Raw genomic sequence first — 283,394 nt, 5'->3', positions numbered from 1 at the left:
ACCCATTTCAGCCTCCCACAACCCCAGGATCCTGCCTGAAGTCTGCATGTGGCTGCCATGATGAAGAACAACAGGTCTTTAATCAGGGTATGATCCCATCTCTGCAATGAGAGAGTGTCAGAACTCTGAGAAAACAGAGACTGTGGCCATGGCTGAAGGGATCTCTGCCTACCTGAGAAACACTCCTCCTAAAATCTCATCCAAAGCCACCCTCTGACCAAAAGCTGAAGGCATCGGGTTCTGTGCTTCCCCCAAACCCGACAGCAAAATGTCAGGACCAAGAGGCTGAAGGAATGGAGAAACTGCTTTGCCTGAATTGCACATGTACTGCACATCATGGGATCAAAGGGCCAGATAATGCTGGTGTGAACCCTGCACAAGCAAGCACAAGAGATCACCAGCCCTGAGACCCTGCCTGCCCCACCTGCTCACTCCCACTGCTCCCTGGGCCTCAGCACCAGGCTCAGCTGCTCCTGAAGGCTGGGTCTTGGCTCTGCCCACCACGGGATGCAGCACTGTGGACCTGCTGGGTTGGCACAGTGCCTGCCTGGAGCTCTGCTCCACACAAATATGTCTGTGGGACCCACCTTAGGAGCCAGTTGGAAGGAGCAGTGCATGGCTTGTCTGTGGTGCTGGGGAAGGAGGGGATGTCTCCCAGTTTTGGAGGCTAAACATAGGACATGTCCTTTGACAGGTACTCATCTCTCTTAATGTGAATGTTTTAACACTGAGAGTGGCACCCAGGGATGGGGTGGAATCTCTGTCTTTGGAGAATTTCAAAACTTGAACAGACTGGCCCTGAGAAACCTGTTGCAGATTTTAAGCCAGCTCTGCACAGAGCAGGAAGTTGAACCAGAGACCTCCAGAGGACCCTCCCAAACTAATTCTTTCTGTGATTCTTTCAGCCCTCTGAACTTTTGCTCTTTGCTGGCCAGTGAAAAGAAATGGAGAACCATCTATAGGTTCCCATCTAAGGCAAGTTTGGGGGAACCCAAGGACTGGATTTGACTGGCTGTAAGTACAGTTGGGTTTATAGCGTGGGTTTTGCTTTGCATGGCTCTGGGAAAGCCAAGGCTTTACATGTCTCTTGTATATACCTCCCACTCGAGTTAATATTATTCTTCTTGTGAAGAGGAAGCCACCTAAAATGGCTCTCACAAGTGCTTCTTATCAGATTAAATGAACAGAAAAGTGAATATGAACTGATCTTAGTTAAATGAAGTCCACTTCAATTGTCAATTAGAGGTTCAAAGCCACTTAAGTAATACAGTTCATCTTCACCTCCCTGTACACAGATCCAAAGAGACACCTTCCATCCACTTTCACTGCTCAGCAATTGAACAACCCTACTCAATCCACATGATATTTGAAGACCTTGGTGAACCTCACCTAAGCCCAGATCCAAAACCCTCTTCTGATTCAGCAGACCCAGAACAATTTCCAGCATTTCATTAGCCCTTTGCTCCACACCCAGCAGCCAGCATCCACTGAAATGGTTTAGAAGCAGCAGCAAACCCCAGTTCTAGAGATGTCATAAATTTTTGTATGTTCCTGAGTTTCCAAAGCTGTCTGCTTTCTCTTCCCTCAGATCAAGAGAGCTGAACCTGCTGGAGACACATGCCTCAAATCTCCACACAACACTGACAATTGCGGCTTCTGATTAATTTTTTGGTGTTGTTTTGGCAATAACTACTCATTCCACTCCTGCCCCCTCAAAGGATGTTAGTCCCATTTCAAGCAAGAGATCAGACTGAAGACTTCCAAGGTCCCTTCCAGCCAACATTTGTAGGCCAACAAGTCCTGTTTCACAGTAGTCCCTGCCTTCCCAGAGGTGGGAAGTGCTTCTCCACTCTGTTACTCCTGCCAGTTCTTGGTGGTCTCTCCCAGAAATTACCCATCAGCACCATCTGTTTCCTTTGCAAGCAGCAATAGCAGAGCACTAGCAAGATGTGCTTTCTCTGAGTGTGAATATGCACAGGTCTGACTTGGATGTGCAGGCGTCTGGCTGCATCTCAGATCCATACATGTTCCTGCTTCCCACTATGCAATGCTCAGTCTGAGTGCAAACAAACAGCTTTCTCTCTGTCTGTCCCTCTGTCTCTTTCTCTCTTTCTTTCCTTCCTTCCTACAAATTCTTTCTTCCTTCTTCCTTCAAGTTCTTTCTTTCATTTATTCTTTCTTTCCTTTATTTTCCTTCCTTCCTTCCTTCCTCTCTTTCTTTCTTTCTTGCCTTCTTTCCTTCTTTCCTTCTTTTTCTTGCTTTCTTCTTTCCTTCTTTCTTTCTTTCTTCCTTTTCCTCTGCATTCATTTGAATGACAAAGGTTTCTGATTACAGTCCTCCTAGGGAATCAAACAGCAAGACTGCTGCTCACTTACTGACTGGCAGATTAAGATAGATAAAGGGAGAGATTTGTATATTGACTCTGTTTATGTAACTCAGGTGGCAAGGCCTGGCCAGGAGCAAAGGGGGATCTGACCCACATAAATAATAACAAGCAGCATTTTTAAACTAAATCATCTGGAAAATTCACAGACGATTCTGTCGGTTCCTTCTATTGTGTCACCAGAGGGTTATAAATAATTCAGCCTTGCTCAAATATTTATGGAAATCAATTTAGCCCTCAGTCCAACGTCACCTCCCTGAGAAAACAGTTTCCTTTCATATCTCAAGTGCAAAGCGACTGCCTTACGTCCCACCAGCCTCCCCAGGGCCAAGGGCACCTGTAACCTCCCAGCAACATGCCCAGGCGCCAGCCCAGCGAAGCAGGTTCCCAGACAGCTCTGGGGCCATGGGGACTACCAGGAAGACGAAGCTGCATGTGCTTCTCCAGGAGAGGAGCAGGTCCAGCACCTGCCCCCCTTCTGCTGTGACCATCCTGAGCTTCACAATGGGGCATCTGCTCTGGCCCAGGGCGGTTGTCAGCTCCAGAGCCAAGGGACGGCGCTTGGCAAAGCTGACGGCACATGGAGAGCAGCTCCTGTCCAGGTGAAAACTGGTGCTTGGACCAACAATCCCTGCACAGGAGAGAGAGGCTCCCCAATGCGATCAAAGGTCACAAAACAAACTCCCACAGGAGCGAGCAGCCCCGGGGAGCTCCCTGCGCCCGCTCCCAGGGCAAGGTCCATGGCTCTGCCATACCCACTGAGGAGCAGCTGCTGTATGACCTGCACCATGACCCGGCACTTGCAGCTCATTTTCTTGTCTCCTCTCTGGCTGACACACAGCAAGGATTCCCAAGACCTCTCTTCCCAAAAGCAGAGTGGCCACATGGGCTGCCCATCATGACCAGCAGTCACGAAGATTTCCACCCGCATGGCAAATCCACCAGGTTCCTGGCCCTGAGCACCTCATTGGTCCTTCTGGGAGCTCAGCATGTCCATGTGCTATTCCTGTCTCTTGATGAAAAACCCACTTCATGGGAGCTGTGAATCTCTTCCAGCACCTTCATTGCAAAAAAAGAAACAGGACAAATCCCCAGGGTCAAAAAGCTGTCCCCTTCTGCACGTCATCCAGGGGTGCAATATGCTCAGAGAGTGACTAGACCACCTCACGGATCAAGATCAAACCACCTACCAGCTCAGCCACCAGCACAGAAACTGGGGGGCAGCCATATGCAGCCCATGCCCATATGGAGAAGCCACATCTCCTCCAGCTTCTGTGTTCCCTACAGCTCCTGTAAGCACTGCCTCTCAGTAGGTCACTTATCTGGCCTCTCCCCAAGTTTCTGGGCCCATTTTTCTCCCCTGGTGCACTTTTCCTGGAACAACATGCAGAGCTGTGCAAAGCCACGACACAGCTGGGTTCCCAAGATACCATGGACCATGGAAGACACCAGGACACCTCCTCATGTAGGGTCCCATGTCTGTCCCAGGCAGCAGTGCAATGAACTGGGCAGACAGTGGGCTGCATGCCACTTGGGAACCTGAGGTGGCACAACGATGCTGCAGTGAACAGGAACCCAAGAAGCATTTTTGGTGGTTTGGGGGAGATTATCCTCCTGTGTTTCCACCACTGGAATATTTATGTGCCAAAAGCACCAGCCTACAAGCTTTGGCTTGAGTGCCCTTTGGCTGTGAACACCTGGGGCAAGAGCCAAGCCTGGTGGGGAGAGCTCAGGGCAGACCTTCCAGTGTATGGCCAGGGTCACTGACTGCCATAGAAGTGAAACACGGATGTTCCCTCCAGCCATTCAAAGTGTTTCAGATCCCCCAATTCTTCAAGGTAAGAAACTCACTGCATTGCAGGATGAGGCAGAGAGAAGGTGTGACTGGCAGCCTGAGGGGCTGTAGGAGTCGGTATCATTGATGGCCAACCTCCGGGCTGAAAGAACAGCAAAGGCACACGATCCAGTGTGTGAAGAGGGTTCGTGAGCTTCTCCAGCCCTAAAACTGGATAAGAAAGGTCATAGCCTTTCTCCTGCCCAGGCCTCTACCAAGCATGCTGCATCTTGAGTTTCCTCTGAGTTTCCAAGTCAGACAAGGGCTGGTGTGTCCCATCCAGACCATGCACCATCACATGGACCCACATTTCTGACCTCATCTGCAACTAGAGCTGTCCCAGAGAAATGTTTTGCACTGGCAGATCTCTCTTGGGTGAGGGATGCTTCTCCAGGGAGCACTGAAGAGAAGACACACTCCTCAGAGCTGTGTCTTAGAAATCTTCCTCCAAAGCCCCTCTGCTTTTCTGTGGCCTCTCATTTATAGCAAGAGAAAAGGCACAACTCCATGATGAGCAAGAGACCGAGGATCCCATTGCTGCACACTCTGAACAAGGTGCTCTGGCTCTGGCAGGACACATCCCTGCAGAAGCCCTGCGGCTGTGGTAAAGGCAGAGGACCCAGCTGGGTGTAAGATCCAGTGATAGTCCAGGCACCAGAAATTCAAGCTCTCTTCTGTAACACATATCACCCATCCCTCCCCACTGGCAATCAACTAGCACAGAGGAAACAGGACAAGGCATCAAGCCCAAGCACTCATGCATCATATGAAATGAGCCAGCTATGTCAGACTCCAGCACCAGCTCTGCTCTTTACAAACTTTGGAGGTCTCTGCAACTATCCAGTTCACTAGGATTTGAACAGCCAAAATCAGCTCCTAGCACTGACCCACAAACCCAAATCACAGATCAAGCAGCACAAGAAGCAGAGGCTCTTGGCTTGTGCTGAGCAGAAAGCTGCAGGAAAAGGAGATGTTCCAGCTGAAGAGTCCTCCAAGCAGGTGTGAGCACTGTCACTGCTTGGTAGAGGACAGCAAAACTCAATTTGCAGTGATGGTCCATGATGGAGATCCCACAGAACTGGCAGGTGTTTGGCATGCTCCATGCAGCAAAATGGGAGGTCCATACAGCACCATCCTGAAGGACAGAGCCAGGTGGGGTGACTAGTCCATGGGAAGACTTGCACTTGCGTGGCCTTCATCCAAGTAAACATGGAGGAAATAGGAGCCCTTGCAAAGCTGGTGCCACTTAACTGCATTGTCAGATATGATGAGGCCAAGATTCATAGCTCAAATTGACAAGCTTGAGAAAACAAAGGCTAGAGAAATGACCACCACGTTGGAATAAAATGGTACCAGTCCTCTACCATGTCTTCTGTACATAAAAGTAAACCCCAGAACAGTAAACCCCCAAATCAAATAAAACAGTGCCACAGACTAGGTACGCAGAACTTCACATCCTGCTTTCCAAGGGCTTCTCCTAGGGTCATGTCTCTCAGCACAAGACTGCTAACCCCCTTCTGCTTTTCAGACTCTCCTCTTTCACCCCTACATGACACCAATGCTGAGGCACCCTCAAGGCCCATGCACATCCCATGTCTGCCCATCTGTAGATGCCACTAGATAAGAGCACCACTGTTGTTCCCACATATAAGAGGACCAGTGATCCGCAGAGGGGATACTTGCAAGGGTTTGCATGTGCAAAACCTTTACTTCAGGTGACCCGCCCAAATGAGCCACCCCTCTTGTCTCTGGGCTAGCTGTTTTCCCTGCTAGGGTTTCCAAGGAGCAGGCAGCTTCAGTGGGGAAAGGAGAAAGGGACAGTGAAGCTAACCAGAGATATTAAGCCTGCCCCAGAAAAGCTGCAGCAATAGTCACGCTCTGCCTGCACACCAAAGAGCAGTGTGATGCAGTTTGCCTGCAGCTCCCACCGTAGGGACACGTTTCCCCCAGCACACCTGGGCATGGGAGACAAAGGGATCAGGATGTGCACAGATGCTAGTAACATGGAAGAGCTTCACTGGAAATAATCAGCCCTTGTTAGGAGAAAATCCTAGGGAAATGTTTGACAAAAAGGTGGGTAGAATCCTTTTTCTGTGTTTTGCTCTCCGTGTCTGGGAAAGTCCCTCTCCTGCCCAGCATTTATGATTTGGAGTCTTTGAAAGATTATTTTTCTTTGTCAGACTGGTGATTCATTACAGATGAAAGAAATGGATGTTCCTGGGCTGCAGGGTCCTGAACTGCCTGACATTTGGGATGCCACCTAACGATTATCCTTAGTTCATAGCCCCATTGTAAAAGTGTCTGCCTCTGCACTCAGTGCAAGGACATCACCTGGTCTCTCTGAAGAGCTGTTTCATGAAAGCATGTGCATTAGTTGTGTTTTATTGAAAAAGGGGTTAATTTGTGCCCTGTTCTCCCCCAAGCACAGTAAGACAATCAATCTCAACAGAGCTGCTTGGCTTTCTCCTCCCTTCTCCAGCCGTCACTTCTTGGCTCTTAATAAATTATTCAGCTTTCCTAAATATGCATAGGGGTCTCATTAACAACTAATTTTGCTTATTTAAAACAACTGCATAATCAAACCACTATAGTGTTTTGCCTTTCTTATACCATGAATTATTCATGTGTTGGGAATCTGCATATAAATTTATTGATTCTTAAAAAGGCACATTTTTCACAGACTGGAAAAAAACAAACCCTGGTTATTCCGGTTTTGAACATTTTGGCCCAAACTCCCATTTACCAAATCATGTGGTGTTTTCTTGGGAACAGAAGCAGGCAAACCCATAGCATCACCAAATGCACCTGGAATTCCTGAATGCAACAAAAGAGAGTGTTTCCAACATTGCAATTAATCATTTGCACAATCTTGACTTGCAGCCCTTTCCCAGAGTGCTAATGGCTTATTGTTGCAGCATCCATTTCACACTGACTTCTCGGTGCTTTTAGGTGCTGCCATATGAGCCATAAAGAACCCCTAAGCAAGGAAGGGACATCTTGAGAAGGCAAGCAAAGCCACCGGTATCACTGGATCCAATCTCAGTCACAAAGAAAGCACTGAAGATAAAAACATGTACAGGTTCAAGAGGGAACATGCACCAATGTGTGCTTTCAGCCTTCAGGCCTGCTCAGCCACCACCACTAAGGGAAGCAGGGCATTAAGCACCCACGCACATGCCCCCACACATGCACACCCCTTGATTCCTATACTGGCCTGTTGCATCTTGTCTCATTCTGAAGCTCTTCTGTATAGTTGTGTTTAGAGATCCATCCCCAGACCCTACATCCTTCTTGCATAGGTCCCTGAGGAGCTGGTCCCATTCTGCTCTTAGGCTCACAGAATTGCAGAGTAATTCAGGTCAGAAGGACCTCTGGAGGTTTCTAGTCCAACCTCCTGCTCAAAGCAGGGTCAGCTATGAGATCAGACCAGGTTGCTCACAGCTTCATCCAGTCTTGTCTAGAAAACTTCCAAGGGTGGAAACTGCAAACCTCTGAGCAACCTATTCCACCACTTGACTGTCCTCACGGTGAAGAAGATTTTCCTCATATCCATTCTGAAACTCTGTCTTTTCAATTTATGTCCATTGTTTCTTGTCCTCCTGTCATGCACTACTGTGAAGATCCTGGGTCTCTCTTCCTGATAAACTCCTCCTTCCCCAAGCACTCCTAGTTATCATTACTTTCCAGCCTTCTAGGCCTGCCTAAATCTCAGGCTGAGATCTGGAGGAGCAGTGGTCTTAATGACAGCCACAGCATCACAAAAGCTTCTACAAACATCTCCTCATTCTCAAAAAGGGCATTTTTGGAGGAGGCTTTGACAACCCCATCCCATGAAAAGGGACTACAGTGAATGTTAGAAATGGAGCCATGGAGCAGTGACCTTCAACTTATTGTAAACAAAGAAGGATTTAGAAACACCTGTGCATCTTCTTGTAGGTACCTCCAGATCCTCAGTCCCTGGCAAATCATACCTGCTGGTGGTTGGAGGTCTGAAGGGGAGATGAAGAGTGTCTCCATGCACCCCAGTTGGAGTCCTTGGTATGAACCCCAGCACAGACAGCTCCTTACTGAGGTATGCTATGGGCCTCCAGCCCAGAGGCAGGTCCATAAATGCCAGGCAGAATCCCAGGGAATGCACATTTCTTGTGCTTGCAGGGTATTAGCAATGCTCCTTCAGTTGTCAAGAGCTGCAGGTGCGTCAGTCTTTGCAGAGAAGCTTTGAGCTGCAAGTCCCTCAAGAGCTCTGATCTTCACCTGTCTTGGGACACTCCAAGCTCAGGACAGTGCTCACATCTGCAAAGCCGGTGTCCAAGAGCTCCCTGCTCAGCCCCTAGTGGCTGTAGCAGTATTCATGAGTTCACTGCCAGGATGGACATTTGAGTTCATCTACTCCAATGTTGTGACCAAAAGCAGGGCAGCAGCACATCAAGCCCAGGGGCATTTGCAGTGCTGCCATTCAAGAAGAGCCATGCTGGCAGGGCCAGCTCTGGGCCACGTCCCTGGCAGCCTCTGGGCTCAGCATGCGTGGCCTCGGTCAGAGATGTCCTGCACGGGGCACAGCTGTGCCTCTGTAGCCATGTCTCTCTCCAAGCCTCTGCTGACAAAGCCATGGCTTATCTGCCCCACGTGCCATGTGGGTTTCCTCACTGAACGAACATCAGATGGTTCATTTGATTTGTCCCTTGAGAACTGGTCAGGCTTTTTTTTTTTTCTGTTTGCTTAGTAAGGGACCAGTTTGCTGTGTTTTTACTTGTCTTCTTGCTCTTTCATGATAAAAAACCCCACTAGCCACAGGTGGAACATGAATCTGTAAATGTTTTTTATAACACGGCAGAGTCCTGAGACAAGATCTCCCTTTCTTCCTTTCCCTGTCTGTCTGCATCACTGGCTGGCTGGCTCTTTATCTATTCATCTGCTTGCTTGCAGCTTCTCAGGGTGTCACTCAGAAGCAACCACCACGTGGAGCAGTCTGAGGACTTGACCCAAATCCCAGCCGCTACCCGTCCTGTGACAGTCTGGAGTTTTCAGCCAGGACTTGTTCAGGGGGGCCACAGATAAGGCAGAAGGAGCTGGGACGGGAAGATACGCTTTGCACAAAGCGTACAGTGGGATGCGGGATGGCTGTTGACTACTCCCGTCCCACACATTTAGCCCAAGGCAGTGGTGTGCTGACCCATCGTTGAATGAGAGGATGGATCTGCTCCTTAATGGCCAGCACGTCATGTCACAGCAAGGTCACCTCCAAGCTGGCAGGACTACATCAGTTATAACACACTGCTGTGAGTCACTCGTGGCTCTGCCAGAGCTCCTCACATAGCACTTGGAGAAGGTAATCGCACTCAGGGTGACTTCCGGAGACCAAGACACCAAGGAAATGGCAGGTACTTTCAGGCTGTTCTGGATGTCTTCTCAATGACCCACATCCCTCTGCACCCAAAAGCCATCACTTCGCCTCCCAGCTTGTGACACCTCTGTGATCACAACCTCCGCTGCTCTTCCCCACATGGCTCAGCTCTGCAGTCCCTCCACCAGCTGGGCTTTGCTGAAGAACTGAATGCTTCTGCCCTGTTTGCAGACTGGATAGTGTGGGGCAGATCTGGGTGAATGATGAAGGAAGGGTAGGAAAAATGGAAAGCAGAGACAGAAAGGCACCAGGAGGAAATGGTAGGATAACACTGCTAAGTTGCTCCTCATAACCAAGGAGTTGAAGCAGCTGAACTGGTTGTTTGTAAACCAGGGTCCCATGAATCTTTGGAAAAGCATTCAGTTGCCTAAGTGAGAGAAAACCTTCTTAAGATAGAGTAGCTAACATCCCTGCTCTGATCAAACAGATGAATGAACCCAGGAGAAACTTAATTTAATCAGAACAGCAGGAACTTGACAAAAATCCCAGTTGTACACTAAGGGACATATTAACCAAAATCCTGCTGTAGTAGACTTGCACATAGGCATAACTTTGCAACCCAGGAGCAGCTGTACTGACACCAGCAGGTCTGCCTAAAGTGCATCTGAACACATGTTCTCAAGAGCTAATTTTGTACAAACAGCAGCCCTGAACCAGTAGCTTCTGGGAAACATAGCCAAGAAGACAGACAACAGGCAAGGAAAAGAGACCGTTTCAAGCCTGGATGCTGAAAAAGTTCTTGGCAGTGTGGCAAGGAGGTTTTGGTCACTGTTGAAGAAGCAAGTTTGTGCTCTTGGAAATGGGTAGAAGGAGATCTACGAGTTCAACTGAAAACCATCTGAAAGGCATCCACATGACTTCAGTTGGGAGAGGGCTCAGGTAGGGACCACAGCCCGACAGGATGAGTCACTTAGCAGAGGGCAATCCATGTGTCACTTGAGACAGATCCTATCTTGCTCCAGGAGTCACAGTCCTGTGTGCAAACAGCCTCTATGTCAAAAAAGTCCCATTCACTACCTTGAAATTGAAATCTGCACTCCATGCCCCCTTTCCACCTTAACAGGAGAGGAAAAAGGTACAAGCATGCTGGGTTCACACAGAGCACACTGCTGGTGGGCACTAACAATGAGGACAAGGAATATGGAGTTTCATGCAGAGGTTAACATGCCTACAAAAATCAACCTGCATAAATTGTACAAGGTACCTCTGTTGGACTCAGTGTAACTTCAAGTACCTCCTAGAAAAACTTAGAGCTTTTTATCCTCTTTAAGGTCAGGCTTCTGTCTCAGTTTCTGTGTCTTCAGTCTGTCTCTGTTCCCCTGTTACAGCCCCCTGCACTTTATGAGAGCTAAGTGCACCCCTGATTGTGGTGCAGAACTGGTAACCTGGGTCCGGCAGAGGGTGGGCACGGTGCTGTCCTCAACTTGTTGGGTGAGAATGAGCCAGTGATGTTCCTCTTGCAGACCTTGTTTTCCCAGATGGAGATGGTTCTATTTACCTACATTTGTAAATACAGTTTTACAGCCTGGTTTAATGTTGATTTCCAAGTGACTGCGCATCATCCAGTCCTTAGCACCCATTCAGAGCTTCCCTCTTTCCCAGCACTTCACAGGTCAACTGCAAAGCAACAGAGATGCATCAAGAAGCTGATACAGGTGGTATCAAAGCACGGCTCCTTCCTGCAGCTGCTCTTCAGAGTGGGACAGACCCCTCACACAGCACCCGAGAGGAGGAGATCACTTGACTCCTCTAGACACCCTTTACCCATCACAGCTGTACCTCCTGGTGCATATTCCAGATCTGCTCTTCAGGGATAGGTGGCTGATCTGCTCTTGACATCTGTGTCCAGGCAGAGCCCACCACACGCACACCCATTCCTCACCTACCCATGGCTTAGTAGGAGCAGATGAAATCTGGAAATGTCATGAGAACAAATATACAAACAGGTCGTTTACTGTTTATGTCGTTGCTGCATGTGTCTGAGTAGCTCTCTGCTGGACCCCAGCGGGTGTGCGCACTGGTAGTCCGTTCACAGCCTGCCTGCCTGCCTGCCCACAGCCGCCACTGCCCTCTCTGCCTGCCCTGTGGAAACAGGGAGCGGCAGGGAATGTCTGGATTCCATAAGAAGCTGAGATACTCATATAGGCAGCATTAATTACAACTCTTAACATTTAATTATAGGTTCCCTTGGTTTCCACTCTATATTTACAGCTGAAAAACCTTGCTAATTGCCTCCGTGTTTCCATAGCTCAGATGTGAACTCACACTAGCGATGGCAGAACCACTCTGTGCATTCCAGACCAGCTCGTGACCTTAACAATCTACCACCCATTTACAGGCACCTAGAGAGAGCCAAGAGGAGGAGACGGGTGTTCCCCACCAACCTCGCCCCCTGCTTACAACAGCATGTCCCAAAAATGGCCTCAAGCAGTTTAGGAGAACAAGAATCTCCTTGAGATCAGCAGAGTTGCAGAGTTGAGCATTTGCAGCCAGTAATCCATGGGAAAGCTGGGACCTTCAGGGACACAAGACACTGCTCCAGTGCAGCTCCTTCTAAATGGACTGCAAAAAGGTCAGACCTTATGCAAAACCACACAGATGGGAGCTGACTGCTCTCAAGGTATTCTTCACTGAATGCACACAATTTCACAGGGATGTGTATGCACGCAGTGCAGCAGGGACTGCACAGGGATTTAAGTTCTAAAACTGACTCATATCATTAAATGTCCCATCCACGTCCCTTCGCTGCAGTTCTCTGCTCCCTTCCCATTCTCTGTGGTGTGATGCTGCCCATGCTTGGGTGGAAGGTATAAGTTGCCACAATGGGTTTGTGCTCCTCTTGGAGCAGCGTGGCTCCAGGCCTGGAGGGGAGTAATGGCAGGGTACAGTGAGAAGGGAGCATCCTTGTTTCTGCACTAATCCCAGCACTCTTCCAGGAAGCTGGACCTGTAGAGCTGGGCCTGAATTAGGACTTCAAACACCCCTCTGAGCACTGGATGTCTATTATCTCTGCTGCGCAGGAGGCATCTGCTTCCTCCAGTCAAATTAGGGGTTATGTGACCCAGGAACAAGAGCCCATGGCACATTTTGTAAGATCACCCATTTTCCCCTGAAGATCCTCCCCCAGTGCTTGCCAAACGGACAGGTCCAACTGGACAGGAGGCACCTGGTTGTTCCCAGAACCAGGCGTGATCTGTGCAAATGCGCCCTGTCCTGCCCTCCCCTAACACAGACAGGAAAACTGCCTTGCACAAAGCCAGTCCCTGCCTTCCCTGGAAGCTGAGCTGCCACAGCAGGGATGTGCCCATGGGATGAGTGTGCAGGAGCTCCACTCTACGATGGTGAGGAGCAATGAACTGAACCCAAACTTGGAAGGCAGGGAGCAGCAGCTGCCTTACCCAGCTTCCCAGGATAGCCTTGCCAGGCTCTAGGCTCTGTATGCCCTTTCCACCCAGGCACTGGTCATCACTAAAATCACCTGGAGACACTTCCTGCAGTCTTTTCCCATGGATTATGCCAGCCCTGACTGTAGAGGGCTTGGAAATCTCCTTCTGTCTTATCACACCTAATGCACAAGCACCAACTGGCTCGACGGGAACAGCAGTAAAATAACCCAGCTTGCAAACACAAAACAACGCGCCTGAGACTGCCTGTGCTGCTTGGAGCACGCGTGCTCCCAGCTTGGCAATACACTCCCATCAGCAAGATCATGTCACAGCAGCCCCTCCACAGGCTGCCCCATGAGGACCCTAACCAGGCAGCCTTGCAACTCCTCGTTCTGCAGGCAGCACTGGAGCTGTCACATCTCTTAAGACAGCATTGAAAGAGGGAAAGGACTAGTGGTATTCCCCTCACAGTGCTTAGTCCTCTGTGGTTCTGGGTCCCACAGCACCTGTGAAGCCTGCACATCACAGCACCAGGGCTGCAGTGACAAAAATGTCTTCATTTCTGTAAGGGAAGAAGGAGAATATGCCCAGCATGGTAGAAATGTGACTGCTCCCTACTGCACTCTGCCCTACTTGGAGACAGACAAGATGAATCCTATTTACGCTTGGCTTGTTCTCCTGCTCTGCTTTTGCTCAGGCTAGCATACTGATACAAACACGCAGAGGCATCTGCATCGCCTGCTCAGCATCAGCTGCAGCTGCATAGGGTTGGCCCCAGAAGAGCTAAGAGATACCTCTGCAGCCAGCAGTCTTTTATCTAAAACCACCTTCCAAACCACACAAGGGATTCAGACCCTCTGAGATGGCAGGGGCATGAATCCTTTAAATAAGCAGTGTGTGTGAGTAGGTGGGAATTCAACAGCCTCCATCCCATCACACTGTTTGGCAAATGTGGTCGATGTGGGCCCAGAAGCTCTGCAAAGCAGTGTGGTCCAGGCTGGGCACTGGGCTCAGCAGCATTGGGACCATGTAACAGGACAAACCCCAGGCCCTCTGCATGCGTCAGTTTCTCTGTCTCTCAAAAAATGGGAACAATGATAATTCACTGTTTTGGGGAGGTTCTAACCTGGATGTGAGGTTCTGTGCATGTCTTGTGGCTCTTCTTGAAAGATCTCCTGGGGACTGTCTCCTAAGACACTTGAAGGTGAGCGTGGCTGCCATCTGGAGCATCGTGCACTGACCTAGGAGAGCTTGCATGGAAACCCTGGCCTTTCCTGTCTGTGTTGGCCATCTGGTGGCACCGAGGAGGGGGGGTTGTCTGATGCCACCACTGGTTTTATGAGCTCTTCAAAAGAAGCATCCTCACTGTCTCACTGAAGAAACAAACTGATGCACAACCGCAGCACTTGGGAATCTGCCTCTCTTCTGGTGCTTTCTTGCCCAAGTCAGTCCATGGCAGGCCCCAAGTCAGATGGTCACAGTAGGCCATTGCTTAACCCATCCGCTGTTCACTGAGGACAGATCCTTTGCATATTGGCTTAATGTGACAGCAGAGTCATCGGGGAGTCATTCAGCCCTGGGCCACATCTGTCCAAGCACACAGCTGGTGTCCGGTCCCTAGGGCAGTACACAGCCATGCACTGCAAGACAGGGAGTAGACATGCCTGGGGCACACCTCACAGACCGTCCTTAAAACATCAAACACCGATTTGGCCCAGGGACGGATGAATCTGCCCTTAGCAGGTGGCATCCATTGGTTCCTCTACAGCTTGGAGCGAAATCCCCTGTATGACAACGACTGTGAAAAGGCATCTCAGTCCTGATGACTGGGTGGAGAAAAGATAAGGAAGAAAGTATCATTTCCATCCTGCAAACCGGGGTCTTCTCTCCTGCTTGGCCTCTATGCATACCCCTTGTTATTGTTTGTTTGGGCTATATAGGTGCAGGGGAATCAGGCTCTGCTTCTCTGCTTTCACTGCCTTGGGTAGATGGCCCTGGATGTGCAAGAGCAGGGAGAGGGGGCCCAGGATGTGCCCCCTACGGGAAAACCTCCCAGCTTCCTCTCTCTGGATGTGCCCTGATAATGGCACAGGCTCCAAATGCCCCAGTACTGTTTGCATCCCCTCTCCACTGACCCACCAGCCAAATGTCTCCCAGCTGGGATACAGCCCACAGCTGCCTTGCGGAGCTGCATTCCTGGGGCAGGCTTAGTGGCTGCAAAGGGCCAGCGGCACAGATGGCAGTCCCAGACCTTGTGGTATCTGCCCAGTGACTCTGCTGGGCACGGTAGGTCTCCCTGCCTCACTGGAGACCTGCACCTGGGATCAGACTGCAGGGTCATCACCGCAGAAAGGCCATCCTGAAAATTTCTCATGGCAGCTGATAACAAAGCGCACAGGCACAAACATCTCCCTCCATGGAGAACGACCCCAGGCCACCTCCACATGCTGCATGTTCCAGCAAAACACATCTCACAGGACAGCAACTGTGATGGGATTTGCAAAGGGCCAGGGAAGAACCAGAGGAACCACACCAGCTGTGCCATGCCAGCTCCTGCCTGGGTGCCCCATGGACTCCATCTTAGACCACTGCGGGATGCCAGCCAGGGGCCACTTTCCAGTGTAACCATCCGTGGGATGGAGTTTTCTGCCACACCTGCCCAGGGTCCCATCCAGTTCCCAAGGGCTTCCTCTTTCTTCTGCCCTGCCATGCTCCCAGTAACCCAGATGCTATGCCCTGCAGCCTGGGGTTGCTGGGAACAGCCAGGTCTCCCCCCATCACAGCACCTCCTCCCAGCCATGATCGCTCATGCACAAGCTTTGAACTACTTCCTTGTGGCTCAGCCTATGCACATCCACCACAGCCACAGACTTCAGGCAGCTTGTTAACTAGCACCACACGGGGTGTTGCTTTGTATTAAAAATTGCAGGATGCTTGGTAAGGAAGGTGCTGTCCAGCTCTCATTAGAGCCAAGCCAAGGACACCTCTGGCCTTGGGAGGACCTGGATGAGTCCTCACCTGGCTCACTGTCTATGTACAAGCTCATTCTTTAGCTCAGCCAGTCCCAAGGGTTTTCATTCCCATTTAGGGGAATTACCACATTTGCCTGTGTTTGTTACAAGCATCAGAATGAAACTCTTCGAATTCCATCTTAATGGGATCCTGCCCCTAAGGGACTAAAACTTTTTCTTCACAGCAGTCTCTGTCTGAGTACTTGGAGCTCTTCCCAGTGTTTACCTGGAGCTGTGAATAGCTGCCATTCAGCTGAACTGCATGAAGTTAAAGCCCTTATTAGAGATTTCACCAGAGCAGACCATGGAGGCTGATTCCCTCTGGGTGGGCTGTGCCCCCCAACCTGCCCAGCCTGCAGCACAGGAAGGAGCTACACCTTTGCTCTGTGTCCTGCTCCCCACTGGGCAAGCAAGATATCAGACAGTCCCTGCAGAGGAGAAAAGGGGTTGGACCTGTGGCCCTATAGATCTTAGACCTCTGCATTGCTTTGGCTTGAACCAAACCCTGAACCATTGCATTACATGATTTAAACTACTGCAAGAGACTTTCCAGGGTGATAAAAGGGAAAACTATGGGCATTGGTATAATCCCAGTTGATCTGAATGTTGGGAAATGAAATAGCACATGGATTTCATCACTGACAGCCACAGGACAGCATAATTGTTGATTGAACTTACAGGATCACTGAGGCATGGAGCCAGAGCATCATGTGTCTGGAATGGTGGAGACCTCTGGTTCATGTGCAGCAATGGCCAAATATGCCACCCGGCAGCTTTAGCAGAGAAGCCCTCACAGGGTCTCCTGCCTGTTCAGGGTTTTCCCTGGAAACCAGGATGCAATCATCTGCCAAAGAGCAGAAGCGGAGGGTTGGAGGGTGTCAGACACCTCCCACCCAGGACAGGTCAGACTGCTCATGAAAGAGGGATTCAAAATTATGGCTGGGCGAGGAGGGGCCTGTCCCTGCCCTGATCAGTGCTGTGCATTTTTAAAAATTCAAGGAGTCACTGGCTGGACTGTGAATAACCCCTGTTTCCCTGCACCCCACGGGTGTCTCAGCTTGCCCAAGATGCTCCTGCCTTTTTTTGACTTAACCTGATGAACAGCTGCCCCTTTCTGCTCTGCTTCTCAGCAGTGTTAAATGAAAGGACTTCAGGTGATTTGTAATGAAGGACTTAAGGCCAGGATTTTTAAGTGAGCCAGAGAGAATTAGAAGTCCACAATCCACTGAAATTCAAACCTGTTGCTTTCTGGAAGAAAACTCCTTTCAGCAGTACCAGCACAGTATATGACTTTGCTCCCTAGAGATGTGAACAAGCCCTTTGCTTTCCAAATGGTGATCAGTCCCACTGACAGCTACACCCTGCCTGTGCAAATGAGGTTCAACATGTGCCCAGACTTCTGTTAAGTGCATTAAAAACCCACATGATAAAAAGTTTAGATGTCATGCTATGCTGCATTATGTCACATTAAGTCATGTGATGTCACCCTACATTATGTGAGATCACAAAGCAGCTGTGTTCTGGTGATTCAGTCTTGAGGCTGAAATATAGTCTCCCCCTCCCAAGGCATTCAAGTCGGGGTGACATATGAAGAACACAGAATATTCTGTAATTCTCTGAGTAACTATTTTCTAGGTGCAAAAATGAAATTGCTGAGAATTTTCAAGAAAATTGTTTATTAGTACATGAGTTAACATTAATACAGAGAAGATCCTTTATGAAAGTGGCCGTCCAGTGTCAGGTAGCGTTTTCCCCCGATGATCAAGTCAATGAAACAGCACACGCTCCCAGCCTCTGATACAGATGAAATTCTCTGAAATCTCATGGAGACACTACATTTCAATAATATTTTCTCAGGAATAAAGGACCTTGCTGCCTATTGCTCTCTCTGAGAAATTTCCTTCTGCAACAGCTATCACTTTTCCTGTCCTTCAGAGCTGTGTCACCCCTTCTTATTCCCAGTTAACACACAGCCACAGCACTGTCATTAGGAAAGCTCATGTCTCAGAAGGGCCACTGCAATTTAAACCTAACTTTAGCCCTGAGTTTCCCATTTTCTATGGTTGGTTGTGCATACTTATCCTCTGAAAATGTTTTGCCATCAATTTTCTAATCTGGACACCCCATCTAAATAGATGTTTCTGGCTGCTCTCCAGCCAGAGGTCTTTACACACTCCACGTTTGCATTTGGTCTGCACTGTGCTGCTCCTTGCAGGTGGGTTCAATCTGTGAGCAGGTGAGGTTTTCTGTCATTTTTCACCAGGCTGCACCAGAGCTGCACTGAGCGCAGCTGAGGAGCTCTGGCATTGTTGATGAGCCGGAAAAAAGTAACGATGCTGATTATAGTCTGTCAGCTTCCCTAACCACTTCCAGCAATTAGATTTAAGGACTTTCTTATAAATTTACAGAAATTGCTTCCTTCCCTCCTGTTCCTCAGAGCAGAATCAGCAGAGCCTGATCCCAGATCTGCCCACTTGCATTGTCAGGACAAACAGTTCCTGATGCATTCCGGTCAAACTGTGCCTCCAGACCTGGTGCAGCCTACCCAGGCAGACACCAGCACTGAGCTTCCCTGGGACCCTGACCTTTACCAATAATCCAAGCAAGAGATAGCAGAGATTTACCTTCAAGCCAGGTGTGTATCATCTGGCAGGTGAAGCAACGTCAGCTCACAGGCAGTGGAAGCTGGGCTCAGGTCAAGAACCAGGTGGATTGCTGCTAACAGATCCCAGCGGATTTGTGGACTAATTGCTTCCTCTTTCCCCTCAATCCCATGCAGACAGTCCTCTGGCAATTTGAACTCCTCTAATTTCGACAAGGCAGGACCCACCCTTCCCCAGCCCCTGCAACACAGCCCCTTCCCTTGCACCAGAGGACTGACTCTGACCATGCAAACAGCTGTTGCATGGGGCTGATTTGGCCGAACACAATGCAGTTTTTGCAGGGTTACTTTTCAGCCTGATCAACTCCCCAGATTTGCTCAGCCAACACTGGCACAGAGGCAAGCAGGAACATGCCACCAACAGCAGGAGCCATGGCAGTGTCACAGAAACCTCACTTAGATCAGCTCCTGCCATGTGAAATGGATGCATGAAAGAGATGTCTGTAAGGGACAGTGCATGCCCTCTCTGCCTGCGCTCTGTGTTCCTTCTCTTCACTATGTCCTTGGCATAACACAAGCTGTACCTTCCCATGGCAGAACACATATTTTTTTGCTCTTGCAAAGTGCCAGGCAGCCCCGTGACACTAGGCAGGAGGCAGAATCTGTACCAGAGTCCTTATCTCACAGAGGGTCCATCCCCAGGAGATAGATCAGCAGACATCCTGCAGAGCAGTATGATCCACAGTGTGTCCTTTGTATATCAGACTCAGAGGGTGAAGAAACAGAGCTTCTGGGAACATTTCCAAATAACAGGAATGGCATGAATCCACCGAGAACCTGAGTGAATGAACATGGACCTGCCCAGGCAAGGGCTTCCCAGACCACTTGGGCTGGAAAGCATGGCAGGAGGAACCTAAAGGTCAGCCCTCCCGCTCAGGTGCTGGGTTGTTAAAGCAAATCCTTCTTACTCGCCCTGGTGCAAGCACCCAGTAACGGAGGTTACTGTGCTATGCAGTGCTGAAGTTTGAAGCGAAGCTCACAAGGTGAAAAGCTGAGACTGGACATAGCAAAGTCTGGGCGTTGAGGTCCTGCAGGAGTAATCTGGCTCTCCATGCTGTTCCCACCCCAGGAGCAGTGTGATGGGAGGACAAGCAGTGAGCAAGGGGCAAGCAGTGAGTCCAGAGGGCTGGCAGGGCTGAGGTGCAGGAATACCTTTCCTGGGCAAGTGCACATCTCAGCAGAGGGAGACCATGAATTTTCAAGCATGGATATGAAAGGTAGAGAACCCCAAATGGTGGTCGGACCAGAGCTGGTGCTGAGCCTGCTCTTTCTCCCCACACCATTTGCAAGACCAAGAGGGGCTGTGTGTCCAGCAAGAGACTGGGATGTGTTTCTTCTCTCCATCGCCTCCATCTCCATGCTTTAAACACTCTTCAGGATCCCCTTCCTCCACAGTCTCCCCAGGCCTGCAAAAATGCAAAGCCTGCACTCCTAGATTCCACCAAAATCTTGAGCTCATTTTTTCCTGGGCCTTCTTGCCACATTTCTGTCTTTATTTCCCCCTCTCTTGTAGATGCCCTTTCTGGGGCAGAGATATAAAGACCCTTCTTCCCTTCTGCCTTACAGGAGTAGGAGGAGCAGCCAGCAAAACCACGGGAAAGAGCCCTTAGACCACTGGTGCCAAGACAAGGGGCACCAGTCCCCTGCCCCTAGGGACCACAAAGCTGATTCAGTGGCTGTGGAAAGTGTTGCACAGAGGTGGAGTACACTAAGGTCTCATTAGTTTAAATGGGGGACCCAAGCTCAGAGCAGACATTTTTGGGGGAGCAATAATGTAACATGAAACAGCAGCTGAACAAGAGCTTACAGCTACAACTGGAGAGATGCAATATGCTGAGCAACCACAGCCAATGCTTTTAAACAGATCCTGGGACTATTGTGGCTCCTAAGCTTGTGAGTACTGCCATCAGCTCAGCACCATCTGAGCTGTTACTTCTGGAAGTAGGTGGGCTTTCATTTTGCTTTCCATTATGTGAAAATATTTGCATTCGTCCATGGAGCAGAATGAACTCTCTGTCTCCAGGAGGTTTCTCACCCCCATGGGTATGAGCCAGCCACATGCCCTGGCTGATTCCCACTCAGTGAGCTCCATCAGGGTGAAAAATGGACCAGACGTAGGCACTGAGCTTTCCTGCAAGAGCCACTGCAGTTGGCTGGCTCCCTGAAAGCACACCCTTTGCTGGCTATGAGACGCACCTTGTCCAGTGCAGTGGAGGCTCTCTGGGTCCAAACCATCAGGAGTTCAGGGAAAAAGCAACTAAGCACCTGTATGAGCAGGTCAGCCCTTGGGTCATGCTGTGGCTCTTGTTCATGACATTTTTCTCAGCGACCATACACGGAGATGCTAATGGGGCTGCAACATGGAACAGATGAATGAGGAACAATTAGTCTCAATTTCCCAGTCCTTGTCCACAGTCCATCTTTCCTCCTTCCCCTCCAGCATGTCCTGGTCTCCACCAGAGCAGCTCAGCCAGGCCTGTGCTCCCCACCAACACCCACCCATCCAGCTCCTGCCACAGCCCTGCCTCCTTGCCCCCATGCATGGGAAGGTGTCTTCTCATCCAGGATTCACACAGCCCTTTCACTATCCCCAGGCAGCTCAGACAGGCTCTTGCCCAGGCAGCTTCAGACTGCTTGATTTTCCTGGCCTTGTCAGCAGGACTCTCATGTGATTAATGTTTTTTTGTTATTTCTTGACTACTGGGAGAATCATGTTCTTCTTTCAAGCAGCACGAGCCAGAAACTGCAACTTCTGCAAATACCTCATCACATTAGCATTCCCCACGTCATGCATCCGCATTCCCTCTTTGGATGTCTTGCACATCCAAAAGCCTCTCTCATCAGACCGGACCTGCAGCGCACACCTTGTAACACAGTCCCAGGGCACCACGCTCCTGAGGTCTCTCTGAGGTCTTCTGCCCTTCCCTGGCATGAAGCATCCTACAGTAGACACAGCTGGGGAGCCTTCCTATGCCTCAGCAAGAAAATAAGGCCATAAGGGGCTGAGCTCAGCCAGTCTGACCTTCTTCTGTAGGACATGATGAGCCCAGGGACGTGCGTCTGGCCAAAGCATTGGTCCTTGGAGGTATCGGTTAGCATAGATGTGGAAAAGCCACCTCTCTCTTGGCTGGCCCCAGCAGTGGCTCTCAGGGTTTGGTGACTCACACTGCTTAAAATCAGAGCCTGCCTTCCCATGTGAAGGTTTCAGCTGCCAACCGTTGGACCGTGTCCTGCCTCTTTCTACAAAACTGAGGAACCACTTAGTGCTGGGGACATTCTCCCCAGGAAAACTTCAAGGCTGAACAACAAAGCTATCTCTCAGCTCATCCTGTTTCTTGCAAGGCAAGTGGGAATCCAGGAGTGATCTCTCATGTGCTATTTTTCCATTAGCTTCTCTGCAAAGAAGACAATATGGTTGACCGAGAAACTTGGCTGCGTTGTGATGTGCAGAGCAGACCAAGTGCCGCTACCACATCCCAGGAGGGAAGTCTAGCTGCAGTAGTTCTTTCTTTGCTTTTTACATGTTTTACTTAGCACACATGTTCAGCTGGCAGGAAAGCTCTTCATCACAAAGTGACTTCCCTCAATGATGGGCTCAGAAAACCTTCCATCTTCTATTCTTGACAAAAACCAAGCAGAAACTCTAATTGCCCTCCTGTCTCATCAGCTTTCCCTGAAGGGGAACCTGGTCAGTGGAAGACTTCTGGAGGGCTTCCTTACACCTCCCCTGCTCCTGTCCCCATGCTACACATTGGTCCCAGATGGACACTTCATGGGGAAAGGCAATCAGGTCAGGGCATAGCCATGCCCCAGCACAGGGACCTTCTTCCCATGAGGACCACACCATGGAACAGCTTTCTCTCTGCCTGTGCTAGTTCCCCAAGTTCATGTGTCTTAGGAAATGCAATATTTATAATTTAGAAACATTCTGTCAACACACATCAATTTTGGCAGATTTTCTGTTTTAAAAAAACTGTCAATTTCCTTCTCCCTGCCCCTCCTGATCCCTAGTCCCACGTCAGTCTGTTTTTTAACTGTAAACACAGTGCTGCCACTTCCAGCCAAACAAAAATCTGAAGTCCCCCATATCATCAAATTGGCTTAAAGATCATTTAAAGCATAATTATTAAAAATCATGGGAAAACTAGGTTAGTGTGCTTTGCCATCTATACTTGAGTCTGAAAAGGTCATTTTTCTGTCCAAGTGTCTCTACCCAAGACCCTTTTTCCTAATTGACAGCTGAGATTCAGCTTGGCATCTCCTGTGGATGGAGCTTCCTTGGGGACCAGAACTTGCATGAGTACCAATTTTGTTTTCAATTTGAGCCCTGGGGCTTCCCAAATGCAAAACCTCAGGCAAGTTCCTCACAAAATGGCATGCAACGTTGGCTTGGTGCTTCCTTCTGATTCAGGCTCTGCCTGATACAGCAGAAACCTGCAGCATACTCTTGCAAATATGGCAAACCATAAACTGGAGTGCAGTAGATGAACCGTGCCTGACAAGCTGAGGGAAGTTATTATCTGCCTTACTTGAGGCTACGCCGGAATACGGGGACCTGTGTTGCACCCCCAGTCCAGGGACCCGGAGCACAGGGCTAGAGGGAGAGGCTGAGCGAGCAGGGCTGAGCTAGCATGGTGAAGAAGGCAGAGGTCTGCCCATCTTCATCTTGGAAGTTTTCAAGACTAAGCTAGACAAAGACACAGCCAGCTTGACCTAGTGCTGGGGATAGTCCTGCTCCAAGTGTGAGGCTGGACTGGAGACCTCCAGACATCTGTCCACCAGCACTTCAGTGATTCTGCAAGCCTCCTTGCCCCTGCAATGAATCACCCATTACTCAGTGCCACTCAAAGCTTCCAGAGCTGCCAAAAATGTAAGAAAGGAACCCAAACAGCCATGTTCCTCATAGGTGCTGTCAGGATTAGGTATCCCAGGCTGCAACACTGCCCAACAGGAGCAAAATATTGTGGAGAAGTATTGGAGAGGCATGAAGAGTGCAAAAACTTGTTTCTTGTGGTGGCCACAAATGGACCAGGCAGATCTTCGTAGCCTGTGGGAGATGAAAGGAAGGGGGAAGAGCAGGCAGAAAGGTAAGGGAAGGAGAAGGGGAACAGGCACAGAGGTGTGGGTGCAGCAGCAGTGCTGTTCAGCGCTGCTTGCAAAGTCTGAGGAGGCTCAAGGAATGGTTTCCACTCCTGCCAACAGCTGTGACTAATAGTTTGTCTCCGTGGCAAGGGCAGCCAAATCCCTGTGGTGGACACAAAACAGAAATGGACTCAAAGGTGCAAGTCCCTTCCCTCTCTGTGCCCCTGTCCTGTGTTCCTCCTAAGGACCACTGCAGCACGCACCCCCCACCCCTCTAGACACCCAAAGACAGTCCCTCTTTCTCTGCTCCATTGAATATTATGCATGTTACACAAAGTGATCACCAGCAGGCCTTGAGAGAGCTCAGCCTTTCTGTGTCCTGCTTTCTGCTGCTTGAGCCATGGAGGTGAGGACTCGGTCCCCAGAAAGGTGCTTGACAAGGGAACTGGGGCAGAGCATGCCTCTCTTCACCTGCTCCCATGAACAATGCCCGGTTTTCCCCTGCTTCATATTCAACTGAAACTCCTGGCAATATCAGAGTAACACTACAAATCCTTTTGATGGTCCTTTTTGATCCAAGTGCATTTCCTAGTGAATAAACCATCCCTCTCCCCTCTCCCAGCTGGATCACCAGGAAGGTGAGGTTCATCAGCTGGATGGGCATGGTCCAGTCCCCTCCTGGCTCCCCAAAGGACATTTATGTACCTACATCTCTCACCAGAGAACTGAGGATACCAAGTTCTGCCCACGAGCCCAGTGTGTGCTCACCTGAACAGTCCCAGTGTTGCCTGGGAGAGCAGCCCAAACACCCCATGGCAGCACCACCACCATGGGGATGGGGCTCCGGACCAGTCTCCCCACCTTATACCTACCCCAGCCCCCAAGGGAGAGCTCCTGTTTGGACATGTCCCCAGGCATGGATTGCTCAGTGGGGCCCAGCGCTCATGAACCAGCCCTGGAGTGTGCCCACCTTTCCCGGTCTGCCCAGCAACAGTAGGGCTCCTCTCCACAGCCTGACAATAACAGCACCAGCTCCCCCTGAGGCCCCCACATCTGCTGCCCTGCCAGCCTCGACACCACTGCAGAAACTGCTGTGGAAAGCCAAAGAGATAGCAGCACTGGAGGCAGCCAAAGCAGACCTCAGAGAGGGTCCAGAGCTTGGCTGGAGCCTTAATACCATTAGTGTAGCCCCAGAGACCCTCCAGCTGCCTTGGAGCCTGGTGGGGAGAGCACTGGGTGGCCTGCGGGTGTCTCACCAGGTACTTTCCATCACCTGCTTGTGGGTCAGGTACAATCACCCCTAACACATCTTCCTTTCTGGGAGCTCTGCTGCCCCAAGGGCTGTCAGCAGGAGCTGGGCAGTGGAGCCACAGGAGTGGTGGTGGAGTGAGAGGTGGCCCTTTCTCCTCACCTCTGTAGAGATCTCATCAGGTGCAAACCCACTGGAGCCACTCCAAAAGCCCCTCTCCAGGAGTGCCACCTCCTGCATCATTCAAAGCAGCATCTTCTCACCCAACAGACCTCGGTCAGAAAGGGGCTGGGACTGTCTGCAGCAGACCTCGCTGTCAGTTCCTAGCACAAGTCTCTGAATGCACCTCACCCTCCTCCTCCTGCCTTGGCCCCTGGAAAGCCCACCATGGCTTCCCCTCATGCTGCTTTCTAGAAACACTGAAATATGGCCAGTCTGATATGGAGCAACAGGGCTTGGCTCTGCTGCCCAGGCTGGATGAAAGCAGCCAGTCCCTACCTCGGGAAGAGTGGGGCTCTTGCACAACACAGCCCCCCCTCTCCCCGCCCCCCAACACGCGCAGCTGCCTGCACCCCCAAGGACGCTCGCTGCCTCTTCCCCTGCTGGGGAAGCAGCTTCCTCCTTGCAGAGCCGCACAGGAAGCACTGTGGTATTTATAGCTCTCTCTGAGAGCGTCTTGCACAAACTCGGGGAAAAACCTACACTCAGTCAAAAACAACCTACATGCACCCCGGGCTGCACTGGGAGCTGGCACTGCAGGAGATGTTCTCAGCACACTCCTGGACCCACAGGTCCTGGGGAGGAGGTTGTAGGACCATGTCCACCATACAGGCAGGATGAGGAGCCTTTCCTGGGACTATTTCTGCTCTTCTCTGCTGCCACCTCCTCACTTGCCTCCTTCCATCTCCATCTCCCACTATCTGACCCCTCTTCTGCCCTCCTCCATCTTCCTCCTCCATTCTTCTCATGCTCTGTGTGATCAAAACAAGCTGCTCCCCACCTAGCCAGATGCACTGAGCAAAGAAAGCGATCACCAAGATGCAGAGGACACTGCTGCACAGGAGGGAAGGACAAAACCTGCTGGTCTGCATAGTCTAAAGAAGAGCAGAAGAGTCAGAGCAAGTCATTGACAAGTAGCGACATGCATTCACAGAATCACACAGAATCACAGAATTGTACAGGTTGGAAAAGACCTTTAAAATCATCGAGTCCAACCGTAAACCTAACACTACAAAGACCACCACTACACCATGTCCCTAAGCACCTCATCCAAACATCTTTTAAATACTTCCAGGGATGGCAACTCAACCACTTCCCTGGGCAGCCTGTTCCAATGCTTGATAACCCTTTCAGTGAAGTAAAATTTCCTAATATCCAGTCTAAACCTCCCCTGGCGCAACTTGAGGCCATTTCCTCTCATCCTATCACTTGTTACCTGGGAGAACAGACCGACCCCCACCTCTCTACAACATCCTTTCATCTCTCTGGGACAGAGGGAAGCTGCGCAGAGTGCAAAGATCCCTTCCACAAGGGATTTCAAGGTGTCAGAATTTGACTTTGGTCTCAACTGGGATAAAAGACTTGGAAACAAAATTTCACATTCATTATTTTAGGTAATTCCAAGTTTCCATTTATCTTCTGAACTTTAAGTGATTTTCTGTTGTCACATAAAGCAGGAAAATATTGACATTTCAAAACATCCACTTCAAAAGGAAACACGGAAATGTTTCACTCTGAAAGAGCTCTGAAACAGGTTCAATTACGACTCTGAACTTTTCTTTCCTGAATGAATTCTGCTTCATTTGGCCCAGTTCCATGATTTCTTGGTAGATTTGTATAGGCTGAGGCAATACCAGTTCCTGGAAATTTTTCCCAGCAAGTTCTGGCCCTAACATGAGTCCACTTCCAAGCCCAGCAATGTTCATTTTCAGTTCATTTCCATCTGACCTGGAGGTATCCTCGCCCTTAGCTGTGTCCTGCAATCAGCCCTCTGAGCAGCCTACAAGACACAACGACTGATGATCTTCCTGGCACTTCACCACAAATGATCCCACCAGTACTTTTTTCCCCATTTCTCTCAGTCCTACAGCTGGCCAAGCTTGCCCAGCAAAGCTCTCCTGTTGATGGGAGAGGCACACAGCCAAGATTTTCCACCTTTCATCACAGAGGGATGCAAGGGCCACACGGAGCTCAGCCTGGACACGCTCAGAGCAGCTAGCCCCTTAGAGGAGCTAAACTGCTGCAACCTTCCCAAGGCTGGCCCTCATCAAGAAGGCTGCAAGCCAGCCCTGAGGTGACCCAGTTGTGGCTTGCTTTGCTGAATCTGTGTCAAGAGGTGCTGCTGCTACCTAAAAAGCACGTCAGGTAGCCAGTGCTGCCTCAGGCACAGGAAAATAGTGCATTTGCTACATCCCCCAGCAGAGGAGACAAACCACTTATTTCTTGTTCCTCCACCATGAACATGGAATTGGCTCTTCCAGCCAAGCTGGAAATGGTCAGCATGGGCTGGGTCCATTGTAGCCATGGGCCTTCCTGTCTCATTGAGCTGTTCCACCTAAACCAGACCCATTTCTGGGAGGCAGGTAGGCTCTCATGTTTAGCAAACACACTGTGTCTGAAAACTTAGCCAACCAGAAAAATGCTCTTTGCTCAGTCCTCCTGTGTCCTGGCTCTGCCACGGCACAGCTTAAGGAGAGCATGCAGAGAGAGCTCCACCAGCATTGTCCCGAGGAGGAGAGACAGCAAGAGCATCACTGTCCAGCTGTGCAGAGACCAAGGCTTGAGTTTACTTTCCACAAATGATGTCTAAAGCCTGTGATGAAGGTGCAATGGGGGAAATGTTTACTTTAAAGTCACTCTCTGTTCTGCAGGGCTTTCAAATTCTGCAGTGCTTGCTGTGGAGTGGAAGGGATAATGGAAGAAAACTCTGTCTTCCTCTCCCAGGGCAGGAGTAATTCTCAAGAAATCAGCAGGATTGACTGAGACCTGGCATTTAGTAATAGTCTCTGCCTGAAGCTGTCATGATTGTGCTGTTTTGAGACCATTTGCTCACTTGTCCCAATTCTCATGGCTCCACTGACACCACTTGCTCCTTCCCTCCCAAATACCAAGGTGGCACATATGCACCCTGCAGAGGCCAACCAAGCTTTGCTTTGAGGGTTTAACATTCATCCCATGTTTCTCCATCAGCATTTCCAGCCACTGGCGGTGGGGCAGTGCAGCTGGCTCCTGACACTGCAGGCAGACAGTGAGCATAGCCTGCCTGCATATGAGAGGTGTGGCCACAGCAGGATTAGGTGCAGCGCTTGCTACCCTCCCACAGACATTTTGGAGGGGCCACAGAGCTGATTTTGAGTATCAGATCATTACAGCACTACTTCTGAGGATGTCAGACCTATAGCGGTGCTACTGGTTCAGGACTGAACCCCAACAGCCTCCCATGCTCATGTGAAATCAGACCACGCTCAAAACCTATCAGGACAGGTCCAAGGAGTTTCATTTCTGGAGGGCTACAGTATTCAACCTTGTTTACATGCAGCTTTCAGTGGCATTGGAGCCCAGAGCTGGTTACAGGCCACGTGGCTGGAAAGGAAACACATTCATAGGATCACCAGAGATGACACAGAAAAAAAAATGCAGTTGTTTTCTTAAGCAGGAAAGGAATCAGGAACAAAAAGCCGATGCAACCTGAGTGCCAGCCAAGTGAAGGCGACTATAACGGCTCAACTCTTTCATAACACGCTTCCTGCGGAGGGCAGCGGGGAAGTGTGACACAATAACAGCACTCAGCCCTGCACCGCAAGGGCAGTGCAGGCAGCACCATCCACGGAGACCTGCACCCTTCTCTGCACCAGCAGCTGCTGGATCTTCACGGAACCACCAACACTTCTATCGCTGCGGTACCCCTGCAAGGCAAGACAGGGTTTCTATTCCTATATTGCAAAATGCTGGATCCTTGGGAGGATCTAGGTAAATGCTCAGCACTGAGGCATCTCATCTTAAAATATGCAGCTGTGCAACTCCTGACATCGGTGCCTTAGTCCAGAGGGCCATTGAACTGTGATAAGGAGTCGCATGCTCAATCATTACGTGCCTTCAGCAGCTCAGAGATATGGGAGAACTGGACAATGTTCTGCAAGGACCAAGCACACTTGAATCTGAGCCACCCTCAGTTATCTGCTCTGGCTGAAGACTTCCTCCTCAGTCATTATGAATGGTCATTCACAAAGAGTGGCCATTCATCTCCAGGGGAGTATCCAGGGTTGCACGCATGCCTCTGAAAGAACGACTGCAGGAAGCCCTGAGGGTTCGGCATCTTGTCCTGCTTCAGAGAAAGGAGCTAGCAGATGACTAAGTCCATCTGAACTCTCTCCACTCATCCCATCCCACCCCATCCTGTCTGTGGTGTCAGGGGCATCAACAAGGTAACTAAGAAGGACTACACCAAATAGCATTTTACTTTATAAACACAATATATGAAATATGTATGAAATCTGTGCTACAGCTCCTTATTTAGGACTTTTTTTGGATTAGCAGAATGCATCCTCTTGGCTGCAATGAGCTGACCCAGCAGGGAACATGGGAAAGGTTTTTGATGTGACAGAACTCAAAACTGGCATGGATTTTGCCATTTTGCTAGTGTCATTCCTCAAAGTTGAGCCCACAGGGGCTGACAACAACTACACCATACACCCTCTAGCTTGCTGCCCCTCTCTCCATGCATATGTGCATGCATATGTGTTGCCTAAAAATTCCTGCTTGGGTTTGGGAGCTGCAGAAGATGAAGCCTTGGAGCCCAGGGAGCAGGTTTCCATGGCCCCAGCTTCTGCTGGCAGTGCGCTGAGATGATCTGCCTTTGTCTGTAAACCATTATCACTCCATCCTCCCTGGGAAAGACCCAAGCTGAGGCTGCATCTTGAAGATAACTGCTAACATGGGAATATTTACGCAGGTCTCTCTCCTGGAGCCAGGCCAAGCTGCCTGTGGTTTGTGGCCTACAATAACAAACGTTACAGCAGAAGATAGTATTTGTTTAACTGCTTGTTCTGTCAATACTGTAGCTTGCAAAAGCCCAAAGATTGCACAGCCAGAGCTGGCGACATTTCAGAAATCATCTGTTCTTGTACCAAGAGTAGGGGCTGTTTTGCTGTGAGGTGGGACTCTGCCAGGCTTCACTCCTCTCTGGAGACTGGGGGTGGGAGGGTGGGATGGGCATGAACCTGCTTTCCAGAAGAGATGGCTCTGCTTCCCTGTTACACTCTGAGCTTGGAAGTCTCCAGCATAAAACTGTGTCCTGGCCTGCCTGGGTCTGACCATGCTTTCAGCAAAAGGCTCTGCACCTGAGGTCTTGACCTATGGAAGCCCAAAGCTCTGGCTGTGGGAAGGTCCATAAGCCAGACAACTCCTATCAAGGTGCAGCAGTGTGAATCCCTGACAAAAGAACCACTGAGACATATGGCCTTCTTAAAATGCAAATACTGACAAGTCTCGGGCCACACAGCTATCTGCACAGTCATTTATTCTGCCCTGGAGGAAGCTCCTTCAGGATGCCTAACACTCCATATGGCAGCAGGCAGCATGGTGTTTGGTCCTCTCTTGGCCTGAACTGTAAAACTTCCACACAACGAGTAACAAAGGCCAGATGCTCCACTCTGGAAACTCAGCAGACCCTGACCCAACAGACCCAACAGTCTTCTTGGACCACAGAAGCTCATAGACTGGACTTGGCGTCACCTTGGGACTAGAAGGGGCCTTGGGTAAAGACAGGTCTGCCCTCCAATCCCAGGCAGCTCAGCTACCCTTGTATTGTCATATTTTAAAGCTCTTACAAGATGGAGAGCTGTCTCCAGGCAGGAGGATCTTCCTTAGGTGTAATGTGAATCCTCCTTCCTGCAGTTGGAGCCTCTTGGTCAGCTACTGGGCACCATGGACATGGCAGAGAGATCTGCCCTTCACCTTCACAGCAGTCCTCTGTGTATTTGAAAACTGTTCTCCTGCCTGCCTCAGTTGTCCTTCTCCAGGATAAACCATCCAGCACCTCCAGCTACCAGGGCTCTGCTGGTGACTGATCATCTCAAAACACTCTCCAGTTGCTCCACATCTCTCCTGAAGTGGTGAGGCTTCAGGAAAACCCTCCCCTAGGGCTTCCCCATTCACAGCCACCCCGTTAGATCTGCTCCACTGTGCCAGGACCACCTTTAGCCAAACTTCACCACGCACATTTGTGGGGTTTCAGCACTGCAGCACCGGCTCAGCTACCCCTGTCAGACACAGGTTCATACCCCATCGTGGGAAAGGTGCAGCAGTACCCAGAAGTCCCAGTACAGTGTTGACTCTGTGGCCAGAGGCATGGTGAACTCTAAGAAAACTTTTAGCAGACATCCCTGCATTCAGTTCAATTCCTGATGTCTTGATGGTGGTTTCCTCTGGAACATGAGAACATCTGGCCACAACATGGCGCCAGGTGGAGTATTATCCCTTGGTATTAGTGAATAGCCCAGAGCCCTGAAGGGTCCCAGGTTGCAAAATCAAAGTGAATGAGAAGCAATGTGTTTTCTGGAGCAGCAGGTCTAGCGGGTAGCTGTGTTTGTGGGCTTCTCCCAGGACGTAAGTAGGTTGTCTGGTGAAGCTTTGAAGGAAGAGGTAAGCACAGCATGGAGCCAGCAAAAGCAGGGAAGGGAGGCAGCCCCTGCCATCCAGGACCCTGTGGCTCTGCAGGGCACTTCCACTGCCTCCTTTGCAGCCCAATCCCATTTCCCTTTCCTCTTTGTGAAAGGTTTCAGGTTTCTTTCTGGGGTGGCTTGAGTTTGTTGTGAACCAGAATTGAAGTGTTGAGCTGGGAAAGCTGCCGGTTTCATTGCTTCTCAGAATAGCAGCTCTTTTTTCTAAGCCTTATTTATAAACTGCTGCTGTTTGGGTTTTTTATGACAAAGATAGTGAGTTCAGGAAATCAGCAGTGGTTTCTGTTATCTGGAGCACAACCACGCTAGAGAGGGAAGAGGGTGTCACACTCCAGGAGCCTGTTCATGGAAACTAGTATCTCATTGCTTTGCCCCTTGAGAGTCAGATATTTATAACCCCTGACATCTCCTCTTCCTGCTCCTTCCTGTCACCAGCTTCAAAACTTGTTCATACTTTTAACCCCACAAAAGTAGCCAGTGGAGGAGGGCCACCTCTCTTCCCTTCCCTCATTTCCATGTGTAATTCGTTGCTAACACATTGCGCAGACCAAACACCGCAGTTGCAGCAGTTCAAGTTGTCTCCAGTGGAGTTTCCCACCTACTGGCATGCTTTGTCCTGGCCTTGGGGGTAGCCCATCGTCCCAGGCACCCCTCACGTTCCTCTTCCCAGGCACAGTCCAGGTCCACACCAAACACTGATGTGCCCCACACTTCTTGGGCAGCGCAGATCCGAGCCAGACCAGATGGATGCAGCAAGGAAGGGCAGGTGGATGGACAGCCCACAGGGGACCGGTCTGCCCCAGTGCAGGCAGACCCTGGGTATCACAGTGGTTGGAGTGTAAGGGCATGGGCACTTGTGGTGGGTCCAGCCACGTAATGCAGATTGCAAATATAACAGTGAGACATCAGCAGCAGAATGCATCAAGGCATCTCCCACAAGAAGAGAAAGTGCTCCGAAGCTCAAGGAGATCCCAATAAGATCTCAGAGAAGCAGTGCCCAGAAGCTGCTGCGCAAACTGCAATACAAGAAAGACATGGACTTACTGGAGCAAGTCCAGTGCAGTGCCACAAAAATGATGAAGGGACTGGAGCATCTTTTATATGAAGAGAGGCTGAGAAAGCTAGGACCCTTCAGGTCCCAGAGATGTTCATGCCCTGCAGCACAGAGCCAATGAGGACAGAGGAGCTTCTGGCCCAGGGAGAGGAGCCCATGGAGGGGAAGGACAAGGTAGTGAAGCGACAGCAAGGTTTGTCTAGCTGAGTGACTTACGGGCTTGCAACAGGCTACCACTGCAAATGCCATCTGTGATTCCTTATGCTTCCAGTCCTGTTGTGACAGTGAGTGTGGGCAGCCCTTGTGAGCAGGTAGACCTTTGCAGTGGATCAGGCCTTTAGATCAAGGCCTGATCCTCCTCCTTAATTTCCTCCTCCTTAAATTTTCCCTAATTTCCCCTCCTTAAAGGCCTTAATTTCCTCCTCCTTAAATTTCCCCTAAAGGGTTTGGAGCAACTTTGTTCTAACACAATGCTCTAGCCAGAGCCCTCCAGGGAGCAGCCACTTTACCACATCCCAGGTACAGAGTCTTGAGGCAACTGCCCTGGGAAGAGCAGCTGAGTGGGTGCTTGTTGCCAGCCCAGCCCTGAGAGAGCAGCAAGTGCCTTCAGCTACCAGAAAGGCTACCTGTGCATGGGCCCCCTCACCTGCATTGCCCTTCCCTTCCCCTACCATCACCTGGCCCAGCTGTCTTACCGTGGGCCCCTACACACCCAAATCTCAGGGACGCAAATGCTGTGCAGACCAGTCCAAAACACAGACAACTGCCACATTCCTGAGCAGTGACACTGGGTCACTCTGTCAAAAGCTTAAAAGCATTCCCCAGTGGCCATAAAATAGAGACTATGTAACGCACACTGAGAAGATCTAGATGAAACCATGAAACACGTGCACCTCTCATGTTGCCTACGGTGAAGGGTGATCATTCCAGGAGTGCCTGCAAAGTTTGTGTACTAAGAGTGTCACCTGCTCCCTACACCTCGAGAAGGAAACTGCATTGCTCATACAACTTTGGGAAAGGAGATCTTGACTGGGAATGCTGGGGAAACCTGTGCAACTTGGATCAGCTCTTCATGTGGGGAGATCAACAGCAGCTCTCTGCCCCCATGGTCTACTGTGGAGGCCCCACATCCATGCTGGACCTTGCCAGACCTCTCGAGTCCAAACCCAGCACCCTTTCACCTGACAACCTCCAGACAAAAATACCCAGAGGAGGTCTCAGAGACCATCGGGGCTGCACCGCCCTGGATGCAATGTGGCTCCTGCTTGTTTCTTCTTGTCCTGATCCCAGCAGCCTGGTGCTCCTCTTTGCTCAGTGCTGGGGGAGCTCAGCTCCCGTGGTCCCAGGGCATGGCCCTTTGGACTCTTGTGGCCAAAGCAGAGCTGGCAGTTGACTGCAGTGCAACCAGGGTGGGAGCCTGAAAGCGGGTCCAAACTGATCTCCAAAGTTGAGGGTGCATTTCATGAGACACAGTGGGCCAAATTAATGCTACATATCCATAGCAAGGAGGAGATCTTGCTTCCCATCCCAACTCCCTTCCTCCCTGCTTATCTAGTGCCAGCTCCAACACTTGGTGGGCCCCTCTGTGTGCTGCTGGAAGTCCCTAAAACAGCAGATAACTATCCCAGTGAGAAGACAATTCAGTTGCCTGTGAAAACATAGTCATGGAGAACAACCCCATGGATTGTTTTCTCAGGACAACACTAACACAGCTACTTCACCCCAAAAGATGGGAATGCCTTCACAGTGCTGGGAAGTGCAGCTTGATCGAGCCATGGTCACTTATATGGGGACGCAGGTAGAGTTGTGGTTGCCTAAGTCTCACCCAAGACCTCCACTTCTGTCCAAGGTGAGAGGTCTGTAACTCCACGCAGAGCTGTCACCCAGCGTTGCACTGGTGTCTCCCAGGGGCTGTCATTTTCTAAGATGGAGATTCTTATTTCAGACCCTCAACTCTTCCCTAAACCCATTTCAGGCTCTCAACTGCAGAGCCCAACTCAGACCTTGCCAAGGCCAGAACTGGTGGCACTTGGGTGTTGGTGTCAGGAAATTATATCTTTGAGGGGTGCCAGCACATGACTGACGCCATCCCATGTCTCCACCAGCTAGTGTCAGAGAGACCCCAGTGACAGGAGAACCTCAGAGACTGGCCTCAGCCACTTCTCCATTGAGATACACAGCAGCAGCCCTTGACACAACCCCGCACAGGCCACGCTCAACCCTGTCCATGGACTCAGCAGCAGTGAGAGATGGGGCAAGTGGAGAAGGCAGGGGAAGGAGGGATGCCTTCAGTCCTCCAGGCCTCACTGCAGGCTCACCCCCCACCAAACACCACCTTGGGCATTGCTGCAGCTCCTGGGTGAAGATGCACCCACAGCTCCCCAGCAGGATGCTGGCCTGTGGCAGGAGATTTGCTACACAGTCTAGCTCTCATTTTCCTCTTCTTAACTCCATCCCGTGATTCCAAGTTCTGCATCCCGCATTAAGCCAGGGACCTCCTTGCCCAGCTTTGGACTGACCAGCAGCTGCTCCCACCTCTCTTGTATCCACACACCATACCCACTAGCACCAGCTATCCCAACACCGCCTTCCCTGGAGCCCAAACAGGAGGAACACAATGCAGAGCAAGGAACTAAAAATGCCTTTCAAAGGCACACAGTGTGGCCCGTGGCAAACAGGAGGATGGTTTCTCTCCCCGCCTGGCACTCTGCTGATTTCACCAGCTTGTCCCTTACACAACAGATGCCTTCAGCAATCAATGTTCCCAAAAAGGGCAATTGCGTTTTAATCCTGACAATGGCAGCAGCAACACGAGCTGTTTTCCTAACATCACATGTGCCAATAGCTACCATGGATTTCAGTGGATACAGGCCAGGAACACGTATTTTCAAGCAGCACATGTTTTCAAGTTACTCCCAATAAATTGATAACTCATTTAAGCATCCAGACCATTTTCTTCATGTAAAAAGAAAACACGTCCACATGAAAACGAGAATTCCTCTGGCCACAAGCTCCACTGCTTTGGCCATCCTCCGGTCATCTGGCACACATCCACTGCACCAGGCCAGCAGTGCTGCTTGAGTCCACTGACATTGCCACCCTGGTGATGTGACAAGTGACTAAAATCCAGCCAGGTAGCAGCAGGACGGCTGCTCAGTGAGATATGCACGACTATGTTTCTTTCACCACAAATACCAACAGATGTTTTCTTCGTTATTCCTGAGATCAGAAGGAGGTACCGCTCCCTGTAAGCTTTTACCACGATAAAAAGGAGAATGGATGATGCAAGAAAAATTGTTTCTTTATTTCCTTAAAATAAAACAAGCATTTTCATTTAGAAGTTTTTCTATTAATTAAAAATACTTTTAAGTGAAATCCTTGGTTTAGCTAGCAGTATTTCTGCTGAAGCTTGGCCTGAGTAGAAACATCCTGTCCAGCTCCAGGAAGAAGTTGTTGCAGGCCAACGAAACAGCAATGGCCACCCCAGATACCTTCTCCCCAGAAGTGTCTACAGCCTCCCAAGGTGGTTCAGGCTGTGTCAAGAGCCCTCATAGCAGCCTGTTGTCAGCTCTTTCCCTTCTCTATATAAGCAGCAGTTTCTCATCCCTCACACAGCAGTGACTCAACGGCACAGCTCTCTCCCATCCTACCCCAACCCAGTGATGACTCAGAGACCATCATCAGCCCACAGCCTGAGCCAGGGTCCAGCAGAGCTCACCCCTGATGCAGGAGAGGGCCAGCTGCAGGACGAAGCCTGGGGGCTTTTCTCCAAAGCCCAGTGAAGCCCCCTGCCTGCTGCAAGCTCAGCCCACAGCCGCTGTGCGCAATCCTCCGCACACAAAGCTGCGGCTACACATTACAGAGCCTGAAAGTCTCCTCTGATGGCAAAGGCTGTGATGCTCTGCCCTGGCTTTGGAGGAGGCTGGTGGGAAGGTAGGTCCCCAGGCAGTACCAGGGGCTGTTCCCAGCAGCACGGACTGAGAGGAGCAGCTCCTGCGGGAGGCAGCTGCAGGACCAGCACAACTGCCCATCGTCACGGCAGAGCCAAAATCCAGCTATGCAAATAAGCACTCTGCACAGGACACCCTCCCTGCTCTGACGCCATGTGCTGCCAGTTAGCTGACAACAACTCGATTTGTTTTCAGGAATACTGAGCTGATGAATAACAAAAATAGGAACCTGACAAACAGGTTCCAGCGACCTGGATCCCAGGCAGCTCTCCCAGGACAAAACTTTCAGTCGCCCTGACTCACGTGCCCCGTTCTTCCCCTGGCCACACGAACTGGAGCCGCCGGGCACCCAGCCCACCCTCAAGCTCGCATCATCCCAGGGCTTCACCATAGTCCCTGCTCAACACTCAGACTGGTTAGAAAGTGGAAAAGCACTTGGGCATCCTAACGCAGCCAGAGGAGTGAGAGGGGCAGGAGTGAGGTTGGAGAAGCACCCTCATAGCCATGAGGGTCTGGAAATACCAGGAAGAGCATCGTTGCTACATTGACCCAGGGAAAACAACCACTGCCATTTGAAAAGGAGGTTGCATAATGTGAAGGAAAGAGAAGGCAGATAAACAGCAACATCTATTTCTGATTATAATGCAAGAAACACCACACTACAGCCCCCCGCAAAGACTCACGACCACAGCCCTGACTACCCCACACCTCCAAATGCAAGACAGTTGCATGAGGAAACTTCAGCAGACCAGAGAAACCGCCACCAGCTAATCTCCCTGAAGACAGCAGCAATGCAGGCACCAAGAGATAAGAAGAAATAACCTAAAACCTCTCTGACTCCATGGCCACTCTGCCTTGCAGAAACCAAGGAGACACAGTCATTCGGGTGGGAAAGCCCCACTGCTGTCCACCTCCACTGATCCCACCACCACGCACCAGATCCTGAGAGGAACTGGCAGATGGACAGGGCATTGCACAGGGACCCAAGAAGAGGTAGCCTTGACTCGTGATGCCTGACTCAATAGGCTCATTGCCAGAAAAACCACAGTACTGCTCTGTCCATCTCTGCTTCAAATCCAGCCTGAGGGAAATTGCAGTGACCAAGACATCCAGAGAGGCCACGCAGGCAGAAACATATGCCCAGGCAGCAATGCAAGCCAGGCCTCGGGCAAAGCAGCTCCTTAACCTGAAGCAGGCCTATGGGTTGCTGGCATGAGAGGGGATTACTCCTTGGCTTGTGTCTAGCAGGGAAAGGGACATGCTGGGGTACCTGGGCAGGGCAGTCATGGGACTGAAGGGACTGTGCAAGAACAGAGCCCCATGATATTGCATGTGGACCATCTGTTTGACACCAGGCTCAGTGTGCTGGCTTGCAGTCCGTGGACCACAGACACCAGCTGATACGGAAACCTGGAAAACTCCAAGCTCAAAAGGAAGGATAGAAACAGGAAACAGGAACAGAGCACTAGCAAGGCCTGTGCAGGCTGGTGGCCCGGCCTGTGGCCAGCAGAAGGACAGGGTCGGTGCCTCAGCTTCCTTGGCCACGGCGAGCCACAGGGCTGTGCTGGGGAGGGGTGACAGCTCCAGGAAAATGTAAGCAGTGACACGTGCAGCTGAGGCAGGAGCTGGTGACGTGTGCGGCACCGTACCATGTCAGAGGCTGTGCCGGCAAACCGGTCTGGCAGGCTGCCTGCTCCTGCCATGCTCAGAGCAGCACCCGAAGCCCTTTTGGGCTGGGTTCTGGCTGCACGTCCATGGCTGGGAGTGCTCAGGCTGCCAGCTCTCTCCAAAGCAGCACTGATTTTCTGTTGTCAGACCCCATAAGGGAGGTCCCTGAAAGTTCAGGGGGTGATAAGTGGGATCTCTAGGCAGAGTGGGGATAGGCAGCTGGGTGTGCTGGGGGTCAGGTACCACGCCAGCTGTATTGGGGTTGGCTCTGCCTCAGGACTTGAAGTCTTTTGGCCCTTTGAGGCTAAAGTGCAGCCAACGCCTGCTGTGGTACAGTTCTAAACCCAAAACGGCTACATTGGCACAAGTGCAGCAGAGCAAGGCAACGTTGCAGGGCAAAGAGCTGGGATGCTGAGCAGGACCTTGCCGAGTCCCATACCGGCTCTGCAGGCATCAGCGAGGAGATGCCAGATCCTGCTGCCCCCTCCTGCTCCCTGCCAGCAGCCTGGCCCCAACCCCACAAGGACATCCAGGGAGGCACGTGGCTGTGCCGGGCTCACCTCCCTGCCACCTTCCCCGAGACTGAGAACAAGGCACTGGCGCAGAGCAGAGAGCAGAGCAGGAAGCAGCCAGCACAAGGGGTGCGCAGCAGGCCCAGAGGAAAGCAAACAAGAGAAAGCCGTTGAGGAAGCTCGTGTCTCATTTGTGTGCGTCTCAGCCAAAGTCCAAAGCAGGAGGCGTTTGCAAAGGACACTGGAAAAATTCCAGTGATGTTATCTGCCCCCACAGAGCAAGATTAGCCCAGAGGAAAAAAAATAAGAAGTTGTTTACAAGCTGGGCAAGCCAGCTCAGTGGTTGGAGCATGCTGGTGCTGGCATCAGCTGCTGGCCTGGCTATGTCTGCCACTTCAGAAGAAGCACCAAACCCCTCCATGCCCTGCTCTGATCTCAATCACCTTTGCACCGTTTAGTGGCTCTGGCAGGTGAGACATTGCTGAAGAGGACGTGGTCCCACATTGCTATCAGTGCAGGCAGGAAGCTATGCATCCCAGAGTACCTGTGCGGGGAGCTTGCACATGAGCTACCTGCACGCTTGGCAGGCTCCTGCAGAGCTGAGCGGAGGCATGGCCTTCCCCTCCCTGGCATCTTTGCTCCCAAATCCCAGCAGAGTTAATGGAGAACCCAGTCTCCCTGGAGCTGGCCACTGGCTGCAAACCAGTCACGTTTGCTCTCAGCATTAACAGTCCCTGCATCCAGTGGGGCTATCAGGGAGCAATCTGCCCTTCACCCCTCTCCCTTGGGCCATTTGCACTGCTTGTCTCTGCCTAATACCTCCTCCTGCCTTTTATGAAGTGTTTCCATCTAAATGCAGATGAGGAACCACAGGATAATGTAGCACCTGCATTCAGCTCTCCTGGAGGACCCTATACCATGCAGAAATTGGGGAGAGGGAAGTTTGGGTTGCTGTTCAGTGCATCCTTATGTTGCTGCTACATGGCTGCCCAGCCACGAGACAGGGAGGCACCATTACTGCTCTGTGCCCTGGAGAGGAGCCGCACCGTGCCCCTCTTGGGCATTTTGCTTTTCCTCCATATTCTTTGTCTGTTTTGGTTTCTTTTTAATCTTAATGAAAAATCTTTTCTGCTGGACACCTATAGCTGCTCTTGGTGAAACCCACACTTGCCTCATCTCTCTCCTGTGCATCTATCTAGGAAGCATTTGCTCAAGGGAGCTCCATGCTGGCACAAGCCTGTTCCTGCCCCATATGTACACTACACTACAGAGGGAAGGCACAATGCCATGACTGTGCCAGGCAAAGTCCTCCCCTGTAGACCACGTGTGGGGTGACAACTCCACAGACCTATCACCAAGCAGGTAGTGCCTGGGGCACCTTCCCAGGAGAAGCTGATGTGTCCTGCTGCAAAGTCCTGTGGGAGCTCAGATCCTCCACATCTCCTTGCTGGCCTATGCTGGGACCCATGGCCCTGATTGATAGCACCACAGATTCCCCATGTCCTGCCCAGGGAATGGTGCTTGTCCCCTCACTTGTCCACATCAGACCCATCTGGAGACAAGAAATAGGTTTCATAACAGGTGTCTGAAATAATTTGCTATTGGCTAGTATCCCTCCAGTCCTTTTTGTCAGAAACTCCACTAAGACACAGAGTTACACTCTGTGTCAAGAAGCTTAATATTTAATTTAACTTCTAAATCTTGGCTTATTGACGTACTTATTTAAAGCCAAACTGGAGAAACTCCATCGGAATTTGCTCCTGGTTCAGTGTTTATAGTACCATGGCCTCTGCTGGACTTCTCAGCTTCAAAGTCAAGGTTGGCAAGCCTCTGTGATTGTCCTTAAACAAACAAAAAATGACAGTGTATTGCATCCCTTTCTCATCTCCTGATTGCCAACAAATGAATCTGCTAGGAAAGCATTACATGTGCAGCAGAGATTCACTAGGATCCTTTCAAGATATGGTATAGAGAACTCCAGCAGCTGATTATGAATATTTGATTAAAGTGGATGTCCCAACATAGTAAAACATTAGGTAGAAAAGCTTTCAACTCCTTGGCAGTGCAGGGAGAGGCAGTGCACCTGCACCCTTGGACAGGCCTCGAAGGAATCAGACCGTGGTAACCCTTCCACCAGAAAGAGAAAAGCAGCTGGCAAAACCTGACACTGGGGGGTGGGCAACGTGGGCTCTGGCCACTTTGAGTCCAGCAGATTTGTTTAGCTACCCTGTGCCTGATTCATGGCTGCTCTTTCTCTCCAGGAGCCTGTACCACCAGTGAGGAGCTGGCTATGGGTTGGTGAGCTGCTCTAGCAGCTGCAACCCATCCCCACTGCCATCTTCCTCAGGTACCCCTCCTGCCCTTCCTTTTTCAAGTACCCAAAATGTAGGTGCCATCTTTGCATGATGAGGGGCGGATTAAGTGAGGACAGAAGGTTTATGGAGAAAAAGGCAGGTGGGAGCTGGTTGCTGCCACATGTTATGACTGCCTTGATGTTTAATAGCTGATCCTCCTGTACGCTGTGTGTCCTTGACATTTTCCACCCTTCATGGAACAAAATGCATGCTTTAGTGATTCAGATCTGGACTCATTGTGCTGGTTTCGGCTGGGATAGAGTTAATTTTCTTTATAGCACCTAGTATGGGGCTATGTTTTGGATTTGTGCTGAAAACAGTGTTGATAATACAGAGATGTTTTAGTTGTTGCTAAGTAGTGCTTATACTAAATCAAGGACTTTTCAGCTTCCCCTGCTCTGCCAGGTGCAGAAGAAGTTGGGAGGGGGCACAGCTGGGACAGCTGACCCCAGCTGACCAAAGGGCTATTCCATACCACATGGAGTCATGCTCAGTATATAAAACTGGGGAAGAGGAAGGAAGGGGGGGACATTCGGAGTTATGGCGTTTGTCTTCCCAAGTCACTGTTACGCGTGATGGAGGCCTGCTTTCCTGGAGATGGCTGAACACCTGCCTGCCCATGGGAAGGAGTGAATGAATGACTGGTTTTGCTTTGCTTGCATGTGCAGCTTTTGCTTTCCCTATTAAACTGTCTTTATCTCAGCCCACGAGTTTTCTCACTTTTACCCTTCCGATTCTCTCCCCCATCCCACCGTGGGGGGAGTGAGCAAGTGGCTGTGTGGTGCTTAGTTGCCAGCTGGGATTAAACCATTACACTCGTCCTGCCCAAGATCTTCCCAATTGCCACAGTCAACCAGCGGCTGTGCCCAAGGGAGCTACTGCAAGCCAACAGCATGCAAGAGGAGCAGCTCACCTGATGCCTGGCATCTTCTGAAAAAACAACACTTCAGAGGAATCCTTTGTGATACAGCCAACAGCTCCAAGGAGTTTAAGCTGATGTGGATGTGATTTATGCACACTGCTGCCCTGCGTCTGCCCACAGCCAGACCCAGATACAGCAATGTCAATGTCAGACAGTCGTACCTGATGGATCTCAGTTTAGGTCACACTTCTGCAGATTTCCAGCCTCCCACTGCACATTTCTACTCTCTGTATTTGTCCTTCAGTGAGTAGGAGACTGCAAAGGGGCTTCTTCTGGACATTTGTCCCTCAAAGGCAAGCTTCTCCCTTTACAGATGATATTTCAAATTGCTTTAGCCTCTATCTGCACACCTCAATTGCTTTGAAACTTGCAGGAGCTCTGTAGGGCCAAACATCGACTTAGCTGGGCATCCAGGAGTCTTTGAATCATGGGATTCCTCAGATCCTTCCATCTACACTCAAACACATAGCTCACGTTGCTACTCAAATTGTTCTGCAATCTCCACGCAAAGGTAAATCACACCCCACAGCAGTGGGTGGGTCGTAAACTGAAATGCATAGTGAGAATCTCTTGGTCAGAGGACATTCCCCAAAAAAATCCTCTACCTGCTCTCCATTCATCAGTACATCTTACATCCTACAAAGCTCTTCATAAAAATGTTCTTCTTTTTTTCCCTCCCCCACAAAACTGAGGCTCTCAGACTCTTGCAAAAAAGAGATCTTGGACTGTAGATCGGCAATTGGAATTAGCAAGAACCAGTTCTGACACATGCAAAATATTGCGAGATAAAAGTGTTCACATCTCTGCTTACCAAAAGCTCTCGCCCGTGCCACCTCTCATCCCTGGAGGGCTTTGAGGACATGATTTTACCACATTAATACTACTGGAGCTGTGCAGTCAATGCATGATGATCAGGGATCAAATATGAGGAGGGAACATCTTACATAAACAAAATCATAGGTAACATGGACTAGCTGTACATCATGCTGCAAGCACTCTCCTAAGAGCAAAAATAAAAGGTCTGCAATGTGCTGGTGATCAGATCCCTAAACTGATGCCCACCCACATGGATGCCTTGACCTGGGACACAGACACACAGGCAGTGTTTCCAGATCCCCTGTCATGCAGAATCAAACTGGTGCCACTGGAGCAACAATCTGATTAATTCCCAGCAAGGGTAATCCACCCTCGATAACACAGGGCTGATGACTCCAGTACAGCCAGACTGGGGAAGTCCCATGTCAGGAAGCTGTGAATGACACGCTCCTGGAGGTGGCTTAAGTGGTGACTTAAGTCAGGGCTGACCAACTGAGAGCCCCAGGGCTGGATCTGATACACAGGCAGTTTTTATCTGCTTTCCCAGAAAGGCCAGTCTGTCCTTGGGCTGATGACAGATGGCAGTGCACGGGGAGGTGGAGGAGAGACTGCAAACCTGGGGTTAGATTGAGTCACACACAGTGCCTTGCAAATACAGCTGCAGTGGTTTGGGTCCTTAATACTCGAGACCTCAGCAGGACAAGGAACCACAGCTTGTTGTGGGCCAAAAAGACCAGTGAGAGAGATGCTACCAGGACTAGTCAGCCCTTTCCCAGCCCTGCTCCCCAGCTGTTGACTGAGCAGTGTGAAATGCAGCAGACAAGTCTACACTGGTCCCTGTAAAATAAAATATTACTGGTTCAAGAATGGGAACTCCTCAAGACACAGAGCACAGGATGATGGCACACAACATGGCAAACATAGAGGCTGTGGATCTGTGGACACCTCTTGCCACCGCAATGCCTCCCATGCCCCCATACCCTTCCTTTTCTGCAGGCACTGGTTCCTCTCAAAACACCCAGGTTATGCTGGTGAAACATCCAGGGTTCAACGTAACAAACAAGATCAGAGTGCTGATCCCAGCCAACATAGCTCCATTTCTGGTCAAATTATTTTCAAACTGGATGGGTTGCTGATCTGGCTTACCCTTCCCAAAGGAGAAGGGACATAAGTCAGTATAGAGATGGAGGGGACTTTCACACTTATGTTCAGGAAGTGTGCTCTCTCATCTGCCAATTTTTTTCCAAAATGATGGGCTATTTACCACCCTTGGTGTCTTCTGTAATGCAAATGGCTGTGGAGAGCCTCTTCCCACCTGTTACTCCTGTCCAAGAATTCCTGCCCCTGATCAGGACTTGCGCTACACACCACACCTCTCCTCCGAGTGAGAGAGGCTTTTATGGCTGGATGCATCTGCATCCAAGATGAGGACAGACACTCCCCTTGTATTTGTTCCTCACCTGGGTGTGCATCTGCATGTGAACTCTCAGGCATACATATGTATGTGAGCGTGTGTTTATTAGCACTAAAAAATGCATTTGTCAAAATCGCTAGAGTTAAAAAACAATCATTACGTAATTACATTAAACAATTTACTAACTGATTCATCAGTGAGAAGCTCACCAACAACTTCTGAAACCATCCCAGCCACTTAACAAGGCACAAACAAAAGCGGCTCCCAGAATGCCCTGGAGGTTAATGACCCTGTGCTCTGTCCAGGTAAGAGAAGCCACTTCCCATTCCCAGCTGCTCACATCTGGAAGCTGATGGCTTCTGGGCATCATGTGCTCTGAGCTGCCGGTTTAAGGTGTTTTGATATAGAGATATTTCATATAAGTAACTCTTCAGGTCAGTACTGTGCGGTTAGGCACTCACCCAAAATGCCCATGCTGCCCAACTTCAAACCCTTCATGACAGTGTATACTTAGACCTCCTTTCTCAAGTAATACAGTTAGGAACAAACAACTTCAGCAACCTTTGCAACACTTTGTTGGCATTTCCTTCTGCTCAACAGGGTCCATGAGCATAATGAATATGCAGAACACATAAAACTCCATGAAACAGCCTGCTCCAAGTCTCCAGAAAATCTGTCTGTTATTACTAGAGCCGTGACCTGTAACACTGTAGTTAAAGGCTGCACAGGAGAGCACAGAAACAAAGACAGAATGAAGTTGGGGAAGCAAGTTTAACTTTGCCATCACCTGCCTTCCAAGTGGCTAACCACGCAACACATATCATTAAAAAAGAAGTCTCTGGGTTCCTTCAAAACAAAAAATAAAGGGGAAAAATCACAACTGTGCTTTCATACGCTACTGGAAAGTACCATGTCCTACAGAGAGCACCAGTGCTGCTGTAGTCTAAGCCCTTGGTAAAATAATTCGGCTAGCATGGCTTAGTGGGTGAGCCTGTGGGTTGCACTGGGACCCCGTGAGGCAAAACTGCACTCAGAAGTGAAGGACACTGCTGCAGACAGAGTTATACCAGCAAATCTCTGCTTGTAACATTCACCTTGCTACCAGCTGTGTTTAGACAATGTTAGTGCATCCTTGCTGGGAGGGCACCACTGGCAGAGTAACCATCTAGTTGATGCCACTAAGTAACCAACCTGAGGCACCTTGGCTGGTAAGGTCTCGCTACGTGGTAGCATCCCATTGCTGACCCTGCAACCAGAACTGCCATCTGGCAAGGACCTTTCTCATGATGGCCAGCAGCTGCTGCACCAGGGCACGTGCTGTCAGGGGCCAGTGTGCAGAGGCCCTGGAAGCACTTGATACGGGTCTGTGTGCACATCCTTCAGTAAGAACAGGAAATTCAGCACGACCTCCACAGTGGGTACCTGCGCCCCAGCCAGCCGTATGATCAGGCAGAAAGGCTTGGGCACGGTGACAGTGGGGGAGAGGAAGGGATGGCTCTCTCCAGAGAGCTAATCTTACGCCATTTGCAGTATCAGAGGCAGACAGGGTCCCTGTTCAAGAAACAGAGTGAATACAGTGCAAGCAAATGCAGTTCAAAATTAGTGCTTCACATGAACACACCACCATTCCCAGCATGCATGGGCTGGGAGCAGAAATGACCTGCCTGAGGTTCCCCAGTCACCCCAGGCCCAATCCTTACCCCAGGCATGTAAGTGGGGTATTGAACAGGGATGACCCAAGTTTTCTGCAGCCAAGTATCCCTGGAGCAATTGTGGTGCCCATATCACACTGAGGGATCCCCAGCCCAGCATGCAGGGGACACTATCCCTTGTTCCCAACCACCTCCATGCCCCTTGCCCCTGCTGATGCTGACATGGAAAAATGGGACTGTGCATGCACCATCTGTGGGGATGGTAACACCAGGCAGCGTGGCTGGACCTTGGCATCCTGTTCAGGAGCAGAGTGTGCATTGCAGGGCTCCTGGCTCCCAGCACTGTATCAGTGGGAAACTGGGGGCGCTGGGCTGGGGGCCCTGGATGCCATCCATTTCTTTCTTCCCCAGCCTGCCCAAGGTGTTTGCACCTTGGATCCAAGGGGAGAGTACCTGAACCCAAAGCCCTGATAGCAGGGATTTGCCAACATCAGTGCCCTACGTGCTGGAGGAAGCCAGTCCCTCTCAGGCTGGGCCGTGTCGTGACAACGGGACGTGTCGCGACCAGGGGGCGTGCTGCGAGCACGGCTCGGAGAGCCCCACCAGCAGCCGTGCCGTGCCGGGGGCAAGCCGGCCAGCCGAAGAAGCGGCCAGGCCCTTGGGCCGCCCGCCCGCCCCGTCGGGGGCCGGGCAGCACCGGGCCGCGCTCCAATGGGCGGCGGGGGGCCGGGCCGGGCGGCCCGCCCTTGCCCGCGTCCCTATAACTGCCGGGTGCGCGACACCCCGCACACGGCGAGCCGAGCCGAGCCGAGCGAACATAAGCCGAGCCAAGCCAAGCCAGCGCGGCGCTGCTGGTGCGCGGACCTGCTGCCCGCCGGAGCCCCGGATCGGTGCGTACCCGCGCGGGCAGAGCCCGGCTCCCCGTGGCGGCCGCGGGGCGGTGCGCAGGGGCGCCGCGGGGCGCGCCGCGCTGAGCTTTGTCCGCCAGCGGCGGGCTGCCGGACAGCAGCTCGACTCCCAGGGAGGTTGCAGCGCGGTGCCTTCCTCCCGGGGCGACGGTGGGGGGTGCTCCGGGATCTTCGGTCGGAGCCGGCTCGGACGGGAGTGGGAAGCGGTGCTGTCCCCGGGAGCCTTGCCCTGAGCCGTGTGTCGCCTTGCAGGGGCCTGGAGCTATGGCTGAGCACATGATGATGTCCATGAGCCACGGTGGCACCGGGCTGCAGAGCTACCGCATGGGGGTGAGTGGGCTGCAGGGACCCCCGCAGCACGGGCAACATGTGCTGAGGACACTGCCTACCACCAGTCAGATGATGCCCTACGGAGGGGCTGGCATGGATGGTGCGATGAGGCCGAGACCCAACCTCAGCGGACAGATGGGCCACCACCAGATGCAGAATGCAATGATGTTCAATGGCCCAAGTCAGCAACAGCAGTACATGGGGCCGGTGGGCACCCAGCAGCTAATGGCTAGCATGCACCTACAAAAACTCAACACCCAGTACCAGGGTCACCCGCTGGGTATGAGCAACGGGCCCATGGGAGCTGGTGCCCAGCAGTACAGAGTGGGGCCAAGCCAGCACCCAGGCATGCAGCACATGCCCTCACCAGCGCTGACCTTGAACGTTATGGACACTGATCTTATAGATGAGGAGGTCTTGACATCCCTTGTCCTGGAACTGGGGTTGGACCGGATTCAGGAGCTGCCAGAGCTATTCTTGGGACAGAATGAGTTTGACTTCATTTCAGACTTTGTTAGCAAACAGCAACCCAGTGCCATCAGCTGTTGAGGGGCTTTGAGCTCCTCCTTGTGTCTTGGTGGTTTTGAGTTTGTTTCTAACTTCCTTCTCCACCTGCCATCCTCCTCCCTCCCCTGCCTTGCCTTGTCCTGGATTCCTGACCTCCCCAAAGAGACAATCATCGGACACTGGCTTGCAATGGATTGCTTTTCTCTTCTGTGTGGCTTTTCATTTGGGAGTCCCTGGGGAGGGGGTGTGTACCCCAAACAGAGAGCAGATCAAGAGCTCTTGCTGTAGAGCTGCCTCTAAATGACATTAACAGGATTTCTGGCTTAAGTAGAAATAATGGACTTACGACTTTCCGCAACTAGGCTTTGAGCGCAGGAAGCGATGGGCAGCTGGCAGCCCTGCCGTAGCTGGATTTGCTCAAGGATTCTGTGGTGCCAGCGAAGTTAAAGGATCCCCTGAGAGAGGATTGTCTCTCTGGTGCATGGTTTGAACCAGCTTCCCTTTGTAAACAGGGGTGGGGTTAGATATTTGTTGGGACTTTTTACTGTGACAGTAAATAGGTCTTCAGTCTTGTCTGTTCAGCTCGGAAAGGGGGCACTTCCCCTCCAGCAGGCTTTTTTAACTGGCTGAGCAAAATAAAGTATGCCTTGGGGAAGGGTGTGCGTATGTGCCTAAATGTTGATCTCTGTGGAACTTCGGATCTCCGACCCGTACAGCTAATCAACTGTAATATACAAAAGTGTTTGAGGTTGATTCAGGCATAAGGCTTAAAGCTGCAGTCTAGCTCCACTTTTTTCCACCTCTGAAACCAAATAAAGACCATGTAACTGTATATTCCAGATCTAGTCTTATTTATTTTCCTATGATTATTTATTTGCAAGGGCTTCTTTTGTTATTTGGCTTTGGGACTGCTGGGAAGGATGCATGGAGAGTACTGCAGCTTTAAGATGCTGGCTTCAAAAAAAGAAAGCCTGGGATAGTTTTCAAGCTGCTCTGCAGATAGTCACTTCAACCCGAGATCTTTATGCTGAATGCATAGAACTGTAAATCCAACACCTTCCTGAATGTGATAAAGATGACTCGATTTCTAATTCTCTTACTCAGAAAAGGTTAAATGTAAAAGCTAGTGGGGTTTTGTTTCCTCTGCTGTCTCTTGTTTCCAGGCACTGTGGAAAGCTCCTGTTAACTCCTAGTTGTTGCTGCCCCCTGCTGCTGACAGCTCCTGGCAGCTGTCACTCAACAACCAAGTGAGAATGTACAGATGAATTTGCAAATAAAAGCTGAAATATCTCCAGTGTGCATTTGTTCAGTGCTCGTCTCTGGCACAGACGCAGTGCGGTGTCAAGCACTGGGGAGAAGTGCTTTCTTTGCTCCCGTCGGTGGGCTGTGGATCCAGTCACTAGTGTCCCCCACCTGACACCTAAGTTGTAAGCATTGGGTTTCTAGTTTAATGCTTGGACTAAGTCAATCCTCAAAGTGTGGCTGGGAGGATGAGATACTCCTTCTCTGTACTGAGGGCAAATTCCTAATGTGGATGGTGCTGCCCTGTTGCAGAGTGGCTGTTGTTGCTTGCAGCCCTGCTGCTGGCTGACCCAAGGCGCTCAGACAAGTGGGTGGTGACTCCTTATGCTTCTTTCAGACCAAGTGCAGCTCTGACAGCTGGGTTGCAGCTCTGCTAGGAGCTCTCTGCTGCAGTTTTCTATACGACAAAGGCTCTAAAAATCAAGACAGCCTTTGATCTCCTACTCTTACAGAGCTTAGGTTTTTCTTTTTAAAGGGTTCCCAGCCAGTCCTTTTGCAGAGTTCAGGAATATTCCTATGTGTCCCTTTCCTGCCCTGTAGCAATGGGGCTGTGGATGCTGCTATTGGAGTGGCTGGATTACTTTGATCACACTTTGGATTGCCTGTCAGCGTCCCCTGGCCTTGTTCCTTCCACAAGTCAAGAGCAATTGTTAAAGTCCTGTCCTGTCCTTTTGGTGGTTATGCCTGTGCAATCTGGAGAGCTGGTCAAAACGTAAATGGCAGGGCTTGTGTTGCAGGTGGGAGAGCCCTGCTTGGGCTGTCAGCTCTATGGTGATGGGCTGTTTGAGACCCAGAAGAGCTTTGCTTTCCCTGTGCATCTGCAGAATAGCAGATGGCTTGGTCAGCAGGTTGTAGGTAAGCAGCAAGGACTTAGCAACTGGATTTATTCCTCAGAGTAAAAGTAGCTGAACCCCAAAATAAACAGGCATGTTCTAGGCTGTCAGTTGTGGTTCTAGAGGGTGCAGGCTGTGTGACACACCATTGTGGCCTACAGTGTCCCAGCTACACGTGGGGAGCTATGTCCAGCCCACAGATGCAGGATTGTCAAATTTAGCAATTTCTGCAGAGGTTTCCCAGGAACAGGAACATGTTTCTCTGTAAGAAGCACTTGACATTTGATGTAAACTGGGCAGAGGAACATGTCTGTACATCCTCTTGGAGGGCTGTGCAGTGCACTAGGAAAGGCGCTGTTGATTTAAGTCTGAGCAGGGGAGCTGATATTACCAGAGATGTGGAGTGACTGGGGGTTCCCAGTCAGGATTTTCTGGGGAGTCTGTCCTAGCAGGCCCAGTTGAGATTATTTCAATGTCAGCTTTCTTACAAATGCAAACTTAAGAGCAGAAATGAACTCCTCTGGTGTGTTACTGCTTAATTTCCCCAAAAGATACTGTTGTGGTCAGCCTCTGTGATTTCCTAGATAACCCAGGCCAAAAACACTTATGATTTCTGTTACAGGCCTATTGCTTCTGGCTGGATGAGTCCAGTGATCACCTCCTTTCTAATGCCTTCTTGGTTTAGGCGCAGTTTGAACCACCCTTCTTTGTGCTGCCTGCTTTGTATACCTTGCATTAGGCAGACAGGTCCTGCTACAGCAGTACGAGCTGCAGCTTGGACGGCTCTAGTTCTCCTTCTTCACTCGGCTCTACAGTGCAGCCTGCCTGTCTAGGTCCCCTGGCAGGGTGGTTGGCACCATGCAGTGAGCAGAGGTGCCAGGTGGCACAATGGGTGGCACCCAGCTACCAGCATATGCAGATGAGTTTCTCGAAGTCATCCAAGATCACCAAAAATATACCAGGGCTGAACTCCACTTTTCCCATCTAGCTGACACTGATCTCTTCATGCAGCACAGGCAGGAGGGCAGCAGGGTGATGCTCCAAAGCACTGGTATCTGTAGGGGGCTGACAGGCACCGCAGAGCACTGCCAATGGTTGCTGAATGGCAGTGCCAATCAGTTTGGGAGCTTTGAGGACATAAGCGAACTCCTCATGTGGAGAGCTTGTGTTTACAGACAACTGCTGGGAAGCGCCTCTCCTCTGAGATACTGGGAGTCTGTTTTCTGTGTTGGTGAAGAAGGAAGGTTCTCCCATCCCACTACCTAGTCCAGATGGGATGGCTGGGAACACTGTCCCCTCACCTAGGCTGGATCCTTTGTTATACTCCAAATAGACTTTGTAGCTATTCTTGTGAAGACCAGGTCTTGAGGCAACCTGTGGGAGCATGTGAGTGTGAAAGTACAGAAAGACAAGGCATTTCTCTACATCCCTGTCTTTGACCACATGTGCTCTCAAGGTGATGAAGTTTGCTGATAATGCTTGGTGATTCAGAGTAGCAAAGATGAAAGTCCAGTGCAGAGAGCTGGTGAAGGAACTGCTAATAGTGAGTGACTGGGCAATAACATGAGCAATGACTAGTAAATATGAAATGATATGTGTAGGGTTGATCTCTCCTGACTTCGCATACAGTGCTGGGCTCTAAACTAGCTACAGCCACTCAGGAAAGATCTTAGCATTACAATGAATATTCCTATGAAAAATCTCAGCTTGCTGTTCAGGAGGAGCCAGACAAGCAAAGGGAAGGTTAGAAGTCATTAGGAGAGGAATAGAAAGCAGAATCAAACAGTGAATGCCCTACAGTATCAATACATAGTTCAGCTGCATCCTGTGCACTGCCCATGCTAGCGAATTGTCCAAAATTCTGGTCTGTTCATCAGAAAAATGGTAACGTAAAACTAGAGAAACTGTAGAGAAAGAGGAAGCAACTGAGGCAGAGTAATGTTTCTCAAAAAAAGCCACAAAATAGACTGGGACTCTTCAGTTAGGAAGGAGAAGGCTGGGTAACAGAGGTTTATAAAATAAGTGAAAGGGGAAGGTGACTAGGGAATTATTTTCCCCAGTGTAATGGAAAATATCTGTTGATCTCTGCAAATTTAGGTGGCAGGGGACAGGTTTAAACCCAAGTGAACAGAGGTATCTCTGCATGCAACGTGTAGCTCAAACAGTGAAGCTCTTTCTGACAGCGTGGGGGGTACGTGAACTCTTGTGAGGATGCATGACCTCTTCTGTATGACCAAAAAGCCAGTTGACTTACAAACTGCTAAGAGCAGACCAGAGAACACAGCAGAGGCCATCACTGTATGCCACTGTACGTCTGCATGGTTTATTTCCAACTTGGGCACTGTGTGCTGTCCTTGCCCTACCATCTTCCTGGCTCAGAGAGGATGAGGTGGAAATTTAAAGGTTCAGAGAAGGGCAACCAGGATGATTAAAGTTGTGGGGCAGCCTCTGTCTGAGGCCCCACTAACCACAACTCTTCAGAAAGTATCTGAGAAGGGATGCAGTTGTTCAGTCTTCTTCCTGTGCAAGCAATAACGTGTCAAAGGAGACTGGCAAGTTGCAGGTTCAAAGCAAATTAAAGAAGGTGGGTTTTTCTACAATGAATGGTTGAGCCATGGGACTCTCCTCCACAAGACGATGTGGATATATGAGGTTGCTGAGGGTTTGAGGGATGGCCAGACAAGTTCCTGGAAGAGAAATCCATGAAGAGTCTGTAAGCATATAAAAATTATATCTGGCTTAGGAGGTTGCAAGAGCAACAGAGAGTTAAGGGCTGGAAAACTGGCCAAGAATGCAGTATCATGCATGCTTGCCTTGTGCTTGTGTTCTGCTGAAGGCATCTACTGAGGACAATGTTGGAGGCAGGATATGAAACTGTCAGTCTTTTGGCCTGACCCAGGACACTTCTTATGCCGCAGGATGTGATAGGTGCTGAGACACATGGCTTTGAAGAGCAGATAGACAAAAGACCTGGGGAAAAAAATCCACCCTAATAAAAAGATCCTGTTTCTGAGTCAGGAAGTCTTTGATTCAGGAAGTCTTTGAGCCACAGATCAGTGCTGGAGAGTGAACCTGGGAAAGACCACGGCAAGTGTGCCAGCATCCCCTCTGCCCTAAGCACTTCTGTCAGCCACAGGTTGAGGCAGTGCTATGCACCCCAGGAACCTGTGGTCTGACCAAGCCTGTGGGTTACCCGTCTTGCATGTGTACCCACTCTCACTGGCCATAACTGGAAATTTGGGCATGAGCGAGAATAACACTGCCAAAAGAGACAAAGTCCCTTTTGCAGCCAAAGGGATTGAGAACGTCAAGTGAGAACTACCAAGGAAGTCAAGCCAAAAGCCCATGTAGCCCTACCTAGTCTCTGGGATTGGGTGGTCAGGGAGGAAATCTGAGAAATCAAGTGACTGTACATGGTCCTTCTCACGATGCTCCTTTACAACTTTCAGAAAGTAGTGGTCTAAGGAATTCTGAGTCACAGGTTATGTTTTTACCATGCTAAATACCCCGCTATGGACCTACCCACCCTATACCTGCAATCACTTTTTAATTCATAGGTACATTTTACCTCAGCAGTATCTTGCACCAATGAAATCCACAAAGGAGTTATGAAGATGTAATCAAGCTCTTCATAAGAAGCTTAAGCTCTGTAAGCTCCTCTAATTCCCAGTCATTTCTTGGTCACCTTCTCCACACCAGTAATGATTTTATAGCTCTGTGATGTTCCCTCCTGAGTCTCTCCCCATTCAAGAATCACTTTGTGTTGTAGATTGTTGTGACCACCTTCTTCTGTCCTGTCTCTAGTTTTATGGGATGGGGAAGGGAACAGCACTGGTTTAAGCCATAAATGTGTCATGGATTTCTCCAATGCTATAATTAGGTCTGTTTGTTCTATATTTCAAACATTCATCACAGAACCACAGCAAGATTTAGACTGGGAGGGACCTTTGGAGGTCACTCAGTCCAATCTCCTGCTCCAAGCAGGACTGCATTCAAAGGTAGGGCAGGCTGCTCAGGACCTTGTCCAGTCAAATTTTGAAAACTTCAGAGGATGGGATTTCTCCAGACCCTTGTTTCAGTGCTGCACTGCTCTCATTTCTTTCCTAATTTCTCCTTTTCCAGTTTGTTGCTGGCTGGCACAGGCACTGACCTAATGTTTTCACAGATCTGTATGCAGGGACTCCAGATATCTCTCCTAAGGGATAATACCATACTTGTAGCCACCTTTGCACACACTGGCAGGGTTCTCTCTCCTATGAGCACTCTTGGCCTAGGAGATGGTGGATGGCCACCTCCACATCTAAAATACAAGTGCAGTTGTTGCCCAAATACCCACGTTCCTAAAAACCGCACACCAGCACCATCCCTTGGTTCTCCCACCAGCTCAGACACCTCCCAGGGGCATCCTCGATAGAGTCATTCTCCCATCCACGCTACAGCTGCCAACTTGCACAGACTGACACCATCCTGCCATGAGACATTCTCTTTGCTGCTTATGAGGTGGTATCAATGAACCTTCCTCCCTGCACCCCTCCACCCTGGCCACGTCAGTTTCAGGGGACAGTGCTCTCCCCGTGAGATCCTGGATGGCTTCCATTGTATGACATGTATTCAAGGGACAAGCATTCATACCTGTGACATTCAGGGTGACACTCTCCTGAGCTCAAGGCTGGATTTCATTTTAGTTTTAGGGCTCTGTTTCTTCATCATTATTTTAAACCCTGTATTACTGGGTTTGCATTTGCCTCAGAAGTTTGGAGTGAGGAGTCCCATCTGCTCCTCTTCTCCATGCTGCCAGGCTTCTTCATCTTGGGAGCTCACAGTTTCTGCATCCCTCTCCCCTCAAGCCTTTAGAAAAACCTGTTTGAGTTTTCTTGATCATAAAATAGTAGGAGTAAGCTTTGCTCTGCTTCTCTGCAGCACATTTCTGGGGGCAGTTTGTTCCTACTGAAGACAGCCAGGATGAGAATACAATTTGCTCTTGAGACATCTTGACTTTGCTTGAGTCCTCTGGACTCCTTGAGGGGACCAAGCAGGGCATCCCATGTACCAGGTGCTTTTATTGCTCACAGCAGAAACTAGAGTTAAGCCTGGTTATGTGAATGCCAGAAACATCTGTGTTGTTCCCTCTTCCAGACCCTCAGGTCACAATCACCTGCTGATGAGGATATCTCTGAGATGCATGGTGTTACCTGCCTGAGAGAAGAAGAGTCAATGACCTCTTCCAAGGCATAGATCAAAACCAGTTCCTGAGTGCCTTAGCAGCTCCAGAAGTCCTCTTTTGACATGTCCTACTTTAGCCGTGCAGTCCATGCACCACTGAATATCAGCTATCTCCTGCTTGGTGCTGAGGTTAGAATGGAGGATAGGAAGTTCCCGCTCCCACATCCCCACATGCTCCATCCCTGATGCAGAAGCTCCCAGTGAGGAGCCAAGAGGTGCTCTCTGTGCTACTCCTGATGCTGCTAAGTCAGTATGAGAAGTGAAGCCACACAAACTTCAGGACACTTGTCAGAGAGCCATGGCAGTTGAAACACATTGAATCCAGCCTGACTTTCCCTTTGCAAATTATTCAGGATCAGCTCACAAGTCCCATATCTTTATCTGTAACCAAACTTGCTGAGCAGCAGTTTTGTACCATAGTGAGGTTCCAGCCCAGTTCACACCGAGCTTTGCAAACCAGCAAGAGGAACCAAGGGAGCTAAAGCTGTCCCAACACAATGGCCTGCAGCACATTCCCTCCAGCCATAGACATTGCTACTAAGAACTTATTTGCTGCAGTAACTCCTTTTCCCTCTTTACTTTTTAATGTCACTCTCTTTCCAGAATACACTGGACCAGGCAAGATATTTCCCTCTGTGGGCAGAGCTTGCTTTCTGACCCATCATGCATGTTCTCCAATGTGTGCTTAAAACTGAGCTTTACCATGGCACCTCCCTGCAAGTGAGGAGAGGGAGCAGGGTTAGAGTCTAGGGAATGGGTAGCGTTGTTGCTGGGGTGTTCCCAATCCACTGCTGGTGCTCACCATCTCCTCTGCTTCCAGAGCCCCAGTGTGTGCCTAGGGTTCAGACCAACAGTCAAAAATCAGTCTTGTAGGGAAAAACTCTGTTGGCTTGAAGGTAAATTCTACTGGAAATTCAAAACAAGGCATGGGACAAAAATAATTGCAATGCACACAGCTGCTCTCCACAAAGCTAATGCCACATGATTGCAGATTCATCCATATGTAGATGACAACAGATAGCCTGTAAGAAATAACAGCATCCCTACAGGATGCGGCAGACATCAGGTCAAGTCTTTCCTGGATTTCTTCAAAGGAAGAAGGAGGAAGGTCTAAAAGAGAATTTGGTAAACCTTAAAATAAAGTCTGTTGTTTGTAATTTCTCAACAGGATTGTGAGAGACTAGGAGGAGCCTCTAGTACTGTTCACACATCAGCAGTGCTGCTTTTCAGATGTGATTTAAGGTACTTTTGGAGTCTGTCACATCTGGGTGTATAATTCTTACATGGATAAAAAGGTTCAAGTGGGAACCTGGAGTAAATGTATTACAGATCATCTTATTATCTGCTAGATTTGACCTCAAAAACCTCATGGAAGATGTTTTAGTCCAGGGAAGACTATTGAAAACACCAAGTGGACATTACAGTCCTGGACCAAGAAAAGTATTTTTTGTTCTGTGTGGTTAAAGGTCTCCTCTAGTATATAAACCTCTTTGAGAGGGGCTTATATACTGATCTGAAGTAATATTTGCCATGCACAAGGAACTGACAGTCTTTACTAGACTTATACAGCAAACCCATTGCAACACCAGATTTCCGAACATTAGCAATTTCAAACAGTATTTTCCATCCTAAATTTCCTAGTTCGTTTCTTAATTACATGGCTTTCCCAATAAGATAGCAGAAATGAAACCACGAGGGCAACATACCAACATGAACAAATGAGCAAAGTATCAATGAATGAACAGATCCAGTTCTCTGCTAAGGAAACTGGAAAATTTCTTGCAATAAAATCATGGAATACCACTTTGTTTCTTTGGAGAGAGAGAAACTGACTGGTTTTGCACATACACATTTCAGAATAATACAGATTCCTCCACTAGCATATAAGACAGTCACCTGCTCAGAATACAGGAGTTTTGTAGACACTCTACAGCCGAGGCACTAGAAATCCCCTAAAAAAACTTCTTGCTGTATATCATGCTCTCTGCTGGTCTGCACAGTAGATACGGCACCCTGGGTTTGAGGGGTGGAATTGGTAATTCAGGCATTTTGATTAAGGCAGAGGAGGGATGGAGCCCTGGCAAGTGCACACAGCTTTGACAAAGAAGCAACAGCCTTCATATGAAGGCTGTTCTACATCTCGGGGGACAAGCCAGGTCCTTCTGTGGACTTCAACAAAATGATACAACAAATGATCCAACTTTGAGAGAAAGGCTGATCCCATGTCTAAGTCTGAAACTGCTGGCAGGCAACTTCAGAAGATGCCTAAAGAAGCAAGGGTCCTTCATTCAAGTACAGGCTGCTGTGATCCTGGGAGAAAATGCAGCTTTATGAACACGCACCAGCACCAAATGCACATGAAAAACATCATATACCTGCTGGCCCTGGAATGACAGCTTTGGTGAAATGACTCTTCTTTTCCAACTTAGGGAGATTTCTGAGAGAACTGCTTTCATGTCCTTCTTTGTTGATAGCTGTGGGAAGAAAAGCTGCAGTCCCAGCCCTATCCTACATGTGCTAAGCATTGGTAGACCAGTGGGATAAGAGATATGTGGCTGTAGCAAAGATGCTAGAAGCTTTCTTGGCTTCCTCCATAAGAGCCAAATCTTTAGAAGGGAGGGCCTGGGGCTTTCCAGGAAATGGCAGAATTAGGCCAGGGTGTTTCTGGACCCCCTTCTTGCTTATTTAGAATAAAAAACTATATCAGCCTGGTGTACTGGACTGTGAGGGCTGGTGTGACCTACACAGCACTACCATGGCACTGGGTAGGGGTGAGAAAGCCAGAGGTGGACAAACGTCTCAGATCTTAGATTGGGTATACCCAGGAGCATCCTCCTTCAGCCGCAGTTACACGCACCCAGCAGCAGCCTGGGGCTGACGATGTCCTTTTCTCCTCCTTTTCCTGACCTCTGCCGTCAGGTGCCGTGTGTGAGGAATTCCCTGTACTAGGACACACCTCAGTACTTAGATACACTGCATTCAAAAAGCAACCTGCTCCTCTCCTTTCCTCCTCCTGGCTGCCTCTGAGAGCCACTGTAGCTGAGTTTAACCTGCAACACCAGCAGCAGGGCAAAGAACCAGGCAACAGGTCTGTCCTGGGAAAACAGTGTGAGAAATAGGTAACAATTCACCTCCTCGTTATTAATGATGCACCAAATGAAATTTGGAGTCACAAAAGGACAGATTTGGCCCTTTGCAAAACATGGACTCCCCAGGTAGGAACCAATACTCAGTAAACAGCAGTGTTCATGCATGGCACGGAGAAGAGCTGACACACATCTCTCATGCATCACAGAAAGTACCCCTATGCCACCCAGGACTGGGGGCAAAGTGGGGTGCCCTCCTCCTGCACCATCTCCACCAGGCTTTGCACAGAGAAGCAATGCTGTGGGGGCGCAGGGAAGCTCAGCTACAGCCTGCCACAGGTCATCTGCATGTCCCTGTGGATCTAGAGGAGCCAGCCCAGGGCTCAGCATACGGATATATGGATGAGGCTCTGAAAGCACCTGCTGCTTGCTTGCTGACTCGATGTTTCATCTCTCTTTTGGGTCAGCAGTGCTGTGTATTCTTGGGTCTCTGGATCATGGGGAAGGACATCACAGTCAAGATCAATGCAGAGGGGCTGTGCATCACTCCCCAGAGCCAGGCCGGCAGGCTGGGGTCTCTTGAGGATGCTACTGCGGAGTACTCATGGGGTGTAGTCCCACTTTGCTGAACCCAAGCCCCTAGTGCATCAGGGATTCCCAGGAGCGTGTGCCTGCATGAATGGGGATTAGGGAAAGCAGCTCTTTGCCAAATCCAAGTGATATTCCAGAGACAAAGGACTAAGCCCATAGTAAAAGCTTTGCAAGTGACTGCTTTTGCAAGCATCTGTTCCCAGCCTTACTCCCAGATCAAGCCTTTGCCTTGAAGGAGGAGGAAAGAGGGGGGGATCTGCACCTCAAATCTTTGATAAAACGCTATTAGTAAGCACAGTAGGTCACTCTATGGCCCACCTTTCAGCAGTATTTGAAGGCTGAGGGTGTCTTCTGGGGCATGTAGTTGTTTATGGCACATTACAACACTCATGATTTTCAGATGCTGGTTACAGTCTGCCGTTAGGTTGCTTCATAATTGCTACACCAAGGTATGGACCAAGTCCTGCTTTTCCTGTTTCAACTGTAAATACAAAAGACAGTTGATTGCAGGGCATTATAGTGAGTTGAGAAAAGTTTTGACAAGTCAGCCAAGTCCTGTTGTCAGTTGTACGTGTGCAGCTCAGAAGCACCGGGACCTTTTATTGTGCTGCATCCTGCAGCCTCCGGATGGAAGATTATTTCCTTTCCAGATTTGCCAGAAATATCCCTGAGTTCACATTTCCAGGGAATTCTGCAAGTTCAGCCTGCCACAAAAGTCCATGACCTGCTCATGACCACTGAAATACCAAGGGGGTGAAGAGACCTCAATTCAACAGTTTTCTGAACTTCTCCCACTCTGTTGGCTCTCAGCCACACGTCCATCTTCACTGCTTCAGCTGTGTTTGGTGTGCAGAGCCACACTGAAATCTAGCTCTCCCTGCATGGCTGGAGAGCTGTGTAGTCTGCTCCGTCCTCTCCCAATCCCTCTGCACACCTCTTCCTTTCTCCAACAGCACCAAGACAAACATCAGAAGGGGACGGAGGGTTTTATTTCATTCCTCATTCTCAACCGAACCCCTGTGTATTGTTTTGCTAGGCACTTGGTCTTCTGTGCCAGGCTACTAAGAGCCACAACCAAAAGCCACCGCATCACTACAGGTGGGAAAATCTGGGTAATACTGCGGTGCTGTACTGTGAGCAGTGCCAAAAGCAAACCTTGTTTGCAAAGGAGGCACAGCTAGGTCAGGGAAGGAGCAGTGGTTTTAATAATTAAACCTAGTCCTAGCTTCCTCAGAGTTTCTGGTGGGGTTCAAAAGACGATCCTAGCATCCCTGGAGGAAGAGGAACTCAGCACTGCCCCACAGAGCTGCTGGCCTGCTGGAGCAAGACAGGGAGGTAGGAACGGTGTTGCCCAGCATACTTACACAATTAAACTAGGTAAAATCCTAAGAAAGGCATCTCATGGAGATGAGATTTGAAGGTGCCTATTTCTCTCCTTTGACAGGGAAGGAAAGCTAGCTACGGCTTGGAGGCTATGTTTTAGACATCTTGGAGCAGACAAATCCCACCTCAAGTGTGTGCATGCAGTGAGCATGCACTGTTCAGCAGCTTGGAAAGATATGGCTAAAACTGCTACCAATTTCTGCCCGTACACTGCAAAGAACATCCCCTTTGGACAAGCACAGCTGTTTCATGTGTTAAAGGCATGACTGCCACAAATGACTAATTTCTCCTGCAAAGCTTTTGCAACAATCCAGGGCTGTGAACAGCACTGACTGCACAGCCAAATTGTTTAGGGCTGAATTAGATACTCACTGGAGTTTGGTAACTCCAAAGAGTTATTAAAAGCTGTCAGTGCTGAAGCATGCCCGCAGCAGATGGTCAGCAAGATCTGCTCTATTTGCTCCTGTTTGAAGGATCTCTGAGTGAATTCAAGGCAGGGAAAGAAAAGCTGCAAGAGTCCCTGCCCCCTTGCAAGAGAAGGCTTGCACAGCAGGCTGTTTATAAATAGCCAGTTTCAGGAAAAGGCACTTTCCGTTCTCGTGTCAGTACGCTGTAAAGAATAAACAGCTTTCAGAGCTGAAAAAAAGCCCTCCTTATCTTCTCAGTATGCAAAACCTTGCATCTGCCTCCCTGTGCTCAGCAAGCTCAGGCATTCAGGGCACAGCAGCCGGCAGGAGTCCCCTCAGCCCGGCAGGGAAGCAGGCAGGGGATCCTGGCTCACGTCCTGCACAGAAGCTTTTGCTGCAGTTTTTACACGGCCACCAGGCAGAAGGCAGACTCGTTAAAGCAGGATGTTCAATCAGTTCCCTCATTTCTGCACTGCTGACCTAGTTTATATGGGATCTCAGAAGAATGAGGAGGGGCTTGAGCATACTGGAATAGTGCCCACGGTGCAAGGGCACAGTTTCTCATTAAAGCACCTTACTGCACTTTCATAAATCACCAGAGCTGGGCCACAGGCTAAAAGACATAGTATACCAGGTGAAAAACAGATAGGTGTTGTGGTGTGAGAGTGGCAACAACAGAGCTAGGAGCAAAGGGAGAGGGACCCTGTGGCTTCTGCTCTGAGCACAGGCAGCTCAGTCCAGCAGCATCAGATGGGAACTTCTTTAAGGACCCAGTTTAAGTCAAAGTAGCTCTCAGACCTCTCTAGTAAAGACACAGTTTCTGGAATCCTGGCACTTTCTGAAGAGCACACCTTCACTTTCCCATTTGTCTTTATCCCTGGGAGCCCAGGACTATTTCGATGCCCAATGGGAAGTGGGACAGGCGGCTTTTTCCATTCGTAGGGTGGAGGGGAGGCAAAGCCCCACAGATAGCTGGGTCCGCTTCCACATCAGGGCCTTAAACTCAGCTTTTTGTAGTAGCCAGTGTAAAGCAGAGGAGAATCGGGACACGCTGCAAGGAGCCCTTCCTCCCCATCCCAGCGTGGCTGTCCCCAAACGAGGAGGGATGCTCGGGTGCTGGGGGCTGTGATTGCTCAGGGGCCATCAATGGTGACAGCATCGCCCTGGCACGGGTACTGCTAAGCAGCCGTGGTACAGTGACAGAGCCAGAGAAGGCGGCAAGCGTCCCCAGCCCCCTGGCACCCAGGGCCACCCGGGACCACCCAGGGCCACCCCGGAACTCCACGGGGCGCTGCTGCCCCCCGGTGGCACTGGGCAAGAACCACAGCCCAGTCCAGCCACAGCGCTACGGGAACTGGGTGCTCGGGGGGGTCCTGGGTTTCACACCACTGCAGTCATTTTTCGGAAGCTGGTGCTGGCCCCCTCCTTCCCGCAGCCATGCTGTTTGCTCCAAAGATTGAGAGTGCATGGGCTGTGTGTGAAGGCGGTGACACTTTCACATTTTGCATCCTCAGAAATATGAGTGAGGAGCCAGGCCCTGGAAATCCTCCTCCTCGCTGATGCAGAATATACTGTAAGCACACCAGCGTTATGGGGATCTCCCCCAAAGCTATTTCTGTTGCCTTAACTCCTTCTGCAAAACTCCTTTTCTGTCCCATGAGCTCCTCATGTCCCATCTTCTCCCCTCGAGTTGGAGCAGAGCCAATCCTGGTCTGCATCAGCTCCGCTCCTGCACTAGCACTTCAAGCATTGAGGACTCCCCCTCAAAACTGCTTAGCAGGCCAGGAAGCTGCAAGTGCCTTCAGATGCTTTCTGTGTCCTGGATCCAGGGAAGCTGGATGTGCCAGGGAGTGGCAGCATGGCCCAGCCACTACAGCAGCACAGGACTGGATTTGTGCACCTATTGTCAGAGGATGACGGTCTCTTATTAAGTCTAAATCAGAACTTGGGTGGCACAGGTCTCCTTTCTAGCTCTGCCACAGACTTCCTGTGAAGTCTGGGACAAATCATTTTATCTCCCCTCTGTTCCAGTTTCCTCTCTGCTCAACAATGCTGAGTCCATGTTTCATAAAAGCTTTGTGATCATTGTCCCTGTGCTCAGGTAATACAGGTATGAAGTGCACGATAACCCACGCTGCTGTACCCAGGAGCATCCTTCTCCAGAAATCTTTCTGTGGCCATGTGCTAGAACAGGGCTGTAGCGCTGAGCTCTACAGACTGCCTAAATCCTGCATCACCTGGCAATACCAATACACAGAAACTGTCCAACTGCAGCAAGTCTGAGGTCTGCCAAATCCACTGTGCTGCCAGCATGAGCAGGCACAACCGGCTGCTCCAGCCAGAAGCAAAAGTGATTTGCCATGAGACACATCTTTAGAGAGCCTGCACTTTGATGTGTGCAACACAAGCGGCCCTCTGAAAACTGCTGAAAGCCTCTCTGGATTATCTTTTGCTCTCATTGTCATCCCATCTTTTTGATAAGCATCCCCCAGTGACTTCCTATGGCTGTGAGTTCCATAGGCCAATTATGTGAATTGTTCTGAATTTCCATCAAATATCACCTTGTTCTTGATACGAAACAAAATATGAATGCTGTTGAAAAACTTGTTGTTGACCAAATTTTCCAGCCCACTGTCCCACCTGCTCCCCAGCCCAGGACTGGTGGTACGCAGATACAGCTGTGCTGCTCCAGGACCACACATTCCCCCTGGCCTTCAAGTATCCCCCACTTCCCTGTGCGCAGCAAGTGCTGGTGTCCAGTTTGTGCAAGGTTTTCCAGTATCAGGAACTTTACTGACTTTAACAGTGAATTGTGATTTGTAAGAAAAGGTTTTGTCTCACTGTGGCTCAGCTCTATCACATCATTGTTGTACAAATGCTCTTGGTTTGTCAGCTATGGATAGCTGGGTTTTGTCCCTAGTTTACCACTGCCGGATATAATCTATAGCCTAATTTTAAAACCCTCTTGGATGCTCAGCTCCTTGGAGCCTTTGACTTCCCGATCAACAGTGCCGTAGCCTCTCCTGAAATAAGTCAGAGCCAACAACTTCATTTCTGCCTGTTGTGGAGACTGGTTATTGCTGTAAGCACAGCAGGAACACAGAGGTCTCGCCAGGCCATGCCGTGAGTTTGGTGGAGGGGAAGCAAGGCCTGGCTGAGTGCACGGCACACTGTCTGGTACACAGGCAGCAAGACAGCTCTGCTGATGACTCCAATCCCCTGTTTTGTCCACACAGCCTACAGGCCAGTTCCTTCCCAGGCTCTATTTCTAGAGATTTTCCAAGGATTTTGAGGCACTATAGAAAATGAAGGCAGTCTGTCAGGTCTCTGCCATGGCTTAGCATAGACACTCCTCTATGCGGACACGCACCAGATGGTCAGACATGTTATCACCAGTGTCCTGTCCTCTATAGCCCATCAGTGACAGCCATCAAAGCATGGGATCCTGGAGAGGGAGCCTCCTGCAGAGCTCCAGTGCTGCTCTTTTCCTCCAGCAGAGTCAGGAGGATCCTCCAACTCAGAGTAGTTACAGATACAGCATGTCATTTGAAAACACGGCAGAAACATAGGTCATGCTTAGGTAACATACTCAAGCCGGAATGAGTGCACGATGCCTAAAAAGGCTTCCAGGGCTTCCCAACCCCACTTTTCCTTAATGCTCAGATTCCAGGCTCTCCAAACATTGGGCCTCCATGACCTGCTCATTGCCAGCCAGAGAGCACTTCCACCTGGCAATGAGCTGCTTCCCACTGCTGACCAGGAGCAGTAAGTAGCAATTACGTGAAAAGTACCTCCAGAGAAAACTGATCCTGACAGGCAACTCCTTGCCTGCCAAATATTGCTATGTTCACTAGGAATGCCACTTTGCACCTATGCACATCTGTGGTCTCAGAACCAAAAACAGCAGGCAGAACCGCAGCTTGCTAGGCTTCCAGGCATTACCTCGATTGTGATGACCCGCAGTGCTGCTCTCTTTGTAGTTTTCCTTCTCTGTATCCTCTCTGTGCTTCCAAATCTTCCTTTCGACTGACAGGTCTGTAGTGCATCCAACCAAGTGGACACGATGTTTTCCACATCCTGTTTCCCTCTCCAGGGATCACTCCAAAGTATATTTATCTCTGTGAAGTTCTTTGAAAGATCTTTGAAGACTCCGTCATCAAGAGGCATTACAGGCACTCTGGACGGGCTAGTTGTTTTCTTCTATGATTTAATTTAGCCTGTGAAGAAAGATCCTAAATTCATGCTAGCAGCATGCAAGCTGGTGACTTTTGTTATGGTAATGCAGTGTAGGTAGCTGTGTGTGAATCGAGCCTATCCTTCCTTGCATATGTATGCTCTCTCTGCCACCCACTACTGCTCCCCACAGCAGTTTCTTGGGGGAGGATTGTTCCTTCAGTCCCAGGAGAAATGTACCATTGAGAAAGGACTAATCTTCCTTGGAGGGCTGGAGATTTTTTTAGATACATCTAGAAACTAGTATTAATTCACACTGCTGAGTCTGTAGGAAGAAATGCAGTGCAGGTGCAATCCCCAAAGGGCAGCAGCGAGCACTGGTGGAGGACATGTGCGTTGTATATGCCACAAGCTTCCTTAGACCCAAGAGATTACCTCTGTGGTCTGTGAGTCACTCCTTTCTACTGCTCATTTGGTCTGCAGGCTTTGTTTCTCTATAGGTGGTCCAAGTCCATTGAAGAAGCGTGCAAAAGAAGATATTGACAATTCTTTTGCGTTTGAAGAATTAGTTCTTCAAACACTGAATAAATTCCCCAACTTAAAACTGCTGTAAACTTTTTTCTTATAACCAAGCTTTACTTTTTCCACAGGGATGGACAGAATTGGAGCTGGCTGATCCAGGTACACAACACGGATTGATTTTGCAGTCAAAGAATTATGCCTGATGATAAGGAATGTATATAGAGTGGGAAATAGCTGGCATCATGAAGCTTGAGCTGCGCCCCCTTCCTCCCCCATGGGTCAGTCAATGCGTGCAGTGAAATCTCATGACCCAGAGATTCCCTTCTTTTGGAATTAACATTTTTATTGGTTTTTCCAAAATAACCAGCTCCCAGGGCACAAAAGCACCTAGAGAAGACGCTGGTGCTTTTCAGCCAGACAATATCGTGTGTAAATTATCTGGCCAGAAATTTACACAATAAAGCACATCCATCTTCAAGAGACTGGCTGTTTGTCTGTCACCTCTTCAGAGCTGACATGGACAAAACAGAACAGAAGAAAAAGAAAAGGATCTCTTATTCTCTCAGATGACAGTGTCATTATTCTTCAAAGGAAGGGAGGGAGCGTGGGATTTTATCACAGCAAATGCACTACACTAAAATGGACACTTTCAAAAGAACAGCTCATCCAGGAGAACGTACTGTACATCTCAGCTGCAGCCAAACAATTCCAGTGTCATTACAGATCTTCAGGAACCATGAATCCAATGCAGCCAAGACAGAGATCTGGATTTTCGCAGTAACCTTCTGTCAAGAGATGAAGAAACCCTTTTAAAGTGCTGCCACTTTTCTTTAAAGTGTATCTTCATCTCCTGACAATGGTTTGCTTATTTAGCGTACGTAAAATAGACCACTTGCAGTACAAATTACTTGCTACCACAGTGCAACACCACCATATGTTTGCTTTACTTCCATTTATTTTATGAAGCCTTTCTTAGGAACAGAATTTTGGAAGGATGAGGGTTATTTCTCCTAGAATACTTCTGAAGCTGAAAAGCAAGTTCCAGTTTGTTAATACTCTTAAACAGAGTAAAAAGCAGTGCTTCACTAAAATTTGTAGTACTGTTTATCAGAATTTACTACATTCTGTTTCAAATTAGTTTCTGTCACAAATGGGGTCAATCTGGGAATTGTCTGTGCTACCCTTGGTGCCTTCTCCAACGCCTGCCTTCTTTGTCATAAGCCCTATTTGTGCTCACCAAAGATTTGTTGAACATGAACAAGTGTTTTAACAGTTCAGGACCTGCAAGTATTTGCCTACAAGCTGTTTCAAGCAAATCAGCGGTCAAATTGACTTCAACAAACTGCTCATGTGCTTAAAGTTGAATAAGAATCTATTGCACATACAGGTTTCATCCATAGCCCTGCTCTATATTTACCATAATTTTGACCTGTTATGGACACTTCTGTAATTAGAAATTTGTCACTGTATCAGGCATTTCTCAAATAAATATTTACACTCTTACTTTTAATCATACATACACTGACTTCTTTATTTCTTACAGGGCATGACCTCAAATTTTTTATTCAAAGATTGGATGTACTTTCCTTAAAATACTATAGCTTCTGCAGTAGGTAGCAGAAATGGATGTTAAATTTCTTTACTCTTGATTTGAAAGCTAGCATTGCATTACTAGCTGAACAAAAAGATGTAAGTTGAGAAACTGTGTAAAAATATCATTAATTTTAAAATAATTTTTAAATGTAAATTGTTTTCAACATTTAAAAAGGTTCTCTATTTTTTATATTTCTAATTGGTTTTGTCCTAGTTTATATTCTGATATTGCTAAAGTGATTATTTTGTAATCTCTGTGAGTACACATTGAAATATTTGTGCTTTTTATATCAAAATATCTCATTTTTATTGTTTTTATCATACAGAAATGGACACACCAACAGCTTCACTAACAAATACACAGAAACGCAAAATCAAATACTGAACTGGACCTAATCAAAACTGAATTGCTTCAGCGAGGTGACATGTCCACCTCCCCCATCAGCACCTGCTCCCTGAAACCAGCGAGAACACCTACTCTTCAGTCACTGATGCGATTTCACCTCTGACTGAAGCCTTAAATATGGACTTACCTGTGTAATAAATGTTCACAGTAACTTTGTTCATTTATTGGAAGGCATTGTTAGCAGTGAAGCAATTTTCTTCTTTAGAGGCTGCATTTTCAGGTAACAGCGCTATTTATACCAGCAGAGTGAATATCACTTTAGTATCTTCAGGACTGGCACAGATGGTTTTGTTTGTTGACTACAATAATTCTTTTGAGTTCAGATACAATTGCCTCCAGTGGTGGCATTAAAAAAGCACCTATAATTCAGTTCATTATATATTTTATATATAGTTCATTATATATATATATTAAAAAGCTGAAATTAAAACAGGAAAAAAATAAACTAGTTTTACAGCCTTAGTTTGATTACAATTAGTTATCTGACCAAACAAATTATACAACCGATTATGCAAAATAAATTGCTCTGCTGTCTTGAAAAAGGCATTTCCCTAGGAGCCAGTGTATGTGTGTCACGTTTTGAGATACAATTTAAAGTAGTATTATGTGGAAAGAATCTCATAATTGTCTTTGACAGCTCTATAATAATGGAAAGATAAGGGATAAAGTTTAATTGCAAATTGTTATGTATGCTCTACTTCTAAACACTTATTCATTATTCTCCCACTGTTTTATTGACTAATTATAAATGCTAGGCCTTTCAGAAAGCTTAGAGCATTCATTGCCTTTCAGAGGGGCTACAGCAGGATTGGTCTCATCTAATGAGGCCTAAAACGGTAGCAATCTTGTTTTGCATTGCATTCATGCAAGCACAGGTTATGGCCAAAAGAGTCTTGGCTTTCCCTGGGTCAGCAGTGACATGTTCCCCCGCTTCCCTTGGGTGGGCCCTGGCATTTGGCCACAGGATCAGGCGGATCAGGAAACGGCCTGATCTAAGAAAAACAATCAGTTCCTTGTTCAGCTCATGTGAAGAACCGGTATGGGCCCCGGCAGGGACACAGCGTAGGGCACAACCTCCCCTCACGACTACCTGATGGTGGTACGGCTCGGTAGTGAAACCATGCACTCAGAGCCACGGCTCCTCCTCAGCGTCCTGCCAGGCAGCCATGGGCCGTGGTGCCACGGACAACCGTGCCGGGCTCCCCCTCAGCGTCCTCCCACACAGCCGCGGTGCCGCCAGGCCAGCACCGGGCTCCCCCTCACCACCGGGAGCGGGCGCGGCGGGGCGGGCGCCCCGTTACCATGGCACCCCGCGGGCTCACCGCCCCTAGCGCGCAGGCGCCGGCGGCCGCGCCTCGCGCATATGCGGGCGCTCCGTCAGCAGCGCCCGGCGGCGGCAGCGCATGCGCAGACGCTGGCGGGGCTCTGTCAGCTGGGCCCGGCGGAGCCGCGCTCCCTCCCGCCCCGGCCATGTCGTACGGCCCGCTGGACCCCCACCGCCCCGGGGCGCCGCCCCCGCCGCGGGACTTCGGCGGTATCATCCAGACATGCAGCGCCAACGTGCAGCGCATCGCGCAGTACAGTGAGTGCGCCCGGGGGGAAGGGGCGGCCCGGCCCGGCCCGGCGGCGCCCCGTGAGGAGCGCGGAGCACGGCGGCCGCCTCGCCGGTGGTGGGGGGGAGCGCTCCTCGGGGTCCCGCGAGAGCCGCCGCCCCCCGCCCCCCGAGGCTGGCAGAGCCTCCGCCAGGGCGGTGCCGGGCGGGAGTGCCCGGCGCGGGCGGACCGAGGGCTGTCCCGGCCGCTAGCACCGGCGGCCTCCCGGGGGTGGGAGCCTCGCTTCCCCGTGGCCGTGGACACACGCCAGCCGGTAGCTGAGCTTCCTCCTCCGTGCACTGTAATTAACAGCTTGCGTGCTGCCGCTGGCCTGGGCGAAATATGTGCTCCTGTCACTTTTGATGTGGTGTTTATATGACTTTTACCAAGCTGTGCTCTTCCCCAGCGGAACTGAAGCCCTCTGTCACCCCTGGCAAGAGCCCAGCCTCTCGTCTGCCTTTAGGTGCCTTCAGTGAGGTGCTCAAGTGGAAGCAGGGAGCCAAAGGTTGTCACCCCGCCTTGTGCAGGGCATCTGGGAGAAGCTGCTGTTGCAGAGATTTCTGAAGGCTGATGTTAACCTGCCCATTTCCTCTTAACTGTGCTGGCAGAGTTCTGCAGGGAAGCGTTATGCTGCTGAACAGATTGCCATTAAGTAAATGGTGTTGCAGTTTCTTGGTCATATGGTTGTTGTTAGAGAAAGTTATCGGTATCGTAAGCTAATAATTGAAATCCTAGTATTGATTGCTGAAATACTGCTTACTGAATCACTTCCAAAAGAGTCTTTGATATAACCCCTCCTAAGGATACTGCCTTTGCTCAAAAAGGCATTAATTGTCCAAGTACCCATGCAGTTTTTTAGGGGCAAGGTCAGTTGAACATGTTGGCTCCTCTGAAAGTTGGTGACTTTTCCAATTTGATTATATAAAGCTATTAATATTGCTGAAACTGCTTTGCTTTTGCTCAGTCATGTTCATTTCTTCTTGGTATAGGCACGGCTGCTAGTTGAATTGCTTCTAAGTTCACCAAATAACATGGGTTGTCTGGGTTTTTTCCTTTTTCTTTTTTTTTTTTTCCTTTACACCCTCCCTCCATTCCATGGGACTTCTGTGAGCTTCCCCTTCTAAGTAGTTCAGCTTCTCCTTCTCATAGGACAAGCTTCCACTGTCTCATGACCAGCAGCCATCCTATCTCAGTGCGCTGCCTATCTCAAATGAAACAAATAGCATTACAGTTTTTATCACAGTGGGTGGGAACACACAGAACATCTGACTTAACGTTATGGTAATTAACTTTATTACATATTTTATAAAAGGTTTCCATTCAAGCCTAGGAGGAGAAGACATATTGAAGCCTTAAGCCTGTCCTCACTTCTCCTTTCATTCCCTATAGGGAACAAACAGCAAGCAAACAGTGGATACAGCTGAGTTATTCCCTCCTTTTGGGAAACTCTGTAGAGTTAGCATTTCACACAAAATGTACGGAAAACTGGTGACCTGAGCTGGCAGAGCTGTTGCTTGCAAGACTGTTACATTACCTAAGCATCTAGAGCAGAGGTTGAAATGTTTTAAGTAATCGTAAGTGTAAAACAGTCAGTATGTGGAAGGCTTTACAGCCTAAAATTGAAAGGGTTTGGAGACTGAAAGCTGTTGATTGAGGGGGCTCTCTATGTTGATATGTATACCCACTATCCAACGAGTAAAGGTAAAGAGCTCCAGCCCCTTCCTTTGGCCTCCCAGACACTTTGCTCTCATTTTGTGTAGACTTTGTGCGTTGCTGTTGGCTGAGATAAACTAAGCATAGCAAACTGCTGAACCTGGCTCAGACAGGACAAAAAAGAACATTGCCTGGTGTAGAAATGGGACTCATGCAAGAATCTTCCCCCAATGGAGAAAAAAAAATACATCACAGAGTATCTAGACGTTATAGCGCAAATGCCATTTGCAAAGTCCTTGATACCCACACACAGAGTATAGTCCGTGTGCCATTTGTCAGTTTAACTTGACTATGAACTTTTCTGACCTTCCTGTGCCTGACAGAGCTGTGAAATAGTCTTGCTTGCTAGAAGCCATGTTCAGCTGAGTGTATAAGCTGCTAAACAACTCCTCACTGTATGAGCTAATAGCAGTCTACAATTCTCAGTGAGAATACTCTCACTGGATGCAAAAGCTAGAATACTTGCCTAATTACCTATTGAATCATATTGCAGCCGTAGCTGAGCTGCCATTGTTATAAGCCATTGGACATCACTTTAAAAGAAGTGGCCGTAGTAGGAATCTGATGTTTCTTCAGCAACACATTTAATTAACCAAAGTGGCTTGCTCCAGGCTGAAAGCAGAAATCACACCAGTAGGATGTCACTGAATTGGAAGTAGCTCTTGTTAAACTCGTGGGGTATCTCAACTCAATTCAGCTGCCTATAGAACTATATTAAGTTGATCCTCCTCGGTCTTGCCTCTCTCAATGCTTGATGGGATAGCATACGATTTCATGATCAATTTGAGCCAATCGAACTTTGTACTGCTGTTGTAAGTGGTGCACCCAGCATCTTCAGTAATGCTAAAAGTTGTGCAGTTGCAGAATAAAGTGGATCAGCTTGCTGATCTGCTAAATAACCTTCTAAGGTAGGGGGAGTGGGGAGAAAAGGTACTTGCTTTTCAGGTAGGTTAACAGTTTGATGTGATTCATTGTGTGGTTGCATGATCACTAGTGCCTACACAAGGAAAATAGTGGAAAAACATAGGAGATAGGGAGAAAGAGGGCTAGAATATCTCCTCTCCCTACAACATGATTTCATATTGATGCAAGCTAACCGTGAAGTGCACCGATGCTATTTGCTGTTTGCATAAGGTTTGGGCTATCATGAATAGAAAAATTCAGATATTTTTTTTTTAACCGGTAGCAACCCTTGGCTTTTTTTTTAACAGAGCACTAATAGTTTAAGTAACTTTAGAATATGTAAAAGTGGCAACACAGTGTAGTAAAGTTGTTCTGCAGCAGTGATAACCTAAAATACAGAAATAGTAAGGCTGGTAGAAACAAACAGCTATGTTAGTTCGTTTAAAAAGGTTGAGGAAGAGGAGTGCACAAGCTTTTAGCTCCACAGACTTGTCTTCAGGGTATGTATGCCTCACTACCACTTTCTTATCTGAAAGTTAGTCTGTTAGCCTGGATCATGTCTCAATGGGGATGTTTAAAATACACTTTGCATTTAAAGAAAAGAATGTAAGTGTTGTCTTACCAGCTTAGTTAAGTCAAACATTGAGAGAAATCCTTTGGGGAAAGCTAGAAGAATACATTCAAGAAGGAATAAAATACACTAGAACTTCTCTTACTAACTCATCTTGTAATCTCTTTATCTTCAGCTGCTCAAATAAAGAATTTGATGAGCCAGCTGGGAACCAAGCAGGATTCCAGCAAGCTTCAGGAGAACTTGTAAGTATTAAATGAGCTAACATTTGTATAGGTTCTCTTTCATTTCTGTCTGTATTCTTAGATGAACTGGGTTACTTGCTTTGGGGAGATGCTTTATTAAATAAATTTAGTACAGTCCTGCAAACCAAAAATGACTAGCTGTGTTAAGTAGTTTACTGGACAAATTAAGGTGTTTCTGCAGGACTCTTGAGAAGCCATTCAAAACTGCTGGATAGGAATGGTTAGAAACGGTATAGTTTATTTAAAAAGGGTGGTGGTACATCAGCCATGCATTAGCTGTCCTCTGAGGACTAGCCATAGTAGCTTCACTTGTGGTTTAGAAGAATTGAATGCCATACTAGGTACTTGGTCCTCAGATAAGAGCAATAAGGAAAAACATCAAGGAAGACCCATAACTGATGAAAAAGTAGCTTGTAGTACAGATGCATTTAGGCACTAAAAAGATTAGCAATCCTATATGGCAGCCAAAATGCTGCATGTAATTTCAGAAGAATAATATGCCACTGGGGGACAATATAGAAGACATTTAAACAGACATAGTCCAAATTGACTCCTAGAGAGACTGAACAGGCAGTCTGTATGTCTGTGCATCTCTTACAGACTTGTAAAGCATAAATAGCAAGTTATGAGAAGAATAATTTCTGGAGTCATAAAAGAAAATTTGAAAGTAAGTTCTTCCATTATCTCTTCATGTGACTGTACCTTGAATCTCTGAACACACAACTTCCCTATTTTTTTATAATAGCTGATTTTTTTGAAAAGTTCATAACTTGTGGTGATAGCTACAAACACTGCATTTGTAGGATGAGATCAGAGGCCATTTGGGAGAGAAAGGAATTTGTTTGCCTGAGCTGCTCAGTTGACTTGATCTGTATTTAATCAGTAGATTAAAGAACTAATCACTGGTGACCAAACAAATGTCTTTCCATTTAATTTCATTGTAGAAATGGCCCTCCTCTTTAAGGTGAGAGGGGTTGCACTCCACAAACTGTCAGCTGCCATACAAATTTTATACAAAAATGCAGGGCTGGTTTATTTAGCTCACATATTGCAGGTCAACTTACACAGTAATGCAGCCTGAATACTTTGATTTGTGCATCTGTTGAGCTGAATAGGTGACTTTCACTTAAGCATCTTGTATCCACTGAATGCCGAAAAAATTGGTTCTTGTTTTAGTATTTTGTGTCTTCCTGGTTTTTGTGCATATGGCTGCAAAATAAAACTTGTGGTTCTGTTCTCTGAAGCACTAGCATTCTTTCTAAGAAACTGCATCTTTGATATACAAGATGATGTCTTTACATTAAGTTCAATGTAACTAATGTCCTTCTGTATTGTGGTACTAATGAAGGTGCTGCTGCACTAGATCCTTTGCAAAAATAGCTTTGAATTGCAATGTTGTTGGAAACATAAAGGTTCAAGGGAAAGCCTTGCGTTTCCCAAAGTAGAAGCTGGATCATTCCTCTCTCTGACCGTTAATTTTCACAAAAATGTAAGAATTTAATATCTCTGAGTGTCTGTACTTTTATCAAATGTACATTTAACCAGTGGAGTTGGCAGTTGTCAAGTGAACAGTTAGTTACCAATTGGTACCACAAGGAATTCACCCTAAAAGAGTTGTTATGTTCACTGAATAAAGTTGTCTCTCCCTGGAATTTCTCTCTTATGCCATCAGAGAAAAATATCTTTTTAAAACTACTGAATTATACTAGTTAGCAGGGAGCACAGAACTTCTTTGAATCTTTTTTTTTTTAAATGTAGTCCAGAGTCAAATTGATGGTAAAAGCTAAAAGTACATTTCTGTTCCATTAGGGTGAGGGGGGAAAAAAAAACCCATAAAGATGTGTGATCTCAGAATCCCTACTTAGTCATTATTTTGGAAACTGAAATGCTTGGAGGCTGCTTTTTAGGTAGAAGCTTGTGTAACTGCTTTTGAACTTTTATTTCAGACAACAGCTACAGCATTCTGCAAACCGCCTTGCCAAAGAGACCAATGAATATCTAAAGGAGTTGGGGTCTCTACCACTTCCTCTGTCTGCTTCTGAACAGGTAGGCACACAGCACTTGTCTGTACGTATTTTAAGTCACTCACTTCATGAAACTAGCTTAGACCACAACCTCACAAACCTTGAATTGGCACAGCTGAAGAGACAGCAGCCTTTTGCAATGAATAATGTTGTTGAAGTAGGGAAACACATTAAACTGGTTACATCCTGACTGTTTATATGACACTGGGAAAACAATGTTTCCCAGTGGCAAATAGGTATAAAACTTATCACATGAGAATAAGAAGCCCTAAATGTTTGGGAAGAGCTGAGTATGCAATTCTGTGTTTCTGAGTAAATTTCTGAAAAATAATCTTGTTTACAAAGTGCCTGGTGATGCGAGGCAGTGTTTTAGGATAAGAACTCATAGCAAATGGCATGTCAGTATGAAATGTGATCACGCCAAAAAGTTTTCCCTTGCATGTGATTTATTAACAGCAGGGGGGGAAAGCTGAATTTCAATAAAGCAAAATATAGTGAGGCAATGATTATGACTTTATCTCTTGCCAAATAGTCCTTCAAGTTCCCCCTCCCTATGGGGAAGGGAAGGGACAGCCCTCTGCTGTTGGTGTTTTCTTGCTCTACTTTGAATCACTACCACAATATCGATGTATCTGCTTTTCTGATACTGTTGTGGGATGATCTGTGGATATGGGTCAGCAGATGTCATCTTAGTCTAATTCTGTATTTAAAGGTTTATATGCCAGTTGTAAGCATGGCCATGTTTTGCCTGTTAGTTCAGCAAATATTTTTCAGTTAATCTCCCCCTGGTGAACAAAATCCTGTCATGTGCATCTCACTGAATGCAGCAGTGACTTTTGAAGCCTAGTGAAGCCCACTGGAGCAGTTCAGTCAAAATCTGCAGGAGCTGGCATCAACATGCTGAGGATCTCCTCTGGCAGAAGGGTTGTTGCATCCAGACAGCTCAGATGGAAGCTGCAGTGTATTATGAGGCTGCTGTTGTGGCTTATTATAGAAAAAATTAATTGAAAACATTTATTTCCTTGAAATGGCTGTTGAATTGATACAAACTCATTGAAGGATTACAATACTGGAAAGCCTGAAATTTGAGACAGCTGTTGGGGATCTCTCTAACAGAAAACATAAGAACTGACCAGAGTATTGAGTGTCCTTGGGACAAGCTTTTTCACAACTTCTTGTTTCCCATAACTGGGATGTCACAACACTTGAATGAGATGTTCTGTGGAGGCTAAATAAGTTGATACTGTAAAATGAGGATGAAAAGGAATATTACAACTAATGTATTTGGAGAAAAGATAAACTGAAATGTTATCAGGACTAAGGATATTCTCTGATAAAACACCAGGCTTATAGTGTGGTATGGCTGGGAGAGACAGCTTATGAAACTGGGGTAATGGGTGGTTGTCATTAGTTCTGTAGTGTGGGGCTTCCTATATTTGTAAGAAGGTTAAGGGGATTGTCTTATCAGGACAAGAGAAAGTTAAATACTACCAGGTTGGCTAAGTAGAGCAATGGAGGGTAAAGGCATTGTAGGTATCCAAAAGGTACATAATTAAATGTGGTAGATTACTGGAATGTGATTTGAATAAAAGTAATGGTGTAGAAGACCTCTCTACTTCAGACTTAAATCTAGATTGAAATTACAGAACATTATTGCACAAAACTGTTCTGCAATAGGCAAAGCATAGAGCATTTGGTATAACAAATTAAAATATGGTGGGCTTTTTGTGCTCTCCAGTGCCCCAGAATGCTGGAACAAAAAGATCACTTGAATGCCAGCATTCATTGTTGTTGTTATGATGATGATGGTTTTTTCGAGAGTCTGACAGTTACATTATCATGAATGGGAGTATCTGAACACTTGATTTTGTTTCAATTCTTTAGCGCCAACAGAGGCTTCAGAAAGAACGTTTAATGAATGACTTCTCCGCGGCCTTAAATAACTTCCAGGCAATACAGAGGCGAGTGTCAGAAAAGGAAAAAGAGACTGTAGCAAGGGCGAGAGCTGGCTCCCGTATCTCTGTAAGTATTTATAGGAATTTTGTATCAATATAGTGAACTACAAGTCTTTTGAGAGATCTTGTACTTGCCTACCAACTTCATAGCTGTCTATTGACACATTACTGAGTGCAGATGAGGCCTCGGTGCATTAGTTGTGTCATTCCAGATGTTGTAAGTACTAGGCACTCATTTCAGTGTGCTGCTTGTCAATGTTAGTAGAGGAGGGAAGGAATCCTGGTAGTTGCAAATGTTGTGGAGGACGAGATGGAGAGTCAAAGTATAGTTAATAGCAAAGTACTGCAGGCTGCTCTTTGCTTGACGTTAGCCCTAGACTATAAAATTTAAGAGATCAGTTGGAAGCTTACCACACCTTAAATTACATCTTAAATCTCACACTATGTTTCTTTATTTTCTTATAGCTTCTGTCCTGCTAATATCTCCAATGTACATCCAAACCTTCTCCCTATTATGTTTTGACAAACCCTTGTGGCTACTAAGAATTCATAATAAAAAGGCCAGTGAAAGCATTTTTCTCCCCTTGCCTCGGGGCTTTGTGTTAAGTATGCATTCTTAATTTTTCTACAAGGCAACACACTTATCAGTTGGATTATGCTCTGAATTTTTTGCTACATGTTGAGAAAGGAAGTGACAAACAATGACAGCTGATCTGAGTAATCGGACTAGCTGCTTTTGATCTCTCAGTTGCCTCTGATTTGCAGAGACAATCTGAATCTAAAAATTAAGTCTAAAGATGAATCTAAATCTAATCTTAATTAACCGAAGTTAAATCTGAAAGTTGAAGTGACAGTGGCATTCTCAAAGAACTCTCTGGACAATATATGCCTTTGTCTCAAAGATACTCCTGTTGATTTTGCAAGTGGTCCTGGTAGTCTGCAAGACTAAACTCATTTATCTCTTCCAGGCTGACGAGCGGTTCAGAGAAGAACAGCTTGTTTCATTTGATAGGTAACGGCTTCTTATACTCTTGATGTATAGCTTTAACTATGTATAACTAAAGTTTTTGTGGTAAGATATGTTATTGTAACCTGGGCCAGGGTCTGCTAGCTGAATGCAAAGCAAAAAGATTTGAAATGCAATTATTAACAGTACTTGTAATATACAATGTAAAAAGTTAACTGCATATGACAGTATTTTATCCTCCTTAAATGTAGGTTGTGTGGTTACTGCCCTGAGAGGAGTAGTAGAGTCCCTAGTATGTGGCAGTTGGAGCTCCTGGTTTTCTGGACTGTGAGCACAAGATTACCAGACAGGATTTCCCTCACTATGACTCTTTCCACTAAGAGCTGTATATTTATTTCATGGGTTTGGGTGTTACCTAGCAGCCCAGTTGGAGCTATTACAGAGTACTGGTTGAGGCTGCCTTGAATTCAGAAGTCCCGGACATTATGCACTGGCAAACTAATCCTAGGACGTGCAGACAGTGTTACTGTCACCTGTCAGACAGTTGTGTCTGTTCTGCAGTAACAGTGTGCCTGCATAGTAGGTAGGTTTGTAAAATGTTGTATCAACTCTTGAGTGTGAGTGAAGAGACCTCAGGACCCTCTGGAAGTATCTGTGATTACTGTGGCAGTTTCTCCTGTATGTATGTTTAAGACTGGGATTATATCTGTTGGCCCCATCTGTATAAATCCTTTAACTTTCTAAATAAAGAGACCTAGCTTATGTGTCTTATCTGTACATCCTCCCTCTGCAAACTGCACTTCATCTGATCAGCTGCTTGCTGTGCATCCCCTTCATTAGCCCTGTGCTTTCACATACTGAGTCAAGAGTGAAAACCCCAGGTTGCTCAGTTATACAGATGCTGTGATGAGTTTGAAGGCCCTGCTCGCTAAAGCAAGGAGAACCAGACAGGTACCTGTTGATGCAGAGGCTCTTGGCTCAGTGAGAGATAGTGGCACACAGCAGCTACTGCACATTTGAAGTTGTTCTTGTGTGCTACATGTCAAACTTCTGCCTTAAATATCTGAAAACCCTACTGTCATCTCAGAGCTGAATTGCTGGGATGGTCAGCTGTCTCTGACCTAGTCATGTAGTTTATCTTCATTTCTTTTGGCACTTTGAGACTTTAAAACTTACTATTTAGTGTTGTATACCTAACACTGGAATGTTACAGTGCTTTCCAGCACATTTCTCTTTGTTGAGGAGAGGGAGATGTTGCCCTTGAAGAACTTTCTGTGCTGAACATACAGATGGCCTTGTATTATAGGTACTGCCTTCACTATAATTGGTGTAACTTGTGCAGCAGTTATGAAGTACCAGCTCATCAGGAGAGAGGTAGAGTGGGATGCAGAGTTATTTGGTTTTTTAATGTCTCTTTTGGGGTGTGATTTAATTTGAAGATCTTACTAGACGAATAAATTAAAATACTAAAACACTTTATTCTTATCTCCAAATGTTAGCTAGCAAGTGAGAATCTTTTAATCCAGATGCTTGTCAGGTGTTCTTTTGTTCTGATAACATCCTTGCAGGCTACTTTCTGTCAAAACTTTTACTCTGATTTCTCCCTCTTTTGGGGGATGGCAAGAGGGGAGGAAGGTACATGGTTTTTTGTTTTTTTTTTTTTAAAAAAGCAGAACTGAAATAAGGAGGTTTCTTCTCTAATGCTATAGATAACTGTCACATCCTAGAACAGAGTATTCTATGCATGTAACTGCTTTCTAGTTTCTTCACTTTTCCTGATCTGTCCCTTTTTTCAGTTGTTCCAAGTTGTAACTGTTGTCACAAATCAGTGCTGTCTCTGTATACAGTTGCAGGGCCAGGAACCTGGGGGTTGTTCTGTAGGAAACTTTTCAACTTTAACTTACTGGTGCTTTGCTATAAATGGAGTGTGGAAGTACCTATACTCAGAGAAAGAGTTGTACTTTCTTTCCATCTCTTTCCAGTGGTGAAGATTGGAATCAAATGCAGTCTCAGGAAGAAGATGCAGCAATAACTGAACAGGACCTTGAACTCATTAAAGAAAGAGAAACAGCAATCAGGCAATTAGAGGTGACCAGTAGATCCTGCACAGTTAACAGTATTGGGAGATAAACCAAAGAAGTCGTGCAGTGCTAACTAATGGGATGGGCTGAGGAGATCTGAAGGTGGAGGAACAGAGTTCCCCAAGATCAATCTCCCTGCTGTTGAAGGAGACTAGGTATATTTTCCTTCAGTGTTGACTGGTGGTCCTTCAGAGATGGTAGGAGCAACTCATGTTACAATGTTCATCTCAGTTCCATACTGTGCTAATTGCTAGTGTGATGAAACAAACATTCAGTAGCAGGAATATTGCAGACTCTTGTGTTAATCCCAAGAGCTAATCCTAATCCACAGACAGTAGCATCAAGTCACCTCAGTCAGTGAATGATGGTATCAATTCTGACACTTTGAGCAATGGTCAGAAGAGGTACTAAGAATGAGGATTAGAAAAATTGTAACCCATGTTTGTTATAACTTGTCAAACTGTTGTCTTCAGGCAGACATTTTGGATGTCAATCAGATATTTAAGGATTTAGCCATGATGATTCATGACCAAGGAGATATGATTGGTAAGTGTGTTTGGATAATAGGAAGTTTCTTTTCAGTTCAATTACATATTTTGCCTACATAGATTAAATTTTCCAGTATTTTATGTAAAAAAAAAAAATTATTTCTGATTTTTTTAAACACTGAAGCTTTGAAATATTTTACAATTAATTCTCTTATTTTTCCATAGATAGCATAGAGGCAAACGTGGAAAGTGCAGAAGTCCACGTGGAAAGAGCCAGTGAGCAGTTACAGAGAGCTGCCTATTATCAGGTAAATTCTGTACGCTGGCATTATTGTCAATGTGCAGTTGAGCAATAATGGAACAGGCATAACAAGACACATACTGAGGACTGCATCGCACCAAACAAGATATTAAAAACAGTTTGTGCAAGTTGGCACTCACTCAAAATTGTGCTGCAAGGAATAGATAAAGCACTTGAGTCAAAAACACAGTATTGAAATTACCCTTCTACTTCAGAGGATATATAGTCAGTCTGTTCCTTCATGTAGGTGTGCTCAGCAAGTTTAAGTGTTTAGCTGTCTTTGCTGTTCTCAGGAGTTAGAAGAACAGTTAAACAAGAACAATTTCTCATGTTGTATCCGTCTTGTAAACATATCAGCCAAGACACTGATGTGCAAAAATCCTTGCCCAGACTCAGGGAAACTTCTGGTGACCGGGATTTTCCAACTGCTGAGTTTCTATGCCATAGTCTGTCCTCCCTGTCCCATCAAATCTCTTGCAGTGGTTCTCACTGCTGCTTAAATCTCCTTTGTGTATGATATTCAATGTTTTCTGTAGGTTCCTTTCATCATTATTGTCCCTGTAGGTTCAGGTTCTGTGAAGGAACAAGGGTTCTGCTTTGGTTAGTCCCATACAGAGTTTCACTGCTGGGACTAGAAGGCAATAAAACTCCAGTGCTGCTGCAAGGGAGGGAAAGTAGCTTTTATTGTCTGGCAGCATTTAGTAATATTCTCTCTCTCCATGGCTTCCTTTATAAAGTTTTGAGGTATGTTATAAATCTAAGTTTGGGAGCTATTGGACATGCATTGGATGTGTTTTTCTGGATGGAGAAGGAAGTGGTTATATATACCTATCCTCAAATCCTTAGATACTAAGTTAAAAATATTTGGTGTATATGGACAGACTGTAGTTTCCTAGGATGAATTAAGTGATCAAAGCTGTAAAATCAAAGTATAGTAACTGTATATTAAATAATTTAAACTGTAGAAATGCAATACTATTTCTACACCAACTCCAAGTGGCCAAGGGGAGATTGTATTGGAGAACTGCTTAGCAGTTTTATTAGTCTCACATGGAAGATCTAAATAGTTAAGAGATGTTTGGCTTCCTTTGAAGCCATGCTGTTGTCCCTTAGGATGAAAAGCATATGGTAGGTGTTGTCAAGTTGAAATAAAGCTTGCATTTTCCTTAAAAGAAGCAAACCTTGTCACATTTTTAATTAACTGCATCTCTTAGACCACTGTGCTCCTAAAACTAAAAACATTTATCTGTAGGATCATGGAGTTGAAGGAACATGTAAAAGTGTTCAGACTACACTGGCTATTTCTCTTGAATAAGCATGGGTATCAAGTGCTCTTGTTCGCCAAAGTTAATGTTAACCGGTTCCTCTTGTCATCTGTTCCTGGTGTCAATGGCTTTTGTTTCTTCTTTTATTAGAAAAAATCCCGTAAGAAGATCTGTATCCTGACTCTTGGTCTTGCTGTGGCTTCTATAATCATAGGATTCATTATCTGGCAGACAACAAAATGAAATCTTCACATGGAACCTAGTTTCACTGCTGAGATTTTTTTTTCCCTCAGAGCGAACAGGCTGACTAGTCTCAGAAATGAATTGACCACCCTGAGAGAGCACAAGCTGGAACTACTTCTAGTAATAGATATTAGCAACTAATGTGCAGATAACTAGTATTTGGAATTAGTGAACCATGGAGACAGTATTTATCAGTTTATATACAAATTATATTGTTTTGTGTAACTAAAATCTTGTGGTTTTGCTTTCTGTAATGTATTATTCCCTGTTCCAACTGTATGCTGAAGTCTGATTAATAATTGGAGATGTCTTGTTTTTGACAAGTGGCACAACTAACATTTTATATGTATAGGTAACTTTGTTGGACTGGAATAAGAATGACATTCAAAGAGGGCACAACACTGATTCATATTACCTTAATCCAGCAGTTTCTAAAGGCTCCAGTATCTGCCCCATGGTTTTGTTAGTCTCCAAGTGGCTGTGGTTCTAGATTCTCTTGAAGAGAAAGATGTTGTTACAGATTGAAAAGCAAGGAGAAGTATGCATGGAAGATAGCTGGAACCACTGCGTGCTGGTCAGTTTAGCCTTGAGACTCATAACTGTGGTGTTTAATTTTTTGAGCATGATTGGGGTTGTTTTTTTCCAAAATGCATCATTTGAGGACAGGATGTTCTTTGACTTATAATCTAACAGTGCAACTTCCTTAGAGAAACTAGCTGGTGGTTTTATTATTGGACTAATAAATATCTTCCAATACTGACTCTCAAGCACTAGAAATACAAAGTTTAGCTGCTCGCTCCTAATTTGTTTTAGAAACTTCCAGGGAGAAAATCACACAAAGATGAAGAATTGGGTACCTAAGTTTACAAGCTAGCAAGATAGATGAGTATTAGCTGAAATCTTGCTTCTGAAGAAGTACTCTTGAAGCTCACTTGTAGTGTACTAGTAAATATTATGTGTGGTTTGTGAACATCTGGTATTTCCCATTCTTTATGAAACTGGTATTTCCCATTCTTTATGAAACAGAAAGTGCAGAAACTGGCTGAGTGAAGTGCTAGGTTTTTTGGACTGAGGATGTGCGTGCAAGTGAAAAAGATTGCTGGTTCCAACTGTCTTGTTAGAGCTGGACAGAACACAGCAGCCACTCCCCGCTTTGATGTAGCTCTGAACTGACATGCACTGAGGGAACAGTAATCTGTCCAAAGCCCAACAGAGTGTGGTAAATGCAGCATACTGACCCATTTTTGTATTTAATCCTTATTCCATGTCTCCTGTATAATAAAGTAAATGTGAAAGCTGGGAAAGGGAGTGTGTTCTCCCAATTGCACAGTGGTTTGCACTATTGCGCCATCATTCCATCTAATAACCATCAATAAACACTTTTAAAAGCCTATGTCAGAGCTTTTTTCTCTTGCAGTTTAGACACGGGCACAGGTATGTTTGCAGTTCCTTCTGTAAGCAGGGTAGAAGACTTTATATCAGCAACAGCAGTGTTTCCTCCAGCTTTAGTTCTGTGGTCCCCGATTCTTAAGAATGAAACTAACTGAAACCATGTATGGCTTTCACATGGACATACACAAAACTCCTGTAGAGAGCCCCGTACAATAGCTGATCTCAGAAAAATTACTCTGATGCCCCAGAACAGTGTTGGGTCAACTTTGACTAGTTGCCTGTTGCTAAAACTTCAAGTCTTCGCTGAGCCTGTATGGTAAAATCTGGGAAGGGAGCTGTGTGTTGTTCTGTTCCTTATTTAAAATATTCCTCCTAAATGGTAGCATTGCCTGCTACAGGGATGTCACATCTCCATATGAAAGTGCTTACCTCATCCCCATGCTTAAAAGGAACGTGGGTGCATTATTTGTGGGATCCATCCTTGCCCTAGCCTGTTTTAGTCCTCTGGAAACTGGAATTGAGAACACCAGTCCAGCTCACGGGACTCGAGATTGCTGTCGTTGCTTGATTACTTTCTCCTCTTTCTTTATGTCATTGAACTTAGTGGTGGAACTGCTGCAGAAACTGTTTTTAAGAGCAGTCTTGACTAGTTTCTGAGTGAAAAATCGCTATCAGAAACTCTCATCTCTGTTGCTGCAGCATTCTGGCACTAAGCATTCCTGTCTCTCAGATATGTTTTCTACCACTCTGGGAGACGCTGGAGACTCACCCTAGGAAGTCTGGTGCTCACCGTGAGAGCCAGTGCCAGGATAAGCTTACTTGTGCCGCTTGCCAGGTAGCTGTTCCTGCGCTGCCCAGGGGTGTGAGGTCCTCCGACCAAGAGCTCTCAGGGGGGCTGCAGCTCACTGGGATAATATTAGAGAAATACGATTTTTCTCTCGTATAAGCTCGATTATCCGTACTTGTAACAAAGTACACGATCTGTGTTACCTGCCATCTAATTGGTTTTCTGTCTGACGTTCTCTAAAAAGTTGAGACGCTAAAGCACTTGCTAAAATGGCGTGTTGAAAACCTCTTACAGAAGGGTTTGATCCGAGTCATTCCCCTGCTGTTAAACTTGTTACCGACCCTCCCCGTCAGCACCTTCCTCCTCCCGCAGCAGCGAGGGGGGCGGCCGCCAGCTGGGGCCGAGAAGGCGCGTCGGTGGACGGGGCGGCGGGCACATGGTGCAGCGAAGGGAGCCGGCGCTGCTCTCCGAGAGCCGGGCCCTCTGTCCCACTCGGCGCCCGGCCGCCTCGCAGCGGGCACCTGGCCTCCGGGCGCCGCCGGGCCTGGCCCCGGGCGGCGGGAGCCCGCACCGCCCCGCCGGCGCCGCGCGGGGCACGCCGGGATCGCCTCCCGCGCCGGTCCTCCAGCTTCCCATCCTGCCCTCGGCCCGCCTGAATGGGGCAGATGCAAGATGGCGGCGAACGCGAACTCCGCCGGCGGCGGCGGCCTCTCGCTCTTCGAGTGCCCCAGCTGGTGAGCGGGCGGGCTGGGGCTGGGGCCGCGGCCGCTCCACCGGGCCGCTTGCCTCTGGGTGTGCCGCTGGCCTCCTGCGGGATGCGGCGGTGCCCGCCGGGCCGGGCCGGGGGAGTGGCGCCGGGCCGCGGGGCTGGGCCCGGCGGCGGCCGGAGCTGGCCGGGCGTGCGTGGGGAGCATCGAGCGGGAAGGGTCGCGGGGCTGAGGCCTCTCACGGGTGTGGGGCTGAGGCCACCTGCCCGGGCCGGCGCTCCCTGACCCCGCAGAGGTGGCGGCTGTCTGCTGCAGGGGCGCTGGGCCTGTCAGGGGTCCAGGCGCGGGGTCGTGCAGCCTGCGGGTGCATCCATAGGCAGCGACTGCCTGCGGGCTGCCTCGGCTTAACGCCACAGTGCAGCGCTGGCTGAAGCCTAGAATGCTTCCCGGAGATGCTGTGTCTCTTCCCAAGGGCTTAAACAGAATATGTGATGTAGCACAAATTAAATTTTCTGCTCAAGTTGTGTATTCAGTACGAGAAATCTACCAGCTTGAAACTAGCCTGGATTTTTTTATTACACTGAGTTAAGAAGTGAGGGCAATGTGATGTGTTGGAGAAGCAGTATCAGGACCATGAATTTGGCTGGTTTTAGAGTCGTAGAAAAGTCCGTGTTGGAAAGGATCTCTGGAAATCATCTGGTCCGACCCTCTGTCAAAAGCAGGGCCTTAGCTTAGGTTACCTGGGGCCCTGTTTCATTTGCTTTGAATTTTTTGGTACATTACTAAATAGATCTTTGCTGTACTGTCTTCTTTGGGTGCCAGAAGGATTGATTATTCAGGGGACGTGTGCAGTTATATTTTAAGTCGCAGAGAAAATGACACAACGTTACCACTGAAAAGTCAAGCACTTGTATATTTGTATGAGCCAGCTATGTATGTGCATGCATGATTGCAGTCTTTAACTGCATAGTCATCTGGTTTTTCCTACAGGTCCCCTACCTTTCATAGCTGTGATGATACTGCTCAGTGAATGGATGCTTAGTGAATATGCTTTTTAATTTTGACCTGTTTTATAAGTGCCTGCTTTAGTTAGTAAAACCATTAACTCTCTCATGGAAAAGAATTGCTCATGTATTTTAGTATTTTATTTGTGCCGAACATATACAATAACAAACATCCGTATGAGACAAGATGGTGCAGCATAAAATGATGACATGACAGAGTAGATAGAGCCACTAAATATTCAGTGTTAGTACTTTCTGGATATTCAACTTGAAATGTGAAATATCATATCTTTAATTTTTTTTTCTTAGTGTTTTTATACAAAAGCATTCACAACTTGCATTATATTCAGTGGTAAATTTGAATGACTTCTGCCTTTGAAAGCTATAGATTGAACAGCTGGAGAAGTATAACTTGTGAAATGCTTAGTTTCAGTAACTTGCATGCTACTGCAGAAGACTTCCTAAATAAATACCATCTGGAGGGGAGGACTGTAACAACTCTAACTGTGAGGGCCTCTTTGGCTACATACTTTCTGGCTTCTGCTACAAACAGGGCAGGGTCTTACAGACAGACAGCTTTCTTCACTGTGCTGGTGCTGACCTGATTTGGTTTTGAAGCACAATCCCTTGCGCTGAATGACGGAGAAGTGAGGTGGGAGGGGAGTAAGGGAGATGATCCAAGCCAGGGTTTGACACCCAGGAGTAAGGGGGTCATGTTCGGGTGCCGGGGCCGGTTTCATTCTGACATTTCTAAGATTTTTGGTAATTTGCTTTTTGCAACCTGAATGTCCTTTTACTATAATGTTCTAAAATCTTTCTCAGGTAGAACAAAGCTCATATATGGACTCTCTCCTTATGCATTCTAAGGAAGCTCTTTATTTTCCCTTGCACCTCTGCTGTACATATGCACATTGTAATATTTTAGAGACCGAGTTTGGGCAACCCTTATCTTTATACCAGTGTAGTGAAAGGCGTACCTGATACAGTTTGATCTTAGTCAAATTGTCATGCGTAGATGTGGCAGTTAATATTGGTGAAAGATTTGTTTTTGTGTGGAAAAACTTAACATTTTTCCTTAACCCTTCTCTTGAAACAGGTAAGCTGTTGTTTTGTAAGTGTGGGGAAAAAAAAAACAAACAAACCAACCAACCAGAAAACACCAAAACTGTAGCAGGAAGCCAATATGGATGGCTTCCAGTTAGTGTTTATATTCTGCTGAATATGCAACTGAAAATGGAAAGTATTAGGTAGTTACATCTGGTGGTATTCCACTGCCTCATCCAGTAAGAGGGAAGAGCTCTCCTACCAGGTTGAATTTATTTACTTCTGGTTTATTTTTCTAGTCTGCAAAAAAAGTAGAATATATTTCATGTTAAAGCTTTACATGACTTTCACTGGCATCTACTGAATTACAGATTCTAGCTCACAGTTTTAAAGTGTTTATTCCTTTCAGAGCAAACCAAAGAGCACACAGTTATGATACTGAATAAGTGATGAGTCTTTCACAAGTAGGATTCTCCAGAGTGAAGATGGCTTGCAGTAGCAGACTTGGACCAATAATATTGTTATTTGAAGCTCTGACTTCCAGAAAGTCTCAGTGTAAACATATCCTGCAGGATCCTTGATGTCTTATGCAAGCACTGAAAAGTCTTCTGTATAGGTAGCAATGTAGGTCTTCATAGGGAGAGCTTTGGGTGCCAAAAAACATGAAGCTGCAGGGAGTCTTCATGGTCAGTAGTAGCTTCTTCAATCAGTTTGAATTATCTTCGATCTCATCAACCTACATCAAAATCAAAATCACAGTATTTACCTATTTATTTTTCTGCCTCTAAGTAGAGCTGCCTCGGGGACTGCAAACACCGATCATATGAGAAATATATCTTAAATATAATCAACAGAAATAGCTTTTTTTCCTTGTCTTTACATTGTTGCCCATGCTTTTGAGATTTGCCTCCATCATTGTATCTGTTCTTTCCTAATGTGGATAGTGTTTTAGTGTCCCATTTCCAGAAAGGACTTCTCTACTGAAATTCAAGGTTTTCATCGGTTTTGTTGTGGCTTTGATTTAGTTTTTATGCTGTTACAGGTTACTTCTTCATAGTCCATAAAATATTTATTCTTTCTTTTCTTGTGTTTCCAACAGTTAAACTAGCTCAAGACAGGTGAAAAAGAATGAATGCTGTCTTAGTACTACTTGCTTATGCCAGTACTTTTTTATGCATGTACTGTAATTCCTCCGTACATGTTAGCAAAGACATGGGCTATGCATTTAAAATTGAAATAAAGTTGGAATAAAGATGTTGCCAATACTTTCTATGGATTAAAATTTAGCCATAGCATCAGATTAGAAAATGTCTTCAGATAACAATTACATATCCTAGTTTATTAAGACTTTTGCATACTTTCTGAGGTGGTAGTGAGTAAAAGTAATTTCTATGAGGTACAAATGGTCCAGGGTGTAGTTTTGAGGTGACCATCAGATATTTAATGGACACTGCCTGTCTCTCCTTTTGTCCTGGTTTAACCTGCATTTGGGATTGTGAATCTTTCTGAACCCTCTATCTTGACACAGCATTAGTTGGGATGTCAGGCTTGTTCTGGAATGTACATACATTTGAAATAGCATGTTTTAAAGGCAACAGTTGTTTCTCTTCAGTTTCTTTGAGCTAAGAACAAGCTATTCCTGGCAATGATTGTACACAAATTTCTGGAGAAGATGAGCTCTTGATTTCCGGAAATTCCACCTTGTCCTTGAATTTGGGCATGAAGGTGTGTACAGTAGTCATACAGGCCAAGATTTTTAGGAAGTGGCTAAATTTAGGCTGCTGAGTCCACATTTGGAAACCTAAAAAATTGACCTAATTTTAAACTAACACAATAGAATTAAAGTTGTCCTGCCTGTGTCCTTAATAGCTACAACTCAAAATTTCTCTTTAGACTGGGTAGGACTTACTTCAGTGAGGCTGCTGAGTTTCAGCTGGATATAGCTGTTGTAACCCCATTGGCATGTCAACATTGAATCTTAGCCTTGTCGAAGAGATACGGTCAGCTAATTTGTAAAACTTCAGTTCTGTTATTTGGTACTTCTAGCTAGCATCACATCCAAAGTGTTAATGGCTTTGTCCTCTTTTTCTGAAATGTTTTATTTTTGTTACTCAATATGCTCCTTCCAGGGGTAAGCTCAGCTTGGGCTTTTTTTCTTCCTCTTCTTGACTGTCTGTCCCTGCTTTTTCCCATTACTCTGTAGTTCTGCTGTAGAGGGTTTGCCATCAGTGGCAGAAATAATCTACACAGGTTCCTCACAGAATCATCCTGATGTAATGCACGGAGCAGTGGACTGGCCTGTAGAGCACAAGGTGACGAAACTGAAGAAACACATTTTTCTGTTTCTAATACAGAAGAAAGAATTTTTGCTTGTAGGTGTTTTAATCTTTTAAAAACCTAGACTGAAACTTGTTTTTGTTCAGTGGCATCCCTCTTAAATATTTCATTACTAATTATTCTAAGCAGTTGGTGTCTTCTGTAAGGCCAACAAATCCATACATGTACCTGCTATGGGAAAACCTGAACTTCACCGTGTCCAGCTCCCAGACTATATTGTGAAGGAACTAATTATTCAACGGAGGGAAGTGGATGCACTATGTCTGCCAAAGGCTGACCTCGTCAGATGAACCAGCTTTCTTCAAGACTGTTTCTTTCAGAAGACACAGGAAACGATCACTTTAGGAAGCAATGAAGGGATTCATACAAGAACTGTGAGTGTGTAAGGAATTGACTTTGAGGAGGCAATAGCAGGTGAACAGAGTCTGTGGGCTGACCCTTTTAGTGTTGGGGGTTTTTTTATTAATTACCTTGACAAAAGTGACCACCATACTCGTTAGTGACACAAGCATGGTCAACATAGAGGCCAGAGTATTATCCAATCTTTTTGGTATAATTTGAAGACCAGAACAGTAAAAACAAGATAAAATGCAGAAGTGTAAGATGGAAAATAGGGACTAAGAACAAGAACAACTTCTTAAAGCTAGAAACTCACTATTCAGAAGTAAAAGGACGCAAGTTTATATTCAGAAATAAAAGGGACATATACATGAGTACATAGGCTAACCTTGGAATGACCATCAATCACTAGTAACATATAACTGTTCAAAAATAAATAAATAGACTAATACTCTACCTGATGTGTAATAATATGTATCAGTTTCTAAGGTAGGGAAGTGTCAGTGCTGTTGTAGAAGACACTGATGAAAATGTGTAGTCTATATTACCTGTACTTAATAATTCAAAATCAAACTGAATTCAGATTCAATTCAAACTGAAACAGATGCAGTGGGAAAGTTCATTGATGGGGAAAGAGTGATCTTACTTTGAGACAGGACAGAGCTAGTAAAATAAAACCAACAGTGGTTTTCAATGGCTAAAGTATTTTTAAAGAGGGATAGTATTGGGGAATTTTATTTATAGCTGAAGGGAGAGAACAAAAAATTTAGGATGGAAATGAAAGGATTTGATCAAAAATCTAGGATGGAAATCAAACTGTCAGAATAACAAGGCTTTGGAACAGCTTCCTGGTAGGCATAAAGGTTACAGCAAGGTGGCCTGCAACAGCAGTGGCTGGACTTGCTGGTTCTGGAGGTCCTGTCTCTTCTTCCTCTGATTTCTGCAGGTAAGTTACACTGCCAACATACCTGTTCTCACTCTGAAAATGTAGGAATAATCTTATCAAATAATCATTGCATTGTTGCTCACTACTTAATATTCATTTCCCTATTTAATTCAGTGCCATTTGAATTCATGTTTTTGATGTCATAAAACCTGTAGTTCTCTCTAATAGAATATTTATGGCCCTGCTCTCAGGAATTAAATTTTGTGTACAGTTTCCAAATTTCACTCTATTCTATGGAGACTTTGTTCCTGAGTAAGTAACCAAGGGAACCAGAGTGAACCAGTAAAATCTAGTTCTGTGTGGAACTGCATTGTAACAAGAAAACATACATAGTGCCAAGGTGAAGTTGGGCAAATGCTTTAATACAAATGGAATGCTTTGTTCAGTTGAAGCAGCTACATTTCTCATCAGAAATCTTCCATAAAATATTCCTAAAACATAGTGCGATTTTTTGTGTTCAGAAAAGGTCTGTAATCATCAAGTTTGAACCACGAGCTTTTTTAACTGTGTTTCTTACAACTGGAAGTTTGGTGAGAATTATTTTAATGTTTCTAAGAGGAAATTATAAATGCCTCCCATCAACCTGTATTTTTTTAAAGTTCAAATGCCCTAACCAGAGTATTTCCTCTAGACATAACAAGGTTGGATCAGAATTACCAGTCAGCTTTTTATCCAGTCCTCTTCTTCCACATAGGAAGAAACCATTCTGTGTGAGCTAAAGTAATTACCTAAAAGTTTTTTGCATTAACTTTGTCAATAATACCTCCTTGTATTGTCAAAATTAAGTCACCTAAACAAATGCCAGTGCTAGCTTGGTCTCAATTTCTGTGGTGTATATGCTGTGCTTTGAGAAAGGCATATGACTCATTTCCATCGCTGATGCACAAGATCAGCAACAACTTTGTGTTCCACCAACATCTTGGTAAGAGGAGGATTTTTCTTAATTCTGGTTTCTTTCTATAGAAAAGAGCATAAAAACAGCCATACTAATTGAAAACAACACCCCAGATGGTTTCCTATCATCTTGTAGTAGTGATCAATAACTTATGCATAAGCCTTAAGTATTCTGTCCTCTTGTATGCACTCTAGGCTTTTGGCTGTCAGAAGGAAAGGAGTTTTGTGAGCTGAAGGCTCTGTCTGGGTGGTTGTATTTAACAACTTAACACCAGACCTAATCTCCACAAATATTCTAATTTTTCTTTGTTAACTTACAGTTTAATTCCACAACACTGAGTGACAGTTCTTCATACAAATTATGCAAATGGTGAAAAAGGCACTCTCCTTGTTTTCAGATCCAGAGCTCCTTGCTGCTTGTGTTTCAAGAAATAATGAATACACTAGTTTTGTAGCATTCAGGAAGAGGACAAAGGGAATGGATATTTGCCTGTTTTTTTCCAAGCTTTTGAAGTTATGTACTCCATTGTTTGTTGGGTTTGGTTTTTGTTTTTTTTTTTTTCCCCTTGCATGAAGCCATTTGTACTGGTTATCATCCTTGTGCCCTTCTCAACAAGAGAACCAGAACTAATACAGCATTCAAGATGTGAAAACGTCGTATTTTTATAGTTTCTTCCTTATGATGTCTTTGCTTTGTCAACTGTTGATGAGTGTTCCTCTGATTCTTTCTGAACATAGTCATGAAGGCTATAGATCTTTCCTGAGTGGCAGGAAGGAGCCTGGATCTCCTGGTTGTGTTTGTGTGGTGGAGGTGGTCTTTCTCTAGCGTGTGCTAGCACTCAAGAGTGCTGATTTCTCCCTCCCCCGCCCCCCCAGGATGTTTTCTCAAACAGTAGCTCGGTATCATGAAATTCATTTCCAGCATTGTAGTCTGATTTGTTTCCTGCATAACTGTTGTCATAAGTGATTTTTCTCATTTGTTCGCTGGCTCCTTTTTTCCAGACTGCATATAAACATCACAGAGCCCTTGCAGAACCATGCTCCTTCCTGACTCTTGTTTACATTCCCTCATGGATTAGTGTTTGTTTTCCCTGTCACACCTTAAGACCATTTGATAATTTGGCCAAAAGCTTTTTTAAAATGCCAGTCTACTGTACTGGTAGCTTTGTTTACATCTCCTTGGTTGTCTCCAGTAATTCTGGTAGATTGTGTGATACTACTTGCCTCCTCAAAAAACATGTGAATTCTTTCTCTCAAGTATTATTTTCAAGTATAATCTCAATCAGAGATATGGAAGCGGTACTACAGATGGTTAGCCTAGGCTCCTCTTCAGTCTGGAAAAGGAAGAACTGAGAGAGATGTTGGGTGTCTTCAACAGCAAACAGAAAGTCTGTAGGAGACAAGTGTTTGCTGTCCTTTTGAGGAGAACAACTAGAGTTTGCAAAATTAGATTAATAGCAAGCAGATTTGTGGCCAAATAGCAGAGAGGGTGCTTAAGCTATATGTAGGTGACCTATGAAATTGTTTGTGTAAGTGATTCAGTGCATTCACTGAATCTTAGAGCAATTATGTAGATAGCTGTTTAAATGGATAACAGCTATGGCTCAGGAAGTCCTTGAATTGGTAACTGTTGGAAACTGGAAGAGTATTGCTGTGTGAGGCACCCAATACTGGTTACTGGAGGTAGTTTTTATTTTGTAAAAGGTTCCTTACTCTGGATTTGTCAGTTTAATCTGCCTGATACAATTCCACAGGAATGTGAAAGATAAAGAGAATTCTTGAAGTCATACAGAAGCAGCACTGCTCTCTTGATTAAATAGGGCTCTCATTTTACAAGAGAAATGGTCTAAAGGAACATGAATACAGCATTTTTGGACCACTGTGTAAATAGTACACATCTTATATGCAAGTTTTGAAGAGTATCGCTTTAAGGAAAGTTGACCTCGCAATTAAAAAAAAAAAAAAACAAACAAAAACAAAACACACAAAAACCCCCAAAACAGCAACCTCCCATTAGGAGTATTTTGAGTATGAAAACAGCCCATTTCATAACTCCCCGTCCATTGTACAGGTAGTGAACAACAGTCTCAATTCCCTACTCATTTCTCATCATCCGTGAATATGCCCACTTTCTCTTGCAAGAAGTTGACTGATTTGGCTAATAAACATCAGTTTTATCCAGATACCACATTAACTCGTTTCCCAGGACATTCAACTCATCTTAAGTAGAACAGAAACTATTTCAGTGCTTGGTTGTATTCTGCCAAACAAGACGTTCCTTCAGCGTGGTCATTGTCATCTTGGGATTCTTACAAAGGCCGAAAGGAGTAGATTATGTGTAAGTCAAAACGAGGTTTATCCTTCTTTAATCCAAGCAAAATGTTTCGCTGGCATTGGAAGAACTGTTATGCCCCACATATCATCATGTTTCCAAAGGATAAGTGCTGTTGAGTATTGAAGTGCAGATTAGATGACTCTATTCTGGTCTGGCTGTTATTCAATTCCTATCTGTCTGCAAGTTCTGCTCAGTAACACAGTTTCTACAGCTCTGCTGTCTGCAGCTTCCTGAGGAGGGGAAGTGGAGAAGGGAGCTGCTGATCTCTTCTCCCTGGGATCCAGGGACAGAACATGTGGGAATGGTTCAAAGCTGTGCCAGGGGAGGTTTAGACTGGACATGAGGAAGCATTTCTTTACCAGGAGGGTGGTCAAACACTGGAACAGGCTTCCTAGAGAGGTGGTTGATGCCCCAAGCCTGCAATGTTTGAGGCATTTGGACAACGCCCTTAATAACGTCCTTTAGCTTTTGGTCAGCCCTGAAGTGGTCAGGCAGTTGGACTAGATTATCATTGTAGGTCCCTTCCAACTGAAATATTTTATTCTATTCTACCAGTTTCCCAGTCAGAACTTGACTTTACTGTATGTAGTTTCCACATCGCTCCTGAAATATGCTTTAAAATTAGCATAATCAGTTGATAACTTTCATTTCTCTGACAGTGAGGGTAGTTTAAGCAATAGATTGCTAAACTGTTATTTGATATGTCTTAGAATGCTTGGCTAAATACCATCTGGGTTTTGCAGTTTGTTACTTCTTTTTATCAATTTTCATAAACTTTCTAATTCTGACACTTCTTGGAGTTCCTTGGACTCGTTCTTAGTGAAGAAAAGCTCTGGTGTAGAATGTGCTCTCACCTCTTCTCCGATCCGGAGAAGTCATTTAATGATACTGTTATGGTCATGTTCTCCTTGCCAATCAGCCTCGTTAATTCTCTGGAAGGCTTAGTAGGCAGTCTAAGCATACTTTGTCTCAGTTAAACTTACTGAACTAGTGATCATTAACAATTAGTCCATTCGCAGGTCTTTTTTTAAGGTCACTTGCAGAATGCTGACCTGTACAGAGCAGAAGAAGCAGAAGGCATTCAGGCAGTGGGGACTGTGATACACAATCTGGAAGGTACAGAACAGCTTCATGTTTCTTTCGTTCAAACGCAAGCACTTGTGCAGGAGCCAAGTTCTGGTGTGACATCATTTGTCTTGGAGCAGTGCTAAGCCTGGCTGTCTGTATGTGCTCTACAGAGAGGAGAGTCTGTTGACCTCAAGTAATTCTCCATCCTTCAGAACAGTGTAGGAAAATTAGCTTAGTGGATATTTTAGCACATTAGTTAGTGGGAGAGGACTTTTTTTTTAATATTGGAAATAAGAGGGGAAAAACTGCTATCCTCTAACAGCACAGTACCAACTTTCAAACAAACTTTCTTCTAGTAGATTTTTGCAAGAGATTTCCTTTCAGTGTTTTACTTCCTTGATGCATGAGGTGAGGGGTCTGATAGGACAGAGCATGTGAGGGGTTGTTGATACATCCAAATATAGCCATTACTTCTGATCTTTGGTGACTCTGGAACTAATTAGTTTTCGATTTAGAACTAGAAAATCGTTCTACTTTTTTCATTAAAAGACTTTTCAAGCGTCTAACTTCAGCCGCCTAAGCTGTGACAGTGATTTAGTTTGTTCCAAAGGGACAGACTAAATCACTTCTGTACCAGAAATTATTTCTGTGAGTTTGTTTTGATGGTATTGTAACAGTATTTACAGCCTTACTGTGTTCAGTGTTCTGCAGGCATAGGTAGATAGGGGAAATACTGTCTAGAAAGGATTCTCAGTCCAAAAGACGCCAGAGAACAGATAAATTTTTCAAGCACCTTAATTCATAGCTGAAGGCACTATCTTGTGCTGCTGCTGTGTTCAAATAAAGTTGTTTTTCTGTGTTCCAAATATTTTTTCTGTGTTCAAAATAAAGTTGAAGGTAAAAGCAGAGTAAAATAACAGTAAGGGTGAAACTAAAAGTAGAGGTGGTAATGAAGAATCAGAGATTGTATATGGTGAAAGATGACCATCAGATAGGATTCAGTTTACAGAAGAGGAAAGTGGTTGTGCTAGAGCACTTGGGAGCTTTCCCATAACCTAACAGGTACGTTGAGGATGTTGCTAAAATGTTTTTAGGGCAGACTGACCATTGAGTATCCAGGAAGAGATGACTGAAAAGAAAAGCAGAGACCAGATTGAGTGAGTAAGTAGACTTACTTGTAGAGTTAATTTGTTGAAAGATTTACCTATTTGGAAGGAAAAAAAAAAAAAGGTGGGGGAAGCAGCATTTGTTTGATCAAAGTAAGGCAGACTTTGTGAAAATTGCCAAAAGTTGTGTTGCAGTGTAACTAGAACTTGGCAATTTCAGTGGAATGGAGAAAAACAATTTGCCAGTGCTCAGGGGCAGAAAGAGGAAACACTGAGAAGTGTACATTAATCCATGAATGAAACCTGTCTTTCAATGAAAAATGAGAGCTGAGATCTGAGGGGAGCACAGGAGGAGACAGCAATACTCAGATGTAGCCTGGCTGTATGATCCTAGAGCAGTACTTCAGAGGAGTCAGTCCCCTAGCTGTACTGGAGTGACTGGAAGAGTCAGTCCTTGTAGAACTCATCAGGCAGACTGCGTATCTTCTTTGGGAGCATTTTTACTTGTTGGTCTTTCCCCCACACCACTGTAATCCCGTTTCTAGGAAGCAGTCACCATTTTAGCAGATTGCCCTGGAGTTTTGCATCCTCTGCTTTTGCTGCTGCTGTTTGTTCATCCAAAAGAATAAGAATCAACATCAGCCATATCCATCTTATTTTGTTAGGATGGTACTATCCAGAATCTTAGAGAAGGGATGAAAGAAAAGGGCTGGGTAAGAAAACTTGTGAAAGTCCCAACTGGCATATTCAGGAAGGGCCGGAGAGAGATCTGAACAGGCTCATATAATGGATTTGGAGCAAGAATGGAAAATGCTTGTGCAATACTTGAGAAAGAAATGAAGTAGAAATAATATGAAGTCTTCTTGTATGAAGTTATCTAGAAGAGCATGTCTATAGTAACCAACAACCTGGGGACACAGAAGAAACCTTCAAATTGTAAGGCACATCCCAGAAATGTGAACATCTATATTTAACCCCTTCGAACAACTTCAATTACAAGTGACCTTTCTTTCTTCTCCAACCATGCTGAGAATGTTGCTACCCATTGTCGCTGTTCTTTTGGCTTGCTCTGTGCAGTGAGCAAAGCAGTAAATGGGAATGTGATCTCCTCTGCAGTTGTTTTTCAGAAGAGCAGCAGAGTAGCCAAGAACTGGGGCACTGCCATTGCCTAGAAAGTTGGTCCAGCCATAGAGAGAAGCAGCAGTGCTATTATCAGTGAAGAAGTACTAGAGATGCAGATTTTGAGATCTGAGCAGAAAAAGATCATTTGCTGTCAACAGCCCAAGATCCTGTGTAGTGAAGGGCAGCGTATTGATATCACAGTGGTGTCTTGGTTTTGAGCACTGTAAATACCAAATATGTTTTTGATGCTGCTAATCCTCATGGGTTCTCCCGGATATTAGCGTTGTTTTGCTGTGCATTGCCAAGTCCCATGTGCCTCTGTGCTCCCTTCACCCAGGTGAGAATAATGCTGTCTGACAGGTGAATCTGCTTCACAGAAGGTGAGCAGGGATGGAGCTATGGGGCTGGGGGAGCTGAGCTGCTGTTTGTTTGAGAATTTGGTGGAGGAGGATTGTACTGTCGTAGGGTAGGGGTCCCTCTGCCATCTAATACTGTAGTCTCTTCCATGTTACCTGTGTTGGTAGGAAAGTTTGATTATAGACTGAGTATAGAGGAACACTGGCTATTGGCCAACATTTTTATAATATTACAGGTGTGTGTGGAGCCCCTTTCAGGTTTTTTGCCATTACCAGTCCTAGAGGGGAAGGATGGTAGAAGTTTCTGTTCCTCTCAGCAGCTACGGGTAGAGATCTACTGTTTTGAAGGTAACATGGGAAAACAGAGCCCTTGAGCAGGCCCTTAAGCAAACAGTCCCAGCCTATCCCCTTCTCTAGTTTTTAGCATCTTCCTGGCCTCATATCATGTTCTCTAAGGATCTGCTGTGTTCATTTTGTAAATTAGCTATTTTTCACATGCAGAAGTAAAGCTTGAAATGCCTCATGTCCTGTTAGCTTAACTCTTATTGTAAAAAAATCATGTTTTATGTGTTGTCAGAAGGAATCTGCAGGGAGGAAAATAAAATTATGGGATTTTCATATTTTCCCCAAAATAATTCTGCTTACATTTGTGTAGGTTTGGTCTGTAGCTCTAATAGAGTATTAGCTCTAACACTAACAAACTTTTTATTAAATATTTTTATACTATATTTTCCTTTCTTTATTTTCCAGGGCAGGGAAACCACCACCTGGCTTACATCTGGATGTAGTCAAAGGAGACAAACTCATTGAGGTATGAAAATAGGTTTTGTATGTATTTGTATCATATACATAGGCACCAGCAGTAGAACATTTCCCAGCATTTTCCACAGTTACTCATAAGTATTCCCTTTCTCTCTCATATTAATTATTTTCAAATCGGTTTGTTTTACTCTGAAACGTCAGAATGAAGTGAATTTTCCTTTGCCTGTACTCTAAGGCTGTCTCATGCTATGCAGTGCTTCCATCAGTTATCTTCTGATTAGATGCACTGTTTGAAGGGATACAGAACTGCAGTGCTCAGCTAGCAAACAATGACACTTTGATTCCTGAACATTAAACCTGTCCTAGTAAGAGAGAGAAAAAAATAAAATGTTTGTAAGGGAAACGCAATACTTTGCAGAGCCTTATTTCTTCCAAACTTAATTTTGGACCAACGCTGACATTTTGTTCCCTACAAGATACTTATATAGGAGGTATCAGACTGCAGCCAGAAGGCACCTTGTCTTAGGAACTTCAGGAGTAGAAACTCGAATAATATGGGGAAAGAAATCTCAAATACAAAAGAGTAAGAGCAAAAACTCTTCACTTTGTACTGCTTGTTTGAGATACTTGTCTGGTCAGTTTGTTTTTTATTTTGTTTTACAGTAAGGTTAACTAAGCATCCTATATTTTACAGGATCGTTGCCCTGTCCTACAGTATGAAATACAGTATGATTTTTCATTCCATGTGCTGGATCTGCAAACAGTGTTGTGATTAGCACAGATACAATGAGTTATTTTTATTACAGCAAAGGAATTTGTCTGATATACACCAATTCATTCTCTATTTCATATTTTGTCTTATATTGCACTAAAAGTAGCAAATAAAAAAAAAAAAAGGCTCTTTAACATGGTTGACAGAGAGGACTCAAGCCAGTGAATGTATTTTAGCTGTGGAGAGACTCCTAACTTGCAATTGACTGAAACAGAGAAATGTTTCTGGGCAGCAAAAGTTTGCAAAGTTGAGCCAACTTTTCTGAACAGAAACTTGGAAAAGTAAGAACTCAGTGTTAGATCAAAAAAGATTTAGGTAGCTTCAAATCTTGGCTGAGTTTTAGTGTATGCTACCACAGCAGCATCAGGCAGTATTAAGTGTTCCTTCTGGTGTCTAACTGGAGAGATTTACTGTTTAGAATTTGGTTAAGTTACCAGAATATGCTTTGCATAGGAAAGCAGATAGAGATGTCACAAATAGGTTCCTCACAAATAAACTTGTGTTTTCCCAGGCCAGAAACCAGTAAAATGAGGCTTTTCTTTATAGTCCATTACTGTTGGTTTTACAGACTGTTTTGAGAGAGTGCTCTTAGTCTGGATTTAAAGATACAAAAAATTGGCAAAGCCAGTCCTGACCTAAAAGAGATCTTCGCTCAGCCTTAATTTGAAAGGAATTAGATTCTAACACACATTTACTGCATCTTCAGAGTAGCTCATTAGTTCATACAAGACATGGCTGAGTTGGTTCATACCCGCTACTCGGACTGAGTTGGAGCTATCCTTCACTGGCTCTTTCCAGGCACTATAGCTTTCAAACCCTTTGCATTGTGTTTGTCTTCAAACCATGGACCATGTATTCTGCTTCTCATGGTACTGTTACATGTTCAGAATCATTTTCAGAGATCAGAGAGCTGTGGTAGGACTGCTTCTCAGCTCAGTTTTCTCACTGCCATCCTAGCAGCAGCATCTGGGGTAAAGATTGTACTCGGCACTGGGTTTTCCAGTACTTCTTTCAGGCCATGTAATGAGATTCAGTGAGCAAAGCCAAATGGCAGTGACTTTGGGTTTTTTGGTATGTGGCAGGTGACCAAAGATAATGCAGCCTTCCCACCTGGGAGACTTACTCTACAAGATGAGTTTTTTCTTGTCATGTTTCTTTTGGATTTATGAGTGTGGCGAGAGAGCTTTAGGATGAAAGAGTTTATATGGAGCGCTCTGCTGAATTAATCCTCAGGTGCTAGGCAAATGTCTATCATGGGAGTCCTGGTCAGGACTCAAAAAAAAAAAAAAGGCAGCAAAATGCCATATGGAAGCTGAGGATGCACCATTGTTTTTGGCAATGGTTGAGCAAACTTGGTGATGATAAATCAAGTCAGGAATGTTGTCCTGGTCATGTCAGACTCTGAGGCTGTGCTCCCCAAAGCTTTTGGACCTACAGGAGGCCCAAGCTGGCTTTGTAAGCCTGGGGTCTCTGTCCACATGGGGGAAAGTGGGTAGTACAAACATTCTGATTCCCTCTTCCTACCATCAACTCTCTTGATAACCTAAAAGAGATTCTTTTTGCTGTCATGCAGAGCACTGTTAACAATCATTGCTAGTCCGAGGTTCAGTAGAGGGTGTTATCGCACAGAGGTTGCAGAATGACTGTGGAGTTTGTGTTTTGCCTCCTGACTATCTGATGTTGGCTATCAATGTTACTGAGATCAGTGAGGTACAGCTTGCCTGCCATTCAGTGTGTATATGTGTATTGAATGCTGTGGCAAGCGGTGCCCAGGCGCAGGCACCTACATGTGTAGCGCAGAGGTCTGGCTTGCTATGGTACTTCTGTCTGCTGAAGTAAGAATCAGAAGAGTGGACTTGGTGGGGAAGTTCTGGCAGGCTGTTCCATGTAGCATGCATGCCAGCTGTGGTTGCTTTGTGGCCTTGCACACTATATACAGCTGATGACTTAAGTCCTCTAGGCTGTGGTGGTTACATGAGACAATGTACTGTGTATATGTATGGGAACTGTGCAACAAATTAACAGCATTTGAATGTGATCCATCTGTTCCTCTTTTTGGTACATATGGCAAAGAGTTTTTCAGTTTTGTGTCTATGGCAGACAACAGTAACCAAGAAAGAACATTCTTAAATCTTGTGGATTACTGAGCACTTGATACTAACCGAGCCATCTGTGTCCCAGGTCTTGTGCAGAGGTCTGAGATACACCTTGTGATTGCTGGGTCTGAAAAGTGCAACATTAAAAGAAGCCATGAAGTGTTTAAGCCCAGTGTATAAAGGATAACACCGGGTTATAACTCAGAGGCACAGAAAATTTTGGAAACATTATCTTGAAGTAAAGGCAATAATTTTATTTTCTCTGTTGATGATTTGGTGTAATATTTCCAATTTATGAATTCATTTGTGTCTTTGCAAAATCTCTTGAAATGCTGTCAAGTCAGAATGGTATTGTTTTGTGTGCAAATGAAACCTTACAGGACACTTCTTTTGGTTTCAGTTGTGGACAAGAATGAGAAATTGTTGGACCGATTTTTATGGCACTTGCAATCGTGAGATTGTGGAGCTAAGCACTGAAATGTGGAGTAATGAATCAGCTTGTGAAGATCCACTTGTTTCTATCAGAGTTGTGTTTACACAGGATTTTTTCAAATACACAAGAATAAAAGGAAAAGTTAATGCTGGTCTTTCTTACAAAGTGGAATTGTAGAATTCATTAGTACAAAGGTATTGAATTTGGGAAGACTCAGAGTGCAGAAAACCTAACCAGCATTTCTCAAAAGATATATTGTAACAAACACTATGGTATTCACAGATCAATAGCTGGATGAAATGACTGTAATCTTACGGGAAAATATCAGTGAGATTAATGGAATGATAGGTGTTGATTAAGGCTTGCGGGGAAAAGCATAACAAAAGTACACTAGCATGAAGAATGTACAGGGAGGAGATTGACTGGTCTATTTACAGGTGGAATTTAAAAAAAAAAAAAGTGAAATAATATTTAACCAGAAAGGACTGAGGAAACCATGTACTAGTTTAAGCTCTTTATCAGTGGCTTCTGGTTAATTCTGAGGGGAGGGTCTTGTGAAAACCAGCATTTCTAACGAGACAGAAAGTGGTAATAGAGTAGCCAGGTGAGAGCAGAATCCAGTAGACTGTTTCAGTATATTGATTTCTCGGGTTTTTATCTGAATTATACTGAGGCTTAGAGGTATGCCATTCCCCACCAGACACAAATAGATTCAGAGGAGACACCTACATGTTTTAAATGTCCCAACTGGAGGAAAATCACTTGAGTTTTGCATTTGCACCTCATTTGTCACCAGATAATGTACTTAACGGTGAATTGCTAATTAAGCTGTGATTCCTGTCTTATCAAATGAGACATGGATTCACAAAAAAGGATATATATTTATTTTTTTTAGTTAAAGTCTAAGTATTGGTGCTGTTGTGGATTTTCTGCCATCCTGTGTATCAGTGAGGGTACTGATGAAGTTGTCATTCTATCTAACTGTTTGTTTTCCCAGAACTTCTTGAAATTTAATATTTTGTAGCGCTGGTTGAAATTGGCCAGTTGGTTGAGAAGTTACTTAGTTTAGTAGTGGGTGTTGGGAGCTGATGGATATCCACACAGCTTGATCACCTAAATCTTGTTATTTTAAGAAAGCAGGCCAAAATATGTAAGTCAGTAGATTTCACAAAGCATTTACTCTCATGAAATCATGCTTAAAATGTATACCTTGAGCTAGTTGGGAATAAGACATTAGCAGATTGTTACCTAAGGGACCAATTAATTGTAAAGTCGTCATGATGTGTACTAGTATGGAGTTGAGTTGTTCAATTAATTCTTCTAGTGACCTAAAAGAGAGAGTAAACATACAGAAATAAATTAAATACTTATTACTGAATACCAGATTATGAGAATTTACAGCATGGGGGCTGACAAATGTTCAGCAGAACAATGAGAAATCCAAGCTAAAAAATGTAGAACACATCTGGGGGGGGAAATCTGAAAAAAATCAGTTGCAAAGTGACACCTGAATGCAGCAGTGCTAAAAGCCTTGAAGTTCATAATTGGTGGGCAGATAAATAGATGTAACTTTGCAAGGTGATTTGTAGTAGAAAATGAGGTCCATGTGAATTTTATGCTTGCAGATAAGGCAGAGGAATATAAATACTATGTCTTATTCCAAGCTGTCTCCTTATTTTCTGTATGACTTGGTAGTGCCAGAGAATAAGTAACTGTCTAGGTGCTCATTGTGTCAGTCTTTCTGATAGCTCAAAAAAAATCCCAAACCAACTACCTGTAACTAGTCTGATACATTAGCTCTTTCTAGCTGAGCATGTGGTTTATACAGCTGGGAAAACTGAGGAGCAAACAACTGATTGACATGAACACTGCTGCCAGGAAGAGAGGTCCTTCCTCATCACACAGTCCTAGTGCATATAATCCATTGCTTCACTAGAGCCAGCTGGGATACGCAGCTGACTGAAGGCAAACTGATTCAGTCCACTAAAACAGTAGTAGACTAACGCAGCTTTGCAAGCTGAAAACTTTGCTCAGATGTGTGGCAGTGTGATTGAGGGGAGGATTGTATAGCTGGGAATGGAAGGAAGGAGAGGGGAGAAATCCTCGTGCTCTAGCAGGCAAAATGTTAATTCAGCTCAGACCATCTCATGAAAGCAGTGCTTTCCTGAACTAAGATCTGGGTTTTTTTCTGATGGAAAACATATCATCAGCGTTCCCTTGATCATGCTATTGAAACGTTGTGTGGGCTTTGGTAAATGTTTCAAAAAGCAGGAGAAGCCATCTGTTAACAAATCTGTAATGCATTGGCAGCCTTTGACTTGTGCAGCTGGAAGCAAGAAAACAGGTTAGATTAAGATCTTAGGATACAGTGAGAAAGAAGGCTGCACTGCTTAGGTACTTCAGCATTTAGGCACAAGGAGTTCCTTTCAACAACGTTGTCTGTTAATAGAAATATGTTGTTTACACTGTAGGACTGTGTCAACATGTTCCTTTGCTTTTCAGAGATGGTTTATGTAACTGATTACAGTATGTAAGATCTTGTTTGAAGAAGAGATTAGGATGAATTAAGAAGAAATGCCTAAAATTAATGGCTTACTTGACTAGACTAATGTGGATTCATATCACAGTACATATTCAGTATAGTTTTACATCTTTATTATAAAGGTCTTAAATCTCCTGTATGTACACATTTCTATACAGAAATATAATTTTCATGTTCTGTATTGGACTGGAGATCATGTAGCATAGATTCCTGGCTTAGACAAGGACCAAGGTCATCTGCCTCGAGGAATGTGTAAAAATAATTGGGAGCAGATGCGAGAGAGAATCTCTTGTATGAGACAGTCTCATGCTTTGAAGAGTTATTGTCCTTCCCAGGCTGTCTTGTATTGGCTGTTAAAGAAGGGAATAACTGGGACTCTTCCATAGTCAGCTGTTCTGATTTTACAAAGAGAAGATTTGAGTTTCTGTATTGAACAGTGTCAGACAAAACTAAAATATTGTTCAGATGTTGATGCTTTGTTTTGAATTTGCTCTGCTTATTCATGTTCTTGAATTTTTTTCAGGAAGATCCAAAAGATTATAGGAGTCTAATATGCTTCTCTGTTTGATATTCTACCTCAGAAACTCATCATTGATGAGAAGAAATACTATCTCTTTGGGAGAAATCCTGATCTGTGCGATTTTACCATTGACCACCAGTCTTGCTCTCGGGTCCATGCTGCCTTGGTCTATCACAAACATCTCAAGAGGGTTTTCCTCATAGATCTAAACAGCAGTAAGTAGTGTGACATTTAACCAGATAGAACTACAATATTTCAGTGCTTAAACATTTCTGAATCTGAGACACTTTTTCCTTTTCTTGTTGTTGTTGTTTGCACTGTGTGGATAGATGACAATAATCTGAATTAGCATCCTAGTGAAAGATTGGCAAGGGTTAGGAGCAAAGGAGTGTTTGCTCCAGTCAGTTTACATCTGCTTCACTTGGTGTTTAAAACAACATTTCTAGACTCTTAAGAGGCTAAGGGAAAGGAGGAAAGCAACTCGGCCTTCCCTTCACAAATTTAATGAAGGTTTCTCTTCTGAGGGTGGCTTCCCAAGATCTAAAACCTGACATACTGTTTTTTCCACTGAGGGAATGATTCCAGACATAGTATGTTGGGACCTACAAGAATCCAGAAAGTAAATGGTGCTTGTCATTTATTTCCATGACTTTTTGAGGACTTCTGATGTGTGTTACCTCAGTTTGTGAGATGGTAGGTAAAATGTACATAGCTAATGTTTTCAGCAGTACCTCAGCAACTTTTATCTCGGACCAACCATGTACAGTTTCTGAACTTCTCAGGACTTGAACTTGAATACTCTGAGCCCAAGCTGATGACTTACAGACTATTGTGCGTTTTGATGTTCTCAGCACATGGCACGTTCTTGGGTCATATCCGTTTGGAACCTCACAAACCCCAACAGATACCCATTGACTCCACGGTTTCATTTGGTGCTTCTACACGGGCATATACTCTGCGAGAGAAGCCTCAGACTCTGCCATCAGCAGTTAAAGGAGATGAGAAAATGGGCGGTGAAGATGAAGAACTCAAGGGCTTGCTGGGCCTGCCAGAGGAGGAGACAGAACTTGATGTGAGTACGATGGCACATTGTACCTAGATGGCATTTCCAGCTAAACGGATAGCATTCCCCAATTGTTTGCTTAGGTTCAGGTTCCTAATTTCTTGGCCTTGAAGAAAGTCTGGGGTGTCTTCTGCTGGCAGATATGCACAAGCCGTCTCTTTCTGCCATGATAAGCCTGTGATCATGCTGCTTCCCAGAATCAGTGACCTAATAATCCTACTATTCCAATGGTCTTCTCACAAAGGCTTGCCAGGGAGCACATGCTCTCCGACTAACATTACCCCAGGTCAGGGGTAATTTCCCACACTGTTCCCCATTGCCAGATAATGGTGAATGCTGCCCTGTTTCCTACAGTTAGCTAGTGAAGAGGGAGAAAGCAATGTGTGTGGCATTCACAGGATTGTTGAGGTTGGAAGGGACCTCTCGGGATCATCTAGTCCAGGCCCCCTGCTCAAGCAGGGTCAGCTAGAACAGGTTGCCCAGGATCACACTCAGTCAAGTTCTGAGTATCTCTGCAGGCAGAGACTCCACAACCTCTCTGGGCAACCTGTTGCAGCACTGGACCACCCTTTCTTCCCAGGAGTCTAACGTTGAAGCTAAACAGTGTGTTGTGATCTTTGATATGTACAATCACATCATTAAATCAGACTTCATACAGTAGTTGCTTAAACTATTTCATCTCCAAATTTGTCATTAGAACCTGACAGAGTTTAATACAGCCCACAACAAAAGAATTTCCACGCTAACCATTGAGGAAGGGAATTTGGATATTCAGAGACCAAAGAGAAAACGGAAGAACTCCAGAGTGACATTCAGTGATGATGATGAAATCATCAATCCGGGTAAGTAGTTTGCTTTAATCTTTAGTTGTTGCCGTTAAGACCCTCTTTCCAGTATTCTCATAGGGATTCCTCATGGGTTATCCATAGATAAGGAGAACAGAAATTTGGCAGTCAATACTTGGGATCTGCTATTTCAGAGAAGCTGCCACATGTCTCACTTACTTCTTTGACCTCTCTGTTTCTTCTCTTCTACCTGTAAAATAACTGCATTATTTGTGCAGGACAGGGATATTGCACTCGGCTTCGTTCTTGAAAATTCTGTCACATGTTGGAAAGATCTCATGGGTCCAAAAGGAGGAAAGTGTTTTAAAATTTTTTGCCTTCTTTAGAATCTAAACGGGAACTGAACTTATTTGGTTTTCATCTGTCTCTTAATGCTTTCCTTACTGTTGCCCAATGGATATTTGTCTCAAGCTCAGGTTTTTTGCTACTTGTCTGCATATCTGAAACACGTCATTCTCATTCAAAATAATGCTTCTGAAGATGTATCCAATTCCTAATTAGTCATTTTTCTTCCTTAGCTGTTTTATATTAATGGTGCTCCTATTAATGATATTTTATATGGATAATATTCCTATTAATAAGAGTAACTTATTAATGAGTATGCATTTTAAAATATAGTCTGGAGCTAGTTTCATTTGGCAGTGTATACCACCCAGAACAACCATTTTGATTTATAAGGTTATGCAATTTAGTGCTCAGAATATCCTAATGTAAACAGCAGTCATTTGTATTACAAAAAAGGTAATTTTTTTCAGACTTTCAGAGACTTTACATTGAATTCTTCTAACTCCTCCTTCAGGGTCCCCCAAGGACTTCTGGGGCTAGCTGTTGTGCCTTTGAGCACATGCAGTGCCTTGTCAGCAGCAGCTTTCAGCCCAGAACTCCAGTCTGTCTGATCAGTGCAAGCTGGCCATCCATCTGTCCCCTTTCCCCATTCTCCATTTGAGTGGAAGCCTTTCTTACCAGAATATCTGATGAGCCCACCTTGAGACAAAGCCACTAGGTGTCCCCTTAGCTCTTCTCTTTATTTGGGCGTGCTTGTACTTACTGAGAGCTACTAGAGCACTGGCTTTGAGAAAGTCCATGTACCAATTCTTCATATAGGTTCCTTTACCTGACAGATTTTCTATCTTTTTCTGTATTCTTACTGGAAGCTTCACTGTTCTTGCCTTTACAGAGGATGTGGACCCTTCTGTTGGGCGTTTCAGGAACATGGTACAGACAGCAGTAGTCCCTGTTAAGGTACAGAGTAACTCTCAACTTTCTAATTAGTACATTACATTGATGAACTCACTTTATGAATTACACCTTAGAAACATAATGTTCTATGGTGGAAAGTGTTTTATTGTTAAGCAAAAGTCACGTTCACATTGTTCATGTTTCACAATTGTGTCTCTCTCTCTTTTTTTTTTAAGCAGATTTGACCATTTCCCTTCAAATCCAGCTTTAGCTCTTTTCTTTAATAGCACATGGGATCAATGGCAATTTTCTTTCCTTCCAAAAAGAAACACTTTCCAGAAATTCAGAATGGTAGTTCTAGGCATCAGTTAAACTTGTGGGAAGTGTGGAAAAGAAAAAGTAAAAATAAGAGGTTGTTTGTTTAAATACTGTAAGTGCTAAAGATTTCATAACGTTGTCTACTAGAACTAGCAGGGTTTAGACTTTGATCCAAGACGAGTGTGTTGCCAGTGCTGTACTTAATTTGAATATGCTAGGAGTAGGGAAGACTTGCAAAACTTCAGGGTAGCTAAGCAACAGTGTAATAGCAATTTCGCTTGTTGCTGGTATACACTAAATAATGTATGTGGAAAAGGATATTTCTAGATAAACCCCAGACTGCAGGAGAAGATTCAAATGATAAAGAGTTAGACAAAATCACCCAAGTGATCTAGAAGTTGCAGTTTCTTACTGTGGGGGAAGAAGGGTCTGTGTTACTGACTAAAGACCTACTTGGTCTTGCGTTCAGGGCAAGCTCAGGACTGGCAAGGAGGTACAGGAGGTAAAGAGGTGCTCAGAGGTGCTAAGTTAAACCTGAGCTTCAACTTCTGTCACCCCTTCCTGCATTGTGCACCTTTAAGAGTTTATTATTAAGTGGTTTTCGAGGAAACCCAGAAGAAATGTGGGACAAAGATTGGGACATGGTCTGTAACCACTTTATATGTGGCTGGTCTGGGTGCCTTTTTGGAGAAAATTACATTGGCATCAAGTTTAAATAGCATGCTTGTCTCATGTATTTTGAATAATTCTTTAAATACTTCCATCTACAGAAAAAACGGTTGGAGAATCCAGGCTCATTGACCACAGACGATTCTGCATCACGACGTATGCAAAACTTTCCCTACAGTGGAGGATTATATGGTGGTTTACCTCCAACTCACAATGAGGCAGGTTCCCAATCGCATGGCGTCCATGGGACAGCACTCATTGGTGGTCTGCCAATGCCCTACCCCAATCTTGCCCCAGATGTGGACTTGACTCCTGTTGTGCCCTCAACAGTTAACATGAACCCAGCTCCAAACCCTGCTGTCTTTAATCCTGAAGCTGTGAATGAACCCAAGAAGAAGAAATATGCAAAGGAGGCATGGCCGGGCAAGAAGCCAACCCCTTCCCTACTGATCTGAGTTGGGTTTTGTTGTGGGAGAGTGGGAGTTACGAACTCCAGAAACTGTTTATGTGCAGTATCGTCTTTTTAAAATTTCAGTGTCCTACCAGATGTAATATCAAGATTGGAGAGGTGGAATACCCCTTAAAGATCTGTCTTCAGATGTTTTTATATGTCTGTTCAAAACAACAAAAAAAATACAGCTCCCATCTCCTTTTGAACCAAAATATCTGGCAGCCTTTTCTTAGCCATTACTGTCCCCAGAGGTCTTTACTCTGAATTTTGATCCATAAGTTGAAGGGGCAGAGTCATACAATTTAATTATCATTTATGGCGTGACCCTGCAAATTCATGTATTTAGGTGTCGTGCTTACTATGAGTAATGCTGTTCCTGCTGGACTTGCTCATAGCAGGTCAGCTGTATCAGAAGTATATGTTTGTGGGGCCAAGCCTTTCAGAAATCCCATTGGTATGAGTTCTAAAACTTGCAAAATATAGGTCAGCTTTTATTACATTTTCAAAACCCTACCAATGTAGGACATTATCTTTTTTTCCTGTTTTGTTTAGCTACAGCTTGTTTTAATTTCCACCTAAAACACTACAGCATCCCATTAGTTCATGAGAATATGGAGTTGAGATGGACAAGAAATAGGTGGGCTTCCTTAGCTGTGGTCCAGTATTGTACAATGGAGTGCTGTGTGGATGGATAAAGGGGTGTACACATGGATGGATCTGAGCTTGTGTTGGTGCTAATGGCAGCATACAAGCATGGCAAGCCTAGGAGCATTGGACTGGTGGATAGGCACTATCTACACTGTACAAACAATAAACAACAAAGTAGTGTTGACTCCTTCCCCTCTGGTAACTTAAGGTGGTTAACACAGAGGAAAACAGTTTCTTTTAAACTTGGTGGCCCTTTTAACTTAAATAGTTTCATTTTTATTTGCAAATGGAACTTGTGAGCTTAGAGTATATGTGAGATGCAACAAGACACACATAAAAATGAGCAGCTATGAGCAGTGTCAGAGGACTTACACATTTGACAACTGAAACCACAATCTGCACACTATTCTGGCTGTAGTAACAGTGGGTGAGAACTGAGTGCTACTTAAAGCTAGAATATGAATTCTCAGTAGAGAATCTGCCTTGCCTTGAATAAAGCAGTGCACAGGTTAGTTTCATAATATTACATTTTTTTACCACTTCATCACTTTTTCCCATTGAATAAAGTGAGAAGCCTGATTTGGATTGTTGCTCTAGCCCTTCAAATCCTCAGGTTTAGATTTCAAAATCTGATTGACATGTATTCAGACACTATGTCTTTACTTTATACAAGGTAAGGCCAGAGCTCTGTTTTTCTTAGATTTACTCTGGATTTTTTTACATTCTATAATGCAGTTCAGCTACGTAGTCACATTCCTTTGTTGTTTGGGGGATTTCTCCAGGAAATGTGCACTAAAATGACAGTAGTATACCCAGGTGTTCATCGTGTACAGTACTGTAGCTACCTCGCTAAGTAGTGTTGTGAAAATCTGATGGTTGCTGGAGCAGTGCTGTGTTATAGTGCATCTGGTGTGCTGTATGCACTAGACCTGTCTTGGACAGATGCTCCAAAATCAGTGTGACTTCTGCGTCTGCAGAGTGATTGCTTCTATCATGTTATTGAGGTAGAAATGAGCTAGTAGCTGCCCCATTTACAAGAGCAATGGCTTTAGAGACTGGTTTGTTTCCCTCCCCGCACAATCATATCTAGCTCAAACTATTATATGGATGAATACAGTACCTTCTCCATGATATAGTTGTGCCACTCTGTGTTTAGTTGCTATTGAATATGATTCAGTCCTCAGACATTCTGCTTCCAAACGCTCCATGCTGACTCTTAAAATCTTTCTCCCTTTATTTTTAATTTTGCTTCTTTCTGGTATGTAGAATTTTCTTTTTCCAGCCAGTCTGTTTTATGAAGGCAACTCTGTAGAGTAAGAGTAGTTAGGGCAAGTAAAAGTTGAACAGGTTTTCTTCTTCCTTTTTTTCCATTTTGGGTGGGGTTTTTTTTTGGGGGGGTGGTTTTTTGCAAGTGGCTCTTTGCAAGATTTTTCTTGAAAAGGGAAGCTTTACTGCTCATTGGTTTTTAAAGCTCTTCTCCTCCCTAGGTTTGAACAAGCTCTCATTATTTTAGAGCTTAGGGGCCATAGCTGGCCAGTACAGGAGGGGACAGTATAACATCTAGGGGCTTTGTACAGAAGTTTGTACACTTGTGTAATATGTAATAGGCCTTTTCACACTTTCTGTTGAGCTTTTTACCTGTAACCTTTACTATGTTGTAAATTAAATGCAGATTTTGCCAGTTTGGAGAGTGTAATGTGTTCGTTCCCAGTCTACACTTCTGCAGTTGGGACTGTACATTGTTTTGTGGCTTATTGAAGGATTTCTGCCATGGCAAAGTGCAGCTATTGCTGCAGGTCTTGTTCTTAGTGGCTGGCTGAGGCTGCAGCTCTTAAAGCTGCTCCAGCTTCTTTGCTTTGTGACCTTTGCTTTGTGCATCTTTGCCTTGTGCTGCAGCACGTTGCACTTTTGCACACAAGAATAACACTTAACAGTGGATTTTAAACAGCAGTCACCTTTGTTTTCTGAGTGAAGTTTTATCTGGTTCTGGCGTAATCCTCTCTCTGCAGAAGTTATACTTTAGAGCCCAACTTTGCTCTTCTCATTGCCCAGCTTGCTGCCTCTGACCTATAGAGTGGCCTTGGGCAGTCTAAATGTACCATCCTTTGTCACACTGTGTCTCTGCAGCTTGTCCTAGGCTCACTGGGGAGAGCTGTAGTGAAAAACAGTAAACTGGGACCTGGTTAAAGATAACTGTGGTGCCTGCAGTGTAGGGTTGAGAAGGATTCCCAAGCCTTGCTGAATTTAGTAATATTTAGGCTATAGATTAGTATTTCTTCTCAATCCAGCAATATCCTTTAAGCAGCTGGGGCAGTTACATTTTCATTACTGTGTGTCAGCAGAAGGCTGAATCTTCACAATTCATGTGCAAGCTGCTGATCTGCCATAGGTAGAAATAGTTGGTACAGGTTAAGTAGTTAACTTTGTGGTCTGACATTTTAAGTGTTGGTGTGGTTAGCAGTTAGTTTCCTGTATTAAAGGAAATTAGATAATCTAAAGCACTCTCTGCAATGTGGAATGCAGAGATGGGAACAAAGAAGTGGAGAAGAGTTTGCAGGTGAATAAATGATTGAGCTGAAGAGTAATGGCAGTGTTTTCCAGGAACATCTGTCCTTGCAGCATTCACCGGATTGTCATTGTAACCCCTCTCCTCTCTTGTGGTTTTGAAATACAAGAGTGCAGCACCCAGCAGGCATCCCAAGAGCTAGGAATGAGCTGACAGAAGTTGTTCTATTCCCAGTGTGCTGTGCAGTAAGATACCAATGTGTTAGACCCTGTGATCACATGCCTGAAAAAATGACTTCTCGGAGAGGAGGTGACTTCTCCCTGGGGCCTTTTAGGAGAGCACTAATAGCTTCCAGTGCAGAACAGGTGAGTGTGCCAGCTGAAGTGTGTGCTCATGCAATTATACCAAGTGTTTCAAAACACTCAATGGCATGAGGAAAGACCACAGTAGAGGGTCGGACTGGAAGACATGTCTTAGGACAAGCCAAAGAACTGGGGCTGTGTAATGGCTATTACTAGGCTCAGAGGTCACATGCTGTTTAAGAGGTTTTTTTCAAAAGCAGTCTAATATAGTCAGGTAATTTGTAGGTTCTTTGATCTCAAAACTCTGTCTTAATCTAGCAGTGGTAGGTAAAGGGGGGAAAAAGTTTCAGCTTTCACTTCTGCTCAACACCAGGATCAGCTCCTCATTCATACGAGCTATGTGGCGTCACTGGGACCTACCTGCTTGGTGTAGGGGACAGGAATGCTAGTGCAAGATGGAGAGCATGAAGTAAGATTGTGGTGAGTTCACGATAGACAACTGTGTGTTGTCACAGTCTTCTAAATTAGCCTTCCCTGAAAGTCCCATAACCACTAAAGCAGTAAGAGGTATCTTGCATACCAGCATCACATTAGTGCCTGAGACTAACCATGATGCTTCCCCTGCCTCCCTCAGAGGTCCTGCCTGCTCCACAAAAGTAGTAGCTTTCCAGCAGCATTGATGGTTGCTTCAGTGTTGTCTTTTGCTTCTTATGAATTTCCCAGAACTGATGTCCTCTTCAGAGAAGCTTTAAGGGAGAAGCAGCTAAAGAGCCCCAATCTTTGCTGTCCACCCTCTTGTACATAGCTGTCTGTCTTGTCATATATTCTGGCATACATCTGTGAAAGGTTTCAATCACATTTGCGGAATGGTAGAGGATGAGGAAGTCTTAAATACTAGATGTGCTCCAAGTACTGCTCTGCTCATTCTGACACATCTTGCTATGGCCCAAGTTGTTTACTGTCATCTTGCAAAGACACCCAGATGGGCAGCTGCCTGCATGTGTGCTGGCCTTTGAGGAACTGGCCAGTAATACTGGACTAACCTAGCAACTCCGGTCATGGCTGGTGACAGAGGCTTTTCTGACTCATATCTTGCCTGTGATGGGTCATTTCCTGCCTGAGGTTCCCCACGTACTTCTAGATATGTTGAAGAGGCCTTCCCTTGCTTGAGCCTGGAGGCAATGGAAGCAGCATTTCTCCTAGTGTGTAAGCAATGGTGTATTTATGCCCATATCACCCCAGGGCAAGTCCTTTCTGAAAGGAGGCACAACCAGTTTTCTCCAGTGTCTTTGTAAAAGTACTGGTTTTATAACTTGAAGAGCTAGCAGGAGCTTGTAACCTCTCCCATATAGGCTTACCAGAGTGCTCAGTTACTTTGATAACAATTTCAGGGTTCAGTGAAGATGAGGAAGAGCCTGGAAATGGGCTGTTCAGGCAGCGGTTCCACTGCCTGCTTCAACTTGGATACCACAAGTAGCTCTGATCATTCTTGCTTGTTGACAGGTCAGAGAAGGTTTGTGCTCCACTGCAGGGAGTGTTACAAACCTTCAAGGTGAGGATGGTTCAGGCTGAGACACCAGTTTTGCTTGGATCCTAGCCGCTGATGTGATCCCCTGACTTCATGTCTTCTGTGCTTGTCTGTCTTCTGGGGCCCTGCTTGTGGGATCACAGTTCCTGCTTCTGTTTGAGGAGCTCTGACCTCCTGCATGTTGTAACTTCAGGCCCCCAGTTGCAGCCAAACAACAGCAAAGTTTAGGACTTTGACAAAACAGTGAGGATGACGTGGGGACTGCCTAAAATCTGTGGAAACTAGCTGTCTGTCTGATGCCCTGCAAGGCAATTTCTTTAGGCAATGTTTATGTTTCCTGAGTTGAGTTTGGACACCAGAAGAGCAGGCAGACAACTTTGCTCCCTGTAGTTGCTCATGAGTGGTATGATTTTATTCATCCCCGTGACTTGAAGTTGGCCTGTTCAAGGCTTATTCCTGACTTCTCCATGGGAGCTTTCCTCTGTCCTACAGCACTCATACCTAGTTCAGCATTTGAATTTCTGCAAACCATTTCTAACAGATTTTTCACCTATCTTTTCCCATGGTCTTAACAATGGGTGTGTTCTGCTCTGCTTGGGCAAATGCACAACTGAAGGGGGAAAAAAGCAATTGCATTGTTTCCTGGCTCACTGCGTGAGGCAGAAAGTGGCAACTTCCTCTGATGCAAGTCCCCTGCTACTACTACTGTCAATCCTTATCACCCTTGTTAGCGCCTCACCAGGGTAAGAAACAAAATAGCTCGTGGGTCCTGGCTCACCCACCACCCTGTGCTGTGCTCCATGGTGGTACATGATTGCTTGAAGTAGGAGGAGAGGGTCCCTTTGCAGGGAGATATCATCTCAGTTGGGTCTTGCATCAGACACTGACCTTGGAGAGCATAAGGACATGTCTTGTGTAGTGAGAGATGATGCCAGGTTAGCCGTAGCACAGTGCTGGGTAGTGAATGGCAGGGAAGTGCCTGTAAGCTTTGACAGGCAAGCATGGACAGTATCATCAAGGCGCTATACGTGACCCTGCAGTGCCATCAGGGCCCTCTGCTATTGACGTTCCCTCTTTCTTGGCCTTTCTGCTGCACAGCTCCTCTGGCCTTGGCAATGAGCTGGGTCTTGCTTCCTGGGATGAGCACTTTTATCATGTGGTGCTCCAATTTCTTCTGCTGCATGTGCTGCTGAGTTGGAGCATCTCTATATGCTGCCCTGGTGTCACAGGGGACCCCTCGGAAGGGGGCACCTGCTGGGCAGGATCACCTCTGAATTTGAACTCTGAGAGGTGAAGGCAGTGCTCACAAAGAGGACCCTCAGTCCAGGAACCGTGTGTCTGGCCTAAGCCTAAGCCATCCTGACGTCAGGAGCTGGGCAGCTGATGTGGAAATGTCTGCTATGGGAAAAGAATGGTGTTTCCTCAGCCCCTGCGGAGTGCCTGCTTGCTGTGGGGAAGTGAGGGCTGTTCATGGAAGGGGATGGGCTGGTTTCGATTAGCATATGGGATAAAGCAGCAGTTCTCAGGGCCCTGCTGTGGCTGGCCTGTCCCTCCCTTCGCAGCCAGAGCAGGCAGGCGGGCACCAGCCTGGTGGCAAGCAGGAGGAAGTGAAAATGTTCCATGCATTTATTCAGCTCAGTGCTTTGGCTGTGTTTGGGATGACGGAGCCCTGACAGGTTTGCTGCCTTTTCCTCCGACAGCTGCTCTGTTGTTCCCAGAGGCATCCCAAATCTCACGGGTCTGCTACATGTGCTTCTGGGTAGCTGCAAAGCAACAACCTCCTTCACCTATCCCCTGATGAAATCAGGCTCAAGGCTAAGCTACCAGGAGAGGATAGCAGGCATCGGTGGCCCCAGAGCAGAGCTGCTCAGCCCCTTGGCCCACAGTGAGCTGTCTTGAACATGTCTCTGCCTCTCCTCATTCCCCTTTCCTTGCAGCTTTTCCCCATCCCTGAAGAGATGCTGCTTCCTCCTTGGTTCTGACTCACCATGGCCAAGCCTTGGCTCTTTGCTGCTGGAGCTCAGCAGCCTGGAGACCCACTCCTAGAAGCCTCTTTCAGGCAAGAGCCAGTGGGCTTTTGAGCTGACCATGATTGCTCTCCATGGCCATGCTCATTGTGTCTGTGTCCATGGCTTGGAGACCCCCATGACACCTTTTATTTTTCCAGACTTCCCATGGAGATTTGCACACTGGGTCCTCAGCTGCGCTCTGCAGCTGGGGTATCAGCATCCCCCTTGAGCATGTTTCCCTGTATTGCTCGCCTGCTCTGGGAATCGGGGGCTGCTGGACCAGCAGCACCCAGCAGCATCCCAGAAACATGAGCAGAGCTTTGGGGAGCTGCATTAGTGCTGGGTCTTTCCTCTGTGCTGGCTCTGCTCAGTGTTAGGTTATCACACGTCCCTGGGAGGACACCTCAGCAAAGAGCAGGCAGTCTTTGGTAGGAGCATGTCATAACCACAACCAGCTTGTTACATGCTGAACCATGGGCTGCTGAGCTGTCCAGTTTAGGCTACTGTACATTTCTGGTTCCTGAAGTGACCTCTTATTTTTAGACATATTTCTCTATGACTGATTTTCAAACTAATTCCTTCTGTTCCCTGTCCCCCTCCCATTTTCCCCAGACTGGTAGCAGAGCACAGGTATGCAGGGGGGGCTGTGGCCAGGCTGATTTTGAACTAGACCAGCACATCAGCTGGGGAAACCCTCATTCTCTTGCTGCAGCTGCAAACACAGGTCTCAGCTGTACCAAAATCCACACCCTGGTTTGTCAGGGGTGCCCACCACAACCAGTCACCTCTTCCCTGCAGAGAGGCCCTGGAGTCAGCCTTGCCACTGAGGTTTCAGACTGTCTAGGCACATGGCTTTAGGGCCTGTTTGGGAATGGAGGAATAGATACTTGGTGTGCAGAGACCTTTGCTGTTGTCTGTTCAACTTACCCTGTGATTTCCAGAGCAATGCATCTGTTCAGCTCTTCCCTGGACTCTGCCTTAGAGCAGCAAAACAATCCCAGAGGGACAAGCTCTGCAAGTTTGGGAGCTTCTTTCTACTATATTGAGAGTTTCCTGCCCTTCAGGGATTCTTGACATTGTTTGATAGAATAAAATACACTTTCTTCCCAGCTATTGGTACAAAGGATATTTCTCCCAGGTGCAGTTACCCATTCCCATTTCATGATGATAAAGCTGATAGCATCTAAGCTGCCGCTGCTTGGGCTCTTCCACCCACTTTAGCTTCGTTCCTCTAGTTCCACAGGGGCTTGTGTGCTGCTGCCCAGCTGTAAGTCTTGCAATGTCCCATCAGGACAGGCTCAGCATCTGTACGCCTTCTGCAGCGATGCTGAGCCTGCCTGGGACAGCCTGTCTGGCTGGGGAACAGAGCCAGCATCTTGCTGGCTCTCCAAAGGGGGCTGATACATGGCAGTTCCCATATCTTTTCCCCTATATTCTCAGTCATGCTCTTTGCTCTTAAATGTGCAACACCACACATTGCTCTTGCTATGAACAGGGCAAACCATGTGCTGGACTAAGACCAGATCATGGCTCACAGATCAAGGGAAGCTATCCCTGCTGCCTACCTGCACTGGGAATAGTGGACCTAGTGTTGAACCCCAAGTTCAAGAAGAGGGATGTGGGAGAGGGACCACCAAAGGTCTTTTTCTGCATCATCTACTTAAAAATAGCTTTCTCCAGGTTTAATTTCTACATTAAGTCCCATCCTGCTCCTGTTCCTAGCCTGCAGCGTTGGTTTGATTCATAGGGCAAGTTGAAGGAAAAACCTTACAACGATGAAGCTCAGCAGGAGCGGCAGCTCTCAGAACTGCTGTTTCCACCTTGGCAGCCTGTGGGGCTGGCAGCCGTGGGGACCGTGCTCGGCTGCTTTGGTGAAGGACAGGGCCCATCTCTGCAGGAGAGTGAGAGGGGTGCTGATGCCTGTCCTGGGGGAATGGGAGTTTGGCTCTGCCTTTCCCATGGCTGATGCTGCTGCAGTGACACACAGTCCAGACCCACTGACTCCCCACTTGTCTGCACGCTGAACACAGCCAGGGCATGATGCACGCGATGTTTGTGCCAGGGGCAAGTGTGGTCTGAAAGCCCAGAGTTGAGCAGTATGGAGGTGCCTGTGTGTTTGTAAGGGGTGAGGGCTGTCTGGATGCAGCCCTTCGCTTTCTCTGACATGGTCCACCCAGACCTGCCCTCTGCTCCATGGCACCATCGCTCTGTCTGGCCCCAGCTGCAGGGCAGGCTGGTACACAGGAGATGTGTGATGGGGGCAGCCTGGGTAGGACAGGCTGGAGCATCGGTCCAGCCAGGACAGCACCACAGCAGAGCTGGGGGGTCCGTGCCTTCACCCACCCTCAGCACTGCTGGCACCACCAGGGCCAGGACTGGGGGACACCAAGCTGTGATGCGTGATGGAGGCCAGGAAGAGGATTGTCCCAGCAGCGCATTGGTCAGTCTGCACAGGCTGGAGAGCTGCCAGCAGCGTTCCCAGAGAGGGAACTTAGCACTGCTAGAAGCAGAAGTGAAAGGCAGGCAGAAGTGAAAGCACAGCCCAGAGCTGCTTCCCACGCGGTTCCCCTCTCTGCAGAGTGCTCCAGAGCACCTGGTGGCACAGCCATGGAGCCCCTCTCCTTCCAGGAATACATCCGCTCCCTGGACCCTGCCACCCTGCCCCGCATCCTCAGGATTTGCTGCGGTGTCTACTTCCAAGGTGAGTGCTGGGTGCCTGCTGCCTCCAAAGGGTGCCCTAAGGCTGTGCCACCTTCCCCTACCATGCCACTGCAGCTCAGGCTCCCCGCTCCCGCCCTGAAGATGGATGGTCCCCTGCCACTGGGGTGCCCGTGCCCAGGGAGAGGCACAGGTCCTTGTGCCACCACCAGACACTGGTTCCTAAGGCACAGCTTCCTGCAAAAAACTTTCCCAGGGAGGAGAGAAGTTTGGGGCTGCACAGAAGGTTTGGTAGCAGCTCAATGAGTACAGAGATTTAAGGGCAGAAGGAGGCATTGCTTGTGTTGGAGGGTATTGTGATGTGGTAGCGTAGCCTGAGAAGCTCGTGCTCCAGGAAAGGTACATCTATCCCCATCCCTTTGCAGCATGATCAAGCACCGAATCTTTCTTGCTGCATTTCTCGTCTGAGTTATATCAGTTCAGCCTCCAGCCATTCCCGTTGTGCTCTTCTGCACTGCTTTTCTCCCCTGTTATGACCTCTGCCCAGTTACCAGCACTGGAAGCTTTCCAGGACATGGGCTGTACAAGCTTCCAGGTATTCCTGATTCCTTAGAAATAAGCATCAGCCCAACAAAGACCCCTCAGCCAACCTCCTGGGTGCATGTTCCCTTGGCTGCTGGTGAACGGTGCTAGACCTCACAGAGTGCACTGGGGGTCAGTCAGTGTTGCACTCTGCAGACCTGCTGTCCCGCATTGGTGATATTTCCTGAACACTTCTGGATTTCCTGCCATTACTGAAGATCTTGCTACTTCTGGCTTTTTGTTAGCAAAAATTTTGGTGGGTCCCCAAGATGTCAAACAAAACTGCTGCTGGCCTCAGCCCCTTCTCGGCCTCCTTGCCCAGCCACGCACTCCTTGCCTCCTCTGTGTTCTTGACCCTGCCTTATGTTGCAAAACCACTCTGGCTTGGTGCTGTGGTGGAGCGGAAGAGTGCTTTGGGGTCCTGCACAGGGCATCCACAGCCTCATGTGTCTGTGTGTCTTGCTGCCAGCCAAGGGGGCCAGCCATGCCACATGTGCGTGGAGTTAACCGGGTCTCTTCACCCAGGGTGTGAGGCATCTCTGTGCTCTGGGCAGTGCAGCCTGGCTGTGGGTTTCTTCCCTTTTCAGACCATGCCCTCAATGCTATCACAGCGTGACAGGGCACGGGAGGGCTGGAGGAGAGGGACTGGGGCTTACACAACATGCAATACTTTCTGAAACTTCCTAGCTTTCATCCACCTCTTCCTGTGGTTTATTTTTTCACATTTATTTCCACTTCAGGGTTCCCCCCACTCCTGGCGGGCGGGCACTCTCCTGGCCAGTCCCCCCCCGCTGCTCCCACCTGCGCTCCACAGGCGAGCGGTGGTCAGTGGTGCGGCAGTGCCTGCAGCAGCGTCCGTCCCCTGCGCTCAGGCGCCAATACCCAATGCAGGGACATCAGCCCATCTCTGGCAGCGTGTCCAGCCTTGGCTCCATCTGTCGTGCCCAGACCTGCTGGGACATTGTGTGTGCCAGGGCCCTAAACTAACATGTTCCCACCGTGGCCAAAGGCTTGCCCCACACACCGGGTGAATCTGTGCCAGCCCCATCTCTGACCGCTGCTGAGCCTGCTGACCAGCTCTGCCCTTCCCTGAATAGCTGCCCTCCTTCCCCATCCCATGGCCCCCTTCTGCAGTCCCAGATGTCGGGGGTCGCCTTGCCCCACCACAGCCACAGGCACTGGGGCTTCCTCAGGGACGTCCGTGCACCTGTGAGTGCCGGGATGCTCGGGCTTGGCTCACGTCCCAGAAATGAAAGCCTGGGGCCAGGGCCAGGCCATGGGTCAGCCCCTCCCCACTGCCCCAGGGACCTCATCACAGCTGGCTAAGCAGAGAGGCCCCCACTATGTAACTGGTATTTGTTAATGGCACATAGCATGACTACCTGTGATGGGAATCACTAAATCACTGAGGTTGGCAGGGACCTCTAGAGATCATCCAGGCCAATTCCCAGCTCAAGCAGGGTCGGCAGAAGCTGGTTACTCAGGACTTTGTTTCGAATATCTCCAATGATGGAGACTCCACAACCTCTTTGGGCAACCTGTCCCAGTGCTTCACCACCATCACAGTAAAAAAATGTTTTCTTACATTCAGAGGAAGTTTCATGTGTTCCAGCTTGTGCCTGTTGCCTCTGGTCCTGGCACTGGGCACCACTGAGAAGAGCCGGGCTTTGCATCCTCCCTTCAGGTATTTATATACGTTGATGAGATTCCTGCCCCCAAGCCTTGTCTTCTCCAGGCTGAACAGTCCCAGCTCTCTCAGCCTTTCCTCACAGGAGAGATACTCCAGTCCTTTAATCATCTTTGTGGCCCTTTGTTGGACTCTCTCCAGTATGTCCCTGTCTCTCCTGTGCTGGGGAGCCCAGCACTGCACACAGCACTCCAGGGGTGTGCCGAGGGGAAGGATCGCCTCCCTTGACCTGCTGGCCATACTTTGCCTAATGCAGCCCAGGACAGCATTCGCCTTCTTTGCAGCAAAGGCACGTTGCTGGCTCATGTTCAACCTGGTGTCCACCAGGACCCCCAGGTTCTTTTCTGCCAAGCTACTTTCCAACCGAGTGGTCCCCAGCATGTGCTGGTGCATGGGGTTGTTCTTCCCCAGGGGCAGGACTTTGCACTTCTCCTTGTTGAACCGCATGAGGTTCCTGTCAGCCCATTTCTCCAGCCTGCCAAGGTCCCTCTGGATGGCAGCACAACCCTCTGGGCTGTCAGCAACGCTTCCCAGTTTTGTGTCATCTGCAGACTTGCTGAGGGTGCGCTCTGCCCCATCATCCAGATCATTAACAAAGAAGTTAAACAGGACTGGACCCAGTATTGATCCATGGGGCATACTGCTAATGACCGGCCTCCAACCAGGCTTGGTGCCACTGATCACCACCCTCTTGGGCCCAGCCGTTCAGCCAGGTTTCAGTCCACCTCAGTGTCTGCTCATCCAGCCCATTCTTCATCAGCTTCTCTATGACGATGGGATGGGAGATAGTGCCAAGAGCCTTACTGAAGTCAAGGTGAACAATACCCACTGCTCTCCCCTCATCCACCAAGCCAGTCACCTCATTGGAGAAGGTGATCAGATTGGATAAGCGTGATTTCCCCTTTGAAAATCCATACTGACTAATCCAAATCACGTTTTTCATCCTTCATGTGTCTGGTAATGGTTTATAATTATCTGCTCCATCATCTTCCCAGGGTTTGAGGGGAGTGTGACTGGCCTGCAGGTCCCTCTCTTGCCTGTCTTGAAGATAGGAGTGACATTTGCTTTTCCCCCCAGTCTTCAGGAACCTCTCTCGATTGCCCATGACCCTTCAAAGATAAGAGAGAATGGCCTCACAAAGTCAGCACTCATGGGTGCATCGTGGCAGGCCCCACAGAGTTATGTATGTCCTCTCTGTTTAGTGCTCCCTTACCTGGTCCTCTTCCACCAACGGTAGGTCTTCCTTGCTCCAGACTGGTCTCAGGGGGATTCCTGAAGGCTGCTCATACCTGTAAAAACTGAGGCATTGAGCACATCACCCTTTGCTGTGTCCTTTGTCACCATGTTCCCCTGCCCCATTCAGCAGCAGACCCACGTTTTCCCCAGTCTTCCTTTTGCTGTTGATGTACTTCCAGAAGCCTTTCTTGTTGCCCTTCACATCCCTCGACAGATTCAGCGCCGGGCAGGCTTTGGCTTTCCTAACCCCATCCCTGCATGCTAGACCATGTCTCTGTGCTCCTTCAGGGCCACCTGCCCCTGCTGCCACCTCTTGTGCACCTCCTTCATATGTTGGAGTTCAGTCAGGAGCCCCCGAGTGTTGGACGGGAGCACCAACCAACCACCTGCAGGTATTCTGAGGAAGCAGTAAAGGACAGCGCGCAGAGGGTGGTGAGACTGCAACCAGTTGCCCAGAGAAGTTGTGTATGCCCCATCACTGGAAGTGTTCAAGGTCAGGTTGGACATGGCTTTGAGCAACCTGACCAAGTGAAAGATGTCCCTGCAGGAGATGTGTCCATGGAGGTGGTTTGGAACAGATGATCTGTGAAGGTCCTTTCCAACCTAAACCATTCTGTGATTCTATGAAATGCTGGTAGAGGCATTTTCATTGAGGAAATCTCCCTCCTCACCCTGCAGGGTCCGTGTACGAGATCTCAGGCAACGAATGCTGCTTGTCGACGGGTGACCTGCTGAAAGTCATGGCCGTGGCACTGCAGAAAGTCATTTGTGAGGACACAGAGACGGGGCAGACAACAGAGCTGCCACCAACGTTTAAGGGTGAGCGGGGCTGCCCTGTCCCAGCCCAAGCCCAATGGGTGCCCTCCTCCCAGGGGAGACCTTTGCAGCCCCCATGGGCTCAGCCTCATTGTCCCACAGGTCTTTTCCAGCCTGCCCCAGCCCCAGGACCATGCCCGACACTGCGGGGACCATTCCAGGAGGGCAGCAGGAAGCGGGGCCTGACACTGCACCAGGCGCTGGGGTGGTGGAACAGGCGGCCACAGCCCCTGCTGTGCCCCACCATCAGCCCCCATGCCCTGCTCCTGCACCCCGTCTATGAGGTGCATGCTGCCATGCACCGTGAGTCCAGACGGGGCAGGCAGGGTGCTGGGGGGGTCGGGGCGGGGTTGCTGTGGGATTCAGGGCAGGGATGCTGTGGGGTTGGGGCAAGGATGCTGCAGGGTCAGGGCAGGGTGCTGCAGGGTTGGGGTTGGGGCACTGAGGGGCTGGGGGGCAAGGCTGTGGGGTCAGGGTGGGGATGCTGTGGGGTTGGGATGGGGGTGCTGCAGGGTCAGGGGCCTACACCAGTTTGGTGCTGGGACCCCGATGCACACAGTGTGGGTGGGGAATGTGAGGTGGGGGCCCTCTCCCACGTAGGGCCGGGGAGAGGCTGAGCGCGGGGTCAGGGCAGCTCTGCCCCCACAGTGCGTCGGGACGTGGTGAAGATCCCCTCCACACTGGAGGTGGACGTGGAGGATGTCACGGAGGAGGCACAGCACGTCCACTTTGCCCGGCCACTGCTGCTGAGCGAGGTGCTGGGGATGGAGGAGGTGCTGCCGGCCCAGGCTGAGATCCTGGAGGGTCCGGCCGGCCCCGCCATCTTCGAGAGCGCCTGGGTGCCACTGCTGCAGCGGGGGCAGCGGCTGCAGCTCCACGGCCGCTCCCACGCCTGGCGGGTCCTGGCCTCGGCCCCCAGCAGGGGCCGTCGTTTCCTCCTCTCCAGTGCCTACCAGGGCCGGTTCCGCCGGCGGCCCCGGCAGTTCGCAGGGGTGCAGGACCTGGCGGCCGGCCTGCAGCCTGGACGGCCACTGCGTGTGGTGGTGACGCAGGACTGCGAGGGCCGGGGGGACGACGTGCCCCCACTCGGCGTGGGCGACTGGCTGGAGGCCCGGGGGCTGCAGGGGAACGGCCCCGGCACCCGGCTGCTCTGCTACCGCCACAGTGGGGAGGACGAGGAGGAGGAGGAAGGCGAGGAGCTGCTGCTGCCGCTGGACCTGGGGGGTGGCTTCGTGGAGGAGGTGTGTGACAGCAAGAAGTACGGGCTGGCGGAGCTGCTGGAGCGGCAGCCGCTGCCCTGCGAGGTCCGGGTGGTGGCCCCTGACCCGGAGCTGGAGCGGGATGCACTGGGCACCCTGCCTGCCCTGCGGCTGGAGGCCCGCCTGGATCAGCCCTTCCTGGTGGGCAGCTTCTGTGAGGAGCCAGAGGAGGGCTTCGAGATCCCGCCGCGGTGGCTGGACCTCTCCCTTCTGCTGAGCGAGGGGCCCGTCCACCCCCCGGCCCCCTGCACCCGCCGCTCCCGGGTGGAGGAGCTGACCGAGGCCTTCTACTACCGGCTGCTGGCCCAGCTGCCCGGCAGCCCAGCCCCACCGCCCCCGCGGCCCCCCAAGCCAGCGCAGACAGGGAGGGGCCCTGGGGGGAGGCGGTCCTCGGCCCCCAGACCCCCACTCCCCAAGCCCCCTGCTGATGAGCGCCGGCCTGGCTCCTCCACTGCTGCCACTCCCAGCCCTGCGCCGGCCGAGCACCCCCAGCCAGCAAGGCCAGCGGGAACCTCCCGGGGATGCAGGTGAGGCCCCCGGCACCTCCCGGGCCCCGGCCCCTCCACAGGGCTCAGCCCAGAGATGCGCTGCCCTGGCAGGAGGACGGGGCCCCCCAGCAGCGTCAGCGGGTCGTGCTTAAGTGGGGAGTGCTACTGGCCACCACCTCCCTGGGGCTGTCCCGTTGGGGATCTGGGGCAGGGACGCTCAGCTGGGGACATCTGCACTGCAGCCAGCCGGGCCCCCATGGGGGCTGCACCTCCCCATCCCCTTGTCCCACATGTGGGGGGGACCCATCAGGGATTGCCCCATCCCTGTGTCCTACATGTTGTGGGGACCCACAGGGTCTGCCCCATCCCCCTGTGCCACATGCAGGGGGGACACATGGCAGGGGGGCACCCCAATCCCAATCCCTTGTCCCACATGGGGACCATGGCACGAGGGGAAGCAAGGCTTGACCTCAAGGGCTATGGCATAGTGAACACTGCCAACAAGCCCTTGGCCTCCATCTGCCATTGAACGGGGCACCTTCCCACCTCCCCTCCCCACCCCCCCAGTTCGCAGGGGACCTGTGGCCCCAGAGGCTGGTGTCTGTGGTGGCAGAGCAGCTGCCACCACACCACGAGATGCCCTTCTGCCCCCAAACCCTTGGTCCCTGCCATGTCCGGGCACAGCTCAGACTGGGGAGGTGGGGAGAGCAGGTTGGGGCATCCCCCGTGGGGTTTCTGCCAGGGTCCATGGTGGTGCGTGTCCACAGGCTGTGCTCTCTCTTCCCTTCCAGGCACAGAGAGCGACAGTGCTGAACACAATTATGAAACTGTTGATGACAACATGCAAAAGACAATTCACAAAATGCAGGCAATTTTTCCTTTCTAATCCTCTAGTTTCTGGAAACCACCCAGCCTCCAAATACTCTTAGACCTTACGTGACATTGGTTACTTGCAGAGGCTAAATACAGCCCTAGCGATCCACAGTGCAACCTCCAACTGCCTCGATCCTGTGGAAAGGTGCCCACTTTCCTCCAAGGCGAGCAGCCTATATGCTGTCGGGACAGCTCCAGGCACAGAATAAATCCCCCTGTTGGGCTATGTCCTCAGCTGTCACCCATGAGATTCTCCAGCAGCACCAGATCAGCGTACAGCTGGGTGGCCATCAAGATGCCACTGAGATGCCAGCCCAGGCCCTGAGACATGGATCTCACTCTGCTTCGCTGTGTTGCCACAGTGTGTGGGCTGAGATTACAGATGCTTCCAGACGGAGATGCTTTGGGGCCAGGATGTCCAGACACTGTTTGGCATGTGGGGTAGGATGGGGTTAGGAGGAGACATGGTGAGGTACTTCACAGAGTGCAAACGATGCCCCAGCTGGGGCTCAAACCACCGAGTGACACATTTGTACAATTGCATGTCAGAAACCCACTTTCATAAGGCAGAAGCTGTATTTTTCTCAAGTACAGCCAAACTCGCTTCTCACTCTGGCCTAATTTCTCACCAAGGTTGTAGAAACATTGTAAAAACATTGTGGCTTTAGGTTTTGCTGGCTTTCTCATCCATTTTTTACTGCATTGGCAACTGGAAGCAACGCCTGTCCTAGACCTCCACGGTCACCTCTTGCTTGCAAGCGTGCTTGTCGCACTCTTGCAGATTCTTGGCACCTACAAAGGCCCCTGCTGCACTCATGGCATTGGATGCAAAAAATGACCTGAAAACCAAATAAGGACCAAAGTTCAACTCTTCTTTTCCTGGAAGTCTGGCAAAGCCCCGGGAAAGTGGCAGAGACAAAGACCTTGTAGTCCTGATGTGCATTAAGGGAAAAGAGCTGACGAGGGGAGAGCTTTACACCGAAAGCAAGCAGGCGTTTCACTCCTGCATCACACACTGCACTCCTCTTCTTTCAAATCAGAGCTGGAAAATAAATTTTAAATTTCATTTAAGATCAAACTGGTGGGGTTTTTTTTCCCTCTCCCAGTGAAGAGTAGCTTTGGTTCAGTTTTTTGGTTCATGTCATTCCTCACTCAGCGCCTAGGGCAGAGTCCCAAAGCTGCAGCAAGGATCTCATTCATTCAAGTTTGGCTCGAGTCCTAGCTTGGGTTTGGACTGGTTTCCTTCTGTGGCTGTGTTTCTGCCCTGGGATTTACACTCGGTATTGGCACTCTCTCCTCAAATCAGCATTGTGGGAGAGACACTGACTATTGCTGTTGAGGTCCTTTCACTGAACACTTACCCAAGGAGGAACCCAGCTCTCACCTGCAAACAGGCACTAGCCATTCATTAACAGCACCTAAATCATAGGATCAGAGAATCACAGGATGTTTTGGGTTGGAAGGGACCTTTAAAGATCATCTGGTCCAACCCCTTTCACTAGATCAGGTTGCTCAAAGCCCTGTCCAACCTGACCTTGAACACTTCCAGGGATGGGGCATCTACAACCTCTCTGGGCAACCTGTTCCAGTGTCTCACCACTATCATCATATGAAACTTCTTCCTTATGTCCAACCTAAACCTACCCTCTTCCAGTTTAAGACTGTTGCCCCTTGTCCTGTCACTACAGGCCCTGGTAAAATGTCTTTCTCTGTCTTCCATATAGGCCCCCTTTAAGTACTGAAAGGCCACAATAAGGCCGGAGCCTTCTCTTCTCCAGGCTGAACCACTCCAACTCTCTCAGCCTTTCTTTCATACAATGTATGAAGCTTCAACCAAGAGACCCACTGCAGTGGCACGGGCCAACATGTATTTAAGCCACCCCAGAATCCAGTTTTTCCTTCTCCCGGGGGAAAAACCAATTGCTGGACTACGGCTGGGGAGAAGATGGGCTGCAGGGAGCAAGGGAGCAGAGCATAGAGGAAACCAGAACAACTGAAAATGCCCAAGTGTTTTTTCTTGTCTCGTTTATTTGGGACAAAAGCATTCTGAGTTTGGATTTCACTGTTAGTTCACAGACAGTTTAAAATGCAAACTTTTTGTGAAGCAGACAACGCTTCTGTCCCCTAAGACCTATTCCAAATTGTCCCATGAGCCAGACAACAGCAGATGCTCCTGGATGCTTTGAAGATCAAACAGCAAATGGAGACTAGGCAAAGACTTAAACTCCCTCCCCAGCCGATGAGTTTTTTCTCTCCAGTCACATCAGAAGCATTTTGTCCAGTTGCACAACTAATTCTCTTTACCGCGAGCAATTTTATTCATCTTCCCTTCCAAAAATCATCAGGGATTTTCTTCCTAACCTGCACACCTCCTGCAAAAGGGAAATGACAGTACTTTTGGCTTCTAGATCTGCCAGACTCCATAGCCTGGAAGTTCACCTGTTACACATCTCTAGCACAGTTTAGCCCCAGAAGTGCATCATGGGCTGCAGCCGTGCCACTTCCTGAGCCTGAGCAGGACAGGAGGCTTTGCCCCAGCATTAACACCTGTGTCCAGCAGCCAGCCCTACAGACGTGTATGCAGGGAAGGACTGCTTTTTCAAAGCCAGGTCACCTCACCAGTCCCGGGTAACATAAACCCCACGATTTGCAGCTCCCATGGCACCTGCAGTTGACTAGCCCATGAGCCCACCGGCGTCAGCCCCAGCTGCACGTGCTGTTCTTCCAGCAGGGCCCTGGGAACTTGGCAGGCAGCAATCAAAGGACAGGTCAGCGCAGCGCAGCAAACCAGGCTCCCATCTAGCAGGCAGCAAGCACATTTCGGTGTCTCGGTGTTCAGCTTGAAGGGTCCTGCTTCTCAGCAAGGCATTCACCACAAAAGCCATGGTTCCTCTTGTGAGAACAGCTACAGCTATGGGATCATGGTGAAAAATGCTCCTGAATATTTATCAACTCAGGAAATGCTGCCATTAACAAATGCAAAACAATTCCCAGAAAGTAGTTTTCAGCTTTGCATTTTATATAACAGGAAGCATATCATGACTAAGAGGACAGAAATATGCTGAAGCAGCTGCCCTCAGCACGCTGCCTCCCTGAACAAGGCAGGATTGTGCAGAGAAACAGGAGATGCAAATCTGTTATCTCCAACCCAATGCATCACCAACATCCACGCTGCTGTTTCCCAACTCAGGGGGTTTTTTGGTTATGCTTTAAAAATAGTTTAAAGAAGAAAAACTTGTACCACATGATATAATTCATTTGAGCTTCGGCTAAAGTACTTTAGGTGGCAGAAATTATCCTGGCCATATTTGGAACACTGATACAATGTGTAGCTTTCTTGAGTATTTAATTTCTTAGTGTCCAGACATTCACTGCAGTTTGACCTTTTAAAGCAATTTACTTCAAAAGCTAAGGAAAAAAATATCTATAAAGAAGCTCTGAAAGCATGGGCTGTGCTTTTACCCACATGGCTATGTTCTGTCAAGGCAGATGGTTTTCTTCTTTAGGGAGAAGAGCCTGCAGAACCACACATGCATGCAAGACTGCTCAAGTTAAAATTTTATTGGAAACATTCAAAAGCTCTAGTAACAAGATCACCTCATAGTACAAATATAGATTTAAATGCGTAAACTAAACCAATTACAAATCTATTCATGATTACTGTATATTAGTGGAATATTACTCTTGGCTACCCACTTTGTGAATGAAATGGAATGAAAGCTGAGTTAGGAGAAACAGCTTGAGAAACAAAAGACAATCTGCCCAGGACGGGATTAGAAAGAGGGTCGTCTTTTTTCCAACAAAGGCATCCTCTAAGGAGACAAAACCAAACCGAAGGCTCTGGAGCTTCGAGGAGTTCTGTTCTCGCCTGTCTGTTTATGCTTTCAGTCACATGGTCACAGCGTGTAATTGAGTCCAGTTAACAGAATCCTACATGTTCTGCTTGTCCTTGAATTCCAGGGAGGCACTCACAGAGTAACTGGGACTTTCACAGGCAAGAAAGAGTAAAGATCACCTTCCATGTCGCAAAGCTCGGCAGGATAACTTGATACATGGACAAGCATTTGCTTAGAACTAAATCCAGCTGGAAGTAACTTCACTCAGCATCCGTCGACTTATAGTGATCATCATCCACAGTGGAGTAGATGTGTCCCTCGCTGCTAAGGAATTCAACGGCTTGCCTTCAAAGAAAGAAAAAAGCCATTGCTAACTAGTTCACATCAACACCTTTCTCCCTGGGATTTCCCATTTACAGGCCCCATCCCTACTGTTCCCTTCTGGCATCTACCAAGGGAAGCTCTCAGTGGCTCTATCCTGTGAGCAGCTGAAGTGCTGCTCCACCAGTCCACAGGCACAGAGAGTTTCTCCAAAGCTACGGCAGCGTGCTCCCCCAGCAGCTCCGAGACTCTGCCTGCCACAGAGAGAAGGCCACCACTATCAGGACTTCCCAGGTGGTGTGGTTTAACACAGCAGGCAGCTAAGCACCACCCAGCCCTTTGCTCATTTCCCCTGGTGGGATGGGGGAGACAACTGGGGGAAAAAAAAGTAAGATCCGTGAGTTGAGATAAAGACAGTTTAATAGGACAGAGAAGGAAGGGACAATAATAATAAGAAGAATGATAAAAGAATATACAAAACAAGTGATGCACAATGCAATTGCTCACCACCCGCCGACCGATGCCCAGCCCATCCGGGAGCAGCGATTGCTGCTCCCCGGCCAACTCCCGCCAGTTCCTATACTGGGCATGACGCCATAGGGTATGGAATAGCCCTTTGGGCAGTTGGGGTCAGCTGTCCTGGGTGTGCCCCCTCCCAGCTTCTCGCTGGCAGGGCATGAGAAGCTGAGAAGTCCTTGACTAGCGTAAGCACTGCTCAGCAACAACTAAACCATCCGTGTGTTATCAACATTATTCTCATCCTAAATCCAAAACACAGCACCATACCAGCTACTAGGAAGAAAATTAACTCTATCCCAGCCGAAACCAGGACACCAAGTAAAAACAGTACCTACCCCTGCTTCAAAGGGGACAGAACACAGAAAGATAATGGATGTTAATTATTGCCTTTAGGCTTCACTATTTTTCAGAGTCTCAGGGAGGAGAAGCTATAAGAGACAGCAAAGGAAGAGAGAACAGAAACAGTCTATTCCCAAGTTTTGACTGGTGTGCAGAGAGCAGGGTAGTCCTTCAACAGGAGAAAATAATGCTGAGGCACTGCAGTACTCCCAGGTGCCTATTACTTTGCTATTGAACTGTTAAACAGCTTGTTCTGAAAATAGGGAGTGAAGCATTTTATCACCCCTTCAACTGTCAATGGCTCATTCTAAGCTGCTGAAGACGTCAAAAGCTCTGGCTCACTACTGCATCCCACTGGGAACATCTGAAATTACTAGTGCTGTTGAACAAGTAAAGATCTGGGCTTGCCCACTATTTTCCTCTCTGCCTTCTTTTATCGGACTCCAGGAAGGACCGCTTGGATTTCCAGAACATCCTTCGTTTCTACACACTTACTTGATTGTTGACATGCTCATATTGTGGAGCTGAACCTTCAACTCTTGAAGACTCATACCTTCTGGGACAGGGCAGTTTTTAATCAAGTTCAGCACCTGCAAAAGCAAGAACCACCATTAGCACACAGCTACGCTTCTCCATCATCGATGGACAGCAAGGTCGCGAACTATCCATCTTTAAAGAGTAACTGAGCTTTCATCATTTTGTCCTACATCATGCCACAGCAGCCTCCACTGCGACTGCTGTTCCAGGAGAAGCTGCTTGCACCCACCTGACTCTGATGCGCTGTGAGTCCATTCACTGGTAGGCTGCCACCTCCTCCATAGCCCCCCACGTCAGCAGAGGAAAACGACTGAGGCACTCTTGATGCTGACTGAAAGTATGAAAATAAAACTGCTGTGGTTACACAGGCTGCCGCAAGCCCACGGCATTAATGACTCGGTGTTATTTCAGAGAGACGGTAATTAAAAACAAATTCCCCAAAGAAAGCACTGGAAATGGACCACAACAAAATCTCTCTCCAAGGAAGCCAGGACTTCTGTTACACCTTCACTGTAGCCCTCCAACAGCTTCAAGCTTTCCAGCCCCACAACTGGTATACCATTTCCCCAACGAACCAAGAGGTCCCTCTCTTTGGGAGATAACCAGTAACCCAGTAAGGGCCAAGATGGAATCAGGATCTTCGAGTATATACGTACCATAAGATTTTTTCTGAGGATCATATGCGCATTGACAATCTCTAGTATGTGTGTGGTGAACTCATTCATATTTTCCAGAGGCATGATCTTAAATGCCACCAAGCTCTTCTTATTCTTTCAGAAAATAAAAAAAAGGCAAAGAAAAAAATTAACATCACAGCAACAGGAAAGTGCTTAGCAGCCAGCCCAACCATCCTCTCCAGGAACAGGGGCAGTGGCGGGTAGGGAGCTTGTCTACATGTAACTATTCCAAAATTTTCTGACTTACATTTTTCTATGTTATTTTGCAAGGCAATGCAGACAGGGTAACTTCTCTTTCTTACTGGCTGGTAATTAATTGCACTTTGCTTTAATGCATGCACCATTATTTGAATATTTATTCATATATTTAGTTATAGTATTTCATTATGAGGCAACCACATCACATAATATGCTACAAGAAGTGTCCCCATTACCCAGAACCTGGTCTATGCTCTACAGAACAAACACCCAAGAACCTGGGGTCCAGTGCTCTGTTCTGCTGAAAACAACACACTGATGAAGAATGGAATTTTAAATGGGTCCTCTGTCCTTTGCATTTAGGAACAATTAAAGTGTTATTAAATACAGCCCTGGCAAAAACCTTGAAGGATTTGTCCACAGGAAAGGATGAGCAAAGACGACGGTTAAGTGGATATTCTAAAGGGAGCCCACCAACACCGTGCCAGATCACCAATCCTTCACACCACTGCTCCAGCCTCATGACTTGAGGAGTCAGACGTGGGTAACATCACCTTACCTGGAAAGAACGAAGATGACCAGCTACTTTTACGTAAGTTCCTGGAGGTACAACAACATTCTCGCCACCTGCCTCCTAACAGAAAGGAAAAGGAGAAAGGAAGGTTTTGCTGATTCACATTTCTGTTTCTCAGTTATCACAATAAATGACTTAGGAAAGGAGGCTCATCTCAAGCAAACACAAAGGGCATGCATTCCTACGTCTAGTAGGAGCAGCTGGGTAAACATAACTGAAAATAAAAAATAGAGGAAAAAATATTTGCTCATTTGAACACACCGTACACTTGACAGCAGTCAAAGCCAGTTGTCTGCTCTGCTCTCTCTGTCCACTTCTGAGAGGTCTTCACAGAACAACAAGAGTAAAGAACCCTCAACAGGTGTTCAACTATGTAACTTGGCTAGGGGAACAGAAGCAGTCCAGAATCCTTTTTGAAGTTATGATAAACTTGCAGCTAAGCCAACTGAATGGCTGCCTAATTACTCTCCCAAAGTTTTTCAACTGATCTCAGCTGCTTGCCTTCAAATATATGTTACAATAATATGGGCTAGCTTCAAAGGCCTGCTACACCAGCAGTGAAAATTATCAGCACTTCAGGAGGCAGGCATCAGAAAACAAGATAATATTCATCAGTACACGTCTGTGTCCCAATCTCTGAGCCACATGGAAAAATCTCTGTTCACTCCCTCTCCTTGCATTCCTACACAAAGGTACTGAACACGCATCTCCAGTTCAGCTATGAAGTAATGGTTGAGCTTCAGCAGCTAAACTCTACAAAATTATTTAAAGTGATTCAATGTAGAATCACACATGGATTACACAACACGAGAAGAGTCGCACACAGCACCGGTGATCGCTGCTACAGCAGCATCTCCCTTGGCTTTCAGAGGCATGTTATTCCTAAAACACTTTTCAGAAGAGCCACATCTTTTTGATCGGTTTTCTCTCTTCACCGCTCCCAAAGCTTTTAAGAAGCGTGTTCATAAGGAATATGGTGCTTACATCAGTATCGACCCACTGCCTGACATCCATCGGGGCTGCCGTCATGTCGTCCACTTTGTAGAGAATGTTTGTCGGTGCCTTCTCAGCGTGCCGAATGATCCCCATAATGGTGACCTGCGTTGGAAGAGGGAAGAGTTCACCCGGGAAGGCCCCGGAAAACGAGTTCGCTTCACCCGCAGCCTCCGCTCGCTGCTTTCCCCGCGGCACCTACCTGGGAGATCTCCACGTCGCGGATCCGGAAGGTCTCGTCGACCTGCTCGGCTGTCAGCAGCTGCGACACAGTGCAGGGGACGATGTTCTGGGAGCGGATTCTCTGCAAGGGACGGCGGGGCCGTCAGCGCCGCCGGGGAGCGGCCGACCCTCACCCCGTTCCTCCGGCCGCCGCGGCCCAGCGCCCCGGGGCCGGCCGAGGCCCTGCTCCCGGCCTACCTGCTTCTTCTCCGCCTGGGTGCCGGCGGGGGAGCCGAAGCCGCCCGGGGACTGCGTGTAGCCGCCCGCTGGCCCCGAGGTGCCCACGGCGCTGTACCCGCTGTCGAAGGTACCTGAGAGGGGAGAGGGAGAGCCCGTGAGGCGGTGACGGTGACGCGCCCCTCGTCCCCCCCGCCGCCGCCGCCATCACGGAGCGCGGCGGCCTCGGGCCCCCGTCCCTGTCGGCCCCGGACGCCCCACGCCGCCCCCAGACGCCGCCCCTGGCCGAGCCCGGCCCGGCCCGGCCCGGCTCGGCCCGGCAGCCCCCGACCCGTACCGTGCCCGCTCCACATGGCGGCGGCCGAACGTCGGGCGCCAGCCTGCCCGCGCGCACCGCCCCTCCTCGCGCTGCCGGCTTCTGTCCAATCCGTGGGCGCCGCTCTGCCGGCCGGCAGCCAATCGTGATCCTCCGTCTTCCAGCTCCTTCCAATAGGGGGAGGCCGCGGGGAGGCGGCCGGCGCCATTTTGAGTGTGGGCTCTGCCCGGCCTCGCTGAGGTGAGGGAGGCTGTAGGGGAGGCGGGGCGGGCGGAGCCGGGCTGTGGGCAGGGCAGGGCAGGGCAGGGCACGGCACGGCACGGCACGGCACGGCACGGCAGCCGCTGGCCGACATGCAGCTCGTCGTGCTCCTCCTGCTCTGCCCGCTGACCGCGGCCCTGTCAGGTAAGGGGAGGCAGCGAGCCCCGCTCCCCCGCCGGGCGGGGGGTCCCGAGCGGCGCCTGGCGGCAGCTCCGCGCCCCCCGCCCCGCTGAGTCTCGGCGTCTCCTGGCAGCGGCAGGGCGCTTCTGGCACGTCACTGACCTCCACTGGGACCCCGACTACGACGCGGCGGCGGGTGCCGGACAGGTGTGCCCCTCGGGCGGCTCCCGGGCCGTGCCCGCCGCCGGCCCCTGGGGCAGCTACCTCTGCGACGCGCCCTGGCGCCTGCTCGCCTCCGCAGCCCGCGCCATGAGGAACCGCCTCCAGCGGCCGGACTTCGTCCTCTGGACCGGGTGAGGATGGGCCGGGGGCCGGGCCGGGCCGGGGTCCCGCCGGGAGGGCATCTGCTGCTTGGCCGCCCCCCAGCAGCGGCGGTCGGACGGGCTCTGAACCCGCTCGCTGACGGGGGTCTCCTCAGCTCACCTTCTCCGTGCTCCCGCTGCAGTCCTGAGGGACGGTGTCTGCCTCTTTAGAGACCTGCTTCTCCGAGAGGAGAAACACCAAATATTCCAGGAATTGGCAGTGGGGGTTCTGGGGTTACGCGTTGCTCTCGGGCTGTGGCGCGATCCTGCCTGCTCCGAGGGTTGCCAGGGTTTGGACTGGGAGAAGGGGCAGCCCTCTGGCTGGGGCATAAGGAGCTTGTGGGAGATCCAGGGCTCTTTATGTGGTAACCATTTTGGAGAGGTGAGATAAGGATGTGCCTTATAATGCAAAATGGAGGCTTGAGGGAGAGCATAACCTCGATGAGGCCTCTGGATGCCAGCAAGAGGCTCCTAACAAGCCCCAGCAGTGAGAAACAGTAAGGTAAGGAAAGGATCACAATTCACTATCCTTCCTTTTCTTTTTAATTGTGGCCAGCCCTGTCTGACTTCACACAAACTCTGAGTACCTGAAACGCCCGGGGGAATGGGACGTGCTCTTTCTGTTGGTGCACCAAGTCCTGCCTGTTGGAGGCAGTGGGAGGAGAGCATCGCAAAACAGACTTGTGGCATTTCTTCAAACTGTAAAGAGCCACCTGGGAGACTTGTCTCAAAAAGGGGCTGTCTTGGCTTAGAAGTATGAAGAACCTCCCCAAATGGAGCATGTTTTCTCCTAGTATGGTCTCCAGAAATGGGTACCCTATTCCATAGGAGGCCTCAATAGCACTTACAGACAGTAAAAGCTTTATTTTGCATGATTATTGTAAGTATATATATCCTCTTGTAACGTTTGCTTTTCTTCTAACAGTGCAACATCAACTTGTAATCTGCTGTAACCTCCAGTCCTGGTTTGCAGTGCTGTTGCCTGACCCCACGTTTTCATTTTCTGTCTCTGCGGATGATTGTTCCTCCTTAGAAGTAGTTATTGGTCCTTACGACTGTATGTTGATTTTTCTTTTTCCTTCAAACTGTTTCCCCCAGTTCTTTGACATTGTTTTTAATTTTGATCTTCCTCTCCGATGGGCTTGTTGACAGCCCAGCATCATCTAGAAATGCCATAAGCATATTAGTGAAAACACTGAAACATTTGTCTGCCACATTTTTGGAGGCGGACTTCAATGATCACAGCCTTATTGGAGGCATTCCTTTGATTCATTTTAATGAGAGTTTTTATCCTGCTGTTCAAACAGCTGCACAAACAGTTTTGCTTCACTATTGCTGATCAGATGTTGACCTGAGATTGCAAAATGCTTCTCCTTGCAATATTTACAGTCAGCTTTAGTGTCTTATTAAACGCACTGAGGCAGAGTGAGCCTCCACTTCATATGCTTGTGTATAGAATTTTCAAGGCAGAATAAAGTGGAGCCGGTTTTCACTTTGAGCAATTCCTTGAAACTCCTTCAGTGCCTTGGCCAGTCAACATAGCGCTGGTTCCTGCCCCAAAAGTTTTGACTTTATCTTTATTTTCTAGGAGGCAGAAAGAGAAATAAGCAAGTTCCTCTGCCTTGCTTATCGCTTTAAGCATATGCCCTGTTAGTCACAGACAGTGACTGTGCTGCTTTTATTCTTCTAGAGACGATACTCCACATGTCCCCAATGAGAAGCTTGGAGAAGAAAAGGTTTTGCACATAATAGAAAATCTGACTTCTCTGATAAGAGAGACATTTCCAGGTAGGATTTGAGGGGATGAGAAGGGGAGAGGGGCACAGAGTCTCATGGGAAGAGCTTACCAGGGTGGAGAAGTGACAGAAATGGGAAGGGGAAAGGCACAGAAGGGCTGTGGTCATGGGGACTTGTTTGTCCTCTTCCTAGTTGCTGTATGGCATGAGGCATGTCTGAATTGAGGCGTCTGATGTGCACTCATTGTTTCAGGCTAACTCACTCAGAATAGAAGCAAATAAATGTTTCTGTAGTTAGTCGTTAAGACAGAAGAGGCTGCAAGATTTCCTCACACTTAATCCATGTCAGCAGTGGGGGAAGGAGCATTATTGATGGAGAAAGCTCACTGATTCATCTGTAAAGCCATGGCTCTGGGGTGGCTTGTCCCGAGGAGAGATAGTCTTTGCGGTGTTGTACCCCCAGTCAATGCAACCACATGGCTGTGGTGTGGATGATTTGCTTTTGCAAAGCTCTCAAGCCATGCTGTTCTTTCCAAGTCTGTGTGTGCCTCAGGGAGCTTTGGTGCTGAACAAGCATGGATTCATCTGTGCCTCCTTTTCTCTGTCTCTAGATACTAAAGTCTATGCAGCTATGGGCAATCATGACTTCCACCCCAAGAATCAGTTTCCAGGGAAGGAACACAGGATCTACAACCAAACAGCTGAACTGTGGCGTCCCTGGCTGAATGATGCTTCTGTTCCTCTTTTCAGAGCAGGTATGGCACCACTGGTTCATGTTGGCAGCACTCCGGGGAGATGGGGGTGGTTAGGAGAATACCACAAATAGTTCTCCCTGTTTCTATGCTCAGAGCAACAGTATTTGTAGAGTGTTTGCAGAGGAAGAGTCCAATTTAATGCTGATTTCTGGCACTGAGTTCTCCTGCATGCGAGAAAAGAAATTTCTTAATGCTTTAGTCTCTCCTGCTTTCCTCGAGTTACTGGAAAGTGTCCTTACAGAGAATGGAGAGTGGTGAGCTTCAGTGGAAGAAAAAAGATCTTTTAAGAAAGCTGCTGGTGCAGGCCAGCACTGTGGCTCTCTAGGGCTGCCCAGCTCCTGGTGCTGCACTGTCCCCATGCAGGGTCTCCCTTCATCTGGAGAGGCATAAGCATGCCAAGAGGTACACGGGGAAGAGTCGCTCCAAATCCCCATCCTGGAGTGGTCAGAGTGCTGCTGGCATGTTGTCCAGACAGTGACTCTGCTGTGGCTATTGCCAAGGAGAGCTGAGAGGGATGGAAACAAAGGGATCTGGGGTCACAGCAACCTGTGTGACCAGACCTCCAGCTCTTTCCCTGCTGGTTGCATTTTTCAGGAGCTTTCTACAGTGAGAAGCTGCCCAGCCCAAGGACAAGGGGACGAATGGTTGTCCTCAATACCAATCTGTACTATGACCAGAATGACGAGACAGCTGGTGAGGAAGATCCTGGAGGGCAGTTCCAGTGGCTGGAAGAAACACTGACCAATGCCTCTAGAGCAGATGAAATGGTATTAAAAGAAATGAATAAACAAACTTTGTAGAGGGTTTCTCCCAGCCTGGAAGCTGTTCTTGCTCCTGCTCTCCCCTCTGTGTAGTCACAGCAAGCCAGTGCTCTGGGGGAAGCAGGGGCTTTGCATTCAGTGCAACTCTTCGCTTTTGTAGGTCTACATCGTGGGGCACATCCCTCCTGGCTTCTTCGAGAAGAAACGAGGCAAGCCCTGGTTCCGGAGTGGCTTTAATGAACGATACTTGAAAATTGTGCAGAAGCACCACAGAGTGATTGCTGCCCAGTTTTTTGGGCACCATCACAAAGACAGCTTTCGGATGTTTTACAGTGATACAGGTACCGGTTCTGGCTACCCAAGCGTTTGCATGATAGCTCTGCCAACCCCCAGAAAATCACTGTCGATGAGAGTTTTTAGTGAATGTTAGCTGAATGCAGTTGAGAAGCCAGAAAAGGCTTGTGACATGCTTTGGTCGACAAGAGGCAGCAGTGGTTCTGATCTCTACCTCCAGCAGGTAGCTCCAGCCCTCCTTCCTGTTTACCCTCAAATTTTGTCGTTTCCCCTCAATGCCTTGCAACTTCTTGCCTGCTCCCTATTGATGGGTTTTGGACATCAGCTGAGACATAAGGGAGCAGTTAGGAATCTTTGGGTGCTCTGGGTCTCCTTTGCTGACCATGGTTCTCTTGCGCACCCTCACTGAAGAGTCTTTGACAGCAGTGGAAAGCCTGTTCTCAGCTGCAGCAAACCCATGTTCAATCCCTGATGCAGTTCAGCGTGCTGATCTTTATGTGTGTGCTGTTGTCACTAAGGCTGGTGACAAAGCTGCTGTTTGCAGTGTGATCAGTTCCTGGGGTGCTCACTGCAACATGGACAGGGTGTGATACAAGCCAGGGTCTCCTGTTCATGGGTTGTTTTGCCTTTCTTTTAAGGTTCTCCAATCAACGTCATGTTCCTGGCCCCTGGAGTGACTCCCTGGAAAACAACATTACCCGGAGTAGTCAATGGAGCCAACAACCCTGGGATTCGGGTGATCGACTATGATCCAGACACTCTTCAAGTGTTGGTAGGGGATCCCCGTGTGCTGCACACTGCAGTTTTAGAAGGGTGCTTTAATTCCTCCATGTGGCTTTAACAGGCAGAACTACAGGAGCCAAGTGGCTATGCAGGAGAGGACCTCAACCAAGATATTTCAGCCTTGTGGCTAGCACAAAGATTTAGTAAGAGCATCAGTGAGTAAAGGCAAGGCAACCACAGTCAGCTGGCCCAGGCCTTCTGCTGGGATGGGTTCCCCAGGGCAGTGCAGGACAGGCTTTGTTGTGTTCTTCATGTCTTTAGCTAGTCTCCTTTGACACTTGCTTTACTACCCAGGTAACGTGTATTGTAGAACTTCTCTTTGGGGACTGACAGACTTGTCAAACCCCCCTTTTAACTGTATAGAAAATTATTTGGGTCCCCCTACTTGCTAAATGGATTAATTTATAATTGATCTGAATGTAGGTGAATTGTAGGGGCAGCTTCTGTTTCCTCTGTCTCTTATTTGCAAAGAGGTAGAGGATGGGGTGCTTGTGCCTTTCTTTGCAATGGATAAAGCAGCTCTGTTTACACATTTATAGCATGAGGAATAAATGTGAAAATACGCTATGGAAGGCTGGGGAGCTAGTGAAGCAGAGAGAAAAAGGGCAAGAGACTGAGAACAGAAGTTGTGAAAAACTTTATTCTTTAGGTTGTTCACAGTTGAGAGAATAATTTCATTCAGTAAGTAACACTACTCCAACCGTTGCTTCTGCCAGTGGACAGCATTGATAGTAACTAACAGTGATTTTGAAGCAAGCCAGGCTCAAAATTCCTGATGTTTGGAGATAAAAGCCAAGCAGAGAAAAGACATCCCTTCATCCCTTACGAAATGAGATGCTTATGTGGTGAGCTCCGGAGGCTCCCACCGGAGGTGTCTGTCTCCAGGTCGCACCTCGGTAGAAAGCGCCCACTGGGCGGCTGCTCACCCCTCGCTGGGCAGGGCAATGGACTACCTGTGGAGAATACACATGCCTGTGGCACTGCACACCGGTGTCCGGGAGAAGGGGCTGATCACATCCCAGCCAAACATTTCACTCAAGGCCTGATCCTTTCCTGATTTGTCTTCATTCTGTTTTTCTCTCCTGCAGGATATGGTGACTTACTACTTGAACCTAACTCGTGCCAACATGATGGCCTCAACATGGGAGGAAGAGTTCCCGACATGGGAGGAAGAGTATAGGCTGACAGAAGCCTTCCAAGTCCCTGATGGCTCTGCACGCTCCATGCAGACAGTGCTAGAGAGGGTATCGAAGGATCCACGCTATCTGCAGCAATACTACGAGTTTAACTCTGTCAGATATGACCTCGCCCCGTGTGAGGAGGCCTGCCGCGTTGATCATGTTTGTGCCATCAGGGAAGTTGATTTTACAAAATACAAGGAGTGTGTAAAAACCAGCAGCTCTGCCTCTGCCATCATCAGTGGTTGGCTTTTACTATTCTGCTTGCTCTTAGGACTTCTCAGTCCCCAGCAAGTGCTGCAATGACAGAGCAAGAGAAAATGAAGAGAGCACAGGTTCACAATGCACTTGAATCAGCGCTTGTGAAGGCCTTTGGCATTGAGAACTTACTCAGGAACCAAGACAAAATCAGTGGCTTTTACTAAAAGCTCTATGATGTTGATTTGAAAAGCTTGATGTATCAGGAAGGGCGGCGATTGCTACTGAGTCTTCTTGTGCCAGACTGACTTGCATCAGGGAGTCTGTCTCCCTTCCGCTGTGACTTCTGAGGTAGTCTCACAAATCAGATGAAGACCAGGCCTCCCCGCGGACTTCAGCTTACCATGGATGAGAGCTCTGAGCTGCCATGTGTTCCTGAGGAGCCTGCTGCCAGGTGGGTTCCTCATGTTGGCACACGCTTCTCTTCTGGAAAGACCGCACGGAAGGTCTTGTTTTGGTGGCCTTGTACAGCAGCAGCCTTGCCATTGGCTTATGAGCAAAGCCAGGTGGGATTAGTTCTTCCTTTGACAGTGTATGAACTTCAGCAAGTTTGGGCCATGACTTTCACATGTCTGTGCCCAAGATGAGGCTCCAGGGTACGAGGCTTGATTATTATTATTTTTAAATTTTTTTTTTTCACCCAATTGCTGAGCTCCCCAATGGACCGTTCAGCCAGAAAGGTGCAGGCAGGGTCCAAGAGCGGAAAGGGCGAGGCCAAAGCCCGCGAGTGGAGCAGTGTAGGCTTTGAACAGGGCACGCAAACCAGGACAGCCGTGGTGGAATGGATGCCTCGTGTCAGGAGAGGAGCGAGGGCGCAGGAGGAATAGCTGCCTGTGGCGCTAGGGCTTCGCAGCCGTGGTTGGTATTTGCTCCCGGTACTGCCGGAGAGTAATGCGGCTGCCTGAGAGCCGCTGTCGCAGGCTGTGCCGGCGCACGCGGGGCGCTCCCAGCCAGCCCTAGGGCAGCCGGTTCAGCGTGGGGGTCTGGTCACGGCCAGGGCCCCTCTGCGAATGCCTCCCCTCCTGTTCCTGCAGGGCTGGCTGCCCCTGGTGGGGCCCTCTGCCTTCCCGGCAGCCCTGTCCCCTCCAGCTCCCTAGTGCCAGAGCTCCCTGGAGCGAACGCCGCTCTGAAAGGGAACATCTGGAAACACCCGGTAGTTCTGGGTTTTGCTGTGTCCTGAAATCATCCTGTTTGCAACAGGATTACAAAGCTGGCCGTTCCCAAACCGGCTTCTTCGATGCCTCTTGATCTCCTGGTTTGTTCTGAAGCAGCCTCCTGGGCATGGGGGTCTACAGGGAGACGCTTGAGTCAAGTGCTGCAGGTCTTCGTGGGGTGGACGGTTCTGCCAGCGGCTGCGTGGCTGTACGGTGCAGGTGGTGCCTCGAAGTCAGCTGCTGTGAGGGGATTAGGTGGTGTGAATGATTAAAAAGGTTATGGAAAAAATAGTGCGGGTGAGCGCTGACACAGCTCTCGAGGCTGTGGTTTTTCTCACGGGGGGAGCAGAAACGCTGCGTGAGCGGTGCTGGGACCCCTCGGTGCCGCAGGGCTGCAGCCGGGAGGGGGCAGGGGAGGGGTCCGGGTGCTGCTTCCCGGGAAGGGGCAAGGGCGCTTCCTGCCCCTTCCTGAGGCGCCTGCGGGTGCGCTGGGTGTGGGGAGAGGCCGGGCTGGGCCCGGGGCGTGCGGCTGCCGCGGCGGCGGGTGGCGGGGCTGGGGCGACGCGGGGAGTGACTGGGGAGGGATGCTGGGGTGGCCGGGGGTTTGATGGCGGTGACCCCGGGGGGGGGGGAAGGGCTGATGGCGGTGACCCCGGGGTGGGGGGGGGAAGGGCTGATGGGGTGACCCCGGCGTGGGGGGGGGAAGGGCTGATGGGGGTGACCCCGGCGTGGGGGGGAAGGGCTGATGGCGGTGACCCGGGGGTTGACCGAGGCGCGGCCGGCGGGGGGCGCTGCAGCGCCCGGGGGGGCGGGGCGGCGGGAGCTAAGGGGCGGGGGCGGGGCCTGCCGCGGGCGGGGCGGGGCCGGGAAGCGGGCGGGGCCGTGCCTGGGCCGCCGATGGCGCCGCGGGCCGCCCCGCCGCGCTTCGGGCCGCTGCAGCTGGCGCTGGCGGCGGCGGGGACGGCGGCGGCGGCGCTGGACGTGTGCGCCGACGGGTGGGTGGCGGCGGAGTACGCGCGCGGCGGGCAGCCCGGCTGGGCCGCGCTGGCGCTGGGGCTGCTGGCCGCCGCCTCGGTCGCCACCCAGGCCTGCAGCTGGCTCTGGCTCTGCTCCGACCCGCCCGCCCTGCGCCCCGGCGTGCCCCCATGGCTGCTGGCCGCTCTCCACCTCCTCCAGCTCGGCTTCCTCTTCAGGCACGGTATCCCCCCCCCCGCCCCGGGCATCCCTGCGGTTCCTCTCCTCCCCCCTCCCCCCCCAACCCCAGGCGTGCCCCCGGCCTGCTCCGGGCATCCCCTGGCGTCACCCCCCCCCCCGGTCCCCCTACTCCGCCCCAGCCTTTCCCCTGCCTTCCCCGGCTGCCCACTCACCCCTGCGGAGGAAGAGGGGCCCGACCCCCTGCGGCTACCACGCTGCCCCGGGAGCCCCTTGGACACCCCGACACCCGGGGACGGGGGGACGGCGGTGCCCTCCAGCTGAAGTTTCCCACCCACGTCCCAAAGCACCGGCTTTGCTCCCTCTCCCGGTGCTGTCGCCGCTGCTGGAGGCCTCCTGCCAAACCGAGCAGGGCTGGGCGCTGGGGAGCCTGCCGGACCGGTGAATGCCCCGAAACCTTGTCTCGTCCATGGCTCTCCCGGCTGTTTGGGAAGCGGCGTGGCTGCACCTTGCCTCCCCTCCCGGGGGAAGGAAGTAATCCGGCGGCTTCCACCGAGAGCAATGCTTGGTTTCAGGCTGGAACTTCACACAGCGGCTGGGCGTCGTGTGGGCACTGCGGTGCTTGGCTTGGGAAGGGGGAGGGAGCAGCCCCAGCATAAATCGGAGTGCTTCAAGTTGTCCCGTCAGGGCACCGTGAGGACTGAGGGCCATGCTGCGTTGCACCCAGCAGCCCCTCACCGCTGGCCGGGTCCCCATACAGGTGCCTCCACGCTCTGAAGGTGGGCTGGAAGGTGTGCTGGGCAAAGGCAGAGGAGGAGGAGGAGCAGAGCCGCATGGCCTTCCTCTCCCACGACATCAGCATGCTGCGCCTTTTCGAGACCTTCCTGGAGAACACCCCGCAGCTCACCCTGCTCCTCTATGTTATCCTGCGGACAAACAAGGCAGAGCCCTCCCAGGGTGAGGGGTCTGGGGCCAGGGGAGGGAGGCTGCAGGGGAGCAGGCGTGAGGTCAGAGCAGGCTTGAACGGGACAGACCAGATGGGCTGTCTGGGGGCTGCAGGACCCAGCAGGACACTGTTCGTCTGTCCTTGCTTGAGGTGTCATTCTTCTGCCACGTCACTCCCCTTGACATGACACACAGGAGGGTGGTCCCCTGTCCTGTGCTCATGTGCCCCAGTGGACTGTGCTGGGCATGGGGTGGGAGGGTTGAAGCTGGGGCACCTCTGTGGTCATTCTCCTGAGGGTCAGGAGAGAAATCAGGAGCCTGCTGGGGAGCGGGGAGATGCTGTTGTGGATGTGGACAGAGGGTGAGGCACAGGCCACCAAGGAGGTACTTTGGTGCCCGTTGTGGGGTGGGGAGCAAGTGTCACTGCAAGGAAACGGGGAGCCCAGTCATGCGCTGGTTGGGTGGAGCCAGCGCTCATCTCCTGCCTGTGTGAGCTGGGGACTTCCCTGGCTGGGAGATGGGCTCTGCAGAGCCGCTTGGTCCCGTTGCTTCTTCCCAGTCTCCTGGGAAAGGCCAGGCAGCAGCTGCCTCCTCAGAGAGGGCAGAAGGCAGGGAGAGAGACACAGGTGCTGAGGCTCTGACCCTCTGCAGCAGCTGCTTTGCGAGCTGGTGGGAAGCTCGTTTTAGCAATGCCAGGCAGGGGGAGGTTTGAGCTGGGGGGGGCCCCCCCTCAATCTGCCCTCAGCATCTCCACCACTGTGTTTGCAGGACTGGGGATCTGCACTGCGTTCCTGTGTGTGACATGGTCTCTACTGGACTATCACCAGTCCCTGCGCTCCTTCTTGCAGGACAAGTACGAGCTGAGCCTGGGCTCCTCCATCGTCTACTTCCTGTGGAACCTCTTCCTCATCTGCCCCCGCATCCTCGTGGTTGCCCTCTTTGCCCTGCTCTGGCCCTACGGTGTGGCTGTTCACTTCCTGCTCGTGTGGCTGGCGATGTTCCTCTGGGTCAGCCTGCAGGGCACAGACTTCATGGAGTCGCCTGGCCCTGAGCAGCTCTACCGGGCCATGGTGGCCGTGATCCTCTACTTCAGCTGGTTCAACGTGGCGCAGGGGAGGACGCTGTACCGCAGCATCATCTATCATGGCTTCATCCTGGTGGACAGCACGCTGCTGGCCCTGTCCTGGCTCTGGTGCCGGTCCCCCTCTGATGAGCACTCATACCTCGTCCCAGTGGTCACCGCCGCCCTGCCCTGCTACCTGCTGGGGCTGGCGCTCAGAGTCACCTACTACAAGTGGCTGCACCCCAATGTGCAGGCGCAGCAAGAAGGTGGCTACGACGAGGTGGATACCAACGTGAGGAGCAGTGGGCTGGAGTTTCTCTCGCTCTCAGTGCCAGACCTCATGAACAGGCGAATGCGATGGCTGGCCCAGACCCAGTTCCCCATCCCCTGGCCGGCAGGGCAGCGCTTCCTGAATGGGGCTGCTGCTGTTGAGTCTGCTGTCTGAGGCCAGCTCCTCCAAAGTGACTTGCTGGGGAGATAGAGTTGTTAGTCCTGCTTCTGGTTCTGCCCCCCTCAGGCTGTTGTTTTGGGCAGCTGGAGGGACCTGGCAGAAACTAGGGGTGATGTGCAAGCACCCGGCGAGTCCCACGTCACACAGCACAGTTCCCATGGCTGTGCCCTTGGGGAGAGCCCAGTGTTCGTGGGGGGTCCAGCATGTTGTGGCTGCACTGCTGTGTCAGCTTGTCTTGTTATTTATTATAGTGTTCCTGGGGGGGGGGGGAAAAAGAGCAATGGTTTGTTCTCTTTGCCTGTGCCTCTCCTGTGCCTGCTGCTGCCGGTGCTGCCTGGGGAGGTGGGTGCTGGTGGGGAAGAGCTTGTTCCCTCCTTGGCAGCAGCTATGTGATCTTTTTGTTTCCAGCCAGCATTTTCCTCCTTCTCCTGTTTTGCTGTTAGGGTCAAAGATTGCCCCTTATCACCACGTTCAGGGAGAGACAGGGAAGGAGGCAGGGATTCCCCTGCACTGGGAGAGCAGCTGCCCTGGGCAGGCAGGGGCGGTGCGGTGCCCACACCCGAGGGAGGGTGTTGTGGGGACAGCACAGGGTCAGGGCATGTGGGGGCTGTGCCCCTGCCTTGTGGCAGTGCTTTGCCCCTTCAGAAATGGGGAAGCACGTTCCAGTGTGGATTCTCTGTGGACAGAAATGTTGGTTCTGCCCTTTGCCACGTTTGCTGGGTCCCTTCCTGCCTTTCCCTTCCTGTTGTGGGCTGAGAGGGGCAGAGCTGAAGCTTCATGCTTGAAGCTGGGGCCTGGGCTGGGCAGGTCACTCCTTTGCTGCTGCCAGACCTTTGAGCAGCAAATGCTGTTTGTGGGGTGGGGGCTGGCAGGGTGCCACAGCACCATGGGACCCTGTCCTCCTGGGGGGACAGCAGCTGTGTCCTGGTGTACGGCCACAGTGTGGATCAGTGCTTCTGGCTTATTATGGACACCTCATGCTCCCTTTGTTGCCATTCCCACCACCACACCCCAGGTGGTGCTCCCGACGCCGTGACCAGGCTGGAGTCAGCCACGACTGGTTTCTGAGCCGTAGGTGGCCATTGATGTGGTCAGTGTGGGGCTGTGCCAGCTCCTGGCCATGGACACCTGCTGCTTTCCAGGTGGGGCTGCCCCTGGCTCGGTGCCAAAACCCAAGCAGGCCCCAAAATGGCCCCTGGCTCTTTTTGCTGTTGCCCAGCCAGCAGCCGTGGCACATCCTGGCTGCCCACAGCGTTGGCCCCGTCCCCTCGCCTCTGTCGCCCACGCTCCCGGCAGGACCCTGTCCCAAGGAGCAGACTCCCCCCCCATACCAGGGCAGGGGGAGGCAGCAGGATGCCTCTGGAGGAGTAGCTGAAATGCTCATTTCACAGCTGTTCCTGTAACAACATAAGCCCATGGCCAAGGACAGTGGCACCACAGCAGAGACTGGGAGGAGGGTTGTTTGTTGGCCTTGTGCAAAAGAAAAAGGGAAGGTTTGTGCAGGACTATCCAAGCGCCATGTGCCTCCCCTGGGCAGCACAGCAGAGCCAGGGAGCCGGTACCGCCACTGCTGGCTCCCGCAGGACACCCCAGGGGAGTGGGGTCTCCACCAGCTGCTGGTGCCAGCAGCTGCACTGTGACCTGCAGCGCTGTCACCCCGAACACCGACTGTGCCACCGAGCCCAGCCCAGGCCGTCGCAGGGGTGTGAGAGAACAGGCTGAAGCAGTGACTATAGAAAATAAAGACTTCTTTATTTTTTTTTTTCCAGTTCATAGCACAGTTCCCATTACACGGACCACGAACGGGCAAAGGCTCTGCAGCCAGCAGCACCCAGGGCTCACCCCTCTCCTGCTGCCGAGGGGTCGGTAGCGCAGCACAGGCCGCTGCGGGCTCCAGGGGTCCTGCTGCTTTCCATGAGCGCCAGCACAGACATCTCCCCCAGGGCTCTTGGAGGCAGCAAATATTAGTGGATTAGGTGGTTTTTTTAAAGCCTCTGTGGCTGCAGTGAAGCTGGAGGGGAGTCTGGCAGCACGCAGGCGGGCTCGGCGTCAGCGCCCCAGACCAGCAGGCTGGCTGTCATTTGGGTTTGTCACCAGTTCAGCTACAGCCAGGTCAGGGGTAATGGGAGAGCACAGAGACAGAAGAAAATCAGTGCTCAGATAGAGATGCTGTTCCTGTCACATGAGAGACAGGAAAAGTCTTAAATTCAGCCAGCAGAGGAAAAAATAAAATAGCCAGGTCAACCTTTATTAAACATAAACACAGAAAATGTACCATCAACCTCCTATTATAAAAGTACTTTACATACATTCAAGGAAACATCGTATAAATATCAGTATGAAATGTCACTGGCTGCAAGAGTTCCACACTCAGCTAAAATTTTGCCGACATCTTAAAATTTCCTTAAAACAGATTAAAGTAAACAAACACAAAGCAAAGCCAGCCAGCTGCCAGGCTGCTTGGTACCTTGGGTCCAGCACTCGCTGCGAGTGCCTGGGCAAAACACATCCCACCTCCCAGCGTGGGCCAGCATGGCTGTCCTGCAAGCTGCTTTGGACGTTAGAGCAAAAGGGCCGCTCAGCCACGCCAGATGGTGGGAGGTTAAGGCACAGGTTTTAATCCCAAAGTTCAGCCAGCTGGAGTACGAGATGTGCTCCAAACAGGCTGTTTCACAGGCTGGGACATCTCCCAAGCCCGCTTACAGGAGACCTTTGGATGGGCTGGGGACACGCAGAGAGATGTTCAGGATCCAGCACAGACTCTTCTGTGACTGCCAGTAAGTCCTGATCTTCTGGTAACATTTCAGACCCTGGGAGCAATGGGGCTGCTTCTCAGCATGGCTCACTTCCTAGCAGATCTGCTCCGGCTGATGCAGTAACGACATTTCACAGGGACCCCGGATGAACTGGACTCTTTATGGACCCAGCAGTAATGGAGCTGTAGCCCTGTAGCAACTCTCCCTGCTCTGCACGGGGCCCACGCTGCTGTGAAACAGCAGCACACACCTACACAGGCTGCCTCAGCTGCGTGGCAACACCCAGTAACACACCTGAGCTCTCCATCTTGTGTACACAGCAGATGGGAGAACATCCCCCATGGGCTCCTGCTTCTCTTCAAACCCTGCTGCTGAGCACTACGCAGCACGTCCCCAGCTTGCTGCAGGGGCTCTGCTGGGCCAGCAGCTGCAAGCAGAGTGGCAGCTGTCAGTGCAGCCAAAAGACATCCCCTCCACTGAGCTGTTCAGGAACAGCCACAGCAGAAATTGGCTCCTCAGATTTTTTCTAATGGGATGACAGGTTGTGTTGCTTGCAGGCAGCAGCTTTGACACGGACGGCACGCTCCTGAAGCAGAGAGTTCCTGGGGGACTATGCAGACCCAGACGGTCTGCCTGAGATCAGAGCACAAGGCCAACACCTAGCAAGGAACTGGATGGAAAGCAGACCACTCCCAGCTCTGGCAACCACCTTGGAGAAAGAGAATATCCTCTGGTTTTAATTTAAAAAAAAAAAGCAAAACTGGAGCTAGGAACATGTGAAACAGAGACCTCTGTGTCTAGTCCCTTAGCTCAGGGGATCCAAACTCCTTGTTCTAGGTACTTTCTCCACAGCAGTGACCGGAGCTGGCCCAGGAACAGATGCTCCCAGGGCACAGCAGAGCATGTGCTGAGCTGGTGCAGCAACTCCCCCAGCACCGATGGAAATTATTCCTCAGTAATTAATGCCATGAAAGGAATGCAGCAAACGCATCGCCTGCTTCTGTGGGCACAGCCTGGGTGGGTCTCCTCCCTGAAGCTTTCAGACCAGTCCCTCGTGGGTCCCAGACGGGTGACGCTGGGCTGGAGACCAGAGATCCGGAGGGGTTTGGGTGCAGCTGCGGTGTTACGCTCAGCGGAGCAGCAGAGGCATGCGGTGGGGCGCAGAAGACATCTGTCCTCTGTGCAGAAACCCCAGGCACCTGCTGATTTGGTGCCATCAGGGTACAGGGAGGTGGCAGATACCACTGAACACAGCCTGACATGGCACAAAACCAGTACCCTGTGCCAGCCCCCAGTCTCCAGCTGGCTATTTCTGGCTAGTGGTACTGCAGGACACTGACTCCAGCCTTTTTTTCTGAGATGGCAGCAGAAAAATCAGTGTAACCATCACTCCCAAGGCCAGTGTGCTCCAGGCTGCCAAGTCACAGTGTCTTAGAACATTGAGTCCCTCTTAACAAGGGTTTTGTTTCTAACTATGTAGTTAGGCTAATGCAAAGAAGAATATAAGAAAATTGAATCTGATTCTACTAAAAGGAACTTACTCTCATAAATGGAGTCAGGAAAGCAGAGGTGAAGGTTAATAACTGTACCCTTATTTGTAACATTCATGAGGATTTAGTTCTCTGAAATTATTCCTAGTCCAGACGAGGACTCTGTTCACATGTGAGCAGTCTTGCAATAGTGTTGTGCTGTGTCTAATGTTCATAGGCAGTTTTGTTTTCCTTTACAGGGAAAATCTGTGGGATCAACAGTCTGGGTCATGGATAGCTGGAATCCAATGATCTCCTGCTTGTTAACAGGCTTGTGCATACATTGACTAGAAGCCACCAGGATCAACTCAGAACACCAACAGTTTCCTTACTGGGAACCACGTATCCCAGAAACATTCCCCTATCTTTCTATTTTCCAGTAATCCCACGTTGAGGAAATAACATAAGGACATTGTAATAAATTAACTGCTTTGAACACCCAGGGAAGGAGAGAGGACACATTTCACAGCAATAGAGGTATTTTTGACATTTTCATTAATATTTCCTATGGAAAAAAAAACATAGCTCTTTTCGGCTTTGCGAAATGAGGGAGGTTCAGCTCTGCCATCACTATTTTTCTATAAAAATAAGGTTTTGTGTTTACTTGGATTCTACAACTAAGCTGAATAGAAAGGAGGAGGCTCTTACAAATAATTCTGCTGTTGTATCACCCCCTCCCTCTGGAAACTACCTGCTAGAGGAATTCAGCTGGCTTCTCTAAGTCCCTTCTTCAGACAAGCTCTAGCTCTGCTCAGTCTAGTGCTTCTTTATAGGACACCTTTGTACTTGGCAGGGCCTGTACCCCTGAGGAAATAGCCTGGTGTCATGTTTTACTGTACAGTTTGCATTAGGTATGTTTTCTTCATCAAGCTGAAAAGTGAGTCCCCAAATGTATGAGATTTCTGCCTCCCCAGCGATGGAGAGGGCTTGCAGGAGCTACAGTCATGCCTTTGCTCCAACTTCTTACAGGAAGTCTAACTCGAGGGCTTGGTGAAGGGACACGAGGTCTGCATGATTTGTGATCCTCCAGAAAGGCATGTTGTGCTGTAACAGAGAGATGACAAAGTCAGCTTTATCGAAGCGATTTTACAGCTAGATGGAAGCAGTCAAGGTACACCTGTAGGGTTGTGCAATACAGCATTTGTGACAGCACTGTGTGAGCATACCATGTTCAGGAAGGACCTCAGCCGTATGCACATTGGTATCTGAAGCCTATCTTATCTGCACATCTGTTTATGATGGGCACTGGCATTGACTATCAGCTGCTTTGCATGCTCAAGATGGAAACCTCAATGCTCGGCTGTGAGCTGCTGCTTCACCCAGGAAAGCCTTTCCAGGGCTCCCAGAGACCCTGCGTAGATGACAACTCTGGCACATGGCAGACAGCGTAAATCATGCAGAGATGATGTCCTGACAATCTGTGATCTATGCACTTCACTGCCTTTCACTGAATCACCTGTTCAGGCCTGTCCAAATCAAACTGTTTGCTCCTTGTTTGTAATTCACACTGATGGTAGATGCTGTGTATTGATCTGACGGCTGGCAACCAAGTCCTGACTCCCCCCGTGCTTCTGAGAAATTGCATTATCCTAACTGATAGCTGCATGCTATGATCACAACATGCTACATCAAGATACTGTTTTACAGGGACAATGTTATACACAATCCTAAACAAGAGTAAACCAGAAACTTAAAACCCCAAAGAGCCAGAAAAGTCCCCATCTTAAAGTAGTGAAAGCTCTCGTGCATCAAAGGCAAAGTTTCCTCCTGGCTGCCCCTGGCCTGAAGAGTTCAGCCCTGGAAAAAGAGTCCCTGTAGAAAAAGACTGCTGCAGTAACTTCCCTTTACATCCACCCATATCCCACCTCTGCAGAGCCAGAAACCCACCTGCTTAGCTGCAACCTCTTCATCACGCCCATCTCCAATTACCACATAGGTGACTTTCTTTCCAAATCGTGACACGATCCTCTCAAAACAGCTCTCTTTACCTGCCAAAAGACAATCCCACTATAATGAGCCATAGGCAGAGAGTAACAGAAACCTGAACAGGTCCCTTCTTCCCAGTACAGAAACACATTCTTGTCTTACTGGGAAGGGGGTAACACCCAGTTCAGCTCGTGAGGCCAGAAGCCACCACTATTACATGGCCAGCTGGACCACAGCAGCCACGGGGGCTGCTCAGCTGCAGAAATGGTATTTCCTGTGTAAAAATTCCAGCTAACTCGCAGCAGACGCCTCACTGCCAGGTACTCAGCACAACCCCTTACCTATTTTTGTAGCACTATAAATATTTTCGATGGGAAACACTTCACCCAATCCATACAGGAGAACTTTGGCAAGAGCTGGCACCAGTTGAGTGGTTGTGATCAGGATGTTCACACAGTTTTTTCTAAAAGAGGAAAAACACTTGTAAAAGCACATCAATGGCCAGTGGTGCCGAGGGCTACTCTGGGCAGCTTGCTCAGCTTTCCAAAGTGCCATGTGCTTTGTTGTCCTGCTTTCAAGAGGCTTTTTAGGCCAAGATTTTGATGTGTGGTTTTTGCTTGTTTGTTTTTTGTTTTAAACAGAACTTCTCTGGCAGGAATGCAATTTTGTGAGCACAGTCCTATTAAGAGGACCTCCTTAACAACCGATGTTGCAGCAGAAAAATCCCAAAGGGTGCTCAGGAGTGGAGTTCCTGCACTCACTTTGCTTCCCAGTACCTGTGACAAGCAGCAGTAGTATTACATATGGACACTGCTGCAACAAAGCACTGCATGCAAATCTAAGCGAGAGAAAGGGCTGAGAAAGCAAAACACACATTTCCGGTTTCCATACCTGGACTGTATGAGTAGCAGGGACTTTAATGCAGTTTCCAGCCAGGAATCCGTTAGCACTTCTATATCGGTCCTTAGTCGCTGCAGAGCTTCCCTCTTCTGCGGGCTAAGAAGGCCTGGAAGGCAAGCAAGACAAGTTTTCCCAGCTGAGCTGGCAAGTCTAACACAGACAGAGCCATCACTCAATTTAACAGCTGCCTGTTCTGCAATAAATAACACGGTACTGAAGGCATCTGAAAGCTGAGACTGTCTCGAGGCAACGGGAGAAACCAGCTTCCAGTGACACGGATGAGCCCAGATACCCATCTGCAACTCTGACTGTGGTGAATTGGGCAGATACTTTTCTCTGATTATTTCAAGCCATTTCTCAGGATACGTGCAACAAAATGCATTTCTCTTGTACAAAGCACTCACAGCAATAGGTGTTGTCCGAAGCCACAGACAGCAGGGGAAGGAACTCCTGCAGTCACCCTGTCTGAGTTCCTACTTCTCAAGGACCCTTTCCACTTTAATCCCTCTTAGATATCTTTTTTAATCCTTTTTTTTTTACCCCCATATTTTTTATCCTTTTTAGATAGCATTTTCTCAAAGCATCCAGTTTTGAATTAAAAGCAGCCAGAAATGGAGCCCATACACTCAAACCTGCTCCTGTCAGTAAATGCAACAAGAAAGGAACACCTTGAGTCTGAACCTCTCTCCACCCAATTTCCAGCCATGACGTACGAACCCCCACTTCACTCCAGCCCTGAAGTACACCAGTCATCTGACAATGAGGCCACGGAGGGACCCATTGTGGGCTGCACTGCCAGCTGCTTTACCACATGGCTTTAGACAGGTCCTGAAAAACTTTGCATCCAGGTTTCCCACACGCAAAATATGGAACAATGGTCTGATCCTTACTGGAAATAAGGTAATTACACCACACGGAAATGCAGACTTAAACTGTTTTTAAGATTTTTAAGGCTGAAAGTTATAGTTTTCAGCACCTGTTTTTTAGAAAAGATGTCCAAGAAAACATTCTATCAAGGGTTTTTTTGCGTAGGCAAAGGGTATCCAAACCCACAATCCACCAGGCCAAGTCACCCTGCCAGGTGAGCAGCACCCCTTTCCCAGGGATGTCAATGCCAAGATTCAGACTAAACAGAAAATTTATCTACATTTGGTATCTGTGGTTTCCATCATTATTACTACTTTGGCACTGGAAGGGAAGCAAAACTAGAAGATTTTAAGTGACTTTGTGAACAAAGAGATGTCATGTCAGATTATGAGCACAACAGCCAAAAGGGTGAACGCTGTATTTCTTGACAATGGCATGATAAAAGACAGATTTTGTGAAGACACAAGTGAAAAGACCTCCTAAGCAGCATGATATGTAAGTCATTTAGGCTCATTCTCAGCAGAGCGACAGGCAGCCTTTCATACAAAATTAGCAAAGGGACACTGTTTGCACCAAAATTTTCTCTTAGATATAGGATTGACTGACCACCCCTATCTACATAACTCACAGACTGCACTGGCATGCCATTCAGTTTTGGAAGACGTACCCTCCTAGATTCCATGGAGATTTGATCCCATTTAGCACTAGGAGAATGGTTACTTTTCATGTCCAAACATTCAGGAAAGCAAAAGCTCTGAGGAAGGACCAAGTCTGGCACCACAAACTCTCTTTAGTGCTCAGATATTGGTGCAGGTGAACACTCACCTCCAACGTTAGTTTTGTATTTGTCGTAGATCTCTCGTACCCTGCGGTAGCGGAAGGCCAGTTTTCTCATCCAGTCCACTCCACCCTGGACACCAACTGATGAGCTGTGATTTGTGTTGCTTCCTGAGCCACTGAAGCCATCCGTGGAAAAATTGTAGTTGCTATTTCAGAAAAGCAGATCTGTTACGTGTGGCACAGCAGCAGCATCACTGCAGCTTTTCTGTCAGGGTTGCAGACTTCAGCTCTGACAGCAGCTAGAAAAGCACCTCGGAGAGGAACTCTGCACAACCACCACTGCACCCTGACAGTGGAGACTGACTTCTACTGGCAACATACTCTGCTATCCAACTACATTTGCTGCCAGTTCTGAACTGCTGTACTGAAATGTACTGATTCAACTCTTCTTTCACACCCTCCACTGCAAAACCTTCCTTTGCTCTTTGACTGCTCACTGCTCTGCAATACAGAGCATCCTTCCCACTAAACCTTTTCTCATCCTGCAGTGATAAACCCCAGCATAGTATTTTCCAAACATAACATCTGTGTCTTTACATCACAGCTGCAGCTCCACAAGCAGTTGAACTGCTTTACCAGCTCATGACTGCAGGAAGCAGGTCCTGTTTCACCACTTTCCCCGTATTTCTTTCTCCCTGACAGACAGACACTTCTCAGACCTTTCCAGGAGCCAGTTCAGCTCATTAATGCAAGAGAAAACTTACCCTCACCCTGCCTGATAGTGTACACAATCAGCTCACAGAGGGATGCAAACCATAGGGAGACTTTCAAAGGTCAAGATCGTGAAGGTTGGAGTGTTGGTCCTCCATTCATGACGTGTCATTAACCACGCAGGCAACATTCAACAGTGCACAATATAATTCACATTATAATTCTGAACGTCTTAATGTTTTGTAGGTCTTCAAAGAAATAGCACCCAGCAAACAAACACCGTTTGCCAAGTTTCATCCCCTGCACAATGCTGACCTCCATCCCTTAAACCCATTTGGGTTTGAAGTCCCCACAAAAACCAGATTACATCGGCTATATATTTCATGCATTCATCAGTACACCACCTTAAATCTTGGCCATTGTCATCAGATGCCACATCTTCTATGTGTACCTGGTCACACTCCTGTTTAAGAAAAAAACAGAAATAAAGTCACACTGTTGTAATCCAGAAATATACTGAAATTTGCAGATTAAAGAAAGTGTGATATAAAACAAACGCCTCACATTTCCCAACAGCAACAAGCCATGCCATACTGCCTCCACATATAGCTTCCATTATACATAGCTCTACATAGCTATACATAGCTTATACCTATACATAGCTTCCATTAGCTTTGTCTTCCAGTACCAGGTTTTACTTCTCAGCACCTACAGGTCCTTGCCGAGACTGGGATTTGAAGTACCAGAGAAGTCTGAAAAAAGCATGTTTCTATGACATTTTGAGTTGTCTGCAAAAAAGGAACTTTGACACTCACTAAACAGGTTGGACTAAAAAGCTCACTTGTCATTTGAAACCCTTTTGCCATTTCACAAAACCAAACCAAACAAAACCAAAAATACCCCAATACCCCTTGGCATTGCCAAGACTCTGGTGCTTAGCACAGCTGATTTAACCCAGAGGTAAACTGCAAACACCTTAGGACAAGAAGTGAGTTTTCCTCATTTCAAGAATTTCCCACTGCTGCGACTAACCAACACCTACAGCAATAAGTACTGTTGTTGATCACATAGTTATCATATCAGTGACTACCTTTCCAGCACAAGAGACTGTATTTGGTTTGTTTGTTTGTTTGTCTTCTGGAGCAGGGAGGTAACTGTCATTACCACCTTTGCAAAGTTCACAGCTGCAAGTAGTCACAGTCACAAATGGAAACTTCATTTAAGTTTCTGTTTGCATCAGTAGAAACATCTTGTTTTCCCACGACGTTCACCAGTGAGGCACCTACAATTAATTGTTCGCTGTTCATATTCAGCCTTCCTAAGCTTTAAAATAGTCCTGTAAATTCTGCAAATTAGGCTCATGAGTCCATATTCATGGACTGATATCAAAGAAGATATGAGTCAGGAAATTTGCTATTTCCAGCCATTTAATTCCAGATTCTGGCATAACTTCACACCTTCCTGTATAGATCACATTACTGTGTCTATTACCACCTGATAATGTATCATAGCACAGCATAGGGCATTGCCATGATTAAAGCAAAGATTTAATTCAACTTCTGTGGAAGTGGTGCAGAACGGTGAGATGTATTTAATTTGGCAAAGAATACTGCACATGATAGAGGATGGGAGATGATCAGAAGTCCTTGAGGCAGGATGGGAACAGGAGAGCAGCAGAGATAGCTTGCAGGAAAGAAAAATAGAGGGTGCTATGAGACCTCCATGTGTACAGCATGCTTGTCTATGGAAGCGTGTCCTTCATAGTTGTTACACAGCCAATGTAACCTACGGAGACACTGGCTGAGATGCACAAGTTGTATTCTGTCCTTGGCTTAGTCAAAGCCCCTGAGACCTGATATTCTCAAGGTCATCTTTTTCTCCACATCTCTGGTCTCCATTTGAAAACATGATCAGTGAAAGCAAAGTGCTCACCAGTCCAGAATGAAAATACAAGACAAAGCAGATATCACTCTTTTTATTTATACAGGTTCAAGTAGAAACCTGTAAGAGAGCTAAGAGAGCTCATGACACTAGAAGTCTGCAGAATGCCTGTCTCAGATAAAAGAGTACACCTCTTTGATTTGGTTGTGCTTAGAACCACTTCAGTTTTGGCAGACTGTTATGTTTCAGCATTAAGTGGCTCTGAAGCACAATAGGCCTCGCAAACGGTGCAGTGTAATTCTAACTAGGTAATGTGGAGTTCTGCCTTTCAAAAACATTTGCCATGTACCTCCAAGTCATTGAAAAACAAGTGAGTATCAGCTACTTCAAAAATCATCTCCTCCATTGACAGACCTGAGCCAATCACTAGAGTTGGATCCTGGCAAAACAAAAAGAGAAAATGTAAATTCACTGTGGTTACAGGCAGAAGTAAATTGTGATAAATTTTTCATCAGTTACATTGCACAGAGTTTCCACTGTATATCAAGCCTGATGTAATTCCATCTGCATTCAGTGGTGTGAACTCCAATTTCCCTAATATTTTAAACAACTCAATAAAAAAAAATTCCACATTCTGATAATAGAGCGACCCAAAATTTAACAAAACACTTCAGTACTGCATAGCAGGGACTGATGCATTTTCAGAAGCAACACAAACAAAACATCCAAAAATCTTCAATATATTTTGAAGGAGAAAAAAATACTTATTTTCACTATGTGCTATGATGATAGCAATTCCCAATGATGATAAAAACAGTTTGACATTTTAAGACTTTTACTGTTAGAAGGGAAGTGTTTGTGATATTCATATCCTAGCTCTGTATAAAGCCAAATTTATACAGAGCTAGGATAACTGACAACAAGTTAAAAGTATCACCTTATACATTTAAAACAAAATATCATTTTCTATTCCTTTTCCAAAGATTAACATTTACTTCTGCATGACAGATATGTTTTTTTCCCCCAGAAAAGACAATATTACCTTGCCATATTTTTGAGCATAAGACCCTGTGAGAAGTGAATGGAAGATTATTATGGTCTCATCCAGGTCCCAGAGAAACACTCGCTGTGTAGAGAAGAAAAACAGGTTAGAGTTGAGATATTCCAAGCACTGAGCTACAATAAAGGAGCAAGTTTTAGGATTAATTTTGTGGCTAGCTGCAGTATGCTTTTAACAGATATAAACAACAGCATTCATCTTACAGGCTGAACACATTATCAATTAAACTCTTTCAATTTAGTGAGGTGGAGTTTATATACCGCTATAGTGCAACTATACACTCAGCGTAAGGCTCTCTTGGTCAAACTATTTCAAAAGCTTCCCTTGCTTTTATAGTTAGAAAAGCAAAAACTTAGAGTGCTAATGAATTTGAGAGCCCTGCTAGGGTAGAATTTTACTGCCTGTGATCTGGAGACCACCAGGTAAATGACCTTGGTGTTTATCAGAGACACCTTTGTTATGATAAATAAGGGGGATTGGCTGCCATGAGGAATAGCAGAGTTTCAGTACAGAAGGGCTTTGATAAACTTGAGAACCGGGCCAACAGGAACTAGAAGTTCAACAACTGCAGATTCTGCATGTGGGGTAGAATAAGCCCTCGCATTGGTCCAGGCTGGAAGAAGCTGGAGGGTACAGTGGACACCAGATGCAGTATGAGCCAGCAGCGCTCTCTCCCTGAAGATAAGGTGAACCATGTGCTGGAGAATACTAAGTGTGCCTAGCTGATAGAAGAAAGGTGCTGTCTCACCCTACTTGGCACTGGGAAAGTCACCCCAGATTGCATCCCCAGTTCCAGAAGTATGTGAGGAAACTAGAGAACGGCCAGCAAAAGGCTGTCGAGATGGTCTGCAGGTCTCTCTAGAGGAGAGGCCGAGGGAGCTGTGATGGTTTATCTCGGCAAAGAGGAGACCAAGGGTGACTTAATAGCAGGCACAACTAATTGAAAGGGAACTGCAAAGATGATGGAGACAATTCTTCTCAGTAGTGGCAGACAGAAAATTGCCATGGAAAAAGAATGGGAAATTTGCAGCTTGGGAGATTCCAGTTGGAGACAGAAAACCTCCTTCCCCAGGTGGACATGGTAGTCCTGGGACAGATCACTAGACAGGTACAGGATCTCCAACCTTGGAGGTTCTCAAGACTCAGCTAGACAAAGCCATGGTTCTAGTGCTGGGGACAGCCCTGCTCTGAGCAGGAGGAGCTGTACTAAAGACATCCAGATGTCTCCTCCATTGACACCACTATGATTCCAAGATACGTTTAAGTGATGCTTGTCAAGGACCACTGAAGAACTCATTTGGGCCAGTTCTCATATAACATGGGTCATGGGTATTTCCCAAATTATCTCACAGTACAGGAAAGACATCAACCTGTTGGAGCGGGTCTAGAGGAGGGCCACAAAAATGATCAGAGGGATGGAAGACCTTTCCTGTGAGGAAAGGCTGAGAGAGTTGGGGTTGTTCAGCCTGGAGAAGAGAAGGCTCCGGGGAGACCTTCTTGCAGCCTTTCGATACTTAAAGGGAGCTTATAAGAAAGATGGAGACAGACTTTTTAGCAGGGCCTGTTGTGACAGGACAAAGGGTAATGGTTTTAAACTCAAAGAGGGTAGATTCAGACCAGATGTAAGGAAGACATTTTTTTACGATGAGGGTGGTGAAACCCTGGAACAGGTTGCCCAGAGAGGTGGTAGATGCCCCATCCCTGGAAACATTCAAGGTTGGGTTGGATGGGGCTCTGAGCAACCTGATCTAGTTGAAGATGTCCCTGCTCATTGCAGGGGGGTTGGACTAGATGACCTTTAAAGGTCACTTCCAACCCAAACTATTCTATGATTCTAATGGTTCCCTTCCATTTCCACAGAGATAGGACGAAAGAAAGAGAGGAGGACTTTTACCACCACACTATTCCGCAATGCTACCTGTAGAAAACAAGATTACTATTTACCTCCAGTTCACTGTCCTGGGAGGAGGAGGTATCTGCTTTCCTCTTCCCCCTGTTCTTCCCAGGGATGTTTTTTCTTGCCTGCTCATCTAACTCTTTACTTGCTGTTGCTCTTGATAATGAAGGACTCGTAGATGCATCTCCTAGAAGAAAGAAATCACACAGCTCTCACCCCCTCATGTCCCAAAACAAACACCAACAGTTTGGCCACAGTTTAGCTTATAGTTTGGCCACAAACCTCCTTTGCAAAAGGTAAGATGTTATCTTGCTTTATTGATGCAGTAGTAGTTGAACACTTATTAGAACATAAAACATGATTTCTTTGTCCCATCATTTCAAAACAGCTCTGTCTCTTCAATTCAGTCCACCAGGACTGAGCTACTGCAGCTACAAAGCCAAAGACAGAGCACCCTCCATCCTAAGGCCTGTAATCCCCCCGATGTCTCACTACCCTGGAACTGCTTCATTACTCAGCTTTTAATACTTCTTGAGAGAGCACCAGAAACCCTCAGTCTGGAATGAGTGTACAAAGGAAAGTATTTAACGATGCCTCTCCCTCCCAGATTTCCTGGACTAGTCAAATGCCTTTTGTGTCAAGCAACACTATACAATGCATGCTGTTTCCACCTCTGCATACACTACTCACTCCTGTGCCACTGTAAGCCTTTGACTAACAGTTAAACAATAGTCAGTGCACAGAGTTATCTGGAGTGTGTTAATCACACACAAATCCAGTGTGCTAACTGTGAAACAGACATATTCAGACTACAGCTCCATTGGCCTATCCAAGAATTAGTAAAGAATAACAGTGATGATCCCAGCCCTGGAGACACAGACTTGGCCAAGCACCATGGCCATGACTGACGGGGATATGTTATGGAGCCTGTTCTGCTACTGGTAAGAACACCCTTACCAGGAAAAGAGTAAAGCACCACCATAAAAAAAAAAAAAAAAAAAAAAAATCAGTGCTTTGATGTGCAGAATATTACAACCATGATGGGAGATACTCTCTGAATCCTTTATTAACAGTTCAGGCAGAAGAGTTAACATCCCAGACATCTGCCTAACTAGTTCAGAAATAGAACCAGACCTGTAGCAGGAAGGCAGAGGGCACAGGGGGACTTGAAAGAGCTTGAATTCAGTCTGGGTCTTGAAGATGAGACATTCCAATTCCTATGAAAATTCATGCAAAATGGTGAACTTGGAGAATTCCTGAGCTAAGAAAATGGCACTGAAAACATTAACAACTGGGCCATTCCTTGGCCAGTGCCTTGAAATAACAGGTCAATTCCTTAGGTTTTCAACATCAAATAAGAACAAATTCTCATGGGTATATCTGCTGTTGCTCACCTCAACTAGAGGGCAACTGCTTCCTGAAAGAGGGAAAGTGCTGGAAGCACCATGCTTCTTGATTTACAACATCACGGCATGGTGTCTGTCATCCCCTGTCTGTAGCATCCCATAAGGTAAAGGTGAGAGAGATCTGGAACTTCACTGAGTTCAAGACTATCAATTTGTATGCTTTGCTCACTGCTTTCCGTCACCCATCCCTGCTCTCAGGTTGCTTGAATGAGTTTGAGGACTTGGCAGAGCTCAGGTACTCCTGATGGACTTGAGGAAGATGGAGAAGGCAAAGTGCTTCAAAGGCAATCGCTCATCACCTCCCACAAGCAGGCTGATGCCCAGCCAACCTCCAAGCAAGAGCCACCTTGGAAGCTAAGCCCCACTGACCCCTTCTTAACCTACTTCAGTTTTTATTGCTGAACATGGCATTATATGGTATGGGATATCCTTTAGTCAGCTTAGGTCAGCTGTCCCAGCTGTGTCACCTTTCAGGTTCTTGTCCACCCCAAGCCTGCTTGCTGGAGGGGGGTGTGGAGGGGAGAAAGCCTTGACATTGTACAAGCATTGCTCAGCAGTAGCCAAAACACTGGTGTGTTATCAACACTGCTTTAGCCACAAATCCAAATCACAGCACCGGCAGAGCTGCTATGAAGAAAGTTAACTCCATGCTGGCCAGACCCAAGGCACCAACAAAAATGAACAAAATCTGTATTTTTTTTCTGGCCTACCAGTCTGCGACAGGCAGCAGATTTCAATTTAAAACTGTTTGACAACACAGGAAGAATCTCATAACTCCTTGCGTAAGACACCAGAAGAAGCACTAAGTCTTTGCTCTTGTCCTTGTTAAGTTTACAAAACTGTATTTTTGGTGAGGAAATTTTAGTCAACACCACTGCAGTTGGTACATGACACCACATTATTGGGAAAGGCCAGCGAAAGATGTGACTTAACTAGAATAGTCAATTAAACCTTTTCAATCCACTTTCTAGATCTCTTCTCTTACTAGCTAAAATCTCCTCCTCCTGACAAGTGCCAGATAACTTAATGCTATGCAGATGCAGATCTGCTCACATACAAAGCACAGCAGAACAGCTGTCATTTCAAAAACGGTTTACATGATGAAGCAGAAGAAAGGAAAGGATGTACTCCTGGGCACATCAGAGACCAACTCATCAGGAGGTGATGGATGAACTATAGCTCTTGAAAATGCATGAGCAGCCCCGAAGGACTCCCGTAACTAGGACTTGCAGCTATGCCATGGCTGTCAGCTAATCCGAATACCTGGCTGCAGGAGGGAAAGAGCTAGCATGAGCTATTCAGACTGGATATCATCAACTGCCCTGTAGCCCAAGTGAACACCCAGCCCCGACACATGACAGAATTAACGGTCCCCAGGGAGCTGCTGTTGGCAACTCTTCAAGTCATCCCTGGAATTCCCTCTCCCTACAGCATTCAGAGCATGTGGTAGGTGTCTCCTGAATCGCAGCAGTATAAGACTTCCAATACGTAAGTTTGGCTGGCCCACCATAATCCTCCGCACACCAGTGAGACCAGTCTGATAATAGAAGGCAAATGCCCTGTCCAGCCCAGCACGCAAAGGTGCTGCAATTACCTTTCAGAAAAAAGTTTTCCCCATGTCTGCACACTGTACTGTTTATCACAGGTATTTTGCAGCCACCCTGTTAAAGATCCAACCATTACCAGAGGAATGTCTCTGCACCGTCCGTGTAGGCACCATGGCATTTGGTTTTTCGGTTGGATACGTAGTTGTTGCTAATGCAGTACTCTCCGTGTTGCTGTCTGCTGGTGTTACGACTCCAAAGCCAGAACTTGGGTAACATGTCTGGTACTGACTTTGGCCAAGGATTGTGTACGTAGGATATTCCTGTTAGAGGAAAGGATCGGTTATGATAGGACACTTGTTTCAGAAAACATTCTATATTAAGATGACTTTTATGCTAGAATATGCCTGTCAAAGAGAAATCCCAGCAAGAGCACAGTCTGACTTTATGCTATTTCTTTCCGCATATGTAAGACATCCCAAAAAAGGGTTGAGAGATCTGACTTCCCAATGGCCCCCCGCACAGGCAGGTTCTGCAGACAGGAGGCCAGCAATCACAGGGCCATTCCTCTGCCTCCAGTTTCTTCAAAAACGAATTCATTATGAATGATGTGACAGTAATAGGGGAGTATCGAGTGGATGCCACGGCATCAGTCCACACTGTCTGTGTTCTGGAATTTGTGGTTTTGTCTTGTATTTTACTTTCTGATACCAGATGTACTGACAGCGACAGAAAGTGGTCTTGGCACTGGCTGAGAGTGCAATCCCTGCCACAAGAGCTACACAATAAACTGCCTTTACTCACGTCCTGACTTCAGCAAGCAATTATTTTGCATGCTGTGATGAAAGGTGTCCATTTATGAAGACTATTTACTCATTTAGGAGGAGACCACTGAGCACCTGAAGCTGTGCTTGAGGATTTTAATTTCTGCTACTGATAATAAAGAAAGCAGCCACCCCAAATGTCACGTCACACTCTTCAGGCACACTGTGCACTCCCAATTCCCTCAAAGAGCAACCTGGGTTTGTGAACCAGGTACGTTGGTCTGCACTACTGAAAGAAAATCTTTTTTTCCCCTTACAGCTCCAAGCAAGTTTATGTTAATGAAAGAACCTTAAAAAGCAACAGCATAACCATACACAGATTTTTGTGCATCCATTGCATTTTCCACACTTCCTATATTCTCCTTCTGCAAAGCTGTGACATTAAAGGGTTCCTTTGTATATCTAAATATTTAGAATAGCAGTTAACCACTGACAGTGCTATGTACTACCCACAGCAGGTCACAGTCAGGGGGTAGGGCTCTGTGCTAGCTGCAGGGCTTTTTGACTCTGTTTTATTCTAGCACCATCAGAATGCATCTCCTACTTTACTGGCGTTTTTTTGTTTGTTTTGTTTGTGTACAACCTATTTTCCTTTTCTTGCTGAGGGAGAACAAAGGCATTCAAAAAACATCCACCTATAATCCTCCCTGTAGGTTTGGTTCTCAAAACAGTTCTATTGTTTCTCCTCCACTGTGTCTCTTGCAGAGATCCCAGTACCCTGTTTAAGATTCACCACACGATCTGCAGACAAGAAAACAGCTTTGAACAGATGAAGTGAGTTTGCTGCAAAGGCCAAAGGGAAAAGCGTCATGGTCAAAGAGACAGCAAGAGTAATTTTGCTGACTTTGAGTTACATACTGAGCCCTATAACTCCAGTACCCATTGTGCTCCATTTGAAGTGATGCAAATAGTTGGCCTGCCTTTGCTAGTTTTGAGTAAGGTGCTAAACAAAGGTGAAGGAGATGCTGCACATAAATATAACAAGGAAGAAGTTTTACCTGTGAGATGCTGGCTACTGCTGATGTGGAAATATTGACAACAGTTGAGGATGTAGAGACTGGACTGGCATTGGTAGTTGATGCTGTAAAATTAAGAGTTACTGCATTAAATGCTTCTAGAAAAGCACAAGAGACAAGACCAATCCAAGTTGTGAAATAACTTGGCTTATGTGCAAGCATTTGTGCTTCCAGCAGCACTCTGCTTATAACAGCCAAAAAAGAGTTGGGGTGTATTTTGAAACCAGTTACATTTCAGCTGGGCTTACAGGGAAGGAGAGCTAGCATATCTTTAAAAACAGTATATTCAAATGTTTCAGAAACCTTTTCCCTCCATGCCTGCTAAGCAACTGGAGTATAATTAAAATGATTTCACATCTTTACTAAAAGCTTTGAGAAGACAACAATCACATTCTGATGTTCAATTATTAGCAGTTGAAAATTAATCAGAATAGATCAGTAAAATGGATATGAATGTGTTTAAATCAGTTCTGATTAAAAAAATTCTCTCTGCATTGGACTTAGCACATTTAGACTAATTAGATCAAAAAAATTAAGGAAATAGTAAAAATATTTCAAATAGTATAGAAAGGGTGCTTCCTACTGGAGAAAGCGAACATATCTCCCCTGTGAGACTACAGCTGTTTTTTGGATGAGACTTCCTGAAATAATTTGTCAACAGCTTGTAGGACAAATTATTAGAGACATGGAGTTGTTAGTATGAATTTTAAGATGTTTAATAGACTTCATGTCAATGCATTTGGTTCTTCCAAAACACAGAAGAAGCTGCTAGAGCACCTTCTGGGAACATCAGTCATTTAGCAGATTTTGTGGTTTTACAGCCACAGGGCCACTCCATTAGACATTACTCCACATGGGGTTTTGGGACCCTCAAGGATTAGTGAAAACAAATAACGAAATCAGCATGAACAAAATCAGGATGTACTAAACCAGGTGCCACCAAGAAATACTTTCTTTTGCTAAACCTTCTTTCTCTGCACACAAATAAAACAAAAAATCACTTTTAGGTGCTTATGAAAAGACTTGCAGAAATCCATAGTATCACCTACTTTACCATCACTCTGAGAAAAGCCCTCATTTTCTGCAAATAACACCCATGCAGAATTCACCCCTGACTAAAGAACTCAAGCTTCTGAAGGCTTCAGTCCTTCTGCCCCAGGGAAACAGCCCCCACCATGAACTCTTAATCAATGTATGTTGTGTTATGGCAAGCACAGATACTACCTGGTGAACAGCTCCTGGAAAGAGGAATGGATCCAAAATAGGCCTCAAAAAAGATGAAAAACAAAAGAAATATATCTTAAAAGAGGTGCAGAAATATACAGAATTTACAAGAGGTGAGAAATATGATGGGTGGCATCTCTGCAGAAGCAGAAACGAAGGTAAGTAATTAGCCCTTGGGAATCCCCTCATAGATAGGAGCAGCAGTGTTCAAAAACAGATGAGAGAGAATTCTGGGGGGAGAACATTCAGAAAAAGGAAAAAAGGCTGCACTGAAGAGCAATAATGGTAATGAAGATACTCAAGTACCTACAGTACCTATGCAGCTACTAGAAGCACAGCTGTGAGAGTAAGGTACCTGTCACAGATACTCCTCATAAGCAACTGCTAGAGAACAGGGGTTTGTTTCCAAATAAAACTCCTTCCAACTATACATGTTACAGAAATGATCAAGGCTGTTATTACCTTAAGAAAATGTCACTTCCTAAGGCACTGCAAAGAGCAGCTCTCCAGAAAAGATCCTTGCTAACGCAAAACAAACCTGCCATGAAGCCAGAGGAGATGAACTATCTAGAAGACAGATTATTCTACCACCTCTCTCAAGATGATCATGGAGAGCAAACAGAAAGCAATTCTCATCTCTAGTGCTCTGAAGAGGCTGCTTCTCCACTGAGATAGATAAACAGAAGTTAAGAAATCATAGAAAAAAGATTCCAAGTGCTGGGATTCTGGTAAAAACACAGATTCCCTCATATGAACGTCACTGTTTATCTTAACTCTGGTCTCCTTCCAATACTTATTTTTTAATTACCCTTTATCTATACAGTGTTACGCATAAGATCTTTACAAACAGCTCCCACTACACAGATTAACCAATTCTTTCTGCACGGTGGGCCAGTTCCTTTTACCTGTGAATGGGCCAAAACCATGCAAAAATGTTTGGCATGGATGTGCCAAAAGGAATCACTTCATGGTCTCAGGTTTAAAAGACCAGCAAACACAAGTATTGCCGTGAAGCCGCCGTGACTCTTTTTCTCTTCTCCTCTCTTTCTCCCCCACTTTCATACTTCATCCTCAGCTTATATCCCTACCTGCGCTGCCTTATTCATCCCATTTGGTTTTGCTTCAGTCGTTTTCAAAGATGTTTCAACCTGCTTCATGCGCTGGGAAGGGAAATTGCGATTAATGCATTTTATGTTTCACTTGGCTGCTTTGCTCTCACAGGGAAGGAAGAGGCGAGGCAAGAAGCAGCCATTCCTCCCACGTCACTCCCAGTGCTTCCAAGTGCCTTTGCAACATACCACCATGACCATAGCTCAGGTGAGCACAAAAAGCAAAATTCTCAGTCACTAAGTGCATCTGACCATTTACCAGGGTTCAAATATCATCTTACTTCAGCCCAGCATCTGCAGCTAAACCATATCCACGCACTGAAACACACCTCCGGTGGGACAGCATCATCGTACAACTGTATAACCCTACTGTTTTGACTGGAGAGAAAAGATTGATTTCCAAGAGATTACGAACAAAGCAACTTTGTCCAACCTTCCAGCTCCTGCTCCACCACCTCCCTTGCACCAGCCAAGTACTGAGCTGACGCCTCAGCGAGCTGCCTCCTAATTTGACGAAAAGGAAATGTAGCAAATCCAAAAAAGGAAGAGTTTCCTGCCAGTTTGCAAGAAATTTTTCAGAAAAGTGACAGCATTTACACATTCAGGTGACTTTTTGACACTTTCAAAGAGCAGCCTGAAGGGAAACTCTCCTCAAATCACACATTCTCACAGCAGCGTGGATCAAATGTTTTAAAATCCTTCTGCAGAGCGAGGCCTGACAGCGGCTCCATCACCTCACCCATCCCCAGGAATTCATGTGCTCACCATGGTACATCACTGGCAAACCTGCCAGGGGTCATGTTATACAGAACCATTTCTGACTCTTGGCAATTAAAGCTGGTGCTATAAAACATTATAATGCATTCTGCTGGTGGGAGTACCTGGTTAGAAAAGTTATGTTTGAAGGAAAGTAGTATTTCCAGTGTTGTATTGCTCACGTTATGAACATGAAAAGTAAATTAAGGATAAACTACGCTGGGCCATTTACTGTCACAATGACGCAAGCTGAGCAAGTAGCATGACATATCGCATGGCCTTCAGAAAGATATGCTAAAACCCACTTATTGCTAATTTTAAGAGTTGTTCCCCCTTTACTCGGCACTCATTAGACCACATCTGGATACAGCATTCAGTTTGGGGCCTGAAGCACAAGAAACGTTGATAAAATTCAGCGGGTCTGGCAAAGAGCCACCAAAATAGTCAGGGAGCTGGAGCATGTGCCCTGCAAGGGGCAGCTGGGGGGAGTGGGACTGTCCAGCCTGGAGAAGAGATGGCTTTGGGGGACCTGACAGCAGCCTGCTGGTACCTGCACAGAGGTTATCAAGAAGACAGAGCCAGGCTCTTTTTGCAGGTGCACAGCAGGAGGAGGACAGAAATGGTCACAATGTGAAAGAGGGGATGCTCTGAGCTGACAAAAGAAAAAAAGTTTCACCATTATGACAGTCAGGCACTGGAACTGGCGAAATCTCCGTCCTCAGAGGTTTTTGAGACCCAACTAGATAAAGCCCTGAGCAACCTAGTTCTGAATTCAGTATCAACTCTTCTTTGAGCAGGAGGCTGAACTAAAGATCTCCTGAAGTCCCTGAATTATTCTGTGAAAATATGACACAAGAAATAGATTAAGAATTCCTGAAATGCTTTTTAAAAACTACAGAGAAAGAGACAAATTTTCACAATTCATGACCCAAACATAAATGGCAAAAATCCTGCTTAACAAAAAAGTATCGATTTGCACATATTTGCCATAAACAACAATATTCCCTTATTCAGCTAACTGGCACATTTACTCCTAAAAATTGCTTTGGAAGCTGGTGAAATTCAGCACCTGGCTTCTTAGATGTGGCACTTCCAGCAGTTGGAATATTTGTAGGCTAGTTCTATACTGAGAAATTAACCTTCTAGCAGACCTACCAAGCTGGGGTGTGTATGTGGGTGTAATATATGAGAGCCATCTACCTCCAGAAGTAATTAAAAAAAAAAAAAAAAATCCAATGTCAGTCAGCATATTTCCTGACATCAAGCTAAAGACCACCAACAAAGAGCTTGAGCTGCAAGAGCATTCCCAGTAAAGGCATGCAAGAATACAACGTTTAGTCTCCTCTCCCCTTCCCATTTGCTCTTCACCCTGTTAAGTCCATCAGCATGGCACCAACAAGCCAGCCTGGTGCATACAGAGGTATGTAGCAAATACAAAACCAAACACATACACACGCACAAAGAGAAAAGAGAAAGCATAAAGAAGCATGCACAAACCAAGAATAAACGTGCAAGCCTCTCTATTTGTGGTATCTGGACTCAATTAGGTGGAGAGAGATGCAGATAAAAACCATGCCAAGTTACCTTCAATGGAATAAGAATAATGTGCTGGGCTGGGCTGGCTTGTGGTTAACCCTGTAGTGCAGGTAAGAACACTGTGCTGACTTGTAGATGGAGTCTGAATTAAACCACTTTCAGGTTTCATACCTGGCCACAGTGCACCTGAATCAGATAAATTGGACCAGTTACAAACAAATATGCTGGGACCAAACAGCATGCTGCTACCTCAGATTAAGATTTTTGCTTGTCACAAAAGCAAGTAACAAATCACATACGGAAAATGTTTAATTTCTGCAATAGTAAGTGCTGTCAGGCTGTGCATGGATTAGAGCTGCTGACAAAACTGGCTGAAAAAGAGAAAATTAAAAGCACCAACAAGACCAATTCCCAAAGCTTTCAACTAAAAATGTTAGTGTCATAGTAAGACTCACTGCCACGTCGGTATAAAGGAACTGCTAATCCCTCTGATGTTTGGGCTGAGTTGCACAGCACTGCAAATGACCTCAGCTATTACATAGGAGGCTGAAGTTGGTATATGTTAAGGACAAGGTCAATGCTTCCACTACTTCACAGGGCTTTGGGTGGAATGTTTTAAAACAAGCCATAAGTCAGTAATTTTCATAGACTAACAACTGCGAATATACAGCTCAAAAAAAGGGAAAAAAAATCTAAATGTTTCTTCTAGATTTCCTGCCATTCTGGAAAGCATTTGTAACAACACTGGGCAAAGTGACTGTAATTCATCTGTACATGGCACACATAAGTAGTGTGGTTTCAGCTCAGGTGCCGTGTTAAGGTCTAGTCTACTGCACTGTCAGTGGTGAAAACAGCATCCGACTGAAGTAGCTCAGCTCAGGCCTGGTTCTTCAGGGCTCTTCAGGCTTTTGTTTAAGTGTTTCCAGACCTACAGCGCAAGTCAAAGGCATTTCTCCTTGGCCCTGGTTAGAAAGCAGGAATCAGTTGAGAGGATCTACTTCAAAACAAGCAGGAGTGTGCAAAGCAGAGGGACAGAGGACATTTGGAGCTAGACACAAAGTTCAGGGCCAGCAGAAAGACCACCGTCCTTCTTAAACCCCCAAAAACCAGTACCAAGGCTGTGAAAGCCACCTGCAGCCTTTCACCCACTGTAGCAGGATGAGCCATGGGCTATGAGCTCCAAGAAGACATGGGAGACTCTATAAAGCTGGACAAGTGCAGCAACTCCAAGAGCTCACTCCATGCTGCAGCTTTGTCAGAATTAAATTCTGCAATGACTCTTTGATTTATTTACATACCTGATCTCAAACTGTCACCTATGAGTCAAATTAAGTCATTCACCTATCTGTACAGCCACACCAGGGTTTTGATTCTTCAACTCTCAAGTTGCGTCTTCATTACTGTTTCAAACCTCGAGAACCATGATAATTAGCAAACAAAAGGGAAAGACTGATTTAAGAAAGATTGTAGATATATTGCAGAAACTCCAGAATAAAACGTATGGAAAACAGATCCTCTAAGGAGAGTGTGGGTAGCTGTATTTGTTTGGTCTGGAAAGGGAGTGCCACAATCTTCAAATAGGTGAGTAGTTTTTAGAGGGGACAGTAACCAACAGTTCCTTACAGTGCAAGGCAGATGGACAAGGAGCAGACAGCAACATAATGAGACGGTCACAGGACACACAGAAGTGCCTAATAACCATGACAATGAAACACAAACCAACTCTGAATGCTGTAGGATAATTATCACATGAGGAGCGTAACACCAGCTCAGACACACACGTCAAAGGTGTTCGCAGGGTTGGTTGGATGCGAGTGCAGGAGCTGACTCAGGTCATGTGTTAAGGCATCTTTCATCCCCTGCTTTCCACGACTGTCTCTTTGTCATCTCCCAGTATAGACATGTTCTACTTTCCATACAGCAAGGCACACTCTTGGCCTGGTGGCACACGTCCTTCCCCCTCGTTCTGCAAGGCAGCATTTATAAGCCAGCACAGCCTTGAGGATGACAGAGAGGAAGCCAGGCGAGGGGGAATGAGACCCCGCCACATCCAACGGCAGCACCACAGCTGGGGCAGAAGAGTGTCACAGGACACGTCTACATACGTGGGAAGGCCCCACACAGGATAGTCCATCACTTGTAGGTTTTTCTTGAGTTAATGTAAGCCATCACATCCACAGTGTTTCTAACACCAGCTTACAGCCACACATATGCAGCTTGTATGTCACTACTCTTATTTTACTGCTTCTTTAATAAAATCCCTCCAGACCACAAGTATGTCCTATGCAGAACAATGCACTGAACACCACCAAAAAAGTATTACAGCACAAGGAGAGGTGACAAACTGGCAAGAGCATAGGTCATCTTTTCTCTGAAAGCAGCATCCTGACCTGAGTGATCTCAAGACTATACTTGTGTTTGTCAGCTTGCTTGAATTTCATACTTAAAATACATCTGCTTTGTTCCAGTTAGATAATCCACGATGCCTTCTTTTTGGCATAGAAACAAATACACAGTAGAAAGTCATGCAAACCTCTGGAACAGGCCCTTTGATGTTGGTAAAACATCTGACCAAGCTGGCCAAGTCCTCACCTGCTCAATGAAGATTTTGTGAGCAGAAACAATTTGTAGACTTTCCTCTGCACTGTGCATGTTCAGTCCTCTACCCTTCACCTGTTCATCACACCATGCAAGGTCAGTATGATCAAGCAGGTACCACTCCAGTATGATTTCCATTACTGGAAATATGACTTCTAATATCTTCCTAACACTTAAATTCAGACTAAAAATTCAGGTTTTTAATAACAGACCTCAAAATCCATACCAAGACATTTCAGTAAGTGATCACATTTCAGAAGATGTTTAACAGACAAAAGTTCCTATGAAGTCAACAGAAAATGCTGATATCTTGCCTAGGTCTTCAGAAGAATTTCTACTGTTAAGTTCAGAGTATAACACTGAAGCAGCTGTACCCCCAAATTCCAGAGCCTTTGGATTAAAAAAAAAAAACAACAAACACACACCACCCCAAATGCAGCCACCACCACTACCACCAAAAAACCACACACACACAAAACACTAACAAAACCCCCTACATCCTCCCTCCCCAAAAAACTTCAGAGATAAGTCTAAAACACCTTTTTAAACATCTTGGCCTAACACTTCAAGGGAGCATTCCATGTATTAACACATATTTGCCTTAAAAAAAAAAAGCAACACAGTAAAATACCTAAGAACATACAAATCAACCTCAGTGCACTGTTCACAACAAACTACCAATAAACACCAAATAAATGAGGTAAAGAGAACCACCAGCCACTGTTCAGATATAGCAAAACCCAGTGCAACAAGGCACTGAAACCAAAGTGCAGGCACCCAGGGAAGAGAAGTACGTTCCAGCAACCGTAACATGGGGTCGGGCTCAGTTTGTAGGTAACAGACTGTTGTGACAACACCGAACACTACAACCGGACAAAAAGACAAGGAGCAGAGTGTTCAGAAAGACAGCAGACAAACTGCACTGGCAACTGAAGACTTGGGCGTGGGCACAGCATCAGACTTCTCCGCGCTGGTTCAGCTTTCCAGGGAAAAGCTCTGCTGGAGGAATGAAGGGAGCTCAGAAAACAGGCAGAGACCTTTGGCTCCCCAGGACACGTAACAGAGTTAACTAGGTCCTCGCCCACTAGAAATCCCGAGACCACTCTCATGCCAGGTGGTGGGGAGGGTTGGTTGTTTTTAAAAATCTCTGAAATGGCAGTTATACTTAAACCTTACCAGCAGGGGCTGAGCTAGAAATGCAGAAGCAGCAAATACCAACAGCCACCTAAACGACCCTATTCTCCTGAAGAGCCCTGAGTTGCTAATAAAAGAGCCCAACACTTACACCCTGCAAGGCTCCCACTTCATGGTATTCAAGTGATCAGTCAGAACAATGTATCTCAGCATTAATACAGGGCAAATGAGACTTGGGAGATACTGTTTGATCAAACCCTTGCATCCCAGTTATTACAAAACCATCATTTTCTTCCTAAGGATCCCTCAACCACAAGAAAATGCCTTTTCATTAATCCCAGGTGTGTATATATGAAAAAAAAAAAGAAAGGTATGTTGATTCGTTTTACATATTGGCCTTTCTCATAAAGATAACAATTTGTGCCATATTACTTTAAACAGAATTAGTAATGTAACTTATGTCTAATAAAATTGAGCCTAGTTGTATGTTTTCTACACCATCTTTCAAAGATACCATGACAAATCAATTGTTTTCTAATTTATATAAAAGTCCTTGCTCTGTCAGCAGCTAAGAAAAGCCATAAATGTTGCTGGTTTTATTCAAAGATACCTAGTTCTTTTGCTAAGGAAAAATTCATCCATTTACACTTCGAGATACTAAGATTCTAGCACCACAGATAAATCTGCAAGAGGCTCTGTTCATGTAGTTATGCAGCCTCTGAGACAGAGGCTTCATGGCTATCTCACAGCTGCGCAGCTCACTGACAGCACACGTGGTGCTCGCCCAGGTTACCTGCGTGGAAGGGTGATGCTCTCCCCTCTCATTAGAGCTAGGTGCTAAGGGACAAAACAGCCTCCGCCACCATACACTTTTGAGAGCTGGCAACAATATACAATATTTACAGACGAAACCAAGCAGGGCAACATCAAAAATGAAAAGAGAAGTTAAAATGTTAATTTTTAATAATCAGTCATAAAATTTCATGCATGCGGGGGATAGTCAATCATGTGTTTTTTCCCAGTGCCTGACACTCGAATATACAGAGTACAAGGGAAGACCAGGCAGCTCCTTTCACTAGCTAACCCACCTGGAAGTTAGATGTTTCTGTCTGCACTACTCATCCTCAACTCCCTTTATACATCAGGGAAAAAGACGGCCTTTATCTTCTAAAACAGCCCAACACCCAAAGATGCGTCTCTCCCTCCATGCACTACAAAGGAAGCACAGGGCAAACAGCTCAAACCCTGTCATCGAGCTTTAGCTGCTCAGTTAGAACAGGACTCTTATCCCTCAATCACTTGCAAAAACCGGAATGGCTAATAGAGGGCTCAAGTATTAAGGCAACTTAAGCAAACTTATTTGCCTAGTAAACTTGGAGACATTTTAACATGAAATCTACATTTGGTGAAAGATGAAATAACAAGAAAGTCTTAATCCTGGCCAGCAAAAAGGAAAGGAAAAATACCTTCAGCAGAGATGCTACAGTATGGGGTCTTGTGTGATTTCACTGACGAGGAAACTGCACAAACATAGCCATACCACAACTGGAGAAAATTACGATCCCAAACTAAGAACCATCTGGCAAGCTTCATGGGGAGACATCCAAATTAATGGCCAGGAAAACAGCTTTGTCAGAAATAGTATTTTATCATAAGAAGTCCCATCAGTACTGTAGATACTGATCTACAATTTTAGGCACATGCCTAACTTAAACCTACAGACTCTTCTCTCCAACACACCTGGTTAAGCTTAACATTGGCTTTTTAATGAGACATAAGACAATAACTGCAGGCACTGAGAAGTCTTTGAAAAGTTACTTCTTACCGAAAGGAGGTAGTCCATAGGTTTGGGTGGTCTGGGGGTAGATGGTGTAGGGCTGAGACTGCTGTAGTGCTTGGTACTGAGTCTGAGCAGGGTAAGGGCTCATTGTTTCCGATACAGGTACAGAAAGGATATGTGCATATGGCCTTATTAAAAAGAAAGAACAAAAATAAAAAAGAACTATTTACATTATGCGTCTTTCAGCCTCCAAACCAGAAGACACATAAAAAAATTGCTTTAGGAAGAAGAAACAATACACACTGACACGTGCTTTTAGTGTAATACCTGCTTGTATTTCCCAATACAACAGGCGCTTGGTTTTACATATGCTGCTTTTTTTTTTGCAGTGACATCAGGGGAAACTCTCTCCTCTATGATGCCAGAGCACCAGTGCTTATTCCAGGACTGGGATGGCAGGGTGAGAGGGGAAGGACAAACTCCCCGTTCCAACTGGCAGGAGCAATTAGTTTCACTTATCATGCTTCATAACACCAAATCCTAAAGCTAATACAATATAGTAGTACGTGTCAAAACTACTGGAACACAGAAAGAGACTATACAAAAGGAAGCATGAGGGATTAAGGCCTACTATGCTGCAATGGGAAGAACTGTTAAGATCCCCAAACATGGTAAATGACCAGAAAATCCTCTATTCCCCCTATATTATGTCCAGTTTGTTTATTCCTCAAATATTATGGTTATTATTCAAAAAGACTGTTGTGTTGTTAATTAATTGAAGTGGCTCATTTATCCTTGTGATCAAAAGACCACAGCAACTAAAGCCAAAGGGTGACTACTATCAGCTTCAGTGTCCGCAGCAATAAGTATCTGTTGCCAGAAGATATGGAAGTGTGATTTACAGCATTACAGAAATGCATAAAGATGCAAAAAGATAACTTCAGAAAGTACAGAATTTAGTAACAATTGTTTGACTTACTTTGCAGAATACATTTGTGAGGTATAATCATTTGATGACCTTGGGATATAATCAGTGCATGTCATAACTGGAAAAAAAAATAGTTTGTACAATTACATAGGTGATTTCAAAACCCAACAAATAATGACAATTAAGTATCAGCATGCACAGTACCTTTTAACCAAGACACAGGATTTACAAAGCCTTTTTAGTTCCTTGAATATCTATTTCAAAGCAAATTCTCAAAACATGCACTGTTAAAACAGCGCAAAAATGTTCTTCTTGCCAGTTCACAGCAAGTAGATGATTCAGTCAATACTATTTCTCCCTTTGTAACAGTGCTCTTTCTCTTTACCAGCTAGTACTGTCATCTTTTGCAATTCTCATGATAAAACTTTGACTTCAGCCCTGCCCAAAACCTTGAATATGCCAAAGGGCCTTCATCTGCGCCAAGTTTAACATTTCTTTTCTGTGTCCCAGAGCAGAGTCCAAAGCAGATGCTTGTTTTGCCAAGCTTTCCTTTTCACCTTCTCTTTTATACATACTATACCCAGAGCATGGCTCCAGCAATCTGTCTTTCCTTTAAAAAACAGTGGCTCCCAGCTCAACAAACTTAATCCTGCACATCAAGTGACAGCAGGCAGAGCTGCAGTGCACAAGGCTCAGAGTCCAAATTCAGATGACCTCTAAAGAAATTTGGCAGTTACATTTAACGGGATGTTTCCATTTTTCTGCTTGAATAAATCTGCAGCAATTGCACTTTAAAACTGGTAAGAGAGAGTCACTCAGCCTGCAAATCCAAGGAGGAAATGTTCAAAATCTTCTCACTTAGCACTGCTATGGCTCTGGTATACCCCATATGTGACAATTCTTAATTACAGCATTCTAGGTTGGGGTGGAGAAGGGGGCTTGAGTTGGTATGTCTTAACCCAAAACCCATGAAATGCCCCCAGGATTCAGATGAGCTGACCTGATAAATACTCAGCTGCCCATCAAACTAGGAAAGCAAGGATGTGCAGGACCCCTGGCACAGAATTTGGCACTGTACAGCCCCTCTGGCACATGGCACCCCCGTAGCGCAGTATGCTGCAGTGATCTCCACGCTAAATGAGTTTTGTGATTGTAAATCAGCACAGTATGTGGGTTTACCAGTTCGGATCTACAAGCACGATACCCAAATTCTTAGCAAACACAGCTGTGCTGCTGTGGATCCAGCCTATTCATCTGCAGCCAGTTTGGAAGCAGGCAAAGCACCCAGGTTCCAGCCCTGCCTAGGAGGGGATCCAGGCTAAGAGTGTATCTCTTGTATGGGTCCAGGGGCCTGGATCTTCCATCACTAACATGAGAAAAGACTGCACTTTCCCTCTCCCTTCTGGAGTGAGACTCAACTAACAGCCTTCAAAAAGAAATATGGTCATGGATGGCAGCATACTTTGCCTTGGGATTTGCTCCAGGTGCCAGTGATGTGCTCCAACAAGTCAGGCTTTCCCCATCTGGAACAGTCCTTACAACATTATTGCTCTTGTATCATCATGTAGTTAACTCTCTTACAGTTACATCCACTAAGGGGAGCAGGTTAGTTTGCACACGCAACCCTAACTGTAACATTTGCATTCTGCTACCTAAATAACCTACTCTTAACGTAATCTGAGCATAAGCGGCTGAGAAATACAAACCATCAGCCACATGCTCTGAACCTTCTGAATGCTCCATGAACCACCTCCCTCTGGTCCTCAGTGTTTGCCTTTACTCATGGTGTGAAGCCCATGTAGCTCAAGGATACACCAGGAAACGCAAACTGGGAACTTTTGGACCTAAAGGCTTCCACTGAACACTTGTCAGGTATCCTCACATCCATCATGTGAAAATGTTGTTTGTTTTTTTTTTTTTAAAGAATGTGAATATTCATCTGAATAGTAATGTAGTAATGGTATTTCTAGAATTTTTATTTTTAAAATAGCATATAAAGAATTAGGTAATGGTGTAAAAAAGAAAAAAAACCCACAATATTATTGTATGCAACTTCTGGAATTTGTAAATGACTTATCCAGTTAGGCAGCAGAATTTGCAGACTAAAACTTCTGGTAACTCCTGCAACACCACAGCACATTGATTAAAATAGTAAAGATGTAATCAGTTAGCAATGGAAAGTTACACGTTACATATTTTCAATCAAGTTGAGCTGATTTACACTTATAAGTAAGTATGGGCAGTCAAAGGTATTCTACACAGGAATCCTCCTTTCGTAATAACCTCCAGCCCTCTTCTTCCAGAAGCAAGGACACATTCCACCTCTCACTTGCTATGCAATCTTTTTATTTTCTGCCTCAGTTTTCCCTCCACTTATTTCATAAGGAATTTCTGCACACATTCAATACAGTTCAGAGTCTAAGACTAAGTGTATGGCATATTATTACAAAAGACCCAACCAGCTGTGTAGAGATAGTTATTTCTAAAAATAACATCTTTTACAATAGTTGTAAGTTGATTTACAATAGTTGAGTTGATTACTGATCAACTCAACTCCTTCCCTCAAGAAAAATAATGTATAAGGCAGATAAGACATAGCAGTACCCAGCAGCAAGCTGGGGGTCAGTGACACAAAAATATTTGTTAGAAAGAGATATTTGCTTACCATCAGGCATTAACATTTTGTAAGCACCACAGCAAACTTTCACTTTACAACTGATAGTGAGGACAGGCTAAGGATTACAAGGAGGAGACAAAGCTTGTGTGTGATGAAGCAAAGTAATGAGACCAGTCAAAGAAAAGAGGAAAGCCAGTGGGAGCAGAACTCCAGAAGATACTTACTCTCACTGGACATGGGAAGGTTTGAACCAAGGCTTGAAGATTCAGGTTTCTGATCGCTGACTTCTGCGTTGCTCACATGACTGCCAGGACAAACAAAGGCTAATCATTAGCATTACGAACTCTTAAATTAACATCCTTGGGCATCGTAACCCCTGGATTCAACCTTCCTCTCTGAGGCAAACTGACTCTTAACAGAAACTAGCTCTGCACTCTTTGATATTTCACAGAGAACCCAAGAGAGAGATTTGCAGCTCTAGTTAGACATTAAACTATCACCTCCAGCACGTTTACTCACCAACTGGTCTCAAGATAAGGCTGTAGCTTCACTGACATCTCAGCAGACCTAGCAGCTTGGTGCTGCCGTCTGCAGCAGAAAGTACAAACTTCTTCCCTGCAGGCTCTCCGTGAGAGTTTAATTTGCTCATCCAGCACAAAAACCATGCAGTTATTTTTGCTGGGATACTGAATAGACTCAGCTCATGGAGGGATCCAGCAAGCACCATGCTTGGTGCATACTTGAGCTACAAGCAGAACTCCCCCTCTCAGCAGCAATAAGAAGTTATATTGGCTCCTTCACCTTGTAAAACTGCAGCCTGAGAATATCAGAATAACACACAGATGCCTCAAAACTTCATGAAAAGCTGTGTTGCAGAACTAGCAATAATAAAACTAAAGCCAACAAGGCAATCATAAAAGGAAAAAGCAGTTTCATTAAGAAATTATCTGTACTTCTGTGCTGGTTTTGGCTGGGATAGAGTTAATTTTCTTCATAGTAGCTAGTATGGGGCTGTGTTTTGGATTTGTGCTGAAAACAGTGTTGATAACATGTGCCGCAGCAGGTATACCTCTGAAGGGATCATGGCCCAAGGATAAGTCCATGCTGCAGCAGGTACACCTTGAAGCATCTGGCTGTGCATGAGGTCATGCTGGAGCACCTCAAAGCATGTGGTCATGGATAAGCCCTCAACAGAGCAGGTATGCCCCTGGAGGGACTGCAGCCATGGGTAAGGCCGTGTCAGAGCAGGTATATCTCTGAAGGCATTGTGGCCCATGGAGAAGGCCACGCTGGAACAGGTGCACCTCAAAGCAACTGTGGCTGTGGATAGGTCTATGCCGCAGCAGGTATGCCCCTGGAGAGACTGTGGCTCATAGATAAGGCTCCACTTGGAGCAGGTACACCCCTGCTTCATAAAAATACACTCTTAATATTTTTAAATACTATATAAGGATGTTTACACTCAAATCTTGAGGCTACTGGTGCCTGTAGGAAAGCTGCGATTACACTGAAGCAGGGTGACATGCTGAAGGAGAATTGACACCATTCACTCCAGAATATTCAGACCTGCCCGTGCTGCCCTCAGCTCCTTTGTAGCCAACAGAGAGAAAAATTCCTCCTAGGACATGGTTCATCACATCTTGTACCAGCTAGGAAGGGAGCTTGCACTGATTAGCTCAAATTTCTAACTTTTAGACATATAATGAATTTCACACACTGTTTGCTCACTGTTTCCTGTTGAAGTATTCCCTTCGATTTTTTTAATAAAATATGTACTGATGTCCCCATTCAGGACTTCAATATATCACACCCACTCCTGCATGAATAGCACACACAGTGTTTCCTCCTCACTCACACTGGGATGTCAGAGGCTCCAAAAAGAAATCTTTCTTCACAGTATTTGCTACTACTCACAGGAACAGAATAAACCATAATATAGCTATTCTCACTATATGTAATAATAGTGATTAATTCCTAAATACGACATACATCAGAAAGCATCTACTGAAGCTAAAAATAGTACAATATAACAGCTTTAAACAGAAGAGGCTATCAATTTGAGAGGATTTAAATTCTCAAAACAGTTATCCACATTGTTTTGCTGAGAATCATAGCACAGATATTATTAAAATATTCTGAGTCTCACCAGAATAAATGCATGTTATGTGCAGTACATGACAGTCTCATCAGATTCTGTGAAAAACAGGATGCTTGATGATGCAATTAAGACTCTTTGTAGCCACTTTTATAAAAGCTTAATACCAAAGGGTCAGTTAATTTTTCTTTTATTGGGAACTTAATCTCAAAATTATATCAAATACAAAAGTGACTTATATTTGCCCTATCTCTGTGAAAAATAAAATGATATGCAAGCTTCTAAAATGGAAGCTTATAACGATAAAACAACATTAATAACTGTTCCACACTAAAACCAAATTAAAAATTACATACCTCAAGCTTTGTTCTCTGGATTCCTGCATCTTGGCTTTTTTCACCTGCAAAGACAAAAACATTCAGAGACACAACTAACGAGAGCCATCCTTGACAGAATCCACGCACACAGACCTCCGTTAGCAGATCACCACTGGTTACTACAGAGTTCGCATTAGTGTTTAAATACAGAAAGCCTTGCATTGCACTCCAGAGCTAACCAGTGTAACCATGGGTTCTTCATCTTGAAACAAGCTTTTTCCTAATTAGAAAAAAAATGCTAAAGCTGAACATGTTAGCAAAATTGCCATGTTATTTAAGTAAGTAACAGATGACAGGATATACAGCTACAAATGTCTGATAAGGACAATTTTATGGAAATTGAATAAAACAGCCATAAATTTTAAGAAAATCTTATTCTGCATAGATTCAGCACAACTGCCATAAACTTGGGTCCTTCTCTTTTTTCCCCCATATTTAAATATTACATAAAGATAGGAACTTGAATATTTTTTCTGTAATAAATTAGGACTTCCGATTTTAATTTCTGAGTAAAAACAATATAGCATTTATTCTGTTTTTGTAGGTGGCCAGCTGGATCCAGTTCCTGTATAGGGTATTACACAAACAGAAAGTGCTGGCTTGAACACAGATTCGGTTTTCTGCGTGCAGGCTACAAATACTACTTTGAAATCCTCGGCAAGATGACAGGGTTAGTTTCTGTAGCTCACAGTCTTTTGAGCGAGATGTTCCTGTGATATACTGGCTTTTCTTTCTCCCACCTTCTCCCTCTAGCAGAAAGCTGTACTGCCTTCCGTGTTTCTGGAACACATTCAGATGCCAAACTTGCTGCTTCAGTACCCAGCTGCACTCACGGTTCATCGTGGACCCCGCAGGGCACTTAGCACACAGCACTGTTCAGCACATGTGTTCTGTGAACGGGGTCTGGGAAGGTACGTGCTGGGTGTCAGGCTGCAGGGATTACAGCCCCCCGACTTGGGTACAGTAGTCAAAGAAAGACTGCTGCCACTTATGAGCGCTGCTAGCATAAACGTCTCACCGCGTTATTCAAGTTTGTCACTCTCTATGGTGAGACGCGAGGAAAATGCAATGTGAGCATGAGACATCAAAATGTGCTCAAAACTTTTTTTAAAAAAATAAATTAATAAAACACAGGTGAATTTCTGTTGGGTAGGGGAAGATGGGAGGCAGAGGTACAAAAAAGGATAAAGGCTCAAGGCAGTAGCAAGGGGAAAACAAACAGTAAGGATGGAAAGGAGAAAGCTGAAAGGACAATCTTATCTCCCTGATGACGATACCAGTATTTTAGAGCTCAGTCTGCTTTCATCTCTGGTCTTGCCAGCAGCTGTTCCCTCTGGCACTTCACAGCAGAACACTACAAACTTAATTAGCACTCATCACACACATAAAAAAGGCAAAGGCAATGACAAAAGACTATGGTAGAACAACAGCTTAGATGTCACACAGCCTCAAATCTTCTGGCATTCATCACTTCGACCTGAGCAAAGAGCTGGTAACAGTAGCATTGACATTAACTCCTGTTGTGGTCCTTCAGCCCCACAGCTTTGCAGACTTCTCCAGAGCCCTTCTCTTGCCTGGCCAGGAATACATGCTACTTCTGGTCCCCACTGCCATAAGGTCCAGGGCCCAAAGGAGCTGCATCAGTCTTCCCCACCTTAGTCTTGTAGTGACGTTAACTACAACACTAAGGGAAAGCAGACTAGTGTTCCCCCAGCTCCCTCGGGCACCGAGTTATCAGAGCATGGCTGCTGCCCATCCATGGTGCCCCTCAGCTGCTTTCAGCATCCTTCTGTCCTGCAGCCGGTGCTCCAGCTCTTCCCTGGGACCCTGCCACCCACTCCTGAGGGGGGACCTCAGCCACCAACACTGCACCAGATAGCTCAGGGTGCCAAACTGCCCACAGGGTTCTTAAGGAAAGGAGAAAGAAAAAAATTTATCGCATCAGAAAAAGTAGCAGCAAACTGCTTCAGACCAAAATTACATTGAGGATCAAAATAAAAATTAACTTAGAGTTGGCAGCTTGAATTTTAGATTTCACAGGAGGAATGCTGCTGTTTCCAGTCAGGTACTTGGTAAGATCTGGCTTCTTCAATTCAGTAGATTTTTTTTTAATATGGGAAGTGGACAGAGAAATCAGCTCACATACCAAAAAAAACCCAAACCAAAACCCAAAAAATCCCCCCCCAAAAGAACACATCAGTTTTATTGACATTTTCATCACAAGCAGAATGGAACAGCTGTTCCTAAAACACCTCTCGATAATCAGGACTAGAACTCAAAGCACTGCTCTGCTGCTCTGCCGACTTTGGTCCCTGGAGTGGAACTTCTATCTTGATGAGTATCTACACTGCAAGGCCATCGTGCCTTGTCCTCTGATTGGAGATCTTCCCCCTCTGCCAGAAATGTGCCCTTGGTGTTGTACAGAGAACAATATTTTAAATGAGTTTCCTTTAAGTCAATAGTTAATTTCATTTGAAAAATCAATAAATATCTGGAGAAGGTTTCATACTCCCTTTAAATGGCTCTGGAACACGGGATAGACAGTGCGAGTATGCAGCGTAAGTCAAGCAAAACAGCAATTTTGAATTTCAATCTATCATGTCCCTGCCTCAACTGGCTAGCTTTGGCTAGTCCCCATCTCTGCAGGTTTTTAAAATAAATTCTCCCTAACATCTTAATGCTAAGCAATAACATTTACAAAATCTTGAAACTTCAGTGGGATGCAAACCCCTTGTCCTGGTTTCGGCTGGGATAGAGTTAATTTTCTTCCTAGTAGCTGGTATGGTGCTGTGTTTTGGATTTAGGATGAGAATAATGTTGATAACACACGGATGGTTTAGTTGTTGCTGAGCAGTGCTTACGCTAGTCAAGGACTTCTCAGCTTCTCATGCCCTGCCAGCGAGAAGCTGGGAGGGGGCACACCCAGGACAGCTGACCCCAACTGCCCAAAGGGCTATTCCATACCCTATGGCGTCATGCCCAGTATAGGAACTGGCGGGAGTTGGCCGGGGAGCAGCAATCGCTGCTCCCGGATGGGCTGGGCATCGGTCGGCGGGTGGTGAGCAATTGCATTGTGCATCACTTGTTTTGTATATTCTTTTATCATTCTTCTTCTTATTATTATTGTCCCTTCCTTCTCTGTCCTATTAAACTGTCTTTATCTCAACTCACGGATCTTACTTTTTTTCCCCCAGTTGTCTCCCCCATCCCACCAGGGGAAATGAGCAAAGGGCTGGGTGGTGCTTAGCTGCCTGCTGCGTTAAACCACACCACCCCATTTTCTCACGATCACTAATCACTGCAATTTACACTACAAATTTAAGTGGGAGGGAACAGTTTTAAACATAGTCTTTCATGGGCTTGGAAAGCATTTTCTCTCTCTCCTGCCACATGTCATAAAACATATTTAATGCAGGAACAGCACCTAGTAACAATAACTTAAGGATGATGTTTGGGGCACAAGGAGAGAGTGCTGCCATGATGCGCTATACTCCCAGCTGAGCCCTGCATGATCACACTCCAACCCCAAACCCTACACGGGGCACCTATTCATCCTCTCCTGGGTGAGCCTTAGAAAAGGCTGCTGAAACCTCTTCAAATGCCTCCTTCAACACACACTCCCCTCTGAAAACGTCTGGAGAGATGCTGAGGTTTTTTTTGTCCCCTCTCAAGTGACAGGATCACAGTTTGAAGACTTTTTATGCAGGAGAAGTGAATTCACTCTTTTTAAATACAAGAAAAAAAGAAAAAAAGAAAAAGAAAGAAAAGAAATGAAAACAAGGAAAAAGATGTGGTCTACCTCAGTGATTCAAGTTTCAGCTTTAGCAGCTTCAGACTTTATCTCACTGACCTGTTCTGCTGCACTACAATGAGTGACATGTCTCGTAAGGCACATCTCTGCTCCTACCTCCATCTGTTTATTTCACTATCAGTTTTGGGCTTATGTTGATTTAAAAAAAAAAAAAAAAAAAAAAAGGGGAAAAAAAAGTCAAGTGACACATTCTAGCTGATCCCTGCTCCCACATCACAGATTTCCATAACTGAAAATCCAAATTATTCTTTGTGCTGGAAAACTCTGTTTCTGCCCCAGATCTACCAGCGTTGGAGTTCAGTTGTATTTACAAAGTCAGAATCAAAGCAGAACAAGTTTTCCTCCTGATGTTAAGATAACAGTTGCTTTACAAGTGAATCCAGCTCTGAGACTGATATTCATAGACCAACTCCCAAGCCCGAGCAGAACCCGGGAAAACCCCACACTCACAGCTAGCTAACAAGCAAGGCGATGACTTGTTGGAGCAAATGCTGCCAAAGCTAATTAAGACTGCAGCAATGCCATTGTGAACGGAGGACTGCACACAAGTCAGGAACGCAGAATTTTATTGCAAACCCTTTGCCAATTTCAATTAAGAAAAATCTTCAGCCCAAACACATGACCATCATTTTTTCTCTATGCTTTGGCACCATTGGGTCTTTCCAGAGCCCTTTCCAACACCATGCTCTCCCTACCACTGACTCTGGCTTGCCATTGCTGTCTGAGATGAGGAGTTGTTCCAAACAGAGAGCAACCCATTCTCCAAACAGAGAGCAACCCCAACAATGAACGTAACACATGTTCACCATCCCTTACAAAAAGATTTTTGTCCTTTTCTAGCATTAAGGATTAAATAAAGTATTATAGAAATCAACTACATGCATCCACAATGCATTCAACAAGTGAGAGATTACTATACAGGATCACTTCTAAAAACTAATCCAGATTAATAACTTATTATAAATTAATAACTTTTTTGTCATGAGAAGGTCAGGAGGTCACTTTTGACCATTTTCCCCAAAACTGCCCTTTGCTTCCTTATTTCCCATGTCTGTTTCTGTTTTCTAGCACTGTGGTGTGCACAGAAACTTTTCCATTCTAATTCAGACTTGAAAAGGGAAGAAACATTCAAAAAACAGCAACCAAAGACATGCCTGTTTACTATGCCAGGCGGCAGGACATGGGGTAAGTGAGAAGTCTCACATTCATTTAGAAAAGACACACTGTATACTTTTGGACCAATTATTACCATCAGTCCACACCGACACAAGAAAATGACCCAATTTCTTTCTTTTTTTTTTTTTTTTGAAGTAAAATCCATTGAACTCAAAGCCTGATGACTTCTCTATAGGCTCCTTTCTGGATTCAGTTATCAACAGTTTGCCATAAACATTATTTTTTGAAGTAACATACTAATCTTGTTCTCATGATTAAGAAAAGCAAAATCATTTGGGAAAGAAACAAGTTTGTACTATATCAACGCTGGGCTACTAGTTGACAGGATTTTGCAAAGCTGACTTCAGTTTTCTTTTTTTTTAATTAGGAAAATTCACTTGTTTCAGGAATGGTCTCACTACAAAAAACCAAAAAGACTGCTCTTTTCATTTCCTTCTGCAAGAATGTGCCACTATACTCAAAATACCACCTCACTTACCAGTTGTGATCAATATAGTCTCAATACTCTGTCTCAGAATGACTGGCTGGCATGAGACACTTAGAAGAAATTACCAATAAAATCTTCAGCTGAAAATTACAGCAGAATCTGCTTACAGAGGATGCTTTCATGTACCAAAAATTAGCTGTACCCTGTCTCTCATGCCCTGAAGAATAAAATTTTATAAAGACATTTTTCATTACATAAGGATATAATTACAGATATTTCCTTTTTTAATACACACATTTAATTAAATTTTAAATCCTACAAATATCTGGAGTTCAAATTACATGTTTTTGCTAATTAGTTTCCCATGTTGTGCATATTGACTCGGGCACATAATCTGCATGTTGTGTCAAGCAATATTTTGAACAATTATAAATTTACATTTCCATTTCATTCAACTTTGTTCCTATGTCATAAAATTGCATAAATGACATTACAATGTATTTTCTAACTAGTTAACTGAAGAACATAAAATTCTCACATTAAAAAAGCATCAAAATCTTTTCAATGAGAACATTACCAAATTGCCCTCAGCATATTACTCTATTTTTGTGTGCATTTGAAAAGGTCTCCAAAATTAAAATAAGCTTCACTCTCAAGGTAACTTGGCAATTCCTTGCTGAGTTTGCAGCAGGTTTGATTTGGGAATATAACATTAATGCAAACTATTTTGCTTAATTCCTATGCTATTATGTTTTAGATATACAAGTTTATCATACTGTATTAATAATCACTCTACCCAAAACTGCTGTGACATGATATTATCAGTTACTGATGATACATACAGTATTGCAAATATGTAAGATGTGTGGACAGCAATTTTTAACTTAGGACACGCTTCCCTACTCAACACACTGTTAAATTAAGCATTAAAAAAATGCTTTCCACCTGTGGAGATGACAGATCGTGGGACCTTTTCAAGATCTCAAGCACAAGAAGGATTAAAGACTATACACTGTAATAACCAGCATGCTGACTCTGTCATTAAAATAGCAAATTTTAATTTCTCTAGAACAGGTTTGAAATAGTCTGGTTTTCTGAGCATAACAAGTAATTATTTTACATAGATACATTATAGAGTTTAAGCATACATAACTATTCCTTTTATTACTATTGCATGTATGATTATAGTAAATAAAATGTACAACACATTTTACTAACAGCAAAATGATTTTTCACCTCTAGATAAAAATGCTAAGTATAAGCCTTATTTTCCATTATTAATTAAAATAACCATATACTGAATTTGTGAGAACACCAATTTGTTTTCTATGTTCATTTTTAGCCTTTTTAAATGTACTTACTGGTTGGTCGGGTAAGTCTTGTGGCTCTTCCATGGGTATTACTATTTTAATGCTTAAATGATTCAAATCGTGTGTTCCTCGGCAGTCTTCAAAGCCTGTCAAAAAAAGGTGTTCATAGCTTTATGTACTTTTTTGGGGGCTTATCATTTAGGCTATCAGAGAACATTAGTTGTTATATTATTCCACCCACAAGCTTTCTAAACTCGTGTTGCCATCTCCCAAGTAAAAGACGAAATTCATATATGGAAAGATTTCATAAACAAGGGATTTAGCTTTAAGCTTCAAGATACAGAATTTTTTATGCACGTGGCACATTTCTACATCATTTACTTGTGCCATACTGACTGCAGAAGCTAATGTATCAATCAGACATGTGCACCATGATTTTAAAGACAGTTTAAATGATCAAGTCTGGTCTACTAGGTCAGTAAACAGAGTGATTCAATCTAACCTGTTTTAATTTGGAACATTTATATAACAAACAACAAAAAAATCAGGACAAGACTGTACACCTAAATGTATTTACATGCAGTACTGTTCATTGCCAAATTCACAAAGCAAGTTTATTATTTCAATTGCACCTTTCAAAAAGAGAAGTTTGATGAAAATTTATAAATTAATTTTTATTTTGGAAGCTAAGTAACCCAGTGGCATTTAGCATAGAGATCTTACATATTATACCAAAGAGCTGCTATCCCCCAGGGTTTTAAAACCATGAAAAGGAAATTTAGCAGATTACTTTCACAGCCTGATTAATATTTGCAATTTGCTGGGCAAAAGATAAAGGCACGTATCCTCCAAGGCTTCCCCCTCTGCCCAACCAACGCTCACAAACAGCGTGACCTATGCGTTCCATCGCTCTTCTTTCATCCTCTCATTTCAGAGCCAGTTTATTAAAAACAAACCCTAACCTCTTCAGACAAGCTCCATCTCAGCTGCACCTAAAGCAAGTAGGCGCCTGCTCTCCCATCCCAGCAGAGCTGTCTCTTCCATACGCACACAGAGCAGAAACTAAGTGGATTACAGAAATTAGAAGAAATCCTGAAAAAAACTTAGTGGTTTGGAAGAAATTAAATACAGTGACTTTCTGTGCCTAGGTACAACCTATTCCTGCCTCCACAGCCATGGAAGTTTTGCTGTAAATCTCAGTGGAAATGCGAAAGGCTGTTTACCCGGCTCTGCTTTCTCTATGCCTTTCTGTTTTCCCATCATGTCTGGAGCATTCAGGCACCTTCGCATCATGACATTGTCCCCATGCAAAGCAACTAAACAAGTTAACAGAAACAACTTTCCGGCGTCCTGAAAACAACTGCTTTTCCCCCCTCCTGGTCCCAGCCAGACCTACTTAAACTCTAGCACGTGCAGCCAGCCTGCAGTGGGGCACCACATGCTGAGCACGGGGATGCTTTGCAGCCTGGAATAATTTCATATTAACCATGAAAACACAAAGGATTTCTTCTCCCTTATTTGAGGACACATAAAGGTCTTGCATGCCAGGGTGTATCATATAAGCCAGGGTAAAATTTCATTGAGGGTTTGAGTATTTTCCAAGGCTGCCTCCCCTAATCAAAGCTACTTACCTTTATTGCCTTAACTGTAAATCAACTGAATTTAAAATAAGTCTCTTCAATAACTCAGGTTCTTTTGAAATTATCTTATTCACACCACACACAAGCAAGTATACAATACATATTACTACTGTCACCATTCCAGTTTTTCCTCCATCAGTTTTAATCGGTTTTATTTTAAATATAAAAGCTTGTTTCCTTTTTACTTTTTGTACGAATAACCAAGAAAAATCAAGACTTAAGAGAAACTGTGGCATTCGAAGATTATGAATAGGAGTGTAGAATATAATGGCCAACAGCAAGAATATTTGAAATTGATACCAACGGGTCCTGTCCTGTCCCTTGTCCTTCACTTTTGTTACTTGACATTGTTTCACTGTGTAATTTCTTAGAAAAATCCCAAACTAAACTCCTCAGTATGGAAAAAGATTTCACATTACACTTTGATCCATACAGCAGCAACTTCCCATTCCATGCTTTGTTTAAAAGCTGTGAGCAGTTCTTTAATTTTGTTTTTGAGAAGGATCTAAGTATTAAAAAGACAAAAGATTCCCAGAGTCACGTCAGAATGTTAGTTACACTTGTGAACAAAACTCTCTTCCCAAATGAGTAGGGCATCTTTTAGCACCTGGAAGCAAACGAATGAACGAAAGCAGATGAGCAGTAACCGCTTGCCTCGATGGCAAGTGAAAACTTGACCTCTGGTGGCTTCACACTTTCGTCTCGAGAATAATCCATACCTCCAGAGATAGCAGCTTGGGCAGAAGACATCTCACAAAGACCTAGTGCTCGTAGCTGTTGTTACACAGAAGCAGGCAGAACAAGAAGCAGCATGCATTTCTGGGTGGAATGGATGTACTTAACTGGTACACCTGACTAGCTAGGAGTGACGGAGTCTCTCTCCAGCAAAGGCCTCCTACACTACAAACAGTTTAAACTGCTGCCAAAGGAAGAGCTGCTGCCCCTCCTTACCTCCAGCAACCCACTCTTGCTTGCTTGACACCCCTTCCTTTGTGGCCGCCAAAGTGCTTGTGTGGCTGAACAGCAGTCTGGATCTGGGATCTGACCTTCTTCCAAGGAAAAAGAAAGAAACAACAACAAAAAAAAAGAGGCACCTAAGCCCAACCTTTCTGCTAAGCTGCTTTAAGGGGAATCAGCTCCAGTCTCACGCAGCCCCGTGCTGGGGGGTGAGCAGGACGGGGAACAGGCAGAGCACGCAAGTGGGGCAGCAGGATGCCCCTGTTCAGCGACAGCCATAGTAAATGAAAACCATAATTTTACCATCTTATTTATGTTTCCCTTTGGCAAAACAGAGAACACAAAGTCACAGTGATATACATATGACTCCGCAACCTTTCAACCTCTGTCACCCACCCAATCACCAAGTTCTCCTGTAGAGCAGCCACACAACTTCTCGTGGCCGGGCATAGAAAGCACTGGGACCACAAGCAAGGCCATAGCCTCTCCCTGCCACGACCTCTGCGAGCATGGAGCCGGGGAGGGGAGCTGCCTGCTTCTCTCCTGCAGGGAGAGGCTGAGCAAAGCTGCTGACAGCTTCAGCACCGAAGCCCTGGGGAGGAGGATCTGGGGAGCAGCTGCTCCAGCCATGCTCCGTTTCCCTAACAGCACCCTCCAACATGGCTAATCCCCCCCGCTGCCCATCAGCTGGCTCCAGCCCACGGCAGGCATATGCCCCAGGGCAGCACACCCTGCCCTCCGGCCAGCCCCGAGCACCCCCAGGTGCTGTAAGCCACCTCCTCGCCCAGGCAGAGAGGTACGTGCCGACGCACCGCCCAGGGCTTGGGTTTCCAAAAAAACAAACCCAGCACCTTGCACCTGCTCAGCCTGAGCCACCGCAGCACATTATCTTACTTAGCAAGCAGCTTGCCATGAACAAAGTTGATTTTTAAAAACTGAAGATAAACAACACTGATTTTTTCTTTTTGTGGCATCTCGAATCTCAAAATTAGATTTTTAGCTTATATAAAACTCAAGGCGACTGTGCTTCAGACAAGCTTATCACACAGCTTCTATTACAGAACATTTTAAAACCGTTTAAGTGACCGCAACAGAAGAGATATCAAAGCAGACCTTCGACATCTTCAGTTCCACAGAGTCCAAAGTGCCGCAGTCGCTCCCATGACGGGTGCCAACGCAACCCCCGGGCAGGAGAACAGCGACCGCCGCCGGTCCTGCTCTCTGTCCCAGGCAAAGCCACAGCTTCCCAAAGGTGACTGACTCGGAAGAGAGGAAATCTGTGATAAACAGCTTTGGGGTTTGGTCACTTTTCCCATCTATATATCTATTTACATTTTTGTGTGTGAGGGAGGTCTGAAAAGTAGGTTCTGGCAGTGAGAACACTTGTATGGGCCACTGGGCTGGTGAATGAGAAAACCTGTACAAAAAGTAACTGAGTGTGCAACAAGCCATCAAATGAGTTGCAGCAATGAAAGAAACATTCAGAAAAACGAGTGAAGTGTTATGCTTCTGAAAACCAGCAAAATACCATACTTTTTTCCCTTTATGGGGTGGTTTTCATTATTTATCTGATGAAAATTATTTTGTAATATCTTAATTTTAAAAAAAAAATTATTTAATCCAGACTTGTTTCGAATAGCCATCCTGGTTTAACTCCAACTTGCACAGAACACCAACAACGTAAAATATCAAGGACAGGTGTTTTGCATCTCATTTTATTTTGCTTGGTCAATTTGTGGAGACCCATTATCTAAACTTCAAAACCGAAGGCATCAAAGCAGAAGAACGGACTGCAGAATCGCACAGATCAGTTGCCTGCCTTCTGTTCTGCACAAGATTGCTACGCCAATAATTCCCTGTTAAAAGCCCTGGAAAGCTATGTACAGTTTCTTGCACTAAATCCTGTTTTAAATCCTAAAACGCAAAGTCTAGCTTGGTCAGACTCTCTCGAAATAGATACCATGGATATAATTTCTGAAAGCTACCCGCTATTAGCATCAGGCTAGACTACTATTTACTTTCATTCTGTTTTTTTCAAGCCCATCTGCCTTGGCTTGAATATAAAATTTTGGCTGAGGAACCATTCTCTCAAGCTGCAAATAATTAAAGTCAAGGGTACTGTGATAAAACCAACAAGCAGTAATTACACTGATTGGAAAAAAAAGCTGTTTGAATATGGTTTTATATTACTTTAAAATAGCCACTATTTCCCTAAGAACAAAGCTTTAGTTAGGGTAATGAAATTATATCTATTAAAAAGAAAGTTAAAATAAAATGTTTTGTATACATAATAACGTAATCTATGCAGTTATTTCCACTCCTTATTTACTCAAGGGCCTTGCCATGAATAGCAATGTATACATGAATTAAGCAGCAGCAGAAGAGTCTAAGCTTCCCATATTTTCCAGTGGAGCATTTAATGGTAATCTGTCCCATGCTGCTACACTACGCACATATGGGATCGGAAAGTGCAACTGAAGCAATCTAAGGCATCACCCAACCGGAGCAGGGCTTTTCCTTGCAATATGCTTTTACTCTGTGACACTCACCACATGACAAACGGCTTCTTTCGGAGCAGAGCAGAACTTGGCACAGTGGGGTGTGGTGGGTCCCCCCTCCCCCCCTTTTTTTTTAAATTTAATTAAAAACACCCGAAGAAATAAATACAAAAAGTGAAGAGACAGGAGACACATACTGACACTATGATGCACTGCACAGCTACCAAGTGCTTTTTATTCTGAAGGTTTACAACTTAGGTTTTAATCTTCAGGCAAAATACACTATCAGCCATCTTCCACACCAGCAGCGACCCATGCCCCTCCACATCAGGGTGTGAGCGGGCATATAGATACAACCTCCTTGTTCCACAGGAAAGTTTCCTTACAATTTTATTCTTCCCCAGACCTCAGCATTCCCATATCCAACTGTGATAATATTTCATCAGCCATGCTGCTGAAGTATTTCCAACTTGGTATTCAACACAGCCAAACTAGTGTTCTGCCTACACTGAGCAGGCAAACCCAGCCTGCTGCCCACTCCGGCAGGATGTCTCACGAGGACTTGGCAGAAACAGGCATTCTCTAAAGTTTTGAAGACTCTCCCATTTTGTTTTGAAGCAGCTTGATTAACGATCACAGGAAATGACAGCATCAGCCTGGTTCCTAGCTTGGTCTGTGTAATAAAACAGTCCCTTAAGGAGCTGTGAGGCATTGAACAATTTTGTGTACTAAGCTTCATTTTTCCTTCCTTCAGGCAAAAACAAGATAATGAAAATTCTTCATGAAGTTGTGCCATCACAATGATGCAAACAAAATGAATAAGTAAATAGATGCCTGGGTGGGTGAAATGCTCTATCTGGTGAGTCTGAATACAAACTCAAAAAACTTCAAAGATACTTTAAAGAAAAGGGAGTTGCAGTATTCAATATGCTAATGCCGCTCCACTGACATGCAAAGAAAGGCAGGGGGGAGCAGAAGAGGAGGGGCCCATCTAGCCTTCCTCCTCCACTAAGGAATGAAATACTTAATACAAATAATTTGCTTTCACAAGTAGACCTGCAAGTAACACAATGAATTATGTCCTTCCCATGGTGCTCACACGTTAACTTACAAATATCACGTTAAGGCTGCACATTCAGTATCTGACAGTCAACCCATGACTGCCAAGCAGATGAGAACAGGTGCATTACTCCGGTGTCTGAAAATACAAGTGAGGTAAAGAGGAAAAAGGAACTCAGGTTTCTAACTTCAAGTTGTGATACCCCCAAATCCTACTTGCTAACACTATCAACAATCAACTCTTCAGACAACAGTCTGGCTCTCCAAAACAATTCTTAAAAACTTCCTCTAAAATCCATCTTCAAGGCACCAAATCTCAAGCTTTGTTTTGTTAAATCCACCCCTTTCGTAAGTACAGTTCTCTACTATTTTCCTTTTTCAGCAGAGGAGAGCAGCCATTTAACAAAACAAAACAAAACAACAAAAAAAGGAATAGAGTTAATGAATGAGAGCTGTGCTACACACCAGTCTGCTGATTTCGTATCTTTAACAAATCCAGCGGCTCTCACGGCAAAGATTTATACACTGCTATTCTTCACTTTTTCTCACTCTCCACGCACACACCCACGCACCCAGATATGCACACACAACGCGCATGGATATTTGCAAAATACTGTGAAGAATACCAAAGAACAAACCTTTGCCGTGAGATCTGCTGGATTGTTGACTGCTCTCTCTCCATGCTCTTTCTTCCCTTCTTTATTAACCAGGGAAGACTCAGAATAAAACACTGGAGAAGTTACGGGGAAGGCAGACTGTATGCCCTGCTTGTGAAGATATGAGCGGACATGACAAGCCTGTAAACACAGTCCTGTAGGACTTAAAAATCATGGTTTGATTAAAATTTCATAATCTTAAAATGGAAAAAAAAAATCGTGCAGTATTTATAAAGTGAGAAAATTACCAAAATTAGATGTGGCAATACAAATATAGTTTTACCCTAAGCAATGCCTATTTCATTATTAGGAATTTTCACGTTATTTTTAAATCCTTAAAGGGTTATCAACGTTAAGGCTGTCTGCAGTTCAGTTCACTTGAACAATGACACACGCAGCTTGGTTTTCCAGATCTTATGCAATTCTGTTAAATTTGATTTTGAAACACAGCAGGGAAATTTTTAATGGGGAAAAGAACTGTTTTCACAAAAGGAAAATTTGGAAATAACAACTTCATCCTCGAGAAAAACAACTCCCACTAAGCCCAGAAACAAGTCGGCAATTTCTTCTAGATAGATCTAATGTGCGTAGATCACATGGCACAGGAACATGAAACTGCTATTAACCTGTTAGTTACAAAACAAAGCACAGTAATTTACATCAATGTAACAAAAGTACAAAAGTTGATTACCTCCTCTGTTCATGGGGATTCAACTTGCATTGAGACTTAATGGATTTTTTCCAAAGACCACAAATGATAAGATACCCGGTATCTCACGGCTCGCATACATTTTTGTGGTTTAGATAACCAATAAATGGGTGGCAAATCCCTAGAGCTGCAGCTCCGGAGGAAAAATAATGCCGTTTGTCTTAAAAGCTTTTTAAAACAAAACTTCCAAACAGCAGAGCACACTACCTTTAATTTCTAGAAGCCACTTTGGACACATTCAAATAGATTAGGAAATTTCCTGAACAAAAGACTGGAATTTTTAATCCTCTCGCAGTCAGACAGCAAATCTGCACCATATTAACCACAAAAAAGGAATTATTTACATTATGCAGCTCTAAACTTTATTTTCAATAAAAGATTTCACTAATACATATCAAAAAGTCATATATCTACCACCAGACGCTACCAGGAAATTAATCCATAGTTCTATTAGAGAAACTGTTTCAGTACTCAACTTTCACCACAATTTTATTAAAAAGGTTGTGACTATGTTAAATTTACTTATTTCTTTTGTTATTTTGCATTAGAGGCAGCCATGGTATTTATCACAGTGCAATCAGTTCTCAGAACATCTGTAGCTATTTGTGTCTTAGCAACAACAGTTGCTAGAGTAACCTGCTCAAAAAATTAAAGAATAAAGTACTGGACATTCGAGATTTTTTTACTGGGGAAAAAAACAGTTTAAATGATGGTGTTCAACGCTCAGCTGCTCAGCAAGAGCCACTGCTTTTAATTAAGTGGATTTATTAATCCATTTGCTTCACGCAGCATCAGTCCTGCTGGCAGAGGCAGGTGGGTGCACAGAAACACCCTACTGGGTCAGACAAATGGTCCCTCTTGCCCAGCCCCAGTGTGCTGTCTCCAACAGCAGCAACAGCAGATGCCACCAACAGGGAGAGCGTGAGCCTGGCCACTCTCCACCACCCCCTACACGCCCCTCCAGCAGCCACAAGCATGGGACCACAGAGGGGACATCCCTGCCTCATGCTCCAGCATCCACTCATGGACCTGTTTCCCACAAATTTGTCTGGTTCCTCTCTGAACCAGCTGCGGTCAGCAGCTCCCACAGCCTCCCGGGGCAGCTCACGACCTGCCGCATCAAGAACTTCTCAGCTCTTTTACATGAACGAATTTCCAAGTGCCTTGAGCCCTAGTATGGCAGGATTGGGCAAGCAGCTCTGCTTTCAGCACGTCCCCTGCCTTCAGGATTTTGTGAACTGTAATTATGTTCTCTCCCCAAATCAGTCCCAGGCTTCAGCTTCTCCTCACAATGCATCTGCTCCATCCCCTACGATCACTGCTCCCCTCTCTGCTCCCTCTTGAGATGCAGTGACCAGAGCTGCACATAGTATACGAGATATGGCTGCAACCACAGTTTACTGCTCTGCAGTAAACATAATGTCTCTGTTGTTTTCAACACCGTTCCTAATGACAGCCATCGTTGGCTTTTTGTTTGGCTGCAGTTTACACTGAGTAATCATTTCAATGAACTGTCCCTGTCCCCAGGTTCTCCTCCTGGAGCCGTAACTGGCTGTTCTGAGTTCAGCCGTACATAGACATGCTTTAGATTGCTTTCCCTAAATTAAGGGTAATTCATCTAGGGGAAAGCAATCTAAACCATATTTATGTTAATTAACTTAAGTTCTCATAAATTCATCTACACTGAAGCTCTTCGGCCACCTTTTTGATCACTCAGTTTGGTGATATCCTTCCACCTTTGGTGTGACTTTTTATGACTCAAAAGTTCAGTAACATCAGTAAACTTGGGGATTTCACTGGGCATTCATTTCTCGAGATCACTGGTGAAAATGCTGGACAAAACCAGTCTAAGCACCAACATTAAGGGTACTACAGTGCTGTCTCTTCTCCAGCCTTTGAAGTGATCACTAAGCCCTGTCCTCTGCTCCCTGGGCTTGCTCATTGAGTTAGAGGGCTTTTAACTAGGTTTCTCAGGGAAGACCCACCAAGTAGGGGATAACACACGTAAGACAGGGTGACAAAAATTCTCAGATGAACCAGCTCTGCTACGGGATGATAGATAGACCTCTAACGATATTGCACAGTCAGAGTAAGAAGGGTGTCCACTACAGATCCTCTGTCGAGAATTGAATGAAGGCTTCTTTAAACAGCTGGAAGAAACCTAGTGATTGCAGACTACAGTTTGCAAGAGGGACTTTAACCACCCCAATATCCACTGTGAGGGCAACGTGGTGGGGTGAACAAAAGTCAGGTTTCTCAATGCAAAGATAATTTTTTTATGTGGTGATGTGACATGGTAAGAGTTCAAGATCCCAGGAGAAGTGAAGATGAAACTTACAAAATAAATAGTCAGATTACAGTTTGTTCAGGAGACTGACCTGATAGGTACGGTACGACAGTAGGGCCTGAAGGAGCAATGCAGCCCAGGAGAGATGGCTGATCCTCAAGGACAGCTTCCCCCCAAGAACAGTCCATCCCTACGTGCAGAAGAATGAGCAGATGCAGAAGGAGGACCGTTTGGCTGGACAGTGAACTTCTGACTAAGCTCAAAAAGGAAGCATACAGGAGGTCAAGCAAAGACCAAATACATTTGAGGAATTCACCAGAACTGATGAAGCATGCAGAGTTCAGAAGCTTGGCTGGCTCAAATCTGGCAGGGGATGCAAAGGGCAACAAGAAGGGCTTCTAGGGCTCCTGCAAGCACACTGGCAGCAAAAGACGAAGAAAATAATTGGTCAGATGCTGAGCAGGGCAGGCGATCAACTGACCAAGGGCACAGGAAAGGCTGACATATTCAAGGTCTTCCTTGCTTCAGGCTTTACTGTCAAGGTCTGCTCTCAGGCCTCCCAAGTCCTTGTGCCTCGTGGCAGAAAGTGCCACCTGTCAGGGCCCCCAGCAAATACCCCCCCTCCTGGGGGTTTGGTTACCTGGGCTCAGGGCCAAGATAGTACAGCTGGTGACCTTGGGGACAGCTTTTCCAGAAAGCTCTACTGGAGGCTTCAGCGAAGGTCTCCACTCCCTGCCTCAGGAGCTGCTTTTAAGCTGCACCTCTCACCTTTGGCACCTGCCTAAGCTACAGACTTGACTTCCCAGCTTGGCCTCAAAGCTGCCTCACCATGGGTCCATCTGCCAACCCGGGCTCTTGCCTTAACCCAGCTACCGACCATCACCCAGCTTGCCCTGCTCACCCTGTGGGTCCTGAGGGACTCTACCCTTGCTGGTGAGGCCACTGCTGCTGCCTGCCTTGCTACCACACTTAGCATCCCATCCCTTAGGGACTAGTGCATCCCTGCTGCTCCCAGACACTAACAATGGTACAGAAAGATGAAGTTAGAGATTGCCTTAAGAAAACTGGACATACACAACTCCGTAAGACCAAATAGGATGGAGAAGGAGCTGCTTTCTATCATTTTTGAAAGGTCATATCAATCCGGGAGGTGACTGATGACTGCAAAAGGGCAAATGTCACTTTCAGGACAGGCAATAAGGGAGATACAGGCCAGTCAGACTTGCCTTGGTGTCTCAGGGGACTGTGGAGCAAATCCACACGGAGACCATTCGCACACGTATGAAGAACAAGAAAGCGATTGGGAACAAGCATGGATCTACCAAAGGCAAATGGTGCCCGGCCAACCCGACTGCCCTTTCTGAAGCAATGATTTGCTCTGTGGAGTAAGAGAGCTATAACTATTCTGTATCTCATTTTAGTAATGCAGAGTCCTTCAGCATTCTTGCAGCCACACTGGGCAGGTATAAACTATGGACAGACTACATGGTGGATGAAAAATTGTCTGGACTGCCAGGTTCAAAGAACTGTGATTACAGGTCTACAATCTAACTAGTGGCTGGTAACAAGAAGCCACCTACAAGAGCTGATAGTAGACACAATATTAACATCTTCATCATAACCAGTGCAACAGTACAGAACACCCCTTCAAAAAAAATCTGTGGATAAGAGCAAACTGGGGCAGTGCAGTCCAAAAGCCTGAAAAGCAGAACTGCAATTCAGATGGACTGTGACATGCTGGAAGAATGGGCTGTCAGGAACCTCATAAAGTTCCACAAGGGCAAGTGCTATGTGCTGCTCTAGGGATGGAGCAACCCCATGCAACAGGACAGGCTGGGAACAAACTGAGAGGTCACAGTTCTGCAGGAATGAAACTGGAGATCCTGGTGGGCAGGAAGTTCAACATGAGTCAGCCATGAGTCCTGGCAGCAACAAAGGCTTGTCTCAAGCTACGCTAAAAAGATACCATAGAAAAGACAGAGCCAGACTCATCTCGAGTGACTAGAGAAAAATGATTAATGGTCATAAATTGCAACAAGGAAAATTCCAGTTTGACATAAGGAAAAATTTATTCACCTTGTGAGTGGTCTGCAGTGGAAGAGTGACCCACAGGGGTGGTGAAATGTCCACCCTTGCACATTTGCAAAACCCCAGTGGACAAGACCCTGAAAAACCTACCTCCTGTGAGCAGGAGACTAAAGGAGGCCACATCATGAGGTACCCTGCAGTCCAAATCTATGCTTTCACCAGCTTTCCACTGAGAGGGAACCTCTCCTCCAAGCCTGGGGAAACTTAGCTCCTTTCATACAACTTTGTCAAATGTTTTCTAAAAATTTGATTATACCTGTTGCTTCCCTCTACCCATGCACGGAGAACTCCAGTACATTGACAAGGTGGAATTTCCCTTTACAGAAGCCATGCTGACTCTTTTCCAATGGACTGTATTTTCCAGTAAGCAGTGATTTTGTCCTTTATAACTCTATCATCTTACTGCTGCTGGAAGTCAGCCACCTGTATGGTGTTCCCAGAATGTTCTCTAGAGCCCATCTTTAGCAGTAACACTGACAACACGGAATTCATTGAGCTTCTATGTTATGCCTTACCATCCCCAGGTGCATGTTCCACCACCCTTGGTCACCAAGCAGTCCCACACAATTACTACCTGGATTCCTGGTCTTGATGGATTTAGAGAATGTATTACTACTGGTTTGAGCCTTCGGTGCAAGGTGCTCTGCAACTTCCTTTTCACCCTTTTTAACTCTCCTTTTACATTTCACCTGCCATGCTACAGATTTTCCTGTTCTCACCCACCATGCTTTCAATTTTTTAAACGCTCATCTTTTCCCCATGATGGCTTTTTAGCTTTCCCATTGAGCCACGCAGGGATTTTTTTGGAGGGGACCAATTTGTTCACTTTCAAACGGTATATCTTGGCTTCTGACACAGTATTTTTTAAACAGACACAAAGATCCCTGTAGGCTGCTCACTTTTTGGGCAGATCTTTTTATGGTTTGGGAGATTTTTAAACTACTTGATTCATTTTTAGGTATTCTAATTTCTTGAAACTGAATATCCATGTGATGGATTTATTTTGTCTGCTGTCCCCTTCTACTCAGTTATATCCAATTGTACTGTGGTTCCTATAAGCCATCCCACTACTAGCTTAAAGTAGGTCCTATGCACCACGACACTCCAAAAAGCAGCTTCTCTTGCTAGTTTAAACATGATTGCTGTAGGAAGCAGTCATTTATTGAGTTAGAAGAATGTTCTCTCTCCCTCGCCTCCTGATGAGGCACAGAACTGGTCTCTGTCCCACTATAACTCTCCCAAATTTGCAGCTTCTCTGATCTGACTTAATAGCTCCTGATCACCATCACTGCCCTGATCCAAGGGTTGCCGGTGTAATCCTAGTGGTACATTTAAGGTCTAGGGTTTCCACCCATGCAGACCCAATAGTGCTTCTCTTTTCCTGTATTTGTAATGCTGTTACCCTTTATAAAAATCCTTCATGCACAGTGCCCATCTCCCACTCTATACCCTACCCCATCATTTCTGTACAGTTGGTACCCTGGGCATTACCACATCCCTGCAAAAGTCTCCTTCCACCGTACCTCAGAGATGCTTGTTACAGCACGGATAGCATAACCATGGGGTTAGCTGCCCATAATCACCATCAAAAGAACATCCCTAATCACACTTAAAATAATTGATATGATTACAATATCTACAACTAGTTAATACTACTGTGTCACAAATCACCCAAACCAAGAATGAACACATTCCATTTGGAATTCAATGACCCCAAAACTTACAATTGCCATTACAGTACTATCAACAGGTATCAAACAAATGCAGACTTAGATGGTAAAAGATTCGCTGCTTCTTGCTACAGCTCCCTGGCAAAATCCTCTTCCATCTCTGCTCTTGGCAAGTCAGTCAAGTTTCAAATAAGAATCAACATCTCGCAAATGGAAGCATCATCTCCTCTGCTAGGTACAATTTTGGCAAAGAAACGTCTGATGTCTTTTTTTCCAAATCTACCCTAAAGGTCCCATTTCTCCCAATTCTCTTTCTTTCATGTTAGTTCAGGTCCTCTTCAATATGAATCATAATTAACATGTACTACCAGTGACCAACTCACATGCAACCTAAGAATCTCTGAGCTGATCCCGAGTACGTTGTGCATTATTTTTTATAAAAGCGAAGGGGCTGTTATTTTATTTACCAGGAGTGCTTATAACTTACCTATGCTCCAGACTAGGACGATCAGTTAAAAAGCTACATTCAAACGCACAAAAATAGTACAAAGCTTCCACTCAAGCCTCAAAAGATCTTGCAGCCAAGACAACAAAACTTTCACAGTAAAACACAGATTCATATTTCCTTTCTCTTTCCTGTTCTCCTTCCATCTATTCCCATTTCCTTTTTTCTCTTTCATGCCATTATTTGAGTTATCCAACTGCCAGTCTAGTCCTTACATGACTTTTCATATTTAGCCCATACAATATTTTCAGTTCAAGAGTACTCAAATATATTAACTTCTAAAAACAATGACTCATTCCAATCAACAACTGTCTTCTCCAGAAAACAAAAATATACTTCTAGACAACAAAATTGTGGTGGTGAAAGCTTTCAGTCTTTGGACCTGTCCTACTTGAAACTTTTTCTTTACTATAGAGAAAGATAGCTTTTGCTCCCTGCATTCTTCCAAGTCTTCTAAATGTAGAAAAGCAGTGCATTCAGTAACCCAACGTGGATTACAACTCACTATCGCAATTAGTGAACCTCTGAGTTCATTCACAAGCAGCAACACCACAGGGTCACCAAATGCGTGTTCATCTTCTGCTACATACACAGAAAAATCAGCTGAAGGCCCTGAAAGGAGTAGGAGGACACATACCAAAGATATGGACAAAGGAAACACAGTGGGAAAGGTCTGACATTTTAATAACATAAGAAGCCTTGTTTGAGATTGCTCTTGATCCACAGGGGTCTCAGTCAAACTATTTTACCAGATTCAGCCAAATGGCAACGACACATATTACAAAGAGCAAGAAAACAGTCAACAGGGGTTGATGGAGGGCCACCAAGGTTTTTTGGTAGTGGGTTGGGGGGGGGGGGGGTAAACGTACTGCGTTTCCTGAATTACAGCTGGGGGGGGGGGGGGGGGGGAAGAGGAGGTGAGATAAAGAAAAGCATGAGACTTCAGGGTTCACACAGCTGTGGTCACAAGAAGAGACTCAAACTTTGTGTCTGCACCTTTCCACTGTGTGTGTTTTTCTCTGGTGAGAAAAAAACAAAAACTTAAAAAAACCAAACCAAACAAAACAAAGAGAATTAATTACACTGCTTCAGGCATCATGTCAACCAGGTCCTCCAGCCTTCTGGTATGTGCAAGTGTTGCTTGATTCCAGGAGGAAAAAAACAAGATCATGTAGATACCTTCACTGATAGAAATACATTTTCTTCAGACTTTTTCACTGAGAATTAATCCCTAAGCAGACAACAAATAAATCCTAGCAAAAATAGTGCTGTATATTCTGAAGTTTCTGATGATTGCAGAAAATCTAGAATGCAAAACAAATGCAGACAGATGAATGACCAGGGCATTGTTTTACTAAGATATTTGTAATTAATTGAGTTGTGGCAAGTGATAATATTGTGCATTTTAATTTTAGCTGACACCAGTTGCAAAGTGAATCACATTATGCAAACTACCGCATTTGTAATCAAAGACTGTTTAACCCTACGCTCCGTTAAGTTACAGTCAGTTTTATTTGACAGCTGGGGCGGGCAAGGAATGCAGGCACAGCTCATTTTCGCAGCTCTCAGAGCCCTGGCAGCTCTGTCACCTATGACCGTGTGCCCATCCCCAGGGAAGCCAGGGGCCCAAGAGAGTGACTAACAGGGCTGAAGTTTCGGCAGAACCAACAGGATGAGGCACGCCTTCAGGCTAAACGGAGCCCAAGGAATTAGTACCTTCTTGCTTACCATATGTAACAGGTAACCTTTGAGAAAGAATAGTATTTTCTGCTGCCTTTTAGCTTCAAAATCTGTCAACATCAAGACATTCCCCAAAGGGCAGTCATCTTTGACTCACGAGTCTGCCAAAAACTCTCTCAAACTAGTCCACTTTTTACTTCCCTTGTTGGAAAAAGAAGCTGCGTGACATACACTAGATTCTGGTAGTAGTTCAGCGAGAACTAACGCTTTCAGTAGAGACCAATTATACATGTTTTTTATAACAGCATCCACAAAAAAGGTAATTTCATTCAGAGATTAGAGAAACTTACTCAACAACTTGGCGCTGTTTTTTCTTAGAGCATACAGAATTTAACTAGCATAAAGTTAAATTCTTTAGGTCCTGGAAAGCTACTACATAGATTAATAATTCAGAGAACTGTCAAACTACTTTTGCTATCTTATTTGAAAATGCTGAGAGCAGTGGTATCATTGACTCATGGGGACTTTTTGGCTTTCTTCAGGTCAGGCAAGAGTGAGTATTTTGTAACTTCTTTTTTTTTTAAGCCAGAAGAATTAATTTTTCCTCATATCCAGAAAGGTCAACACAGCAGTAGGCTTGGCATGAGAACTAACTACTGGATAGAAAAAAAAAATGATACAGTAGAAAAAGAATTAAACCTTGTGTGTCTTTATAGTTCTCCAGAATACTAGCCAAGCTAGTGAAGAAAAAAAAGTAGCCCCTGTTATCTAAGTCCCTTTATCTTCTAGAAAGGCCAGCTCCCCTCCCTATACCCCAAAAGTTCTGGATGGACAGGAAATGGGGATTTAAAGTACACAGAATAATCAAGGCAACGGCTTCTGAAATTTCAAGAGCTCTTATAAAGGTATTGAACAGAACATCAGACTTACTACAAATGGGATCTGACTTCTACGTTAAACTTCAAAGCCTTGAACCAATGGGGTTGTTTTCTGTGATAGTATTTTCCCCAATAGGTATATGAGAACAACTATGCCTTTACCAAAACAGCAGCATGGGGAAATTTTGATAGGAAACCAGTGATCGAGCCTACTTCAGAATACTTCCACATGGTTTTGAAAACAGATGCCACTTTCTTTTCTGCTCCGAAGAATAACTAATCACCTACTTTTTCAAACTATCCTGGTCCTGAATATGCATTTTTCTAGTCTGATCATCTTAAATCAATCATATTTAAGGAAGAATTTCTTAAGCTCTCTCAAATAGAATAGGGGAAAATAATTGTCACAGAGAAGACATTAGTATGAGACTGATCTGCAAAACCTTCAAAATGAAATTACATACAATGGTATGATATTTATAGAAATATGAACCATCACCCAAGGTTTAAAGCTGCCATACACTTTATGGTATGTTCCAGCTGGTGACTCTGAGAAACAGGACTGTCAGCATTCAAACACAAACAACGCAAACTTCAAGGCTCAGAACGAAGCTCCTGGGATGCGAGAACAGCTCTGTAGACAGGTGTCAACTCAGGAGAGACTCATCTTCTGCAGAACTGAAGAACCTTTCAATCGCCTCTGAAATTAGACTAGCCATACCTTTAACCCCAAGAGTTTATCTAAGAGATGGAAAAAGTTCCAAATCAACTTCATCACAATACTAAATTATTTTTCTAAGTACAAAGCTTGTTTTCTAGTTATATTGCCCAGTTACGGGACTGATCGGTGACAACCTGGAAAAGACAAGACAGCAGTGACTGGTGTGGTGCAGATCAAAATGACACCATACACTGAAGAGCCTGCTATGACATACTGTGTCTTCTGCCCACAGCACTCTCCTTAAACATCAGGTTTGGGTAACGATTAGGAGGAGATCTGACCCCTTGCAGCACCACCTTCATTGAAGCTCTAGAGGCAGCTGCAAGAAGGAAGAAAGGATTTGAAGTTATACCCTCAGGTACTGGAGTGCCTCCAGTCACAGCATCCACAGGAACTATCCTTGAATCACTGCTAGAGAGGGGCCACTGTTGATGAGATGCTTGTTTTGCTGCCCTTCAACCAATTGAAAGAAAAACTTCCAGACAAATTAGGATGAAAGAAAGAGAATAAATTAAGGACAAGGCAAAGCAAGAAAAAGCTGAGAAAGACCTTCCTCAACTTACAACTAAACTAACCAGTGTGTGCCACTGGTCATGGTTTAGGTGACAAAAAACACTTAGGAGCTGCTGCAAGAGACAATGATGTCTGTAGGTGCGTTGTCTATAGACACTGCTGGGTGCGAGATCATACAGAAAATACCAGTTGTTAAATCCTGACACGATTCCATTTAAGGCCTCAAAAGTTTCCTGTACATCTCCATCCTGACAGCTCCTTTTTCAATCACAGGGTTTTGCAGACAAGTTTTAACAAGCATCCATTTTCTAGGAGCACCTTTCAGAAAAAAAAAAAAGCACAGACTTGCAGGGAAGGGAAAAAAAAATCCTACTGCTGATAACTATGAATATAGGCACTGAGTTACCCATGTCCACAATGACGTATTATCTGCTTTAAGCCTTGAATCTTTATGCATAACATGACTTGCACACGGGAACGCATTACTTGCTAGGCTTTCCATTCAATTAAAATATTTCAGTATATTTTATCCAGTTTTACGTTTAGTCACAGGTAACTACCCTTTGGTACACAAAAGCTAGGAAATCATACATTAATCTGCTGTAGAGGTACTCCAACCCATTAACACAAAACATGGAAACACATTTAATAAAGTGTACTCTGATATAGTAAATTCAAAACTCATTCAACATCTGGATATTTACAGGGCAAAGTTTTGAGAAGCTATAAATCCTTCCAAAGTCACGGATTACTCAGGAATTATTACAGCTATTGCACACATCTGTGATGGGGAAGTGACAGTTTTTTCATCAAATTTGTCACACTACCCAACAATACGCAGTCACCAAGGTGCCATAACTGCTGCTGAGGCTGCATGGAAGAGCTGAGAGGGAGACGAAAGCTGCAGAAAGACACTGTGCAGTAATTCTAACAGCTTGTAAACAGCTACACCTTCACCTCAGCTACCTTTTAGACACAGAGCAGTGGGAATGTACCTGCGTATCATCGTTTGCATAGCAAAAACTGGATTGCAGAACTGCACAAGTAAGAAGTATCGCACCATGAGGTGATAAGAAAAAACCCAAAACATGATAGGTACAGTGCAATAGGTCAGTAGTTTTGCAGGTTGAGGAAGCCACGATCTTCATGCATTTTTAAAAGCAGCTTACTATGAAAACTGTGACTTGAGGGGCGTGAATTGCCATGTTTCTCAACAAAACCTATCTTATTCAGTATCACAAATTTAAGATAATCCGCAACAGACAAAACTGAAGGAAACCAAACGATAGAGGCAGATAATGATAATCGTAAAAATCTTATCTTAATCAGTATAGTTGTCTTTTAATTACCGGTTGGAAGTTACTACACTACAGATTAAGTGCATCACAGAAGCAGAAGTAGGGCTAGCCCCATACCAAAAGCAAAGTCCACCAAGACTTTTTTGCACGATGCTCCATCTGAATTACTGCAGCTGTGTTGCATCCAGGACTAGCTCTAGTCTGGAAACGATTTAGTCACACCACGCAGTGCAGAAACCAAACTAATATGGCATGCTGTGCTTGAGCTGGCTCCACATAAAGCTTCAGCAACTCTGCGCAGCATTCCCAGAACCAGGAGCGTCCAGCAGAGACAATCGAGGTCCAGCACAGCTCATGAAGCCCAACTGATCATGGCCCTGCCAAGCCCAAACACATCTTCTTGGACCTGTCTGCACAAGCTCCAGTACGAGCGACTAAACCCATCGAACGACTAAGCGGTGCAGGTGTGTTCAACTGCCTCCTTGCAAAGCCAACACAGTCTGAGCAGGGCTGCCCTGAGCTGAAGCTACCTACTGCTGCTGGCCCTGGGAACAACCCACCAAGCCCCGGGCACACCCCAGCTACCCAGAGAGAGCGCTTGCTCCCACCTGCCTCGCACAAGCCCCTCCGCATTACCCGAGCTAAGTGAGTCAGTTAGTGTCTTTCTGCACCTTTTGGCTGTTTCTCAGCTCTCCCAAGCACCACCGGCAGCAGCTGAGGCACCAAGACTGCCGGGACCCCGCCGTGCTCCGGGGGCAGCGGTCGCCGGGGCGGCGAGCCCCGCGGTCTAACCCAGCACCGCCGCTCCTGCCCTGGCTGCCGCGCCCCTCGACGCCTCCCCCGGCCCGTCTTCAGGGCGGGGGCACACGCTGTGCACACGCGTCGTCCCCGCCGCCTCCGCCTGCGCCCCCGCGGCCGACGAGCTCGGGCCCACTGGGTCCCAGCCCGACCCGAGGCGGGGCAGCGGCGCGGGGGCTCCGCGGGAGGAAGCGCGCTCAGAAAGGGGGAGGCCACGCGCCACCCTCCCCGCGGCGGCGCCGGGCGTGCGGCGCGGCCGGGCGTCCCTCGGCGGGCTCTTACCGAGAGGCGGCTCCGGAGCCGGGCCCGGGAGCGCGTCCTGCAGCGGACATGGCAGCAGCGGACATGGCAGCGGCGCCCGCGCCTCCTCGCCCCCGCCCGCCGCAGCGCCGCCCGGAAGCAGAGCGCTCGGCGGCGGAAGTGACGCCGCCGACCCGAAGGCGGCCGCGGCGGCGCCTCAGGCCAGGGCGGGAGCGCGGTGGAGGGACCGGCCCGGCGGCCGCCGCGGGGCTGGGCCGAGACGGCCGAGGGCCGCAGCCTGCCGCGGCAGTGCCGAGCGTGGCCGCGCCGAAACGGGCAGCCGGTCCCGCCAGCGCCGGGCGCCGTGTGAGAGCGGGTGACCGGGGCTTCAGCGGCCGCGGCTCGGCCGGGAGTCACCGCTGCTGCCTTGCTGTTGGGTTTGGGTTGTGCTACGTGTATGGGGTCGTCTCTCCGGTCTGGTGTCTCGTTGCCGTAGGTGCTGCAATGCAAATTATCTAAAATAGTTTGTCACGTCTCAGCCCGAGCGGCAAAGCCGCGCGATGGGGTCTCGGCAGGAAATTTCCCGTGTGTGTGGGTCGGAGCGTTCGGGGGTTTTTGTCTGGTTGGCCTTTGGAGAGCTCTAGCAGATTTTTCAGAAGTTGTTTCCTCTCTGAAGCTATCTATTTCCCCTTCCCTTTTAGCAGGTCAAAACTTGCTGAGCCTTTCATTTCACCTCTCCCAAGAGTTCACTTGGTGATTTTTTAAAAAGTAACACAGCACCAAAATCGAGCTGTGTCAGCATGTACTGAGGCTTTTCCCTTGAGTATAAATGCAGGAAGATGAGAAGGTGGGAGAAGTTAAAGGGCAAAACACTTGGGGAACTCACTTTATTTAACAGAATTTTTGAGGATCCATTTTATTGCAGAGTAAAGCAAAGTAATATAACACTGTGGTAAAACAGAGAACAGAAGTGGAAGCTGAAATGCGTTGTTACTGACTTAATTACTGCAACATATCCTCCTGAAGTGTCCTCAGGGCTTTTTCCTCCACTCATCCTTTTCCTTAGATGCAAGTTTACATTGTTCTCTGAGCCCACACTGGCCCTACAGCTGTTTTCTGTGGAGTAAAGCATGTTATTTACCCACAGTAAGTAGCCTAAACTGTAAACTCTGTTGCAAGCTTTCCAGGAATCAGTAGAAGGTCACACATTTACCAGATCTCCACATAAAACCCCTTTCCATTTCCTCTAAGAGCTGCCAAACTCCATCTGTTCAGTGCTTTAGGGGCTCTGAAGCAAGAGAGCTCTGCTATCGCATCGGGTGGCAAGGGGAAAAGAGGAAAGCTCCACCCTGTCTGCCAGCTGCAAGAGCTCCTGGGGCAGAACGTGCCATCTGGGAAGGGCAGAAATACAGAGGCAGATTCCTCCAGCAAGTGGGATTTAGGCGTTTACATTACAGAAATCACCCATCCCCCTTGCTGTGTGCAGTGGCTCCGATGACTGCAGATTCAGGGCAAGACTTTGAACGCAGCTGAGGGACACAGTCAGGGAATTATCTCTCTGCTAAGAGGTGCCAGAAGGTGGTTTTTATGGGTGGCCGTTACTGGAGCAGAGTCCAGGACCAGGAGGGAAATGCATTCATATTGTGATCAGATTCTTTCCTCTGCCTAGCACTGGGCCTGGACTGCATGGCTGGCCCTGGCAGATGGCATTAGAAAAATAAACTTCTTAGTTCTTTTGCTCATTCACACAAGTAAGCGTAAAAGCTGCCTGAGGATCTTCAGGAGATAAATCTGAAGGACCTGTATCTCCACTGAACATAGGCAAAGTCTGATACAGACGTTGGTCTTATCTTTGGAAAGACTTGATCTTTTCTCTCACGTTCTCTGGTGGGTGTAGGAAGGCTGCTGTCCTTCCTTGAGTATGAATAATCAGTGTCACAGGTCAGATGATACACTTTTCCTGTCATCAACCAGGCTCTCCTATGTAGTTTAGGGAACAAAAACACATTGTGAAAACAAGTTAAGTTCCCTTCCCTTCCCTGCCCAATTTCCTGTGCTGGATTGAGCAATTTGGGTCAGAAAAGGAACCTCAAGTGTCTCATGATGGGTAACAGAACTCGGCACCCCTGGAAAATCACTGGGCCCCAACTGACTGCAGCCAGCCCTGAGCAAGGAGTCTCCAGTCTTGTCAGAGTGCATGAATTATATGTCTGTCAAGTGTACTGTATCACTGCGCAGCACTGAGTTACTCAGAAAGTGGCCATGACCTGACCTAATACTTCACTTGTGGTAGGCTACTGAGAACTAGTTAGCTTCATTTCTTTGTAGCAGAAATAGAAAGGCTGGGGGAAGGAATAATGTACAGTTGCTTGCTACAACCCTAATTTAAATAAATAAGAACAAAGATACTTAAGCATTTTAAGCTTTTTTTTCTTGTCGTAATGCCCATGCTGACAATAATCTTTTGTTATCTGGAGCCTCCAAAGTGAGATTGGATTTCCACAGACACATGCAGTCAGTCAAAAATCACTAAACGGAGTGCAAGAGGCCACTGGTTTGCCAGTTCTGCTATCATACAAGAAGCCGGGGCGGACAATAGCTCCCTTTGGACATAATGCTGATCTGGGGATGGGGGCTGAGGCACTGCCAATTTCTCTTCCTTTTCTTGCCTGCTAGTCCAGTTATTTGACTGATTCAAGAGCTGGGAGCAAAGCTACTTAAGTTCGTAATTGCTACTCCCAGACATCTGTCAAGTATGGACCCCAGCAGACCATGCAAGTAGGTAAGAAGGGATCAGAGGTGCAGATCTCTTCTTTGATGGCATTTGAGGAACTCTTTGGACTACATACATTCTAGCCACTCAAGAGGTTTTTGAGCTCAGACTCTCTTCACAGAACCATGCAAGCTTCTTAGAACAGTCACTTGATGATGCTAGCAACTTGGTCTGTTCTTCCAGGTCTTTTAGAAGTCTCTTACAGCTATGATACTGGGTTCTTTGTGGGAGCTGGGCAGGCAGAGGACCAGGGATGGTGCTATCTGGGCTGACATGATGGGTAACTTCAGCACACTTAGCTTCTAGCTGCTCACTGCAGAGACTCAATGACACATTTTTTTCATGTAAAAGCAGATCATCTGAGCTGTTCTCAGTGCCCATGAGAACATCAGCCCAGACAGAAGGTGCTTTTGTGCCAGATTATTACAGGTTCCAGTTCTGCCAGTTGCATGTGATAGATGAAATGAGCATCCATTCTTTTTTCTAATGGGAAAAAGGAAATGTAATAACCTGGTCCTCTGTTGCATTCCTCAGTGCCTCTTCTTGAGAAAAAATGAGTGACTAATTCACACATCTCAGTCTGCAATCAGAACAGAGCTGGCCTAGATCCTGATGGCATCCTCTTGATGAATGGTGCCCTCAATCACTGTGTCTGTGGTTTGCCTGGAACACTTGCGACTCCCTTTCATGCTTTTCAGGTTTTCTGAAAGATGCTTCTGGAACTTCTTGGTGAGGAAGCAGTAGATGATTGGGTCAAACACACAGTTTGTACTCAAGAGGCACAAAGTCACCTGGTGAGCATCATTGAGTTGTTGGCGCAACTGACAATTTTCCTTCTGCCACATCTGCAGAACAGTCAGGGTCCAGGGCAGGTGCACTATGTGATGAGGTACAAAGCTTATGATGAACACAGCCAGCACCGTGCAAACCATCCAGAGCGCCCTTTTCTTGACATGAGCACGCTTCCGTGGCTGCACTGATTTGGAGAACAGGGTCCTGATAATGATGATGTTCCAGCCTAGTATAAAAAGGAAAATGATATAGAAGAGGATGCAGATGATGACATGGATGGCGAGAACAGCTGAAACACTGCTAGAAGAGTCATAGTGTTCAAAGCACCGTGTGAAATTCTTCGAATCCTGATTAGTATTATTGTCAAAAAGGTAATACAAAGAGCTGCCCACTATTATGATCCAGATAGCTGCTGATAAGTAGATACCCCTTCTCTGGGCAGTAAACTGAGCAGCTTTAATGGGATTAGTCACGGCTTGGTAACGATTGTATGTGATGACCATCAGAAAGGCAACAGAAGAGTAGGTGTTAACGAAAAATAAACAGCCAGCTACATTACAGAGGAACGCAGGCATGATCCAGTCTCCATGGTGGTGATAGTAAACAATCCACATTGGCATTGTAACCAAGAAGAGCAGGTCAGCTACTGTCAGGTTCACCATGAATATCTTGATTTCATTGAGTTTCTTGGTGGGGTAAATACGGCTGAAAATCCAGAGCACATAGCAGTTGGCAACAAAGCCCAGAATGAAAATGATGCTGTAGAAAACAGTGAATAGGTTGTAGCGAAACTCAGAGTCTATGTAGCACGGCATGTGGGAATCAGCACTACCTTCAACACCGCCTTTACCCTTTCCAGACATCGTGGTGCTGAGTGAGCACGTCTGAAGCAGAATTTCCTGCCGTAGCTTTTCTTCTTACCTAAAAATATAAAGCATAAAACGAGCTGATTGGAATGGTGCCATTGCTAAGCCAAACCCCACCTTTCATTTTCAGCTGTCTGTGACCATAGGAGTTCTGCTCCATGCCTTGGCTCCAGCCACAGACACCTGTCCTGTCCCCTTAGTCCTCTCTTTGATACCATTTCAACACCATACTAGCCTTTGTGTCTTCATCCAGCGTCGTTTGCTGCAGTGTGAATCTGAGATCACTAATCTCTAATCTCAAAAGACTTTTCTGCGTGAGGGTTCTTAGATAAAATCATCTGTTACTCTGTTCTGTCTCAAGCTTTTTAATCTTTTACTATAAGCAAACAGGTTTTCTGAGTCTCTTTTTTTCCCCCGTGGTTCCTAATGCTTTCTAACTTGCCTACACTTACTTTTACCTAGAAATTCCAGAAATGATACAATACCTGGTAAAAATGTCTCACTAGTGCCATTTCCAGAGTCACCCTCTACTTGTTTTTCTGACATTTTCCTTCCTACACTTGTAAAGATTCTATTGTTTTCTTAGTTGCAGGCACTGTAGGATCTCACATTCACTTCATAGGCTCCCAGAGCTCTCAATTTTTTTACTCAGTGAATGATGTAAAACATGAGTCACTAATCCTAAAGGGTGATGTTTTGTGGTGTGTTGTTGCTTTTAACTACAGTTTCTCTCTCTTAAAATCCTGGCTGTTGTCTATCATGCCATCATTTTTAATTCAAGTTGTCATCAAAACAACCTGGTTCCCTTCCCCCCCTTTTCTGCATCAAATGCAAGCAGCAGCAGCAGCAATTCTGTACTTTCCTGTGTCGCGGGTGAGGCTGGTGACAAACACTGTCCCTAAAGAGATGCCTTCAGGTTTTTAATATTACCAGTCCCCACCTCAGTTAGTATTTCTTCAAATCTTGCACAGTTTGGACGTATCAAATTTCTGCATCATCGATACTGTACGTGTTCTTGTCTCAGATTTACATGGATTCAGTCTAATCCCTCATATACTTTAACCTGCTGCTTTTACCATCCAGAGGACGTACACGCCTGTTCTTGGTTCGAGCACCAAGTCCCTGTCTGACACTGGACAGGCACTTCCCTCTCCGTGACACAGTCCTGCAGATCTGCTTGTTTTTCTCTGCCTCTTCCTTCATGGGAAGATAACTCACTAATGCAGGTAAAGCAGTTTGAGAGTGACCAGCAAGGACGCTGCTCGCTGATGGTAAACTTGATGGGTTTTTAACCTAATTTGCAGAACATGGTGGTTTTTCTTGAGCGTGAGTAATCTGTACCACCAGTCATAAAGCCTAAACTTCTTGTGCGAGGTATGATGGGAATGCTGGGTGCTGCACGTTGTAACGTGCTTGCCTCAGCTCTGCCAGCCCCACGAACAACAAGCATTTTCCCCCAAAGACTGCTGCCTCCTGAGAAGGCACCCTCCTGCCTCAAAACTTTCTGGATCTTCCCCAGCAGCAGATAGTGGCATGAACCCCCATCTCGCCCTCTCTGGGTTGAGCCTCTCTTTGTGCCCATGTGCTGTTGGTTCCTCATTTGCACATTTGCAATTTTCCTCTGCAAATGGGGAAGTCAGCTCTAGCTCAAGCAAGCTCTCCCTTTCTTCAGAAAACTCTGCAAGTCCCTTGGTACTGCTTTCCAGTTCTTAGGAAGAGGAAGGCGATAGCCATCTTCCCGAGCCTGTCCGTTCTCATGCCTCACAGGTCTCCTAAGGACATGACAACTACAGATACCCACAACTTGTCCTTGGACCTTCACAGGCTGCTGCGTGCCTGGCAGCACTGGGGTTTGAGTGTCTTTAAACTCAGTCTTTCAGCTGTGTTCTATGTGAATTAACAAGGAGCTGTGGCAGTACGAGTAGTTGGCCAGGTGACACATGTATCTGTCCTCTTTCACCCTGATCTCTGCTCCCCTGCTGAGAACCCACTGATCTCTAAAAGGTAGTAGCTGGTTCAGGTGGTGGGAGCCAGGAGGTGAGGATGGTCTGGGCCATGGCACTTCACAGTCTGGCCACAGAGGTCTGGCACATCCATGAGGGGTAATGTGTCACTCCCTGCTGCCCTGAAGAGAGGTCCCAGAGCAGGCAGGGGCCCATGCTCTGTTCCCTGCTCTACCTTTGATTCATGCAGGACCCAAGGCAAGTCCTACTGGTCATCTCATGGATCTCTTTCCACACCCTCATCTATGTATGAAAAGTGGTAATTGTCACAACACGGCCTTAAATAAATGTCCATGTCTAAGCCCAGCTCTCCCACCCACTGAGGGACCATCTCTGGTAAGGACATAACGTCAGTTGGAAGGGTTTGCATCTCTCAGCTCAGAAGGGCACCTAGCAGATGCAGACATTCAGGGAAGGGGTGAGGCTGTGTAGGGGAAGAGAAACTAGTGGGGAGCTTTGTGTTTGATACACTATTCTGATGTTAGAATAAGAAAAAAAAAAGTCCTAATTACCCAAGATCATTAGAGAACTTAAGTTTCTTTCAAATTTGCATCGTAAACTCACTGTTCTGACTGTCTGCCAACTTCAGCAGATACTTCTGGTGCTTGGGGCTGGAATCTTTGCAATGAAAGGTGCTCTATCACCTTTCTAGCACCAGACCTGAATATACCACGAATGCAGGAAAAAAAAAGGTGATGCATCGCACTAGCAGAATTAATGAGGAGGAGGGAAGTGCCTACATCCAATACATAGGCACAACTGTTATTCACAAAGTCCCTTTAGACTGTGTCACGGGGCACTGTCCATCTACCCCTCCATTTCTGGTGCTGTACATTGGCATGGCAGCCTCCAACCTTTGCCCAGGAGCTCTGGTGAATTTACTGGTGGGGTCTCCAGGCCTGCCCATCAGCTGCCAGATTTAGCAGATGGGGTGGAAGGGAGAGCGAACCTGCACGTCCGCCTCCACTGCAAAGCCTTGCACAGAAGATGGGTTTGAGCTAAGGGGCTGCACTCTGACCTGGAGAGATGAATGCAAGGACATGCTCTACATTGTTAAGTCTGCTAGAAATCTCTGGCAAAGGTGGGCTGTGAGAGATGGCAGTGCCGTCTCCTGGCCCTGACAGCACTTGGTAGAGCTCACCTGTCTTTGTATTAGTAGGCTGTGCAGTGCCAATGCCAAGGTCCTTCAGGGAATCACAAGAGAGATGTTTTTCCCTTCTCGCTTGTCAAGCCAGATATTCCACAAAATACAGGTAGCAGAGAGCATGGCACCATTCCCCACTAAATTTACTCAATACCCACTTTCCTCTTCAGCCTGAGGAACTCGAGCTCACATCTCCTGTATACTTGTGAGATGTCCTAAGCCCTAGACTCTGGAGTACCGTACGGGGGATCTCACTCAACCTCTCCTCTTGAAGCGGTTCCCCTTTGTATAAAACACGTAAATATTCTCCGTGCCAGCAGAAGGGAGAACAGGCGCAGTGGTCAGGGTGCAGGCTGACGGGTGTGGGTCCCATTCTCTGCTGCGCTGCATTACCAAAATCCCTGGCAACTCTAGCCCAAGCCACTACCTTGTACACTAGTACACCAGCTGGTAATCCCAAGTGGTTTATATCACGAACTCCATCATATGCAGAACTAGAGGTGGAAGTAACTGGCTGCGCAGCAGAGCATGGCTGAGGCAACCATGGACTCTGCTCCCAATCTACACTCTCCCATGGGCCATGCTCTCCCAATAAGGATTTACTGGCTCATGGCTGCAAGGTGCAAAGACCACACTAAAACAAGATATGCCATCAGCAAAAGTATATTCCAAGAGGAATAGTACTCATAAAGTATATTTTCTGCTTACCACAGTCAAAAGGATTCAGCACAATATGTCTATCTTCAGCTTTAGTAGAGCAGTGATGGGTGTTTTACTGAGGATGCTCAGTCTTCTTCCAAGTATTATTTTCTCTGACCTGGGGCTGGAAGGTCTCCACACAGGCAGCTCTCAAGAACAGGACACCAGAATGGGAGCAACTGCAGCATGACTGCAGAGTCACTAGAGAAGAGGAAATGCGTGACATCAGCTCAAAGGAAATGAGAAATAAAATAAGCTGTAGAGGAAAGGCAATTAACCACAGCAAAGATCTGGAAAGTCCTTAAAGCTGTTTCCTCAAAGTATCTCTGCTTCTGATGATCCTGAAAGAGGGCAAAGTTGGGATTTTCCTCTAAAGGCAGAATAGGAATCCACTCCATGTCCCTGGTTAGATCTGGGATTAGACAGCATTTGAGCATCATTCTTCCAAACAGATGAATGGCAGAAGCCAGAAGAGCTTTCACTTAATACCTTCAAGGAAAGGAAGTGCCAAGAAACTCATATATCCCATGGACAGACTCATTCCCTAGCAGAGTCTCCTTCACACTTGTGTTGGGGCTAAACAGACCCAGGAATCCAGCCATCCCAAGTCTCCTTTTGTCTTAGGGACCTTCAGCAGACACTGAGACACCACAGCATGGCAGGTCTTCACCTGTCCCATCCACTTTCACATCATGACCCGCCATTATTTGTGGCAGCCTAAAGACCACTCATCACAGTGATGCAAATTGGTGGGGTGCTCAGGGAGACACCAGTGATAAGCAAAGCTGCACATATGGTCCCAGCTAAGCCGTGAAACCCAAGTTGTAGCTCCCATGCTGATGGTTAACCTGCCCTCCATGCAGACACTGTTCTTACAACTGCACGCAGTGCAGATGTGAGCTTGGAGCATCTGCACCATGTCCTGCACAAACCTCACACCTGCAGACACCTACAGGAACTGAAACACCGAGTATGATGCCTGGGTTCAGTGTGAAACACATAGGAACAGAGCCACAAAGTCCATCACCAGCACAGAGGCACCTGAGCCTGCAACAAGGCTACTGAGGAATAACATGGATGCAAGCGGAAGCAGAAGAGGCCAATCCACATTGGTCCCCCCTGGGAAGGCTGGCTCTTCTCAGGAAATGCTATCTACGGCAAACAGCCCATGGTGGGCCCTGGCCATGTCCATGCTGTGAGGAGCACCAGAGACCTCCCATGGCGTGGTGTCATGTCTTGGGAGAGCCACCAGAGACAGGCTGAGGGTTGTATCCCCTGGTCCGCACCAGTTGAGGGCACCAGCCAAACCTCTCTGAAAGCCAGGAGCTGGCATGGATCCTGGGACACCTTCAAGTCATGCTTTTGCTGTTGGGCTGGTGAGCTCTGGCTCTGAGCCGGGACACAGCAACCTCCTCATCAGCCAGACAGATGGGGCACTGACAGAGGGGGCAAGGTGGATGGCAGCAACGCTATTCTGCCAAGATGCTGACTTTTGGCTTGCCTGGCCTTAGGCATCTCAAGGCGATGGGCTGTGCAGCATCGGGGCAGCCAGCACGGTGCCAGAACCCACCCTCTGTCCATGTCGGTGGTGGGATGTCCCCAGCCAGTGACAGGCAAAGCCCCAGCATGGATCTGGGCTTCTTTGCCTGGGTCAGCTCTTCCCTGGCTCTTCTCCAGAGGGTGCAGATGGCCTTTCCCAGGGCCATTATAGAGGGAAGCACCAGGTGTGCACTTCAGCATGGTGCCCTGGGGTGAGCAGAGTCAGGCTCTGCACCCGGGTGCCTGGCAGTCACCAGGAGCCCCAGCCGAGCTCTCAGCCTGGCAGGGTGTTGTGCAAGTGCTCAGCAAACTGCTGCACAAACCAGGATGTCCTGCTGCTCTGGGCCCTGCTCGGGGGAAGCTCCGAAGCACCCAGAGGTGCATGGAGACCACAACTGGCACCACAGCTGGACAGGCCCTGAGCTGCTGCAGGATCACCCTTGTCCCCCACAGCAACAGGATGGGGTGTCCAAGGGACTCGGAAGCCACCTGGGCTGAGCGGGACCCAAACTCCCCCAGCACAAGGGAGCCCCACAGCAACAGCACTGCGTGGGGTGGGAGACCCTGCTCTACCCTGCCCTGCCTCAGCAGGGTGGGCTGCACCGGGGGGCTGGCTGTGTGGAGCAGGGGACCAGGGAACAGCCAGGCTCACTCTCTGTCAGGCCACGTCAGGGTAACCCAAAGGGTGAGATGAGGCTCCTGCAGTGATGCTACAGAGCTGTGCTGGGATGGAGACTGCAGCAGTCTCCTTCCCTCTGCCACCCACTGTCCTCCCTCCTTCCCCATCAGCCACTGTAAAGATGGACCAGGGAACCTGACCCTTCATGGACTGGAAAGAGCCCCAGTTATGCCTGCAAGTCTGCTTCTGGGAGCTTAAAATAAAAACAAAATAAAAACATGCTCATGAGGTTGGCTGGCAGCCAGTCCATGCCTTTGGGAAGAGCAGCCAGTGAGGATGTCTGGTCACGCAGGGAAGGGGAGTACTTGCAACAGCCAAACAAAGCTTGCTGTCCTGCCGCAGCCAAGTTCTTAGAGGAAATGGAAGCCCAGGAGGTTTTGGGCTGGGGAAGAGCTCTCATCAGAAATCTTCATCCTTCCTCTGCTCAGTCCTGTGTCAGCTCTGCCACTGATGGGGCACACACACGTCACCGAAGTTCAGCGAAAAAGATCTTTCGTAAAACTTAGAGAACCAAACAATAAAAACATACCAAGTTCAGTGGTGAAAGACACAAAGAGACCTGATGGGTGGAAGCTCTAGCAGAGACACAAGCTTTGCTTTCTGATTTAAGCACTTCCACTGGAGTGAGGACACCTCTAACTGCCCCGAGTTGGGACCTGACCACATCTGTGCTGACCAGTGCCTCCTTGCCACTCCCCAGATTTACTCATTTTTTCAGCTTTGCCTCAAATGCTCAGGTGAGGCCTCAAGCTATTGAGATTCACAGAAATGCCCAGAACAACCACTTGGTCATGTAGACTGGCCTCTTGCCAGGCTTACTCTTGTCCACCTCTTAATTAGCTGGGGAGTTCCCTCCCTCATCATCTCCATTTTCAGCTGTTGCATTTAAAGCATGAAAAGTAGAAGGGGACCCAGATTCAGCGTTCCCAGTACCGAGGCAATAGAGAAAGGGTGAGAATAGTCCCTCTCTCCCTCCTGAACTGCCTCTTGTCTGCTTTGCATTGACAGGTCCCATTACCCCCCCCGTACAGCGCCTGCAGCCAGCACTCCTCCCTCTTGCATCCCTTCCAGCCTGGGGACCCTGTTCCCCTGCTCTCCTGGACTGCTGCCTGTTTCCGAGTGCATAACTTTGAATCTGGTATTAAGATGCATTTGGCTTGTGGTGGCCTGACTTATTAAGTGGTCCTGGCAGTTTTTGACTGCCCTGTCCTCAGTGTTATTTACCACTCCTCCAGCCCGGGGATTGCACACACAGTCTGACAACACTGAATGCCTATGCAAGGCCAAGTTAAAAAAAAAAAAAAATTGAATAAGCCTTTACTTTTATCAACCAAACTTGCAGTCTAATAAAAAAAATAAATAAGCTTATTTTACTAGAACTGATTCCCACGCGATGCTGTTAACTAGCACTAATGGTACTTCAGGTTGTTATATCAGGACGCTGGATCCTGGAGCAGCTCTTCCAAATGACATTTTCTGGGGATAACTTCATGCAAGCTGGTTGGTAGGCAGCGGGCTCTTCCCCTTGGTTCTGGCACCGTATCAGCACTCTCATGGCAAGTGCATGCTGCCATGAAAGATGCACACTGCCTCCTTGTACACACTGTCTGCCTCTGGCATGTTTCCTTGGGGTCGTGTCCTTCTGAGATGGAGCCCATGAGCAACATACTTGCTTTTGATGATCACATATAAATTTTGCAGGTATCAGAAATTCTTTTGGTTTTGGAAATACAGTATTATAAACAAATATCCAGATATCTCTTTCCAAGAGCAGAACCACACTGTATTAATGGAGAAGAGCTCTCCATGGAGTGCAAATGGAGGAGCAGCATTTTAGCCGACAGGCTCTGTGTGCACTGTCGACTGCCCTGTTCAGAAGAGCAGTGAACGAGGACAAGATGAAATACCAACACAGAGCTTCTGAAAGCACCAGCTGCTGCCATCAGGCTTAGAGTTGTGTGGTGCATGCAGTGTGCAGGACCAGCACGCAGGTGAGTGTGATCCCTGCCGGTCCCAGTCACCAGGATGTGTCCTCGAGTGCCAGGATGGGTCTTTGAAAGGACATGAAGTTCCTTTTGAGCCAGAGCAGCTGATGATCTAGTGCTAAGCGCTACTGTCTGTGAGTTTCCACTACTTGTCTCACACCCTCTGCACAATTTCCTTTTGCTTGTTGCAGGAAAGAAATACTAACTAAACTCTGTAGCTTTCCCCTGCGAGCTTTTCAGAGCCCAGCACAACATGTCCCCACCTTATTACCAACTCTGCAGGAATATGCCCCGGAGCTTGGGTTGCTCGGCAGGGAAATACATCCACCCCAGCGGCCGAGAGCCCCTCCTGGGGCAGCGAGCAGCGACGCTTCCTGGTAGCCATTTGGCAGCTGCAAAGGCAGGGCACAGCATCTGCCGCTCGCGGTGGGGCCGCTGGGATAACCCAGCCTGGCAGGAACTGTCGCTGTTGGGAGCCGGGCTGCCTTGCCAGCAGCGGGTGAAGCAGGGGGCAGGGCAGACTCCGGCTGGTTTTGGCAGGTAGAGCCCAAGTCCAGCCCTGCTGCACCGGCCAGAGGGGTGATCTCTGCAGGCCACCACGTCAGGATTTGTATGCTGCAGCCCCAGGCTGTCATAGCTCTGCCGGAGGGGAAAACCATGCCTTCACTGAGCTGTCAGCGGCCGGGTCACTCTGCTCCCCCTGCTCCACACTGCAGCAAGTTACCTCCTGACAGTGGCTGCCTGCCCTCTGCCCTGGGCAGGCTCTGCCCTGCCCCCTGCCCCAGCCTGGCAGGGGCAAGGGCAGGGGCCATGCACCAGCAGGATGAGGGACCGGGGCTCCTTGAGAGGCTCTGAGCATTGCCTCCTCTTCCTCGCAGGATGAGGGTCCATGGCAAGGCTCCTCACCTTGCTTTGCAGCATCCAAGCAAAGCTAGGGTCATTCTTGCCACCCAGAGGTGGGACAGGACCCAGACAAGGGCAGTCCCCATCCCCATGGCCCCAAAGGCAATGGCAGCACTAGCCTGACTCATGCCGTCACGATGCACCTCGCCCCTGCTTGCTGGGAGCGGGGAGCGAGCATGCGTCTTCCCAGCGCACCTGGATGGGGAGGACAAGGGTGGCTCTGAAGCCCCTGGAGCTGTCTGAGATGCCACAGCTCAGAGACCCAGTGGAGACACACAGCCAGCCCGTGTCCCGAGACAGCCAGACACAGAAGGAGCCTGTGAAGCTTGGGGAGGGAGGCCAGCACCCTGGGAGAGCAAGCAGAAGGGAAAGGAGCCTCTTACCTCGGGGCCACAGAGCACCTGGCCCAGCAGACCCAGCCCGTCAGGTACCTGCTGCAAGCGAAGCCACCAGCAGGGCTGAGCCGTCAGCGTGCTCCTGTCTGGGAAGAGGCTCGGATGGGAAGGAGGGCGCGCTCCAGGTGAGTGACTCACTTCCCTCTTGGCACTTGTGACACGGCTCAGACGTGCCCCGGCTGCGCCCTAGAGCTCGACACCGACTCCTGTGGCCCTTCCTCGAGCAGCCGGTGGTAGGGAAACAGCGGCTGAGGCTCCGTGCTGGCCAGGGGCTTCTCACGCTCCCGTGTCACCGGGTGCCTCGCAGGCCTGAGATGGGGTAGCCCTGCCTTGCAGCAGCTCCAGGGCAGGGCAGCTCCCCAGCCCAGCCAGAGTCGCAGAGGTGGTCTGGGATTGGCGAGGGGGCCAGCGCCCTCAGATCCATCCTCTGGGCTTCTCATTTCCTTCCAGATACTGGGACTGGGAGCCAGCACAGTGGCGAGTGCTTGTTCAAATGTTTCAATTGGAGGTGGAGACTTGCTGCGGCAGGGCAAAGTGTCAGGATGTGACTGCTTTGCTGTGTGAGTCCCCATATGGGGAAACATTAGCCAGAAAAATACTCCAGGCTGTGGCAGCTAGTTTCCTTGCTCTCTCTGCAGCATTGTAAATCCCCCTCAGTTCTTGTTCTCCTTCAGCCTGGGAAGAAAGGGTGGACAGATGCATGGGGTACCCACTCCCTCTTGCTGCCACGGGCCCAGGGCAGCAGCTCTGGCGTTGCTCTGCTCAGGTTTCACATGGGATTTCCCCAGATGTGTACTGTGGCACTGGCATCACTTAGGTGTGAGTCACTTGTGTTATAACAAGAAATCACATGTGTTTGTGTCTCCTCCCTTTTTATTCACCGTGAGTTGTTTAACAAGGAAATGTTGTTGGGTTTTCTTTGCTGTTAAGAACTGGCACTGGTTTCTGCAAGGAAGGAGGCGTGAGGTTTCTGAAACAGCCTTGAAGGGCCAGTCAGTCACAACTGGTCAGTGCACAAAAGCATGTTCAAAGCACATCAGAGCAGGCACGCAACCTGCACCACCATCAGAAGGAACTGGCTGTTTGCACATCCTGCAGTCTCCCCATCTAGGCCTGCCAGACACCCAACTGCCATATGTAGAGCTGCAGCAAATACCCCAATTTCCCAACCAAATAGAAAAGCTGCACCAGTTTACGGTGCAGGTAAGTTGTGGCCTCTCTCAACAAAGAAGGTTGCCAGTGTCCTCTTGTGAATAAGGAAAACTAGACTATGCTAGGAGGAGTGTGGCCAGCAGAGTGAGGACAGTTAATATCCCCTCGGCTTGGTACTGGTGATGCTGCACCTGAAACTGTGTGCAACTCAAAAGGGACATGGAGAACTGGAGAGGGACTGGCAGAGAGCTGCCACCACAGTCTGAGCCCTGGGGCACATCCTACGAAGGGAGCTGGGCTGAGATAGACCCGGAGGCTGAGGGACGATCTGATCACCACCTGCAGCTGTTGGAAGGGAAGTTGCAAAGAGGACGGAAACAAACTCTCCTCAGTAGTGGCAAATGGTGTGACAAGGGGCAACAGCCACTAACTAACTGGGGTGCAGGACAGTCAGGATGGACATTGGTGAAATATTTTCGCTAGAAGAGCTGTGCATCCCTGGGACAGGAACCCAGAGAGGCCAAGGGTCTCATCCTTACCACTTGGCTAGATAAAGCCACAGCTGACCTCATCTACCATTAGTGACAGCCCCACTTCAAACACAAGGTCGAATTAAAGACCTACAGAGGTCCTTCCCCAAAACGTTTCTGTTCTGTGCTGTGAACTGCAACAACTGCACTGGCACATGTACCAGTGTTATTTTCCTTTGCAGGTTATTTTCCTCTCCATGTCATCAAAATGCACTCCTGCAAACCCCGTTCCACCCAGAAAAGCTGTTACAAAAGAGCCCAGACAGAGCCTGGTGGCATTTGAAAAGGAAGCAATTTGACCAGATCTGAGAAGATGGGTGACACATAAATCCCACCTATTATTTTCAGGTTACATCCTTGTTTGCGTCAATGAGAATCCAGTAGTGGCTGTGAAGCAGGGGACTTTGCACCTTAATGTTAGTATTAATGCTACGTCTGGACTTCCCTGCTATTGCAGGACAACTGAATGTCCCAGAAAAGGAATACGAATGAAGCAGATGGCCAGGGAGGCCAATGATACAGGAGAGTCCATTTTAATGGCACTAAATAGGCCGAGGCAGAGATCTCCTGCTACAAAGGAAAGACCTAATTGCCCTGAAGTACGTATCCATTCTTGCCCTGGGAGTCTGAAGCCCTCTGGCTGGTGTGACAGGGAGGCTTCCTAGTAGGAAGGCTGCCGAGCCTCCATAGTGAGTCAGGCAGCTCAGCTATGTCCTAGATCTACCTGAAGTGTTCATGGTGCTCAATGCAGCACTCAGAGCGGAAAAGACAGGAGCCCAGCCTAGAGGAGCAGCGCTCCCAAACATCTGCCCATTTTGTGCACAACACAAAGCCAGGGCTGTGAGAGCTTTGCCTTTCAAGGAGCAAAAGGAGTTACCCCCAGAGCTGAAGGCAGGGGAGCCCCCAGCCACAGGACGTCCACTGCCAGCAGGAGTTCTGGAAAACAAAAACGATGAGGTTTTGAACCCAGCTGGCGCAGCCCCGCACACCATCGGGCCCAGGCACGCTGTGCTGGTGCACAAGACAAGGGAGGATGCCCCTTTTCTGCTTGTGAATTGTAGGGCTCAGCTGCCTGAGCAGGGGAGGTCTTGCTCACACTGCAGCTTGCAAGAGGAAAAGGAAGTCAAGACAGCCCATTTGCTTTAGATAACACACTGCAATCACCAAACTCTTTCTGAGGGAAACTTCCTATATTAAGGCCCACCTCTCACAGTTTCTCTCCAGTTTCAGTTGTTTTAAGAGGGCAGAGAAAGACTAGCAAAAGAAACTCTCATCTGGAAGGAGAGCAAAGCCCTTCATCTCTCCCACCTGCGTCCCTCTATCCAACACTACGCTGGCTGTAGTTAATCCCCCAGAACTACAGTTACGCTCCCAAAATACAAATCGCATACAGTGAAAGAGTTGTTACTGCCCAAAGAGAAGGGGTGGAAGAAAGAAGGTTTTTCCACGCATTTACAAAGACGGCATCTCTTTGGGGAAGAGGAAGACTGGAAGAAGACCCAGCCACACAGACAGCACAAGAACAGTAATGTTGGATCCAGGCCATCTAGTTCAGTACTTCATGTCCAACAGCAGCCAGCAGGTGATCAACGAAGAAAGCAAACAAAGTGCAAGGCATCCCTCATCATACACTGCCAGCATCTGCCAATATGGGGCAGAGACTCCCTCCGCTAGCAGTTACACCGGGATCTTTACATAGCTTGATGGCATGTATTTGTGTGAACACATACATGGATGAAGATTAGAAACTTCTGACCTCAGCAATGGTCTATGTTGAGTTCTACAATCCACTGCAGGAAAAGCCTGTGTCTTTTCATCCCATTTCTTGCTGATTTCCCTCCATAACCTCTTGTTCTCAGGTTCAGGAAAAGAGCAGCTTTTGATGCCCTGTTCTCTGTGCCATTGCTTGTTTCCTTTTGAAAGGCTGTGCAGTAAAGCATGTATATAAATGGGCTTCCACGTAAACTGTAAGGCCTGGCCACAACGTGGCTTAGTAGAGAGGAAAACAGTATTTTCCATTTCACACTCTGTCTTTGCCAACAGTACTGTTTTCTACAGTCGCTGTGGCTGAGTGACTAAGAAATGGTTCCTGAGCAGCAGTATCTAATTTAGAGCACATCACTGTGTTTGCCAAAGTAAGATAAATGTTACGTAACACACTGGTTTATGTCTTATCAAGAATAGATTTCCTCTCTGGCTTATCACCCAAGCTTTTTATAGCTGCCATAACTTGGTCTAGCCTTTACTCAATAGTTTTTCTACCTGGTGAAATCTAGCTAATCTGGTGAAATCTAGACCTAGGCCTGTCTACATGCTCAGGGGATCCTCCACTCTCATCCCTAGACTACAAAGTAGCACCACACAGGAAAGTCCTGCACCCCATCCCCTTTAATCCACAAGTGAGAAGGTTCCTGTTGCAGTTTCCCCAAGCAACTTGCAAAGGTCCTTTCCCATCCCACTATTGCTGAACAGGAGATACACCCTGCCAAATTGCATATGAAGGGGAGGGCAACCTCCCTGCTTCAGAAGGGAACCAAGAGCTTCAGGAGCGATCTCTAGACTCCCAGAAAGCAGCGAGGAGCTGAGGTGGATGCTGGTAGACCCCCATGTACATTCTGTGGGAACTGGACATGGAGGACAAGTTATTTCCAGAGAAAACCAAAGCCAAGACCCTACTGAAAAGTGCTTCTGTAGCTATCTGGTACCTTTTCTCCTTCTGAGAGGAAAAAAAAATTACTCATTCCAACCGATGTATTTTCTTGTCCTGCACATCGAGGACAAATATTTTAGTCTATGAGAACCACTGACCCAAAAAGAGCTCCAAGGAGGACGGAGGTCTAGAGATCTCTCCCTCTACAACATCTCTACCTCTTGAAATTAAACATTTCATTCAATCCATCCCACTGCCTTGGCATGTGTTGAGAGGCCAGGCAACAGCCCAGCCTGCATCTGTGGGGGTCAACGCTGTGCATTCACTTATTTCCACCCAGGCAATTCAAAGCAGTTTGCTTTTACAAAGTCTGAATACAAGGATCAAAATTAACCTCCCAGGTTCCCTCCAGTGGAGCAGAGAAATATCTAGCAAAGGGCCAGGTATTTCGCTGCTGCTAAACCCGCCTGGCAGATGGGAAGCTTCGCAAGACTTGGCTGAGTAGATAAGACAGGAGAAATACTGCATATTCAGACATAGAAGCGCATCATAGGCAGGACAGGAAGAAAAGGAAACAGGAACAGCTAAATTGACAATGAAACAGCATTGTTATAAGCTGCATGTTTTGCTGCCCCAACCATCATACCCAGTGGAAAAAAAGACTCTAACTGCAGAAGCCCGCAGGACTAGTACTTCAGTGAGTTTGACCACAGGCTGCACTCCTTGAGACCCAGTGGTAAGCCGCTCCACTGGTCAAATTCTCATAAACATACATGTCTCTGAGAAGCAGATGCATAACATGGGTCTTGTAAGCATTTCAAGTTCTCACAGGACTCATCCTGAGCTACCTGAAAAAAATTTAAAAAGAAGATCTGAAAGGTCAGTACCATCAGTCAGCAAAGACATTACACCATCTGAAAGGAAATGCTACTAGAAAGACCAGTATTTCAATATCAAAAGGAAGGACTCTGGGACAAGAGTGACTGGGACAGATCTCTAAGCTAGAAATACTTTGACAGGGGAACAAGAGGCAGACAAGTTAGAGGGTCAGCATGTCCTCTGGGCTTAGAAATACTCTCATCATCTGAGCTACTGCCCAGCACTGCTCGCTTCCAACACCCAGGAAGCTGAAGAGATTGCATCTGAGAGACAGCACCGCAAAAGTTAACTGACATTTTCCCCAGAACAAATGTGGCTAATTGTTGCCTTGACAAGGAAGTTGTGTCCTACCAACACGTTCCCAGTTAATGGAGGATCAGGCTCTGCCAACAAAAAGGAATTTTGGTGCCTGAACAGAGCAATGCTGCACAGTTCAGTGTCTCCCAGACCTGTCAGCCCACCTTAGTCTGTTGCTAGTTATTGTTTGGCTCGTGTGCCATCCAGACATCACCGACGTTATTTTTTAAGCTATGTTTTGCCCCTTGAGGTCCAGCTCAAGCTATCTATCTAGCAGGTTATACCTAGCAGGACAAATAAGGTATAAAGAAACTGTATTCCTGTGTTTACACAGAAAATAGGAACTGCATTCTACTGTTCTAAGAGCTAGTTAATGTATAAAACACCAAAATACCTTAGTTTTATTAGGGAACGATGTTTCACTTTACATGTGGTCATGCAGACCAGTGCATGAGAGGAAAAGAAGAAACGAAGATGAGCGGAGAGCACCAGCCACTTTTCAGCAGATTCATCTAAGTCCTAGGCCCTGTCAGAAAGCACTACCTTCCTTGGGAGCTGTTTTTCCTGCAGAAATCTGTTTGGTAACACAACTTGATCATGTCACTCCTCCCTAGTAGGCAGAAATAGAAGGAAATTAATCAAAACTTAAAGAGTTAGACACCAGAAGATGGAGGCATCTCTTCAGGGGCAGCAGAACCAATCTTTCTGAAGAGAGACCTCGCCAATGCCCAAGACACAAAAAGCAGCACAAAGGACTGCACTCATTTGAAGATGAGGGCACATAAGACAGCAAGTCCAAGTGAAAGGAGCTGGCTAATGGTAGTCAGGAGGAAGCAAAGCAGTATCTTCATGGAGGCAGCTACCCACAGGACCCAAGTGTATGGGGATGGCCGTCAGGACAGATGGGAAGAGCCTGCAGAAAGGTCTCCAGAGGAGTCTGCCAGGCACATGTGAATCTGTAGTATACTCCATTTTGAATGCCTTTAAACAGTTGAGAATCTCTTAAAAAACTTACAATACACACACAAAGTAGGATTTTAAAAATCAAAACTCATGAGTTTGAGCTCATCCCACAGCTCTGAGGAGTTACACTCCTAACAGGTGCCCAAGTCCTCCCAACCCATCCACGCTCCCCAAAGGCACAGCAACAAGCTCAGTTTTCAGCACAGACTCTGGCACACCTGCATCCACCCAGGCAGCATCCAGGGAAGAGATACCCTCTCCCCATCCTCTTGGGTGCCACTCTGCGGGACTGTCACTGCAAAATTCAAGTCAGAACAGACTTTGGGATGACTGCAGACCCTTATCAGGGAAAGTGTTCACGCTGAAGAGTAGCAACATTTCAGTGGCCAGCATTCAATTCACACCCTTGCAATTGTATTTTTTAATAATTCCAAGAAAAAAACCCAGTAACTTGGGTAAAAATTTATTTTACATACAGACCATTGCAACTTAACCGTTAATCAAGAGAAGTTATTTTTCCTTTACAAGAACTGACCAGCTGGTCTGAGATTAACAGAAGTCTAAGCCTGAGAGCTGGGATTTTAGTTTGGAAATCAGATCTTGGGGGAAGGGTCCTTCCAAGCACCACTCAGTTCAGTGAGGAGCTGCAGGACTTCAACTGCAGGTCAGCTGCACTGCACAGTGCTGGAAGCAGATTTCCAGAGTCAGTTCGGACCTTTCCAAAGCCGAACTTGCTGAGAAAGATGATGCCTGGAAAGGTATGGATGCATTTCAATATTTTGTTCAGCTCTCAAACTAGAAATGGAAGTGGTGAAACAGCACAATCTCTGTGAAGTACAAAACATCGAGTTACAGGGCAGCAGACAAACAGGACAGCAATAATGGCGGGGACCCTCCTAAGCCAAGTGTTCTACATGTAGCGGGTTCCTGGCTGAGTTGATACTATGGCCCTAGTTCAAATGGACAGAGTACAAAAAATACTTTGACCAATAATTAATTGTACTGGAAACAAACAGTCTACTAAAAAGCAATTCTTACTCTAGGTGCCAATGAGTCCTTAAAAGCAGGGAGGGGGACTGAGGAGCTGCACTTGGGCAGTGCTGCCAGGATCATTCACGCTGCTCCATTTTTACTTTGGGAGGTCTCAGGAAGGTCCTGTTTTTCTTTTCTTTCTTTCCCTTTGTATTTGCCTGGAAATTTCTCCAGCTGTCCACACGACCATCCCGACTTTCCTGGGAACAGAGAGGAAATGGAGAGTTAAGAAGTGCAAGAGCCAGAGAACAGGCAACACATACCGGTTTCAAGAGATGAATAGCAATTTCCCCCTTATCCAGCATGTAGCACCCTGGCAACCAGGACATGCAGACACTGTGAAGAGCCAGAGCAGCAGACACAGCACAGTGGGACTACAAGAGAGCTTACAAACAGCAGTATAACCACTATGCTGGTTTCTTGTTTCAGAAGCAACCAGCCTGGGATGTGCAGTCCTGACTAGAGTCTACTGAATCCTCTGATGTGCAAAGAAAACAAGAAACCTCATCTCCAATGGATGTTCCTAATACGTCAGCCCAGAACGTGCCATTTCCTTACTGTGTCGCACATCCTTGAGACAGCTCTCCTTGTGCTGCAGCTTGGAGGCATGGAGAAGAGAGAAGGGAAACGTAATGCTGTCTTCTCTCGCGCTCCTTGCCCCAAGCTTCATCAGAAAGACACAATGAGAAAAGATTTCTGGTGTACTCTTTTCTCCTCTCCCTGGCCTACCTGCGAGCAGCAGAAACCCCTCAGGGGGGTGGGGGGCGAAGACTCCCCACAAAGCCAACCTATGATCCCTACAGGCTGAAGGTTTCACACAGTAGGACAGAACAAGTCCAGGGATGATCCACTTCACACTGTGGGATCCGTACACTCAAGGTCCATCTGACCATAGCTGTGCCTGCAATACTGGTGCTGCACATGGGCTCTGGCTACAACAGCTGTCTGCTTCGCTCCCCTCCTTCCCCATGGCAGGATGGGGGAAGGCCAGGCACTAGCAGTGATCTGGATGATGGGGCAGAGCGCACCCTCAGCAAGTCTGCAGATGACACAAAACTGGGAAGCGTTGCTGACAGCCCAGAGGGTTGTGCTGCCATCCAGAGGGACCTTGGCAGGCTGGAGAAATGGGCTGACAGGAACCTCATGCGGTTCAACAAGGAGAAGTGCAAAGTCCTGCCCCTGGGGAAGAACAACCCCATGCACCAGCACATGCTGGGGACCACTCGGTTGGAAAGTAGCTTGGCAGAAAAGAACCTGGGGGTCCTGGTGGACACCAGGTTGAACATGAGCCAGCAACGTGCCTTTGCTGCAAAGAAGGCGAATGCTGTCCTGGGCTGCATTAGGCAAAGTATGGCCAGCAGGTCAAGGGAGGCGATCCTTCCCCTCGGCACACCCCTGGAGTGCTGTGTGCAGTGCTGGGCTCCCCAGTACAGGAGAGACAGGGACATACTGGAGAGAGTCCAACAAAGGGCCACAAAGATGATTAAAGGACTGGAGTATCTCTCCTGTGAGGAAAGGCTGAGAGAGCTGGGACTGTTCAGCCTGGAGAAGACAAGGTTTAGGAGGGATCTCATCAATGTGTACAAGTATCTGAAGTATGGTGGAAAGAAGACTGAGCCAGGCTCTTCTTGGTGATGTCCAATACTAGGACCAGAGGCCATGGGCACAAACTGAAACACAGGAAGCTCTATCTGAACACCTGGAAACATGTTTTTTCCAAGCGCTGGACCAGGTTGCTCAGAGAGGTTATGGAGTCTCCATTGCTGAGGATATTCAAAAGCCATCTGGACATGGTTCTGGGCAACTGGCTCTAAGGTGGCCCTGCTTGAGCAGGGGCATTGGACCAGATGGACCGCAGAGGTCCCTTCCAACCTCAACCATTCTGTGATTACACTTTTGCTAGGGATAAGGCTGTATGGCAACTTCTGTTCTAATCTTCTTGTTTCTTACAGTTTGGTGGTAGAAGCTATTCTTGAAATTAGTAAGAAGGTGAATTTTGAGGGTGGGAGAAAGAAGATGTTCCAACCTGCTCCTTCTAAACTACATCAAGATATAATTCAGCTCTATAAGCAGCCTATGAATAGCTTCTAGAAACAGCAGGCAACCACTTGGATGACACAGATATTCAGAAACACTGCAGAATATCCATGAGGGACATAACCTACAGGTTTTAGGGTAAAGAGACAGGATCAGAACTAGGATGCAGTATGCAGACAAGGATTGGAATCACCAGGAGCAGGAAAGTCCAGAAGAGCAATGCAGAGGTACAATGTGAGCACCTTTAAAGGTTGGGATTTTTGTGTTGGGTTTGTTTGGGGTTTTTTTTCAATCTGAGACAGAACCACAATTGCAGAATATCAACTTTTTTTCCTTACAGTTTAAATATCATTCAAAGCAGCAAAACACATACTCATTTCAGATATATTTTAAAGGCAGCCACTGAATTAATACACATACAGGAGCAACCAAGAATTCATGTGTTATTTTGTCTCCGTTACCCTCTCTCAATGATGGTCACTACCAGAAATAAGCTTCTTATTCTTGTGTATTCCAGTGATCCATTTGGGACATTAACACCTGGGTTTGATACTCTTTTCACATGGATTAAATGGTCACCAGCAGGGCTGGAGAAGACACCTGCGAGTGCAGAGGTTTAGCTATCTATGACTGGTTGAGGACATGCAGGTACTCAGAGCTGCAATATCAATAGTTCTGCAGCTCCCCCATTTGGGCCATCATTATCTGTTTGTAATACTTCTCACACTTCCTCAGTTGCTATGCTTTACTGCATCCCTACAGCAATGACACCCAAATTCTGTAGCCATTCTGGCGTGAGAACACAGAACTTCTGCCAGCAGCAAGGTCAGTGACATACTCATTTACCTCTCTGGCATTACATGACAAAACCCACAGTGCACTCAACACAGCAGCATTATACAAGTTTTTCAAAATATCCAACTTCTTATATCCATGTTATATAGCACATGAACACAAACTCTCCCCAGCTGAGTCTTCAGAAACATCGTAGTTGTCCACTTTCCACAGGATGCCAGTCCAGCTCATACACTTCTCTCCCAGACACCCTCTTTTTTAAAGTCCTCTTGAACATAGACTGGGATCTGGCTTTGGATTCAATGAACGATCTAGCTCATCTTTTCATGAGGTCCTGCACACCGTTACTGACTTATTTCCTAGTCCACACTAGTGGTTGAACAGCTGCCAGATTGTTTTACTGGTCACCAGTGACCTGGGCTAAGCAGCAATTCAAATTTCTGACTAGGGACAAGAATGAACTGCTGATAGAGCTGAAAAATACTACACCTTAATTTACCAGACCTATTTCTGGAAAGGTGATACCAAAGCCCTATTGGTGGGCTCTCCTCCCCACACAAGGACAAAACCCAGGCTTGTGCAGGATCTTTTACTAAGTGTCTACTTAAATTATCTTATAGCACCTGCAGACAAAAAGTCTCTCTTCTCCCTAGGGGCATTCCCTGCAGCATGGCCAAGAACTGCAGAGGCCCATCCTGTAAGTTAAGCTGCTGATTACCTCAAAGTTCTTCTGCCATTCTCGCTCTCGTTTAGCTTTCTCTTGTGCCTCAATTTCTTCTTCCCTCTGCCGCTTCCTGGAAGGGAAACCAGAAAGAAGTTATGAACCCACAAGCATCTACTTTAAAAAAACACAGTAATACTTTCAAAACATCTCAGAAAGCTCTTCTGATTTCTTGGCAGATTAAAGTGCTTATCAGAAGAAATAAATATGCACACCTAAGATAGCACAGCAAATAGAATTTTATTTCAAATCTGGAACAGCAGTGAGCAGAGACGGTTTGGCACCACTGACATGTACTTAATCAGTGAGTCAGCTTCTCTTGCTCAGCAAAACAAGTTGGACTCCTTCATAACTCCAGTGATAAGTCTCTAAAACGGTTGAGAGTACACATTTTGAGAAGTTAATAAACACCTGAGCATGCAAGGTAAGAATCAAATTCCCCCCCCGCCAATTTTCATGTGTGATCGGAAGTAGTGCCCTGCAACCATCTCTCAGACTGCCTTCACTGACCAGTACAGAAACCCCGCTCTATGAAGTGCATCCACAGTGAGCACTCAGGCAACATGTGATCAAAACACCCAAAAATAGTTCAGGATCACACATGCCACAGGGTATTTCTGGCACTTGATTAAAATTAAAAATCAATTCTTTGCATGCTAACAACATGCAGAAATGTGTCATCATTTCACTGTTTTGGCTGGCCTCTGAGTATACACATGAGAGTATATAAGCATACCAAATATATGAATACGGGAGGGCAAGCATCCTGTTTGCACTTCTCAAGCACAGAGCTCTGTAACACACAGGTTGCCCAGAGAAGTGGTGGAATCTACATCACTGGAAGTCAGTTTGACAGAACCCTTGTTAATCTAATCCAAGGCCCTGCTTTCAGCAGGAGGTTGGACCAGATGATCTCCCGAGGTCCATTCCAACTTAGACCTTTCTAAGACTCTATGATTCCTTATCTTCTCTGAGGAAGCACGAGGGGGGAAAAGGAGCCTGAACTGCACAAGCAGGATGCTGCTCATACCTTTCATGCATTTCTTTAGCTTCTCTTTCTTTCCTCTTAATTTCCAGTTCAGCAAAGAGCTTCATCGTCTGTTTGTATACAGCTTGTTTGAACTGTAAAACACAAATCTGGTCTAAAATAATGTCCATTAACACAGTTAGAGAAGTCTATTTTACATAAGAATGTAAGAAGCATAAAAAGAACGTGAAGCGTATGTACGCCCACGTAACCCCGCATCCTGCCTGAACAGTAGTCAATAGCAGCGGCACAGGAAAGGCTAAAAACAATGCTGATTAAATTCTAGCCCTGACACCAGGAAACAGCTACTTATTAGCCTCAGATTAGTCTCATTTTCATTTGTATTCACAAAGCTGTGCTTAAACAGAACCATTCATTTCAAGGTCTGTTATTCTTCTGTTAAGTCTTGCATTGTTACATTTTTACAAAAAAAAGGCAAAATGGTCACTGTTTAGATAGTAATTTGCCAGCAGATCTTCCTGATGTGTTGTAAAAGTCTAGCATTGGCTTTTCAGTAGCAAATATCAGTATACTTAAGACAAACTTCATTATTAAAGAACAGCAACAGACTTCTGAAAATCAATGGAAAATAAGACGGTTATGGGGTTACTGTGGTGATATCAAGAGGAAAAAAATCATGTTTAGGAAAAAAAAAAGGTGACGACAGTAAGACTAATGATGTCAGTGTTTGATAATCATCTATCATTCTGTTAAAGCCTCTAAAATCACTTGACTTTTTCAGACTAGAAACCAGGTAAGAACTACTAAGTTATGTCATGCCTTTTTTAATAAAAGTGATTTGCTGCAGAACAGCACATCTATCCTCAAGTGCTACATGGAAGAAACAGCCAGAACAGCTCTTACTACAAAATGGCACTAAGAGCACATTTTAGACAGGCTGCAGTGGGTTCTATACATGCCTCTGCTGACAGCAAGAACGCCGCAGTTCCAGCATTCAGAATACAACAAGCAATTCCATTCAAGAAAGACTGCATGATGCGCAAGCAATGAAGACTTACTCCAAGAAAATAATTCGGTATTTTGATCTATATAATCTCATTATATATTCACTCTTTACACTACAGTTAACTATCTTCTAAAATATATGGGTATTACCCAACACATGGTACTCTACAGTGGCTTATCAGAATTTGTTCTTCTGTAAGTGCAAGGATTTACAACACTCTAACAAGTCTAATAAATACTTTCATACTGGTTTTGACTCTTAATTCCACAAAACACATTTTGTACTCCACAGTTTCTCTGAACAGTATATGACTTACAACTTCAGGATCATCCTCTTCTACAGTGGGAGGTTTTCCATCCTTCTTCAACTGCTTCTTTTTTTCTTTCACCTAAAGATTAAGAACAAAAATAAGAGCCTAAAAAGTTGTATAGGGCTTACATAATTGTATCCAAGTAGTTCTGCATTCCTGTTCCACTGTGGGAGAAGAACTCTGGGTGACAGTAAGTTCTTGATTTGGATCGATGTGTTATTTTAGACCAAAACCTCCTGGTCCTAGGTCCAGATAAACACATACAAGATCACTATTCACATGAACTGTAGTAATTAAAAATACTATGTTAGATACTATTCATCCAACACAATCCCTTTGTTGGGTTTTTTCGGTTGTTTTTAAGATATGTTCATATCCAATATACACCATCCAAACCAGCAGAAAGTTTATTTTGCTTTGTAATATTCAAAAGAGTAACAACAACAAGCAGAACATAAAGTGTTCCTTGGTTTAGAGTATCTGAGTTCTCCCACATCATCTGCTTTCTCAAGCTTGTGATGTTTTAGTCCACCCACATCACTCAACTAACTTCTTGGCCAATGCAATCCTAGGTCATTTTCCCCCAAAACTTCCCAGTCTCCTGCTGTCACCACCTATTTTCTTCCACCTACACACATTTGAACCGCACCATTCATTCACAGAGTTGAAAAAAATATTTAGGTCAGATCATGTGGTCTGACCCAATTATTTCAAGTACTGAATTTCACTGAATTATCTTGCACTGAGCTCAACAGCAGCCTTGGACAAAGCACATTCGTTCATGCCTTGAGAAGCTCAAGAGTCCACCTGCACTCATTATGAGGTTTGCTCAGCTCACTTTTTAATGACCTAAACATGCAGCAGGTGTACCAAAAAGCAAATTACAAAGGACTGATGACCACTCACCCCCAGCCCTGGATGTTCCTATGGGATACTTACAGTGTGTTCCACATATTCTTTTCCTGCCTGTATCACATCCAAGGCCCTCTTCTTTTGCTCCTGATCTAGCAGCAACTTGTACGCTTTATCTACAGCTAACAAAAAGCATCAACATTAATAGCACCAGTAGTCACATTCACAAAGCATCACAAGGTTGCTACTTGTTGACCATACAAATTTTGCTTCATAGAATTGGGGGGGGGTTGTTTGGTTGGTTTTTGAGGGGTTTTTTGATATATCTAGGTAAGTGATATCATGATTAGTCAAATGAGATTTGGGGTACAGTAATGGCAGAAACTGTCAGACACCTTTTGGAGTCAGCAGGGTGAAAGTGTCAGTCCTACCAAGTGATTTAGTTATAGGGCATGAGGTAAGTTTAAGGTGCGTAATGCCTCACTGTAGCGCAAAGCATACACCTAAAACCATCACATTACTTCTGTCGTATGGTCTTTGAATAAAATCTAATGCACAAATTAAACAGCTTGTCTTAAACAATCTCAAAACCCCACGGGCTTGTTTGGTCCCGCTGCAGACTGGCAACGTGGATACCGCCATCTAGTGAAAGTCTCTGCTGAAATGCCACCCACACATCTCCCTCATCTGAAGGCCTCTTATAGCAGTTCTTCTGTCTCAGTGGGGCCTCCACCCCATTTAAACCAGCTACAGAAAAATAGCAGTCCAAGTAATATCGTACACCAGCCCAGGGAAAGGGTGAGAGCGTTACCTTCAAAAGCCTTCTGGGCTCTATCTGCGTCATCTTGATTTTTGTCTGGATGCACCAATATTGACAACTGCAAGAGAAAGGATCTTGCTATCAAGATTGTAAAAGATGAAGAATATTTCAGAGATTTTTGTGAGAGGAGGAAAATGGTCTCAGACAGAAGGAATCACAGGGGATCACATTCCTTTGCATATGGACAAATCATCTGACAACATTTAGCAATATGCATCAGTAAAAGCTTGTAAATCAAATACAATACCTGTAATAAACAGGCTCTCTGAGAAAAGCTGCAGCTTGGGATGTACAGAACAATATAAACACCCTTCACCTGCAGTGCCCAGGGCTGATATGAACCTCTTGGTCACCCAAGTTTTGTATCCTTGGTCTTAAGAAGAAACAAACTTACAAAGATCATCCTCAACTGAAGTTTACCTTTTACTCAACAATGTCTCCCAAGAAGTTCTCCAGTATCCCTAAGGCTGTCAAAACATTTAACAGAGTGGGTAAGCTTTTCCTTAGGCTCCTTTACTGAAAGTTAAGAAAACTCCTTCCTATACTCTCTATCCAGCAGAGAGAGGACATGGATTGCTCCCATCTTTAGGGCAACCTTAAATGGGCTGGAAAGCACATGTTCTCTACCTTGCTCTTCCAGTGAAAGAGAAAGTTCTTTCAAAAGTTCTTTCCCCACATGGCATTCTTTCTCTCAGACCTCTTATTTCTGATGTTGCTGTAGGGACTCTCTAGTTTATTTGCATCTTTCCTAGTATAATGTTCAAAACCAGTCACAGTGCAGCAACTGAAATTGCATCAGTGACAAAGAATGCAAAATAGTTACTTCCTGAACACATGGCACTTGCTAATTCACAAGAAAAAGGTTTGCCTCTGGTCCTAAACAGCAGCATGCTGCTGATTTACTCTGTGATTTGCTACAGCCAATGTTTTTTTCCTTCTGTTGGCTGTTCCACATTCTGTATTTAGGTGTTTGATTTCTTCAGTACACAATTCCATGCACTTATTTCACCACATTGACTTCAGAACATTTCCCTGTGGTATTCTATCAGCCTAAAGCTAGGACAGACCCAGTTTATTGATTTGCAGAACTGAGAAGTCAGCAAGAGACTAAAAGGTTATCCTCCCACTTCCACATATAGAAGTAGCCCATATCCCATCACCAGCTTGGTAGGCATGTTCCTCTGTCAGCCAGCACAGCTTCCTGTCTAAAGACAGCTCTTGATGTTTACACTGCTAATTCAGGTGGGAGGCTACAGCCCCCCAAATATTGTGTTTTGTTGCTGCATGCACTGATTAAATTCAAATTTCTGCTGCAGATCTGTCAGCAGAGTAAGTCTGGGGTAATGCTTCCTGCGTTGCACGGGGCAATGCAGACAGGTCAGTAAGCAGGGCTGCTGCTGTTCCAGGTAACCAAGTGACCAAAAATGACCGCTGAAATTCTTAAAGAAACCTCACAGAAAATACACTTCTGGATCCAAGTCCATATATTTGAGAAAAATACCTTCTCTCAGTTCTTAATTTCTGACAAATTTTGACCTTCCCTTTGAACTAACGTTCAATAAGCTGATTATACATGGGCGTATCAGTTTGCAATAGCCTCATCACACACTTTACAGGCAAAGGAGCATACCATGCATGGACCAGGGACACTTCCGCAGCTCTCCTCTTGTTGATACAAAGATTGTTCTATGCATTTCTTCCCAAAATGGCTACTCCTCTACCCCAATACAGCTTTACCACCATTTTTCTTGTTCCCAAGCACAGCTGCACTATCTCTACAGAGCTTCTAGCTTCCTTCCAGAGGCTTCAAGTGCAAAAGCCAAATACCTGCCGGAATCTTTTCTTTATCTCTTCATCTGTGGCTTCAGGATCCATCTGCAGTACCTAAAAGAGACCATGAGAGCAGAGCAAGTTCAATGATGCTCCCCATGTTTCAGGTTCCTGGCAACAAGCTCTAAATGCTTGGTTCACTGGCTTACAGACACAACACCAAAAAGCTCCCCCCAGCAGGGAGCTGCTTCAGCACATGAATTTTCACCTGGTAAACCAGAAACATTTTAAGAGACACCATGCTTGGGACATTCTACTTTTAGCAATGCTAGATTCTTCTGACTATGCCAGTGTCCCTTCCACACTCAAGCCTCATGTAGACAGCTGCCATCCCTAAATAGCCACAATTGGTCTAAACCTTCAACCAGTCCTGTAGCAATGCTGTTTAGCAGAAATGGAAGCATACGGTGGCTTTGGGACTCCACTGGATCATTCATAACTGGGAACTTTGGGCAGGAAAGATAGTACTTTGTAAGAATTTATTCATTTTATCATTTTGAAAGAAGACACAAGAGTTTTACTGTTTGATTTCCATGAATTAGCCCACTTGTCTACGTACCGGTCTTTAGGAACGTGGCAGAGTTTAGGAGCTCTTTTGTGAATTAATTTACTGAACAAAAGTCCTAAGGCAACAAGTGAGCCTACTCAATGCAGATGCATGCTGGTCTGACACTAAGGATCTGTAAATAAAAACCATTCTCTCACAGGAAAGCTACAGTCTACTTCTAAATGGCTTTCTTAATTTACTCTCCAAGTCAAGTACTAAGATCTACACAGAACTGAACGTTGTCAAGGTGAAGCTGCCAATTGATCTGGCTGACCAGCCCTAAATTGAGACTACAAAAAGTACCTGAGGCTTTAAAAAGGCAGATGAAGATGGTATCAGGAAGGAACACACATGGGAAACGCCAGCTCCCGAGAAACATAAGATTATTTTATTTACTGTCTTCCTCAGGCTGACTGCAGCTGGAATCAAACTAGACAACGTGCAAGGGAATTATCCGTTTTCCAGTGACTCCTCAAAGATTGCCCAGCGTGAGCAGTGAGAGTCCTTCTCGCATTCTATACACTACGCAAGTTCAGTGGGATAAACATCCAAAATAAAAGACACAACTAGAAATGCTGAGTCAAGAATGCTCAGAACAGAACCTGACATGCATGCCACTTGTAGCTGTTATGTTCTCATTCAGAAAGTACCTGGCGTTAATCTGCCAAATCTTCTACTGCTGTTGCACAAGGGAAACATGTCAAAACAATACAGTTTGTGCTTGCCATAAAACAGCGAAAAAGAGAGCGAGCACATATACACCATCCTTCTGTCTTCTGTAAACGTTCTGCACAGTAATCTACATCTAGAGAATTTTTTTCTTTCTTTGTGTTTGGTCTTTTTACTGAAATAAATGCCCAGTCAATCTGGAAGTTGGTATACCAAGTCAGAAGGGAGGATAAAACATTCAAACTAACCTCAAAAGGGTTCAAGTTGAAATAGGAAGATCCAGGTCGGGTCAGCCTGTCAATTTGGTTTTTTGATGTTAAAACAGAGTCTCGTTTTTCAATTTGCTTTACCTGAAGAACAAGACAGACCCATATTAACTGACCATCACAATGTGCTTACCTGTTTTCCCGTGTGATTACTACACCAGTCATCATCATCCCGTATTACAATTCACAATACCTCTTGCTCATCCAAAGCCTGTAGCTATTTTACTCAAGCACTAGCAGAGCACATTTTTTAGCCTTTTCTACAGCATGACAGTATTTTTAACATTACGTTTTAAGTATAAAAAACCCTAGAAAGCACTTCTGCCTGTCTCTCCTATAGCTTGCTCAACAGCTGTGGCTCTTCCCCTCACTTTGCTCCTACACCAGCACTGTCATTGTGATTCCTTGGAAACCTACCGCACTGTTGCTTTTCGCCTGCTGTTGGCGGGACAGCCCACTAAACACATTAAGTGACACCAGTGCAAGTATACAAGTCCACTTCATTCTGACCACAGGTTATTTAGTTCAGTTCAGTTTACTTTTTGTTCTTTACAATATTAAGCCAAACCAAACCATGCATTTACATTTAACGTTCACCTTTATTTAAAGAAATAAGCATCCACCAAACTGGCACTACCTTTCTGTGGACAGGCTCAGGCAGTCACATCCAAGCTGCGCACAAAGCGGCAGAGACTAGCGCAAGGCTGAGGGAAAGGGGCCCCACGCACCTTCGAAATGACAGTTTGTCCGCGAAAAGGCTAAGCGGTGGAGCACAGGGGAGGGTTACGTTCAGAGACCGCGGAGCACACAACTCCCACCGGGCTCACCCGAAGGGGCGAGATGGGGGCTGAACGCTTGGCTCCTTCCCCCAGCCACAACAGGGGCTTTTCGGAACGCGGGAGACGCCGCGGGGCCGGCGGCAGCGAGCCCGCGGAACGCCCGGTCTCCCCGGGCCGAGCACGAACCCGCCGGCACCTGCCGCTCGCCCGCCCCCTGCCCAGCACCGCCATCGGCTTCGCCCGCCCCGCCCCGCCCCGCCCTCCCGCCCGCCAGCGGCTCGGGGCAGCCCCAGGGCCCGCCACGGCCGGGCTCGGGGCCCAGCGGGTTCCTCTCAGGGCGGCTGGGCCGGGCCAGGCGCCGCGCGGCCCGCCAGGCCCCGGCGCTGGGAGGGGAGGCCGCCGGCCGCCGGCCGCGGGCGAGCAGGGCCCGGAGGGCGGGGCAGGGCCGCCCGCCGCCTCGGCGGCGCTGAGGCGTCGGTACCTCGTTGTAGAAGGTGAGGAACGCCTCCTCGGCGGCGCCCCCCGCCCCGGGCTCCCCCGCCGCCGCCGCCATCGCCAGCACCACGTGACGCCGCGCGCGCGCACGTGAGCACGGCGCTGAAGCCGGCGGGGCGGGCGGCGCCCCCGGCACGTGACCGCCGCGCGCGCCATGGCAACTGGCCCCGCCCCCCCGTCGCCCACCCCTTCCCCCGCTGCTAGGCGCCCCGCGGCCGAAGCCCGCGGGCGCGTCCTGAGGGGATGGGACAGCGCCGGACGGCCCGGCCCGGCGCCTCCCCGCCCGGGGGAGCTCCCGCCGGGCGGCGAGGCAGAGAAGCGCAGCCCGGGCGCGGGGGCCGGAGGGGGCGGGCGGCCGCGGGCCCCGGGCCTTCCGGGCCCCAGCTGCCGCCGCCGCCCCGGCTGCAGGAGTGCGGGGTGGGGGGAGGGTGGGAGCGAAGGCTGCGCATGCGCGGGCCGTGACGCCGCGGGCTGGGCGCGGCCCCGCCCCTGGGGGGTGGTTCTCGTCCGCGCGGCGCTCCAAGGGCAGGCGGGCGATGGCGGCCGTGGCCGTGGCGGCGGCCCGGGGCGGCCTGCGCGGGGCCCTGCTGGCGCAGCAGCAGCGTTGGAGCTCGGGCTCGGGTGCCGACCAGGTGGGCGCGGGGGGCCGGGGGTGTGCGTTCCGTCCCTCCCCTCCCCTCTCTTCCCTTCCCTTCCCTCTCTTCCCTTCCCTTCCCTTCCTTCCCTTCCCCGCTCATCGCCGACTCTCCCCGCAGCTGGGCGAGCTGGGCAAAGGCGCCGGGAAGGGCGGCGGCGGCGGCGGCGCCATCCGCGAGGCTGGGGGCGCCTTCGGGAAGAAGCAGGCGGCTGAGGAGGAGCGGTACTTCAGGTGAGCGGGGTGCGGCGGGGCCTCCCGCGGAAGCAGCTTCCCCCCAGCCGGGTAACCGCCGCAGGGCCCAGCGAGGCGGCCTAGTGCTGGGCCTCTGCCAGCCTCGCCTGCAGCCGCCCCCTCCTGCGGCCAGCCCCCGCCTCCGCGCCGGCTCCCGAGCCCCGCGCTGAAGGGTTGCGGCGAACGCCGGGTGTGCGGGTGCTGCACCTTGTGCCGTGCTTTCTTGCAGGGAGAAGGAGAGGGAGCAGCTCTCTGCCTTACGGAAACACCATGAGGAGGAGATCGATCACCACAAGAAAGAGATAGAGCGTCTGCAGAAAGAAATTGAGCGTCACAAGTATAAGATCAAGAAGCTTAAAGACGATGACTAAGCTGATGTTGTTGAATGTGCACGGCCAACACTGATTGTGGTATAAAACAGCGCTGAAGACTGTATGGTTTGGCCAACATAATCCAAATTTGTCCAATTATACTGTGGTCTGCAACAATGTCAAATAAACTTCTCAGTCTCTCCTTTCTGCTCAGTAACTGTTTAATGAAAAAAAAAAAAATCCACTCTCTGGTTTTAAATATCATTGTTCTTCCAAAATAAGGATATACTCTTGAGTAGGCAGTCCTGCCTGGAGAAGGCAGAACTTCACTATTCTCTTTAGATTTATTTGAAAGAAATGACCGTTCACACTTCATGTGCTAACTTGACCGTTAAAGCTGGGGAAAAATGGTACCTGTGTAGAAACCCATTCACACAGACAGAACTTTGTCTCAAGAAAACTGTCACTGTGGTGTAGGGGGGAGATGGCTCTCCACTGGACTAGCAGAGTATCTATAAAAAATAAGGTTCTTTTGTTGCACTCTAGTGTTTAGTGCCATAAACTGAGAGGGAAAAATACTGTTTTAAGTCACAGTGATTTCACTTGTGCTGGTGCAAGTTCTTGGAGCAAGACAGCTGAGATCCTGACTTCTACGTGAATGTTGTTTTCTGCAAAGACTTTAATTGCCCAATGGTGGTTTTTTTCTGTCTCTAGTTCTCAATGTCCCTTATCTAAGTCGCTTTCCAAAGAAGGATGGATTAAGATTTATTTTATGCAGGTTCAGTCACTTTTGCAATTTTAATACAAGAAATCCATCATAAAACATACAGCAAGTGACATACTGAAATAGTGCGGCCTTGCTGCACTAAGCCCTGACGAGAAGGGGTTTTTATGTAATAAGAATGGGTGGGTAAGAAAGCAGCCTTTCCTTCCACACCTGCACTGCCGTGTCCATAAATCTACCTGAACAGGCTTCATTTCTGCTACTGGTAAAAGCTACCCTGTGTTATGCCACGCTGCGAAGTGCTGCAGTGAAGCTGGACTGGGGGGAGAAGTGGCTGGAACTGCCCTGTCTGAAGCTGCAGGAGGCAAATCGGAGCCTTTCATGTAGAAAGTGCTTTGACAAGGATGTGCCTGGCTGTCCGAAGGTGTCCCAGTTTCTCCCATGTTAACCAGTACATCCCCAACCAGCTGTTTTCCCCTGGGGCCACTCCCTGTCACCTGAGGAGCACTGCAGCTAGTGGTACGTCTTGTCTGCAGAGTAAATGACAGCACTATTGCTCTAATGAAGAGTCCATGCCCTTAAAAACTCTTCGTTTAATGGAAGTGTCATCCGTGTGGTCAGCTGTGGAAGAAAGAGGCTGTGCTGTGAAGTGTGTCATTGCCTGGCTTTGCTCAGTCTGTGGGAGATGGTGTTGCAGTGAGTTGTGTGGAGGTTGCGCGTAGAGCTGTCTGGGGGGTTTGTTCTTTTTAGTTGGGGCCGATTAACCTTAGCCAAAAATACCCATATCTCCCCCTCCCCACCTCCCTGGGAATATGAAACCCAGTGGGAAGAACTGTGTCATGAAAAGGAATATACTATTGACCTGTTTAGTTTTTACCCATTTAAAAATACAAATTTTTACCCATTTAAAAATCTTTTTCCTATTTTATCTGTCAGCTGGTTGGCTTCCCCCAAAAGCTGTGGAGTCACTAGTGAGATGTCCCCACTGAAGACCAATTTCTTGGCATCACAGCTACAGTGGACTATGGAATAGCTGAAACAAATATTAGGACAAATTTATATTCTGAAGGGAACAGATGAGGGCTTAAATTCATGGCTTTGTGATTTACTATGCATTTTTGTGCACCACTGAAATCTTAACTATGCCACATAAGCTCAGCCGCAGAGCCTCTGCCCAAAAGCCTGTAAGGGAGAGGGAATTTGGTGTGAGACTCTGTGAGAGTGTTGTGATTTGCACCGCTACCACCTACCATGCTGCTGGGAGAGGTGTTACAACTCCTCTGAGGTCCCCCGGAGTTCAGGTGTGCAGTACAGTATCTTGCTACACAGCAGAGAGCTTTCTCGCCCACCAGTGCTCTCTGAAACCCATCTCCCTTTCCTCAAGTTTCAACTTTGCACAAGTTTCAGGGGGCCTCCTACACTGGTAGATGCACTGGGTCCCTTATCACATGTCCATAAACCCATCCTATTTTCTGGAGAGGAAATTCACTGCTTTGCAGTCACCCTGAACTTCTATCAGGTTATGGCAATGGAAGTACACACGACAAGGACAGGCAGCTGCAGATCTTGACCGAGCAAGCGGTCTGGGGAGAGAAGTCCCTTTCAGCAGCAGTTTGACTGGCAAATGGTGATTATAAAGCCATGCCCACAGACTATGGCTGCTGGAGAAGCTGAATGGATTAATGATGCTGCTGTGTACAGCGGATGGTCTCCCTCCTGCTTCCACCACTTCTCCCTTTCACTGTCTCGGATGTGTTGGATTCGTGGGGGAGTAATTCAGCCTGTTATCTCACCAGCCTGTATTTTTGTTCTGACCCCAGTGAATCTTCTGCTAGGTTAGCAAGTTGAATGGCTTGTGGAGTCCAAAGATGCCAAAATCACCACCAAGCAAACGCAAGAAGTACTGAGGAGAGAGGGGTGTGTGTGGTGGCAGCAGTCTTCTCCCATCTCTTGAAATTACCTTTGCTAAATTAGAAAGGTCTCTATTTTTATCCATCTGGCATGATACTTCATTTTGCAGCCATCCTCCTACCAGGGATTCTATTTGGCTGTGAACCTTAATGCCTTGGGTAGCATCTGTTCAATTTGTCCTCGTGATGAGGTTTCCCTACTGTAGTCTACCCACTGACCTCTTCTTCCAGGGAGTCCCAATAGCCTAAATCTCCCTGAAACCAGTTTGCTTTAGTTTAATGCCAGTGACACTTTGGCCATTCCTAGTTAACACGCACTGTTTTATTTCCTTGGCAGTGCAAATATCTCTGCCTAGCAAAAGACCCCTCTCCTGAATTTGTCTCTAGAAATCACAAGCACCTCACCCACCCCATCTCCTGTACCAACTCTTTACCAGGGGCCATTCTGTGAGCAGCTGAGCTCCTACAAGAGCTCCCAGCACCCCAGTCCTGGCCACAGCACCCTGTCCCTTTTCTTGCGCTGGTTCTGGTGCTAATTAAAATCTTTTATATGCAGATTCAATTGCAGAAATGTCTTTCCCTCCTCCCTGGACTTAGCAAGAAAAATGAGTTTGTGTAGCATCTGATCAGTAGCAAAGGTGGTTCAAGGTAAACATTCAAGGAGGACCTCTGCCTTTTGGCAAGGGAGATGTTAAATCATATTGTTTTGTGTAGTTTCATTATCAGTGCATCTCTTCAGAAGTGTTTTTTTCTTCTATTGAAGTTTGAACTGTCAGTCTCTGTAATAAGTTATCAAATGACATAGATGGATATTGCTTGTTACTGATTCTTATGATACAGCAGTAACTCATCACAGGTGAGTATACTGATCTGAGGTACTTTAATAAGGTTTTTCTTCCAAGTGGAGTGCAATATGGCAATAGCACCAGCCTGAAGGCTTGTAACGTGTTTTTTCTGCAGCTCCTTTGACAGTGCTTGTGATAAAAAACATGAGACAGGTAAATGTGAAAGATGTCCAAGTTTGAGTTACAGACAGAACTCTTACCAGCAGTATTTCAGCTACAAGAAGGCAGAGATGATTTCAGATGATTGCATTTGGTTTGATGGACGTTTCAGCAACAGGGTTTGGTGTCCTGGAGTGCACTGCAATACACAGGGCTTCTGACAAATTATGTGAGCATTTGTGTGACTAGTGTAACTAGACGTAACCAAAATGATTAGTTCATTCTTTTGTAACTAAGCAACATAGAGATAGGAGCGGGGTAGACAATACTTTAATGTTGTGTTTGTACACCTATGGCTATGGATATGCTACTATGCCCAAAGACAATTGGACAAGTAGTACGGACATGCTGCTATGTTCCCAGTACAGCCCCAGCCCATCTTGACAACGAGTCGAGGGTAGTTAGAATAATTGGTTTGTGTTAAGGGTGCCAAATCATTGTTAGGGACCAGGCACCATGAAGAATGGAAGCAAGTTACCTAAGCAAGGTGGGATTGCGCACGTCCAGAAGAAGAGGTCAACTAAAGGACACACCTGTACGGCCACCAAGGACCACCAGAGACCCCCACAGAAGCCCCTCGGAGCTCAAAGACGCATGTGTAATGACCATGCAAATATGATAATTAGTTCTGAGAAATAGAATGAATATGCATGATCATTCCAGGAAATTTGATGCATATGTATGTAATTGGACAATATAAGTTTCGGCTGATGTAACCTGCGGTATGCATGCTAGGTGGAACGATCCCCTGCGCATCCGGCGCTGTAATAAAGAATGCCTGCTTCTTAATACTACGTTGGTGTTAAGGAGTTTGATTCCTGATTTCGGTGACAGTTTTGGTGGCCCAGGTGGGACACTGCTTCTGAATTTCGATGGATCCAAGGGATTGCAGGACCTCCAGCCAGCACTGAGGGATGCTTGGGGAGAACCTCCGATCCCCGGACCAAAGAATTCTGAGCAAGATCCCCTGGAACAAGATAATAAGGCATTCTTCTAACGGGTAACAGAGCTCTAGGTAGGATGTGGGTTAGAGTCCCACTGTAGGATGTGGGTTAGAGTCCCGCTAAAGCCTGCTCGTAAGGCGCGGCGAAAGCTACGCAGGGTTGGGCTAAGAGGTACCTCGGTTGGTAAGTCTCTGCTAGGCAAAAGCCTGTGGAGCGGGGCCCAAGGGGGAGTTTTCAGCGGGGGGGTTGAAGTCTCCAAGGTTGGGATTTCTGGCAGAGGGCTGGAATCCCAGAGGGAGCTCCAATAAAGGTTGGGGTCCCTCTGACTAGTGCCTGTGATAGTGCACAATCACAACCACTAGTCTTTTGGGAAATGGGTACATTTCCGAGTAAAAAACCCCCCCTGCAAAGAACACCTTTGGGATGTATTTTAAAACATTGGAAAGATCTGGGGGGTGATCCTTTGACTCGGAAACAATTAATTGAATATTGTAATTATTGGTGGCCAATGTATACATTGGAAGGTGGGGAGAGATGGCCAGAAAATAGTACATTGCAATATAATACCATCTTGCAATTAATGTTATTTTGCAAAAGGGAAGGTAAATGAGATGAAATACCTTATGAGGTATTTATTTATTTTTTTTTGCTTTGAGAAATCATCCAGAGTGGCAAAAACAGTGTGGGATTATCCTGCAAGATTCTATGGTATTGGCTTTGGAAAAAAACGGAAGGAATAAGAGTTTAAGATGATGTTGCTCTACCTGTAGCACTGGGGAAAGGTGTTTGAAATGTGGAAAGGACGAGGAGGGAGAGCAGGAATAGGTAGGGGAAGGGGAAGAGAAGGACCACCAGAAGGAGCAGCACCTCCATTTAGACCTCCCCGGCTGGCAGAAGATCAGTGTGCTGTCTGTAAGGAGAGGGGGCATTGGAAAAGGGAATGTCTCAAAGTGAGAGAATTGGATCCTTTGCTACAGGCAATTAAGTTGATGACTCTGAATGACAAGGACTGAAGGAGACCGGGGGAGTCAACCCCAGCTGAACCCCTGGTTACATTAAAGCTGGGGAATGATGAAGTAGAATTTTTAGTTTATATAGGAGCAACATATTCGGTATTAAATATATGCAAAGGGGGATTTAGTCATAAAACTGTAAGTGTGGTTGGGGCAGCAGGGTGGAAGGAAAATCGGCCGTTTTTACAACCTTTGAAATTCAAATTGGGAAAGCAATGGGTAACTCATCAATTTTTGTATATGCCAGAATGTCCATCATCTTTGTTAGGAAGAGATATATTGAGTAAATTGAATGCACAAAATAATAAAAAAAAAAGAAAAGGGGAGACTCAGCTGTTAATACCTGAATCAAAAGCTGTGGAAGCGAGAATTTTTATGTTACAGAACACACCAAGACTGAAGGAAGAAATTCCTGCAGAAGTAGAGGATGCAGTAACACCCTTGGTATGGGCTAGTGGAATTCCAGGTCGGTCTAAATTCGCAGAACCAGTAAAGGTTGTCCTAAAATCTGGAACTAAACCGGTAAGACAAAACCAGTATCCTATTAAGTGGGAAGCTAGAAAGGAGTTGGAAGAATTAATAACAAAATTTTTGAATTATGGATTATTGATGGAGTGTGAATCAGAATATAACACCCCGATATTGCTATTGAAAAAGCAGAATGGCAAGGAATATAGGTTAGCTCAAGATTTAAGAGCCATGAATCAGCTTGTTCAAGACATTCACCCAGTAGTAGCTAACCCATATACCTTGCCGACATCCTTAAAAGAAAAACATAAGTGGTTTACTGTACTTGATCTCAAGGATGCTTTCTTCTGCATACCTCTAGACAAAGATAGCCAGGCAATATTTGCCTTTGAATGGAAAGCCCCACCACTGGATGCAAGACACAACTCACCTCAAGGGTTCAAAAATAGTCCTACAATATTTGGTAATCAGTTGGCAAAGGATTTGGAAGTGTGGAAAATAGAAAATTCAGAAGGAATAATATTGCAGTATGTAGATGACATCCTGATAGCAGCAGAGGCTCGAGAGGACTGTTTACAAGTGACCATCAGCTTGTTGAATTTTTTGGGGACAATCAGGATAACAAGTATCAAAAAGCAAGGCCCAGATTGGGAAAGAGACTGTGATATATTTAGGCTTTGAAATTTCACAAGGACAAAGAAGATTGGGAGCAGGCAGAAAGGAAGCAATTTGTCAAGTTCCAGAACCCATAACGATATGGGAATTGCGGACATTTTTGGGTATGGTTGAGTGGTGTCGATTGTGGATCCTCAATTATGCAGCTTTGAAAGGATCCCAGGAGAATCACCTGTTGTGGACACCTGAGTGTTGGACAGCTTTTAAAAATCTGAAGGCGGCTTTGATGTCCGCACCTGCATTAGGACTCCCAGATTTAGCAAAGCCTTTTGAATGTTTGTACATGAGCGATAACATCTTGCTTTGGGTGTGTTGACTCAAAAATTAGGAACTTGAAAACGGGCCGTTGGGTATTTTTCTAAGCAATTGGATAATGTCAGCAAGGGTTGGCCTGGATGTTTGTGAGCTGTGGCAGCAACTGTACTCTTAATCCAAGAAGCAAGGAAATTAACCATGGGGCAGAAAATTACGGTTTATGTCCCACATATGGTAATTTCTGTCTTGGAGCAAAAAGGGGGGCATTGGCTGTCCCCAAGCCGCACGCTCAAATACCAGGTCACTCTCTTAGAACTGGATGATGTGGAACTTAAAACTACAACAGCAGTGAACCCAGCAATGTTTTTGAGCTCGGAAATGGGTGAGTCTTTACACCATGATTGTTTGCAAACTATTGAACAGGTATATTCTAGGACACAGGACCTGAAGGACGAACCGTTGCCTAATCCTGATTTGGAGCTGTTTATGGATGGAAGCAGTTTTGTCCGAGATGGAAAATGAGTGGTGGGGTATGCAGTGGTCACCACCACCCAAGTGATGAAAGCTGAAGCTCTCCCTGTGAATACATCAGCACAGAAAGCAGATTCACACGCATGGAGCTATCTGGAAGAAAAGAGGACTGTTGTCAGCTCAAGGATCGCCCATTAAATATAAGGAAGAAATTCTTCAAGTCCTCCAGGACGTCCAGCAGCCCAAGGAAGTAGTGGTAATGCATTGTAAAGCACATCAATTTGGACAAACCATGGTAAATGTGGGCAACCGATTGGCTGATAAAACTGCTAGAGAGGCAGTGGAGCAAAGCATCCTTGTCCTGGTACCAGTAAAACAGGTAAAACTTCCAACCCCGAAACCAAATTATGGTAAATTGGATAGATTATTGGCAGAACAGTTGAGAGCTGTAGAAAATGACGTGGGTAACATCCACCAGACAAGTCATAGTTACCCCACAAATAATGATAAAAATAGCAGAGGAAAAACAGGGAGAAACACATGGGGGAATTGAAGCGATGATTGTGGATTTACAGAAATCAAGATTGCTGTGTGCACATCCCAAATGTTACAGCTGCTTTGAATGAACAAATAGATGATATGAAGAGGGTGGCACAGCAGACTCAAGGTTTAAGGAGTGAAATGCAAACAAATTGGTTAGGCCAAATCTTGGGACATTTTGGATTTCCTCTTAAAGGATGGATAACTGAGTTGTTACAGACACTAATCATTTTTATTACAGTTGTTTTGGTGATTTGTTTGGTTTATCAATGTTTAAAGAAAATGTTGACACAGACGATGTCTAGGAATTCTGTAGCAATTTTTAAATCAGTGATGAAGCATCGTACACCAATGCCGGGAAAGAAGCCACCTTCTTATGTTGAGATATTAAATATTAAGAGTGGAAGTATTGAAAAGATTATTATTTCAAAACTTCCAAAGGGGGGAAACATAACCAGACGTAACCAAAATGATTAGTTCATTCTTTTGTAACTAAGCAACATAGATATAGGAGCGGGGTAGACAATACTTTAATGTTGTGTTTGTACATCTATGGCTATGGATATGCTACTATGCCCAAAGACAATTGGACGAGGAGTAGTACGGACATGCTGCTATGTTCCCAGTTACAGCCCCAGCCCATCTTGACAACGAGTCGAGGGTAGTTAGAATAATTGGTTTGTGTTAAGGGTGCCAAATCATTGTTAGGGACCAGGCACCACGAAGAATGGAAGCAAGTTACCTAAGCAAGGTGGGATTGCGCACGTCCAGAAGAAGAGGTCAACTAAAGGACACACCTGTACGGCCACCAAGGACCACCAGAGACCCCCACAGAAGCCCCTCGGAGCTCAAAGACACATGTGTAATGACCATGCAAATATGATAATTAGTTCTGAGAAACAGAATGAATATGCACGATCATTCCAGGAAATTTGATGCATATGTATGTAATTGGACAATATAAGTTTCAGCTGATGTAACCTGTGGTATGCATGCTAGGTGGAACGATCCCCTGCGCATCCGGCGCTGTAATAAAGAATGCCTGCTTCTTAATACTACGTTGGTGTTAAGGAGTTTGATTCCCGATTTTGGTGACACTAGGAGCTAGCAGTTTATCTGGGGTTCAGGGCCAGTAGATGGAGAGATGCCAGTGACGGGCTGCAGCCACCTCAGTGCCTACGGTTTGCAGAACTCCAGTTTTGAGCAGGAGTGCTGAGGAGTAAAACAGGATTACACCTCAGACCTGACATGATCACTGGAGTGTTTAGAAGGTACGAGTGGTCTAGAGACCTTCCCAGAACTCTCCCTCAGTCCAGTGTGACCTGGAGGACAGGGCTCAGTTTTCTTTTGGAAATCAGTAGCTACAAACTGCCAGCCTTTTTTGGTGCAGAACAACCAAAACCTGAAGCTGATGTTTGAGGCTGGTAAGGCTGCAAGGATGGGGCTTAACTCAGATAACAGGCCATAGAAGAGCTTATTGTTCTGGGTTTCCTCAATTGCTCTGGAATGGCTGATGGCATGAACAGACCCGCCCCGTCCCGCGGGCACAGGGGTACAGAAAGGAAGGGATTCTTCTCTCTTCCCTGCCAGCACTGGTGCATCCTGGTCATTTGATTGTTCCTCAGGGTTGGACTGACCCTGTTCCCAACACCCTAACCCTCAACAGCCACCTACAGCACAGATTCATTAATAAAAAGCTTAACTTCTTGGCGTGGCCTTTACATTTCAATGAGATACATATCCTTCCTTACCCCCAGATCCTCTGTCTGTATCTTGCCCCTATAGATCACAGCCCAACACCGCTTGACCACTGCAGAAACGGGAAAAGTGCACTTGTTTTCAGCTAAAACCGAGCTGGTGATTATCGCTGCAGCAAACAGGACCTTCTTCCCAAGGCACTTAGTTTGTGCTTGCATCCTACGCAAATATGATGGAAATTGCCAAGAATCCTTGGCTGAGGGGTGGGGACAGAAATGACAAGAGAGGAAAGTGATATATCCAAGATCTTTAGCAAGCTGGGTTTTGTGCAAGATACCCAGGTTGCCCAGTCTGGTCTCTTTGGGCCTTTTTGTCATGCTAGTCCTCCCCACTCCAGAGCAGACAAGGGGAATGTGGTAGGACAAAGACAAAGCATATACTTATGTTTTCCCAAAATCAAATAAATTGGCTCTGAGCAAGGCAAAATAAACATATGTGCAAAAAATAACAAGGTAATAACAGCAGGATGGCCTCTGTAGGCAGAAATTTTCCTGAGCATTTTCTTGCTTTAGTAGGGTGGAACACACTGGGGGCTTTCATAAAGTTCCTCACTGATAAATAAAGCCTGTAGATTTTTTTTTTTTTAAGACACACCTCCTCTCACTGGAAGCCTGGGCTTCAGCAAAAACCTAAGAGCTGCATGCAGAGCACAGAGAACGAGATGTTTGTGGAGGCAGGCACATCCACGACACGTTATCCATAACAGCTGCATTGATAATTGGTCAGAATAAAAAGTCTAAAGCACCAGAAAATGTCATATTCCATATATACGCTAACAGCTCACACACAAGCTCCAGCAGAATCAACTCTGTCATCTTGCCACTGATGTGGAAACAAAGGAATTTCAGTACAAGCTTGGAAGAGGAGTGGCAGACTGATGGGAACAGGCCGAGCCTTGCAAAACTCAACCTCTGGCCATTAAGACAGTAGGAAAATGTCAATGGGTCCCAGGGTAAATACATACACCTGCTGATAAGCCAGATCCCTTCACCTCTTTTGCTCTGTCTGCCAATGGATATGCCCACCTTTCTCCCCTGCAGCATCCAGGGACTCCTGGGCGCTGAAGGAATCAGAAAAGCAAAGGCAGCCTCGCTGCCAGGAGCCACGGTCTCACCGCTCCACTTCATTATCAGCTAATGACTGCAGGGACACCATAACCTTCTGCACGTTCACGAAGCAACGAGACTTGTTGCCTGCCCTCCCAGACTGATGCAAGCCAGCTCTCTGCAGCGGAGATTAACCTTGTCCTTGGTTCCAAGATGGTTTTTGGCCTGGGACTAAATCAGGTCTTGTGTGCATCTGTTTAGTTCCAACCAGAGAGCACTGCAACTAGTATCATTCCAGGATTTTCTAGCAAAAATTTAAAATTACTCTTCGTCCCAGAGCATCTAGGACCTCCTTTCAGGCTCAGCTTGCTGTCTGGCTACCTGCAGGCCATAACTTGTTCCTGGCTAGAGGTGTTCAATGTTCAGATCAGTTTGGGCTGAGGCTATTGTACAGAGCATGAGACCAAAGAGCAAAGTGGCTGCCAAAGCACATGCAGAAGCCAGCGTGGCAGTAGCTGCAGATATTCTGGAGTGATATAACAGAAGCTGGTCTGTAAGCCAAAAGGCTGAGGTCTACAGCCAGCGTGGAGCTCTGGCACCTTTATACTACATGGCAATACAACTGAAGATACCTCCTCTGATGTCCTGTTGCCTTTAACAGTCAAGCACCCAAAGAATAAAAGCAGGGCAGAGCTTGCTTATAGAAAGAAACGATGGTAAACCCCCAGAACACGGAGGGCAAGAACATCCAAAAGTAAAATGGAAGGAAAAGGACCACCTTCAACTGGGGACAAAGAGCAGCATGATTCACCCAAAACTAACAACCTGTGCCCAGGTGTCCTAGGCAGACAACTGCCAATGTACTGAAGGATGCAGATGTGCCTTCATGTCAGAATTCGGTCAGGCCCATTACAGACAACATGTGTGCAGTCAGCAGCACACAGCAGAGAAGTTTCAAACTATTTTTCTCAGTGTAACAAGGGTTCTATTGTCACGTGAATCAAAGCTTATAGACCTCACCACAGCAAAAAATACTGACTGCTCAATGGAACCAGTATTATAACGGAAATAATTTCAGTGTAAGTATAATATTCCAGTGAAAAAGTAATAGCACTAGATGCTCTTAAAGAATGTGGGGTGGTATTGGCAGCTTAGAGTTAATCCATGTTTAATTACAAATTCTATCTTATGAACACCAATCTATGAATTGCTTAAATTAATAATCTCTTAGCAGAAAAATAGCATGCTAAAGTCCTGTACTGGCAAAAACATGTTAGGCTTAACACAGAATAATATTGATTTTAGGTAGGAAATGAGAACTACCAAAAAAAGCCCTACCCCCAAAACCCACAGCCTGCTAATGCTCACAACTATCTGCATATAATTAATTACCCACAAGGGGCTTGGGAAATACCAGTGCAGAACAGATAAGAAAGTGTCAGCAATGCCACCAAGGCTTTTATTTTGGCAATCAGTACATCAGGAATCTTCCTGCTGTAAGATCTGGTACTGCTCAACAACTGAAATTATTACACTGCCAGAACCGTACATACCTCAATATACATTTTGCTATAGTCTCATCCTGTTCAGTTGTCAGCTGACAGGATATATCTCAGTATATTCCATATTTCACTCCTGGATACTGTATTATAAAATATTTAAGAGCTTTGCAGGACATTTATTAAGCACCACTAAAGGGACAGATGCTCAAATCCCTCAATACCTCTCCATTTTTGTGCTACGAGAACTCCTTAAACCTATTGTTCTTAACTCCCAGTAAAATAAACTGCTGCAGTGAACTCGAATGGATAAGGCAGTGAACAATTACATCTCTTTCCATCTTTACACCACAGCAGACCCTACATTCAGCCAAGAAGAGCTGTTACTACTGTCAAATCTGGAGAGGGAAGTCACAGAGGCAGTGCAAATTTCACAAGAGAAGCAGCGTGTCTGCCACCAGACAGGTTCAGCAAGATAGACTGAACACCTCCAATATCTATACAAGTTTGCCTCCAATTTCTGATCAAAAAGCTTCTTTTATTTACATCAGGTAACACACACAATTTTTACCCATGCTTCACATTAACAGTGATGGAAATATACATACTTAATACACCACATGTATTCATGGAAGTCTTCAGGAGAGTCATTTTGTGGCTAAACTCCTGGAAGGACCTTCTCAGAGTATGAGAGCTACCGCTTTTATTTCTTTACCAGTCTCAAGAGGGACAGTTCACATGACCATATATGTACACGCACATACGCACACACATACAGATTCTGTGGATTCACTTTGACACAGTACTCTGACTCGGCTTGACCCAATCAAGCACACATTTACTTTCGTGTTATGCAACGGCAGGATAAGGAGCTGAGTACAGTGCAACACCATTGGTGCCAGCAAGCTGATTTCCCCCAGACTTACGTATTAATTGCATCAAGTCTGCACTCATCAAGAGCCTGGTCAAGCAAATCAGGTACACAGCCAAGTTATATGTAATCACAGATTACAGAATAGCAGGCCCAGACATCAGAGTCCCTCACGCCGATCTCCTGAGGAGGACCTGAACCGCAACTCTTGCTGCCCCCACACACCTTTCCCTCTTCACTCCAGGCCTGGCGGCCAACCGTGACTAGCCCCGGCTGGCTCACCGCACGACGCGGCTCCAACCGAGCCCGCCGGGCCCCCGACGGCTTCTCCCGGCAGCACGGGAGGCACCACGGGCGGAGAGTGCCGCGCCAAGACCCGTGCCCACAGCTGTCCCGGCCAGCCCCACGCCACCCGCGGACTGGAGCATTAGCGCGGGAGGCAGCCCCCGGGACAGGCTGGGCCGGGCCCGGCCCGCGCAGTGGCTGCTCCACCCGCCGCCCGCCCCCCAGCCGGGGTTAACCCTTCCGGGCAACGCCCCCGCACCGGCAGCCCCAGGCCCAACTCAGAGCGGCCCCGGGCAGCGGCCAGGCCTGCAGGGAGCCGCCGCCGGGCCCACTCCCCTCAGGCAGAGGCTGCGTGGCCGCCCCCGCCCGGCCGCAGAGGCGGCGCCTGCCCTCGCGTTGCATAGGAGAGGAAGGGCGGGGGCAGCCCCCCGCGCTCCTCGCGCTCCCTTTGTTCGGAGGCCACGGGCGGCGCTGCCCCTTTAAATCCCCTCAGCGCCGGCCCTACCGGCGCGCCGGGTTGAAGGCGCTGCGCGATTGGTTACAGCGCCTCCCTCCCATTGGTTTCCAGCAGGAACGGCGCGTCCCGCCTCCCAGGTCTCATAGGCGCCGCCGGCTGCTCGTCCAGAGCGTGAGTTCCTGAGTGGGTGAAGCAGTGGTCCCTGGAAACAGTTCCGGGAAACCCCGCGTGTTGCCGGGGTCGCGCCGCCGTCCATGAGGAGAAGGAGGAGCGCGCGCCATTTGCCGTCGCTGCTTGGGCCCGAGCTGCGCCGCGCAGGCCCCGCTCCGGTGAGTCCCCGGGAGGCGCCGGGGGCGCCGGGGGGCCGCCTCGCGCGGAGGGGGGGCTCCGCGGCCGGGGGGCGAGGGCTCCCGCGTAGGCCCCCGCGGCGGGGCGGGCAGCCGCGGGCTCCGGGTAGGCCCGGCGCTGGCGGAGGCGGGCCCGGAGCGCTCGCGCCGCGTAGGAGAGCGGGACGGGGGCGTCGCTGGGTGCCGGCCGCGGCATGTCCGCCCCGCAGGCCGCGGCGGGGCGGGCGGGCCGGCCGCGCGCGGGAGCTGGCGCCGGGGAGCGGCCCGGGGGCGGGCCCTGCGGCCTGGCGGGGGGAGGGCGGCTCGGCGCCGCGGGGCGGCCCGGCCCGGCGCGGGCCCTGCATGGGGAGGGCGGCGCGGCCGCGGGCTGAGGCTGCCCCGCTCCGCCCGGCTACGCGGATTAGGTCTGCATGTGGCGGGGAGCCGGGACGCGCTCCTCTCGCGGGGCTGCTGCGAGGGCTGGCGGTGGCGCGGCCGCCGCGCCGGGAGTCGGGTCCCTTCTCGATCCCCTCCCGGCGCTGCGGAGCTGCGGTGCTGCAGCACTTCGGGCGCCCGGGTTGGCAGCGCCCGCGGCCCGGCCTGCCCTGCGGTGTGCCGGCGGGACCGAAGACAGCTGTCCGTAGAAAACGCATCGCTGTTGCAGCGCTCTCTCAAGCCTTGCGTAGCGTATATTGCCACGGAGCCGGCTGTAGGGAGGGAGAACTGCACTGCACCTACTCGCAGCTCTCAGGTTCGCGCTTCATGCTTTGGTTGAGAGAGTGACACTTGTCGATGCTCCGAAGAAGTTCTCCAGAATTTTGTTGCTAAGGCATTGTTTTTCTTAAACCATCTTTTACCGCAGGCCTTTACTAAATCTTCAAAAGTTTTGCTTAAGTACATCATTATTACTATTATTTTTAAAATGAGGCTCTGGTTGCAGGGTCTTAGCGGCCTTGTTACCTGTCGATTTTTGAACGCGGCTGGTTATGTACTTAAGCTGTGCTGGACTACTCCTTTTCAAAAAGTTGTTTAGATTCCCCTTCCCCTATATACTGCACTAAAGGATCCTGCCAGCAGTGATGTGTTTGTGCTGCGAAGGATGTTAATGCTCATGAAGCTGTTTTTTTCTTCTTTGAGTTTTTTTTTTGAGATTACAGTTTTGTTTTTTTTTCTTTGAGATTATACTTTGTATAACACTGAATTTTTTACGTCTTCCAAAAGTAAAGGTAATCCAGCCAGAATTCTGCATCTTTCAGTGTAATTTTTTTTTTTTAATCTATGCAAACTGTGGTGTTTGCAAACTAGCAGAGTCTGCTTGATAATTTTGTATCCTAGAAACTGTGTTTCCCATGAGTACTTAATATCCTTATCTCTCAGTTTTTCTGTCTAGATGTGAACGCTGTTGGAATAATATTTAAGCCTCCTGCTAACACTCAACTTACTAGTTTTGTCAAAAAAAGCAACATTGCCTGCTTTCTTAGGCAAAGATCTGAAAAATTCTTTGAGGGTAAATTCGTCAGAACAAAGCTCATTTTTGTTGAAGTGTTGCTTTGAACTGGGGTGCCGCAAATGTTGTTCTGTACGACCCAAACAACCAGATGAGCTATGAATGGCCAACTCCAGTTAGAAACAAGCATGTACAGACTTTATAGCTCAGGTTAGCAAAATGTAGTAGCTTCTGGTGCCGTCCGTGCTGTATTTTAATGGCACTGATGTGCACCTTGCTAACCTGTTGTGGTAAAGTAATCTCCCCACAGTACTTGTGTAGCTACTGAAGCATAGTTTCTGTATGGGCTGTGCTAGTCTCTTGCTTAGCATCATGATAGAGGTTCTCAGATTTTTTCATTCCGTGGGGTTATGGAGTGGGAAAGGCTGAGAACTCTGCGCCTAAGGGTTGAGGGTGCTAACTACGCTTTATCATAAAGATAGTCTGCCACTGAAATGCTGGTGTGGAAACGTGGCTAATGGGTAAAGGTCTTCAGGGTGTGATAACTTCGAAACAAGTCTTCTTGTCATTCATGCTAATAAACACCTAGTATATCATAATTGAGCTATTAAAATGTACTTTCTGTGATTGAGTAAGCTATGGTACAAAAGAAATGGCTATAATGCCTTCATGTGCCAGTAATGTTTGTAACAAGTGAGGCTTTAATAAACCCCCAGTTCAGTCTTTTAATGTGAGTTCTTATCTTCCCTTCACTCATGTGTTTCTTTTCTTCCTGTTTTGACAAGAACCTTCTTGAAGTGTAAGGCATAACTATAGGGACTACACTTGTTTTCTTGTGGTTCATTAAAAAAACCCAAAACAAACAAAAAAAACCCAGAAAACTTCCCCTCAATGCTATTTTTAATGTGGTCTAACTTAAATGCTTGACACAGATATATTGGATAGAAGGAAGAGTAACATAAGCAAGTTGAATGACTTTGGTGCGGAGTTTTTATGTATAAATTAGTTATGCTTCCTGTGCACCTGAGCTAAACAAGTTGAGTTCCTCCATGAAATCAAGTTACATGGCAGAAGGCTGAAAACAGTATTGATGTATAATCACTCTGAAGTTGGTTATGGTAGTTTGAGTTATTGTCCCTTTGCTAGAAACTGCCATTCCTGCTCATTTGAGCTGTTACTAAGCATGTTTTGAGTTAACTAGACTGTGAATTTATAATTAATTGGATGGAGTTATACTTAGATAGTCTGTGGGTGGCAACCTCTGTTAGAGGCATGGTATAAAATACAGGGAATAGTAACATCGTGGCTGTTTAACCAGTGATTGTCGGATTGAGGCTGAGATCAAGTTTCTGTTTTCAAGATGCCATACACTAGTAGGCTCAGATGTGTGTTAAATTTTTTTTCTAGGAAAATTACTATTTGAGCCATTTGAGTTATTAAACATGAAAAAGAAGGTTGTTTCTGAGTAATTTAGAAGCACCTGTAGTTTTAACCTCCTACTTGTCATATGATTAGAGCTTAAAATAAGGACTAGTCACTTGCAAATTACTCTTTTGAGATGCAGGAGTTCTAGGTGAAAGATAGTGGATGGCTAAAAACATGTTTTATATCATGAAGTATTCGTGGTCTTCAGAAAAACATTATTGGCAACAACAGTGTGAAGTTTGAAACAAGACAATCCTCCCCTTCCCGGTACACACAGTTCTGAGGTGGGGAAGCTAGGTGGCCTCTCGGGCACCAGTGGAAATTCTCCTTGCCTATGTAAAGTTGCCCCCAATGTGTATTTATTACTGCTGCTCATTTGGTAAGCACATTTCTGTGTACGCTGTTTTAAATTCATTCATTTCTGCATGTTTTAAAAACAAATGCATATCCCACACATACTAATATACATAATCCTTTACTTATAATCCACACTTAAAATCTTTTTGATTCAACCAGTCTCCCTCTTTTCTAGATATTTGCGCTACTTAATGTGAGGAAAAACTTTTGAGTGCATGCGGGTGCTCTTCTGTGTGGCCCGGGCTGTCATAGGCTGACTCACATGGACACACTGTGCATGCAAACATGGATATCACTCCTCTTTTTCTTTAATATGCTTTTAATATTTTTTTTTTAGAGGAGAACAAAAATGTTAATAAAATCATTGTGTGTTTTCCTTACTGATAAAATTCAGTTAAAAATATTTTTCTTGACAGCTACATCTAGCTGATGTTATCTAGAGGGAGAGCTAAAAGATCTTTTTCAGCTATGACTTTCACCCATGTATCTCTGCTGAGCTCAGAGTGCAGATTTGGTATTGTAAGAAATGTAATTTTGGTTGTTGGTGATCATTCACAAAGAAAAGTCAGTCTAATCTCAGATTTCAGGCCAAGCTTGCAAAGCCAGCAGGGAATCTATTGCTATAACTGTGAAAAGAAATACATTTCTTCTGGATGCTGTCAGGACCTGAATATTTTGACAGCTACGTCACTTCAAATTTTTGCAGAGTAAATTTCTTTAAGAAAGTCTTTTAAATTAAGTTTGTGACAGGAAATAGTTAAAATTTGAACACCTAAACTGAACTTTTCTGGCTGGTGAACATGCACTGCATTTGACTTAAGTTCTTTATGAGGATACTAATTTTTAAGCAAAAATAAACCATGCAGCTAGTGAATTAAAATGCTGAGACTTAATTTACATTGTCTAAAAGCCTGCTTGGAGCATTTGATCAGCTGTGGTGCTGTGTAGTAATCTGATACTTAGAGGTTAGATATTGCTCCACACACTGGAGTATGTTTGTGATTAAGGTAGATAACTTTTCATGCCGTTAGGCTGCAAATTGTGCCTGTCAGAAGTTTCAGTTATTGAACTGCAGATGAGGTGTTGCTACCTGGACACAGAATAGCTGCCAACCTTTTGTTCAGTTATAGGCAACACTGAGAACAGTGCTAAACTTTTGGGTATCTGACACTTGAAAGCTAATCTGGGTTTATGAAAAATACTGTCTGGGAGCATCACCATAAGCCACTGAAGTTTAGAAGGTACTTGTAATTGTTTCAAATAACTTACCTGTATTTAAGTATTGGCTTAGCCTCACAGTTCTTGGTGGTTTGTTTTTTTTTTTTTTTTGCATACAGAGAAGACAATATATGTGTAAGTAACCGATTTTATAAGGCAGCAAAAAGGTGAAAACAAAAAACCCCCCCTCCGTATATCTCTTTTGTGTATATCATCCTATGCATTTTTGAGAAGAGGGATTTAGAATGATACTGTACCCAAAGCATTTTCAGTTTAACTAAACCCCCTCTGCCCTGCACTGTTTCAAATTTGAGATCTCGCAGAGGCTATCTAGCAAGCAGACATCTAGCTGATTTTTGTTTTCCATGAGTTTTGTAACCTATAGAAACTTCATGCTTAGTGTTTTAAGAATTCCATTAATACTTGTAATGATAGGTAAGCATTATTGTAGTCTTCAGGTAGCATTTTTTGTCTTTTGTAATTAGGCTATAGTCACGGTTGCTTTTAAGTAAACTGAATTGGTTAGAAAGCAATTTCTCTTCCTCAAGTAGCAGAACGTGTATGTGTGTGTGTGTATATATATATATATATACGTGCTATATGGCTATGAAAAACTTCCTTTCTTTTCCTCGCTAATTGCATAAAGAAGTGCCATTTGATAGAGAAACAACGTGAGGCTGTATTACATCTCTCTAAAATTGCCCTTCAAGTCAAGACAGCTTTAGTAAAATCACTACTTTTCTGTCTAAAGAAAAATGATTTTTTTTTTCCTTGCTCAAGCTTGCAGATCTTCATAGGATATCTTCCAGAAAGTTCATGAGCTGTAGTCTAGAAGGGATGGGTACCCAAGCGGCTGTTAGAGGTGTTGTTATGTTTGGAGACTTGTTTTGCAGCGTAGTAAATAGCTTGAGGCTTCAGCTTTTTTTTTAAAAAAAACCTGTTCTTGAATCATCTTCATACCTGTATTCCAGTACTTAATTGCATTGCTCCGACCATGCTGCATATCTCTGGTTATCATTTCACTGCTGATCATCGACTTCTTCCTTGTCTTTTAAAGCCCGAGGCTCATTTCATTTCTGAACTTAACAGCTGATCATCCTAATGTTCTCTGCTGGGTAGTTGAACTGTCTCTTGTCAGCCTTTTTATTTGAGAGTGCTAAATATCAGCTGGCTGGCTAATTGAGAAATTGAAACTGTTTTTAATGAATTGGGCAAAGCCCACTGGAATTTTCTGAGAAGATAGTTGTGCATTTTTCAGTGCACATATTTGGAATCAGTTTGTTAATTCTGAAAGCAAGTCTTTTCGTTAATATAAGAACTGAAGATGCTGCAGTCATGGCTTCCTTTTAAACCAATAAGTTATATTATAAAAAAAGTAGCTGTGATTTGTAGAGCTTCTATTTGAGTAAAACTGAAAGCATGGAAACAGTTCAGTTGCAGCTTCAAATTATAATGTGCATAAGAGTGCAATTTTTCTCTTTCTGTCCTTACTGAGTTCTGATGGTGTTGTGAGAAAGTGTTTGGCTAGTCTTATGCAGCATGTTGGGTTTGAAGGAAGACATGGCAACAAGCCAAGAAAGTGAAAATTAGCAAACGAGTATTGACATTTTTATACATTAAGCTACCCTGCAGGGTTATGTGTTCACTAAATTTTAAACGATTGTTTTAAAAGTAGAGGAATGGGAAATGAAAATAGCACTAGCTCTTCTGATTCTTCGTTGAAGGATGTTGTTATTGTATCCCAGCACATTCTAGCTGCTATGGTAACCAGTTAACTTACCGACAATCAGCAGATAAAGTTTAGACATCGTTATGTACATGAAGTACATTTTTAAAAAAAATTATGTAAATTCTTCCATGTACATTTTCCACAGTATTAAGGGTTGTACTTTCTTTTGAAACTTAGATCAGCTGCATCCAAAAAGTATTAATTAAAACTTTTGATACAGGTCATTTGCAGCATGTATACCAATTAGTTTAGATAAATCGTGCATTGTCCTACAAACTAGTTATTTCTGGCTTATTGTAATATAGCTCCTGAATTTTTTCCAGCAGCATAATAAAATGGCTAATCAGGTGAATGGTAATGCGGTACAGTTAAAAGAAGAGGAAGAACCAATGGATACTTCCAGTGTAACTCACACAGAACACTACAAGACACTGATAGAGGCAGGCCTCCCACAGAAGGTGGCAGAGAGACTTGATGAAATATTTCAGACAGGTATAATATACATTTCTTGTTTCTGACTGGTTATGAAAGTGAGGGCATACCATTTTCAAATTTTTATAGATTAAGGTTTAAAAATTCATTGTTTTTGATCTGTGTAGCTCTGAATGTTTTGCTACTTTGACTTCCCTAAAGGCAAATTGGGTTTGACATTGACTATTACTTGACACATCCTTAGTGTTGTATGTGATATCTTAGTTGCTTTAGGGCACAGAGCACTAGTTTCTTAGACGTTGTCAAATAAAGATGTATGTTTGAGCATACTAAACTGTACATTTTTTTTTTTCTTCAATCCGAATCATCATTTTGCTTTTACTTTTCTACTGTCAACTCCTCACAGTCGTTCTTAAACACTCAAAGGTTGGATAGGTGACTTAGTGAGGGAAGCAACTAGCTTGTCTTGCCTGGGACTACATTTGAATTGAGTCTGCCTGTGGATTTTTTGTTCTCTCTAGTTCTGAGTGGACAGTTTAATCCATGTTGGTTATTACACTGAAATGTTCAGTTTGACACTAACTGCTTTTCAACAAAGTTGAGGACTAAGCTATCTAGCAAACTGAGTAATACCTTGCTGGTAGCAAGTGGTCTCTGCAACTCCTAGAGAGGTTTCTCTATATACAAAGGTTTTTCTATTTTGTTTTTGTAACCCCCTCATTATTTTGTCCGATAGAGGCTTCCTTTTCCTCTTTAGAGTGTGTTCTGTGAACAGATTTACACAAAGCAGTAGAAATGCTCTATGCGCTGATCTTGAATGCCTTGGTGGCAAGATGACAGTTTTTGTTGAAAAGAGTCAAAATTCCACTGATCAAGTGAAGGCAGTTCAAAAACAATACCTTACCAATCTTCAGTATGATACTCTGGCTCACATGGATGATGTCTTTTGGAAGTCATTCACAGTGAGCTTTCATCAAGCTTTTACCAGCTTTTATTGGCTTTAGACATGCACTTTCTAACTGTGGGTCATGATGATGTGCACTTGATGGTTTGAGAGAAGGTGTAAATGCCTGGGCAGAGGAACTGGTGGGGCTCTAACACGTGTTGCAGTTAGGTTGTGTTGTGAGGAGTTCTTAAGGGATTTAGAAGCTTTTCAGCCCAGAACCTGACTACCTAGTATAATTCCACTGCATGAGTAACCTGAAAACATTTATTCACGCTTCCTTAATGCCACTGAAGATGTTCGCATTGTGCAGGGGCCTGTCAGTGAAGCAAACTACTTTCGACACCCGAGCTAAATTTGGGGTTGAACTTTAGGATTTTTAATCTCCTGAGGTCTTACATGAAAGTTACAGGTGCCTTCCAGTATGCAGGATCACTTCTGAAATGTAGTCCTTGGGCTTGGCACTACTGTGCATTTTTGAAATCAAGTAGCAGTTAAATAATCTGTGTATTTTGGAGATAAAGCTGTTGCAAAGTGTGTGGAGTTCTTGGTATCTGTCCTAAATTTCGCTGTGTAGTTTAAAAAGTGCAAATCTTAGTCTGCACTTCTCACACTCCACAGCATATGCAAGCGCATTACAAAAGGAAGGAAATAACCTGTACAGATCCTGAAACAGAAAAAGTGCTTCAGAACTGGTCCAATGTTTCTTGGGGGACTCTGTACCTGTAAAATTAACATTAGCCTTTTCGGGTACATAGCAGGGCTCGAAATAATATCTTTTTGAATTCTGGCTCTTGAACTGCATAGAGCAACAAAATGAGTAAAAAAGAAAAAAAATTATTTTAGACATATAGGAAGTCCACTGATTTTTTTGCTTTTTGAAGTTGGAGGAAAGAGTGAACAAACCATTCTACTTCCTAGTATTTTGTGGGGTAGAGCTTCTAAGCATTTGATCGTCAGTTAGGTAGCTCCTTTTTCACGTACAATAGGATACCTGTAATGTCCACATGTCAGCTTACTCTAGAGCAGCTCCATTCAAGAGACGGAAGTGTGAAACTTAAAACGAAAGACAAACAAAATCCAAATTATTACAAGTGAGCCAGAGTTCACTGTTTCAAATCCTGGTGTGTAATACTGCTTTTGTGCAGCAGATTGGATTCCTGAATGTTAGAGAACTGTTACACATGGGGTATAATCTTGCACGTCAGTTAGTGCTTAGGTATATACATTTTAATTTAACTTTTTTCATTGTTGCACTCATGTTCTTTCATATACTTGTGTAGGAATATGTAATTATATTAAATGTATAATTCTGTTGCTATGGAACATAACTTTTTGACTTTAAAAGCAAACTGCATAGTTCTTAGTTTGTATGAAATTCAATAGAAATCTGTAACTTCTTTATCTTTAACTTTTAGGGTTGGTAGCTTATGTCGATCTTGATGAAAGAGCAATTGATGCTCTTAGGGAATTTAATGAAGAAGGAGCCCTCTCTGTATTACAGCAGTTTAAAGAAAGTGACCTGTCGCATGTACAGGTAAGGTGAGAGCTCCAGGAGTGTGAGCACATAAGTATAAACAGTGTTCTGGCACTATTGGTAGGAGAGTTGTAACTTAGAAGTTCGTTGATGTTGCTGTATTCTAACATTTCAAATCCAAATCACAAGCCTGTTAAAAATTGCCTTAAATGTGTAGGTATTTGAGTGCAAAGCAAAAGCTCCCAGATAATAAAAATGAGCGTGCTACTGAGAAAATAAGGTAAAAATACTACCTGGAATCTGATGATTTTTTCAGTCTGACAAGTTCGTTCAATTAATTGTTATATTTTATCTAAAGGATTCTTTTGACATTTTGTTTATTACATTGGCTTGATAGAGTGACCTCACAGTATGGAGTGTAAGATTCGGTGGATTCCCAGGGCTTTTCATACGCACAATTGAATTATTTTGTAAATTGTATCTACAGAACAAAAGTGCATTTTTATGTGGAGTTATGAAGACCTACAGGCAAAGAGAGAAACAAGGCAGCAAAGTACAGGAATCAACGAAGGGACCAGATGAAGCAAAGATTAAGGTAACACTTAGAAAATACTGATTATTCTGTACTACCTGATATATTACCTGTACGCAGACTGAATTAATTTTGGATGTACTTAAAAAGCATCAATACTACCTGGATAAGTGTATTCGTACTTGGCTTTAAAGAAATGTATGCATGATAGAGATTCAAAAGAGAGAGCACTTGTTTGAAATGCAGATCTTCCTGATTACACAATTGCCAAAATGCATGAACTTAATGTTATGTAAGGTCTATGAAAACATTGATATCTATTTAAGAATTGTCTTAGTTGTCCTTTTATATTAAAACTTTTACACACTCATAAAATTACTTCGAGACTGATTGGACATTTCAACAAGGTGTTAGTATATTAAGAAACTCTTCTGTTGTGCAAAAACCTAAGTACCGAGTGGGTGAAGAGAATTGCCTGGTGTTCTGGAGTTCTTGGGGTATAAAACTCTTCTTGGAGTTCTACGTATAAAATGGAAAATAAGGGAAAAGAAAAATGAGTTCTTTCCAGTGACCTTGCAGTATAAAACAAATGTTGCTGTTTGTGGTGGCTGTTTGGGGATTTTTTAAACCCCCCAAATAACAGGTTTTTTTGTAGGTTCTGTCTGTCCATGTATACCTTGTTATCAAATGTGGCAAGGAGCAGATAAGGAAATGCTTATCTTGGGACACTTTTTTATTCTTTATATTTTAACCCACTATCCTCCCCCCAATAACTAATGTGACAATTTTTTTTCAGGCTTTGCTAGAGAGGACTGGTTACACTTTGGATGTAACTACAGGACAGAGGAAATATGGAGGCCCTCCTCCAGATACTGTATATTCCGGTGTTCAGCCTGGTATTGGAACAGAGGTTAGTATATACAGACTAATCTGTTATTTTGTATGTTTGTGCAAACTGATAAAAAATACTTGAAAATAAACTGTATTACAAGTGAAAGTTTAAAGTATTGTAGAGGAAAGAATTCTTCTATATTTGTGTGTCTTAATCAGTCTTTCTTACTCCTCCATATTCTGCAAAAGACAGGATAATAGGTTGAGGGGGGAAAAGCAGGGGGAATATACTAGGAAAGGCTATGTAAAAATTCTTAAAATCTAAAATCATTAAATTGTCAGACTTCATGGTCCACCCTAAAATAAGCTGGGTCCACCCGGCTTATGGTCCATCACTTAAAAAGTGACCAGTGTAGGGATTAGCTGTATAGATACATAAAAGCATGACTCAAAGGTATCTGACTCTGTTTACAACATAAATGGAATTTAAGTGACAGTAGCAAGGTTTATTTCATGCAATGTGCTGAAAATGAAAAAGACTTGGGTATTGTATAAAGATATTCACATACAAAGTTTTGAAGAGGACAGCTGAGATTAGTAATTACTAAGGAATTGTTTATTTGCTTTTGTTTCAATCTGTATGAAAACATCCTTGATGCTCGCATGGACTGATAGTGAAACTACAACGCTGACGCTGAAAGAGTCCACGTAGCTTGTTTCCTTTTGGAAAGTCTTGCATTTCTGCATTCAGAAAGGTGGCTTAGAAGTTGTTTACCAACTCAGTGGTGTTGCCAGGGTGATTATGTGATGGTATAAAGTGTTATTTAATTGCACCATACCTCACTGACATTAGGAAACATTTCTTTACAGAGAGGGTGGTTGAACAGTGGAACAGTCGATGCCCCAAGCCTGTCACTGTTTAAGAAGCATTTGGACAATGCCTTTAATACGGTTTAACTTTTGGTCAGCCCTGAAGTGGTCAGGCAGTTGGACTACATGATCGTTGTAGGTCCCTTCTAGCTGAACTAGTCTATTCTACTCATGACTGAAAATACTTGACTGATCTTAAGTATTTTGTCCTATCGGTGATGGTTAGCCTCTTTGGGAAGTCACAGGAAAGCTGTAAAGTTGGCTGTGCTTTAATACTATTAAGAGTAATTTTTTGTACTTTTAAGTTCCCTGAAGCTTGGTAGAACAAGTAACTTGTGGATAAGATAAGAAGATAAATGCTTCTCCCATGAATCAGCATTAGAGGCCGTAGCAAAACCCAGCCAACTAGTTGCAGAAACCATACCTCTACCATATTAATTTATCGCTGGCATTTTGTATGATTTAAAGACTGATTACTGCTTTAGACATGCTGCTTGGTTTGACTGGCTGAGATGCTGAACACCTTCCTGAAACTGGTGTATGCTTTATTAAATTTAGTCTTTAGCTCTTGCTGTTGAGCTGAGGCATAGTAATCAACAACTTAAACACGATCTTATGATTCGGTAGACTAGGCAGACCATGTTTGAATACAAGTGACTGGAGATTATTTTGGCACTTTTTGCCTCCAGAGTGAGGGGTGTGGTGTGGGGTTTTTTTGTTTGGTTGGTTTGTTTGTTTTTCTCTTAAGCTTTTGAGAACCACTTCTCTTTTGTCCTCAGCAGTTCTAGTTATGTGGGAGTGTAAATGCCTCTTTTCTAATATTGTGGGTAAAAATATGAAAAAACACAAGTTGTATCCCTTTGGATTGTGGCAGTGAATCTTTTGTGTTTGCAACTTATTTAAATAATACTGAAGCTCTCATAGCTTGTGCTAGCTCAGATATGTTGATGCCAGAGCTGTCACTGGTGTCTGTAATAGCAAACTTCTGGTTTTTAAGGACACTCAAGTACTGTTACTAATTTCAAGAAGGTACATACCAGGTCGACTTTTTTCCCCCAAGATGTATCAGATCTTTCTACTGTAAATATTTGTACACCAACTAGTTTGTCTTTTTAAAACGTAAAGTGGAATTAATTACATGTTAACTCTTTAACTCTCTTTCAATATGTGCTTGAACATTGTGCAGTAAAACTGAAGTATTGATAAATAATCTTATGGATGTTCAGCATGTTGAACATTCACAAATTGTCACAGTGAACATTTTGCTGGAAGGATTATGCGGGTGAAGCTGTCCAATGTATTTTTTCAGGTGGGTGGGCTTTAAGAGCAGTTGGACCTTTTTGGAATGTGATTCTGTAATAAAGACAAAGTAGTTACAGCTGTGTGGAAGCTTGGGGGAGAAAATAATTGCAATAGGATTTGATATTAACCTTGAGTATTCCTTTTATTTAAGGACTTGCTGCTCCAGTGTAAAGCATTTTGCTTATAGTGAGGTCACATGACCTTGATACTTGGAGACGTTTATGGGAGCATTTATTGGATGAGAATGGAAGCAATTATCTGAGTGTTTCTTTCTCTCCTTACAGTGGCTTAGTCATTTGCATCTGCAAACATTGATAACTGCTTATTCTCAAGGGGCTTGTACAGTGCTCCTTTGTTTTGCTTAAAATTGCTAAGAACTTTTTTCTCTGCTTTTTCTTACCTCCTGTTACACCAGCTGTTCTTAAAGATGATAGGAAGGGTTTTAAAGATATCCCCATCCATCTACCCCCCACCCCCTCCCCTGGGACTAAGTCTAGTCAGTAAGCACATCAGGAAATTCAAGGTCATGATTGAACCTGTGCATCTTGCTAGCAAGCTATGAGCAAACTTCAGTTTGGTTATGAAAATGCTTGAGCTGTGTATTTCCTTGCTTACCTATTCTGCAAGGTTTTGGTCCCTAGCAGGTTGTTAGTAGTTTATTCTAAACACTTTGAATACTCTCAATCACGCTGTTGTGACTAGTTTTTGATGCAGGAGTTCTTTTGGAGATTCTTCTATAAATCACCAGATTAGATTTAAGAAAATTATCAACTTCTGGAATGTCTTTCAAGTTTATGGATTATTTTTTGCATCCTTTGAGATGCTGAAGCTTTTGTATATACCGTCAAGAAGATGCTTAGAAGCGTCATAGTGAGGATGATTTCTAAAGGGAATATTCATATTCTGTGAAGAAAAATAAATTCCTTGGCAGGGGGAAGTAATCAGAATGGGTCCTTGAACTGAAAGATTGTAACTGATGATTTGCATAGCTCATCAAGCTCTGCTTAGGTATGCTTGCCCTATGCTAACTGTAGCTTATCAATTTACTAAAGTGTATATGCAGCAATGCTGAAAAAAAGAAATTTTTTGGTGGTATTCAAATTCCATTTTTTTACACAAAACTACTTTAAGTTGTCTTATTGTGGTTTAAAATAAACCATTTGTTCAGCAACATTGGAGGACACATAGACAGTAGTAACTTCTACATAGCAATTTCAGTAACTTTTGAAATTAAGTGCAGACAAGACAAGGAAAGAAACTGTTATAAATATTAAATTCAGTCACAGCAAGGAGGAGTTTGTTTAAGTGTATAAGGAACAAAAGGAATTAGTCATAAGTCCACTACTAGTCAGGGATGATGAAGCTTTCATGCAAACAAGACAAGCATTCAGTGTTCCAGTTGGATAATGCTGGATGGTAAATCTAACATCGTATCTGTAGTGTCTACATTTGTGGGTAATACCTAATGAGGTTAAGCTGTATTTGCTAAACTGATTAAAATACATATTTTTCACTCCTGATCTTCAGTCTGCTGAGGAGCTTTTAGTTGTTAAATTCAGCAAAACGGAAGGATCATTGTAACATATATTTATCTCTTTTTTTTTTTTTTTTTTCTTTAGAGGAGGGTGAAAAAAAAAATCTGACATTCATGTGGCCTGTCCAGACTAATGTTACACCAAAAATTAAGGAGGTGACTGATGTGGTACTTGTTTTCCATCCTTCACCTTTTGGTGTAAATGAAGATAATACCATTTAAAACATGATTTGAAGAACAGGAGGCTTCGCTGGTAACTGTAAAATACCAGCCCTTTACCCCACTATATAACAGGGATAGAGGGAAAGCATTTTTCAAAACTTGTGCAGTGCAGCTAGCGTGAAGAGAGTAATTGACTTAAGTCTGTACTGATTGCTGGATTAGTTTCAGTTTTATTGAGGTGTCTCCAGTTAAAGTAAGTCCTACTCCTAAAGTTTTGAGAGACTTCTATTTCAGTGTTTTTCTTGAAAACTTGAAAATTCTGTAAAATTTGCCCATAATGTGCTAAGATGATGTGCAAGGTTAGATATGTATATTACACCTTACACTGTATAAAAATGGAGGAATTGCTACATGTCCTCTTCAGAGCTGAATTTTATTGGATAAGTATATAATAAACAACTTTGAATGTTGTTATCAAAAATGCAAAATCACTCTTAGCTCTGTGAATGGTAAGTTGGTATTGCATCTGCTCCTCTGTGGGTGCATGGTCAGAATTTGTAACAAAAAGTCAGAAAAGGGTTGTGAGACTAACTTGCAGTCTGGAGAATGTTATGTTATTGGAGAAGTTGGGGCAATTTAAACTGCTTTTGTCCATAATAAATTGAATGGCAAGAATCGGATACTGTAATAACTCTAACTTAAGAAGCAATGGTATAATAAACTCAGCAGGAGTTGAACTAGACAAAGTTTGTGCTGGATTTAGTACAGAAATGGAATGTTGCTTTTGTACTGGAAGAACTGTGGGGGTTCAAAGGTTTTTGCACTGTGCCAGAATTTTTTTCCACTTCCATTTTTTTCTTTTTTTTATGAAGATTGTAGATTTGGTTGAGATGAAGCAGTCATGCAGCCTACATTAATTAACACTTAAATCTGGCATTTAGGAAAGATTGACTGCAAAGCACATGAAGAGCACTATTAAATGGAGAGAGGTTTTGAAGAAGCTCTTGCAATGCTGCAGTACGCTTCTGTTAGCTTGTGGTGACAACAGAAGAGGCTCAGTTGTTGAAATAACTGAAGGATGCATCATCTAGAATGCAGAAGTGGATTGCACCCCTCAGTAATGCTCTGTAAAGTTGTTCAGGAAACTGAAGTTGAATTTTTTCCTAGTTAAGACTTTTCATAATTACTCTTCTAAAACAATAATAAGTAGTAAAGTGGAATACTTTGTACAGGCCCTTTAGGAAGCAAAACTGGAGAAAAGTAAGTCAGTGATCCCAACAAAGGCCCAGAAGTGATGCAGTTGCATCCTACTTAGACAAGATGCCTTATATTGTTTCACTGATAATGCCAGCTTCCAAAGTTTTTCCACAGTACTCTTGTTGTGGGACTAAAAAACGAAACAAGACATCTGATATTTACGTTCTTTGGTATTTCAGCAACTTTATTCAAGCTTATCAGCATACCTAAAAAAAAGTTATTGCATATGTTTCTTCTGACCCTTGCAAGATGCTCACCTGGTGCTTGTCAGGTCTAGTATTGATCTTGTAGTTCATTAACATATTAAGTTTACAGGCTCAGAGCAAATTCATTTAGATGTGAATTACTCCCACAGAGTTATCTAGTCCTTCTGTTATAAATGGAAGTTACTCTAGAATATAGGTCAGATATGAATGTATTCAAATTAAATCCTGAATTCTGTTTCTCATACTAGCTCCTTGAGTGTATTACCTGAACTGTAGTTAGCAGTCTTGTGTAATTGTTGGTGTTCTAAAGCTTGTAGAGAGTGAGCTGAAGAGACTGGAAAGAAAGGAGGAAACAGAACCTTTCACGATGGTAAATCTTTGGTAAATAGCTGGAAAAGTAGACTTTGTTTGTATTTGGGTTAGGGTTTTTTTTTTTTCTCAAGTCTTCTATTCTGGTGTGTTACCTTTCTGCTGGAAATGGTGGCATCTGAAACAAGGAATTTAATGTGGACTTTTTACATTTGACTGACTTGAAAACAGTTACAGTTTGTGGAGAGTTCAGCTGACAGTTTGACTGTCTTAGCAGCAAGTTGGGGTTCCTGTCTTGTGCATTTCCATGGTGGTATCATTTTTTTTGTCTTTAAAAACTGTGCATGGGTTTTGGAATGAAATGTTCTAGGTAAAGACAATGGAAATACCTATCTGTAGGGATTTCTAAGCTTTTTGGGGAGACAGGAGGGGAACGCCTGTTGGCTCTGCCATTAAATTTTCACTCAGTATGATAAATCCATTCCTTTTTTTCCCAATAGCAAATAAATCGTGGTCAGTTGGCGTTCACACTGAACTGAGAGAGGCTAAGCTAAGTGAAAGAAATGTTCTGGAAACTGAGTTTCAGGAATATCTGTATAGCGTAAAGAAACATCTAAAGGTTCTAGCTTTCCTTTGGAGGAAAAGAATTTGTGTTGCACATTTTTAAAATCAGAGTCATCATGCTGTCCTCACAGGTTTGTTCATATCAATGCTTACATGGGCATTCTGAGTGTCTTTAGTTTTGGAATTATCTGCTAAGCCTTCAGTACCAGATATCACTATGGCAAGGCCTCACCTAGATGGAAAAGGTTGACTCCTCCTAGCTTTTTTTACTACAAAAAATATTTGAGGTTGAAATAAGTAGAATTTGATCTTACTGGGTGTTTGGAATGTTTTGCTTGTATTAGCAATTCAGAGGTTTTGAGAATTCCGAGGAGAGATGGAATGATGAAACAATTGGGGGAGGGGCTTTCTAGGGAGACCTCAGTTGAAGAGATTAAACTCCTTAACAAAACTTTATCAAAGTTTGTTGACATCGCTCTATGTAAGGAACAAAACCATGAGGACTCCAGATTTTCCCAGACAAATACTAAAACATTCAGTTGGTGGAAGCTGAAACAAATACAGACTGGAAGTAAGATTACAGCATGTATTAAAAGTGGAAAATGTGCATCGGGCAATTTAAGTATTTTTGTAGCGCTTTTTTTCCCGTCTCTGTAGCTTTCTAATGAAGATTGGGCTACAGAATGATTTGAAAATACTGCAAGAGCAAGGAAGTGCTTGGCCTACTTTAATATAGGATACCCAGCCACATAGTCTGTAAGGTCTTTGTTTTTAATTACCAAAATTATAACCAGGTAAGAACCATTTGCCTCTTCAGTGGTGGAAATTTACAGCCTCTTCAATGTAAATAACAAACCCAGGTTTTCCATCTGTAAAACCTAGTACTAACAGCGGGAGGTTTAGAAGGCTTAGTAGGGCACACAATAATGTTGGCTGCTGTGAGGGCTGCAATGATGGCTACGGTGTTTCTGTTCTAATGGTTTATGCTGCAATAGACTTCTTTTCCCAGGAACTTTCAAGTATTAAAAGTAAGTTTGGATATCTGAAAAAGCTTTAAGTGTCCTCTTCCTTTTTAGGTTTTTGTTGGTAAGATTCCCCGAGACTTGTATGAAGATGAGTTGGTACCACTCTTTGAGAAAGCTGGTCCAATCTGGGATCTGCGCCTCATGATGGATCCTCTTTCTGGTCAAAACAGAGGTTACGCTTTCATTACCTTTTGTAGTAAAGATGCAGCACAGGAAGCAGTCAAACTGGTGAGTAACTTATTTTCAGACTGGACAGGATAATGTAAACAGCAAGCATGTTGGTAATCTCTTAGGTAATGAAGTCTTTGAAGTGTTTCATTAAAGCATCCATTGACAGACTCAAAATTTTACTTAAAAATTGCCTCCTGATTTGATTTAGTATATCCAAATAATGTTCTACTTCTAGGACCGTAGTCTGCTATAGCCTACTGCTAGAGTACTTGGCTTGATTATAGTAAGAGCTTACTTGATTACAACTGGAAAGTATATTCTTTAAGCTTCACTGTGTTTAAGTTTTATCACCCTTCCTACTATAAAGAGCTAATTAGAGGTGCTTTGTTTTGCTGCTGCTGTTGTGGAAGAGGTCTCGGACTTGGTGCTCTTTATGGTTCACCATAAAGTGGCCTTTAGTTCTTCCCAATGGCAGTCATGCAATCAGCTCACTATGTGGAAACCTGACTTGGCCTGCATCTAGATGGTTTGGCAAAGGACACGGAGCAATCCCTAGAGAGTTAAAATGAGAGGCAGCAGTCTGCTTAGGGCCCTGGTTCATTTGGCTTTGCCCCTGCCTGAGAGGAGGAAGTAGAATTAGGCAGGTCAGTGTGTATCTCCCAAGGTTTTGGATATGGCTGTGAAATACTGCTTGTACTTTGAACCAAAACAGGAAAAATGCTTTATCTCATTTGCCTTAGCAGAATTCAGCTGATCCTGTATCAAGAAGGGGGGGAAGACCTAAACATCTAGTTAAGCTGTGGGGAAAAAAACCCCGCTGAAACCTAGAGAAACTTATGAAGTGAGTCTGTTGTCTTGTAAAGGCTTCAGAAGGAGTCATTGCCTCTAAATGTTCTAGTGTTTGTTCTCTCAGATATTTTCATGTATTTAGAAATAGTTGCAGTTGTTATGTTAGGCTCTTCCAGGACTGGGAATTGCATGTCCCTGCTTAGGCTGTTTTTCCTTTCTAGAAGCTACTTGGATGTTTCCTGAAGGAGATGCACAAAATATGTTTTTGCAATTGATTGCTTCTGGGTTTCAGTGTTTGAAGATGGTGGATATGAATTAGTAACTTATGAAGGAAAAATTGTTTTGAAACTTTTTTCTTTTTTTGACCAAGTCGAAGGTGCTCAGAGTTGTTACTTTAAATTTTTACTGATGGAGGGAGATGAAAGGGAAGACGCTGAAGTGACAGGAGATGTAGCAAGCAATGTGCTACTGATGGAAGACTGACCTTCATTCCCTGGATATTGCACCAAATCAGTGGTTTCTTGGGAATACATTCCTTAAGTCTTGTATCTGGATTCCCTTCCCCCTACCTCTTCCACCCTACCATTATCCGGTAATGGGGCCAGGCTTGTATTTACATGAAATATTTTCCACAGACTACCAGGGGAAAGGAAAATGGGGCAGACACATGCTGAATTTTGGAGATAATTAAGCCTTGATAACAAAGTGAGGTTCTTTCAGAAAATAAACTTGAAATTTTGAAGTCTTGGTTTCTCTGCACCAGGTGGGCCTTCTGCTTGTGTTTGCAGATATCAATGGGAATGGGATTGTTTGTAGGTAAAATGGCTTTGTAAGATAAGACATAATTTGAAAAGCAGATTCAGATTAAATTCATGGTACTGGAACACAAAGTTTTATTGTGTTATAAATCACTGTTGTATGTGAAGCAAAATTCTGAAATGTTTTTGTCTTCTTTAAAGCGATCTTGTTTGTTAGCTTGTGGTACATTAACATTGTTCTAGTTCTGCTTGAATATGAAGGGTACTGAAGGTATTGCTCTGTCATCTGTATGGCTATGTCTCAGCTAGGGTAAAAATGGCTGAAAACTTGCTTTTAAAGAATTGGATGACATTTTCAGAAGCTGGCTGATGATCAAACATCTATCCTCTTAGGTTGTGTTTAAAAATCCTACCTAAAACAAAGATGATGTCTATCTTGAATTATCTTTTTCTTTTTTTTAAAGGTTGAACTCTTGTAACTTTAAAAACCTATCAGGAGTGTTGGTGTTCAGAGTAATCCAACTGTGGGCACAAACATGAAGCAGTGGGCTAAATTTTTTTTAATGGGAAGTTTTAAAACTTAACAGTAAAATTTCTAGAGTCGTAGCATTTACAAGGTCCAAAAAATCCCTGCAGTGGGGGTAAGGGGAACAAGGTCACACACTGATTTAGAGTTTTGAGTATCTTACAGCAAATGTGCTCAATGTTTAAAAGCTATCGAAGAAAAGTGGGAGAACTCTTGGTATCTATAATGCTATGTATTTGGTTATTAATAACAGCAGCAATGACTGATATTGAGTCCCAGCACAGGAAGCAGTCACCAATTGTCTAGAAAGATCTTTCCAGTCTGAGATAAACAGTAGGTGAATGAATTCACCCCATGCAATTTGTATCTGTTACGTGTTGTTTCTTGTACGTCAGTCTCTTTGTAGCTTTCCATTCAGCAGAACTTCTGAAGTTTCTATGGAAAACCTAAGCTTGGCGACGTTCTTCCAAGTGAATGCTGGCCCAAATACTGCAGTTCTAGTAATTCTCTTCCAATGCGAATCAATACACTATGCACAAAAATAGTAGATCATGAAGAAAATCAGAAGCTGATTTTATGATTCTGGGGATCTTTTTATCCATATTATTGTGCATAAAGCAAATGAATGGCTTCTTATTTTCTCAGTGTGACAACTATGAAATCCGTCCTGGGAAGCACCTTGGAGTATGCATCTCCGTGGCAAATAACAGGTTATTCGTTGGGTCAATTCCAAAGAACAAGACTAAGGAAAACATATTGGAAGAGTTCAGTAAAGTCACAGGTAAGACCTTCTTAATGAGTTTGTCACACTGATCCCAAAATACCATTCAGTCTCCTTTTTGTAGGTCTAGTTATTTGGCAGATGCATTCAGCTATCATTTAAACTATTTCCAAGTTGGATTCCAAGTTTGTTTCTGGTAGAAATTTTGTATATCAAATATATTTTATGGTGGAGTGTAAAGAGACTAGTGTTTGTTTTACTGATTGTTAAATGAATGATGTTGTAGGTTTACAATTTGAGATGGAAACAGCACAAACGAACTCAGGAAAAAAGTGAAAGTCCTAATTCTGTTACCTGTTCTAGCTTCCTGTTGAAGGCTCTGTATTTGTAACTGGATCTACAGTGGATTCTGCTTTCACAACTGAAATTTTGGGGGACCCTCAAACAAATGTATTGTTGAGGAATGATGGGGGGGAGGAGGGAATACTAAATCAGTTTAGAGGGAATGTTATTATAGAAATAGTTAATGTCAGATTAATTTCTGTCCCAGTTCTTCAGTGTTGTTCCCCAGTATATGCAGCAGGTAGGAAGAAAAGTCAGCTCATCACTGGAAGGATGCTTCTGCTTTAAATAAGAAATCGAAGTCTTGATCGCCTGCTCTTGTTCCTGTAGGAGAGTTTTAATGTACTGCTTCTTTTTTAGGATTGCTATTTATAAGTACTTTAGGGAAATGGTGAAAACAGAAGGTGAATATTCATTTAGTTATCTCTCCTCTTTTTGGAGAGACGTGGAAGAAACTCTTTCCAGCTTCCCCTGGAGGCAGGGAGATGCCACGTATTAATGCTGACTGCTTTTAAAAAATGTAAAAATGGTAAAACAAAATATAGAAAACTTACACTGTGTGAACTGTTCAGGTTGGTGTTTTGCAGGGCCTAATTGTGAGGTAGGTTTGTTCTGGAGAATTTCACCTGCTAGGTGACCTGTTTCTGGGTAAATTGTATGGATATCTGTTATTTGTTTTGCTTTTCTTGTGCTCCCTCCCCCTTTCAGGTGTTAAATTCAAAGGCTGTGTATTACAAAAAACAAGTGAAGGCATTTTAGAGTAGACTCTAGATTTTTTTTTTTTCTTCCTTTTGAAGCTTAATACTAAAGACCTGTTTTTCAGAGGGTTTGGTGGATGTAATCTTGTATCATCAACCTGATGATAAAAAGAAGAATCGAGGATTCTGCTTCTTGGAATATGAGGATCACAAGTCAGCAGCACAAGCTCGCCGCCGCTTGATGAGTGGGAAAGTAAAAGTCTGGGGAAATGTTGTGACAGTGGAATGGGCTGATCCGGTAGAGGAACCTGATCCAGAAGTCATGGCAAAGGTAAGTAAAAACATAACTGGAGGCTCTTGTGCTTTGGGAGGAATTTCTTTATGCCATAGTGACAGATCTGTTCCAGCTGAGCAATGCTAGTGTTGAGGGCATGGTCTGAGCACTGCAAATTGGTTGCCTGTGTAACATGTTAGGTACATGCTACATGCTGTTGTAACTGGCTGTTCACATTTGAACAGTAGTGTACAGGGTTATCCTACTGGAATGGCACATCAGTCTGTTCATTATCTGCTTCTGCTGATAATGAATACTAGGTGGGTGTTTTGTAAAACTTTTCCAGAGTGAGATGAAGTATGCATCTCTGTGGTTACACGGAGGGTATACAACCAAAATAATACAACCATCAATCAGAAAAAGGAGGGGCGACAAAGGAAAATAATTAGGCTGTAGCTTCAATCGTGCATTCCCGTGCAAGGTTCAGTGTAGGGAATGACGTGCTCTTTATCCCTCTGTTTTGGGATAACTCTTTGCTGCTCTTGAGGTCTATTACTAAAATTTTACTGGGATTTGTAGCATCCCAGAAGCAGAAATCAAAGTTGGATATTCTTCTGGTCATGGAAGGGAACTGTGGAAGGAGAGAAGTTGTAGAAACTTCATACAGGTAACTACAAGGCTTTCTTTTTTTTTTTTTTTTTATAAAGAGGTATGGAATTTATAAGGTTACTCAAAATTTCTTAATGCAGAGAAGGGAATAACATCATATTAGTTTGTTAGTTTCCTTTGAGGTTTGACTTTTAAAAATTACAGCTTGCTTTCTCATTTTTTCACCAGGTTAAAGTTTTATTTGTAAGAAACTTGGCCACTACTGTGACAGAAGAAATTCTTGAGAAATCATTTTCTGAATTTGGAAAGCTGGAAAGAGTAAAGAAGTTGAAGGATTATGCTTTTGTTCATTTTGAGGACAGAGGTGCAGCAGTGAAGGTAGGTTGATTATTCTTTCCTAGATAAATTGATGGTGAGCAGTTTATTTTGAACAAATGGTTTTAAGAAATTTCTTTACAGTAAATATCTAGATAACATAATTTGTAGAGCCCATTTAATAAGGTTCCCATTGTGAGAATTTTAACACTAATAATTTTGTTCCTATGATTTCAGTAGCTAGGAGGATGTGAAACTTGCAAAGGACAAAACTGTAGCAAGTTAACAAGTAGACTGGAAAAGAGGTATAGACCAATGCAGGAGAGTCTAGAGAAGAGGAAAAAAAAAAAAAGATCAACCTAGACAATTTTTCTGAGGAAACACTGACAGAAGGTATCAGTTGTCTCTCAAAGACCCCTATTTAAAGGCTGTGTGTAGTTTTGGAGTGACAAAAGTATTGAATAGAAATTGCAAGGTAATTAAAAAAAATGCCTTGTGAAGGGGAGAAGAATGACACTAGCAACTGCCTTAATGCATTACCTGTTTTTAACTCTACATGCTCCCTAGAAGGTTTCTTGTAAATGACTTCTTAAACATTGGAGGTCATTATTGTAAGCTTCAAAGGTGTCTTCCTTTGTATCTAAGAGCAGTTGAGAAGGTTATTAATCTTTGCTGTTTGTACTTCAGTGGATTGAATTCTACAGAAATTACTCCATCTATTTTTTAAATCCATAGTTTATGGGGGGAAGAAGGAGGGGAGGAAATGTTTTGCACCTGGGAGTCTTGAGCAAGTATATTGTATGTGGCTACATAGACAATTCAAAGGCTCTTTACTCAACCTTATTAATCATTTTATAACCATTTAATTGCTTACAATTTTCCTGCCCACCAAAATAGGGTTTAGAATACTCTTTAGTTTGGCTTTAGGATGAACGTCACTCATATTTAATGAAGTTGAAGTCAGTTTCGATAGATTTAGACCATGTCCGAGAGGGTAGGAGGTTGTTGACAGAAAGGGTAGGTCAGCAACACCTCCTGAAATCTTTTAGTGTAGTATGTCTTTAAACACTTTCCATTCCCAGTAGACGTTACTTCTAAATGCTCTTTTAGATTTGAGCAACTGAAAACTTGTAGCAGATGAGAAAATGCAGATCAGATGCAGTACAGCAGAGCATCTCTAATGCTCATCATCTCTGAAACAAGCTGGAATACTACCACATCTGCCCTATGTGGTGGCTGATTTATGGCCACTAAATTGGTTTATGAATTTTGTGAGATATTTTGTGTACGGGTATGGTGTTTGTTTTTTAATGAAAGTGTTATTATGATATTAATGCATGGAATACATGGAATTGGCCCATTGATTCCAGTGTTTACTTATTTTCATACCTTCTTTGAAGTAAAACACCATGATCTCTAATGTTTTTGAGGCATGTAGCTGTACAGACATGTAAAGTCTTTGTTAATGCAAATATTAATACCCAGAAATGTTAAATGCAAAGCAGATAACTCCCGGTAAAGAATTGGGGGGTGTACTCCTAATAGTACTTTGTGTATGTATATTAAGTTCTCTTTGTGCGTGCATTTGGTAATTACAAATTACACGTTACTTTTCTGGAGGATTCTTGCCTCACTTGATGAGATCACCAAGTTTCAGGGTGGTTTTGTTTTGTTTTGGTTTTTTTTCCCCCCTTAAGTATGTGTCCTCAGAAATACTTGATTTCCTCAGAGGCACTCATGTAGCACATTCAACTAGCTAGGAAGCTAGAAATATACATATAATACAAATATAAAAATATTCTTTCTCTTGTGTATGTGTGTTCTCTATGTGGCTTACAAGTACAGTGAGTGTTGGTGTCAGTGTGAGTAGTGAGAACTTCTGTCAATTTATTTCTGGAACATTTCCAAGGGATATAGGAACATAAAAAGTGATGGTGTTATGTCTGATTTTTTAAAAATAATGCTCAATATGTTTTAATCCCATTCTTTTCCCTTATATAAAGAGAATTTTTTAAAAATGCTGCTTCACTGTAACTGGTGAAGAAAGTGGCACTCAAACAGAATGTTACATATTATTCTTTCAAGTAGCACAGAAAACAAGCAGGTGGTATAGTTCAACCTGGAGCAGCCCAACCATCTGGTTTCTTTCACTAAGTTTTAGTTTCCTTTTGAACGGAAACAAATTTTTAGATGTTTCTCTTCTAATTTTTGTACAGGCTATGAATGAAATGAATGGGAAAGAGATAGAAGGGGAAGAAATTGAAATAGTGTTAGCAAAGCCACCGGATAAGAAAAGGAAAGAACGTCAGGCTGCCAGACAGGCCTCCAGAAGCACTGCGTGAGTGTTCATTCTTGCACTACTGTAATGCTGCAGAATGAAGTTCTGCTGTAAAATATGAGCTAGTTTAGAAGAACCTGAATGACTTTTCTCCATATTGTGTATTGTTAATCAACAAGGGGAAATTTATACTTTATTTTGGGAGACTTTTGAAGATAAATAATTGCATGTTTCTTTTTCTTAATAGGTATGAAGACTATTATTACTACCCTCCACCTCGCATGCCACCTCCTATTAGAGGCAGAGGCCGTGGAGGGAGAGGTGGATATGGCTATCCCCCAGATTACTATGGCTATGAAGATTATTATGATGATTATTATGGTTATGACTATCATGACTACCGTGGTGGCTATGAAGATCCCTATTACGGCTATGATGATGGCTATGCTATAAGAGGAAGAGGAGGAGGAGGAAGGGGTGGGAGAGGTGCCCCTCCACCACCTAGGGGGCGGGGAGCACCACCACCAAGAGGTAGAGCTGGCTATTCACAGAGGGGGGCACCCATGGGACCGCCAAGAGGAGCCAGGGGTGGGAGAGGGGGTCCTGCACAGCAGCAGAGAGGACGCGGTGCTCGTGGAGCCAGGGGCAACCGTGGGGGCAACGTAGGAGGCAAGAGAAAGGCAGATGGGTACAACCAACCTGATTCCAAGCGCCGTCAGACCAACAACCAGCAGAACTGGGGCTCCCAACCCATCGCTCAACAGCCGCTCCAGCAAGGTGGTGACTATGCCGGTAACTATGGTTACAATAATGACAACCAGGAATTTTATCAGGATACTTATGGGCAACAGTGGAAGTAGACAAGTGAGGAGGGATTGAGAATATTGGAAACATAGAATTGGCTATAGCTCTACATCCTTCAAAACAAAATTGGCTTAATGTTTCATCCTTCAGTAGCGATTGGCTGCCATTTGTATTGGGCTGAAGAATCACTCTCTTGTGTATATACTCGAGTCTCTTAGTTTTCTTTTTTCATAAACGCACTTGGACATTACTGGGCTTGCAGAATTCCTGAACTCCATACGGGGTTTCAATGCTTTTATCATTTTAGGCTTCATTTTAGCAGTTTAAAAGCAGGAATGGCACACTGTTCAATCATGATTTTGCAGAACTTCTGGTTTTGGACAGTTTCTTTTTTTTTTTTTTTTTTTTTTGATTTGGGATAGACTACATAGGAGTATGCTGTACATAAAAGTAAAAGCTAGTGCTTTGTCTTAGTAGTTTTAAGAAATTACAACAAATTAAGTTTTCTTGTATTGAAAATAACATGATTGTATGTTTTGCATTCCTAGAAGTAGGTTAACTGTGTTTTTAAATTGTTATAACTTCACACCTTTTTGAAAATCTGCCCTACAAAATTTGTTTGGCTTAAAACGTCAAAGCCGTGGCAATTTGTTCCTTGATGTGATTGTATTTCCAATTTCTTGTTCATGTAAGATTTCAATAAAACTCAAAAATCTATTCAAAACATTACCTATTTCAAATTCAATTGTGTCCTAAAACATTATTTCATTGGTAATTCTTGCGAAAAACATTGTTTTCAAAGTATAACTGCCTATGTGAGTGATCAAATTCATGCAAAATTTCTTGTGCTTTCCAACATGTAGCACTGTGGACATCAGACTGAAAACTAGGAGAAATTACAGATAGCCCAAAGGGCACTCGTTGTTTAATTGCTGTTCAGTAACTTACCAGCATCTAATTTTGAAACTTTTTTTTCTTTTTAAAAGTGTTGCAATGTATCCAAACATTCACGGAGATCTAATTTAAATATAATCTTCTAATGTAATGTGGAGAAGGAAGCAGAGCCTACAATGGTGTTAATTTTGTTCCTTTTTATTATGTACTGTGGAGTCCCTCTAGAGGCTATTCTGTTAGGATCCAGCCATAAGGTATTATTCAGTGTACAAACACATAGGGAGATGGTTTTGAT

General features: G+C 46.1%; 12 protein-coding genes and 1 non-coding gene across 24 annotated transcripts; 9 read left to right on the top strand and 4 right to left on the bottom strand.

Annotated features, from left to right (window-relative positions):
- The first annotated feature begins 46,810 nt into the window (after positions 1-46,810).
- Positions 46,811-49,076, top strand: CITED4 (Cbp/p300 interacting transactivator with Glu/Asp rich carboxy-terminal domain 4). The gene is made up of 2 exons (XM_072885356.1): positions 46,811-46,924; positions 47,195-49,076. The coding sequence occupies exon 2, from the start codon at positions 47,207-47,209 to the stop codon at positions 47,819-47,821; it is 615 nt and encodes a 204-aa protein (XP_072741457.1). The 5' UTR covers positions 46,811-46,924; positions 47,195-47,206; the 3' UTR covers positions 47,822-49,076.
- Positions 49,077-68,686: 19,610 nt separating this feature from the next.
- On the top strand, positions 68,687-83,046 carry STX12 (syntaxin 12). Its single transcript, XM_072885150.1, has 9 exons — positions 68,687-68,880; positions 72,253-72,322; positions 74,269-74,368; positions 76,231-76,368; positions 77,270-77,313; positions 79,251-79,356; positions 79,823-79,895; positions 80,063-80,145; positions 81,554-83,046. The coding sequence occupies exons 1-9, from the start codon at positions 68,769-68,771 to the stop codon at positions 81,644-81,646; spliced, it is 819 nt and encodes a 272-aa protein (XP_072741251.1). The 5' UTR covers positions 68,687-68,768; the 3' UTR covers positions 81,647-83,046.
- A 1,329-nt stretch (positions 83,047-84,375) lies between these two features.
- On the top strand, positions 84,376-108,875 carry PPP1R8 (protein phosphatase 1 regulatory subunit 8). Its single transcript, XM_072885224.1, has 7 exons — positions 84,376-84,559; positions 97,834-97,894; positions 104,270-104,423; positions 105,060-105,280; positions 105,969-106,113; positions 107,294-107,358; positions 108,384-108,875. The coding sequence occupies exons 1-7, from the start codon at positions 84,498-84,500 to the stop codon at positions 108,735-108,737; spliced, it is 1,062 nt and encodes a 353-aa protein (XP_072741325.1). The 5' UTR covers positions 84,376-84,497; the 3' UTR covers positions 108,738-108,875.
- LOC140662261 (small Cajal body-specific RNA 1) lies at positions 100,763-100,928 on the top strand. The gene has a single exon (XR_012046030.1).
- Positions 108,876-118,323: 9,448 nt separating the features above from the next.
- On the top strand, positions 118,324-126,320 carry THEMIS2 (thymocyte selection associated family member 2). The gene is made up of 5 exons (XM_072885172.1): positions 118,324-118,427; positions 122,568-122,708; positions 122,808-123,008; positions 123,354-124,491; positions 125,244-126,320. Exons 1-5 carry the CDS (start codon positions 118,334-118,336, stop codon positions 125,263-125,265), a joined length of 1,596 nt encoding a protein of 531 aa, XP_072741273.1. The 5' UTR covers positions 118,324-118,333; the 3' UTR covers positions 125,266-126,320.
- A 2,551-nt stretch (positions 126,321-128,871) lies between these two features.
- Positions 128,872-134,257, bottom strand: RPA2 (replication protein A2). The gene is made up of 9 exons (XM_072885355.1): positions 134,056-134,257; positions 133,740-133,852; positions 133,522-133,623; positions 133,311-133,424; positions 132,312-132,386; positions 131,534-131,647; positions 131,107-131,208; positions 130,836-130,930; positions 128,872-129,506 (listed from the first exon to the last, which is right to left on the bottom strand). The coding sequence occupies exons 1-9, from the start codon at positions 134,240-134,242 to the stop codon at positions 129,422-129,424; spliced, it is 987 nt and encodes a 328-aa protein (XP_072741456.1). The 5' UTR covers positions 134,243-134,257; the 3' UTR covers positions 128,872-129,421.
- On the top strand, positions 134,208-141,979 carry SMPDL3B (sphingomyelin phosphodiesterase acid like 3B). 2 transcript variants are annotated; one of them, XM_072885351.1, is made up of 8 exons: positions 134,208-134,274; positions 134,549-134,768; positions 136,468-136,565; positions 137,125-137,268; positions 137,863-138,035; positions 138,190-138,370; positions 138,962-139,095; positions 140,195-141,979. In XM_072885351.1, exons 2-8 carry the CDS (start codon positions 134,725-134,727, stop codon positions 140,588-140,590), a joined length of 1,170 nt encoding a protein of 389 aa, XP_072741452.1. In that variant the 5' UTR covers positions 134,208-134,274; positions 134,549-134,724; the 3' UTR covers positions 140,591-141,979. The 2 variants fall into 2 exon arrangements, with proteins under 2 accessions (XP_072741452.1, XP_072741450.1); XM_072885349.1 differs by lacking the exon at positions 134,208-134,274 and adding an exon at positions 134,336-134,439.
- A 587-nt stretch (positions 141,980-142,566) lies between these two features.
- Positions 142,567-147,075, top strand: XKR8 (XK related 8). Of its 3 annotated transcripts, none has more exons than XM_072885353.1 (3): positions 142,567-142,691; positions 143,609-143,805; positions 144,562-147,075. In XM_072885353.1, the coding sequence occupies exons 1-3, from the start codon at positions 142,594-142,596 to the stop codon at positions 145,299-145,301; spliced, it is 1,035 nt and encodes a 344-aa protein (XP_072741454.1). In that variant the 5' UTR covers positions 142,567-142,593; the 3' UTR covers positions 145,302-147,075. The 3 variants fall into 3 exon arrangements, with proteins under 3 accessions (XP_072741454.1, XP_072741453.1, XP_072741455.1); XM_072885352.1 differs by having other exon boundaries at positions 142,567-142,889; XM_072885354.1 differs by lacking the exon at positions 142,567-142,691 and adding an exon at positions 142,704-142,894.
- Positions 147,076-147,116: 41 nt separating this feature from the next.
- EYA3 (EYA transcriptional coactivator and phosphatase 3) lies at positions 147,117-207,650 on the bottom strand. 4 transcript variants are annotated; one of them, XM_072885348.1, is made up of 18 exons: positions 207,522-207,621; positions 187,334-187,428; positions 180,538-180,581; positions 178,311-178,390; positions 175,521-175,587; positions 174,587-174,729; positions 169,078-169,215; positions 164,387-164,469; positions 162,704-162,887; positions 159,662-159,801; positions 157,700-157,783; positions 157,007-157,096; positions 155,181-155,239; positions 154,111-154,271; positions 152,410-152,524; positions 151,860-151,981; positions 151,480-151,580; positions 147,117-150,636 (listed from the first exon to the last, which is right to left on the bottom strand). In XM_072885348.1, exons 2-18 carry the CDS (start codon positions 187,364-187,366, stop codon positions 150,556-150,558), a joined length of 1,725 nt encoding a protein of 574 aa, XP_072741449.1. In that variant the 5' UTR covers positions 187,367-187,428; positions 207,522-207,621; the 3' UTR covers positions 147,117-150,555. The 4 variants fall into 4 exon arrangements, with proteins under 4 accessions (XP_072741449.1, XP_072741446.1, XP_072741447.1 ...); XM_072885345.1 differs by lacking the exon at positions 207,522-207,621 and adding an exon at positions 207,113-207,133; XM_072885346.1 differs by lacking the exon at positions 169,078-169,215 and having other exon boundaries at positions 207,522-207,650.
- A 789-nt stretch (positions 207,651-208,439) lies between these two features.
- PTAFR (platelet activating factor receptor) lies at positions 208,440-227,369 on the bottom strand. Of its 2 annotated transcripts, XM_072885370.1 has the most exons (4): positions 227,160-227,369; positions 226,236-226,437; positions 215,766-215,957; positions 208,440-211,965 (listed from the first exon to the last, which is right to left on the bottom strand). In XM_072885370.1, exon 4 carries the CDS (start codon positions 211,905-211,907, stop codon positions 210,855-210,857), a length of 1,053 nt encoding a protein of 350 aa, XP_072741471.1. In that variant the 5' UTR covers positions 211,908-211,965; positions 215,766-215,957; positions 226,236-226,437; positions 227,160-227,369; the 3' UTR covers positions 208,440-210,854. The 2 variants fall into 2 exon arrangements, with proteins under 2 accessions (XP_072741471.1, XP_072741473.1); XM_072885372.1 differs by lacking the exon at positions 226,236-226,437.
- An 809-nt stretch (positions 227,370-228,178) lies between these two features.
- DNAJC8 (DnaJ heat shock protein family (Hsp40) member C8) lies at positions 228,179-241,017 on the bottom strand. Its single transcript, XM_072885168.1, has 9 exons — positions 240,862-241,017; positions 239,584-239,685; positions 238,117-238,173; positions 236,281-236,347; positions 235,557-235,651; positions 234,624-234,695; positions 233,344-233,435; positions 232,311-232,386; positions 228,179-228,960 (listed from the first exon to the last, which is right to left on the bottom strand). Exons 1-9 carry the CDS (start codon positions 240,931-240,933, stop codon positions 228,838-228,840), a joined length of 756 nt encoding a protein of 251 aa, XP_072741269.1. The 5' UTR covers positions 240,934-241,017; the 3' UTR covers positions 228,179-228,837.
- Positions 241,018-241,347: 330 nt separating this feature from the next.
- Positions 241,348-242,256, top strand: ATP5IF1 (ATP synthase inhibitory factor subunit 1). The gene is made up of 3 exons (XM_072885169.1): positions 241,348-241,507; positions 241,631-241,743; positions 241,973-242,256. Exons 1-3 carry the CDS (start codon positions 241,412-241,414, stop codon positions 242,112-242,114), a joined length of 351 nt encoding a protein of 116 aa, XP_072741270.1. The 5' UTR covers positions 241,348-241,411; the 3' UTR covers positions 242,115-242,256.
- Positions 242,257-256,145: 13,889 nt separating this feature from the next.
- HNRNPR (heterogeneous nuclear ribonucleoprotein R) lies at positions 256,146-282,931 on the top strand. Of its 5 annotated transcripts, none has more exons than XM_072884873.1 (11): positions 256,146-256,303; positions 262,803-262,968; positions 265,270-265,388; positions 265,816-265,923; positions 266,657-266,770; positions 273,972-274,148; positions 276,810-276,945; positions 278,051-278,256; positions 279,037-279,186; positions 281,340-281,461; positions 281,649-282,931. In XM_072884873.1, exons 1-11 carry the CDS (start codon positions 256,229-256,231, stop codon positions 282,259-282,261), a joined length of 1,986 nt encoding a protein of 661 aa, XP_072740974.1. In that variant the 5' UTR covers positions 256,146-256,228; the 3' UTR covers positions 282,262-282,931. The 5 variants fall into 5 exon arrangements, with proteins under 5 accessions (XP_072740974.1, XP_072740973.1, XP_072740975.1 ...); XM_072884872.1 differs by having other exon boundaries at positions 256,149-256,303; positions 262,800-262,968; XM_072884871.1 differs by having other exon boundaries at positions 256,181-256,303; positions 262,782-262,968.
- The last annotated feature ends 463 nt before the right edge of the window (positions 282,932-283,394 follow it).

Source organism: Ciconia boyciana, chromosome 21 (assembly GCF_034638445.1).
Source record: "Ciconia boyciana chromosome 21, ASM3463844v1, whole genome shotgun sequence".
In the NCBI taxonomy this organism is placed as follows: Eukaryota; Metazoa; Chordata; class Aves; order Ciconiiformes; family Ciconiidae; genus Ciconia; species Ciconia boyciana.
Note: the sequence above shows the minus strand (reverse complement) of the source record. Positions and strands in the feature narration are given on the sequence as shown.

Excerpts from the sequence above, each read along its gene's own strand:
- DNAJC8 (XM_072885168.1), bottom strand. The coding sequence starts at position 240,933 with ATGGCGGCGGCGGCGGGGGAGCCCGGGGCGGGGGGCGCCGCCGAGGAG. Across the intron at positions 239,686-240,861 it reads TCCTCACCTTCTACAACGAG|GTAAAGCAAATTGAAAAACG; the intron begins GTACCGACGCCT and ends CTTGTTCTTCAG. Across the intron at positions 232,387-233,343 it reads GCTAAAGAAATGCATGAAAG|GAAGCGGCAGAGGGAAGAAG; the intron begins GTATGAGCAGCA and ends TTTCCCTTCCAG.
- PTAFR (XM_072885370.1), bottom strand. The coding sequence starts at position 211,907 with ATGTCTGGAAAGGGTAAAGGCGGTGTTGAAGGTAGTGCTGATTCCCAC.
- CITED4 (XM_072885356.1), top strand. The coding sequence starts at position 47,207 with ATGGCTGAGCACATGATGATGTCCATGAGCCACGGTGGCACCGGGCTG.
- ATP5IF1 (XM_072885169.1), top strand. The coding sequence starts at position 241,412 with ATGGCGGCCGTGGCCGTGGCGGCGGCCCGGGGCGGCCTGCGCGGGGCC. Across the intron at positions 241,508-241,630 it reads CGGGCTCGGGTGCCGACCAG|CTGGGCGAGCTGGGCAAAGG; the intron begins GTGGGCGCGGGG and ends CTCTCCCCGCAG. Across the intron at positions 241,744-241,972 it reads GAGGAGGAGCGGTACTTCAG|GGAGAAGGAGAGGGAGCAGC; the intron begins GTGAGCGGGGTG and ends GCTTTCTTGCAG.
- SMPDL3B (XM_072885349.1), top strand. The coding sequence starts at position 134,388 with ATGCAGCTCGTCGTGCTCCTCCTGCTCTGCCCGCTGACCGCGGCCCTG. Across the intron at positions 134,440-134,548 it reads GCTGACCGCGGCCCTGTCAG|CGGCAGGGCGCTTCTGGCAC; the intron begins GTAAGGGGAGGC and ends GTCTCCTGGCAG. Across the intron at positions 139,096-140,194 it reads CAGACACTCTTCAAGTGTTG|GATATGGTGACTTACTACTT; the intron begins GTAGGGGATCCC and ends TCTCTCCTGCAG.
- THEMIS2 (XM_072885172.1), top strand. The coding sequence starts at position 118,334 with ATGGAGCCCCTCTCCTTCCAGGAATACATCCGCTCCCTGGACCCTGCC. Across the intron at positions 122,709-122,807 it reads GCTGCCACCAACGTTTAAGG|GTCTTTTCCAGCCTGCCCCA; the intron begins GTGAGCGGGGCT and ends ATTGTCCCACAG. Across the intron at positions 123,009-123,353 it reads GGTGCATGCTGCCATGCACC|TGCGTCGGGACGTGGTGAAG; the intron begins GTGAGTCCAGAC and ends CTGCCCCCACAG.
- XKR8 (XM_072885352.1), top strand. The coding sequence starts at position 142,594 with ATGGCGCCGCGGGCCGCCCCGCCGCGCTTCGGGCCGCTGCAGCTGGCG. Across the intron at positions 142,890-143,608 it reads CAGCTCGGCTTCCTCTTCAG|GTGCCTCCACGCTCTGAAGG; the intron begins GCACGGTATCCC and ends GTCCCCATACAG. Across the intron at positions 143,806-144,561 it reads CAAGGCAGAGCCCTCCCAGG|GACTGGGGATCTGCACTGCG; the intron begins GTGAGGGGTCTG and ends CTGTGTTTGCAG.
- EYA3 (XM_072885348.1), bottom strand. The coding sequence starts at position 187,366 with ATGGAAGAGCCACAAGACTTACCCGACCAACCA. Across the intron at positions 169,216-174,586 it reads CTATGGACTACCTCCTTTCG|GTGCACTGTGGCCAGGTATG; the intron begins GTAAGAAGTAAC and ends TATCTGATTCAG. Across the intron at positions 151,982-152,409 it reads CTGCTACTCATACAGTCCAG|AAAAAACTGTGTGAACATCC; the intron begins GTATGGAAACCG and ends TTCCTCTTTTAG.
- RPA2 (XM_072885355.1), bottom strand. The coding sequence starts at position 134,242 with ATGGCGCCGGCCGCCTCCCCGCGGCCTCCCCCTATTGGAAGGAGCTGG. Across the intron at positions 131,648-132,311 it reads GTCATCTTCGTTCTTTCCAG|AATAAGAAGAGCTTGGTGGC; the intron begins GTAAGGTGATGT and ends ATTTTCTGAAAG. Across the intron at positions 130,931-131,106 it reads TCACAGCGCATCAGAGTCAG|GTGCTGAACTTGATTAAAAA; the intron begins GTGGGTGCAAGC and ends TTGCTTTTGCAG.
- HNRNPR (XM_072884871.1), top strand. The coding sequence starts at position 256,229 with ATGAGGAGAAGGAGGAGCGCGCGCCATTTGCCGTCGCTGCTTGGGCCC. Across the intron at positions 265,924-266,656 it reads CAGATGAAGCAAAGATTAAG|GCTTTGCTAGAGAGGACTGG; the intron begins GTAACACTTAGA and ends ATTTTTTTTCAG. Across the intron at positions 274,149-276,809 it reads CACAGGAAGCAGTCAAACTG|TGTGACAACTATGAAATCCG; the intron begins GTGAGTAACTTA and ends TTATTTTCTCAG.
- STX12 (XM_072885150.1), top strand. The coding sequence starts at position 68,769 with ATGTCGTACGGCCCGCTGGACCCCCACCGCCCCGGGGCGCCGCCCCCG. Across the intron at positions 72,323-74,268 it reads AGCAAGCTTCAGGAGAACTT|ACAACAGCTACAGCATTCTG; the intron begins GTAAGTATTAAA and ends CTTTTATTTCAG. Across the intron at positions 79,357-79,822 it reads CAGCAATCAGGCAATTAGAG|GCAGACATTTTGGATGTCAA; the intron begins GTGACCAGTAGA and ends TGTTGTCTTCAG.
- PPP1R8 (XM_072885224.1), top strand. The coding sequence starts at position 84,498 with ATGGCGGCGAACGCGAACTCCGCCGGCGGCGGCGGCCTCTCGCTCTTC. Across the intron at positions 84,560-97,833 it reads CTCTTCGAGTGCCCCAGCTG|GGCAGGGAAACCACCACCTG; the intron begins GTGAGCGGGCGG and ends TTTATTTTCCAG. Across the intron at positions 105,281-105,968 it reads AGGAGGAGACAGAACTTGAT|AACCTGACAGAGTTTAATAC; the intron begins GTGAGTACGATG and ends ATTTGTCATTAG.